Raw genomic sequence first — 269,676 nt, 5'->3', positions numbered from 1 at the left:
AGATTGGAGGTTGAGTCAACTCAATTTATTAGTAGCTGGATTTGCATTATGTTACTAGGCTTTCGATGCTGATTTCTCTTTATGAAAAAATTAGAATGAGAATTTAGTTATTGTGCAAGAAAGTAGCTTCATAAGGCTTTCTATTGAGGTATAGTTTGTAGTGAAAAATCCTAGAAGTATAGGGGTTTGTTAGCTATAAAAAAAACACTTCTTGCAATAAGAAACTAAACCTCTCAAAACAAATTGCTTTGATACCAATTATTATGAACCTTGTTAAGATTCAAATGAAAGAGTCAACAATGGAAACAAGGTTCACTTACCAAAAAAAAACAAGTTATGTTTTCACTTGATTACCCTACTCAACTACAAATTTTTCATAAAATAGAATTCACTACAAAAAATTACACTTCTGCCAACAAAACTTTTCGCTAGTAGAAACTTCTTTCAATAAAAATATCATTGGCAGATTTTGCTAACTCATTTCCGCTAAAAGAGACTTTGGCCAGCAAATTTTAGACTTTGCTGAAACTCCCTTGCATCAGCGATAAAAAAATTCACTAGGTAGGTCGCCTCCTTCCAGTGATTTAGAATTCATTAGGCTATGATTCTTCCAACGATCTCCTTTTTTTGTTGGACAACTCTTTTGCCTATGAACCTCAAATTCGTTAGCATAAATCAAAATTATTTTAATTTATAATATTAAAAAATATTTATTTTGAATTTTTATGTTCCATAAATTTGCTTGTGGAGATTCACTTATGTTAGCAAATTTACAATTTTGTTGCCAGATTATTATCATTAATTTTTTCCCTATCCAACAAATGAATTCATTAACAAATAAGAATAAGTAAATATATAAAAGCCACATATAAAAAAAAATATTTGACAAATTATATAATTTTTTAAATATAACAAAACTAAAAATTATACAAAAAAAAAAAAAAAAAAAAAACTATACACCATCAGTGAGAGGATCTGGGGATGGCTTGCTTTGAGTCTACATCTATTGAAAGAACAATTGCATATGCATCTCTAAGTTCTTCATCTTAAGCTTTTGCTCCTCAACATGGTGATTAAACTTCTTAGCATGACATTTTACATTTCTCAGCTACTCCTGAGTTTGGGACAATGATTCCTTAGTTTCTGGTAACTCCTTTATACATATTGTTGTGTGAGATGAAGATGGTGAGGCATTCCTAGGTAGAGGTGGTTAAGACAAACCCAACCCCTTAACGTGCCTAGATCGAGGTCCACAAACCAGTTACACAATGATAATCTCCTCAACTATCTCACCAACCTCCTATGCCTCTCGTACAAGCCGTTGCATCTCCTCCTATGAAAAAATAACATAAGTTAAAATTTATTTTTTAAAAAAATATTATATTCATAATAAAGTTATACTTATATGTTGTTTTTCAAATCCCTCAGTCCACCCGTAATCGTGACCGATGAGTAATCCAAAATTACTCAATATTAGAGCAATTTGTATCCTACATATTTAGTAGGACACATGCATGTAAGTATATTACATTTAGTAGTACATTTGAAAGAAAATATAATCCAAGTTACATACATACCATCTCTTCCCATATAACCATAAAAGATTTTGACCTAGTAGTATGCCGAACATTTTGTTTCCTATTGTTTCTAACATTTACTAGAGAATGTCTCTGCATATAAAATTTTGACATGAGTTGTTACAATGTAGGACCCACCATGATGCACAAGCTGGTGGGACCTACCATGAGGACATGGGATGCCAAGAAGAGTCCTCATCCAAGCTAGCATGAGTTAAGAAGATACGAAGCACAAAATGAGTTAGAAGACTTGAAGATCAAGTGGGACCCACAAAGATACCATGAGCTAAAATCTTATCAATATGAGCTGGAAGATCACGTGGGACCCACAAGGATAAGGCCACAAGCTCACCTCCTCCCTTATTTTCACGTTATTGAAGAAGAGTTATAGTTCAACTTATATTAGAACTCTATTAGATTGTGTTATCCTTTCAAGATAGACTTATCTTAGAGAGTTAGAGTTGGAATGTAATTAGGAGATTTAAAGGTTAATTGTATAAGGACTCTATCACTTCTTCTAATATAAATAGAGGTGTTATAATTCGGAATTAATCAAGTTCTACAATTTTCTCTTGAGTAAATCTCTCTCTCTTTGATTGGCACACACCGTGTGCCTCTTCTCTTCTTCTCTCTCCCCAAGAGCCTTCTTCCCTTTTTCTCCTTTTTTTTTCCTTTCTCTCTTCCCTTGCTTGGAATATTGGAAAAGGGATCCTAAATTCAACATGAGTAAAATAAAAAATAAAAAATATTTTAAAACACAATCCCTAATAATTTAATCACTTGGAACTTCTCTTCCTCAAACACATTCATTCACAACCACTCCCAGTCCTCAAGGGACACCCATCTAAGGAGTAGACAATGTCGTGGTTTGTCCCCCATAGTCTCTATATCAGACATGCATAGCATTCAGGTGTTATTGAAATGCAACACTCAATATAGCAAACACAACAGCTCATGGTGTCGCATTACTATTCAAGTCAAATTCAAACTTCTCCTATAACACACAATATTATCAAAGTTAACATTGTAAGCTAGAAAAAATATCGAGTAATTTTTAATATTTACCTCAATATAAGGATAAGCACAAGTTATCTAATGTTCAGTGTATGCTTTAAATTTTTCCACCTTCTCCTCCATATAAGCCCCAAGTACATAGCCTACCTAATGAGTGAAAAGTGGACTATGGAGACCCAATATCCTCCGTTGTGAATCTCAAAACTCCACTGAGATCCTCCCATCGAGGTCTCTCATTAGGTCATCAACCCTGGAGCCCTTGCTCACGCCTCACTAGTGAGGATGCAAATGAAGCCGATGTGGATGTATCTATATACACAAAACATAAATTATTGTAGGCTAAATATAATTTAATATAAAATAGGAATATTATTAGTTGATTATAATACCTTGTCTCTAGGAAACGATCATCTCTTCCAAGTAACCCAATATCATGCATCTTATATGGTGGATTTTATGAAACTATCTACTCAAATGATGCATGGTGTGAACCGATGGTAGCCTAGGTGGACGAGGAGGCATTGCGTTTGATGAACTTGCATATGGAATATGTTTATAATATCAATAATGTTATTTCTAAAAATAGAATAATACTAACAATGTTTTCAATTAATAATTTTACAAAAACTAACATTATAGACCAATGAAATAAATATTCGGATTCATTATCGTTTAACAACATTATATATCTTCATTCTTTTCTTCCCCCTCTTTGTCAACCTCTTATTTTTCTTCTCTTGCTTCATTTTGTTATTCATCATACTGATTCCCCACCTCAACTTCGTCTTCTTTGTTTATATCCTCCTCGTTGTCTTCATCTTCAAGTACTAATACATTGATACGATTTGGCGGAACACCTGGTCTTGTCAATGGACCAACGTTATTGTCCACTTGGTCAAAATTGAGATTAATATTTGACAGTTCTTATTGGTAAGCAATTATTTCATCAGGTGTAAATAATTTTTGCTTTAACACATCAAACATAGTTTTCACAACCACATTCTGAACTATGCTTTTACGTCTTCCAAGTAATACACCTGTTCAGTTTGAAATGCTAATGCAAAAGGATCATCATTGCACCGGGACTACTCAATTTGAAACTACCCATTTGTCTTAATACCATGCATACTATGGCTTATATCAAACCACTCGCACTTGAGTTCACAAATAGAATTGTTACCCAAGTATCATAATTCATTTATATCAGTTAAGACCCCATAATAATCAAGGTAATTATCTTCGTAGTACCCCTTTACAACTACATCGCTATTTTGAATCATACGATTTGCCTCAAGTTGTTCGATGTGGATGTGCATGCTATTAATAATACAGGATAAGTAGTTGTTACTTTATATGAGACCCATTCCAAGACAGTAGATGTCACTGTTCATTTCAAGTTAGCTACAAACTACTTGAGTTTTGACCTATAATAAATTAGATGATATTAGAAATATTTGATAAACCCCATGATCTTGAGCTCATATAGTTGATTAACATAACTAACCTTTTGTTTAAACCAAATGGCAAAATCTTCTTCATGTTGTTGGTCCAAGTTAGTTGTACCCTTCGTTTGTAAAACTCTCTATGTTCACTATATAATAAAAATACTTAATAATTAAAATCATGTTTAATGACTAAACCTACAATATGAACTCAAATAGTACTTACAAGATGTATCGTTCAACCTCATCTCAATTATTAAATACAACCCACAATATCTTATCATACAACTTCACATAAAAGATCAATTTTTTTTCCACTTAGTTCATGTGTATGGTTCAATCTTATCGCAATTGTTAAGTACAACCCACAACATCTTGTCATACAACTTTGCATCAAAGTCCAAAAACTGAGAGTTTATCCTTTTGGAAATCGACATCTCCATCAAAATTCTGATCTATCCAGTCAAATTTTATTTCAACACTATCCAAGAATAATGACCAAAATGTCAAAGTTTCGTTCTCAATATAAGCTTCAACAATTGAACCTTCCAAAAGAGCTTTGTTTTGTACATATGTTTCCAATTTACGTAGGAACCTCTCAAATGGGTACACCCACTGACATTGTACCAGATCACATAATAGTGTTTCTTGTGGTAGATGAATTGCCAAATGGACCATTATATAAAAACATGATGGCATAAATATTTTTTCCAACTTACATAAGATCATCACAATGTCTCCTTGTAATTTTTTTAATGCATCAACTCTTTGTTTCTGAACACAACTCCTTTGAAGAATAATTTCACCTCAATAATTGAAGTAATTACAATGTTTGATAGATAACCACAAAACCCCACCAGAAGTAAATGTTGCATAATTATGTGACAATCATGACTCTTTAAGCCTGATACATTTGGGGGATCCACTCTAACACAACATGATATATTCGAAACAACCCCATTTAGAACTTAATGTTATAGATCCATGTAAAAAATTGTCTTTTCTCTTATTGAGAAATTGTGTACGTTGTATTAGGCATATAACCCGAAACATTATCTCTTCTCAAATGCAGTTCCCTTTTAATTTCCCTATCTTCCAAGTCAAGTTTAACATTCACTGAGTTTTTGTTTTATCACTTATGGTCAGAAGAGTGCCCAAAATATTGTCACAAATGCTTTCTTCAATATGCATGATGTCTAAATTATGTCTCAATCTCATCTTCAACCAATAACTCAACTAAAAAAATATACCATTCTTATTCTAATTCAATTCATCGGTAGATCATTTTCTCTTCCTATTTTATTTAGTTTTGCCATAAACTATAGGGGGAGCTCCAATAATTGTCTCTTAATGTCATAAATTATAGGGGGAGCTCCTTAGTACTCCAACTTGAAAGTGATCCTAAGCCAAAAAATCATTTGTGGTCAAAAGAAGTGTTGCATGCATTTTGAACACCTCTCTTCAATGTGCATCAAAAGTCTGCACACCTTCTCACTACAACTCTTTCAACTTGTCTGCCAAAGGGCACAAATAAACAGCAATGTCATTACTAGGAGAATTTGGCCTTGGAATTAGCAAGCCCATCATATAGTAGTGACCTTTCATGCATTTTCATGGGAACAGATTATACGACATCAACGCATGAGTCATATGTTATACGCTGTACTCATATTACCAAATGGATTGAAACCATTACTTGCAAGCCCTAGATGTACATTTGTGACTCTGCAACAAACTATGGGGGCTCTTTGTTAATCACGCCAAAGTTCTGAATTTGTCGGATGTTTGATGTCTCAACATATTTGTTTCATCCAAATGCACCTTAGCATGCCACCTCATGTCCATGGTTATATCATTTATTGTAAAAAAAAATAAATTGTCCCATTGAGTTAGGAAATTTTTTGGGAAAGGTTTTTGATTTTTCACAATGAATTTTCAATTTCACTTCACTGGGAGAAAAGAACTTTCTCCTAGTGGATCTATGAAATTTGCTAGGAGAAGCTTTTCCCGTGAACAGGTAAAAATTCTCAGGAAACTCTATCCCAACGAATTATGTCCATTTGTTGGCGGCATGAAATGTCTTCAAGTGAATTTACAATTTTTTGGGAGAAAATTCTTTAATGAATCGTCAAATTTGTTGGGAGCTTTTAACTTTCTCTCGGCGAATCTGTAAAATTTGCTAGGAGTACCTTTTCCCAAGAACGTTAAAAAATCCTAGGAAACTCTCTTCCAACGAATATTTAGAATTTTTTAGTAAAAGGTGATCTCTATTAGCAAATCTTAAATTTTTCAGGAGAAAGTTGACTTCTCCCAGCGTGTCAATTTCACTGGCAGAAATTTTGTTTGCAGGTTTTTTTGTTGGCATAACCCATTTTTCATGTAATGAGGACCTTCCAACGAATTTTGAAATTTGCTGGGAGAAATTCAATTCTAATTTCTCGATTTTCCAATTTTGTGCTCCTCTACAAGGAAAAGGGAGAAGAAAGAAAAAGAAGAAAGAAGGAGAAAAGGAAAAGAAGAGAGGAAGGACAGAAAGAAAGAGGAAAAAGTGTAGAATTTAGGACTCCATAATGTTCTGGAGCCAAAGAGGGAGAGGAGAAGAAGAAAAGAAGAAGAGAGAAAGGAAAGAGAGTTTAGAGATCTTCCAAGAGAAGGGAGAGGAGAGTTTGGACGAATTTGAGAAGAAAAGAGAGAACTTGATGCTCTTAAGGCTACAACATTACAAGAGAAGAGACATAAATAGACAAGTAATTACATCTTCATGTTATCTTTATGAGAACTCTTCTTATTTACCGATATGCCACCTCTTGGATGTGTGGGTTTTCTTTCTTGGATGTGTGGGCTCGAACCCACCTTCTAACAAAAGGAAAAATGGAGGAGGAAAAAAGGAAAAAAGAAAAATAGGAGGAGAAGAAAAAAAGGGAAGAAAGAAAGAAAAGAGGGGGAAAATAAAAGGAAGGAGGAAAGCAGGAGAATAAAGGGGAAATGGGAGAAAAAAAGATCTCCCAAAATATTTGCCAAATTCTCTAGGAGAAACCTAATTCCAATTTTTTTTTATTTTCCAAATTTGTCCTCCTCCTCTACAAGCAAAAAGGAGAAGAGGGAAAATAAAGAAAGAAATAGAAAATGGAAAAAAAATGAGAAGAATGAAGAAAAAAGGAAGAACTCTCAACAAATTTTCGTAATATGCTCCCTTAGACCTCCCAGCGGATTTCACTAATTTGCTCATAGAGTATTCTAGAATTTAATAGCTTCTTGGCACATTGTAGCTCGATCAGAGAACTTTTATCTTTCCCAACGAATTGTAATATCCATCTAGTGAATTTTCTTGTAGTGATTTTTTTACAGAGATAATTATCTAATGGACGACGAAAATTGGTTTTACACCAGATCGAAATCCATTTGATTCAGTTGAAATGCCAACGGAACTGGTTCTTATTATCTGCTGGCGTCCATTAGATAATTATGTCGTCACCCAGAAGCTTCGTCGTTTGGATTATCATCTTTATGAAGATGACCTCTTTCTGAAATGCACTTTCTCAGAAACTTCACAGAGGAGCACATCATTCACCATTAAAGCCATCTTATCCTGAATGTCCATTCATTCAAGCGAAGCCTTCCTATTGTTTGTTCAGGTTAACGGAGAAGATTGAGAAAAGCCAAAACTTTTATGGGCACTTTATGTCCTTCAAAATGTTAAACGATCAAGTTTTTAAGCAACAGAAACAGATTTCTGAAACATCCAGTAAGGGAAAGAATACTTTATGTTTTCAAACACCTGTTAATTTCCAGATTTCTCCCTGAAACAGAAGATATATATCTAATGCAGCAAGGTAATTAGGTGATGAGATTTTTTAAGTTACAGTCTATAAAAGGGAAGCTGAAGTGGAAGGTGGAGCATTCATCCATTTGAAGACTTGGAAGAAGGTGATCATCGGGAAGACAAAATGGGTGTCGAGGAAATTACAGATATCAGTCCATTGCCTCTCCTCTCCCTCAACCATGTCTCGTTTCTGTGCAGATCGGTGAGCGATTCCGTGAGGTTTTACGTGGATGTTTTAGGTTTTGTTCTCATCAAACGTCCTTCCTCCTTCAAATTCCATGGGGCCTGGTGAGTTCCATTAACCCTCCGCACTTTCTTTCATCTGTGTTAAGAATGGTCGGATTTATGTTTTGATGCCCATATTGTCTTCTGGCAGAAGAAAAGAAGATCATAATCTAAATTAAGCTAGTGGATTTCTCAACCTTACATTAGTAGATTTGATATTTTCTTCTTCGTGTTAAATACACAAATTGATGACTCTTGACTCTGATCATACAGGCTGTTCAATTACGGAGTTGGAATACACCTGCTTGAGCATAATCCACTCGAGGAATTTCCCCAGAAATCTCGACCCATAAATCCCAAAGACAATCACATCTCCTTCCAAGTACGCAACTGGTCATTCAAACAACATGCAGTTCAGTTCAATTTTTTTTTTTTTTTCAGTTCCTTTAACCTGAATGTGATTGACCATTTGCAGTGCTCAGACATGGGTCTGGTAAAGAGAAAGTTGGAAGAGATGGAAATGGAGTACGCGGCAGCCATTGTGGAGGAAGGTGGAATTAAAGTCGATCAGCTATTCTTCCACGATCCAGATGGGTACATGATCGAAATCTGCAACTGCGACAATATCCCCGTTCTGCCTATATCTTCCTGTCCTCTCAAGCGGACGAAAGGATATTCCAAGGGAGTCGGGTGTGGATTCGTGGAGAACTTGATGATGGAGCATCTGAACACCAACATGATGAATTTTTCCTTCTGAGCCGCGGAATGGACTTCAACGAAAAACTCTCTACAGAGCAGTTATGTTTGGTATGAGATTGTCTACAGGAATAACGTCTTGATCCTTCGTGTGCAGAGAGAGTACTCTTGTGGGGAAGAAAAGCTTTTGCAGAGCTTTGCCTTGATTAATGGTTCTTCAGTTTTAACAAGGTTTTCTTTAGATAATTTTCCTCATCCAAACTGAATAAGTCTGGGCTCAAATCATGTTTTATAATTTGTATGTGACAACTATATTATATGAGGTTTGCTTCAACTATGTTAATGTGTTTTTAACTATTTATCGAACAAATTGGCAATCAATCTTATGAGTTTTTGACATTTTTTTTTCGCATCACGATAAAAAAAACACTTTTATTAATGTTAAAATAAATTATTGAAATCCCATGGAATCCAATTAGTAATAACACTTAAACTTCTTTATCCAAATAACTTCCACAGTACTGTTGGTCAGGGTGTGGTAGTAAGACTTGGGGTCTGTTTGGAACTCACAGAAAAGAAAAGAAAAGAAAAAAGGAGAGAAAAAAGGAGGGAAAGTCATTTTCTCCCTTTGTTAACAAATTTTCTCTCACAAAATGATAGAATTTGGGGAGAAAAGAAAAGAAATAGAAACTTGAAAGAAAAAATAATTTGATGGATTTACTTGGTTTGAGAAATTGTCCTACATCCATGGTAGTGTGAAAACCATTAGATAGTTGTAAGACTTTTATATAATAACAATTTATATGCAATTAGATGTTTTACATATTATAACAATGCCCTATATATATGAATGTCATGGGTTCAACCCAGTTTCACCATATAACAACACCAGGTCATGGTTTAGTTCATGACACTCACTAATAGATCTCACCTATTATCTTATATAAAACAAAATAAATTAGATGATTTTATTTACGATTGTATTTTCATTTTTTTGTTTATGACACTATTTCTTGAGTAAGAGTCAATTATTGAATTTATTTTAATAATTTGACTTTTTTCTTTCTAATAACATCTTCTCCCAGGATCCTATGACATCTTACTAGGAACGGGAGACAGGTGTGGTAATTTTATATGATTATTCGTTCAACCGCTCTACCCATTTATTCAAAAAGTACTATAAAATTCTTATCCGTGTAAGGATTTACCCGTTTAACTGTTTTATTGTCTCTTAAATAAAACATATACGGGTAAAGGTTGTTTCACACGTTTGATTACCCGATTACTTGAATAAAGGTAGGCATATATAGTTTTTTTTTTTTTTAGTCCATCCATTATGTAAGTGTAGAAAATGTCACATTTTCTAATAGATGATGACTTAGTTTAATGAAATTTTAGTTAAAGCTATTAAAATTATGTATTTAATCACTTTTTAACATATTTTCTACCACTTTTATTAGTTTATGTTATTGTGTAGTTTTTCTTACAATTTTATCATGCTTTTTAGTTAGTGTTTGTTTAAAATTACGCATTTATTAGTGATTAAACTAAGTAAAATAGCACCCGTAAAATGAACAAGCTCAAAAATACCAAAGCATCATCAAACACTTGAATAAATCCTTTCCGGATTCTTGAATCAAAGTTTTTATTTCTCAAATTGATGTGAAAGTTGGTTAGTGTGGTCAACCAGATCGGATAGAGAAAAAGGGAATTAAAATAAAGAAAACAATGACAACTAAAATTTCAAAGTTGATGCCATGTACTAGTCAATTGCATGATTCATGGCCTAAATAAGCGCAAATGGTAGCAATTATCTTTTCAAACTTCAAGCATTTTGCTTTATTGAGAAGGCGCAACGTGAATATTAAAGATAGGCAGCCAATTCCAACACTCCCCCGCACGTGCGACACCCACAACACGGGGCAACCCCCACAAACTGGGGGACCAAATTCGTCAACATAGATATTGGGGGCAGCGGGATTCGAACACACAATACCATATTGAAACCATTTGCTCTAAAAGATCGACCTTGTAGAGAAGGCGCAACGTGAATATTAAAGATAGGCAGCCAATTCCAACAAGAGCCAGCTCAAAACACACCTTTATATAATAATTCCAAGTTAGAACCTTAAGGCATTGATCAAGTAAATGGGTTTAGTTTTTTTTATAATTTCCTATTGGCATATAAATAGAAGTATATGAATTGCTTAGAAGCATTCCAAATGAGGAGCCCTCGAGTCTTTTGACTTGGTTTTTCTCATCCTTACACTGCACTCAAAACTAAAGATAAATATTTCCATGACTTGGATCCAGCACACAAGGATTTTGGCCACATTTTCTGCATCCCCAGGAGCAGCAGATTATGGGAATTCAAGAGGAAGAGCTCACAAGCTCTTCCCTCCCTTTGCTGTCTCTCAACCATGTCTCCTTCCTGTGCAGATCAGTTCAGGATTCTGTCAAGTTCTACCAAGATGTTCTTGGGTTTTCTCTCATCAAGAGACCATCATCCTTTGATTTTGAAGGAGCTTGGTGAGCTGAAACGTGCTTCAGAACAGAAACTGACGTTTCTGCTATGGTGGGATTTTGCTGATTTTTCTTAAACACTTGCAGGTTGTTCAGCTACGGGATTGGGATTCATTTGTTGGAGAGCAACTCAATGGCTGACTTGCAAGCTAACCCGCGTATGATCAATCCCAAAGACAACCACATCTCCTTCCAAGTGAGACCCATTTTGTTAAAACGCTTCTTTGTTTGAAAGAAGTAGATGAGGAGGAGGGTTTTGTGTTTAAGGCTGGTTAATAGAGAGGTTTTCTTCTCTTTGCAGTGTTCTGATATGGAATTGGTGAAGAGAAAGCTACAAGGGATGGGGCTGGAGTATGTAACAGCAGTAGTGGAGGAGGGAGGGATTCAGGTTGATCAACTTTTCTTCCATGACCCAGATGGCTACATGATCGAGATCTGCAACTGTGACGATTTACCAGTTCTGCCTTTATCAGCTTCCCCTCTCCGACAGACCATCACGAGTAAGTTTTATTTCAAGAACTGATATGAGGATAAATGAAAGTTTCTGAGGTCAAAAGCTGGAATCGGGGATTCGCTGAGAATAGAAGCCAACCCAACCATGGTTATGATCTTCTGCAGAGTTATGTTTGTTAAATAAGCAAACTTCTTCTTTAAGCTTACGTCGGTCTTTACTGAGATATACAGGCAAGAAATTACAGGCATTGGCTGGGAGTAAGGCACATTTCGCAGCAGAAATGGAGGAGCAGATGCTGGAGAAATTGGTCATGGATATCATTGACATCACCTTGTAAAAGAGAGAAAGATGTATATTTTTTTCAGTAGTGGTAATTGTGTAGTTAACATCGAGAACAGTTCTTGTCAGCATTTTATAATTTACAGAATGAGGGGCTGCATGGAGAGAGGTGAAGGACCTTCTCCTTATTTTTTAAAAATAATTAAACCTAATTAATTTAATATTTAAATAGTTTATATATATATTAATAATAAAATAAATAATTAAAATAATTAAAATAATCATAAATTTAGTCCATAACTATTTATAAGTCTAAACTTGTGTTAGTTAAACATTGTGTGTGTGGGAGATTATAGTGAGGGAGGGGAAGGACATGGAAGGTGGGAGGACAATCTTCCCTTCATTTTATTTTTAAAAATATTTTAATGTTATTTAAATTAAAATAATAAAAATTTAAAATTATTAAATTTATTTAATAATTTATTTAAAATTTTATATTATGTAGGTAAATGTTCACAATAATTACAATGCTCGTAGGGCTACATGCTTCAAAAGTAAACAGACATAATAAAACATACACTAGCTGGCATAATTACAATTCTACGCAATATTTGTGGAAGTTCTCCTCATTTACTATCTATGCCACTCTACAAATCAGGTGTCTTTTAATAGTAAAATCCTTTAAATCATTGACTAACTATAGTCAAATAGTTATTATTTTAGATAACATAAATATTTTATAAATTATTAGATTAAGTACCTTTGTAAATATTTCTAATTAATTCTTTAGAAATGTATTTTATTGAATAAAATTAATTAAAATTTATTACATAGTTGTTTACCAATTTAAAATTATGTTAGATAATTATTTAGTCTATAAATATTTTTTATTTAATATCTATAAATATATTTTTATTTAATATGATAAAAAATACTTAAAAAAATATATTTTTTTAAATCATTTACTAACTATAGCCAAAAAATTATTAGTTTAGATAAAATTATTTTTTATAAATTAATTTTATTAAATAAAAGTAATTAAAATTTATTTCATAATTGTTTACCAATTTAGATTTATGTTATTTAATTATTTTATAATTATTTAGTCTATAAATAAATTTTTATTTAATATCTATATATTTGTTATTTAATATTTCAATATATAAAATAATACTTAAAATAATTTTTTGGAATTTTGAATTGGATTTCATAACCTTTTTTTTTTCTGTAAATTCTCAAGGTGCAAACTGCATTCTTCAGGAAAATAGATCACTCGAAAATTTTCCTTTTTAGGGTATATTTAGACCCCGTGGAAAAGAAAAAAATGAGAATTTGATAATTATCTCATTTTCACTAACTATTTTTAGAAATAATAACGATCAAATTTTATTTTATTTTCTTTTCTAGGGTTTCCGAACAAACCCTTAATGTATCTAATAAATATTCAAGAACTAAACATTATTACTTAATAAATGGGTATTATTAGATTATTGGAGATGTCATTATTTATTATATCTTATTGCTTAGTGGCATCACAAATTTAATAAATATAAACATTGTGGAAGCAACCTGGCTTTTTGGCCAAGAGGGACCTGGACCAACCAACCAACCAACCAATGGGACCTACTTAAATTAGTATTTTTTGTCAAAATAAGGTTGTATTTATAAATGCAAAAAAATAAGAGGACCACTTAAAATAAATATAATCGTTTTAAGGACTTTTTATATTAAAAATAATATAAATTATATAATTTCATTTAAAAAATAAAGCAACGTGTCTGTACTCTGCGACGAAGATCTTTGCGATCTGAAAGCCAGACGAAACTGCCTTAACGGGTCTGCCCACCCGCGCAACCTTTCGCTACGCTTGCACGAATAGCAAGGACAGTTGTGCTCTCTCCGTTTTCCCGGAAAACTAAACCGATTAAGGTGAAATTGCGTGTTTAGCTTTCGAATTTGAGCAGGAGAAGTTCTCCGGAGATGAAGACGACGATTCCCTTTATCTGCTTCGTCTTCGCGGTTCATCTGCTCTCGTGGCTCCCTTCCCATGGCTACGTTTTGGAATCTCGGCTGCTTAACATGAACAGCAACACTGCTGCGTACTTAACCCGCGAAGAGCAATGGATTAATCAGACGGTTGATCATTTCTCCCCTACGGTACTCTCACTTTTTCAAACAAGGAACGAAAATCTATGTACTTTAGCAGTAGCTTGTCGTGGTATTTGTACATATCGTCTTTTCTTTTCGGAGAAAATAAAGTTGACCATTTCGATGTTAAATTGTGTGCGTCTTCTTATTTTTTGCTCTGATAGATTCAGAGAAGGAAAAAAAAAAAAATGAAAAACCAAATCAGGGGTTTGCTTCAAGTTACCTTTTTTATGAGAAGAGAACAGGGCTGAAAGAAAGTTGTTAGGTGGAATTTGTAAGGTGTAAACAGTTATTTTCCATATTTCTGATTAGAATTACTTTTGATAAATTCTACTTGTGGCATCAATTGAAATTTCATCCTTTTTTCGTTTTTTAAAATTTTCATTTTTGGGACAACGCTGTTGCCTCAATTTCATTTATTAATGATTTGTACTTCAGTACGTTAGAGTTCAAGATTTTGCACGAGAATGAGAAGCACTTGCAGCGCCTTCCTGCTTTGCCGTGATTGGATACTTCGATGTGTTAGAGAAAGCATCGTCATGGATGGTTAATAATCCAAAAATTTAGCTGAAGTAGTTTCTGATCACTTTGCTTTTGCTAACTAAAGATGTAGGCTGTCAGTATGTAATGACCATAGAAAACATGTGAGGACAGTCATGTAAGGAAATTACTTGCAGCACTTCAAGCACTTAGTTTGGGCCACTTGTGCATATGTTGGATAATGGTAATGGATGACCTTTATGCCTCCTGCTCTCCTCATCCATCCCTTTGATCCGTTACCAATATTTCCCAGTCTTGCTATCTCCTGAGACACATGTATTAGATCACCTATCTCTGTCATGTCTATTATTTAATTCATAGCAACAGCTTAATGCATGCACAATATATATTTTAGTGGATAATTGTTTTTTTCTAATTCTGTACCTGCAAATGATGTCAAAGTTCATCATGTACTTCTGTAGACATGGTGTATTTATTGTTGTAATTGTTTAAAGAAAAATTCAAAGTGGATTGATTCTGTTGTAGTTCACAGTAAATCACTCGAAGGAACCACAGCATCGCTTCGTGTGTGCTCATTTGTACTAGACTGTGATGTTTCATTTCTATATATCTATATCTGATAAACCACTGCTGATGGGACATTTACTTTAATTTGTAGGATCATCGTCAGTTCCAGCAACGATACTTTGAGTTTCTTGATTACTTTCAAGCTCCTGATGGTCCTATCTTTTTGAAAATATGTGGAGAATCTGCATGTAATGGTATCTCTAATGATTATCTCGGTGTAAGTTTTATATTATGATCCAAATTGCATTCAAAAAATAAATAATCATTGTTTTTTATATATTGTTTTTCTTTTTTCTAGTTATACAGTTCATTAAAAATTTCTTTCAAAATTCAATATCTCCTCTAAAAACTTTTCAGATATGTGTCTCCAGTGATCTTCTTTAGAAATATAATGTGCTTCTTCTTTTGACATTAGCCTAATTTTTTCAGCTCATTCAATATTTGGTATTCTGCAAACAGGCATTAGCAAAGAAATTTGGTGCTGCTGTGGTTTCTCTAGAGCACCGCTACTATGGAAAGAGCTCTCCCTTCAAGTCACTGGCAACAGAGAATCTAAGATATCTTTCATCAAAGCAGGCTCTTTTTGATTTGGCTGTTTTTCGTCAGTATTATCAGGTTGACCTACTTGTTGACACACCCATAGTATAATGATTTCTATGGCTGCCTACTTGTTTATTTAGCGCATGAGATTATTACTGTGAGAAATAGTGTTTATTATGACTGTAATAACAATGGCTACACAACTTTACTATTGTCTTTTTTTTTTCTGTATTTTCTTCTGATTCTACATCTTGAGAAATTATTGGCTTCTTTACATCCTGCAGGAATCTTTGAATGCAAAGCTTAAGCGGTCTAATGGTGAACATTCCTGGTTTGTCTTTGGTGTTTCATATTCTGGAGCACTGAGTGCTTGGTTTCGCCTAAAATTTCCTCATTTAACATGTGGAAGCCTTGCGAGTTCTGCAGTAGTACTTGCTGTGTACAACTACACTGATTTTGATAAACAGGTGCTGACAGATATTTAATTAATGCCAAGTATAATTGGTTGGAAATGTTGATTTTTTTGTTTACCTTTATATTCAAACTATTGTTACCTACACTATCATTCATTTATTTTTGTTTCTTTAAGTGCCGAAGTTTATGGTTTACTAATTGTAGATCGGAGAGTCAGCTGGACCTGATTGTAAAGCGGCACTCCAGGAAGTCACTAAACTTGTAGAAAAACAACTTGTTTCAAATCAAGAGGCAGTGAAGGATTTGTTTGGTGCATCCAAGGTATGAAGAGAAGTCTTAAGCTGTGTTATTTTTGCATGAAAACCTTACTTAGTCTACTCTAAAAGGGACATATTCTGGAGATTAATGTGTATGAACTTTGTGCTTGTAGAGGAGAAAAGTAACAATGGTATCATAGTGTTTAAAAAATAGTTACACTTTGCGTTTTCTGTTATAATTTAACAAAATTTCCTGGTAGAATATGCCAGACTGGCAGGCCAAAAGATGTAGTTAATATTTATTCTTTCTTTTGCTCCTTGAAAAGGATAGCATCTTTCATAAATCTGCAGTTTCTCTCAGATGACATGTTTTGGGATTTCTTTTGTTATTGGTTCTGGTATCAAGACCTTTACATCTCTCCTACCTGACTCATGGTGTGGTCAACTCAGATGCTCTGTATCTGCTAGAGGATGCGAGTTTTCTGGTTATCAATTCACATATCATGACTTCTTTTTGTGCTTATACATGGAATTCTAATAAGCATGAGTACAAAAGGCAATACTATATTGATGCTATTTCTAGAGAAGCCTGCTATGCGTGCAAATAAAAGATGTTATTCTGTTATCTATTTCTTTTTCTTTCACTATATGTTGCGAAGTTCTCTTTGTATTTGCAAAATTTTCTGTAGATTCATTCATCATCACTGATATGAAAGCTTTTGGTATTCAAGATTAATTCTAATGTCAAAAGCGAGTATTTCAATGGAGGAATATTCTGAAAGAATCTATTCTGGTTCTGATGAACTTTTTTCTAATCTCGTGAATGACCATGGGACCTTAAACAAAATTGAAGCTTGTTGCTCTTGTCTGCAACATGATTTCTTCCAATTTTATGGCAAATTTATAAATTCATTTTGGACATTTCAAGTTTTTATTTTTCATTTTTGTTTTTTAGGATTGCTTGAATGAAGCTCAAATTTCATCTGTAGAAATCTCTTGCATGATAGAAATGCAAAGAGAAGTGGCACCTCTTAATTTTATTTGTATAACTTGAGGTAGGTGACAACAATAACCATTACAAAGATCTTAAAACATCAAATTTTGAGATAGGAAGGCTTATATACAGGTTATTGTTATCTTCGTTATTTATTCATCATTATTTTCTTTCCTCTTTTCACTTAGTAGTGCTATGTATTCTTTTTATTGCTTCATTGATATTGCCAGGAACACATTATTCCATAGAAAAGAAAGGAAAAGCATATTTTGGCCATTCATGTAACATAAATTCTGCTGTTTGTGTTGGCTTCTATCTGTCTTAACTTTATTTTGTTTTTTATTTTTTAATTTTTTTGGTCATTGCAGCTTAAAAAGGATGCTGATTTTCTGTACTTTCTGGCAGATGCTGCAGTTACAGCAGTAAGTGTAGATGTTACAATCATTTTAAAAAAAAGTGTAGATGTTAAAATGGGAACAGTGAGCTCTCTGTACCTCAGGAAATTAAAAAGGCATAAGTGACAATTGGGTTAAGGCCTCCACAGACAATAACTTATATGTGGTTTAATGTAACCTGTAGCATGGTACATAAGTTTGATACTCATCCACATCTAGGGGTGGCAACAAGATGAAACGAGTCAAGCTCAAGCTCTGTGAAGCTTGGGCTCAGCTCAAGCTGTAACCACTAGGTTTGCGTTTAGTAGGGGTGGCACTAAGTCGAACTGACTCGCTAGCAGCTCGAGCTCAACTCAATTTTGGCTTGGTTCTTATCAAGAGTCTAATTCGATTTGATTTATGCTTGTTATGCAAAATGAGCCGAGCTCGAGTATGATTGAGCTCTGCTTGTAAACTCGCAAGCTGGCTCAATTGATTCCGCCACAAGTTTTAAAATGTCTCCCACTTAACAAAATGAATAGTTTCCTTGCTGAGTTTACAATAAATGTTGATGTATGTCAAATGTCAATAGTCTCCTGGATGTTGTTAGCTCATTTGGGAGAATCTGTTTGCATTTATTGAATCTTTTTGAAATCTAAAGAGTCCTGATATGTTCCATCCCTTTCGCTTTTCTTGCCTCTTCATCTTCTCTCTTTTGTTTTTCTTCATCCCTCCTCTCTTCTTTTGTTTCCTCTTCTTTTCATGTTTTCTTTTCTATACAGAGGGGTTGCTTCCCTCAATTTTTCACCTCCTCAAATACTGGATGAAACCATCGCCTTCGAGGTTGCTAACTATGTTCTTGGTCTCGTTCGCAGTTCCACTGTAAAGAATTTCAAAATTTCTCCTAGTTGAGGATCTCAACTGTGGTGGCTGCAATGAATCCTGAAATCCTGCACTTTGCCTAGGCGACTTGTAAAAAGTAAGAGGAGAGAGAGATGGAGAGAGAATGAGAGAGAATGAGAAAAGGGAGAGAGAAAGGCTCAAGAATGAGCTGCATTGGGGGTTGTGCACGACTCCAACCTATTTAATTAAGTGAACTTGCTGAATTACAAAATTCCCTCACTTAAGTGAAACCCTGATCTCCTTATATCTCCCATTCTATGTCCTATGTACATTAAACTTGGACCATAGATATAATTCAACATAGAGAACAAGATTACATAAGAATATGAATATGAGGATAAGGTGAAATGACCAAATTGCCCCTATACTAGTTTTTCAACACTACTCATAAGAAGAACAAGGAGCTCCAAAGAGTGCTCAACGAAGAAGAGAGGTTGTGTTCGCAGCTGGGGACTTTGGATGCTGAGGCAAAGGTAGGGCTTAGTAGTATCACTTGTAGATTAAGGCCTTGAAATAAAAGCATGACCAAGTGCAAAATCTCTTATAGAAGCTCGATAAATGACAAATCAGTTGAAACTTTGTCAAAAAAACTTATAGAGAAGATATCACTTCAAATTGTTTTAAATTCTTCCATTAATCTCTCTAAATCTTAGCTTAGCTTGTACCACAATGAAAGAATTTAAAGCGGCTATGCTTATTTTTCTTTTTCTTTTTTCTCATATGTATGGACTCTTCTTGTTGAAGCTCTATGCTAATGAAGTCTCTTGAGTGGTGATTACCAAATTGGCCTTTTTTCTCTTTTTCTTTTATTTGAGTTGAGCTCAAGCCGAGTGCAAACCCTAAGAATCTTGTTCTACTTGAGCTTGAGCCCAAGCTCGAGCCTTATGGTTACGATCTAAGCGAAGCCCAAGCTGACCATAGTTTGATCTTGGCTCGGCTTGGCTCGTTCCCACCCTTAGAGCTCAGGCTCAAGCTTGAACTCGAGCCTATATGTGAACTCGAGCTTTGGGTCAAGCAAAATTCATGAGACTCGGGTTTGGCTTAATCAAAACCCTTGAAAGGGTTCGGTTGATACAAAAATACTGGTTTGTTGGGATCCATGGCAGGGGACAAAGATTAACGTGGAGAGAAATGAGAAAGTATAGAGAGTTTTGAATTTGAAAATAGAAAATTCTATGATTGCCTGTGTGGGGTAGAACCACCACCATTAACTAACCCCTCCTCCACTGGAGAAAGAGTCGAGGTTATATTCCCCGGGAAAAAGTATTGTTTGTTCTATCATCAACGTTGTGGGTCAATGGTCTTTGCTGTAGCAACAAGGAAGATGCTAGCCAAAGTAATCACTTCCTACTTATCTCCATTTCAGTATATTGTCACTAATACAAAAGTCTCCTAGTAAAAAGTAAAGAAGAGAGAGAATGATAGCTTAGACTGGGTTTTGCCACTTGCCAGACAATGAAGCTTCTCTAAGCATTGGGAGGGGTGGCAGCTGGTATGGCAGTGCTTCCCCTCTATGGAAAGAATAAACTTAAGAAGAAGAAGATGTAGCGAAAAGAATAGAAGAAGAGAAGAAACAAGACAGATTCTCTTTGGTTCAAACTCAGTGTGAAAATAAAAATAAAAAAAGGCATTCTAGTTGTATTAAATGGAGAGTCAATCCGCCAGAGCATTTATTATGAAGCAGCTCATTTATTCCTCTTGAGAAATGGAACCGAGCTTGAAATGAGTATTTAGGGCAAACAGAGCCAAATTTGAAATGTATTTGGAGCCTTACTTTACATAGCCAGCTTGGTAAGCAAACAAAACCAAATTTGAAATGTATTTGGCACCTTACTTTACAAAGCCGGCTCGCAAGCTTTCAAGCCGAGCTCAACAATATCCGAGTTCGGATTATTCTGCTAATGAGCTTTACTCAAAGTTTGAGCTGGAAAACAAAACCAAGCTGAACTAAGCTGGAACCAAACCGAATCGAGCTGAGCCTGAAATGCTCGTGTGCAGGCTTGGCTCGATGCCACCCTTACCCACAGCATATAGATGATTGAGAAGAGTTAAATTTTTTGCATTACTTGAATACAAAAACTGTTCCAATGTTGATATAAAAAGTATCAATATCTACATGATTTAATAGGTTGACCATTATTTAGTAACATCAGCATTTTTGTGCAGTTTCAATATGGGAATCCAGATACCCTCTGTTCTCCTCTTGTTGCTGCAAAAAAAGAAGGGAAGGATCTGGTGGTAAGTTTTCACTTTGTGCTAAATAGCTTGTTCTTGTTGGTTCTAGTTATAACATTGTCTGGAATTTTTTTTATTTTATTTTTTTGGTCCAACAATATGTGATTGTTTTTATCAGTTACTAACCTTCCCATGTTTTTAGAACCATTTCATTGTTTAACAAATAAAGGTAGAGATGTGCAGAAGTAAAAGCATAAGAGTGACAAAGAGCAAAAAAAATCAGAGAAAGGAAGAAGAGGAGAGCTGTCTAACTAGTCTTTGGATGGCCTGCGGCCTCTTTAAAGAAAAATCCCTTTATCAAAAGTTTCATTACAAAAATGGTCGAGATACCCCTCACAAACAGAAATAAATAAGACTTTAAAAGCAATATATTGTTGAACTTTCTTTTTTGGTTGTTGATTGTACATGGAAATTCCCACCTACCGTAATCCCAACCTTCCCTCCCTCCCTCCCCTTGTGAGACTTAAAACCGAACCCTTGCACTAGAAACCCTTGAATCCCGATCCTCACACTAGAAACCCATGTGACCATGAAGCCAAAAGGTCCAGACAGCAATATGCTTTGATTTTCTAAATAAGAATCTGACTTTGAAAACTGATTTTAAATGGGGAAGATACTAACAACTGATTTCTAACTTCTGTAATCTCAGAAGTGCTAGTTGTATCACAGATTCATTAGCTTGTTTGGGGGTTTCCTTGCAGCATATGGTTGTGGGTGACTCATACCCTTTCAATGAAGTTTGACATTTATGGGGGTTGAGTTTTTTGTAATATTTCTAACATAAGAAGTGCATGGTTACTGCTATAAGCTGAATGACAGTGATCAGTAAGGATATTGTTTGGTCACCATCTTCTATAGTAAGCAGATGGTTTGAAACTTTTGGTCACTGATGTCGTTTCTTATTAATGATCAAATGCCCTTTATGCAGGAGGCGTATGCCAGCTACGTGAAGGATTATTACCTAGACAATTTTGGTGTACAAGTTGAAACTTACGATCAAGCATACTTAAAGAGAACTGCTTTGACTGAAAACAGTGGTAAGTTGTTTCATTGAGTTCAGTTAGCTCAGAACTGATGGGCTGTGAAATATGAGGGATGAAAGGTTCTCACTTCTTAATTGTTTACAATCTATTTCAGCTGATCGATTATGGTGGTACCAAGTTTGTACTGAGGTTGCTTATTTCCAGGTGGCCCCTGCAAATGATAGTGTGCGATCATCAAAGATTGATGCAAGGCATGGATTCTGCTCATTAAATCCATTAGTATGTCTAGACAAGATTATTTTTTCTTTTCTTTAAAAAAACTTAAATACTAAAACTATTTGGGGAATAATGTAACTTTTCATGGCCACGTAAGTCATAATCTAATTGTATCCATTTCTTGGTGTCCTCAGTAAGATAAGTCTGTCTCCTGGAATCAGACCCTTGCATCTGCTAATTTGATTGCATATTTATTATGTGAGGACTGGTTTCTCTAGACAGTGCTTAGTTTGTAGAGAGGCCTTGCTGTTGGGTTGACTTTATGTTTCCAATCTGTGTTGAACGTTCTTTCCTTTCTTAGCTTTGTTTTGGCATGTGCCAACCCTTAGATATATGACTCTGCTGTAATGTTGTCTTTTTTATGGAATCTCTCTCTCACCTTGTTTCAAAGAAAAAAGAAAGAATAGCTATTCAAAAAAAGAAAAAGAAAAAGAATGTGTTTCTGATTATTGCCTGCGTGATTATTCCAGGTTAATATAACTGCTTCTTTTATATTGTGTATAGATATCATTTGGATCTCTGTAAGAATGTCTTTGGAGATGACATCTATCCTGATGTGGATATGACTAACTTATACTATGGAGGAACAAAAATTGCAGGTCTGCACCTTAATTCCATTGAGATTACACTGAAAGGAAACATACAATTTTGTGACCATTCCCTGTTGGATCAACTCTGATTTAATAAATTTTGTGTGATGAATTATGAACAGGTTCCAAAATAATTTTCACAAATGGATCACAAGATCCATGGCGTCATGCATCCAAGCAGACATCATCTCCCGAATGTGAGTTATCACAAAACTTTGAAGAACTTGTTGCAATTTTTGCAATCCCCTTAATCATTCATAATGCTAGTAACAGAAAGATAATTAAAAGATGAACTTAAAAAGATTAGAAATGCATATATCATTCACTTTTTCTGGTTCTCACTGAGACTTTTTTTTTTTCAAAAAACACAATCCAGTGCCATCCTTTATCATTACATGTCACAATTGTGGCCATGGAACGGATCTGAGAGGGTGTCCTCAGGTCCCTCTCAACCCTGAAGGTACATTCTTCATTTCATCTTGTAATCCATTACAATTTAAAGCTGTAAGAAATCAAATAGTAGCATCAATTTATGTATTTGATTGTTGCAGGTGATGCTAGTAAATGTACTTCCCCTGATGCAGTGACCAAGGTGAGGCAACAGATCGTAGACAACATAGACTTATGGCTATCACAATGTAGAGGTATTGGGAGAAGTTCCATCTGACTGCATTATCCTGGATGGATATGTTCTGACTCTTGTTGACCAAACTTCATATTCCATGCTTCTGGACAGATGTACTCTCTCGTTCATGAGAAGCATGGTCCATATTTATATTACCCATCATTCAGAATCTGGATGTGCATGATATAGTGCAAGAGCCAACTAGAAGGAGTATACTTCAAAATGTAATCAGGCTTACAATTTCTCTAGTAGTGCAAGAAAGTGAGTGATAGAGCTTCTGCAACAGTTTCATATTATGATCAATTTATATATTTTACCTTTTATGCATATATATTATGTACTATTAATAAATAACACTATATAAAAATTTAATTTTATGTTCATATTATACTCAACAACAGTTTCATATTATGATCAAATTTAGATTTATATTATGGTCAAAGTTAGTTTTGTATTATGGTAAAAAATTAGTTTCATCTTATGCTCACGTGATCTTCATACTTTGCTTAGATTAAGTTTCTATTGTGTTCATAGTTTGCTTATATTGTGGTTATTGTCAAACCCATGATAGCCACTGTTCGTGGGTTTATTAACACTTCCTTCGGTATTCGAACGTGGAACGTGGTACCTAACTCTGATACTACGTCAAATACCTAGCCAATACTCCCAAAAAGGCCGACTTGTTAGGGAGCGGAAAGCCAAAGTTTAACAATTACGTAATGCTCATATTGTGGTTTTAATAGGCTTATATTTAGGTCTAATTATGTTTATATTATTATTATTCATATCTAGCTAAGCCAAATTTAAGGTTATATCAGTCTTCCCCAATCTCTCCAATTTGGGTCCCTTCCACTCTCCTTTGGTTCTCCACCCTAATCCTCTCCCCATTGGGTCCCCCCCTCCTTCCCCATTAGATCTTCCAGACCCTAATTAAGTTCCCTCTCCCCTTTCCCTTTTGATCCCTATGGGCTTCCCCACCTTACTCCTCTCTTGTTAGGGTTCCCCCTCCCCTTTGTAATAACCTTCCTTATTCCCAATTAAACATGCACAACTTACTTAACTAAACAAACACACATCATACACCATCAAATATATATATAATAATTACATAAATCCTAAACTATTTGTCACATAGATACTATTCCATAACACTTAATAATTATATAAATTTAATACACTTGAATGAATATATTAACATTGTATAAGTGCAACACACTCTCTTTCTTCTCTTCCCTCTCTTCCCTCTGGTTTCTCCGGAACATACTCTCTCACACATTAATAATACACTTAGATATATGTAATATTTATTTATTTTCATCTAATAATTATAATACAATCATACTATAAGTATTATCAATGAAACAATAATAATAAGTGTTTTTATATAATAATATAATAATTATGATGATTATGATAAGATTATAATACTAATAATTATGAAAAGCCATTTCTCGTAACTTATTATTTTATTACATTAATATGATATAAAAATGATAATATGACATAATTATAAATTCAATATTGATCATCTCATTTTATCAAGATTTAATTGTCAAATTATATTATTATGATATTAAAAATTATGCTCTATAATTATGATTGTTTAATTAATTTAACTTAAAATATAATGTTTTAATTAATATACTTTAATTACATTTATAGTTTATAATTATTTATTTTAAATTATTCCCTTAGATCCTCTTTCCTTGTTCTCACGTACAATCCCTCCTCCCCTCAGGAGCCAGCCTTTCTCGATGAACCATGTCTTACTGGAGCATCGAGGTGGGAACGATAGGTGGGGCAATTTTTTGTGTGGAGAGAGGAAAAGAAACGGGGAAGAAAGAAGAGAAAAAAAATAAAAACCCTAAAACTCTAATTTTTTAAAAATATTTCCTTATGGAAAATTATTCCTAATATAGTCGATTTAAATATCTACTTTCTAATTCAATTTATTAATTATTTTTCATATTTTATACTTTTGAAATAAAAAATTAAGAGTAATCAAGAATACATTTTTTATCCTAAAAGCTTTGACAAATACCAGAATTTTCTGTTCAAATAATTTTTTTATTAATCATTTTTGTGACCTATTTGCAATAATAACGCACCATTCTATCCGCTTGTACATCTTCAATTTTGCCCCTGAGCTTGACACGTGTGACATGTGCTAAGCTGGCGGAGCTTTCCACTGGAAAGGATACAGGGGGAAGGGTTTACTTCCGCTTCGCCTTTTCGTAACCCTTCTATCCGTTGGGAAGCCGGGCCGGCACTCTCCGAGCAAAACCACTTTCCAGCTGAATGATAGATACCTAGCTGCGTTCGTTAAACAGGTACTTCTCTCAATCCTGAGTCAAGCATTTATTTTCGTTGCTTGTTTTTGTATGTTACTATTATGGCTTGCCAAAGTATCTGGAGGTAGACTACTTAAAATTAAACAGGTTGAACAAAAATTTTGGAGCTAGGTTTTCTGAAAATGAGCTTGTGTTCGTGTGCGTCAGTATGTGCTCTGCAAGAACTATCTGCTCCTTTAGATAGAGAGCTGGTCGGGAAACTCGTTTTTTGAAATTTAGCTGACTGGGGATGAGTTTTTTTTTTTTTTTTTTGCTTCATTTCCTAGTCGTTCTGCTTCGTAAAAACCCATTCCTTGTACTCCTGCGCGGCATGTGGTCTTGTCAAATGCGTTTGAAGTCATAAAAGTAGTTGCTGATTGCGGACATTTGGCATCTCCCTGCTGCTTATTCTCATTTCTTGTGGCTCTTTTTTAAGTTGAGGAATATAACTATTCTCCGAGCGTTAAAAAAAATTGAACGAGCTTGTGTTAATAAGTCCATCTCATAGCAGGACTTCTCTCGTAGTTGATTGTTGGCCTTTCAGATTTGTTTGTTATGTCCACAGTCTGTGAGAGAAAGTGGTAGGAATGTAGTGCAGGCTCCTTTGACTCTATTTTCTAGGTCATAACTTCTGAGTAAACAACCCAAGAAAATAGATTTGGTGTCTCTAATTTATTATTACGAACAGCTGTTACTTCAGGACTTTGATTTGTTTTGGTCTTGTCTTCTGGGTTCAAGCCAGCAGGCGATCCATGGGGCCTTCTTTGGGCATTTCATCCACCAGTAGAAAATCAACTTTCTTTTCAGTAGTCCAGTTTGTTGGATGTTGCCCTTTACCTTTTTATTTTTTCAATATTTTTTTTAATAAACATATTACTGTCTTTGTCTTAAATACTCTAATTAAGTCACACTTTCCCGTGGTCTTAACTGAAGCAGAAATCTGTGCTTCTTTTGACAGTATTCAGGCTCTTTTTTACTTTCTCATTCAAATAGGTATTTAAGTGTTATTAAGAAGTTACAATGCAATATACAATGCAAAAACTTGTGTTGCGTTTGGTTTCCATCTATTCTTTTTGTAGTATTGTTGGGTTGAGCCCGATTCCATGCCAAAAAGATTAGCCATTTAGGAAGCCTAGTGCTCAACCTTGTAACTCATTCATTTCTCTTAAGATTTCTCAACATGAGACTTTTTCAACCAAGAGAATTTGTTTCTTTTGTTATCTCTTTGTTCTCTTCTTTTTTTCCTTCCATCTCTTCTTCTTCTTCTTTCTCAAGAGGGCAGTGTCCTCACACTGGGTGCCGCTCTTCCCAGTGTGGAGAGGGCACTGTCTATCCCGGTTCTCAGAGTTGCCTAGTTGTCTTACCAGTGGCAAAGCCATTCTAAGCAGGCATTCTCTCTTGTCTCTAGTCATTTTCTCTCATCTTTACTCTTATTGGGAGTCTTTTATGAGTGACAATATATTGAAACAGAGTTAAATGGGAAGCGATGACTTTGGCTCACATCTTCCTTGTTGCTACAGAAATGACCCATTGTCCCACACCAACAAAGACCCAACAATTGTTACTTTTTCTAGGAAAATAAGCTCAACACGTTTTCCCCCCATTAGTGGTGGTGGTTCTACCCCACAATGGCAATCATAGGATCTTCTTTTCTCAATTTCAAAAGTGTCGATTTTTTCATTTCTTTCCCCGCTAATTTCCGTTGCTTGCCATGGACACTAACGGGCCAACTACTGTTGTTGACACCTTTCAGGGTTATGATTAGAGCCTGATCCATTTTGATTGACTCAAGCTCAAGCTAATGTATGGGCTTGAGTTCAAGCTTGATCTTGGGGGGGTTAGTTCTAGCTTGAGCCTGGTGGTTATAGTTCGAGCAGAGCCCAAGCCTACCAGTGCTTGAGCTTGGGTTGGTTCTGCTCGTTGCCACCCCTAAAATAAAAAAATATAGATAGATGAAGCACAAGATCATATATTCATTCATTGCCATTTACCTTTTCTCTTTCAAGTGCTATGTTGCAAAATTTTTGCTATCACTTCTGTTGTCTTGCAACTCTCTCAGATATCGTTACAAGTTCAAGGAAGGTGCTTTTACTGTAGCAATTTGGACCTTATGGGAAGAAAAAGACACCTGTGGGGTAGTTTAGTGGTTGATATGCTATATGCAGTAGTAAGTCCACTGCTTCCCGACATATTTGTAGGGCAATATTAAGGGGCCATTGGAGAGATGACCTGTTTATTTATTTCAAGATGTGCTTTAGTGGCTTTGTGGTTTTCTCTCCAAGACGGTTGGTTGAAACTAAAATTTTATGGCAGTTCAATTCAAGTCAGTCCCTTGCATGGAGTGAGAGGGGGGGCTTCTTTCTTGGTCATTTAGGTATGATTCTTCGAGGATACTTTGTTCCCTTGGGATGTGATTCTACAATGGTGGAATTTTGTGCTCTTCTTCATGTTTTGGGGATATTTCGGCTGCATTTTTCTTCTCCACTTGTTGTTGAGGGTGAATCTAGTTTATTAGTGGGTTTGCCCAAGCAAGAAGGCCATCTTGGCGTTTGTTTTCTCTATTTGTTGAGATTTGTTGCCTATTTTGATGAACTCATGTTGTTCGAAGTGCTAATAGCTAGGAGTGGTGTCTCTTTGACATCTAGGAGTGGGAGGGACATTTCAACTAGATTCAAGCTAATCTTATGTGATTCTTTTTTGTCCTTTAGCTGGTAGATAGTGATAGCCTTTTTTATATTTATTTTTACTTTTGCCATTATTGTTATTTTTTGTACTACCTTCTCTTCTCTTTAATGAAATTGATACCATTTTCTGAAAAAGTGTAACGAACCCCTTTGCTTGTGCCAGATAACAAGTGTATCGATGAGGGAACTTCACCTACAAAGATTCGTACCTGATCCAAAGTCATTTCCCTCCAAAATTGGTCTTCTATTCTCTTGTAAGGGAGGGAAGGTCATTCATGGTCTCTTCCCAAGCTGCAATAGGTTTACATCATGCTTCACTCATGGAGACAACCGGAAAATCCTTGCCATTGTCAACCATATAATCCTTTCCAATTGTTTTTTCTTTTACTTCTCAAGGACAACAATATGATTACTTTATGCATAAGACATGAAACATCATTCTCTAGCGCCTTCAACCTCAGTGGTCTCCCAACGAGGATACGCTTGACCGCAAACATGTATGCCGCCCAACTTGAAATATGCACTCAACAGCCCAATTCGGCTTCCACCATCCATGCCCACATGATAACATCCGGCTTCAAGCCACGCGGTCACATACTCAACCGTTTGATTGACATGTATACAAAATCAAACAAACTTTTGTTTGCTCGTCAATTATTTGACCAAATTCCGAATCCTGATATTGTTGTTCGAACCACCCTAATCACTGCTCATTCCAATGCTGGTGACCTTGGAGTCGCTCGTACAGTTTTTGACACAACACCAATAAATATGAGGGATGTTGTTTCTTATAATGCCATGATATCGGGCTGCGCCCGAAATGCTGATGGTTATTCTGCATTGAGCCTTTTTCTTGACATGAAGAGGATCAGCCTCCGACCTGATGATTTCACATTTACTAGTGTTCTTAGTGGGTTGGCTATGTTGATCAACCATGAAAAGCACTGCCAACAGTTCCATTGTGAAGTTATGAAGTCAGGGGTGGTGTCAGTAGTTTCTGTCTCAAATGCTCTCATTTCTGTCTATATGAAATGTTCATCATGGTCATTTCCAGATCCTGCTCATCAGTTATTTGGTGAAATGCCTGAAAAAGATGAATTAACATGGACAACTGTAATTACTGGCTATGTTAAGCGTGGAGACCTTAATGCAGCCAAAGAACTTTTTGATGGAATGGTGAAGAAAATTGATGTTGCATGGAATGCAATGATTTCTGGTTATGTCCACCACGGTTTTATTTCGGAAGCATTTGAAACTTTCAGAAAGATGTTTTCAGTTGGAATTACACTTGATGAGTTCACCTATACGAGTATTCTTAGTGCATGTGCTAATGCTGGGCTGTTAAAGCATGGAAAACAGGTTCATGCATTCTTATTGCGAACAGATCCTGTTTCTGAGCCAGAATGGTCATTGCCTGTGAAAAATGCTTTGATTACTCTGTATTCAAAGTGTGCAAAACTAGATGCTGCCATGCGAGTTTTTGATGAGATGCCCATGAGAGACCTTGTTTCCTGGAATGCATTCTTATCAGCATACATCTCTGCGGGGCGAATAAATGATGCAAGACAGTTATTCAAAAAGATGACGGAAAGGAATCTCTTGTCATGGACAGTAATGATCTCTGGACTTGCTCAAAATGGATGTGGAGAAGAAGCATTGAAGTTATTGAATCAGATGAATGAGGAGAGTGTGCGCCCATGTGACTATGCCTTTGCTGGTGCATTTACAGCATGTGCTAGTCTTGGAGCACTGGAGAATGGCCGTCAGCTTCATTCCCAGCTTATCCAGTTTGGTTATGAGTCAAGTCTGTCCGCTAGTAATGCTCTTATGACTATGTATGCCAGATGTGGTACTGTGGAGGATGCCCATTGTGTTTTCCTCACAATGCCTACTGTGGACTCTGTCTCTTGGAATGCAATGATTGCAGCTCTTGGTCAACATGGGCATGGTGTACAGGCTTTGGAACTTTTTGAGTTAATGTTGAGTGAGGGTATACTACCTGACAGGATCACATTCCTCACAGTTCTATCGGCATGTAGCCATGCAGGTCTAGTCAGTGAAGGGTGCCGATACTTTGAACTGATGCATAGTATTTATGGTATAGCCCCTGGTGTAGATCATTATGCTCGCCTGATTGATTTATTGGGTCGAGCAGGGAAGATTCTAGAAGCAAAAAATGTGATAGATAAAATGCCTTTTGAGCCAGATCCACCAACTTGGGAGGCACTTCTTGCTGGTTGTCGCATTCATGGGAACATGGAAGTGGGGATATTTGCTGCAGAGAGGCTTTTTGAGCTAACTCCACAGCATGATGGAACATATGTATTGCTATCTAATATGTATGCTGCCGTTGGCCGTTGGAATGATGTTGCAAGGGTTAGACAATTGATGAAAGATCGAGGGGTGAAGAAAGAACCTGGATGTAGCTGGATTGAGGTTGCCAATAAAGTACATGTGTTCTTGGTGGGTGATACCGTGCATCATGAGGTGCAAGAAGTGTACAAGTTTCTTGAGATATTGGGAGTGAAGATGAAGAAGATGGGTTATGTCCCTGATACTAAATATGCGCTGCATGATGTTGAATCTGAACAGAAGGAGTACAATCTATCCACTCATAGTGAGAAGTTAGCTGTAGCTTTTGGGTTGTTGAAGCTCCCCATGGGAGCTGCAATTAGAGTTTTGAAGAATTTGAGGATCTGTGGCGATTGCCACACTGCAATCATGTTCATGTCCAAGGCTGTTGATAGAGAGATTGTTGTACGAGATGGTAAGAGGTTCCACCACTTTAGAGATGGAGAGTGTTCCTGCGGAAACTACTGGTGAAGTTTGCCTAGTTGCATTTTCCAGAAATGTGAATAATGTGATGAGGCAATTCTCTTGGCTGATATATTTATAGTAACCCAATCATAGGACAGGCAGGAAAGGCAATTTTAATCAATTTGTACCAAATATTTATTCTCATCTGCTTGATGGAAGATGCTGTAGCCAGCAGCCATAGCTGGAATCTATTTCAATAGAGAACATGTACCTCATTGCAATAAAAATTTCTGCTAATATGGGTACTATATAGTTAAATAGTAACTTTATGCTTGCTTGAGCAAAAGTGTCAACCGATGTTTTTTCCTTGTACGGTTTCTCCACAACATGATTATTTCAGATAGAGGCACCTGGAGGCACAAATTGGATGTTACGATCCCGGATCTGACACAAGGATTCTTTGGGAGGATCTCGGATCTGCCACGGGTTACGAGTCTTCCATGCATTACCGTATGGATAGTACGGATTGTAGGGAGACATGGAGAACGAAAACGAAAGATCAAGCCAAAGGGAAGCTTGAAAACCCTAGAGCTCATTGAGGAGAACTCTAAGCCTCTTTACGCTAGATTTAGCCTAATTCTTAATACTTCAATCCTTTCCTTTCTCATTACTCATAACCCTTAAATAGGGTTCGCCCTGTTAGGGTTTAAAATAAAATATTACAAAAATACCCTTATAAATAAAATATTCCAAAAATACCTATGTGGGCTAAAACTGAAATAAATAAAGTAAATTAAAGAAAACAACTAAAATAATAATGTTATTGCGTGCATAACATTACACCCCCCTTGGAAGACGAGCTTGTCCCCAAGCTCGGAAGTAGTGTTTGTATGCCGACGTCTCCACCGGTGCCAAAATAGCATCCGCGATAGCTATGACCCCCCCTCTGGACGCCCAAATTAGGCATTTTTATTTATTTTTATTTTTTTTTTATTTTTTATCATTATTATTTTTAAATAGGCTCAGACCGAGTTGGCCTGAGTTAACTCGGTGCAGTCAGCCTGGTCCCGCGCGAGACTCAGCGGACCGCGCCGATTAAATTTTCCTAAGTTAGGAAAATTTAATCAGATCCCTTCTTCCTCCTGCAGCAGATCCCGAACAGGGCGGGAGGCGGTAATTGCGGAAGCGTCGCCGATTGGTCTTCTGCTGGAATGTCGCTTACGGTCTTCTGCGGAAATGTTGCCGACGATCTTCTGCTAGAATGTCGCCGACGGTTCTTTTGTTGGAATGTCGCCGAACAGGGCGGGAGGTGGTAATTGCGGAAGCGTCGCCGATTGGTCGTCTCCTAGAATGTCGCCGATGGGTCTTCTGCTGGAATGTCGTTGACGGTCTTCTGCGGAAATATCGCCGACGATCTTCTGCTGGAATGTCGCTGACGGTTCTTCTGTTTGAATGTCGCCGATGGGTCTTCGACGGAAATATCGCCGACGGAATCTCCTGCTTCTCCGACAGTGAACAGCTGCCCGTTGGGGCTTCGCCGCTGGAAGAGTTGCCGAGACAGAGGGCTCTCGGACGTGTGAATCTCTGTTTGTCAGCCCCCCGGAACAGAGACCCTTGCGGAAATTTTGCCTGCGGCGTCGACGGAGCCTCCTCTTCCTCCGGTGGCCCACAGGAAGACGTCGAGGTGTCCCTGCTGGAGGATTTTCCGTTGCCTGGTTCGAGAGGCGTTCTGGCGCCCCTTTTTCCCGTTGCCTTTTTTCCCCCAATGTGCTTCGCGCCATGCCGGCTGCCAGATCGACGGACCCCGGCGGAAAGGTGTGGCGGTTGGGTGCCCGCAGAACTTTCTCCGACGGTGAACAACACCCCTTAGGGGCTTCTCCGCTGGCCGATTTTATTGCCGTAACCAGTGGAATTCTGGTTTCCCGTGATAAGGGCTTTGGGGTCGCCCCCAAACCTTCCGCAGGTGCTTCGGCCAGTAAAAAGGACGAAAATTTTGATTTTTCCGGCCCTTGGCATGTTGCCTCATCCGAGATAGCTTCTACTACCTCTTGTGCGCCTATGTGGTCAGAGATTTGAGGTTGTGTGACCTGTTTTGCTGCAGCAACGAGTTCCTCGCTTGCATAATGTTCAATGGAAGCATCTAATCGTGCTCGTATTTCTTCCAATTCCTTACCCATAGCAATCCATCTTTCTTGGGATATAGAATAACCCATTGTGTTCCTGCTCTGATACCAGTTGTTACGGTCCCGGATCTGACACAAGGATTCTTTGGGAGGATCTGAGATCTGCCATGGGGTACGGGTCTTCCAGGCATTACTGTAGGGATAGTAGGAAGACATGGGAAAGACGAAGATCAATGGAGGATGAGAGAATACGTGGTTTTTTAGGAAACCCTAACCTCGAGATCAAGAAGGTGATCTCAAGCCTCTTTACGCTAAATTTAACCTAATTCTTAATACTTCAATCCTTCAATCTTTTCTCATTACTCATAACCCTTAAATAGGGTTCGCCCTGTTAGGGTTTAAAATAAAATATTACAAAAATACCCCTAAAAATAAAATATTCCAAAAATACCCCTGTGGGCTAAAACTGAAATAAATAAAGTAAATTAAAGAAAACAACTAAAATAATAATCTTATTGCGTGCATAACATTGGACTGATTTTTTCAAGTGGTTTATTTGCTTGTGAATAACAAATGCCATGAAAGTGCAAGTGAATAGAAAAAAATTATTTTCTTCTGCCTTGTTGCTGAAATGGATTCCAATGGTCATGCCAAGAAAATCATATGAAATGTTAAACATTCTTTTTTTTTAAAAGGATGTGTATATATATAAACAAGAGAATTACAAAAATTACAAAGAAGAGAACATGTCCCTGACAACCATGGATTGTAGGGTGGCTCCGTTTTTAGCAAGTGCATCGGCTGCTGAATGAACAAATTTCAATAATCTCCCAAAAAATGTCCCAATGACGCCACGGGGGAGGGGGTGCACGCTTGCACCAACCAATGACCACCTTTGAATCCCCTTCAATATGGAGAGGGTTGGAACATTTATCTTGAAATACTTGAAGCCCATTTGAGGAGGCCGTGAAGCTCTGCCGAGGTAGAGTTTGAGATACCTAGAGGGCCGGCATATGAATAAAGCTGGTTACCTAGGTGATCCGAGATAACCCCGCCGAATCCTGAGAGTCCAGGGTTACCAAAAGAAGAACTATCAAAGTTCAACTTAAGGTAACCAGGATGAGGAGGGGTCCATTCCTGCATAATCCGGGCATTTGTCTTCAAGTGCAGCCTAGCCAAATTAAACCAATTATCATGGACTGGAGTTCCCACAAATGAGGAGAAAGACTTCTTCGTTAGGAGCCAAGAGGAAACATGCCTAACCACTCGATCCGCCACCCGATCTGCCGATTCAATTTTTCCTTCAAACCTTCTACGATTGTGCTCAATCCATAAACCCCACGGTATAAAGCTAACACAAGCCGATAACATCACCTTGCCGAGACCAGGAATGGACATACCGAGTAGAGATTTACTGAATGACATCAAATCAGCCGCCATACAGAATTGAATCCCCATCCTGCTGAGATGGATGTCCACACCTTCCATGAGAAAATGCATTGAAGTAAAATGTGACTAGTAGACTCAGCTTCAGTATTGCAAAGAGGGCATAAGGGATCTACTGAGGGGTGACCTCTTCTTCTAAGCATGTCAGCCGAGAGAATCTTGCCTAGGCAAGCACTCCACATAAAGAATTTAATCTTAGGAGGAGCACAAAGACGCCAAACAAAGAAGACTGTGTGATTTTGTTGAGAAGTATTCCAACCATTGATGAAACTGAAGGTAGATGATACCGAGAAGATGCCTTTTTTCTCTAGCCACCAAACGAGCTTATCTGCCACCAAAGGGCGATTTTTTATAGTAGATACTGAATCCATCAGTCGACTGGCTTCTAAAGCCTCGGAATCCGAGAGTCATCTTCTAGGATGAAGGTTCATACCACCCTCCTCGAAAGCATCGGCAACTGATATATTCCTATGAGTGGATATGAGAAACAAACTTCTAAAGGCAATCTGTAGCGGCTCCTGCCCCAGCCATAAATCATCCCAAAATTTGAGAGACCTACCGTTTCCAACATAAAATCTGCAGGCATCTGAAAATTTTGGCACAAGAAGGTATAGTGTTCTCCAAATTGGAGATAGACCTCTCCGATTTCCCCCTAAGAAATGTTAACATTCTCTTAAAACAAATCTCAAAGAATCTCTTATGGGGACAATCCAGTAGTAAAGGTTCCAAATAATAAATCAAAGTGGAGGAGGATTATGTGACTGATGAAAGTAATAATAATATAACTGCATTCAAATTTGTACGGTCTGCAAAGGGAGTAACTGTGCAATCCTGTACTGTCATTCTATTTAAGCTCACTCTCTTATGATTATGTAGTTGGAACTGCAGGTAGTAAATTCTGTCAAAGTGTCAAACTGTTTTAGTATGGATGTGAAATGATTTCCATTGTGATGGCAGTGATGATTTCATAGCATCAGAAAAACTTTGAATTTTGAAAATAATTAGTGAATAATGTCTAAACATGGCAATTTTATCAATGAACCAGTATTCTTTATTTATTTTAGTAGAGGAAATTTTGGAGTTACATTTTTACATGCTAGAGGCATGTTGCTCTTCTGCAGTGAAGCTTTTGGGGTGATCTATGTTTTGGGGGATGTGATAATATATAGGTTTTGTTATGCTCTTGATTTCCCCAAATGATTAGCTGAAGTTAAGAAGCCTCTTCTTAAGTAATAAGCATATGATCCTGTGGCTTAGGCCTTTGATTTCTCCAAGGTCTATGTAGGACGATTCTTATCACTTGTGAATTGGTTATTCATCCTTTTGATTAGCATGGTGTTATGAGTCACAACCTGAACAAGTTGATTCACCAAATCGTATAGGCACTTTGGGTCTGTGGGCACAACAGCCCTGACTACCCGAACCGCCTTGGACATAGAGAATTGGGCAGTTTGGGTACAGAATTGGGCAGGTTGTGTTTCCCCAACCTGACTCTCGATTCAACTTGACATCTCATGGAGATTTGAGATAGAAACCCTAGAAATCCAAAGTTTCCTGCCTTCTTCCCACGTGCTCTCTCAGCATCATTTCAGTGCCGGAATCTGACTTCTTTCCAGTGATTTTGCCTCTGATCTGCCAGCAACTTTCTATTCTTCCCAATCCTCTTCCTTCTCCTGTGAGATCTTGGTATTTCTGGCATCATCAGTGCCTGACTGTAATTGCTAGAATGTTCATGTTGTCAGCTGGTCGCCAGCTTACAGATCTGCTAACTACCTCACCAGATCTGATTCCAATCTTCTTCATGTCTTTCTTTCTCAGGTATGAAGCCAGGTTCTGTCAATGGGTTTTATTTTTCCCAAGTCTAAGCTGTGTAATGAGTTTAATATGGTTTGACTTTTGGTTGATATGTTATTTAATGTTTTAATGCTGATTTTGTTTGTAGTTGAGATGTTGATGCTTCGGCACTGACCAGATCATCCAGGTGGAAAGCTTGGGTTTTGGGGGAAACCAGGAGAGCATGTTGGAGCTTAATATTTTATTAATTAACTATTATGGCTAATAGTATTTTAGGATAATTCATACTTTCTATTTTATAATTATTAACAGATTACTGTTATATGTTAATTACTACTAATATTAATTACTGGTTAATAATTTAATCATTACTAAAATGATGCTGATTAATGGATAACAAAATTGAATTGATGGTGAACATAATAAATGAATTAATGAGTAATGGCCATAAAATAAATAACTCATATGTTATTAATTAATGGTTAATGATTAATAAGATTCCTAAAATTATTAAACTATGTAGTGGTTTTTATTCAGTGATAGGATTATAATAATAGTAATGACAGCAATAGTAATAATAACTTACTAATAATGACATTGACACATAAGTTGATGAATATGGTTTTAAAATAAAAAATTATTAATGTAATTAACCAAATTTAATAATAGTAATGAAAATCTTTGAACAGTTTGTTAATCATTCTATGAATAGTAATAATAACTTAGTACCAGTAAGTTAGTGATAAACTAACAATGACATTAAGTACAATATACAGTTAGTGGTAGCAACAATGAGAATGCATGTAATAGATACGTGATAGTTATACTTTTTTCACTTCCCAAACAGGTTTACCAATGTTAGCATATTCTTTCTTTCTTAGCAAACAGTATCTTAAGCCTCCAAAACCACTATAACGATACTTCAAACAGTATCTTAAGCCTCCAAAACCACTATAACCGTAACATATTATTTATATATGATATCGTAGGGCTTTTAGTAAGTCTTTTTTATTATGTTTTCACTTTTTTTTTTTTTTTTGAGCTGAGTCAGCCCATTGAAGAACTACCAGACAGACTCATGGTTGGGCTTCTGAACTTGGGTGAGTCGGTCTGACTTGAATTATCCAAGACCCAAATCAGGTCTTGGTTTGAGTAACACCATGTTGGATAGTACTTGGGATTTTACTGGTTTTTAAGGTTGACTCCTTAGTTGTTAGTTGTTTTGGAATGGAACTAGACCCAAACTTATATGATTGTATGTTTTACCTTGTTTTTTTTTTTTAAAAAAAAATAGTGCTGAGTTATATTGACAGGCTCAAATGAGCAAGATATATGTTTACTTTGTGATATGCACTTTGTATTGATTGAGACTAGTTCCATGAAGTGATCAGCATTCATTTGCATCTGAATTGAAGTGGTTTGTATGGTTTGTGGTATTTTGTTGGAGAGTAAGACTGGAAATTACATTTATGCTCTGTTATAATGTTGGCTAGTTTCTTCTCAAATTACCTGTGTTTTATATCAGTGACAGTTCATTGAGTGTCCACTTTAGTCCACATTTCTATCCTGAAAGATTAGGCTAACATTTTTTCTGTTCTGTTTTTTTGGAACAAATGGATAGATTCTGTGGCAGTTCCCTTTCTATTATCCTTTTTGATGAAGCTAAACCTGCTGCTGTGAGGAGAACTCTTTAGCAACTGTTGAAAATGTCAATGTCTGGAGTACTATGTAACCCTTCTAAACTTCTCTTCCTGCTTGCAAAAAGATCATGTCTATTGCAACCACAAGTTTCAGCTGTTCATTACAATGGGAATTTGAGGGCAAAGATGAAATCTGATTTCGGTATGAACAGGTTGGTTGTTACACGTTAGAATAAAATTATCAATTCTTTTTCATTGTTATACTGTTAACATGTTTTGTAATGATGGGAATGGTCTTGCAACAGAAACTATTGGAGCAGTACTACATGTGGAAATCGGTTCAGGAAAACACACAAAATTCAGAATGCAATTGATGCTTCATTTGGTGATATTTCTGATGATTCAAACGGTGTGTTACTGTTATTTCATTTTAACTTTTTACTCAGTGGTATTACTACCTACAAATATTTGGGAATCATTTAAATACTTGAACAAACAAAATGAAAAGCTGTCATTAAGAATGTCATATGCTTGTCTGAATAGGCACCGCTGTCTTCCCCAGAATTAATGTTCGGGACCCATACAAACGGCTAGGAATCAGCAGGGAAGCCTCTGAAGAAGAAATCCAAGCAGCAAGAAATTTTTTGATAAACAAGTATGCTGGTCATAAACCTAGTGTTGATGCAATCGAGTCAGCACATGACAAGATTATCATGCAGAGTTTCTATGAGAAGAAAAATCCAAGGATCAATATCAAGAAAAAAATTCGCGAAGTGAGCCAATCTCGGATTGTGACAGCTCTCACGAGTCGCTTTGAAGCTCCATCCACTAAATTTATCATCAAGACAAGCATTGCATTTGTGGTGCTTGGAACACTCACTATTCTATTCCCAACTGATGAAGGACCTACACTTCAAGTTGCAATTTCCTTAATTGCCTCAATATATTTCATATACAATAGGCTCAAGAACCGAATTCGAGCTTTCTTATACGGGTATTACACTTTTCCTTTCTGATTGTTTGACATGCATATATACATATCAGTTTGACATTCTGTTAAGCATGGGGGAGTGTCCAGTGGCTACGCAGTAAGTTGATGAAGGAGCATTTCTGTACGGCAATCTAGTAGCAATCTCTTGGATATCAAATTTTTTTGAGGAAAACCTGTTTCCTTCGAAAATTATTCCGCATTATTGCAGTATTCAATATTCCTCCCGTCGAAGAATCGCCAACCATTTTTTCTGTGGAATTGGCCATGATATATCTGATCCATGCATAATATCAGATACAAAATTTTGACTGCTACTTAGTATGGGCAATGGGTCTGAAAAAGTATCTAAAAGGGTGAAATTTAGATATTTGTACCCTATATTACTTTCTGTAGTTTGATACTGCTGTATTTCTTTATGTTTTTGCCTCTCTCTGACTGGTTCCTTTACTGGTTTTCTTCAGGGTTGGGGCTTTCATTTTCTCATGGCTGTTGGGTACCTTCTTGATGGTTTCTGTTATTCCACCTATACTTAAAGGTCCCAGGAGCTTAGAAGTTACAACTTCTTTGATAACTTTCTTACTCTTGTGGGTTTCTTCTACTTATCTTAAGTAGTGACATCAAGTAGAGTAATTTGATTTCCATTTTCGAGTAGTAACAAAGTCAAGCTCGTTGTTAATGTCATTCAGTGTGGGTGTGGATTTCATAGTAATATAGAGCTGCTCAATGTGCTCATCTATTTTTGGTATCTACCTAGACCCTTTTTTTCTCCATTTCTCAAAATTTAGAACTCCAATACAGTTTTTTTTTCTAGCAACAGAACCAGGGAAAAAACAACATAACACCTTCAAGTGTCTTATAAATGGCATGGAAATGTGAAACATGGTGGTACTACCCTTGATAGCAGAGATTGTTTGCTTTCTAGTAGTTGTTGGTATGTTGATTTGAACCTTGTAGTCTTAACCTGAAAAAGAAGAACTCATGCAGCAAATCTTTGAGAAATTGGAAACTCACTGAAGATACCTGTTGGAATTTTGGAATTTTTTTTTACTAATTATTGGTATGCCTCAGTTGCAACCCAAACTAGAGATTGGGTCAATTGGGTTCCAACCATTGAAGTGGTTAACCCAAGCCTGGTGCCAGTTCTATTTTTTTTTTTTGGAAATAATAATAATTAAAATTTTATTTTCTTATCTTTTAGTTTCTTTTCATGGGTTATGGCAATTCTTTCCACCTTTACCACCTCTGTGCAAATCTCAATCCAGCCACCTTCACAATAATAAATCTCAATAAAACTTACAAATCCCATAAATCAAAATCCCAAGAAAATCTCATCCTCAAATTCCACTAAGAATATTCTCACAAAATTAGCCCTTCCCCTCCCAACCCGCTCTTGTCCCCATTACCAGATTCCAAATCGAAGAATCCATTCTCTCCATTTAATGGAAACCACAAGAATATCAAATCACCCCTTATTTTCCCATCACATCCACCCCTGCCGCCGAATCTACGGTTGGAAATCGCTCCTTCCCCTGGCAAGTAAGTTGATTAGTGCCTACGTGGCGGGTTGCGACTTGTTGGAACATCTCAGCCTCAAACGTGACATCTCTTCCCAAACGAGGTGAATTTATAAATGTCGGAGCGAGGCCAGTGAGAGTGGTGCAGTCCAGTCCGAGCTCTGCTAAATTCTGCTCGTTCTCTGGGTGTCTACGCCGCCGCCGCCGCCAAGGTTTTACAGGAAAGAGATGGCAGCCGCTTCGCTCCTCAAGGCGTCCCTGGTTCTTGACAAGTCCGAGTGGGTGAAGGGTCAATCTCTCTGCCTTCCCTCCGCCAAGTCCTTCAGGACGCATGCTGCTCCGGCTGTGGTCTCCGTCCGGGCGTCCTACGCCGACGAACTTGTCAAGACTGCGGTAAGTGAAACGGGAAAGGCTTTTGGGTTCTTGATTTTTTTGTTTTTCTTTTTTCTGAATTGGATGGTGATGTGCTGTTTTGGGTGTTTGGGATGATGGGGTGATAGAAAACAATTGCTTCTCCTGGACGTGGAATTTTGGCCATGGACGAGTCGAACGCGACCTGCGGGAAGAGGTTAGCGTCGATTGGGCTGGAGAACACGGAGGCTAACCGCCAGGCTTACCGGACCCTGTTGGTGTCTGCGCCGGGGCTTGGGAACTACATCTCTGGAGCCATCTTGTTCGAAGAGACTCTCTACCAGTCCACCGTTGATGGGCAGAAGATAGTGGACGTCCTGAAGAGCCAGAACATCGTTCCCGGCATTAAGGTTGACAAGGTAAGGATATAGTTAGAAGCTTTTATCTCTGACGGCGAATTCCCTGTTCAAATTACCGCGCTGTTAACTGTGTTGTATGATATGTTATTGCAGGGTCTTGTGCCTTTGGCTGGCTCCAACGACGAGTCCTGGTGCCAGGGTCTCGACGGGCTTGCATCTCGCTCCGCCGCTTACTACCAGCAGGGTGCCCGTTTCGCCAAATGGTACTCTTTTTCTTCGAGCCTGAACTGATCTGGGTGATCGTCTCCTTCGAGTGCACTGCTTACTGGTTTTCGTTTTGCAGGCGAACCGTCGTGAGCATTCCCAACGGCCCATCAGCTCTTGCAGTGAAGGAAGCCGCCTGGGGACTTGCTCGCTACGCCGCCATCTCACAAGTAAGCAATCATCATATATCGTCTTTGTGATCTCTTTCTTGCACGGAAGGATGAATCGAGGATTGAAGAAACTTTTAAACAAATATTCGTTCTCTAGGACAATGGTCTGGTTCCAATCGTTGAGCCAGAGATCCTGCTGGACGGTGAACATGGCATAGACAGGACCTTCGAGGTTGCTCAGAAGGTGTGGGCCGAGGTTTTCTTCTACCTTGCGGAGAACAACGTCACGTTCGAAGGTATCCTCCTCAAGCCCAGCATGGTCACTCCCGGTGCAGAATGCAAGGAGAGGGCTACACCCGAACAAGTCGCCGACTACACCCTCAAGCTTCTCAAGAGGAGAATCCCCCCTGCCGTTCCCGGAATCATGGTGAGTCCCCTCTCTCAAACAATTAATCATTCATTACCGACAGAACATTTCATCAAACACGAATCTGATCACATTCTGTTGTACAGTTCTTGTCAGGTGGGCAGTCCGAGGTGGAGGCTACACTGAACCTGAACGCCATGAACCAGAGTCCTAACCCATGGCATGTCTCTTTCTCATATGCAAGAGCCCTGCAAAACACCTGCCTGAAGATCTGGGGAGGAAGGCCGGAGAACGTGAAGGCGGCTCAAGAAACTCTGTTGGTGAGAGCTCAGGCCAACTCTCTGGCCCAGCTCGGCAAGTACACTGGCGAGGGAGAGTCGGAGGAGTCCAAAAAAGGGATGTTCGTCAAGGGTTACACTTACTAAGCTCCATGGGATGATGTTATAGAAATTGAACTATCCTCTGTAGAAGAAGCAGAAGTCTTTCAGCGTGTGCTTCTTTCCCGCATAGATAGGCATGATTTTGGTTATTAGTTAGTATTTTAGCCACTTAATAAGATCTTACGTGTTCAGAGGTTCCCACTAATTCAATCACCTTATCACAATTATTAATTGGGTTCAAATTCGTCTGCAATAGTTTGTTAAATTTCATCTCGAATCTATAATTCCAGAAATGCAGATATATGAAGGAGGATATTCATATCCTGAAAATGGATGCAGAAGTGAGGACATTATCTCTTCATCAAGCACTTGCAGACTTGCAGTCTCACATCAAATAAAAGCAAAAGAATGGAATTTCATCAATTTGAGGAAGAATGATACCTGAGAGCCTTTTGAGGAAGAACGGTTTCCCAGATATCTACAGTAAACATGAAAATGACTTAGTTTTAGCAAAAAATGAACTTTTATATGTAAGGACAACTTTAAATGCAGCAAACTTCTTTACCACCCTTATGCAACTGCTTTAACATAAACAGGACTTTGATCCATCACCCACAGACAAATTGTTCACAATCTCTGCAAGGTTAATCTAGATTGTTCACTGCAGTAGTAGCTCCATTATACTAGTGAAAAACTTGATTTTTGCACTACTTAACTGCAAGGTCATGATCATGAGAAAAAATGTTGCAACAGTTCATTTTTGTCATCAGGATTGTTGATAAAAAAAGTTGTATTATTACTTCATGTTGACACACTTACAATGAGACAGAAACAAGAATTTGAATCATTGTGAATGCCAGACAGACATAAACTGCTATGCCACCACAATTTCCTGATCAAGAAGAATTCTGCATAATCAAATTAATGGTAAAAATGAAGTTTGACATTTTGGGGCTTCAAAACAATCACAACAGAATTAATACAGCTTGATCATCAATAAAGGCCATACATGCCCAAAAACTTCACAGATTTAATGACTGCAATCATTGCATCTGGGATCTCAAGCACATTTACTACCCCAAGAATGTGCTTTGTAAGTTCATAAGTTTCTTTGGCAGAAAAATAAAAAAGGGCCGTAGCAGTAAAGAACCAAAGAACCATGAGGCTTCTAAAGTGACCATGAACTTCAGAGCCTACTAAAGTAACATAACAAAGTTGATTTGGCCAAAACTGAGCAGCAATCCTATTTCTGCACCAAAAATTAAGGGCAAAGAGGCTAGTAAACAACTGTAAATACACTTTGGTTCAATTACCTAACAGGAAACATGGAGATAAGACAATACAATTTTGCAGCTATGGCAGTACCTATAGTTAAAAAAGATTATCCTTTTCAAAAAAATGATCACAAAAGATGTTATTAACAAGAGAAAAAAAAGAGAAGATCCACATGACCCACGCCTTCCCAGGACTAACAACGAGATCAAGGATGCAAGCAGACCTCTAAGGTTCCATGGTAAAAATCACCTTGCTGACTTTTTGTGAAGCGCAGTTTCCCATCAACACACTTCTTGCGATAATTATTATCTTGATCAATGGAGAATCACAAACCTTAGAAGTGCAAACAGCTTAGCTGACACATTAGCTAGAGAAGACGGTCCCCTAGCAGCACTTCACTGTTGGATCATTGCTTCCACTTTGATAACTTTTTCTGTTTCCTTGCTAGTCTCTTACTTCCATAGTTTTACTTCGTAGTTTGTCTCTTATTGTAGCTGCACTGCCAGGAACTCTTTCAATGGATTCCTCTTTTCTTGTAGTTATAAAAACAAATAATCACAAAGTGCACCTATGGCAGCTGCCATTTGAAAACAGCAAATGCTTCAAGAATATGATGTGGTGATAGTAATAAACTAAAATAAAATAAATCAACTAACAAAACCTGAGAAGACATAAATCAGTCACTGTATCAGAAGGTTCTGTGTGTCCCAGCATTAGGAAACTTCAGTAATCATAAAACCCTTCCGTAGGACACAGCAGACCATCATATCATAGGTCACTTAGGGTCTTCCTTCAATGGTCCAAAATCTAAATCATCCTTGGCTCTTCCAAGTAGCTTTTCATGGTACTAAAGTTAGTAGTCCAAAATCTAAATCTTTTAAATGTCGATAACAAAGTAGCTTCTCATGCACACCTGGTGGCAGTTTATTTGTGCTACTCAGCAGATTTTGAAAATGCTAATCAAAAGAATTACTTTGCTCTCAAATTAATAAATTTTACGAGCTCACTTTCAAAAATTTGTTCATTAGTCTGCTTAAAACTTGAAATGAAGATTTATGATTAAAGAGTATATTTGATACAAGAAAGCGATCAATCAAAGAGCTGGGACCTGTTGAAGAACAAGCCCCAGCTATCTGAAGGTTTCTGAGAGCATTCCAACAACCTATTCTTTTTTCTGTTACGAAGAAGTTTTAGATGGAAAGTGATATTGTTCTTGTTTTAATTGCTTTAACTGCTTTTGATCTCTTGTCCCCTTTGGGGCCTGTCATGTACATCTCTCTTTCCTTTCTTAATGAATAATTTTTATTTTTTATTTTTTTAAAGAAAAGATGAAAAATGATACATAAGCAGATTCCTCTCTTTTGTTTTTGAAAATCTATATAAGAACATAATCAATCAATGAGGTGGGACATGAAGTGTTTATCTCATGCTGCATTTCACTTCATAAAAGATTAAAATTTAAATACAAGAAAGAACAAAAACCTAATACTTACTATGGAAATTTCCATTGAACAAAGAATTATGAGCTGCTTCCTAGTGTATCCACTATACAAGAACATGAGTTACAATTAAACACTTTTACAGACTTTCACACAACAAAAGAACAATTCCCTATAGTACAGGACCATCAAACACTAGGAACAAATTCAACAACCATCAGCTAAGGATCATTTATGGAGCTCTTAGAATGCAAACTAAAAAACATGCACTTATCTTTCACAGCTTGAACCTCTTTTCCATACTCCTTAAACTTGTACTCTTCCCTTTTGAAGGCAGAGGGAACCTTTCCTTCACTATAGCACCGATTACACAAGCTGAATCGACACCGTGTCTCTTTGAACCGTGACCCAATAATTGGGTAGCGACAAATAGCACAAACATGGTGACCATGACGAGTCCTATCGCCATGTTCAAGCTTCAATAAAGTACCCATAATACCAAATCCCCAGTCAGGATCATCAAAAATTTCAACAAATTCAGGAAATGATACCATAGAAACATCAATCTCTCCATGCACTTCCATCAAGTCACTTACACCATGAGAAGGAATATAAATAGCTCTTAAAAACTTAATATAAGTCATTGCATCACTTTTTCTGATCTGAGCCCCACCTTCATTTCCAGGTCGCCATACAAGGGCATCAAAAATCGTTCTCTTACGCTTCTCTGATGACCCACTGCAAATTGGTGCTAAAATAGCAAAGAACATACCCAAATCAACTCTACCAGAACCAGAGCCGTCCAGTACTGACAATATCTTCTCGTTCATTGCTCTAACAGATCCTTGGAATGTCTCAGGCCTAAGAAAATGAAGAAATTTTCGGAGAATAACCTCCAAAGCAGCCTTCCTAATTGATTTCTCAGGAGCACCGCTGCCCGAATAAGATATGGGAACATCTGTTTCATTCATTTCCTTTTTCAGTGAATCCACATCACAACGGCTCAATCTAGTGACCCTTTGAAAAGCTCTGATTTCAAGTGCATTTGCAAGGTCTTGCCTTACGGTTGTTTTCCTACTGACACGCTTAAACTTTGAAGGCTCTACCAGAACATAAGGTGCCTCCCCATCTCCACTGCCACTTATAAATTTTTTCTTGTTTAGTACTTTCATATGTGCAATCGCGTCATATATTTCAACTCGATTTGTCATCTTAAAGGCCTCTTTAAGTGCCCTTCTTGCTTCCTCTGCCTCACCAGCCCCTAACAGCGAAACAGCCTTGTTCAACTGAGCCCGCCAATTGTTTGGCCAAACTGCAAGTACCCGAGTGTACATTTCTGAAGCTCGTTGATACCTCCCCACATCCATAAAAAGCCCACCAAGATTGTACAGAGCATCAATATGCCCAGGACGAAGATCAATTGCCTTTTGAAACTCCTGAATTGCCCTCTCGTCCTCACCCATGGCATGTAGAGCAGAGCCCAGGTCACAATGCGCATCTGCATAGTCAGATTTCAGGAAAATTGCCTCTTCTAAAGCTTTCACAGCTGCCAGATACTCTCCAACCCCAAAAAGAGCACTACCCAAAAGCTTCAAAGCTCGGTAATGTGTAGGGCAAAGAATTGCAGCTTCTCTATAATGCTCACAGGCACTGAGAACCATACCTTCTCCTTCTAGAGCAATGCCGAGATTGACATGGATTTGAGGCAGGAGGTAAGCCCATTGAGTGCCACCCGCCTCGGCTGCATCCATAGCCAGTAAAAATTCCTCTTTGGCTTCCGAGGACTGACCAAGAGCATAAAGGGTGTTTCCGGTGCGAAAATGCGGTCGCACGTCGGCCGGCTGGAGCTCACAGGCGCGCTTGAAGCTGATTAAGCCGTCTTTAAAAAGGTAGTGCTCGTAGAGCACACGACCTATTGCCATGTGCCCATCGAAGGCCTCTTCCCGCGAGCGAGCACTATCAGCACGACCCCGAAGACCGGCCACCTCCTTTGCAAACTGCGCGTAGTCATTCCCGCTCTCCTCCCAGTAGATCCTTCTGTCGCACTCGGCGGGACCCAGCTCCCTAGACCACCCAGCGGTGTCGGAGAAAGTATCCGAATTGTCCCCTTTAATCTTCCCGTCTTTCATCTGCTTCATCCTCAATCGCTTGATGAGAATCTCCAAATCTTCCACAAGCTTCCACGTATCGTCGAACACGATCCCATGGTTGGGCGAGGCAGCCCAGGCGGCAGTCCCCTCCTTCTTGAGGGGCTCACCGACGGGCGCCCTCTCATCAGCGATGGAAGACGAGGAGGCCTCAGAAGTTAAAAAAACGCCCGAGTCGAGGTCGAGCCCAAGGGCGTCGAAATCCCGGTCGACGTCCCCGGCGCCGTCGTCGTAAGTACGGAGAAGCCCATCGTACGTGAGACCCTTCTCCCCGTCAATGAACTCCCCATAAGTGCGAAAAACCTCGTCGAGAATCGCATTAATCTGCTCATCACTGAACTTCACCCCCGGGTTCACAGCCACGACCAGCGCCGCCATTTCTTGCCGGTTCAGGCCACCATCACGGTTCGAGTCGAATTGCTGGAAAATCTTCTTCACCTTCTCGGTTCGGCCGCCTCTGGTAGCCATGCCTCCGCACTCTCCTCTCGGTCCCTCGTCCCCTCGTCCTCCGCTCAGATCTGAGAAATAGAAAGACTTACTATTCACAGAGAGACAAAAAGAGCTCGACCCTCTTACTCTTTCTAGGATTCGTACCCTTTACCTTCTTTTCCCCGCTTTTCCCTCTGTCGACTGGATTCCCCCCTCTTTTTCTCTGCCACTGTTTAGCTTCGGGAGAAGTAAATAGTACTGAACACAGAGGAATTACGTTGGAAAAGCAGAAGAAGAAGAAGAAGAGGAGGAGAGAAGAGGAGAATTAATGGAGATCGTGATTATGGGCTTATGCTGAAATGGAGCCCACTACGTGAGAGGCTCAACTAACTTTCAGTTGGATCAATAATTAAGTTAAACTAAATATCTAATTAATCACAATATTAATAAAATTGAATTAAATATTTTTATTGAAAAGAGGACGAAAAGGAAAAAGAAGAACATGGGCTGGGCCCGCTTAATTTATTGGCCCGTAACGGATAAAATGGAAACACGTGTAAGCAGCTTGAAGACCACTCAAGCTCCAACATTTGGAAGAATCTTAATGACAAGAAAAATGGTCCCTACTGTACCTGTTGCTTTTATTTTTTTAAAAAAATTTTCAAATAATTTTTTTTTCTACTTTTTTTTGTAATTATTTCGAAGACTTAAAATACCCATTAGAAGAAAATTTAATCAAATTCAGAATTTTTTTTTTTGGAATAAACCTGGACCTAAGGTTTCATAATACCCGAAAAATATCGCCTTTTTTTGGGGTATTTTGAATGTCTAGGGCTTATAACTCGATAGTAAAAATATGAAACTTAGGAATATATTGGGAAAATATCAAAATATACCACCTAGTATATAAATTCATGTTTAGATTATGTAACTTTTTATAGTATATTAATTTATATATATCGTGTATAAATACAATAATCTATAAGAAACTAGGGACATCACCTATCTCCACATTGGTATGATATTGTCCATTTAGGTCTAAACCCTCATGGATTTGCTCTTAGGTTTTACCCCTAAAAGGCATCATACCAATGAAGATATTGTTCACACTTATATATCCAAGATTCTCCCTACTTCTAGCCAATGTGGGACTTTAGCCGTATAACTATTTTGTTGAAAAAATTTTAAAAAAAAAAAATCATACCAATTTTTTTTTTTAAAAAAAAGGTGGTATTAGTTGAAGGCCATAGGCTAAGTGGGTCCTTCAAATTATATGTTTGGTATCATTAAGTCATGTATCAAAAAGGTGATCTCAAAGTAGCTCCAAACCATATGATAGACTTCAACAGCAGCCATCATTGGAGATTGCTTGAAGCTCCAATCTTTGCAACAAGAGAAGTTCGTTTGATTAGGGTGGGTGACTGCTCGGGGAAACAAATGGGTTCATGACTGTGGAAGGGAATCCTACGGTGGAGTGAAATAACAAGTATACAAAGGACCTTCTGGAAGCTTTTGCAACAAGTTGGGTGGCAACCACACGCATCCATTCAATACCCGTGGTTGGTCCACCACAAGCGTGTATAAAGACAATTTTTTTTTTTTGTTAGGTGGAAATTGAAAACAAAATTAAAAAATTTTAAATTAATAAAAAAATTATATACCTAAACAAATATGGTTACTTGTATAATAACTAATAATTAATTAATTAAATATTTCATTAATAAAATAAGATAAATTCATGTTTAGTATAAATTAATTCAATAATTATGAGTTAAAATTAACCGGTGCACTAATTAATTATAAAAAAATAAAATACTTAAAATACTTAAACAAAAATGTATATTTTTATAATATCTAGATACTTAATCAAATTCTTACTTTAATAATATTTTAATTATCATTCTTAAATCACTAATTTAATATAATAATAACAATAACAAAAATAATAAATAAAATAAAATATTATTTTATTAATAACATGGGATAGATTTTAATGTAGTACACATTAATAATATAATTCTAAAAAATAGAATAATTAAACAAAAATACTTGATCAAATGCTTATTTTAATAATATTTTAATTAGATCACTAATTTAATATATTAAAAGTAATAATAAATATATTAAATAAATAAAATATTTTATTAATAACATAATATAGATTTTAATATAGTATAAATTAATAATATAATTACAAAAACAAAAATATTAGTTTAAATTACTATAAAAAATTAAAAAGAAAACAAGAGGCGAGAGAGGGGGACAGAGAGAGTGAGAGGTAACAGAGGGGAAGCAGAGAAGGCGGAGAGAGAATAATCATCATTCACCGTTTCGGTCCGTGACGAAGGATTGTTTTTTTTTTTTTTTTTTTTTTAAATAGTTTGTGGCTAAGAGAGAATGATAGGACAATCGGAAGCACCTAACTGCGAATGATGATGTTTCTGATTGGCAAAACTATCAGATGGGCTGGGATTCAAATCCACAACAGACTCATTTCAATTATAATGCTCAGCAATTTGAACAGAGTTATAATGGAAATTGGATTTTATGATTTTCCAGAAATCAAAGGAGGAGAGAAGCATAAATGAGATCAGTACAGAAAGGGTTTGTCCGAACTGACCTTCGTTGCCGGCAAGGAAACCTAAAAACGTCGTTGCAGAAAGTGAATGTGCAAGGTGAGAAAGATTTTAATAACAGGAAGCTTAAGCAACGAGTCATTCTTCAATGAAAGCTAAACCTGCAAATCAACCCATTTTTTAAAGAAAGAAAAGAGATCAGATTTGTAAGGCGGAGCAAACTCGAAAAATTATCATGGTTCCTTTGAGAGAAAAACGTACGCAACAGAAGCAGAAGGGGATATTGACTCTGTGTGCGGAGTGGGAGCCGCTCCGTCCACTGGATCTGCAATCATATAGTCTTCTTCCTGGCCTAGAAAAGATGTCAAAAACCATCTCTGTGCTTCGCCATCAGTCCTGTGGATATGCAGACCACCAACTGCCATAGTTGATGATACATTGCTTAAGAGTATCGTTAGCAGGAAGAAGAACAGCAGGTGCAGCAGCCGTGGCAGCAGTAGAAGGTCATGTCCGGCCACTCTCTTAATCATATTTGGGTATGCAAACCACTCAACAGTGGGAAGGTGACAGCTGCTTGAACTTGAAACGGTATTCTGCAAATCTGTTTCATGACTTCACCTGCTAGTCAGTTGAATCTCAAAGCAGCAGATACGTGAATCTGTATGTACCTGTGTTAATGGTTTGAAATGCTCATACGAATCAAGATTCCTGCAAAGCCTAAAAGTATTGAGTTAGTCATGATTCTTGCATGTCCATGGATGACTGCACGACTACAACAGATTTCTGATACACAATCAAGGCATGGGAGGTACAGACACTGGTAGTGGCACACAAACACGGAGAATTTGCTAATTCGTTCAGCTAGATTAGTGATTATGAAAGATCAGTTGCATCCATTTGAGAACAGCTCTAGAGAGAGAGAGAGAGCACAAAGAAATAATTACATGAAACAGCAAGCAAGATTATGATAACTCAGTCAGCCAAGGATTCAACAGACAGATATGTCATGCCAGCAATGAGATTTTCGATTTCAGGTGATGCAAAACTTGGTGCCCTTTCAGTAATAACTCTATTCAAATCTATGGCAACTTCATCTTCCTCGAATTGTGTTTCCAGATCCCAAACCCTGAAGATATTTTCTGGTGATTCCAAGTCCTCAATTGACCCAAAACTGATTTCTTCAGCACTTTCAATGTCATCTAAGTCCAGAAATGCAGACATAAGATCGTATTGCATGTCCTCATGAATTTGTGAGAGTTCTAAATCTCCATTAGTTGGAACTTTAGTAGCCTCTGGCTCTCCTTTAATCAGAATTTTATCATCTCTTCTTGCTGAGATGTTCTTGGATTCATCAATTGAAGGGCGAGAAGATGAAGTAATTTCAGGATCAACAATATGGAGCAATGCATCTTTCAGGAGATCCAAACTACTCTCTTGTAATTCAAAATTGCTTATAAAGCACGAATCTACCCAGGCAGCATCTTCAGAAGAGATTAGATCGCTGCTGATATTCGCCATCCCAAAGTCAGGAATGAGAGAAGAAATAAAGTCTTGAGGCTCACTATCTTCCAGTGCTGTTTTTACCTGCATAAATGGATGATGAATAGTTATCACAAACTAAAAAGCCTACAAATCGAAATGCACTTCTGCCTGTTCCTACCTCATAAAATTTTTGTCCATTAATCCTACTTTATATGCTACATACGCTACAGTAGCATTAAAAAGCTCTGAAGGCAAAGATAGAATGTCATTATACTTAATCCTTGCAGAATGTAATAGTTGAATCTCAAGAGAGGAACAAACATAATAATAATAACAACTACTACAAATTATACTAAGAACTTAAAACTATTTTTTGGGTAACAATTGAAACATGTAACGCTTTTTTCCCTTCTTTTAGTAACACCACTTCAATGAAATAAGGTATAAGGACATATTTTCCCTCTCTTCATCTTAATCTAAGCATATAAAACAGCAATCTAAGTACATAAGAAGAAACATAACAAGCCTAGATATGAGAAAGAGCATACGACCCACCCCACACACACACGCACACACACAAATGACCAGAACGCACACCTGGAATTTACTTCTTAACACTCCCATCAAGGTGGAGCATATACATTGAATAACTTCAACTTCCTTCTACCAAGGGTTCCAGTGAAGAAATATCCAAGTAAATCAGCTGATCGAACATAAAGGGTCATTTTCTTCCCACTCATGATAGCATCCCAGATAGAGGCAATCCACTTCAATGGGTTTGCTTCTCTCATGAAACACTGAGTTGCTTGCGATAAAGATAGTTACCTAATTGTTATATCCCATTACCACAGGCTCTACAATAGTAAACTCCAAGTCAATAATGAGACTTGATCCACAGAATAAACCAACAAAAATTTTGTGACTACCCCAACTTCATGTCTTCTTTTCCAAATAGTACATATGTAGTGAACTTGAATTCATTTGTTTAGAATTCTTCTAAAATGTTGCTTTACAGCTCTGAAATAAAATATACAAAGAGGGAAGCAACCCTCAAACTACATTTGGAAAGGAATTTCCAACAATTAAAGAGTGTAGGAGAACTCCTTCCCAAGCCAGCTTATCAGACATAAGTCTTTAATTTCTTCAAATATGTGAATGAATCTCCTTGGGGAGAGGGGAGGTGGGGGTGCTTCATTCAACTAATGATAATGGCAGAATCCCCCTCTACAAGGACTGTGTCTGAGAAATTCAGAAAAAAATAGCTTGATGCCCTGGAGTAATGCTTGTCTTTCAGTTGCCAATTGGACCAGAAAAAGATAATAGTAGAGCTCTCTTGTGATTCTAATAACAAACTCAATGCCAATCAGGCCCAAATTACACATTAGATCACCCCTTGATATTAGCACCCAGATTATCTTTTGGGATAATAAATATTCGCATGATGCTTGCAATAGAAATGTTTGCTCCTGACCTTTCACAAACTTTTTACCATATCTGTTACAGTATCATGAAAACACAAAACAGTACCATAAACGTACAAATACTTTCATAATTTTATTATATCTCGAATTTAATATTCCAATACTCAGAAGTAACTAACCCCACTTCATGCATGTGCATCTATGTGAATTTCCTCCAGCATCCTGCTTTAATAGTCACTAGCTCAATTATTAGCTTTTTTTCTCTAGAAACTACCCTCCCACTTCATCCATGTAATTTTTGGCCTTCACTATTTCTTGTTAATTCATCACTAGACATCTACTGCAATCTTACTGATACATGATACTAGGTCCCCATTGAACATGTTGAGACCATCTTAAATGACTCTTTCTTATTTTTCTTTTCCACTGGTGTTAACTCCAATGTTCACAATTTCAAATTTGTGTTTCATATTTTCCAATGCATGGCTCAGCCTTCTCATTTTCACATCCTCATCTTAGATAGATGTTGTTCCTAACTATGCATTACCATTTCAGCAGTGCAACTATGAAACCTAGTCAATTGCCAAAATAAGCAAAACTAGTAAAAGCAATTTTCCCTGCATGAGCTATATCATTCTAATACAGTAACCTCCTTGTTCTTTTTACTTTATTCCCCTCTCTTGAGTGGAAACAATTTTTAAAACCAGAGAATAACTAGCCACACAATTCACTGGATTGGGGAGAGGGGAGAGAGAGAGAGAGAGAGAGAACTAACAGGGAAGCTCACTATAACAGGGAACTGAAGATTGACCCCTCTTTCACTAATTGAACTGGTACACTAGTAGCAGATCATGGTACATGAGATCAGAGAGAAATAAAGCCTCCAGCCGGATTTTGATTTTTGTGAAAAATATGCCAGTGACAATAAGTAGGGCAAGCATCATTCTTGCACCAAATGATGATAACCTTAGAATCACATTCACCCACATCAAAGCAGATCTAAAAATTCTCAAACCATGAAGCAACCACAGCTCTGAAGAATGAGAACAAGCAATACCAGGAGAACTGGTGTAGGAAACTATGGAAGAGCATTATGTCTGCAGAACTGACCCGTAAAACCTGTGAGCCCAGATTTCTAAAGAACTACTATCAAAATTTAGGTTGATAAGGTGGGGACTGGGACTTGAAGATCTCAAGGGCACAGCCTACAGAGGGGGTGGTGGATCAAGAGGGATGTGACAAAGTCTCCCATTTGTGTTAATAATACAACCGGAATGTTTTAAAGATTGAAACAATAGATGATTTGCAGAACAGACTTCATAATAACTCTCTCCAGCTGAACATTCTGCTCCAGCCACAAACATCAGAATTTCTGCCATGTCTGGTCCCAAGGCTAGAAAGGGGTAGGTAGATGCATTTCTCCACTAGCTCCCCAAAGGTAGCAGGGAAGCAAAGCAGCAGACACAACTTCAAAAGGAAGGTGGACTTAACTTTGATGAGAGAACAAGATTTTTTTTTTTTTTTTTTTTTTTATGAAGATGTAATTTTATTAAAAAAGGAAGAGAAAAAAACAAAACTACAAAAGCGGAGGGCGCAAATCCTTAACAACGAGAGATTGCAGGAAAGCTCCCTCCTTGGCAAGCACATCTGCTGCCGAATTAGCAGATCTCGGAATGTGAGACCAAATACAAGAAAAGGAAGAAACAATATCCAAGATCTCCTGGAATACATCCCAATGCCTCCATGGGGGAGAAGAATTGCGCTGGCACCAACCAATCACCACCTTGGAATCTCCTTCGATGTGAATGGGCCCACTACATTTGTCTTTGAACACCCGCAATCCATTAAGAAGGCCATGTAATTCCGCTGACATTGAGTCGGATATGCCTAAAGGACCAGCATAGGAAAAACATTGATTCCCAGTTGAGTCTGAAATGACACCCCCAAATCCCGCTATCCCGGGATTTCCAAGAAAAGATCCATCAAAGTTTAGTTTTAGGTAGCCAGTTTCCGGAGGGGTCCATTCCTGCATAACTGGGATTTTAGCTCCGATGTGCATCCTCGCCAAATTGCTCCAGTTGTGTCGAATGTCAGTGCCTTTGAAAGAGGAGAAGGGTTTTTTTGTCAATAACCAGGTTGATATCTGCCCTATCATTCTATCAACAATTCTAGCCGCAGATACGCTTTTAGCATCAAACCGCCTTCTATTCCGTTCATTCCAAAGCCCCCAAGGAATGAAGCTAACACAAGCTGAGATAATCAATTTACCGAGGCCAGGAAGGGAATATCCCAAGATCGACTTGCAAAAGCTAATCAGGTCGACAGCAATACAAAATTGAATCTCCAATTTGCTTAAAATAGAGGTCCACACAGTCCATGAGAACTGGCACTGAAGAAGAGTATGACCGGTGGATTCATCTTCATTGTGGCAGAAAGGGCATAGTGGATCTATAGATGGGTGACCTCTTCTTCTGAGCACATTAGCCATGAGAATTTTACTTTGACAAGCGTTCCACATGAAAAATTTTACCTTAGGGGGGGCACATAGATTCCAGACGAAATTGATATCATGCTCCCTTTGCGTCGGATCCCAACCGTTAATGTATCCATATGCTGAAGCAACTGAGAATTTTCCACTTTTGTCAGGCCACCAAATGAGCTTGTCTTCGTTGGAAGGCCAAATTCTGACATGATTCAAAGAATCTAAGAGGCCGTTGGCTTCCATGGCCTCCATGTCAGTTAAACCCCTTCGGGGGTGTAGGTTCACATTCCCTCCCTCAAAAGCATCCACAACTGTAATTTCCTTATGAGTGGAGAGAAGGAAAAGAGTGTTGAAAGAGTTCCGTAAAGGTGCCTGTCCTGTCCACCAGTCATCCCAGAATTTAAGAGATCTTCCATTACCCACAAAAAATCTACAGGCTGATGAGAAGTTTTGAAGAAGCAAAAAAATAGATCTCCATATTGAGGACAGTCCTCTCCGGTTTCCCCCAGCCATTCACCATGGCATATTCCAGCCCAACTTGACGCGAACCATATCCTTCCAAAGATTGGAGGTATTTGTGTTGTATTTCCAAATCCATTTAAGCATTAAGGCTTTGTTCATTTCTTTTGATTTCCGAAGCCCTAGTCCTCCCAATCTTTTAGGTAAGCAGACTTCATTCCATTTGACCAAATGATATTTAAAAGAGTCACTTGATCCTCTCCATAGGAATCTTCTTTTCATTTTATCTATGGCTTTACAAACTGAGGATGGGCAAGGCAGAAAAGATAGTGCATAGTTTGGAATGCCAGCAATACAAGATTTAAGGAGAATTAGTCTGCCTGCCTTACTAAGTAACCGCCCCTTCCAACTGGCTAACCTGGATTCAATCTTTTCAACCACTGGGATCCACAGATTTTGGGAAATACGCCCATGAAACAGAGGAAGACCAAGGTACTTCGCTGGAAGCGTAGCCGTAGAGCATCCAAATAGGTTTGCCATCTCTTCAAGGTCTTCTGGGCTCACATTAAAACCAATGAGAGAGGTCTTCCTCCAATTTACTTTCTGACCTGATGCAATTTCAAAGAGCCCTAATACTGTTTTTATCCTCCTAGCAGTATCCATATCACCGGTGCCAAAAATTATGGTATCATCCGCATATTGCAAAATCGGAATATTGAAGGCCCATTGAGAACTGGTTGGGGAGAGCCATCCAAGGTCAACCGCCGAATAGAACATGGCTGAGAAAAATTCTGCTACTATGTTGAATAAAAGTGGGGATAGAGGGCCACCTTGTCTTATTTCCCTCGTGCCTTTAAAATAACCGCATACCGAACCATTGAGGATCAAGGAGTAGGTTACAGAGCCCACGCAACTTCTTATCCAAAAACGCCATTTTTCTCCAAATCCCATTTTTTCCATTGTTTCATCCAGCAGGGTCCAGTTAACACGGTCAAAAGCTTTTTCGAGATCAATCTTGAGGGCAATTCTCGGCACCTGGTTACGCTTGAAGTGATCCATAAGCTCGTGCGCAGCCATTGCGGAGTCTAAAATTTCTCTGCCCTTGAGGAAAGCGCCCTGCCCTTTGTGGATGACAAGAGGAAGCCAAATCTTCAAACGGTGCGCTAGTAGTCTTGCAATAATTTTGTATGCACTCGAGACCAAACTGATAGGGCGGAAGTCTTCTGGTTTTTCCACAGTTGTTTTCTTTGGGACCAGAGTGATAAAAGATGCACCGATGCTGCGGAATGTTATGCCATTTCTGTAAAAACCTCCTATCATATCATTGATATCTTCCTTAATCTTGGGCCAAAACTTTTTCAAAAAATCTCCATTAAAACCATCAGGACCCGGAGCTCTGTCGCTTTCCATGCCCAAAACTGCCTGCTCAATTTCTTCAGACGAGAAAGGAGATTCAAGAAGTGAGGCGGCAGTTGTGGGGATTCGGGAGAAGTTGATGTGTTGAAACCTCGGCCTGTTAGTACACTCCTCCGAATATAGACCTGTAAAAAACTGAACCAACTCATTAGTAATTGAGGTCCGACACGATGTTACCTCATTGTTGATGCATAATGAGGTAATTCGGTTGGATCTCCTTTTTGCCGAGGCAATTGCATGGAAAAACTTTGTATTTGCATCTCCCTCCTTTAACCATCTAAACCTGGCACGTTGTTTCTACTGGATCCTCTCTTGGTGTAAGATAGTTTTTAGCTTATTGTTTAAAGAGCTTCGGCGAGAGACTTCATCAGGATTTAAGTGTCTTTGTTCCTCCACCAGGTCTAGTGCCTCAATCTGAGAGATAAGAGATCCTTTCTCAACTAACAGGGAAGTGTGTCTACTTTTGGCCCATTCTTTAATTTTCTCTTTTAAGTACCGCAACTTTAGAGGGAACGCCCAATCCCTTCTACCAAGGTTTGGCCCCGCATCCCACCACTCATTGATAAGTTGTTCAAAGTTTTCCTCCATAAGCTAGAAGTTTTCAAAACGGAAAGGCGAGGGTCCCCATTTTTCAAATGTGGTAGTCAGCATAATAGGCCAATGATCAGATCCCACCTTATTGAGGACTCTTCCTGTGACGTTCTCAAACATCTGCATCCAGTCATGACAAGCCAAGAAACGGTCTAGTTTCGATAGAATTGGTCGTTGTTGTCCATTTGACCACGTGTAGTTCTTCCCAGATAGGGAAATCTCATCCAGCCCACACCCCCCAATAAAATCAGAGAAGCCTCGCATAGAGACCGAAATTCGGACTGCCGGAGGCTTTTTTTCTTGACAATACCGGATAGCGTTGAAGTCTCCTGCAAAGATCCACGGGAGATTCCAATTCTGCTTAAGAGTATTAAGTTCCTCCCAAAAAGCGTTCCGATCTCTGTATCTGGTCGGACCATATACTCCTCCCACACACCAAAGTTTCCCGGAGGAGAGATCACGAAATTGAATACCCAGTGAATACTGCCCCTTAATGACATTGATAGAGTCAAAGAAAGTTGAGTCCCATGCTAGAAGAATACCTCCTGAGTGACCAATAGCATCCACAGCTTCCCATTTAATTGAGGGACATGACCAAAGCTCTTTTGCGATGGTATCAGACATTTCTTGGCATTTGGTTTCTTGGAGAATTATTATAGAAGCCTTGAATTGAGCGAGGAAACCTGATATCATGCCACGCTTACGGGCGGCGCCAATACCTCTGACATTCCACGAGAGCAAAATCATTTACTATCTCGGTTTTGTACTCCTGATGTGATTGTCTCCCGGTAACTGACCCTTGTATACAACCCCCAATATGTTAGCCAATCTCATCATATTTTGCCATGTTTCATCGTCATATTTATGACTTTGAACTTGGAGGGCCTTCACCAGACGAGCAGATCTGTCAGTTGGAATGGGAGATGCTTTATCCATGCTCATCTTCTTAGCCAGTCTATTAGATTGCCTCCTTTGTAAGGCAGTTTCCACTTGTCTTCTTCTTCTTCTGTTTTTGGTCAGGATAGGTGGAGAGGGTGGAGCGGAGGGGATTTCTGGAGTTGAGTTGGAAAAGTCCAGATTGGCGGTCTCCATGTGAGTATTCAGAGTTTGGGTAGATTCCATCTGCCTCTCTGTTCTTCTAGATTCAGAATCCATATCAGGCTCATTTCCCGAGAAAGTTTTTTGGCCCTTTGTTTGACTTGAGGAGCTATCTTCAAGACTGATATTAGAGTCCTTCTTCCGGTTTTCTGTAATCCGGGGTTGACTACCCTGCTTGTACCCATCGAATTCAACATTCTGTGTGTTAGGGCCATTGGGATAGTCTTTCTGGGGGCAAGGGTATTTCTGGAAATGGGAATCAGGTGGCCGATTTTTTACGGGTGTGGGGGAGGGTGAGAGATAAGAGGTGGAGAAAAGAGAGAGGATATTCCCGGAATTTCCAGAATTTTCAAAATCAGCCACGCCGGTACGAGAAGAGCAGCCATAATCAGAATACTGTTCAGGAGAATCAGGGTCGGACTTAAGCTCATTCTGCGTACCTTGCGCACTCAGGGGGTGGGTAGGCTAGCTTTCCAAGGCAGAATCTGATTTTCGGAGAGGCTTCCTGATTCATCAACTTTGAATTTGAAGGTGGGTTGTGATTTTTAAAATTTTCAGGATGGAGCTGATCTGAGACCTTACCCCCATTTGTTTTTTCGAAAGTTGGGCCCGAGAGTAGAGTGTTTGGTGCCGCACTTCCCGTCTTCCCAGATAGGGTAGGCAAATTTGAATTAAAGAGCTCTGACACGCCGTTAGTAGTCCTCGGGAGGGCACCCTCCGACACAACGTAAGTGGTTTTCGGCAAAGGGGTTACTGGTTCGTATCCCATCTTCCCAGATGAGGGGGACGGAATTAATTTTGAAAATTTGGACTCATAGTCAGTGGGTCTCGGGATAGGGGAAATCTCGGGATAGCTTTTTGCTGAAATTTTTTTTGAATTTAGACCTGAGTCAGGACTCGGGAGTGGGGATGACTCACCTGAGTGGGAGATATTCGGACTCATGTCTTCGGAGTTGACTCGTTCAGTGCTCTGAGAGGCTGAGTCCGAGGTCGAGCTTCTTCTTCCTCGCGTCCGGCAACGTTTCGGTGGACACAGTATGCAGGGGTCCTCAAAAGATACCTCTATCCACACGAAATTTCCCCCGAAGCAGAGCTTTTGGAAGCATTTCTCGCTCCAGCGTGAGTTTGGATCGACGAATGCCTTTGCAACTTCGAGGTCTGTTCCCTCCATTGTGACGTCCGACCACTTGATGATCTTTCCGAAGGTTACAAAAATCTCGGTGAGAACCTTCATCATCCACAGCTCGATCGGAAGGCCGCGGATCGAGATCCATTGGCCAAGGAGCTTGCATATTGTAGTTTCTGTCCACTGCGAAACACATAGGTCATCCTCTTGGAGCCATTTCCTGTTTTCCAGGATTACTTCCGTCTCCTCCATCGATTGTGGACGAACCAGCCATTTCCGTGGCTCCATCCTCGCGACCATGGGCTGTGTTCGAAAGAAGTCTCCGAACCAAATCTTGAGGTTATCGCAATTCCACTTCTCAGAGTTCGATTCTACGATCAAGCCGGCAATGAGGTTTTTCTTTCCATTTTCGAAGATTTCGGGCAGTAAATCAATGGTAGGAAGTTGCTATGTCGTGCGGGGGAAAGTAGGGGGGGTTGATACGGGGGACGGTGGTTGGGGAGCTTGACGATTCTGAGTGGACTGGGTTAACGGGGGGAAATTTCGAGGATCGTTGATGAGAGGAAGGCTTATTTTCCTCGTCGTCAGCTTGAAAAATGTAGAGTGCTTCTCTCCGATTTCCAGAATTACATCTCGCATCTCCTTTTAGCACTGAATCTGCCCGAACGTCTCCGGTAGGTATACTCGAGCCATTATGGTGAACTCACGTCTTTGTATCACCTTCAGTTCTCGGACGCCATATTTCCTGAAAACGTAGAGGGAGAAAGAGATGTCGCCAATTCTGAGTTCCCGAAGTCTCAGGTCGTGGCCGGCAAGAACATCTTCCAGGCAGCGAGCGAAATCCGAAAGTGCAGCCATGGGGATCGAGATAAAAGAACTCTTCCAGCCGTTTTGTATCGTGATTCTCACCACCTTGTTATTTCGCTGTTGATTTAGAGTCATTGTAATCGCAGAGTCGCCGTATCGCCATGTTTTGTCTCCGGGCTTCCCATTTTCTTTCCTTCTGGTTGTTTTGCCTTTCACTGTGCTCTAGGGTCCTTCCTCCGTTGTCGCATGCGGATTGCCTCCGTCTGGTTGCTGCGTAAACACAGTGTCGGGAGTAAGCATAGCATCTGGCTTGCCGAGATGTAGGGGACGATTTTCCTTCTGCTTCCCATAATCCGATAGGGCCTTCTTCCCGAGTGGCAATGATCCCGCGTTGTGCTCCTTCCGTCGCCGCTCCAGAGGTCGCTCCCGCGTCAGCATCATTTTTCCGACCATGAGAGAGAACAAGATATGAAGCAATAAGTGATCCATTATGCATTGTGAGAGCCACAAAGTTTGCAAAGAGCTTTATCATAGTTCCCCTCAAGTAGGATCGAATCTGAGAATTCTCCTACAAGTTGCAATCAGATTAAAGGGTACTTTGGGGGACCAGATAGCTCCTAACCAAGGGGAGCAAAATAAAGCTCCTTTTTACTTTCCCCCAACCCAGCCACTCGCAAGGCTTTCCACTTAAGAGGCTTAAGCACCAACTTTTGATATAGAAACACACAAGCAGTAGATATGTCTCAAAGACAAGGCAAAACCAAATGCTAACATTTCGGTACACTGGCTTCGGAAACCTTAGAACCAAACGATGGAATTCAACAGATCAATTTTTTTGCTAGGAGTGCAGCAGGTAGAATGGTAGGAAAGGTCTCGGACAGATTTAAATGGTATGGGGAAGCACCAGACTTTTTGCACCATGTATACTGGATGAATGTTGACCACCAAGCCCATTGCAGTGCTGAAGTTTTTCACTGTAAATAGCACATAGGACTTTCTGGTCTGTGATCTAAATAACTATATAGCTTGAGCTTGTAGATACTTGTTGATATAAGAGTTATATTTCACAAAAAGAAGCTTCTCAACTATTGAGGCTAGAGAATCCCTCTCTTTCCTCTTGTATTGATGTTATTCTAAACGCAAAGTTTTCCACAATTTGCTAATAAGAAAAATATTTTAAAAAATAAAGGATCAGATAGCTTACGGGTATCAAATTTCTACAATTTAAACGTAAGAAAATTGAAAATCACTTATTCCAGAAACCATAAGAGGGAATTGAGGGATATCTTATTATTTTCAGAAAGATAAATAACATCACTAGAAAAGGGTTCTAATTGGCAGTGAAAATCCAAGCTCCAAACACTCAAAGAGAAGCAGTTTGTTTTTTGGCCGGCCAAACGTGCAGTAGCTAATCCTCCTAACAAAGTACAAAGATGAGACTGATCTAAACTCATCCATGCACGCAGTAATATGCAGGAATTAAAAACAGCATGAGGACTGAAATTAGTGTGCTTCACAAAATTGATATGAAATTGTATTAACAGAAAGAAAAAAAAAACAAAAGGAAAAGCATTTGCGCAACTACTGGATTTACCAGGCAAAGGGTAAAAAGATCGTCACAGGAAGCACAAAATCCAGCGTCTGACGGAGCTTTAACATAAATAAATATGATATAAACACAGTACCTCCACATTGGAATATGCTTTCAAACCGATCTGCCCCTCCATAGGACAGGGAAGTAAGTTTCAATAGAAGCGATGAAGCGCTGCTAACTTGATCAGTCCACCAAAAGGCGTTTCGTCCCTCTGAACGCGTTCTGATTCTGTTGAAATCTGCATTTAGGGTGGGGAAGAGGGTTTTGTACTTTAGTTAAATAATAAAAAACGGATTTGAAAAAGGAAAAATATTCCTTTGCCAAGGGATCCTGACAAAGTAGATCTCCAACTACAAATTACTTTTTTAACCTAAATTTCTTCAAGAATTGATTCATAGAACTAAGCCAAGTTCGAGCAGCTTGCGAACCGGATCGGTTTGAAGCCACCCCTACCTAGAACTCATCTTCTATATCTCTCGGATATGTGGGTTTTCCTTAGTCTTATGGCTTGAGCCCATCTTCTATCATATTTGGATGTGTGTGTCTTCTTTAGTCTTATAGGTTTGGCCACATTTTCCAACACAATCTTTAGCAAAAAAAAATTAATTTGTCCTAAGCATTAAAAGTTTTGATCCTAATTGTCACACGGTTAGATTTTGGCTAAGTCCGTCTAGCCAAGCGGAATATCTATCCCGTGCGGCCTAGTTCTTCCCAAGAACTAGTCAGCCTCCTTATGCCTCGGATATTCTTCCCAACCTCCCACACTCGATGTTGCCAAACAAAGAGACAATGGAAAGACCAACGAGATGGAAGAGAAAAGTTCAACTCTATTGAAGGCTAAAACTCTCTATACACTTGGAGAGCAATGAATGCAAAGAATGCTCAATAATGCTTTACAATGGGAGAGGTCCCTCCTATTTATAAGCCTCCTCCCTGGCCTTGGAAGGCTCTAGAAACTCGCAAAATCGTGCCAGCTGTCCCTGGCCTTTAGAAATTTCTAGAGAGGCCCAGAAAAGCCGTCAGACCTGGAGATTTCCGCTTATGGCACCTTCTGGCACCTTCTGGCGCCTTCTAGAGTCTTCCGGACTCTTCTGGCGCCAGGCCGCGCGCGCCCCGCCTGCCCCGCCTAGGTCTTGCGCGCGGGCGCCTCGCCTGGGCTCCTGCGAGCGGGCGCCTGGAGTCCTGGGCGCGGGCGCCAGGCGCCATGCCTCTACGCGCGGGCGCCAGGCGCCATGCCACTGCGCGCGGGCGCCAGGCGCCATGCCACTGCGCGCGGGCGCCCCGCCTAGAGTCTTGCGTGCGGGCGCCTCGCCTGGAGTATGTGTGCGCGCGGGCGCCTTGCCTGAAGTCTGGGGCGTGTGTAACCCCGCTTTGCCTGCCTGGCTTGTGTGCGCTGCGCCAAGGCATGGGCTGGGCTTGCCGGCGTTACATCCCAAACTTGGATGGCTGCCATACGTGCTTCCTCTGCCGTATGCGCATTGCCTTTCCTTGTGTTGGAGCAGTGTGGTGGGAATGTGGGTCTGCCGTCTGGACTCGGCTGGTTGCCCCTCGTTTCATACTCCCACCGCCATAATGCAGACGACCTCGTCTGCGTGCCATCACGGTATGCCATCACCGCTGGTTCGAATTGCCATAGCTCCGCTGCCTCATGCCATGTTGCTTCACTTTCTGGAAGGCCCCTCCACTTGACGAGGTACTCGGTCAATCGTGGTTTCCCCCTTTGGCTTAACTGTCGATCGGTTATGATGTAATCTACGTACCGCTCAAAGGTTGTAGTTACATCAATGGGTGGTCGGGGAGGAATAACACGTCCCGGGTCGGCGTCTTTGTTGTAGGGCTTAAGGTTGCTCACATGAAAGACATTGTGTATCCTCAGCTTGGTTGGTAGTTGGACTTGGTACGCCAGCTTCCCAATGCGTTTGGTGATAGGAAAAGGTCCTTCATACCTTTTGATGAGACCCTTGTTCTTAGTGCGTAGAGATCGGAATTCTTCTGTCCGCATCTTGATCAAGACAAGGTCGCCTACCTTGAACTCTACTGCTCGCCTTTTCAAGTCCGCATACTTCTTCATCTTCCGTGCTGCACGGTGAAGAAAGATCCTGGCCATCTCTTGCTTCTCCTTCCAGCATTTGGCAAATTGGTGTGCCGCTGGGCTCTTTCCAGATACGTCTGGAATGATGGTCATTGGCACAGACGGTTGGCGCCCGGTTGCGAGTTCAAATGGACTATGTCCGGTTGACTCGCTTTGCTGCAGATTGTAAGAAAACTGGGCCACATCTAGCAGCTCTGGCCAGTTTTTCTGATTTGCATCAACAAAATGACACAAATATTGCTCCAGCAAAGCATTCACACGCTCAGTCTGTCCGTCGGTCTGAGGGTGGAAGCTAGTAGAAAAATTCAAAGTTGTGCCTAGCAACTTGAATAATTCAATCCAGAATTTACCTGTGAACTGTGGATCTCGGTCACTGATAATCATGGTCGGCACTCCCCAATGCTTGACCACATGGGCCATGAAGGCCCGAGCAGCTTCTTCGGCAGTGCAATTGTTGTTGATTGGAATGAACGTCCCGTACTTGCTGAACCAATCGACCACGACGAGAATCTAGCCTAAGCCATTTCTCTTGCGAAGGCCAGAAATGAAGTCCATGGAGACGGAATCCCATGGTCTTTCGGGTATCGGCAATGGGTCCAGAAGTCCTCCGGGTCTTCTCTGCTCCACCTTGTCTTGTTGGCACACCAAGCAAGTGTGAACGAACTCTTCCACGTCCTGCTCCATGTCTGGCCAGAAGTACTGTCTAGACACCAGTGTTAGGGTTCGTTTCTGACCCAGATGGCCAGCCCAAAGGGTATCGTGGCACTCCCGCAATAGGTCCCTCCGCAGGTTGTCATGCTTTGGAACATATAGTCTGCCTCCTTTGGTTTTGAGTAGGCCATCGTCCAACCAAAACCGCCGAGTTTCGCCAAGTGCTGCTGACTGCACAAGATTGTATGCCTGCTTGTCCGTCCGTAGGCCAGCTCGAATTCGATCAAGGATAGGGATACTTACTTGGCTGATAGTTGCAACACCTTGCAAACAAGAAGTAGTGTTGGAGTCATCACCAAGTATTATGCCTGCCTCCATAGGGGTTGTATGGTCTGCCCTCCGGCTTAAGGCGTCCGCCACCGCGTTCATCTTTCCCGACTTATACAACATCTCGAAATCGAATTCAGCCAAGAAATCTTGCCATCTTGCTTGCTTAGGGGATAGCTTCTTCTGCGTTAGGAAATAGCTTGATGCCACATTGTCTGTTCCCACAACGAACCTTGACCCAAGCAAGTAGTGGCGCCAGGTGCGCAAGCAATGCACCACAGCGGTCATCTCCCTCTCTTGGACTGTGTACCGCTATTCTGTCTCGTTCAGCTTCCGACTCTCGTAGGCAATGGGATGGCCATCTTGCTCCAAGAATCCTCCAATTGTGAAGTAGGATGCGTCCGTATGCACCTCGAATGCTTTGCTGAAATCCGCAAGCTGCAGGACGGGTCCCTCCATCATGGCTTGCTTGAGTGACTCGAAAGCACGTTGGCACTTGTCCGTCCAGTGCCACTTTTGCGCCTTCTTCAGGAGGTCCGTTAAGGGAGCCGCCAAGGCTGAGAACCCCTTTATGAACCTGCGATAGTAGTTAGCCAAACCAAGAAAACTACGAAGTTCTCTTACCTTGGTTGGCTCGGTCCATTCTCGGATGGCTTGCAGCTTGGTCTCGTCCATCCAAATGCGGCCTCCTCCAATCCAATGGCCAAGGAATGATACCTCCTTTAGGCCAAAGGAGCACTTCTCCTTCTTCACGAACAAGGAGTTCTCCCGCAGGACTCGAAACACTTCCTGCAAGTGCTGCAAGTGCTCCTCCATTGTGCGGCTATAGATGACAATGTCATCCAAGTATACCACCACGAACTTGTCCAAGAACGCTTTGAAGACCTCATTCATAAGCGTACAAAATGTGGCTGGTGCGTTAGTTAAACCGAATGGCATCACAAGGAATTCGTATGATCCGTACCTGGTGACACAAGCCGTCTTTGGTTCGTCTCCTTCCGCAATTCTGACTTGATAGTAGCCGCTCCTCAAGTCAAGTTTTGTGAAGACTCGGGCATCTCTGAGCTGGTCGAACAAATCGGCAATCAATGGTATGGGGTACTTGTTCTTGATGGTGATCTTGTTCAAAACTCTGTAGTCGATGCACAGGAGCATAGAACCATCCTTCTTGCACTGGAATAAGACCGGTGCCCCATAAGGAGCCTTGGATGGCTAAATGAACCCCGCTTCAAGCAGCTTGCTTAGTTGCTTCCTCAACTCTTCCAACTCTTTAAGCGCCATGCGGTAAGGAGCTTTTGAGGGCGGTTTCACTCCAGGTTCCAGCTCGATCTTGTGATCTACTCCCCTCCTTGGTGGCAGACAAGGGGGTAGCTCTTTTGGCATGACATCCCTGAACTCGTTCAGGACTCCCGTCATCTCCTTGGGAATCACTTGGGCCACGTCTTCTTTCACCTCACAGAAGGCCGCTAAGTAGGTGGAATAGCCCTGCTTAAGACCCCGCTTAAGCTGGAGGGCACTAATTGATTCAATATTTTTGGTTACATTGGTTTTGAAACCATTGATCATACAAGCCCCTCCCTCATCAGGGATACCTACTACACCTAGTGATGGTAAAATGAAAGCCTTACAAGTTGTGAGGAAGTCCATGCCGAGAATGACCTTGAAGTCATCCATGGGTACGATGGTGAAGTCCAACTTCCCACCCCATTCTCCAACATTGGCAGACACGGCCTTGGCTACCCCCGAGACCTCCCTGGTTGCAGAATTCACGGCTTTCATTCTGCTGCTATCTCTTGTAGCCTTGAGCTTCAGACGCCTCGCTTCCTATTCTGAGACGAAATTGTGAGTAGCCCCTGTGTCTACCATGGCCTTAACTTGGAATCCATTGATGATAACATCCAAGTAGAGAAGATTGCGGTTCGGCCTTGCCTCTTTGACACTCGCTTTTGGCTCCTTCGAACGAACAACATTGAGCAAGGATAGCGCCCCCATCCTCGGTTCCTCTTTTTCGCTCTCGAATTGGGCAGCATTTAACAATTTTTTCTTGGGGCAATCTCTTGCCATGTGCTCCCCTTCGCAAATGAAACATTTAAGAGGGCGTTTGAAGGACTTACCTTTGTCATCCTTCTTCTTGCTGTTGGTGTGGCGTGTGTCACTGGGTTCGGTCCTTTCCCTTTCTTTTTCTGGCTTCTTCTTCTTTTTCTGGCCGTTGTAGCTGTTGTCCTTGCTTGGCTGAGTAGCATTGTCCTGCCACTTTCGCTCGTACTCGGTCAGCTTTTCAGCCGTGGCTATGGCTGCAGCCAAGGACTTTACCTCCCTTCTATGAAGTTCGGTCTCAGCCCAAGGCTTTAGCCCGGCCAAAAAGGAAAAGAGCCTATCCTCGTCGGACATACGAGGAATGCAGAGCATAAGAGAAGTGAAAGCTTGGACGTATTCTCGGATCGTACCTTTTTGTCTGAGGGCACCCAGCTCCTTCCGAGCTTGGTAGTCTACGTCCTCCGGAAAGAAATGGCGTCGGAGTTCTCTCTTGAAGTCCTCCCATGTTTCCACCGGTGCTTCATCTCCTTGCTCGCCCGAAGTCCTTCTCCTCCACCAAAGTATAGCATCTTCCGTAAGGAACATAGATGCAGTGCTGACTTTGGCTTCTTCACTGGTTAACTTTGAAGCATTGAAATATTGTTCTACTTGCCAAAGGAAATTGTCTATTACCTTTGGGTCGCGTTTTCCAGTGAAGGCTTTCGGCTCCGGTATCTTGATCTTTGCACCCCCTTGCGAACCTCCTCCATTTGCAAGGGCTCTTCGCATAGGGTGAGCCTCGCCCGAACTTCTCCCGCAATGGTCTTGACCTCTTCGTCGACCCTCTTGATTTCGGCTCGCATCACGGCCATAGCACTGTGCACGTCGTCATCGTATCCTTGGAACCATTCCGGGACAGGTAACCGTGCATGTGCAATGTCGTTCACGTACTCCTCCAGTCTTGAAAACTGATCCTCCATGCTTGCAAGTCTGGACTCGAAATCGCAAAAACGTACATTGTTTTCAAAGGGTGACTCCATACCTCTAGCTACTACATCGCCACTTGTGGATGCCATGGTTGGAAATGCTACTCTGATACCAGTTGTCACGCGGTTAGATTTTGGCTAAGTTCGTCTAGCCAAGCGGAATATCTACCCCGTGCGGCCTAGTTCTTCCCAAGAACTAGTCAGCCTCCTTGTGCCTCGGATCTTCTTCCCAACCGCCCACACTCGATGTTGCCAAACAAAGAGACAATGGAAAGACTAACGAGATGGAAGAGAAAAGTTCAACTCTATTGAAGGCTAAAACTCTCTATACACTTGGAGAGCAATGAATGCTCAAGAATGTTTTACAATGGTAGAGGACCCTCCTATTTATAAGCCTCCTCCCTGGCCTTGGAAGGCTCTAGAAACTCACAAAATCGTGCCAGCTGTCCCTGGCCTTTAGAAATTTCTAGAGAGGCCCAGAAAACCCGTCAGACCTGGAGATTTCCGCTTCAGGTGCCTTCTGGAGTCTTCCGGACTCTTCTGGCCCCAGGCCGCGCGCGCCCCGCCTGGGTCTTGCGTGCAGGCGCCTCGCCATGCCTCTGCGCGTTGGCGCCAGGCGCTATGCCACTGTGCGCGGGCGCCAAGCGCCATGCCTCTGCGTGCGGGCGCCAGGCACCATGCCACTGTGCGCGGGCGCCAGGCGCCATGCCTCTGTGCGCGGGCGCCCCGCCTGGAGTCTTGCGTGCGGGCGCCCCGCCTGGAGTCTTGCGTGCGGGCGCCCCGCCTGGAGTCTTGCGTGCGGGCGCCCCGCCTGGAGTCTTGCGTGCGGGTGCCTCGCCTGGAGTCTGTGTGCGCGCGGGCGCCTTGCCTGGAGTCTGGGGCGTGTGTAACCCCGCTTTGCCTGCCTGGCTTGCGTGTGACTTGCCCAGCCTTGTGTGCGCTGCGCCAAGGCATGTGCTGGGCTTGCCGGCATTACATCCCAAACTTGGATGGCTGCCATACGCGCTTCCTCTGCCGTATGCGCATTGCCTTTCCTTGTGCTGGAGCAGTGTGGTGGGAATGTGGGTCTGCCGTCTGGACTCGGCTGGTTGCCCCTCGTCTCACTAATGCTAAATTTGGTTTGGCACATTGTCACACAATGAAAATTTCCTAAGGAAAAATTGTCACATTGTCACACAAGGAAAAATTCCATTACGCTATGAGAAGAAAAGGAAGGGGTGACCGCCCCCCCTAATCTCTTTTAGTGTGAGCGGGGAAGGAGCCATGCACTCTCCTCGCTATTGATCGTTGGAAAGGCAAAGGATCCCTCTCCACTAGTACCATAAAATGGGGAGGGGGTGAACTACTCAAAATAAACGAGGGATCACATGCCATTCCCATAGTCATCCCATGTTGAGGGATCTTCAACCTAAAAGGGAGAGGAGGGGGAGGACCCCCCTTCTACTATAAGGCTTTCAAGAACTATACACATAGTAAGGTTGCCCAAGACATTGAAGTTAAAAAAATTAGGGAGGTTTATAGTAGAAATAGATGTTGAATACAACAATGGATTGGACATTATTTGCATCCTATCCCTACCATTAAAGAGCGATGGGACCCACAAAAAAGAGAAAGAGACCTTGAGTCTTCAAATTTGATTCTCCCCCACCACCCATTCAAATGACAAAGAGTGAAAACTCTTTCTAAGGATTTGTTCAACAAAGCATCCAAGCAAAATGTTCAAGACTAAAGGAGAAAATCGCTTTGCCAAGGATCATCCACCCATGCATTCGAACAACTAAGAGAAAGAAAAGGCTCTATGAGAAATCATCAAGCAAGTTGTTGAACCTATCATTCGGAAGACTGGAGAAAAGCAAAGGAGTGTTTGATGAAGACTGTCTAGACGATCCACAAGCATTAAACGGATTCATACAAAAAAAGTTGCAAGTGACGATTTAGAGATTCGACTCATCCACTATAGATCACCAAATTTTGTAATTGACCTACAATTTTGATTAATAGCTCAAAAAAAGAATGTTAAGTTTTTTTCATAATTTTTAGTTTCAATTTGGTTGAGCTTTGATGGAGGACAAAAAGTCATCTTTTGAGAAAAATGATTAGTTCTTTTACAGTTAATCAAATTATACTTAAAGCGATTTCACCCCCCAAATGAATCGCCAAGCTTTGCTACAATAAATCAAAGCATTTTCAAGCTCCACCAAGCCTTCTAAACCTGTAGTGGATTTCAATTTCAAGAGAAAGAGGTCAAATCAAGAAGTGTTGAGAAAGTTGAGTCCATCTTTCTTTTATTTTGAAATTGGGAATTTCTTAGCTGCAATTCATTTTTAAGTACTTTGAGATCATTTTAATTTATGTTCAACTTGTGTTTTGGTTGCGAGTCTTTCAAATTAGACTCCTAAGTTGGGGCATTTCAAAAACTCTTATACTTGATTTTTAAATCTCCTCATGCTATTACTATGAAATTATATTTAAGATTAATTTGAGCTGCTATTGTTACTCTAGAATCACCTACGATTGGGTGTTTTTATTTGTGTATGTATTATTGCAAAATCAAATTAACAAGAAGCATTATTGAGTTGCATCTGTAAAGCAAGTGATCCTTGCATTTGTAAATTCAATCCTTAAGCTTGTGTGAGTTGATTGGAAGTCATAAAATCCCTATATGGGTCTGGGTGTGTGTATCTAGTTGTTAACTATAAGTCTCAAGTGTGGGTTGATGATGTAATTTTAGACCTTAGAGGCCTTTTGTTGTAAATGTTGTCTGGCTGCTAACATAACTCTGAGGTGCAAATGTTACGATATGTTAAAATGTATATTAAATGTAATTTATGTTCATAATTGTTGTATAATTTGGGATATTTATATAGGGTTATTTAATTAGGCTTAATGGGGGGTAGGTATTTTCTTGGGCCCATGGGCCATTTTGTAACAGGAAAACCTAAAGGTTAAATACTTAATGAAAGGGGAAGAATCCCCAATAGAAATATTTTGGATTGATTCTTCGTGTGTTTCGTTTTGCCGTGAAACCAGAGAGCTACGCTCTCTCTTGTGGATGTTTGGACTATTCCGTCAGTCCCTTGATTTTGATTTGTCAGCAAACACCTTGGGAGTAGATTAGTAATTCAAGACAGGATTATGAACTACTATAAAATAGTTATGTAATTATAGTTGCATAATTTGATTGTTTGACAGATACAAACTTTCATGCTATCTTGATAAACCTACTCAGATTCATAGGACCTAATATAAGCATCGTTAGGTTATGGTTGGAAAATGAGATGGTGTAAAATGTCATAAATGAAACTTCAACACGAGAAACATGAAGAGTCTTACAAATAACTTGTATTTCAGGTATGCATGCTAATTATTCTAACTTGAGAATATTTAGATGCATATTTTTCGTTCACGTGCAAGATGGCCAAAGGTTAAAACTTGACCCGAAATCCAAATATCATATTTTCTAGGATATCAAGAGTTAAGGGCTACTAGTTGTCGAACCTAAATTCAAAGAAATTTGAAATTAAATCAACATAGATGTAAGGTTTGATGAAACTTCATTATTAAAAGGTATACAAAGTGAACCCCAAGAAGAAAAGAAGGATAAGACTACTCCCCAAGTGAAATTAGAAAGTGAAAACAAAGAAACAATTAGTATGCAACCAAAAATATAGGAATGGTAGTACTTCTAGAAAGGTGGAGTTCGATGATGAAGATAGGAGAGTTGTTACTAAACTGGATACTGAAATTTCTTCATGTGGAGTTCAAGATGCATAGTTATATGATGATGAGCCCTGTTATATTGCTTAGGGGAAGAAAAAATAAATGTAAGAACACCAAATCTCCTTGGGTTTGAGGATATAATTTATTTTGCTTTGACAGCGGATTTGGGTGATCCAACCACACTGAATGAAGTAATAGAAGTTGAGATAGAAATGAATAGTTGAATGTTATGAGGGAAGAGATGGAATCTCTTCACCGAAATGAAACTCAGGAATTTTTAGATCTTCCCAAAAGAAAAAGGGTTGTTGATTGTAAGTGGTTCCATGGAGAGAAAGTCTTCATTAAGGGGAAAACCAATGAAATACAAGACAATGATGGTGGGACTCACCACTTGATGTGAAAAAGAAAAAGATCAAGAACGAGACCTAGAGTCTCTTAAGTTTTAATGGTTCTCCTCACTCATGGATAAGAGCTCCTCATAGAGCCTTGTCAGGAAGGGTTCTTTTTGGGTGTCGTTGTTTAAGTTTCATTGTAGAGAAGCTGACAATAGAGCAAACCTAGAAATGAGGGTTTGAAGTAGAGAAGTGGAAAAGAGAGAGAGTAGGTAGAGAAAGGAGAGAGATTTTAGGATTTATAGAACTCTTTTTTGTTAGTGTTTGTATTAATTTCTCCAATATAGTAAAAAAAAATTCTGTTCTCCCCACAGTAGTGCGCACTACTCACCGAACCATGTAAATGAGGTGTCTTTGGTGTGATTCTGTTTGTCTTAGTTTACCTATTTCCTTGTCAATTTCTTATATATTGCATTGCAATTATCATAATTATGGTTGTCTAAGATTTGGATGAGTACCACAAAAAATAGAACTTGAGAATCAATTATCCTCTAATAGACAAAAGAAAATTCATGAGGTGTGCTAACTAGTTCATCGTCGGGGTTGAACCAAAGGAGTTGTGAGAAAGATCTAGTTGATAGAGGTGAAAAGGAGTTGTGAGAAAGAAAAAACAACTTCAAGATGGTGAGATTTGAGAAATCGGGAATTAGACCAAAGAGAAGGTTGTTTAGCTATAAGATCTAGGTGAAACTCTGAGAGGTTCTTGTGAGATTCAGCCCTTCCAGAATCAAACATGAAAAAATGACCCTTGGATGCATGAGACATCATACCAACTAGAAAGAGTCGAAGAGTTGTTCCAAGAGGAGAGGTTGTAGGAAATATTTGATGCGGTTTTGAATGCCATTAGTGCTTCCTAGATGATGTTGAAGGAGAGTAAAACCAACGTAGTCAATTGGGTTTTTCTCTCTCTGATCTTTCAGATCAATCTGGGTTTTATAGTAGAGGTTCAAACCTGCTTGACCTGGATTCAATCAAAGAATTGAAATTCCTCAATGTTTTTTACAACTATACCATCATTTGTAGTCTCTATTTACTTTGCCTTGTTACTCTAATCTTGTGCTTCATTTCCTCTGCCTTCTCCCATTCTCATCATTAATTCACAAGGATTTCTCGTAAAAAACTTTGTAGGTGATATGTCATCTACTTTTTCTTCTTTTCAGAATTTTGATTTTGTTTTCTTTATATTTATCTCTTTGGAATCGAGCGTCTTACTCGCTAAACTTTTCTTTAATTTTTTTTTAAGGGGATGGTGTGGAATTGAGCGTCTTATTCACTGACCTTCTTTCATTCGTTCCAATGTTACCTCTCCTAATATACTAAGCACTACTTCCACTCTTTGAGGGGTTAGTACACTTTGAAAGTGAATTAACTAATAAAAGTAAATTATTTTTTTGTGTTAGTGTGCACAATGGAAAATATATTGGAAAGTAATTTTTTTTTGTTAGTGTATAGTGAAAAGTATAGTGGAAAATATATAGGAAATTTATCAATAAAATAATTTAATAATTTAAATTTTATAAGATAGTTTTTATTTAACTTTTCTGTTAATAAGTTAAGATAAATTTCAACTTGTCTAAATTAATAAATAATTAATAAATTAAATTAAGTTTATTTAATTAATTAAACAAATAAAAAATACTTAATAAAATTTAATTTTATAATATCCAAATAATTAATAAAATTATTAATTTTTAATATCTAAATTCTCACTCTTAAAATATTAATTAGATATAATATTAAAAATCATAAATTTAAGTAAATAAAAAAGAGGGTCTTTTATTATACAAAATTACTTTTATAGGTTTAATTTTATAAGATAGTTTTATTTAACTAAAGTGAAATAGATTTTAATTTGTTTAAATTAATAAATAATTAAAAATTAAACTAATATTATTTATTTAATTAAATATATAAAAATGATTAAACAAATCCTTACTTATATAATATCCAAATGTTAATCAAATTGTTACTTTTACAATATCTAAATTCTCACTCTTAAAATAGTCATTAATTATATTATTAAAAATAAGGAATTTATATAAATAAAAAGAGGTATTTTATTATATAAATTTACTTTAATAGATTTAACTTTTATTTTAGATAGTTTTATTTGACTAAAATAAAATAAATTTTGACTTGTTTTAAATTATTAAATAATTTAAAAATAAATTTAATTATTTTAAATTAATAAATAAATTTAAAAATACTTTAACCTGATTTAAATTAATAAATAACATTTTAAATAATTTTAATTATTTAAATAATTAAAAAAATATTTATTTTTATAATATCCAAACACTTAATCAAATTTTTTTCTTTTATAATATCTAAATCCTCACTCTTAAATTAGAAATAAAATATAAATTAAAATCATGAATTTATATAAATAAAAAAGATGGTATTTTATTATATAAAATTACTTTGATAAACTTAATTTTAATAAGATAATTTTATTTAACTATTTTTTAATAAGCTAAGATAAATTTTAACTTGTTAAATTAATAAAAAAATTAAAAAAGTAAATTAATTTTTTTAAATTAAATAAATATATTTAATAAAATACTTAATTTTATAATATCCAAATGCAAGAGTGAGAGGGCAAAATGAGTAAAAACAAACAAGAGAGAGAGAGAGCAAGTAAAAACAAGTGAAAGTGAATTTACTAGCTTAGGAGTGATTTTATTTTCACTCGTTTCTCTTCGTGTAAACTTCTACTCGCCGCTTAATGCAAACTATCAGGTTTTGGCCTTTCTATGTCTTCTTTCCACATTCTCATCCTTTGCCGAGTGATCGAGTGATTATCTTTCTAATAGAGATGACAAACGTAGCTGAAATTTCGAATCAGGTAGTTGGTACCCTTTGCGATTTTATCCATCCAGCACAAGAGATATCTTCTGCAAAATCTCTGCTGCCCATCTCGAGCCCATGCAGCTTCTCATCACTGGAGAGTCTTCAACTTGCACTAGAATCTCTCAAAACAGTCAAGAACAAACAAAAGAATTTGATTCCAGGTAACAAAGGTACTCTTTTTAACATTCTTTATACAGGTGACTGCGAAGAGTATTTGAAGGTCAAAGATAGGAGAAGACCACATGCTCTCTTGCTTTCCGTTAATGAATCCTTCCACTTAAACCAACCAAGACTAACGAACAAAAAGAAAAAAACAGAACTGCTTTAAGCTGATTGAGACTTCGCCTTGGAGATACTACAATTCTGCCAGATTCCTCTGGCTTACTGTCCTTTTGTGTCCTTGCAGCAGTATGCTTTCCCACCCCTGCTGCGGTGGTAGCCTTGGAGCTCTTTTTTTTGAAGGGTTTTATAATTTCACCAACACTAACACCTTATCGCAAGATCTTCCCTTCTTGCCTTCTTCTTCGTCTTGAGTTACAGTTTTATTGATACACTGCTTATTGCAATGTCATGGAGCCTGTTCTTGCTCATTTTTCTGTTGAATACCTTATCTTGTTCACTCGGTTCAAATTTGTCCAGTGAATTAGTAGTGACGGAAGAGTTCTCAAAATGGGTTAAACGGATGAGTTCTTCCACTCACTCAGCATTCAAGAAAGCAGACAATGTGCACAAAGCTTGCTTAAGGATAACAGTGGAGAGAGATCCTCTGGCTGGGGATTTTGTGTCTCTTCAAGAAGCCATTAATTATGTCCCTGAGTTTACCAAATGTAGGGTGGTCATCTCTGTCGGTGCAGGAATTTACTCGTAAGAACCACATTCCTTCCCATCTTTTGGTATAAATATTTCCTGTTCCTTGATCTTACTGCTAAAATGACAGAGAGAAGGTAACTATTCCTTCGTCGAAGCCATTCATTACTCTAGAGGGTGCTGGAGCTGACAAGACCATCATTCAGTGGGCTGATAATGCCAAGCGAGTGGGAAGTAACGGGAACCCACTAAGCACTTACAACACTTCAACTGTGGCCATTGATGCTGACTACTTCATTGCGAAGAAGATTTCCTTCAAGGTATGTAAATGGATCCTATTATGCTTGCTGCAGCCTTGGTATTTCTTTTTACAGACATCCAAGATAGATCTACGGAATTCTTTTTAAAAGCTCATAATCAGGCTTTCTGAGCAGTCAATCTTTGCATTGGAAATGAATGGAACTGGCACTAGAAGTGCATATTTCCTTCTGGGGAGTTTAATGGTGATGGGAAATGAAAATGCAGAATACTGCACCACTACCGCGCACAGGGGAAGAAGGGACGCCAGGAGTCGCTGTAAGGATTTCTGGTGATGCTGCAATGTTCATAAACTGCAAATTTCATGGGGCTCAAGACACACTTTATGACCACAAGGGTAGGCACTACTTCAAAAACTGTTACATAGAGGGCACAGTCGACTTCATCTTTGGGAATGGCCTCTCTATATATGATAATTGTGAAATCCATGCCATTGGCAACAGCGACGGAGCATTTACTGCACAGAGGAGAGACAACATGTTGGATGACACAGGATTCTCCTTCATCCGTTGCAAAGTGACTGGCTCTGGTGCTTCGTACCTTGGGAGGGCTTGGGGTACATTTTCCAGGGTGGTTTTTGCATACACGTTCATGGACAAGATAGTCACACCTAGAGGGTGGGAAAATTGGGGTGACAAAAACAGAGAAATGTAAGTACAAAAGACAGATTCCTTCATTATCATTTGGTATTGTATCCATGATGTGCTTCCTCCCTGTTCTGTGTTCATCAAAGAACTTAAATTTCTGGGTCTGTGCAGGACTGTATTTTATGGACAGTACAGATGCACTGGGCCAGGAGCTGATTTTGCTGGCAGAGTGTCATGGTCAAGAGAGCTAACATCACAAGAGGCCAGACCATTCCTTTCCTTAAATTATATTGATGGTTATGAGTGGCTAGAGTTACAGTAAGTTAATAACCAGCTTCATCTTTCACCAGGCTCAATTAACCTGGCCATTAAGTTACCTCCCAAAATATGGTAGAGCCAATTTTGTGAATCCATGATGCATCTCATTAACTCATATTTATTCAGGATACAAGCTTTTGGGAGAAGTTCTGTACAACAAAACTGATATTTCTTTCATTTTGGTCAATCATTGTGGTTAATTGTCATAACTTGAAGTGCTGATGTTTTTACAGAGGCTAGAACTGAAAAAAATAAGAACAAGACGAATTCCAGGTAGATCAGAGCTTGCTTTATCACAACATCATTATCATTCTGAATGCAAAAACCATCCAGTGGATGGAATATTATCCATTTGACATTACATTATTTTCCTCATTACAGTATCACAATCCAAACTTTCCTATGAACCAAGGGTGCTGTTGTTATGCAACTGCTACACCACTAAAGGTCCACACTCAATTCACAAATCCTCTAATCTCAAAATCATGCCTAAATGTATGGATTAATGAAGGCTATATTACTTCTATGTGCTTTTGTATCGCCTATTCTTATTGTCTATTGGTGATTAATTTATGTACAAGTGCATGCTTTTTCTAGCTTGGGTTAGCAACAAAATAAGCCAGGGCACCCACTAAAGGTGCATTGATGTAAGTCGTGGGCTCCGACTTGCGAAAGTCCACTCGATCGTCCTCATAAACATCATCCTCCCCTGGACCTCCTACTACTGCACCAACTAGAACATTAGGGTTAGGAGCAGTGGAGTTAAAATAGATTGATCCTTCCTTACAAGCAATAAACTGTGGATGGTCAGCTACAGAGGGCAGCGATGAACCCCGGTGGTGGATACGTTGTGGGTATTTGCTTCCGTAACCCACCATATAGGATATTTGGTTTGGGTTATCCCCCAAGATGTAATCAACCTGCAATGTCAAACTAGTTAAAACCCTTTGGTTATCAAAAACAAAACCCGGATTTCCACAAGAAGTCCAGAAATATGCAATTTTGGTCAGTCTATGCATTCCTGGCTTTGGATATCCATCCTTTCTGTTTCCTATAGCTGACTGAAATGCTTTACCTGTCTCTTGGCTTGCTGCCGGAGCATCTCAGGGCCGACCACAACATTCCCACAATTTACAGTCTGGGATGATTTAGCAAGAGCATTGGCATAGGCCAACAGGAGAAAAGCAATGGATGTTACATGCTGCATGTTGCTACCCCCAGGTTTGTATATGAGACCACCAGGGGTGTACTCAATGTGAGAGGATGATGACTCTGGTATTAATGTACACATGAAGCTGTCTGCTGACTGCTTATACGACTGGAGAGAATATAAATTACCTTCAAGGAATTCCTGAGAAACTCAGACGAAACCAGTTTTCTCTATATGAGCATTTTGACTTCAAGCTTACTCTAAAACTTCAGTGAGATGTTGTTTACTTGATGCAAACTGACCTTAGATACCAGAACATTGAGGCCGGCATGCTTATTATCCCACCCAAATTCGTTTATATTGTCTTCTGCACCAAGTGTCTTCCCATTGTCTTGGATATAATTAAGGTATTTGTCATTCTGAGAAGTCCTCCTCAACCATGCAGCTCCCCACAACAGTTCATCCTGCAAGCCGACAGTGGACAGAAGAGTAAGTAACTTTCTTTTGAATTCAAAAAACAAAAGAAGAAAACACCAGTAGAATCATTGCCTGATACCCGTCGAAATCGCAGTAAAATGGGCAAACTCCGGCTTTAACCCCGGGATTGTCACTGTATGCACCTCTGTGGCTATCAGCAAATTCAAACACCTGAATTGCAGTCTCAAACAGTCTTTGTGCATAAGGTGGGTCGCGTGACCGGAACACCATTGAGGATGCTGCAAGCGCTGCCGCAGTCTCTCCGGCGATTTCTGATCCTGGGTTGTTCACATCCACGGTATAAACAGTTCGAGGAGTGTCCATATCCTCCGGTCTCTCCCAGCAATTGTGATCACCAATTGGGTCTCCAACCTGAAAATTAAAATTGCTAATCACAGTTTCATGAAAGATCGTACTGAAACAGTATAAAACAGTAACAGCTTGGAAGACTCTGCTTCACCAACTTGAAAGCGAGACTGATGCATGGCCATACACGTAATTGAAAGTCCAGCCTTTCCCTTGGGGTGGTTGAAGGTAGGAGACAACTCCTACCTAGTTAGGTCCCCCGGGAAATAACACCAGTGGCTCTTGTAAATTACTAGTTAATCTGATTAGGTCGCTCTGCCCTACCTAATTCTTCGAGAGAAACAGTAATTACTCATTACAGTCACATCTACGTGCTCTTATCCACCAGAATACAATTAGCCTTTTTGGATTAGGATATAATAAGGGGAGAACCGTCTGATGGTAAGCCTTAAACAGCTGCAATGGAACTGTCGCAGTGCGTCTAGTTTGGAGATTTGTTCTTGTTTGTCAGATTCCTCTCAGTGGAGCGAACATCAGGCTGAGATAGTGTACGTAAAGTACAAGTGGAGGTACCTGTACGTAGATCCGGCCGGGCTGAGCTACAGTCTTAAGGAGGTAATCGGTGGCCCAGCGAATGGCAGCCATGGCGTCGGAGAGGTGGGCGGGGGGCATGGCGTCGCCGAACTCTATTACACTCCAGGCCAGCATTGTGGTGGTGAAAGCCATGGGGAACCCGAACTTGACGTTATCTCCGGCGTCGTAGTACCCGCCTTCCAAATCCACCCCTGAAACGGACCCGTCAGCCAATGCTGAGTCTCTCCTCCACCTTTGCCGCTGACTCGCCGGAAGCCGGCCGGATCTCTGCCCCTCAAAGAACAGTATGCACTTGGACAGCGCGTCCGCGTAGTCATGGTAACTGGATTCCACTTGCGGCAGCTGCGGAAGCAGCAGCAGCAGCAGAGGAACACGAAACAGGAGTCCACGAAGTGGAACAGTACTGAAAGGGGGCTTGCCCATGGTTAGCGAGATAGCTAACTCTGTACCCAGAGGGAGCGGCAGAGAGAGAGAGAGAGAGAGAGAGAGGGAGGAGTTTGCTGTTTCTTCTGCTGGCGAATGGGGAGTAGTGATTAAGCGGGGGATTTATAAACAACAGAGAGAGGGAAGAAAGAGAAAGATTACAGAGACGTTCACGAGGAACGAAAAGAAAGTAAAGGAAGGTGATTCCAAACTGAAGGTGAGGGAGAGAAACTGTGAAAGAGATAGCCGACATGACAGAGAAATTGTCAGTTTATTCACATGCAGAAGTAGCGAGAGCCCACAAAAACTGGTGGGGCTCGATCCCCCTCTCACCGAACGTCTCAATCTGCGGACGGAGCAAGAGCTCTGTCACAGAAACCACAGTTCTATTATCAATTCACAAACATATTAAAGGAAACCTTCTGGTTGTCTGTTGCGAGGTCTGAATCTCTGAACTGATCAGGAGTTACTGACTCGGGGGATATGCAGTTGGAGAAGATAGAGAGAAGGGACCCAACTTGAAATGGGACAATGAGGAGGTTTCTAAGCCTCCAATTAAGGCTCTCATGTTAAGGTCACCATTAATGGTGTTTTCTTTTCCGAGTTATTTGGTACTCGTGGAGGTGTTTCATGTTGGCTTATTTGTGCTTGTGATTATCGTTGGCCTTTATGGCTTTAGTCAGGGACGATGCTGTGACCATGTGCAGCTCTGACTCACTTCTTCTTCTCCCTTAATTTTCGAGTAATACAAGAGAAATCAGGTTTGTTCATACTATTTCCTTTTCAGAGTAGAAACACGGAATTAAGTCTTGTTCCTGTGCTTTCTTGAGAGTGAAAGAGAAGAAAACAAAAGCAGATAGACATCTCTTTATGCAGCAGATCAAAGAAGACAAAATAGCTTTGAGAAAAACAAAGAAAGCATCTCATTCTGTTCCTCCTGAAATATATAAAGTGAAGTTCTGTTCACTTAACATGAGAACCCTGTGAGAAAACTAAGATAATCATATATTATAGTGTAAGATTTGATTAAAATCTTCACAATCCCCAATGGTAAAAAATTATATGCATAAAATTTACCTCTCGACCTGAAACTAGAGGATTCGATGAGGGGTGTGACAAAAGCAGGTTGAGTGAATCTCACAATTCACAGAAGATTTAAACTGTCGGCACAAGAAGAAGCAGGGAAGGCTTCTCATGCGCTTCTCAAAAACCAAACCCTCTCCTCGTTAATTTTGTCCGACACTTATTTCTCACCTTCCCGCTGGACTGCAACTTCTTACCAGTAACGGGTAACGAACACTGTTTTCCGATGGGCCCCACTTGACCTTTTGATCGGATCAGAATTTATTGCCTGTGGATTTGACGTGATCGCAAAGCTTTTACGCTACTTTAAAAAATAAAAAATAAAAAAGGAAAAAATCAGACTTAAAGAACTGCAACCGCGAGAAGCGATCCCTTCGCCTTTACTAGTTACTAACCTTTCCAGACAGTTGCAACCATCCTAACCGTCGAACATCAGTGGGCCCATCCTGACGTACCTGCCCTCACATCAACGACAGTGTACAGCTCCAAATAGGATCAGAAAGCAGGGAGGGCCCACAGAGCCGTACTGAGGAGGCGGTACACGGTACGCAAGTACCGGGAATTAAGTGGTGCGGCACGGACGGGGGGTGAAGCGGTGAGGGGTGGAACCCAGTGTAGGGTGGTGGGGTCACCTATTCTGCAACCGATGATAATAATTCAGTCCATGGGATGCATGTGATGTGATGGTGCAATTAAAGAGTGAAAAACTTCGTAATTAATAAGTGACTTTACATGTAACAAATTCCATGTGGTTGATGAGTGGTCGGGGGGCTAAGGCAATCAATTGAGTACCTTTTTCCTGATTTATTGGGACAACCGTGTTTTTAACTGCTGATTATGATTTTTTACTGCTTCCATAATTCTTATTGATTAGGTAGGAAACATATCCTACTTGTTAAAACATATACAATTTCTTTAAGAAGAAAAAGGGCATTTGTGCCAAAATAATTACTGCAATTAGAGAAATTACATTACACATTTTTGTGCTTTTCATTCGATTAGATTTACAATTGAAATTTACAGGTCAATGTTATCACATTGTTGAAATAATAATCCAACACACTGTACATATCTAAATTCTTCTGTACATTTATTCAACAATTCCAGTTGCTCCATCAGAACAAAGTAGGCAACAGACCCATTTCTCAAATACTGCTTCTCAGGAGATGGGAGCACCCAGATACCAATACTACACAAAGATACAGGTAAACATCAAGGACAAGATTATATATGTTGTAACTGAAGATAAGCGTCTTTACCTTATGGTGTTAAGTAACTCTATAAAAAACTGAATAATTTTTCTTTTTATTACTGAAGTGAGTGAATTACTGGAGGAATTGAATGTTCAACGCCGACTGCTCTCTGTCACAAAGCAAAAAAAAAAAAAAAACAGTTTACTGGTTTTATGTTTTTCATCACAAACAAGTTATTGGCATTTTCTTTTCACTTCTCAACGTCAAACTTTCATTCTTACTTGTTTGGAAGGTGACCTTCTTTTTTCTACTTATTATATAGAATAATTAACACATGTAACAAAATATAGTAAGCATACGCCCGTGAAACCAGTGCAAAAGCAGAACTTTGTGCAGAACTAAATAGAATGTACCTCAAGGGCTTTTTTTCATGACTGGAAAAGTGTAACAGTAGCTATATAACCGTTCTTCATTACCTGTTAAGATTTCCAAAAATAATACTCTTTAGCAAACCAATTTGATGTACAGGACAAAAATCACATAAATAGACAATAAAACACAGAAGTAAGTTAGAACTAAAACGAACAAAACATATGATCTCTTTCTCACCTCAAAGGCAACATTGTGATACCCATAAACAAACGTTGACCCAAAAGGATTGCTTGTGGATCCATGAGTTTGGATTGCAGCTCGTCCACCATCTCCAAGGATTTCCTAACATTAAGAGGACCATTTATAATTGTTGCAATAGGTTCTTTCTTTTGAATGTTGAAACCCTTTACCCTAGTGACCATTGAGCCAAAGGCCCAAGTCACGTTGCAATAGGTTTTTTTGAAACCACGATTGTTGTAATAAGTTATGAATGAAAATTTGATATAAATCAAAAGGTACGACTGTATTGGGACAAGTAAAGAAGGACCTGATAAATATATGATCTCAAAACTAGGAGCCTGCTAAGACTGACATGGAAACTAGGAGTCTGAAAAGATTGACATGAAACACATTATCATGGGAAAAACAGATGAAGATTTACCTTCACTTGCTCCCACTTTGTGCTTGGAGTAATGCAATGCTTGGGAGCACTTCCTTCCTGACCCAGTACCTCAACTGTAAACAAAAATACAGTCATATGACCAAGCTTTGGTATTTCAAACTCAGAAATTTTAATCCAAGGATAATTCAACAGAAAAATATCCACAGCCTTTTTTAATGGTATACCTTCAGAGGTAAATATCACAAAGTTGCATTTAATGTATGAATTGAAATCTGCATGTCCTGGAAAGTTTGTATGCAAGACAAACTTCTTAATTTTATGAGTCTGCACATCCAATGATAAAATCTTGCATGAGATCCAATTGTCTAGCAGATAAAAGTCCACCCCTAATCCCCAAAAATCAGAAAGAAGAAAAAAAGAAAGAACAGAGAACTGAAAAAGGAAAATAAGATTACCTGGCCATCAAATAAGATGTCTAGACCACGAGTAAGGTAATTGTAAAAATAATCACCACACAGGGTTGTTCTAGGACGAGGATCTGAAGCAGAATGAATCATCATTTGATCCACCTACATAATTAGAATAGAAACTTCGTTGAAGTCACCAGTAACTAAGTAATAATAGGCATATTCCTCAATAGCATAAGACAAAAAAACCCAGATTTTAGGAAGTACAAAGTAAAGAAGGCATCCATCTCATTCTGCTGTATCTATTAAAAACTTTTTTCTCTTTGACAAAGGTATGTAAACACAACTAGAAGACATTTAACAAAGAAAAGCTTTACATTTCCCTGATTTATTTTAGAAAGTTATCTCCAAATAAATAGAAAAATGGATGTCTTTTGCCAGTCAAGGCAGGGAAGCATCAGCAGTTTTTCCTTAAAAATTAAATCAGTTTTCTATCTTATAATTCTAGAGAAGTCCCTCTTGTTTCAAGGGGAAGGATCATCCACATGGGACATCATATGAGGAACCAGTGGTGAACTGTTGAACTCTAAACAGCCACATATGAGCAGAGCCCCATAAAAACCAACCCTGTTATTCCAGATTCTTAACTCTAAATAATAGAACACAATAAAATTCATGTGCAGGTCAAAAATAGAAATGAGGAAGACTTGAAAAAGACGAATCCATCAATAGACTTGGTATGCGACAAGGCTAACAGGATGATGACTTTACAACCATGGACAACAGTAACTTCACAGTTGGACTACCATGATAGAACAAGAAAACGGGCCCTCGAAGGCAAACATGCTACCATCACAATGCTCACACAAATAATTTACAGTGTAACTCTACTGATAAACAGATCCTCAAATATCAGAACTGGCAATCCTAGTTCTAAAAAACTAACATTTGTATGAACGTGCATGCATATTAAAGAGGTGAGCAAGAGAGCATGCAAACTAAAGAGGTAAGGAATTACATATTTAAAAATGAGAAGTACCCAGAGGACAAGAGAAAGAAGGTACCTGCAAGCTCTCTTCTTTCTAAATCGTTCTTTTCAAAATAACCGATAAACAATCTCCAAATAGGATTTAGACTAAAAGATATTTATCAAAAAAATTGCTTATGTAATTAGAAAATGTTCATTCAGCTCTTTCTTTATGTCTCTAAATATTAACCGATTTACAGGTTGAAATCTCATGTTGATGACACATTAGATGCTCACCATTCAAACAAATTGAAACAAAAATGCCAAACATCCCCATTATGACCTTCTTGATAAAGCCCTTGAAATCTGATAATTTACTCTTTATTAGAGTAAGAGGTAATTCAATATGTGCTGACAGGTTGGAATGTTATTGATATTTCATCTCCGTTAGACAACCGTTGTCATGAAGAACCAAATCAATGAATTTCAATTTGTTGAATGGTAAAAAGTTCCACATTGATAAGTATTAACAAATGGTATTAGGCCACAAGGTTGAGTAATAAGCCTCCTAAGTGTCTAGTCATCCTGGGAAGGAACCGGGCTCAATTCAACAATTATATTAGAGCGGGATGTGTGTGTGGGCCAAGCCCAGTTTGTGTGCCATTGAAAATTTTTGTTGTGTGTTTCATAGGTTAGGAGTTTGTTTGTTATGCGATTTGTTGAGAGTTTGTTCGTTATGCGCTTTGTTGAGAGTTTGTTCCACATCTTAGGCCTGTCATAAATAAGTTTAGACGTGAAGAAGAGTGTTGAGTAGGTAAAAGTCCCACATTAATAGTATTTAAAAATGTATTCTGTTATAAGGTTGAGCAATAAATCTCCTAAGTAGCTAGTCATTTTGTGCTAGAATCAGGCTCAATCCAACAAATTTTTTTGGAGAAATACGAAATCAAAAGTAAAATTGTGCTATTATAATATGCCGCTCCAGAAATAAAAAGCACATGTTTTGTCTATTTGAGGCTTATGTAAGTACTATCACAATAAATTAGCATATATTTTGAGCAAAACTGTACAGCAGCAAAGAACTGACCCACTATGACCCTAAGCTAAACCAAAATACCTTGTTGCCAACTTTAGAGAACAAAAAACCAAATAATATATCACCAACTTCAAAGACCAATATGTTTCCTAGTAAGGACATTGAGGGTACATTGCTAACAAAGATCACAACTTATGAAACTGATCAGTCCCTTAAATTACTAAGAAAAATGCGACTCAAAAGGAAATTTTCTTAGGGCCTTCTTCCTTGACTGTATAACTTTCATTAACATTAAGAAAATTAAGTATTTCCCTTCATGGTTGATATTCATATCAAAATCTTTTAAAATTCCTTAAAATCTCTCTAGGTTGACAATATGCCAAGTTTTATGTGTTGACAGACTAACAAGACAAGGATTTTACAAGGTCAATCTCATGGAGATTTGATACAGGGTAATTATGCTGGAAGACAACCTGACCATGCTAAACAAAGATCTTGGTGGATCCACGCACAAACAAGCAAGAATATAAGTTTACCTGCTTTTGGTGGATACCACAAGGACGACCTAACTCTGTCCACACGTCCTGCAACAAAAATATGGTTCTGGCAATGAGGTAAACAAGTAGTAGCAAAGCATAATCAATTACATCATATAAACTTACCAGGAAACCTACTTTGAGCTTGTTAAAATAGAAAAAATTAGTTAATAAAATATATTACTTAGACTACAAAACAAGCACATGACTGGACATGAAAAATATAAAGTAATACAAATGTATCTCACCTGTGGTGATGCACCAAATGGAATATGTTGGCCACCAACAGTAAGGTATAGCTCTCCCCCAAGCTGGATTACATTGAGAAATCAATATAAAAAAATCAAGTTACTGCTTTGTGAGGATGGCATCCATATTCTAAAAGAACGCAGTAAAACGATTTTGGATACTACAAGCATGAACCAAGAATAAAAAAAGCGCAGTTGCAAGGAGTAAGAACAAACCTTAACATGCACTTCTTCCATGTACAAACTACCAACAGGTAGTGGAGGAGCCACAGCCTTACTCATAAGGGAACCAACACCAACTTTAGTGTCTTGGGACCCATCATAAATAGATACCCGGCTGGTCACTGGAGTTGTCCCATCAGGAAACTCTAGGGGCAATTCTGCTGCCACATCAAGAAAACCTCTAGGACTTGAGGACTATTCCAGAGTGATTTTAAACAAGCCTAGAAGAGATAAGTGGGCGTGGGAGGAGAAGATGAGAAAGAACAAGAGAGGTGCATACCTTCTCCATCATGGCAACAGTCCGTGTATTGCGAGGGAATAGGGAAAGCAAATGACAATCCCTAACAAATCACAAAATCAATTCTCTGTAATTCCACCAAAGAGGAAAAAGAATAAACAAGTAACAAAACACTATGTCAACAAAAGAGGTACTATCGACCAACATACCGGGTAGAAAAGAGTGTACACCCCTCTTTCTTTATCATAAATACCAGGGAAAGTGGGTCCAAAAATTTTGTAGACCGCTACAAAGGTAGCAAGGATAGAAGGACCACTGAAAAACAGAAACAATGATAATAAAATAATATAAAAATTCATAAATTCTAAAAAAGGTAACAAATTAAAGATCAGACTGCGGCGCACCCAATCAAAGAAGTTGCATAGCGCATTTGAAGTCGTTTGACATCATAAACTTCTATAAGGCGTAATCTCTGCATGGGAATAAAAAGTCAAGGAAACCCAGAGAATCCAAGATTCTAATAAAACTAAGTTCACTATCAAATCATAATTGAGTAATTGCATCAAAGATCTCTCAAGCTATTTAAAAAAAAAAAAAGATCTCTCAAATAGGACTGGAGATCAACCATACTTGGATTAGAAGAACCACATGTTGCAAAACTTACAGGCATTTTTGACTGCTCTTTTTTTTTTTTAATCACACACTGACACATACTACAGCTCATACCGTCAGTGAGACTTGCACCCAAAATCTCACACTAGAACCCCCATGTGGCCATTGAACCAAAGGCCCAAATCACCTTTTTTTATCTTTTAATCAGCTTATAAATTAATGGATATAGGGTGCCATGATAGTGGTATGTCGCCTTGTTAAATAATAGTATAGGAGTGGCTCAATTATTATATGAAAAAAATAAATGTCTCCCGCACAAGCTTTCTTAGTAATCCATACCAACAAACCAATGCCACAATAGAAGACTCTAAAAATGTAAAATAAATGGTTTGAAGATACAAAGGAGAATGAGACTTATGCATAATGATGGTCCTTTGTTCTGGAACCATAAGCACATACCTGTGACCACGAATCAAAACGAAGATGGAACCCATGATCAGGAAAACTGATCACAACATCCAATTTGAGGGGCTCCTGTAAGAAACCAACCATGACAATAAGTCACTACAGAGGCATTCATGAACCATGAGATTGACTTCATTTACGAGCTCCTAATTTTATGTGCTGGACTCGACCCCAGCCAACCTTGGCTGCACCCAATTTTTTGTTCCTTAAATAAAGTTATTATATATAAAAAATGTCATTTACTTCATTATATTTATGATAATACCATTATGTCTATTTTATCATAAAAAATTAATACAAATAAGAAAGAACGTGAAAAAAAATTCAAATGTGATAAATATAGGATGGGAGAATAAGAAGTAATCAGTTTTTAAGTCATTCAGTTCAAATTTGATGATTAAATTCAAATTGTTTTTATTTTATTTTTCATTCAAAACAAAAAAAATTCAAAATTGGGTGCACCTAACTTAGGACTTAATTCCGTATTCTTTTTTTCATGTATATCATATACATAACTTACTTTGAAGGCCAAAAACGAAGTTCTTCCTTTCTAAGAAAGCATCTGAATGAATGAAACACATAATGAAAGGATCACTAATACAAGTTTCACAACATGGTTAATACAAACCTCATCGTGGTACTTAACATGGACGACATCATATATGTTGGGCTGCTGTTCTATTTGAGCAAATGCTTCGCATATAGGCATACCTGCAAAACAAATCATCCACCAATAAGAATGGTGAAAAGGACGAGAGACCACTTCTTGACAACAGCAAAGAAGATGCTGGAACTTATAAAATTCTTAATTTTAATGGAAGGTTGATTACATGAACACCCAAGTATGTGTAATTATAACAGCCACTGTGGTGACTTGTTCTAAAAGTTTTTGATCTCTGCTACTTATGTGAAACCTAACTTCAGGGATGTTCTTCATGCACAAGAACAGAACCAAATCAAAAGTAATATTTTAGCAAACTTTGATCCTCAAAAATAACCCACTTCAAAAATATCCAAACAAGTCCAGTTACTTTAAAGCAAATTTCCAGCTTCCGTTAAATTTTAATTGAAGGAGAGCAGATGAGATTACAGAAAATAAATATAAACTTCAATTGTCTCAAAAAAGTTATTTTTAAAACCCTCAAGAGTAATAGGTCTTCCACATTCTAAGTTAAATGTGTTATGGTAGAATAAATAAGAAGTACCAGGTCATGGCATGTCACAAGATAAGTTCTTTGCAATGACTTGTCTCTACATCCCTTGGTGATCCACTGATATGGTTACAAATGATGGGATCAGAACAAATAAAAAAGAGGCCGACTTAGACAAGCGAATTAGTTCGTCTTTGACAACTCAAGCTCAGATGTGCCGCAACAAACTAATAGAAGAGAACATCAATTTCTTGAGTGCCTGATCAAGTATGTAGTTAAGTAGACAAAGTTGCAACAGCTCATTAGAGATATCCATGATGCAAGAGAAGCAGATTCATTCAACAGCAGTGGAAAATCAATTATAGAAAGATATAGGAAGAGTCATGAAGGCATCGAATGGTGTTGTAAGTTTCTTTTATTCTTTTTCTTTTTAAAATCAGTTACTTGTTTTAAGAGGGTGATTGAGAACAAAAAGTTTGGCTCACTCAAAATGTTAAACAAGAGCATCACGTTTTAAGAGTTGAGGGTCAGGTTGATTATGGAGTACTAAACTCACATCAGCTTACCGAGAAACAAGTGATTATCTAGGTTTGCAATCCATTTAAGTGGAGAAACTACAAACTAAGATAACAATAACCAGACAATAGATAAAAAAATTGACATTTTTCTCTGCCTTCATGGCTCTACACACCTCTTTTTATAACCATTTCTCCACTTTCTTTTAATGATTCGGCATCTTTATTTTAGGCTAGAAATTTTTAACAAGCCATTGCAATTTTATCTGCCTAATCAGAAACTTGATCAAGTATGCAGGAAATCGACCTTCCCTTCCGTTAGTTTGACATGACCCATCTAAACTAGAGTTTTCCAACATAAACTGATCCAAGTGCGGTGCTTGAGAGTCAGCTGCCCGCTCGTCTGTTCTGATCCTATCATCTATCACGAGGAGGAGATATCATCCGTCAGTTCCAACATAGACATTAACATTGACCGCTAGACCTTGGTAAGAAAACTAAACCATCTAGCACCACGTTAAAGTTACTTTGGTAGAGAATGTTTGCTTCACCTCACAGCCACGAATTATTCCACGCCTAATTCGTACCTAATCGAATTTGACGATACTTGCCCAGCAAAATATCTATCGATCGATAGAATTTGAAGGATCGTTTCCTCCGAAAAATGACCAAAATACATATAAGCGAAACCATGGACTCTCATCATCACCAAATAAATAAAAAGGAAAAAGGAAAACTTCAAGAACATTACACATGAACAGAGCTACCAACCAAGGGTAAAAGGTCCGATTCCCAGCCCAGGACGAAGATCGAGGACGATCGCCCCCATTGCCGTACCTTCGCACCTACGTCGTGATCTCTGCATCGTCTTTGGCTTTATATCCTCCTTCCGTCCGAGTTTTTCGAATTTCGTCTGCACTCCATTTATACAGGAGCTGTAAGACGAACAGATGCAGGTTGCGTGTAGATAACACGGAACTCGGCGACGGAAGCCGAATTGCCGAATGCTGCGGCATCGCGTCAGCGTCACTCGCAGGAGGTGTAACTGCGCAAAACGCGCGGCACGCTCGCTGGACTGAAGAGAGCCGCTTAGACGAGGTGCCCGCCCGCCCTAGGGTTCAAGGCTCATGATCGCACTGCGAACCGGGTCCAGATACTAAACCGAATCAAGAAAAATCATGGTTTTGTAATTAAGAGATGGAGACCATGAGCAAGAGGGTTTCTTGGAAATATTAGAATTCCTCCATTAGATTTGAAATCCCTGATTTCCATTAAAATATAATAAATCAATTTATGCAACAAAATTAGTATATAGAGCTTTGACTTAATAATTGTTGTATAAACATATAAAAAAAAAGTAACCGCCCTAAATAATATAATAAACAAGACTCCGGACTTTTGTCACCCTATCGTTTCTACAACTACATCGTGTAAACCTTTTTTCAGTTATCTCCCCTTATTCTACTTTTGTCGTTCTATCACTCTGTCGTTGTGAATTCCGTTTCAGTCGAGCTAACATAATCATATGTTAATGAATTGTTCTATTGTGAACCTTGAGTTTCATTTTGTTCCCCTTCCTCAACATACACACACATGCATTGTCCGTTTAATTAAATACTTCTTTTCTTTTTAAATCGGCTATGATGTTTGATTTAGCTCGCTTTAAGTCACTTTTAAACAAAATTATCGCATAAAATATATTAGCAATCATAGATCCGAGAGTTGTGTATGCAAAACTTTTGTGATAAACAAATGCTAGTTTTGGCTCCCTTATCCAACTAGGAATTGTTCGATCGACAATATGAGATTTACGTATAATATTTTAAAAAATAATTGTTTGAGCAAATATAAGTTATTGTTACATCATTAAACACTCGTATAGTTTAACAAATTTTGATTTATTAGTTTTTTTATTTCATAAAATGGATATGAGAAAGAAAAAAACACATACACTTAGATGGACCGTCCTTACCCTTAGGGTCAGTTTGGAACCCTATGGAAAAAAGAAAAATAAAAAGAGAGTTTGACCATTATCATTCCTGAGATAGTTAGTAAAAAGAAGAATTTGATCATTATTTCATTTTTACTAACTATTTTTTAGAATAATAATTATCAATTTTTTTCTAGGGTTTCCAAATAGACCCTTAGAGTTTCCGATCACTAAAACTAAGTAAATAAATGAGTTCATAGTTACGATTTAGTCAGACCTTATTTATCTCATTTAATACGAGCGAACATCATAGATTTTGTAATCTAGCTTACAGTAACTCGTGTATGCAATAATAGGAAAAAAATTAAAACAACAACGAAAAAATAGCCGAAATAAATGTTATCTACATCGAGATGTTGGGATCACAATAATAATCATAATAAAACAAAAGACGCGTTAAAAAACCTAAAAATTTGATGACATCCAATTAATGAACGACAAGATCAGTAGGACCATAAACAATATCATCCCGATGTATTCTTAATGGTTGTTTGATAATTTTTTTTTCCATGATGACCATCTCGGATTTAGATTATAAATGGTTGGAAGAAGACCACAAACCCCTCGATCATATGATATTTGGACTTTCGATGATGACAACAAAATAGCAATGATCTTCGGGATGAAGGCAACCTATCAACAACCATGCGGAAGCGTCGTGAACCCTTGAGTTTCATTTTGTCCCCCCTTCCTCAACATACACACATGCATTGTCCATTTAATTAAATACATTATTTCTTTTTAAATCAGCTATGATGTTTGATTTAGCTCGCTTTAAGTCACTTTTTTAAAAAAATTATCGCATAAAATATATTAGCAATCGTAGATCTGAGAGTTGTTTATGCAAAACTTTTGTGATAAACAAATGCTAGTTTTGGCTCCCTTATCCAACTAGTAATTTCACCATTTAGTGATTATAAGCAAGGAAGTTTGTTTGATTGACAAGATGAGATTTACGTATAATATTTTAAAAAATAATTGTTTGGGCAAATATAAGTTATTGTTACATAATTAAACACTCATATAGTTTAATGATTTATTAGTTTTTTTTATTTCATAAAATGGACATGAGAAAGGAAGAAACACATACACTTAGATGAACCATCCTTACCCTTAGGGTTTGTTTGGAACCCCATGAAAAAAAAAAAAAAAAGTTTGACCATTATCATTCCCGAAATAGTTAGTGAAAAGAATAATTTGATCATTATTTCATTTTTACTAACTATTTTTTGGAATAATAATTATCAAATTTTTTTCTAGGGGTTCCAAACAGACCCTTAGAATTTTCGATCACTAAAACTAAGTAAATAAATGAGTTCATAGTTACGATTTAGTCAGACCTTATTTATCTCATTTAATACGAGCGAACATCATAGATTTTGTAATCTAGCTTACAGTAACTCGTGTATGCAATAATAGGAAAAAAATTAAAACAACAACGAAAAAATAGCCAAAATAAATGTTATCTACATCGAGATGTTGGGATCACAATAATAATCATAATAAAACAAAAGACGCGTTAAAAAACCTAAAAATTTGATGACATCCAATTAATGAACGACAAGATCAGTAGGACCATAAACAATATCATCCCGATGTATTCTTAATTAACTTATGATTATCTTACCAATTTAAGTCAACCAACACTTTGAAACTAAAAGAATTTATGACTAGATGATGTTTTTGTAGACAATTACTTTCATTTATCATGAAAGGATATCCAAAAATTCTATTTTTGGTTTTCTGACTCGGACCGGAATTGGTTCGTACACGGGTTCAGGAAAACGTAAAGCCGGAACGTGGCATTTTCGTAAATCTTTGCGTTCGCTGAGGTTTCTCCTTTCGGCCGTTTTCCATGAGATTGCCTCCGTCGCATTTCTGCTAACGAGCGATGGCTCGTGTACGTTTCCGCCTCGCGCGTGGCCTCCCTTCGTGCCATTGTTTGGCTCTTGCGAACGAGCAGTCTGCGATTTCAATAAATCGCCATTTCCCTCTCCCTCGCTCTTTCCTTAATCGCCCATAGAACGAAGCCCACCCATAATTAGGTTTTCCATTAGGGTTTTGAAGTATTTTCTTCTCTGTTTGCCATGGAACAGGAAGAAGAAGACGTTTTTGAGGTTTCCGGTCTTCAGCGGTCTGAGACGCCGGCAGCTGGGGTTATAGTCCAGGAGTCGAGTGGTCTAGAACAGAGGGAAGGTGCAGGTGACGAGATGCAGGATACCCAGCTCGTTGGTTCTTCGACAGGTTCGGATTCTTCTGAGATGGAAGGAAAAGCTTGGCAAAGGGGGAATTTTGAACCTGTCGCCAATTCTATTTCAATAGGTTCCGGTGAGGAAGTTCGTGATACTGACGGTTCGGAGCTTGACGTTGCTGCTCCCTCAGGCAGTTTGCATGTGGAAGGAGCACTGCATGGAATGGCTTATTCGCAATTTGAAAGCGTTTCGGAGCCTGTTAAGTCTTCTTTATATGGAGAAGAAGTAGGGCAAGTCTGTGAATTGGCTGTATCGATGCCAATCAGTGCTCCGACAGTCGGTTCCTCCCTCCGAAGTGGGGAAGTCCACGATATGGAGGATTCGTTATCAATTGGTGCTTCTCATGCCGTGGATTCTTCTTTCGCGGGAGACGAGGTTTCTGTAGCTGCTTCTACGCCTGGTGGGGCAGTGCTTGAAATGAAGGATTTACAAAAGGGTGCTCCGGAGCCCGTTAGTGCTTATACGCCTGGAGGAGCCGGGAAGGAGTTCGAATTGGATGATTTGCGATCTATAAGTGTTCATCCGGCCGACGGTTTCTCTCCCAGAGGAGGGCAATTGCATGAAACGGAGGATTTGCTATCAATCCGTGATTCTCCAGTTGTTGCTTCTTTTCTTGCTGGAGGCGAAGTCCGTGTCGTATCAGATTCACAAGCCATTGGTGCCTCCGAACCGATTGGTTCTGATAGTCATGTAGATGAGCTCGATGCAGTAGAGAAACCGCAATGTGCTGGTTCTTCCCAACTCGTCGATTCTTCAGTGGCTGGAGTTGAAGTTCGTGAAGTGGAGGGGTCTCAAATGCAGGGTTCTCAAATTATTAGCGCTTCTAAGAACGTTGGTTCTCCCTTAGCTGGAGATGAAGCATGCGAAATGGGAATTTCTCCAGATGGGACTTCGGGGTACATTGCTTCTCCCACGGCTGGAACTGAAGTTTGTGAATTTGAGGACTCTCAATTCATCGCTGCCTCTGAGTCTGCTGCTTCTCCTAACGCTGGTCGCGAAGTTCATGTAACGGGGGGTTCAAAGTTCATCGGTGCTTCTCAGCCGATCAGTTCTCCCTTATCTGGAGATGAAGTTCGTGAAGATCGTGAAGATTATGAAGATGCTGTGGAGACCCATGCTTCTTCTATGAATGAAGATAAAGTTGTTGAAGTGGGGGGTTCTCCATCTGTTGGCGTTTCTCAAGCATTTACTTCTCCTAGACGTGATTTTCTCGAAACGGAGGATACAGAACTTGCTGGTTCTGCTCCAGCCTTCTGTTCTCCCGTAGCTGCAGATAAAGGCCATGAAATGGAAGATGCACAGCTTACGGGTCTGCCCCAGTCTGTTTGCTTTCCTCCTTCCGGAAAGGAAATTCATGAAAAGGAGGATTCACGTTTAATTGATGCCCCTCCTTCCACCAGTTCTCCTCCAGATGGAAATGAAATTCATAAAATGGAAGAAGCAGAGTTCTGTATCTCTCCTCCTGCTGCCGGTTCTCCTTTGGCTGTTCTGATGGATGAGAAGGATGCGCAGGAGGAGGCAGAGGATGGGGAAGAAGGCCTTGCCGAGTCAAAAAGAGAGAAACGAAAGCGGGGCCGACCTTCAAGGGTTCAACCGAGGGCCTCAACAAGAAGGAAGGAAGAAGAGGATGTATGCTTTATTTGTTTTGATGGAGGGAACCTCGTTCTCTGTGATCGCAGGTCAGTTTTTATTGTGAATTGCTTCTTGCTTCAAGCTGTATCTACTTTTCGTTTGCTAATGTTTTGGCTGTCATCGGATGGTTAGGGGTTGTCCAAAGGCTTATCACCCTTCATGTGTCAATCGTGATGAGGCATTCTTCCGATCCAAGGGAAAATGGAACTGCGGTATGTTTTGTTATCGTCTTATCTAGCATTTTTCTGCTTCTTGTTCTATGTCTTTAGCTCTGGTGCTGTTTATATTGTTTTTCATTCTTATGTGAATGCTGTAGCTGAGGGAATATGGTTTATGGACAAATTTGATTGGTATTATGGCTCTATTTCCTTTTCATATAGGCTTTAGTTTTGATAGTTGGATGATCTCTGGTTCCTTTAGTTAGTGTTGGTTTCCATTGACCATTACATCACTTTCTGTCTCATTCTCCCTGTTGACTGTTTTGTGACTCTGTAACATCTGGTTCTTAGTACCTATCTTCTCTAACTTCTCGTATGATTGTTATGAGTTTGTTTATCTGTTGTTCGATGGTCTATCTTTTACCATGAAAGGTTGGGAGAACATTATTGAAGCAAGAGAGATAGTTTAGCTGGTTGCTAGTGTCATTTGCTATCATATGAGTGCCAGTGTGCCCATTGTTTCCTGACATCCACATGTTCGTGTGCTCTGAAGTGGCATCACAATTTTAGGTGGTGTTTTAATTGGGTGACACATTCATTATTCTTGAACGAGACCTGCAGACAATGAGAAAAAAAGATGGAAATTAATTTAGGAACTTTAACATGCTTGACATGGCACGATATTTTGTTTGTTTGGGTGCTTATACCTCAAGTAGTGTTTGATTGCTCGAGGATTTCCATATTTGCTTCCAATTTGTAGAGCAGTATATAGGACAATTCGGCTACATCTCATGTTTTGGACAAAATGTAAAGATTGAGCAGGTGGTCTTACCTTGAGACCTTTGAAACCATAATGGTCATTAGTCATTCTATGATTCAAAAAGAAAAGTTGTTCGTACTTTTGCTAGGCCTATCAACATTAGTTTATTATGCATTTGCTTGTAGTTATATTCAAGGACAACCGTCACCAGAATGTAATGCTGTTTGTGTGACTTGAGTGACTGCAGTATATGAAGACATTGTATTAGTTCATGATGCAGGAATCTTAATTTAGTTGTGTGAAGGATTTTCTATTTCTTATTCTATGCTTCACCTAAATTTGTCAAAAAGTAGGAAGAGAAATTCACCCCCATGATATAGTTTTGCACAGAGGCAGGAGAGATCACTCCTGGAGTTTTTGGCATGTATGGAGGCAAGAGAGATCAATCCTGATGTTTTTCACAGGTTGAAAACGGAATGAATCTAGTATTTTTCAGATATCTGACCACACAAAATATCAGGGAGATGCACCAATTTAAGTGACTAATATATTAAAGGGATGGTGGAAATACAGTATTAGGCGTAAGGTGACTCCATTTATCTAGTGGGTTGCCACTTATTAACATAATAAAAATGAGAGGAAAAAATTTCTGATAAAGAAAATAAAGTGAGAGGTATACAAAGCTGGCAGCATGTTATAGCGGCAAGGAGACATGATGAAATGAAAGTTGAATTTTGGTTGAGATTATTACAACTTTTATCCTTCACATAAATTTTTTGGACGTGGGAGCGTAATGAACTGCACCACCCCCCCCCCCCCCCCCACCCCCCGACGACAATGAAAGTGCCAAGTTTCAAAGAGATGCAACTTTCAGTTTAAATTAATTGCCAAGAATTGGGTAAAAATTTTCATTTAACTACTAAACGTGGGTTTGAAGATAAATAAAAATAAATAAATTATATATATATATATATTTATTTGAGAAGGTGAAAGATTTTAAAATACAGTGATTGTGCTCTTGTTACCTTTAGACTCAGATCCTAGGAATTCTCTCTAATGTTTTTTAGTTTTTTTTAATAACTAACTTTGTTAAGGCAACTTTAGCATAGAGTGCTTATCAGACAATAAGCTTGAAATCTGGTTCTGGTTTGGAAATAGTTCATAGGAATGTCTCCTTTTAGAATTCATAGAAGTTTGAAACTTGCATTAGGGAAAAAGCTAACCTTTAATGACCTATCACTCTGTACATTGAAATAAAAAGAGCTATCACTCTTCAAAGTAGGCCTCTTGTACTGTTGTTTATGCGAACGAAAGGTTTCTGTGGAATATTATTGTAGGTTTCTTTGACAAAAGGTCTTGGCAACAAAGTCTTTAAAACGTGTTGTTTGCCTTAGGCTATGTTGATACAGTCGGCCTCCTTGGGGGAGGTAGAACATTGGAACTTCTGGTTGATGCATGTCCAGAAGGTGAAAGATGTGGTTGCTCTGAACTTTATGTTATTCTATAAGTAGAGTGAAGATCATACTCTTTTTTCAGAGTTGAGAGCACCATCCTTTTCACTGCTCTAAATGCTTAATTTTGGGTTACTTGAATTAGTAGATTTCCTGAAGGTTGGGGAATTTCATTTTTAGAAACCATTGTGACGTGACTATTAAATATTCTTTGTACTGGATTATGAAAACTCTGGACTAGAGAGGGTGGTTGAGATTCTTGTACAAAATTTCATGGTTGACTAAGGGGTTTTGTTTGATCCTTATCTAGTCAAGGAGATCAAGCTTAGAAGCTCAGTTACTTCTGGATGGTCTGTTGCATGGATGACATCCTTTACTTTTTTGGTGCTTGCCATGGGTGCTAACAGTGTGTAGCGTTCGTTTTTCTATCCTTTATGTAGGAGTTTTTTTTTATGAGCTTTTGATCACTTAGTGAATGAGCTTCTCTAGTAGCTTGTTTTGTTTTCTTGTTGTTTATGTATTTTGTTTCTTTTATTTGTCTGTTTTTTTCGTAGTCCTAACTTTATATGTGAAAATTGGCTGATTCATGAAATTCTATGTGTTATGTCTGTGATGCTTTTCAGGTTGGCATATATGTAGTAGCTGTGAAAAGGCTGCACACTACATGTGTTATACTTGTACATTTTCATTGTGCAAGGGGTGTATCAAGGAGGCTGGTTTTTTTTGTGTACGAGGAAATAAAGGATTTTGTGAAACTTGTATGAGAACCGTAATGCTGATTGAAAGAAATGAGCAGGAAAATAAGGAGATGGTATGTGATATCAGCTTGCCCTCCTCTGGTTGTATTACTTTTTATGAGGATATTATTTAGGATGTCGTATCATTTCTGTATGCTATATTTTTGGTGATTGAAGCTATTTCTGAAATTCCTTTATATTTCTCCTGGACCATTCTATGGTCTGTGAAGTTTTGGGTTGATTGTAGATCAGAAAGATTGTTGCTTATCTTGTCTAGTTTCAATGTTCGAATTTGCGGTCTATCTAGAGCTTGAGTTTTATTGGTTTATGTGCATGCAGGGTGTTGTTAATTTTGATGACAGAAACAGCTGGGAGTATTTATTCAAGGAATATTGGTTAGATCTGAAAGGAAAACTATCATTGACATTAGAAGAGCTTTCTAGAGCAAAAGCTCCTTTAAAATCATCTGGTGTTTCAGCTCGTAATGATAATTCCTCTGATGAGCTTTATGATGCTAAGAATGACCGTGGTTCCAGCTCTGATAGCGCATCTGGACAAGGTGAGGGCAATAAGACTTCAAAAAAGAAGGCAAAGAAACGGTCTCGGTCGACCCCAGCTGACAAGAGTCTTACTAGTGCACCAAAAGTTGTTGAAGTGGACCAATTTTCTCTCCCTGAGGACAGTCAGTGGGCTTCAAAAGAGCTTTTGGAGTTCGTCTCACACATGAAAAATGGAGATACATCAATCCTGTCTCAGTACGATGTTCAAGCTCTTTTGCTGGAGTACATCAAACAAAACAAACTTCGTGATCCACGTCGGAAAAGTCAAATAATATGTGACTCGAGGCTTATGAATCTCTTTGGGAAAGCTCGTGTTGGACATTTTGAAATGCTGAAACTTCTTGAATCACACTTTCTTATAAAGGAGGTTCCTTCTGAGACAGATGCTGGTCAGGATGGTATCACTGATACTGAGGCTATTGTGATGGAGACTGATGGTACTATTGATGGCACAAGGATGGACAAGAGAAGGAGAAAGGGGAAAAGGGTGGAAGAGAGGATGCCACAAAATAATCTTGATGATTATGCAGCTATTGATGTTCATAATATTAACCTTATTTACTTGAGACGCAATCTGATGGAAGATTTGCTTGAAGATATGGAGACATTCCAAGAGAAGGTTGTTGGTGCTTTTGTGAGAATAAGAATATCTGGCACTGGCCAAAAGCAAGATATGTATAGGCTTGTCCAAGTTGTAGGTAAAAACATGTTATCCCATAAGTGTTTAAGAGTTTCTGCTATTGATGTATTGGGCTGTGTCATATTCATAGAAACTGGGATTTTGCTTTCAGGCATTGGAAAGGCTGCTGAAGCATATAAAACCGGCAAAAGGACCACAGATGTCACCCTTGAGATACTTAATTTGAATAAGACAGAGATAATATCTATTGATACAATTTCGAATCAGGAGTTCTCCGAGGTGATTGAACACCATCGTTTTAACACAATTTTTTTCCTTTTTATAATGTTTGATCTATTACAGTTCCCATGAAAAATGTGTGGCATGTAGGAGATTTTCCTTTAAAAGGTTTTCCTAGTAACTTGAATATATTTCTTATCTCACGTCAGGCTCCAACTTTCACAATATTCTAGAAGAGGTCTAAAGTGGCCTTGAATAACAACAGCTTAGAGTATAGGGGATAGTTACCCTAACAGAAGTTGTGGTTCCATTAACCTGGCAATTGAGAAGGGTAAAATTATTATTTATGTAATAAGCTTCTGATTCTGTATGGATGACGGGTATGCCGTTTAACTGAAACAGAAACAGGAAAAAATCCTTTTCAATATGACCTGTTGATGTATTTTGATTTTCCTACACAACCCCTCATGTGATGAATCCTGAAGGGAGAGGCTTAAGCAGGTGTAAAGGTGTTGTTTTTGTTACCTTTGACATCTCTCTTTCTCTCTCTTCCTCTCTCTTCCTAGGGCTAGCGTAGAAAAGGATCTTGTGTTTCTTCTTCTTCTTCTTCTTTTCCTTCAAAGCCTTGTCCCATTAAGTATGGCTTAGCAACATGTCTTTCTTCTTTTCTGTTCTATTATTTTCTAATTTTTATATTGAAAATTGTGACAAAGTTATTTTTCATGCTTCAACTCACCTGAGACTATCTTCCTCATTTACAGAGGCCTGAGACTGTAGTTAAATGTTAATAGTTGGAATTAATTATGGTTGAAAAATGAGCTGTTATTTGATCAAGAAAGTAAAAACCTAGTCCTCTTGTTGGAAAAATTACAATTTACATCCTGTTCTTATGTAATTTAAAACTGGGAGATCTAATTTGTGAAAAAAAGCTTAATTCTATAAATCTTCACATGTTTGATGATATTACTGCACTTCTAATGGTATTGCCTTTCTTAGTTGTTAGTACTTTCATGTCTCTGTTGTGACTTTTAATTTGGTTTCAGGAAGAGTGTAAGAGGTTACGACAATGCATAAAATGTGGATTTATTAATCGACTTTCTGTGGTAATCTTTGTTCCTCAAACTTATTTTCCTCAGATTTCCTTCTATCTATTTTCTTTACTCCTTACAATTGACTACTTCAATAGGGAGAGGTTCAAGTGAAAGCCAGGGCCCTTCAGACTATTAGAGTAAATGATGTGAGTAACATTCGTGGTCCCTGTTTTTTCAATTGTTTATTTTCAAGGTTTTCATTTTTATTTTTAATTTTAATTTATTTTCATTCTGTTGGTAACAAAACATACACACCTGTGCACATAAGGCACCTCTATCACTGGGTGACTTGAGCCAAGGCTATTTTCAGAAGCATCCATGTGGACATTTGCTTTCCCATTTCTCTATCACTTGGTTCTCCACTTCCCAACCAGTTTATTAACTTCTAAAATACTGGTTTGGAAAATGTTATCCACCATTTCCTGGTTTGGATGTCTTTTCTCTTCCTAGTTTAGTGTAATCTAGTATTTTTCACCAACGTGCCCTCTGTTGTAGCATGGTATGTCTTTAGCTCTGGCTTCTTTCAATAAATTTCCACCATTCACTATTTGTAAGAACAAAAGACTTCCACCATTACCAAAGGAAGGACTAAACAAAAGAATGCATTTCGTATATTATTTCTCCCCTTAATTAAATTCTCACAAAATATTTTTTTAAACCTCGACCATGTAGGACTACTAAGGTTTATTTTCACACATTCTTCTTGAATATCTGTAGTTTTGACTCTAATTCTTGGTTGCAGTGGTTGGAGACGGAGATTCTACGGCTCAGTCATCTTCGTGATCGAGCGAGTGAAAAAGGGCGTAGAAAAGAATATCCTTTGATAAATTTTAGTAGGATTAAGATTTAAAAAACCCTAGGAGCTAATTTTTTTCAAAAAAGAAATAGCTATCTTACTACTAATATTAATGATAAGGAATTGCATAAAGATAGGGTTCTTTTCTGACTTCACTGTCATAGTTGTAATGTCTGTTTTGTAGATACTTCTCACATATGCCTTTGATTCATACTCATGAGTTTTTGAATTTTTTTTCTCTGTGGGAAAAAAACAAAAGATACTTCTGATACATACTGTCTATGCCCAGAAGAGTTATTTGGAATGTGAAAAAATACTGGAAAATAGAACCTTAGTTGTCCTTCACCTTCCTCAACGCTTAGGGAATGTGTAGAAAAGCTTCAAGTCCTGAAGAGCGCTGAGGAGCGAGCTCGTAGACTACAGGAACTTTCTGAAGTACATGCTGATCCAAACATGGATCCAAGCCATGAATCTGATGAAGAAGAGGTAGATGCAGAAGATAAAAGACGTGGTACTTGTGCCTTTCTCATCCTCTGCTCAGATGTCGGTGTTTTTCTGGCAATTTATCATATAATAATGTAACTGTTGCACTTCTTGCAGACAACTTCAGGGCAAGAGATTCTGGATATGGTCGAAAGGGTAAAACTGTGAGTAGTTGGGAACAAAGCAGAAATACAACTATCAAAGGAGCTAGCTGGGATAGGGCAGATCCTTCTGCTTTTGCTGGTGAGGGAATTAAGGAAACCTCTTGGAATGATGGAGCAGTTGGATCCAATGCCAACAATTGGGACACCCCAAAGAAAGATGCTTCAGTCACTGCCCAGCCTGTTGTAAAATCTGCACCTGTACCTTCAAACTCTACAGCAATAGTAACTTCAAACATAAATGAAGCAGAAAAAATGTGGCACTATGAAGATCCATCTCGGAAAATTCAGGGACCCTTCTCAATAACCCAATTGCGCAAGTGGAATACAACTGGATACTTTCCTGCTGACTTGAAAATCTGGAGAACATCTGAGAGTCAAGATGACTCGATATTGTTGACTGATGCACTGGCTGGGAAGTTTCAAAAAGACCTGCCTGAGTGGGAACCGCCGAAGGCTTTTTATAGTGGTACTGCTGTTCCTGATAATACGGATTATAACCAGCAAGGTGGTTGGGCTGGGAATCAGCCATACAGCTTAGCTGCACCTAAGGTGGAAGTGAAGAGTGGATGGGCTGGCAATCCTTCTCAAGGCTGCGACATGTCGAAAGTGCCCTCTAACAATGGTTGGTCGAGCCAGTCTCAAGGCCATACAAATTCCACACCCACATATAGAGGAGGGGAGGATAGGATGGGATTTGATGCAGCTAGATGGAGTTCGGGGCAGAATCATGGAAATTCATGGAATACTGATCAATCAGCTGGGTTTCAATCTAATAATAATTCAGGTCCTTCAGGTCAACCGCAAGCAACGTCCGTCAGAACTGAAGTTTGGAGCCCAAATCAGACTACTCGAAATGAATTTTCGGGTCCGCCAACCCTTACCCCAAGCCTGAGCAGTGGAGGGTGGACGGGAGTTCAAACAACAAACCCAGCATGGGGTACCACAGGCGTCATTGTACCTCTACCCCAACAGGTATCTTCAGCACCTGTTTCTAACAGAATCGGTGGTGGATGGGGCCACCCAGCTCCACTAATGATGCCTGGAGGAGGAAATGAGTCCTTCAATCCTCCTACTCCAACTCCTAAGTCTAGCAGTGGGGATTGGGGTAATTCTCCAAATCCAGGAAGCGGTGGATCTCAGCAACCTCCGGTCATGTTGAAAGAACCTACAAAAGCAATTACTAATTGGGGCCAATGGCCCTTTAATTCAGACGTCTCTGATTCTGCCCAAGTCTCTAATCGTTTAACTCATTCATCTGTTTCTCCAACACATGGTAGGAGCCAGAGTGCTGTTGTTTTTCTTCCCGGCCAACCTATTGATGACTTGGCTGCCAAAGCCCCAGAACAAGTTCCATCTGAGAGAAGTGATGGTCATGCTATTATAGCTTCTGGAAGTGCGATACCCATACCTCAAGTGGTTCACGCTTCAAGTGAGCCTCCAAGTGGGAAGGGTCCAATTCCATTACCAACAGAAGAAACTCTTCAGTTCAGCTCACAAAACCAGGTTACTTTACCAGGTTCTCATGGGAGTCGGTCAGCAACTCATGTAGTGGGACCAACTACAGGACAAAGACTTGAGCAAACTGATTCGAGCCAGCAATCTGCAACTGCTGGATGGGGACTTGGCCAATCACAGAGGCCAGATATGGTTGTCGAATCTGCAGGTACTCATAACTTGACAGGCCCTCCTAATGTAAATGGTGATAAATGGTCAGCATCACCAACTGAGCCAAAAGTGAAGCCCTCAAGATGGGGCCCTGCTTTAAACGATGCTGGAGTCCACAGCCAAAACACTTCCACTGCTAATTGGCAGTCGTCATCTACCAATCCAGCCACCGGGTGGGGCTCCACACCAGAAAATTCTAGCAAGGTTTGGGGTCCACCAGGCCCAGAAGGCAACAATTTAAACCCAGGCTCCGGAGCTCCAACACCAGGAAATGCAAATGCAGGGTGGGGAGTAGCAGCACAAGGAAATGCCAATGGCAGCTGGGGTACGCCAGAGACTCAAAATGTGAACCCAAGCTGGGGAGCTGCTCCACAAGGAAACACAAATACTGCATGGATTCCACCAGCTGGACAAGGAAACCCTACCACTGGCTTGGGAGCTACATCTCAGGGGAATACCAATACAGGCTGGGGTACACCAGGAGGCCCTGGTTCATGGGGTGGTAAATATAATCATAATGGAGAAAGGTTTTCTGGCCATGGGGATCGAGGTTTTCAAGGTGGTAATGATTCAGGGCAGGGTGGTGCGAGGCAACCTTGGAGCAGGCCATCCTTAGGTGGAGGCCGTGGTCCGACTGGACCAACAAATAGAGGGCCGAGAGTGTGCAAGTTCCATGAGAATGGACACTGCAAAAAGGGAGCTGCTTGTGACTATCTCCATACTTGAAAGTAAGTTGGAGGTAAAGTAAGGGAAATAGGGGTTAACAGTTTTTAGATCCTGTACAGGCATTTTTCCAGTGGGATTTTTGGCTTAATAGGGATGCTTAAGCTTTATTTTGATGTAATGTAAAGCTTGTGCCGTTCAGATTATAATGCCCACTCACCACCTTTTCATTCACTAGTGTTCCTTTTCTTCTTCTGGGTTCATATTCCATCCTTCTTTAGCAAGCTTTGATGGTGAGTGTCGACTTACATTCCCTGTACCAGTTGACTTGCTGCGTTCATGTACATTGCCGGTGAAGATGAAGTCTGTGTTCTGCTCTCTTGTTTTGTGGCTATAATGTGTTTTTGTTTATTGAGGTGGATCTTAATGATTTTCAAAAACATGTATCAGGCCTGTTAGTCCGGTCTGACTATAAATTGGATCGGAGGGAAGATTCAAACTGGAGACCAGTTTTCCGAATTATTATTAGATTATATTAAATTTTTTGCATGAAAGTATCATACCTGTTTAACAAAAGATGACGGGAATGTAGAAGAGAAGGATTGATTTGCGATGCCTCAATTGGGAAGCACTCCATTTGAGCTTGAAAGCAAGAACATCGGGTTTTCCGTGAAAAGCAACACCACCAGAACCCAGCTGCAAGTGTATTGAAAAACGGGAGAAGCTGTGCACTCCAGATGTTGGATCGAACTTTCTCCTCTGCTCTTCGGGTTCCAACATAGATGAAGCCGGCCGTTCCCGAGTGCTCGTCGGAGAGGAACAGATTCTTCTAGGATCGTCTTCTTCTGAACTTTGGATTTGGCATTAGGGTTTGCAGTGGAATTGGGATCAATCCTCTGCAAAAGATAATAATCCCCTCCACTTTTTTTTTCCCCTCTATGGACTCCATTAAACTTAAAACTCTTAGTCAACTTGAAGGACAAGATGATCTTCAACCACATAACGCCCTTCAACAATTGAAGTCGTTATTGAAGCGTAGATGAAGCTTCATCTCGATGCAGGGGATGAAAGGGCCCTTCATCTCCACGGTTTAATTTCAATCATGTGGAAGAAGTCCCTTTTTGATCTTCTTCGAATTGAAGGACGACCTCGCTCTCTCTCCTCGCACCCCCCCCATCGCGCGTCGTCTTTTTCTTTTTTCTTCCTCTCTCCCGCACTCCCTTCCCTCTCTCATCTCCCTGCGCCCCCGACATTGATCTCGTCCTTCGTCTCCCTGCGTCCCCGACGTTGATCTCGGCCACCATCTCAGTTCCCTCTCGTCTCCGGCCTCAACTCTCGGTCTTCTCTCGGCCTCGCCCTCTCTGTCGCACCCCCTCTCTAGTCTCCGTGACTCCCTCTCTTCTCTCGGACAAGCTCTCTCTCGCTTCTCTGTCTCTATTCCCTCCCGACCTTCCTTTCTTCTCTGTCTTCTCCCTCTCTTCTCCCTTTCGGCCTCCCACTCCCTTCTCTCTCTGGCTAGTCTCGATTAGGCATCGATTTCACCCTTTGGCTTCGGATTTCCCCCTTCGATTTCACCCTTCGGCTTCACCCTTCGGCTTCGGATTTCCCCAAATTTCAGAAGGTATGCCTAAACCCGAATTTTTTTCATTAAATTAGTATTTTATTTGATTTAAATTTATTTTCAGTGCGTAATTGGGGGTTATTTGTGCATTACTATGGGATTTAGGGTTACGGTTTATAGTCTAAATTAGGGTTTAGGGTTTAGTGCATAATTAGGGTTTAGGGTTAAGGGTATTTTAGGGATTAGGGTTTTTAAGGTTTAGGGGGTTTAGGGTTTTTAAGGTATAAGGTTTTTTAGGTTTAGGGTTTAGTGCGTAATTAGGGTTTATGGTTAAGGGTATTTTAGGGATTAGGGTTTTTAAGGTTTAGGGGGTTTAAGGTTTTTTGGGTTTAGGGTTTGGAATTAGGGTGTAGGGTCTAGGGTTTAGGGATTTTAATGTATTAAGTCCTGGAATTAGTGTTTAGGGTTTAGAGTTTAGTAGGTGATAGGGTTTAAGGTTTGATGGTTTAGTTTTTTTTTTTTATGGTTTGTGTTTCGGGTTTAGGGTTTAGGCTAGGGGTTTATGGTATTTTAGGGATTAGAAATTTTAAGGTTTAGGGGGTTTATGGTTTTTAAGGTTTTGGGGGTTTTGTGTTTTTAAGCTCTAGGGTCTTTTAGGTTTTTGGGGGGGTGGAGGGGGTTTAGGGTTTTGGGCTTTTAAGGTATTAAGTTCTGGAATTAGTGTTTAGGGGTTTTTAGTCCAATTCAAACAAGGTTGAGTCACCTACACGGACATCCATTAGCCAACGAAACCCGACCCCCATCACTGACGAGGTACAGTTCAAAGTGACTGCGAAGTTATATGGGGCTCTACTAGGGGTCTTCGGTGAATTTGGATTTGATGTGTGTGTGTTTTCATTGTTTCGTGCATATGCATTAGTGAAAATAATTTAATTAATTTTGAAATGTGTGAGAATGTTGTTGAGAATTTTTGAAGTGCTATGAAATGTTTTTGCCATGAGGTGAGGAGATTCGGGTATTATACATATCCACCACATGGTATTTTTTTTATGGTTTGTGTTTCGGGTTTACGGTTTAGGCTAAGGGTTTAGGGTATTTTAGGGATTAAGATTTTTAAGGTTTAGGGGGTTTATGGTTTTTAAGATTTTGGGGGTTTTGTGTTTTTAAGCTCTAGGGTTTTTTAGGTTTTGGGGGGGGGGGGGGGGGGGGTTAGGGTTTAGGGTTTAGGGTTTGGGGCTTTTAAGGTATTAAGTTCTGGAATTAGTGTTTAGGGGTTTTTAGTCCAATTCAAACAAGGTTGAGTCACCTGCACAGGCGTCCATTAGCCAACGAAACCCGACCCCCATCACTGACGAGGTACAGTTCATAGTGACTGTGAAGTTATATGGGGCTCTACCATGGGTCTTCAGTGAATTTGGATTTGATGTGTTTGTGTTTTCATTGTTTAGTGCATATGCATTAGTGAAAATAATTTAGTTAATTTTGAAATGTTTGAGAATGTTGTTGAGAATTTTTGAAGTGCTATGAAATGTTTTTGCTATATGGTGAGGAGATTCGGGTATTATACATATCCACCACATGGTATTTTTTTATGGTTTGTGTTTCGGGTTTACGGTTTAGGCTAAGGGTTTAGGGTATTTTAGGGATTACGATTTTTAAGGTTTAGGGGGTTTTGTGTTTTTAAGCTCTAGGGTTTTTTAGGTTTTTTTTTTGTGTGTGTGTGTGTGTGAGGGGGGGGGGGGGGGGGGGGGGGGGGGGGGGGAAGGGGGGGGTTTAGTGTTTAGGGTTTTGGGCTTTTAAGGTATTAAGTTCTGGAATTAATGTTTAGGGGTTTTTAGTCCAATTCAAACAAGGTTGAGTCGCCTACACGGGCGTCCATTAGCCAACGAAACCCGACCCCCATCACTGACGAGGTACAGTTCATAGTGACTGCGAAGTTATATGGGGCTCTACCAGGGGTCTTCGGTGAATTTGGATTTGATGTGTGTGTGTTTTCATTGTTTAGTGCATATGCATTAGTGAAAATAATTTAATTAATTTTGAAATGTGTGAGAATGTTGTTGAGAATTTTTGAAGTGCTATGAAATGTTTTTGCCATGTGGTAAGGAGATTCGGGTATTATACATATCCACCACATGGTATTTTTTTTATGGTTTGTGTTGGTATTTTTTTTTTATGGTTTGTGTTTCCGTGACGAGTAAAGGTTGTCTGATAAAGTTTTTTCCGTGAGAACCGTATCGGATTTAGATTATACATGGCTGCAAGAAGACAACCAAGTGGTCGAACATATGATATTTGGACATTCGATGATGATAGCAAAATGCTCGATCTCTTGGTCGAGCAGGTCAATCTAGGGAACAAGTTGCCTAACGGGGTGTGGAAGCATGAGGTATACATGGACTGTGTAAATAAGTTCAATGAAGACAGTCATGAAAAAAACTGTTGAGCAGGTGAAGAATCGAACAAGAGCATGGAAGAAAACATACCAAACGGTAACGAGCTGTATCAACACTAGTGGGTTTGGTTGTGATGCAACCACACAACGAGTTACTGCATGTAATTCTGTATGGCTTGATTACATAAAGGTCAGTAAATCTGTATGGCTCGACTACATGATGTACTATCAAATATTTTTTATGTTTTTCGCGTTAGTATAACTCTATTCCAAGACGTCTAAATGATGTTTTATTCTTGTAGGAGCATAAATATGCTGAGAAGTACAGACGTGAAGGCTGCCCCCTGTACGACAAATTAGCTGTGGTGGTGGGAAACACAATAGCGGTAGGGTCAGGAGCTGCAACCTTTGTAGATCAGGGCGATGAGGTGATCCGTGAATCGGAACATGTCCCGATGGATGAGCCAGCGGATGTTGATATAGTTAGGGATACTCCATCACCATTATTAAGCATGGATGAGTCTCTAGGTAATTAATCTGAAAGAAGTAAATGGTCATCTTCAAGTCGTCGTAGAAAGATAACCGAAATGCCCGATAACGACACTAGTAGCAGAATTTTTGATGCAATAGATCGAATTGATTAGACATTTCAGAATTTCATGATGAAAGATGATATTGTAAGAGGTTGAGTCAACGCCCTCAGGGAAATCCCGGACTTGCCTACAGAATTGAAGTATCGCGCTCCTTCATGGTTGGATACACCAACTAAGAAGGTCATGTTTATGGAAATGACAGTGGAAGAGTGGGTCGAGTGGCTTAAATTTTGTTTTGAAAACTAATTGTAATGCGTTATAAATACACTATTTTTTTGGAATATTATTATGTAGTAGACATGATATTTGAATTATGACGTTGCAAAACTTATTAGTATGGTTTGTATTTAAATTTGATATGTTGTTGTGTTTATATATTGCATAGATAAATATGGTGTTTTGAGTATGGATGTGGAATGTGATTGAATGTAGGATGTGGATGTGATTGAATGTAGGATGTGAAATGTGGATGAATGTAGGATGTGGAATGCGGATGAATGTAGGATGTGTGAATGTGGATGAATGTAGGATGTGGGAATGAGGATGAATGTAGGGTGTGGGAATGTCGATGAATGTAGGATGTGGGAATGGGGATGAATGTAGGATGTGTGAATGTGGATGAATGTAGGATGTGGGAATGTAGATGAATATGGTTATTTATAGGTGTGATTGCAAATAGGTTATGATTGAAGATTGATGTTTACTTGTGTTTATGAATTTTAGGCGATTGAATTTGTCGATTTCCATGGATACTATGACAGACGATGAAAAGGTTGCAATTATGGTTGCATTCACAACTTTGATGATCGCCATGGAAAGATACTATCTGTACCATTGCAACAGACGTGTACCATGTTCTTGTGGGATGAATGGTCCATTGTATTTGCAAAAGGCACTAGACAAATCTCCAGTTAAATTTCGTAAAGTGTACAGGATGAACCAACTGGTAGTTCACAAATTCGCAGATATACTTTCTAGTAAAACGTTTTTATCAGCCACAAAGACCATCTCAGTTGAAGAACAACTTGCATATTTCCTCCTAACTGTTGGTCAAGGACAAGTGTATAGTGTCACAACAGAGATGTTTGATAGATCAAACTGGACGATAAGTAAGTATTTCAACAAGGTGTTGGATGCAATCCTCAAACTTCACTCTGATTACGTCAAACGGCCTTCGGAACGCACACACTCGAAGATTTTAACAAATTCAATGTTTTATCCCTACTTCAAGGTAACATCACTTCCTATAACCAAATAATTTTACATTAATATACAAAGTTATAAATATTAATTGAAAATGTATAATTAGGATTGTATTGGAGCTATTGATGGAACTCATATCAAAGCCAACATTCCACTTGAAGATCAACCAAGGTTTTGGAATAGAAAAGGTTATCTCTCACAAAATGTGATGGCTGTATGTTCATTTGATATGCAATTCACTTATGTACTTGCTGGATGGGAGGGGTCAGCAGCCGATTCCCGTGTATTGAAGGATGCATTGACTCGTCAAGATAAAATCTTTGTACCTGAAGGTAAGTAATATATTTTTATGCAGTATTTTTTTATCTATTTTATCTTCAATTATTTTATGTGGTACATAATTTTTATTATAGGAAAATATTATCTAGTCGATGCTGGTTATGCAAATCATCCGGGATTTTTGGCTCCATATCGAGGAACCCGATATCATCTGCAAGAATTTGGAGATAATATTCCTAGAAATGAAAAAGAATTATTCAACCGAAGACATTAATCTTTACGGAATATTATTGAGCGAACTTTTGGTGCTTTAAAAGCTCGATTTCAAATATTAAAAGGCACTCTTCCATTTTCTTTTAAGATCCAGGTGAAAATTGTACATGCTTGTTGCATATTAGACAATTATATACGTGCAGAAGATTATGATGATATATTCGAAGATGAAGATGATGATTCGAGTGGCGAGCTCGGTGGAGGAGGTGATGCGGTCCAATTAGGTGCAATGGATGATACAGATAGTGACGATTGCGATGATCTTGAGGATGTGGGTAGCCAAGTAACAAGCATTCGGAGGCAGAGTGCATTAGAATCCACAAGAGCCGCACAATTTCGAGATGCCATATCGACATCCATGTGGAATTCATATGTACAAACTTGTAACTCGTTGATTGTAATATTAAAGGCACGAACTCGTTATTTGAATAATTTTTTTTAGGTTATTTTAAAAGTTGTATATGTATTTATTTATTATTTTATTTTATTTTATTACTATATTAAACTTCATATTTAAGTCTCTAGTAAATAAAATATAATTAAAGTATGCATTTGATTAATATATCATCATTAATTATGTCAAAATATATTATTAATTAATACAATGCAAATCTATCTTATGTTATTAATATAATATTTTTTATTCATTAATCAAAATTTTTTTTATTCACTCTATTGTATTAGTGATTTAATAGTGGTAATTAAAATATTGTTAACTCAAACACTTTGGTTTAATTAGTTCATTTTTATAATTATTAAAATCAATAATTTTAAATTTCTATAAGATGAAGATGAAGATGAAGTTGTCCACACTAACACCCTATTTCAAAGATTTCGAAGATGAAGTTGTCTTGACTAATACCCATTTCGAAGATGAAGATCATGTAGATACATAAGATGAAGATGAAGATGAAGATCAAATTTTCATTTTGTTGACTAACCCCCTAAGTTTCTTCTGCTATGTAACGCTAAGCCTAATAAAGACCTATTAAATGGTAAGTGTTTAAACTCCAAACCATGTAGAATTATTATTAATTTTTAATTACTAAAAAATCACTTCAATATTGAGGTCATTAAAAAATAAATCATTGTCCTCAAGTGGGTTTCATATGCATTATATGACATCTCAAGAAAAAAAATCTTCTTTTTAAGGTTAATTACACATACATGAGTAGGGGTGGCACCAAGACAAACTTGGTTCAATTCAATTTTTACTTAAGCTCAGCTCAAAAAAAGTTCGATTTAGTTCAATTTTTACTTTAACTCTGCTTGAGTTCAAACTTGAAATAAAGCTTGTTAAGTAACATGAAAATTTCCAAGCTCAGCTTGTTAGTTTGTGAGCCGACTAGTTAAAAAAATTTTTTTTATAAAAAAACCCTTTACTCTAATTACTCTTGTCAATTCTTTTTTTAATTGGTTGATAGTTGTTTTAATTTACCTCAAGCCTCAAAGATGATCGATCATTCAACCCTTTTGGGTCCTTCAACATCTAATGTTGTTGTTTGCCAATGGAATAAATACTATTGATGGATGTGTTTGCTATTTCTTTCAGGTCTATTAAACTGGTTATTATACATTAATATGCTCCATTGTAAAGTCTATGAGTCTTGGACTCCTCTGTTCAATGGTACTAAGTTCACCACAATATTGTCTTTATTTTTTTGTAGTTTTAAATGCCCGTTAAAGTTTTAACCCGACTCAAGTTTGAACTCAAATATCGGTTAAAACTTTTGGGCTCAAGTTTGATTCCAATTTTAGGCTCGAGGCTGAGCCCGAGCTTGAGGTCAAAGTATTCAGATAAAACCAAGTTTGAACATATACAGGTTCGAGCTTGGCTTGGCTCGATGCCACCCCTATACATGAGGCACTCCTTTCCCCTGATGACTCTAAAATAGCATAACTCACACTAGAAATCCCCAAAGTGACCATTGCATAAAAAAATCCTATTCACAAAATCCTTAAACATTCTAAACAAATTAAACTTGTCCACATGTCAAATCTGGGAGGCAAAGTAACAATAAGAGATATACAATAGATATCAGATTCAAGGTGCCACTCACGATCTCTTTTGGATACCCACAATGTTACTAAAAAGTCAGAAGCACTCGAAACTGCAAAGACTCTTTTTTCAATAACCTCCATTTACAGTAAGTGGGTTCTTCAATAATTTACACATTCAATGAATTGGATGCACAATACAAACACCATTATAGTGTAATGCACCTTCTGTTACTATTAGGCCATCCCTGTTTGGCCACCTGCCACAAAGGAGCCTGCAGCAATTACATATAAAGAACAATCCTCAATCAATATTTCCAGACTTTGTTTAATACTAGTAGAGATGATTTTAGATCAAAAGTCTATGTTTGTTGGGTACAAACCCCATCTACACCATCCTCTCAGGTTTGATATTATAGAGGATAGTGGTATGTAGCCCCATAATTGCAGGAGCTGTTTCAATGAATATAGGAGAAATGGGCAGGGTTAATGGGGTCAGTTCATGGTTTTCCTTCCTTTTGCCACATAATCTTGGCTTAGTTCAGGTATTTACTCAAAGAAAGAAGCATGCTTTCTTGTCTTTGCATTTTATAATCTCAAATACAATGATCAATCGATTTCATTGTCCGAGTAGGGCCAAAGTCACATTCAAGGGAGTTAGATACCCATAAACCCAAATTGCAAATTTGCAAAGTGATTCCGATTTGACAACATTTGATGCTCCTGAGAATAGACTAGAGAAGGCAATGTAATAATGATCCTTGAGAGGAAAAAAAAGAATGTTAGATAATGGAGATGGACAATGAAAGATCAGCTGACGACCCTTAGCAGTCAGTCTGATGCATTAGAGAGAAGTAAATGGGTAGGTTCAGCTTGGGCTTATCATGTTACACCAATTTCTCTTGTAGAAATGCATGCTTCGTGGTTATAAGTAAAAGGACCATGGTTAAGCTCTTACATCAACCACTAACCTCTAAAATAATCTGAAAATTGTCGTCATTATCATCAAAATCATCATACTTCTATCCTTTTTAAGTGGGTTATCAGTCTGTTCTTTCATTAAATTCTAGATATATCTTCTTCAAATCCATCCATGTGATTTTCGGTTTTTCTCCATACAGCTTGGTTCTTTAACCAAAAATAGTCACATGACAGTAAATCCAGTAAATCATGCTGGTTTCTTCTGTAAGAGTATCAGCCATAGCACGAGTATAATGAAAGATGAGTTGAGGGGTCAGTTTCTTACTCATAGGAGCAGCTAGGAGTGATGGGGAATATCTTCAAACAGTTGATATCCTCAACCAGGGTCGGACAAATGCAGTGAAATCTTTCATCGATGGGACACGGAATGGCTCCACTTGCACCCAGGGATGTACCCAACTCACCCTTCCAGAAAAGCTTCATCTGCTTTGTTGGAGAGAGCAAATTGATCTTCATCTTGCTGAACACCAACAGGTGCTTCTGCTTTGAACTTGGTGGCGATGAAAGTGGGAAGCAAGTTGTCTGCAAATGCGGAGGCAGGATATTGGAATGGAAGCCAATTTTGTTCAATCAATCCAATGTGGTTCTCACCAAACAAATCCCAACCAGATATTCTTCCCCTCAGTTCCATAAAATTTCTTCATATCTCATACCACCTGCGCTGCCACCTAGAATCATTTCGTCAGGACTGATTGAACTCTAAACTCGAAGCTCTAAAGTAAAAAAAAAAAACAATCAAAGGAAAAATTGCAGAGTGAACTCCCCCTGTATTTGGGAGGACAAAGCCTCTCCCTCTCATCATCTGGTAGAGGAGAGGGGAAGAGGGGATGGAGTGGTGAGGCCTTCTTCCCCCCTAGGTGGCAAGCTTTACCATTCTGGCAAGTTAAGGAGAGCACCCACCTCACATTTGTCATTTTGCTGTGAAAATTCAAACTAGACATTAGCTCTAAATTAACAATACTAATTCAAAGAAAAGAAATGATCACCTAACTTTCATTTGATTTGAGTTTATTTTCATTTTTTATTTGATTGAAAATGCAATATCTATCACAAGGTTCATGAACTAGGAACAAATACTATATTAATTCTTATATCGATGTTAGAGTTAGGTTTAAGTCCATAGGATGTGTTTAAGTTCTAGAAAATCTTTTTTCCAACTAATAATCATAAGATATTTTTTCGATACCATAAGAAACCCTTATTAGAAATATCTAAGTAGATATAATTTCATTATCACCTTAAAATCTTGTTTCTTGTAAGTTGATTTCTTGCGGAGAGGTATTTTCTATTGTTTGGTAACAAATAATCATTGAGAAAAAAGAAAATAAGAGAAAGAATCACTCTCTCTTAGTTAATAAACTTTCCCTCACAAAATAATGGAATTTAGGAAAAAATAAAATCAATAGAAACCGAGAGAAAGTTTTAGTCGTCAAAATTTTAAAATATTACTAAGTTTTTTTTTTTTTTTTACATGTATCCAAACAAGAGAAACTACATCTCTTCCGTTTTCTCTTTCATTTTCTATGGGCATCCAAACAAGAAAAAAGAACAATCTTTTCTATGGGCATCCAACTTATTAAAGATTAAGCAATTTTCATGTTAATGGAAATTTTCTTGTTGCTTTTTAGCAATCAACCCAGAAAGAATCAGCAAGATCGTAGGATCCTTCAATTCTGTCTCATGCCTCCACAGACGATAACCATGTCGACGTTGTCAGCGGACCGAGAAGTTTTTCACGTACGAAAGAGCCATCATCTATCGATTTTGAGAACCTACTGACTTCTGATCAGTCCTGGTGCTGCGAGATCAGATCCAGAAGCTGATCCCATGCAACATTAAAGCAGCCGTCTCTGTAGGCGTAGTTCCAAATGGGAGATAGAAAGTCTCGTCTCTCCACCGTAATTTTATATGATTTCATTCATTTGACATCATTCAAAACAGATTTTTGTGTAATCTCAATATTGTTTTAATCGGATGTTCAAAACAGAAATAACAGAAATTTATTTTCTTTACGAAGATTAAATCAGAGTGACAATGGAGGTTTTGTGATATAGCTACGGAAGAAAAAAATCAGCTGAATCTGTTGTGAGTTTTATGGATTCCGAGTAGAAAAGTAGGAGAAAAGTGTGAATCGGTTTGAGGAAAATGAAGTTGGCTGCAATTAATGAGTCCCTTTTGAGCTACGTTCGGGTTTTCATTATGATTTCGACTTGTACCATCCATGTCTCTCCAGTTTCTTCTTCTTTTCCGATATCTTGACCTTTTTCATGGAGACAACCAGAAGCATTATTTATTTTCACCAATTGAACAAAGGCATCTGTGTTGTTTCTTTCCAATCACACATAGTTCACCATTCGATCACGGCAGAACACAATGATCTGAGCCGAATGCGACAAACCACAGAAATTGACCCATGAACAGCACAATTCTAACAAGAAAACATGAGCAGACGCTATCAATGTTTCGAGCCCGAAACGGTCCTGCAAAGATTGGTTCCTTCCCCAAATCTCCGGGACATGAAAAATCCACACGACCCACTACTTCGTCTAGGGCGGCAAAGAGCTTGCACACACCTCTGCCTTTCATGGCTGCCGGAGGAACTCGTCTGACCACGGCCACGCTTCTGAGTAGCCGGCATGTGCTTCCAACCAAAATCCTGGTGAAATATTGTCAATACTTTCGGATGAAAATTGTAGGTAAGCATTTGGTGGGTCGGAATCAAACATTGCGATCGAGAACTGCAGATTTCAACAATTTATTGACATTCAAGGCTTCAACTTTTCACTAAATAAAAATGGCCAGCATTTGATGGCGACTGCAAGCGAGAGGGCTTGAGTGACTGGTTTCGCTTCTTCCCCTTTCTTGTTCTCTCTCGTCCCACCAACTCCTTGCTGTCCGTTACGTTGCCTATGTGCTTGTCGGCAAGGTCGGAACTTCTGTCAATAATGGCCTTGCTTCTTCTGTTCAGACTCAAAGGTTGATCTAAAATGATCTAAAGCTCACGTCACGAAGACGCAACCCTCCTACAGGGACGAACGAGGAGAAAAAGGACAGTTTCCCTCCACATTCAGTCACCCCAGGCCACTTTCAAGATCGAGACTAGGCAGAGGAAGAAGTTTACTTACAGATCTCTTACGTGAAGGCTCCAAGTTTTTAAATTTCGTGATGGGATTTCAGAAGCCTGAAGATAAGTTCTGGTGTGATCAGTCTTTCAATCCTCAAAGAGTTCCCCACGAATGAATGAAATCCTCACCAACCAAATGCAGATTCATTGGTTTTTTATTCAGTGGATGGAGTTTGGTGAAAACAACATTTTCCTGAGAATTAATGCCAAGTCAGGCAGGAGAGTTTACTAGAGAAGCTTCACATTTGGGCTGGAAAAATATTTAAAACTTTGCCAAATTAGAATCTATTTTCTCTTCTATACACTTTGTTATATAAAAATTCAAAGAAAATTGTAAGCAAAAAGTTTGCAAGATTAAGTTTATTTATTTTAAATTTAAAAATAAAATTGCAATCTAGTTGATATGTCAATGGCTTTTAATCTATCTTGTGGTATAAGACTCGATAAACCGACCTATTAGTAGACTAATATAATAACTTGATTCATGTGCGTTACAATTAAAAGATATAATTGGAGAAATCACTATTAGAGTTAACATTACTTTGTCACTCCTATGCTAGGGCATAGCCACATTATAATGAATGAGTTCAAAATTGTGGCCATACTAATCGAACTCAAATTCTAGTTGGAATATCGTCGCTCTCATAGGTTATTAGAATTAAATCATGACAACAATGTAATGAGATTAGAGATTAGAAGGAAATCTTTAACAGGTCACATACTAATAATTTTTTTTTTATATGCATCTCTCAAAGTAAAATTTGAATATATTTTTAATTTGTTAGAAGTATAAGAGATTAGAGATTTTATTTTCCTTGACTTTTAAGACAAAAAAGATTATAGATTAAGACAAAAGTATGTTCACAAGTCAATTAGATATGAACACATGTTTCATATCAAGAGGGTCCCAAAGCTGAATATTGGTAAGCATGATGTTAGAATATAACATCAAGGTGATGCAAATCATCGACTTGAGAATTAATTCATCTCTAGTTATATTATTTCTTTTGGAATTCACAAGTCAATTAGTCATTTAAAAGTTAAATTCTCCATCCTCCCACCAAGAAACAAGATGGGGGATGGGATGCGATAAATGACAATATTAAGCTCATTAAAGTGTAATTATTGTTTGTTATTCACAATTATGTTTCTAATTTTTTTATTTAAAATCAAACAATAATGGTTGTTCTCCATTTTCCTCCTACATTGTTAAATTCACAAAAAATTTAACTTTTGTTAGAAAAAACTTTTCTTACAAAAGTTTTTTTTCCCAGGAGGAAGTTTTGCCCACAAAAACTTTACTTTTAGGGTTTGTTGGCATGTTTCCGACGCTACATCTTCTACTAGTAAAATTACAAGTTCACTGACAAAAATATATAGAAAGATATACGTGTGAGAAAAAGATCGTATTCTTTTAGTTTCACATTTAGTAGGACTTTCTCCAACGGATGATCCTTCTCTTCCTTCTCTGGATGGAGCAGTCACCCTCTTGTTGGGTTGGTTTTGCATGGTGATAGGAAGGCAAAGGCCCCTCCCCCTTGTGCAAAGACAAAAAAAAAAAAAAAAATGAGGGGGCTTTGGCTCTTTTCTTGCATCCAAATCTTAGTGAAGAACCCTTTGCCTCCTTTTTTTTTGTCATTTTAAAATTTTTAAATGTTGAAAACTCTTATGTTTGTTGATGTCATTGTTAGTTCAATGATGTTCAAAATTTGTTGAACCCTAAACCTAATGGCCAAGGTCAAATGTTATGAAGGGATCTAGTAAAATTTTAGTTCACTTGTATTATTGTACTCAAGTTTCAATATTATTTCTTCTAAGAAAACATTACCTATATTTGTAATTTTACAAGTAAAATTAACGATAAAAATAAAATTAATATGAGATAATAATCAAATTTTCTTTTTCACTAACTATTTTTTGGAATAATAATGGTTAATTTTATTTTTATTTTTTTTCGATTGGGTTGGGGTCATTTTGTTGATGAGGTGCCTGATATTTTTTTATCCTCATAAAAATCATTTTTTTAATTCCCAGCTTTAGATACGGAAACGATCATTATGAACTGAGCGACGACGTTTTCATTCTTCCGATTCCTCCGTTGAACTGCAAATTCGAGACAACGATCTCAACCCCAAGGAAAATCGCCCAAACATTGTATAATTAAACGATGAACTGAGCTCTCAATTCCTATATTCGCATTAAATTACCAGTACGGCTGATCCGACTACAGACGACGGACCGATCTGAACGAAAACGAAACAGTTCCCGAACAACCCAGTCGTTTGTTTTAAGATTTGAAGCAAATTTAGGAACCGATTTCGGATAGAAATAACTAAGTTTCTGGGGGAGAAGTCAATCGCAATAACTATACGGAAAATGGCACCGGATTGAAGAAAACCAAACACCACCTAAATCCTTACCCAGAAGTCGTAAACGACAACTGGACGTAGCAGCAACAGCAGCAGCTTTCGTAGTAAGCAATCGTGCTCTTACGAGAACCCTCCGCCCACCAAACGAGCTGTTGAAAGAAGCGGCTGGAGGACAGAAGAAGTGCGGCTACTGAGTGGTGCTTCTTCGCCGTCGAAAACGAGGTGGCTGCTCGCCATTGGAAGGATTGTTGAAGGATTTAGGAAGAAGATCTAATGAAAACCAAAGACCACCTTTTGATACTAAGGAAGCTCAACTAATGGGGAGATAAATCGGAGGGGATGAGTCCCCATCGGCGGGACTCTTTTGTTTCGATCGCAGTTGAGTAAGAAAGGGAAGTTTCAACTCAGGATAATTTTTTTTTTTTTTTTTTGTAATATTTAGGTTTTTTTTATTATTCAAAGTAATTAAAAAATTGAGGTAATTAGAAAGATCAAAAACAATTTTTCTAATTTGGCTAGTCATTTTGGTACGAATCTTAATCCATGTTTAAAATGCTAACATGGTTTATACCACTATAAAATATTTTTTTTGGAAAAATTCTATTTGATTGATTTCCGAGTAATAAAATATTTATTATTATTATTTTTACATTAGATGCAAAAATAAAAATTTACATTAATAAAAAAATTGGAGGTAAGAGGAGAGTGGTTAAGGACTATTTCAATGCTAATTAATTTATTTTTTCTATAATTTCCTATCGGGGTATATTAAACTTATATTTGTAACTACCTTAACATTTTGCTGGGGAAGAAAAATCGAACAAAATATTTTTTTCATATTAAAAAATTAACATAAATGCACCAAAAATGTTGGTAAAATAAAAAATAATTAATAATTTTCCATATAGTTTCTTGTTAGTACGTACGTATAGAATAAAAGGCATTGGAGTGATATTTTCTTCTCTTCTGTATTTGCATGCATGTAGGGACATACGTAAAAAAAAAGTCAAATAAAGTATTTTTATAAATATTTAATTAGACCCATAAATTTATTTTATAAAATAAATTTAGAAATTACAAGGAAGTGAAATCTTAAAAATGAGAGTAGAAATAGTAAAAAATTAAATTAATTTTGTGAAATTACATGTTTAACCTTAATTAGGCTCTGTAAATCCACATGTCATCTTAAAAAAAAAATAGAGTTAAAATTAATAATGATTTTAAAAATATAAAAATAAATAAATAGGGAGATAAATATTAATATTTTTACATGAAAGATTAAACCAATATTATGGAAATTTTACTCTAATTTAATCAGAAAAATGAAAATGATTAAGACTTGATTTATTCCTTGAAAATAAAGTAAAATAGAAATGGTTTTTGAAAATTTTATTCTAAAATATTGCAATATATTTTTGTGTGATAGAGACTTAATTATGATTAATGATCCTTTAAACAAGATCAATTAACTTTTATATCTAATTAAATATAAGATTCTAGATATTCTAGATATTTACAGCTAATCTCCAACAAAGCTGGAGTCTTGTATTTGATCTTTTTACCAAAATCATTGTATAATTAAACCAGAGAGATACTGTGCAGTGTTTTTGGGCCGAGAGAATCCGAATTCAAAGCTTACTGTAAGCGTTCCTTTGTGTCCGCGTCTGAATTGATTTCCTACCTTAGAGTGGCTGATGTAGTGATGATGATAATATTCGGTCACCAGTATAAATCGGCCATGCGCAGAGCATGATCTTCTCAGGGCAGAGAAAAGAGAGTTCTCTGCTTCGTTTAAGTCTAGTTTGCAGGAGAGAGAGATGGGTTCATCGGTGCTCATGGACTCGCTCCTAAAGGAATATTCGTTGCCGCTGCCTATTTCGTATTTCATCATCTTCTTCTTCACGTTCTATTTCCTTTTTGGGTTTCTTCTCCGACAACGGAAGCTTCCGATGCCGCCGGGACCGAGGCAGTTACCCATCATCGGTAACATGCTCTTGATGGATAAGCTGACTCATAGAGGCCTAGCGGAGCTTGGGAAGCAATACGGAGGGTTGGTTCATCTCCGGTTGGGAGTGCTCCACAACGTGGCCGTTACGACGCCGGACATGGCCAGGCAAGTCCTACAGGTCCACGACAATGCTTTCTCGAATCGGCCGGCGACTATTGCTGTTCAGTATCTGACGTACTACCGGGCAGATATGGCGTTCGCCCACTACGGACCCTTCTGGCGCCAGATGCGCAAGCTCTGCGTAATGAAGCTTTTCAGCCGGAAACGTGCCGAGTCGTGGGCCTCCGTTCGGGACGAAGTGGACGCCATGATCTCGGCTGTTAACGATAGCTCCGGCAAGCCGGTTAACGTCGGGGAGTTGGTCTTTGGTTTAACTCGTAATATCACTTACAGGGCAGCCTTCGGGTCGAACTCGCACGAGGGGCAGGACGACTTCGTCACCATCTTGCAAGAATTCTCGAAGCTCATGGGCGCCTTCAATATCGCAGACTTCATCCCGCCGTGGCTGAGATGGATCGACCCGCAGGGGTTCAAGAAGCGGCTCGCCAGGGCTCGTGCCTCTCTCGATCGATTCATCGATAAAATCATCGACGAACACGTGGCCACACGTAAGGAAGGCCGCACTGAAGAAGAAGATTCAGATATGGTGGACGACTTACTAGCTTTCCTGGACGATGGACAGGCCGCCGACGGCTACTCTGACGACCTTCAGGCCTCTCTGAAGCTCACCAGGGATAATATCAAGGCCATGATTATGGTACGTACTATTTTCATATTTTAATTTTTAATGTATTTCTTCTCTTTAATTCAATTATTATCTCGATCGTTTCTGCTTCAAATTAACAGAATGCAGCTAGGACTGAGTGATCGGTATGTGGGTTTTCGACAGGACGTGATGTTCGGGGGAACAGAGACGGTGGCGTCGGCGATCGAATGGGCAATGGCGGAGCTGATGAAGAGCCCGGAGGAACTTGTGAAGGTGCAAGCGGAGCTGGCAGAGGTGGTGGGATTGGAGCGGAGAGTGCACGAGAGCGACCTCGACAAGCTTCCCTACCTGAAATGCACCGTGAAGGAGACCCTCCGCCTCCACCCGCCGATCCCTCTTCTCCTCCACGAAACCGCAGAGGACTCCGAGGTCAACGGCTACTTGGTTCCCGCCGGCTGCCGCGTCTCCATCAACGCGTGGGCCATCGGTCGCGACCCCTCCGCCTGGGACGAGCCCGAGACGTTCAAGCCCTCCCGGTTCGCCAAAGAAGGCGCCGTCGACTTCAAAGGCAAGCACTTCGAGTTCATCCCATTCGGCTCCGGCCGGCGGTCCTGCCCGGGCATGCAGCTTGGCCTCTACGCCATGGAGCTCGCAGTTGCCCACCTCTGCCACTGCTTCAACTGGGACCTACCCGACGGCATGAAGGCCGTCGATCTTGACATGAGCGATGTATTCGGCCTCACAGCGCCGCGGGCCAACAGCCTCATCGCCGTGCCCGCTCCGCGCCTCCACAGTCCGATCTCCTGAATCAGCCGAAGCGTTTCAACAAAGTGGAAAGAAGCCACCCGTCGTGAGTGCGAGCACCAATGATTTGATAAGTGAAAATAATTATTTTTTGAATTTGGTTTTTTAAACGTTGCGTATATATTAAAGATACTGAACATGAATGATAAGAATAAATTCTTTTGGACTTCTAAAGCCCTAATCCAATTGGGGTTGGTGTTGAATCCATGGCTCTTGTTGCAGTCTTTGATTAGGACAGCCAATTTCATTACATGACTTAGGTGTCAAAGCCACACATAAGTGAACATTTGTAACCACTCCAAATGTTGAACTATCTTGAAACATGGATTTAGTATTTGACTAGGTGCTAATCAAAATTTTGTTTTGCTCATTCTAATTGGGTCAGGCTTTCTCAGTTCAAACTAAATTTTTTTACGAGTTATACGATCATTAGTCGATACTGGGTAGTATACCCTCGACATGTCCAGAGTCCTCTACTCTTGTGGTTGTCATGAAAAATGGATGAGGCGAAACAATCCCATGACTTGACTCAATCGAGTTATAGGTCGACTAATGAGCGATGCAAAACCAAGTTTCAATCTTGTTACCATATCATCAATTTAGTAGGGGTTCTATTCAAGAAACATTTAGAAGTGTGGATAGGTAACTTGTACACTTTAAGAATATACATGTTTGTCTGTTTTTTTAGGGTTTTTGAGGTCTTAGAGTTGACCACCCACACCTATTTGAATAGTGTTATCCAAATGACTGTTCTAAACGCTTTCTCTATGTTAAGGCCATGAAAGGCTTAAATATATAATTAGCGTGTGTGATCCACACAAGTGAAAGAGACTAAGATCAATAGAGAGCAAGCAGCCATAAGATTTCCATGAATTCCAATCGCTTATCAAGATTTGCAAAATTGATCTTTTGATTAAGTAAGGTAGAAATGTTTTAACAAATAAGGATGAGGAAGGTGATGATAGAGATAAGGATAAGGATCAAAATACAAGTACTAAATATACTCAAACTCAAACTCTGAACTCGCACGTGCAGGTTTCACACATACGAAAAAAAACCTCTTCTCCCCGTTCAGACGATGCAATTCTATTCGCCCCAACCGCCTTCCATCTCTCTTCACCGAACGATACAATTTCATTTGCCCCAACCATTGTTTTTCTACATCTCTTTATTGGATGATGCAATTTCGTCTGCCACAGTGTCACTGCTCTTCCACCTCTCTTCACCGGACGATACAATTTCGTCTGTCCCATTCGCTACCAGTGTTGCTACTCTTCTACCTCTCTTTACTGGACGATGCAATTTCCTTTGCCCCAGTAGCTACCAGTGTTGTTGCTCTTCCACCTCTCTTCAACAGACAATGCAGTTCCGTCTACCCCAAATCTTCCTCAAGACGATGCAATTCCGTCCACCCCAACCGATGCAATTCAATAAATGATTGTTACTCTTCTGATCGGGTTGGGATTAGTGGAGATATAGAAGTAGAGACCCTCGAATGATGAGAAACTACATTGAAGAGTGTCTTTCATGGTACTCAATCTTGAGTTTGAAGGGATCTCCTTTCCTGAATCAATTATCAAATCTCCATCATTTCATAACTGTGTAAAACAGAAAGAGGAGTATCCATGGTGCTCAACTATTTTTAAAGAAACAGCTTTCCTTAGTGAGTGTCACCCTTGAAAACAATAGTGGAGTTTTTTTATTTCTTCCTTCAAATTCGGAAATCAGTTTTATCTGGTTTGAGGCAGAAGATGGAGCATATGGGAGAGAAGATGGAAAAAAAAAATGGAGAAGACAGTAGAAGGTGGAGAAGTTTTTTCTTGATAAGGGCAACCCTCCTTGAACCGTCCATAACCATTTCTTGATCTACAAGACCCAAAGAGCCAATTTGAAAGGCCATTTTCTCTTCTCTTCATCAAGCACCTGGAGCTACAGGAAACAGGATTCTTATTGGGGAGGACACGGTTTTTCCCATTTCTGAGTGGGAGACTTTGATTGCATTTCATGAATAATTTGATTCCACATCAAAATGGAAAAGCAGAGTTCAAAAAATCGGGAGCCATCATTTTTTATTTTTTGATTCTGGCAAGAATTTTCTTCTTTTTCCAATTCAAATCTCCCAGTCCACATCCATTTTCTGGCAGCCTTCTCTGGTTGGATATACTGAACAGGGATTATTTTTCTGGATTTGATGAGATGGTGTGGATACTCCTCTCCCCAGTTCCTATAATCAAAGAATTTGCCGTGACAAATACTGGAGAAAGTAAAGTTTCTTTTTTTGGGTTCAATCTCTTGAATCGTCTTAACTTCTAAAAATTGCTTCAAACTACTCTATTGTTGAGAACAAAACAAAGATTATCGCAGTTGTTTCTGTCTCCTCCTTTGTTAAAAACAGACAAGGGAAGAGGCCAAACCATGGTTTATTGCACCTAAATTGTTCTTTCTTTCAAAAGTCACTATTATTTTATTTACTAGAGTTTCATTTATGGGATTATATATATAAATTACATAAAACATTATAGAGCTGATCCACAATGAAAAGCCATTTGGTGTGAAACATGCAAAATACTAAGCCTCATGATCAACTATCTCAGTCCTTTGATCAGTGACTATCTTAGTCGTTCGATCATGATCAGATGGCTGAGATAGTTGTTTTGTATGTTTCACACCAAATTGTTTTTCGTATTGGATCAGTTTTGTATATTAGGGCTGATCCAATACGAAAATCCATTAGGTGCAAAACATGAGAAATGCTATTCCATTCGTCTGATCATGATCAATGACTATCTCAGTACAAATTATGACAAATATAAACTGAGTCAAAATTTGAAGAAAAAAATATCTTAAATTATGAAATCCAACTGAGAAGAAGCGGGCAGAAATGTCGATTGGCCTCTCTTGAGTATATGAGACATTGTTTAAAAACTTAAGGAAAAAACTACTACCTACTAAAGTTGAAAGTAAACAAAAAATACAAGCATTGGTTAAAATTCTTGGATTACAGGTTATCTCAACCGTCTAATCAATGACTATCTTAGTCGTTCGATCTGAGATAGCCGTTTCGCACCAAATGATTTTTTGTATTGGATAAACCGTGTACAAACTTATACAGACTTATACACCCCTTCTAAGGTTATATATGGTTGGGATCCAATCACTACAAAGGGACAAAACCCTGTGACTAGATAGTTATAACACAAAATTTCGAGAGAGAAAAATCACATTTCCTATAAGGGGAGGTTAGTCAACATTGAAGTTGAAGTTAGACTTCAAATTCAAGGCAATAATTTGTTCAACTTCAACTCTTCCTTGGGTGTTAGTGTAGACTGAGTTCAAGTGCACTTGAAAGTAAATTCCAATGTTAGTGCCCCAAAATGAAAAATATGATGTAAACAAGAGAATGAGTAACTTTTTATAATATAATTAAATTGAACATATACTTAAACAGATAATTAACCAAGATAAATATGGTTACTACACTAATAAGTAATTTAATGTAGTATTAAAATATATTAATATACTAAATACTATATTAATTAATTAATATAATTGATTATAAAATAATATAATAATTACGTATGACTATAAAATAATATACTAATTAATTATATTAATTAATGAATATAGTTTATTACAAAATAATATACTAATTAATTATATTAATTAATGAATATAATTTATTACAAAATAATATACTAATTAATGAAATACTATATTATACTGATTAATGAAATACTATATTATATTAATTAATGAAATTATTAAAATAACGTTGGTTTAATTTTTCCTAACTTAAGAAATAACAACGTCATCTTCTTCGCTACGCCAATAATGGCAGTGAGACAACGGCGGGCCAACAGGCAACAGTGACGGAGGCGATGCTCCGACGGTACACCATAGGTAACAATATATTGAGAGGGAGGCTGAGAGGCGACATGCAACTGCGATGGAGGCTTGGCGATGGCGGCTCTGCGACAAAGGTCGGGAGGGAGAAAAAAAATTTGGGGGGAAGAATGCCAAGAGGGGGAAGAGACGAAGGGAGAAGAAGCTGAAGGGAGTGCGAAGATAAGAGGAAGCAGAGAGCGGGGGGGAATTCGGGGGAGGAAGGTCAAGAGGGAGAAGAGAGCCAGAGAGAAGAAATTTTTGTCGAGGGACGGAACGACGCGTCCCGAGCGACGCTTTAAGTGGATGATTCACAAAATTGGGCTAAATCACGATTCCACAATTTTAGTTTGAGACAATTACCTGTGTTTTCAAATGAGGCTAACGCTCATTTACCACTAATGGCTTAATCGAATGAACTAGGTAATACGCGTGAATTTCATTATTGACTAACCCCCCAAGTATACAATGAAAATGTTTGAAGGCTTCTTCAACTCGAGCCTAGAACAATAACATTTTTAAATATTTAAAAATATATATATACGTAAAACCCATAAAATTTATGAATAAGGAAGGGGTCACTTTCCTTATTGTCCTGTGATGGTTGTTGACGTGTTCGCCACCTGTCAAACGAAGCTGCTACATGGTTAAACAAATTGCCACATTGGATAACAGATCACACGTTCACACTTTACTTCTTCCGTGCAAGTGCAGATGGCAGAACTCCCGCCTTTTTCAGCTTGCTGCAGCCCGCCACATCAGGTTTTCGCTCCCAAATAACAGCAAAGAAGAGCTCGCTAAATCCTGGATCCTCTGAAGTTTGAAATTGTTGCTCCCGTCATGGAGAAATAAAACTTTCGCTTCTCAAATCCACTTCCCGTCTCCTTCCATCTCCTCTATTTCTCCCAAATCGCTGCAGTCGGAAAGCTGCTCCCTTAAAGCTCGGTATTGAAACACTTTCTCCCATTTAAGAGAAGTACATTCGGATTTCAAGCTCTTACTCCTGTCTCTAAAATGCTTTCTTCCTGCCCAAAACATCGTTTTTCTTCTCTTTCATTTATTTGAGCTGTTCTTGCAGTTTTCAAACATTAAACTGCCTTCTCACTAGTTTGTAAAGATTGTTACTCTATAGTCTGGAATTCACTCTTGCTCCTTTTCCTTCTCTGTATATTTTATTTTTTTATTCTTTGCGCCTGAATAGGTCGGTTTTGGTTGTGGTCCTTTGTTCCTTATCAGCTTATCTGTTTTCCAATCCAATAAAAAGACTAAAAATATAGAATATAATGGAAGGTAACAAATGACACTCCATACTCTCTATACAGGCGGATTATCTTTTATCCGTCATTTTTAAGGAATAGTTTCATTTCGATCATTCTCCTTCATTTCTCGGTAAGCAGACAAATTTTAGAAGAATAAAAATGTCATGAGGAGGATGTTGTATAGAACTTGTAGAAAGAAGTAGATGCATATATAGACATGCTTTCAACTGGATTTCCTGTTCTCGTACTGTTTATAGTTTTAGTTTTCAGACAAGCATTTGGTTTATTATGCTCCATGATTTAGATTGGGGTAAGGCAACTTGTAATTGTGTACACAGCTTTCTCTACTGTTTATTGAGGTCTTTACTTGAACTTGTGTTTCATCTTCCGGAGCTCCGCAGAAGGAGGCCCATTCCTTCTGGCTATATACAGATGCAACATTAGGTGGATTAATTTGATTCTTCTTTTCTTTGAAGTGTCATATGATATTTTAAACTTTACACAGTAAAGCTTGTAGAAGAAAAATTACTGAAAGTTTTCCATTGCAGCAGAAGAACAAGAACTAAATCAGGCATGGTTGGTATCTTAACTTTTGTTAAATTGTTGTGTATAATTCTGTTGGAATTATCTTTATGTACAGGCATATCAAGCTCATCATTTAGCCTTTGACATACCATGATTTCCTGGAATCCGTGAAAGCTTATGCTCTCTATGATACATTAACTTTATACTGGAAGTGACTTTTTTTTTGGGAAAAAGGATGACTTATTAAGGCTTGAAGCCAATGAAACTACAAAGGTAAAAGGGGGAGCCTCCTTACAACTAGAGATTGAAGGTTAATCCCTATACAATTAGCTGATCTTAGATCATGATTCCAACTCTATACAACATCAAAAGCAAGGTCAAGAATCTCAAGAAAATCGGCCAATGATACCACAGAGGATCCAATTCCTTTTCTACACCAACCGATCACACTTTAGACTTTAGAGTCACCCTTGATGCATCAGGAGTCACCAATGGAAGAGATGAAAATTCTGATGCCATGAAGCAAGGGTTGAATCTAATTAGAAGAATCAGAGATGCCAAGGATCCCTGCAAAAGACACAATAGCAGTCCCATCATACAACTGAAAACCCTCCGAATAATGGTGGGCTCGGGGTCCCAGATTACCCATAAAAGTTTTATTTACTGAAGCCCGGTTTGTCCATCTGATTGCTTCTTTGTGCTTGAAAACAGAGGGAGACGGCACAAGCCTCCAGTAACTCCTACTTATACCACCATTAAGGTCATGGCATCCCTTGAGAGTGCGGAAACATATGATAACTTGGCACAAATTTTCTTAATAATTCTGTCCTATCCACTTATCTTACAGTTAAAATGCTTTTGATTCCTTTCTAGCCATAATCTCCAGAGAATTTAGGCAAGACAAGCACAAAGTGAAATTTTGCTGATCTTAGGAAAGGGTATGACAGTCCATTGCTTCATAAGATCTTGAAAAGAGCGAAGAGGGCAGACACTTATCACAAACCTATTAAGAAAGTGACATGACACCTTCCAAGAGAAAGGACAAATGAGCAATAAGTGGACCATTGTCTCCTCAATGACCTCACAAAATTTATGGGGATTGCTTTCTACCACATACCTTGCTTCCTCAGATTATTGAATGTAAGGAATTTTCTGTGAAGTTCCCTCTAAATGAAAGCAATTAATTTTAGGGTGAATTGATATAGACCAGGCAAGAGAAGCATCATGGGCTGGAAAGGGAATTGAGATCCTTTATTTCAGCATAACAAGTGGCCACGGTCTCCCACTAGAAGAATTGACCCAGATGAGCTTATAACTTGATACTTGGTGAATATAAGGATTTTCAAGGGATGACATAAGGAAGATGAGTTCCAGTGATTCAGCATCATTATCTTCTCAAATGATGATTTCAGCCAGGATTTCCTGCACTTGGAAGTCATGAGGAACAAGCATGCAAGGCTTAGCTGCTATGTAATGGATCAGCAAGTAAGACTCCATCACAGGACCTGAACCAGTCAACTAGTCCTGTCAAAACCTGACTCTAGCCATTTCCAAGTTTCCAACATAAAATTGGAGGCTCTCCTGAGATTTAGGGAGTAAACTGGCAATGGCTATTAAAAAAAAACAAGAAAAAAAGAAAAGAAAAGGGCAATGGCTCTACAAAGGAGAGAAACACATTGTGTCATACATCCAGAGCCCACCAGCTAACTCTGAGCAACAACTCTCCTAAATCCAATGTTTACAAATACTGAATCGCCAAAAACGTTGATAAGAAGAGCATAATTCACGTCCCTCACACTTCTTTCTTCATGTCCTGCCAACCTGCACCCCCTCCCAAAGCTTTCTTCAGCTTGCAAACCTCATCCGGCTTGACTTCGTGGAATCCATCTATTGGCAAAGAAACTGACACATGGACAAACTCATTCTATTAGCAATGCTCATAGTGCAAGGGAGAAAGGAGAATAAGAGTGGAGGCCAGCAACAGAAGAATTTAGGAGGGTGACTCTTCCTGCCTTAGGTAGGAGTGTCTTCTGTTCCAAGAAGAAAAATAATTCTCAAGCTTTTCAAGGATGGGAGCTCAAGAGTTTTTGCCAAGGTGACCACTGACCAGAGAAGAGAAGAAGCCAAGATAGGTGGAAGGGAGGGATGAAGAAGTGCAGCCAAGGGAAGTGGGCAAGAATTCAACGATAGAGAGTTCTAGGTTTGTTAGAATCATGTAAGGGTATTTTGGTCATTTCTCTAATCTGAGATACACCTCATGAAATAGCAGTAGGCTAGGTGTCATGTTACAAGTATCAGTTTGATAAAATTCTTAGTATTCAGTAAGTTATGGGAGTTTGAGCTATGAGGGGCATTTTTATTACTTTGGTAATCTTTTATTTAAGAGGTATTTAATAGAAAAGGGGCTCAATTTTTGCCCTGGCTGAGTGCTGCCTCACACACTTCCTTCTCCTTCTCTCTCTATTTTCTCTCTTTCTCCCTAAAGCTCACATTTTTACAAGGTTCATTAAGAAGTGGCTCTTGCCAGTCTTCAAATGATTCATTCACTATAGACATTAATAAGATGGTTAAGTGTCATATTGGATGATTTGGTGGTGAGCCAATTGTGTAACGATGGGTGGCTAAGAGTCTTTTGTGTTGTAGAAGTGATACATACTTGTGGGAAGAGTTAGAAGTGACATATAATGAAATATGTGTAGAGATATATTTCCTATTGTTTGTATTCGTTTCCTCGTTATGTATAAATATGTCGGTGATATTTGTCATGCACTTACCTCCCTAAATTTTCAGTAAAGAAAATATCATATCTCAAATAAATGTATGTTAAAGTGATCAAGAGAGAATGTATCTAGAAACATTTGCCTTGCATTGAAGGCTTTATGGTGTCTATTCATGCAGTCGTCTCAAAGATTAAATCCACCAAAAGAAAACTTGATGGGCAAATGAACGTGCTCAAGAGTGATACTCCATATGATGTTTTACATCTATATGGGATAACAATCCACTGTTATCCATAGTCTGATACATGATTTGCATATGTCAAACATGTAACACCCTTAGCCCCTGCTACTGGTTTGGCGATGGCAAATTGATGCAAATAGAGAGCACGGCTCCCAGGCGGAAACTACTCCTTAAATCGTGGGAGATGGGGATTTATGCAGTTGCTAGAATCTTTATCGTTGATAAGTTGATTAATTCTTTCTTAACTTATTTCCCGTAAGACTCGGTTGCTATATTGGCAATCCCTTCCTAGTTTATTTCCTGATTTATAGCACATGTAATCCTTTAAATATGGCAAAGATAGAAAAGAAAGGCAGTTGCCGATTTTTCAGAAAAAAAAGGTTATTGAATCTGAGAATGAAGAGATTTCAAGAATGCCACGAAACGAAATCTTTCATGCTAGTTGCTTTTAAACCATCTAAACTTTTCTGTGCAGTCTACTTCTATTGCCCGCTCTCTCTCTCACACACACTGTCTGTTTTAATTATGTTTCATTTATATCTGCACAGAACAAGTAGCACTTGGTGATAGAATTGCTTGAATTTTCTCTTTAAAAAATGGATGCGGCAGAAGGGGATGAGGATGAGTATATGTTCTCCAGAAACTACTTTCTAGCCAAGGAACTGGGTGCTTCTGGAAAGAAATCGAGCACGAAATTGTCTGATATTGATCTTGTGGATGAACAGGTAGGTAATGAACTAACTACTCCTGTAAAAGAGAATATGTAACTGACTCTGCAGAATTATTTATTATTATTTTTTTATTTTGTGTGTGTTTGTGGGCTCTTTGCTGATGCATGATGAGCTGCACAACTCCAATGTTTATACTGGTTCTTGTTTACTCTTCAAGTCAAGTGAACTTTTTCCAAGGGTTTTTGGGAGTCAAAATAGTCCGGTTACATTGTAGATTCAACATTTGCCAGATTTTGTCGAGTTATTTTGTTGTTCAGACTTTCCAGATTGTGCCTTTTAGCATAGCAATCCAAGATTCTCCTCTTGTTCAGAGTCTTAGTTTGATTTTAGCTTGTAATTAATCATATCCAAACTTCTCTGGGTCATGTGTTAGTTATCCTTATTCCAGGTTTCCTTATCAATTTTTCAGGGGCAACACACCTTGAAAAAATAGGTTCTTCAAACTCTACTGTGTTGAGGATATATGTCTGGTTCTATTGTCACTGGAACTATGATCACTTGATAGGCGACATGTAAAACTCTATTGCTATAAAGACCATGTACTTCAGCAAAATGAGTACATTTAGCTCTATGGCAGTAGGAGCTTTTGTGCTTGACATACAATTGGTATCTCAAAGTTTATTGTATGGGCACTTGTGCACTACTTAGCTAGTTCCCATATTAAGTTGGCTTCATGTATGTGTGCTCTTAAAGGTCATGAGTATTTTTTGAACTATGTTAAGAATGTCAATCATGTTTTCCCCTGCTGTGGAAACTATCTTGATCAGCTTCCTTGTGAATGATTTTAATGCAGGATTTTGTTTTAGTCTCATTTGGGAAAATTTTAATCTACATTTTGTTGAGGTGTACAGTCTTTTGTGGCAGGAATTGAGAGCTGCTGTGTCTGAAATTGTTGTTAAACATGAGAAAGAGATTTCGTCATTGATGAACAGCTACAAAGAGCAATATTCTAAATGGCTTTTTGAGCTAAGGTCTGTTTTCTCCTTCCTTGAGGTTTATGGGTGAATTAATCTGCTGATTGTGAGCAAATAGTTCATGTGTATCTTTCAATGTGTTCTGTATTTTCAATCAAGTTATTTTGTTCTTCCAATAAAGTTATCTCAAAGGGTTATGGTCACACCAAGTAACTTCTTCAATTTTAGCTTTCAGATTTTTTTTGTTAGTGAAGAAGTGTAAAATATTAAGAAGGGAGAGAGAAATTGAGAGAGAAGAAGGGAGAATGAAGAGACTTCTGAAATCAGTCTCCTTGCACGACCTCCCCATCTTTTATTAAATGAAATTGATTCAAATTACACAAATACCCCAACTCACTTAAATACACTAAATCCCTTATATCTCGTAATATACATGTTCAAACTATATGAAGAAGAATCTAGAGGTACATCTAAACATGATGTATGAGTAATGCAAACTCTAGCTACTACATCATATGTAAACTGATGACTATACCCTTCACCATTGTTAATACTTATTGTTTTGGTACATTAAAAAAAAGAGATGTACACATTCAAAAACAATTTAGGGATTCAGGTTGTGTCAGATGAATCAACTACATGTGAAATGACCTTTTCAGTTTGCTAGACATGTATAGCACTTGAGAACAAAAGTGAGAAACAATGCTCTATTGTTCTAATAACTAAATTATGTAGAAATAGCTCAAAGCCCCATTATTCCAGCATATATGATGCATGATGATGAGTTTGAGGTTAACCTGAAATGTCTACTCAAAGTTAGGAGGCCTTTTCCTAACAACCACAAATTTTTCCTTTGCTACGGGCTTGTTCCAACTAACACTCCCTTCCCATCTGGGCCTAAAGAAAGGACAAACCCGAGACATGGAAATGGACTAGGCTGAACAAAACAAACTCTTTGCTTTGATACCAGGTTAAAGTTGGCTCTATATTCTATACAAAAACTACTTGCGAATGTTAGAAGACCTTTTTCCAACTAATGATCACAAGAATTTTTCCTAATCCTAACCTAGGAGATTATTCTGACTAACAAATGTGACCAATATGGATAATGTTCATCATATGAGATAAAATGCCTCTAACATGTATCACAACCATGGTGTTTCGATCCACCTAGTTGACCTTCAACTTGGCTAGGTGTACTTGGATTCAGGAGAGTTGCCTTGGGCTGGGAGGTCGAACTCACACATTCTTTTCTTGGTGAGTCCCCCTACTCGCACCAAATCCAGCTAATGCACTCGTGAGTCCTGACTTGACTCAAGCAACCTGACCTGGGTTTTCTAGTGCCCAAGTTCCGGAAGAAACACTAAAATCGCAATAGGCTAATAAAACCTTTTGGCTAGTGATCACATAGCTCCTTTGTGGCTCTCTTGTGCTGGTAAGCTAATGTTTCACTTTGTCTTCTAGACACTTTACAACTTTGGCTCCATTAGTTATTGGCAGAAGCATTTTGACATGGAACACCTATGCAGGTCTTCATAGAGTATCTAAGAAAGAAAGAGTCTTGAGTTCACAGTTGAACATTGAAAATACATGTATAAGAGCTTTTTGGTCATTTCCTATTTGTGTACATGTCCCTCTAGGAGTTGCAGTAAGTAAGTCAATAGGATAGGAGTCTATGTTTCAAGTTTCAAGTAATTTTGATAAGTATTTAGGGAGTTATTGGGTTTTATGAAGGGTATTATTGTAATCTAATCTCAATTTTCACTTAATGACTAGTTAAAAGAAGAGGGCTCGAGTTTCAGCCTAACATGTGCCTATTCAACACACACTTTTCTTCTCCCTCTAACTTTGAAAATCTTATTCTTTAAATGTGACATATCTAAGTTGATACATAAAACATTCGAGTCAAAGGATCTAGTCTTGGATGCAAATGTTCAACTTGATTGGCCCCTAAGGATCTATTTGGAGCATGCAAAATGATCCTCGGAACCTGACTTCCTAAGCTGGGAAAAAGCCTGCTCTCGGCTTGCCTAGATTACATTCCTTGGAACCTTTGGAAGGAGAGAAACAACCGTAGATTTAATTGTAAATTTGGGACTCTAGACGACGTCTCTAGCACCATCATTGGTCAAGTCGCTCCTTGGCTCCACATTCGAAAGGAATTTGCAAGTTTAAAAGACTGTCCTCTCCCCTTCAATTGGAAAGCAATAGCGCTCATGTCAGCATCCCCTTGCTGCCCATCACTGTTGCTTGGAAGTTGCCTATCCTGGGCATCTCAGGCTTAATTATGCTGGAAGCACCAGAGGCAACCCGGGCATTGCTGCTTTCGAGGGAGTCTTTAGGGATGCTGATGGCACTACCCTTATTATTTACTTAGGCCCTTTGGGTATTGCTGACATCATGTTGGCTGAATTATTTGCTCTCTTCCAAGGACTTATCATTTTTCGGGACCATCTCAGCATTCCCCTTGATGTGGAAGGTGACTCCAACTGATACTCCTCTCTTGTTAACCCCCCTTGGCATCACTGGGCAGTCTTTCATGAAATTACCATGATTGCTTCTTCCTTTCATTGTAGCAAATTCTTTTGCCGACTCCTTTGCCAAGCAAGGGGCCTCCCTCCAATCGATTGTTGTAAAGGGAGTGAGTCCTTAGCTTGTCCTTATAATTCTGTTTGGTTTTTAATAAATCTACATTTCAATTATAAAAAAAAAAAGGGAACATTCTAGTCAGCTGAAAAACATTCATTTCATCAGGAAAAATGCGGTCTAGGTGCTATCATGCATTTTTTTTTCATTCACATATGTTTGTACTTTATACTTTTATATGGCCTGTTGTGAAAGTTAGCACTGTCTTGTTGTAGGTGTGGCTTTGGACTTCTAATGTATGGCTTTGGATCTAAAAAGCTCTTACTTGAAGATTTTGCTTCAACTGCATTGACAGAGTACGGTGTTGTTGTTATCAACGGTTACCTTCAGTCAGTTAATATAAATCATGTACGTGTCCTATGCCGTTGTCTTGTATGCACCAGTAACCAGAAATCCAATTTTCTTGGGATTTTTTCACTTGAGTTAGAGCTGATATGTACAAAATTATCATATATAACACACATAAGAGTTTGACTTTAAAGCATAAAAGTGCATGTAAAATGAGGCTTAAAGACAGAGAGCAAGTGAGAGCGCTTCTGATGCTTGCTCTCATGCATATGTTTCTATTTGCTGCTTGATCACACTGATGCAAGTTTTTTTTTTTTTTTTTAAATTTATTTTTAGTGGAATTGATACTGCGATGCTCAAATATAACTTAGTCCAATATTCTTTAATCTTCCTTGTCAAATTTTTGACCATTGAGTTTCTTTTCTTATCTATTCAAAGCCATAGATCAGCTGAGTTTTCGTATTCTACTATGCTGGCAGCACCATTTATGAGTCTATGTTGATAGTTGTGATACATATGAATTTGTGTTGAGACTAGTGGATCAAATTCAGAGTTAATGGATGTCGTAAGATAGGTCTCTTTGGTCTTTCTCTGGAACCTAAAAAATATAAGATCACTACTTGGCAGCCATTGTTGAATTATGTGAAGTGGGTATTTTGGTAAATTTACAATTTTCAGATTGCTCCTCTAGAGTAGTCATAAACACAGATGTTTATAGGAGCTTCATGTTCCAATTTTCGTTAAATTCTAAGTGTATATAGGAAGATATTAGGGTCTTAGTGTAGAGGGGCATTTCTGTAATTTTACTTTATGCTCACTTCTCAGCTCTCTTTTCTTTTCTATCTTCTATCTTCTTTCTTCTCTCTCTCTCTCTCTCTCCTCCATAATTAACATGGTAATAAAGCTTTAAGATTCGATTGTTGAGGGTTTCACAAAAAATATTCTCCTCTTTGAGTCTATGATCTCTCCAAGAAAGGGGTTCTTCCAATTTTCTGCTGATTTGAAGAACCCTTGGAGCAACTTCCTCGATATGTTGCTCGAGGGAGACTGAGAAAGTAAGACTTAACGAGACTATTTATAGCCTTAAACAAAGCCCTAGAGCATGGTTTAATAAGTTTAGTAAGGTGGTTATATCCTTGGGATTTCATGGAAGTTGTTGTTACCACTCGTTAATTTTTTTAGGAGAAATTCTGGAATTGTGATATTAATTGTGTATGTAGACAACATTGTGTTGTCAGGAAGTGATGCTAAGGGTATTGAAAGGACATCTGGCCAAGCTTTTTCAAACTAAAGATTTGGGATCCCTTAAGTACTTTCTAGAAATTGAGGCAACAAGAAGTAAAGTAGACATAATTTTAACTCAACAAAAATATGTAATTGATACGTTGCACGAGTATGGATTGTTCAGAGCAAAAGCTTTGGAGATGCCTATGGAAGTGAACCACAATATACATGATGATAGCATAACCGAGCTCAAGGACAAGACCATGTATAAGAGGCTAGTCAGCAAACTCATTTATACTACAGTTACATGGCCAGATATATAATTTGTTTAGTATTCTTAGTCAGTTTATGGAGCACCCGAAGGAAATTCATAGAGGCTTTTGAAGTATTTAGCACTGGGAAAAAAATTACTATATGAACCATGTGAATTTGTATAGTATGGAAATAAAGAGAAGAGAAGGAAGAAGGGAGGAAAGGGGGAGAAGAGGGCTGCATAGAAAGCAACAATTTTTAGGGATCAATTCGATCCCTAATCTCTTTCTTATATCATTAAGTGAAAAATACAATCAAAAGGACAGAATTGCTCCTAGTACATGCATCAATTGTATACAGCTATAATAAAGCCAAAAGGAAAATAGAAAACATTATAAGATTGATGCATTACTACCATTTGATCTTCCTAGCTAATAGAAATCATGAATATACACGTGTAATGATGAAAATACTTCTGATTCCATATTTTCTTACTCTGCCCTTGAATCTGGAGTGTAAATATCAAACAGTTCAAGAGGTTTAGTAAAGATGTCGTTGAGTTGTTCAGAAGATTTCACATATGGTGTAACAACCTTTCCTTGCATTTCAACCTCTTTGATAAACTGACAATTTACTTGAGTAAAGTGGACACAAATTCTTAGAACCCTAGTGATAGGGTAAAGTTTTGAAGGAGGGGCAATATGGGCGAACGTACAAGAGGGTTGAACGATCGAGAAGGGAGGGCACATCTAGTAGCTGTGGGAAGCAAACACAAATCTCTAGGAAGAAGCCAAAGGCTTCTTCCTAGAGATTTATATTTTTAATTTGCATATGAATTTTAAAACCCCTAATGGAAACCTCTAGAACGCAGTTCAGAGTTCGGTTTTGGTATCGATACCAACTATGTAAATACAATAGAAAACCCAAACCAACCGGTGACCCGTCTATCTCTTCAGACGATAACTCAGAGGCAAAGGTAGAGGCAGAAGCGGTCATCCACCATACACCAAAAATCCAATGAGCCTCTTGAATGCCAATTGCATGAGCAACATAGTGCCATACACATGATAGGCTCTGAATAGAGCCTGATTGAGTCTAAGCTACCTGACTTAGTCGATCCTTGCTGCCTCAAGGCGAGACAGGAATGTTCGTCGCCCCTGAGTGAAAACAGAGATGATACAACAATCACTCCACAACCTCCCCTCCACAAAAAAACTAAAGTTCGACCAATCAGAAACATCAGAGGGTACCATTTAGGTACACACATGGCTAGAGGATGTCAAACGAACTAGTGAAAGCATCAAAACTACCTGACAAAAGAAAAATGAAAAAGTCAATAAAGAAAGCTCCCAAGGAAATAGATCCTACGAACGAGAAGGGTAAATAAGTTAAAAAAAGGATATTGAGCATTTAAGGACATTTAAGAAAAAGTTAGATCTATTCCTAGGAGATTGATGAATTTGACGCCTCCTTAAAAATGCCCAAAGTAGACGTTGAAGCATGCCAGAAGAGACTCAGAAAGCTGCATGACAACACTAGAGCCAGTGAACAATGAACATTATGTTCAAGAATGTTTGAGGTTTGGATCTACACAGCAAAAGAGCAATAATCAGGGAGATGTTAAAAAAAAACACAGTAGTAATGCCCTTCCTTCAAGAAACAAAATTAGCTGAATTAACCACGCGGCATGCCAGAGATATCTTATACACAAGGAGGCCAAAATGGATAGAAGCCAAAGTTGAGTGCTTGGTAGGGGGAATGGCAATTTTCTGAGATCAACGACAATTGGAAATGATCAACTCAGAGGTGGGACACCATATAATTGCAATCTACTTCAAATCAATCAAAGATGGGGCTGATTGGGCAATAGTATCAATCAACGAACCAAACTACAACTCTCAGCAACAGGAACTGTGGGGAGAGCTTGTAGCTATTTTGAACTTATGGTCCCTGCCATGGGTGATCAAAGGTGATTTCAATGTATTCAGATTTGGTTTTGAGAAGAAGGGAGGCAGAAACAGACATCAATGTGGCATTTCTCAGATTTTATCTTAGATCATGCCTTAATTGAACCCTCTTTATCAGGGTCCCCTGGTCTAATAGTAGATCCTCCCCAGTAATGGCTATGCTAGACAGATTCCTGGTAAACCAGCACTTGTATGACCTATATGGAAATTCAGACAGCCCCCATGGCTTACCCACTTTTTGAAGCTCCATCATTCAGAAATTTTGGGGAAAAGTAATCCATTTTGGTGTGCCCCTAGACCACAGGTAACGGTAGAATGGAAGCCCCCGCCATCTTCTTGGTCTAAATTAAACTTTGATGGATCCTCAAAAGGAAATCTGGGGCCTGCAGAAGTGTGAGGAGTTTTTAGAACCAGCCAACGGCAGGTTTTGTTGGCCTTCTCAGGTCCAGCCGGTTGCTGTTCATCTAATGAAGTACAGTCCCTAGCTCTTTTGGAAGGCGTCAAGCTTTTTAAGCAACACTGCTGTGGCCCTTTAATCCTAGAGGGTGACTCTGCACTAGTCATTGGTTGGGTAGAAAAAAGAATCTGGCTCCGTGGGCTATTAAGAAGATCTTTGATGAGATCTCAAATTTATCTGCTGAATGGCAACATTTCCTGGAGCAAAATTCCTAAATCTGCCAACTCAAATTGCAGACAAGCTTGCCAAATCTGGAGTCAGCAAAGCTTCCCTTTGTTCCGGGACCTCCTTTGACCTTTAGAGGTGGCTATATTGTGCTTGTATCCTATGTCGTACCCTATGTTGTGTGCTTTCTAGCTCTCATTATTAAAACTTTACACCATTTTAAAAATAAGGGGCAATCTACCTTGATATACTTGATCCTCTCATGGGAGATTGAATTGCTAGCTATAAAAATTGTTGTTTGATTGTCACACTTCATAATAGTAGGCTCTGTAATGTGAAATCATAACTCAACAAAAACTGATTTCATCCGCATGAGTTCACTTGTGTTTGAGGCATCACACTATATTGTACCTTGGCTTTGGATCTGACCACTACATTCTGTTTCTTACTCTTCCAATTATCCCCAACAAAGCAATAAACCTATCATAGACCTCTTAGATATCTTGGATCCTACATAATCAACACTCAAGTATCCCAACACTTTCTATGGGGAGTGTGTAATAAACCCTTTCCAGGAGCTCTTTTCAAATATTTCAAAATTCTATGAGCATCCTCTAAGTGTATTTCGCGTGGATTCTCCATGCATTGGCTAACTACTCCCATTGCAAACTGTATGTTTGGCCTTGTAATAGTGGCGTAAAATCAACTTACCCACTAGGATAGTAGTGCTTAGGTGTTATGGGAGCTTTATGTTCCAATTTTCATTTAATTCCGAAGTAAATATAAGGACATATAGGGGTTTTAGTATAGAGGGGCATTGCTATATTTTTAATTTTTTTTCACTTAAGTGAGTACTAATAGAGAGAGGTCGACTATCAGGCCTCATTTTGAAGTGCATGGATACTCACATCTCTCAGTTTTCTTTTCTTTTCTGTCTTCTTTCATTTCTCTTTGTACATAATCTCTCAATTTAACACCCATTATGACTCTTTTCCTTTTTTTACTGTTGTCCTTTCCTTTGGGCTTAGCCTTGGCCTTTTTGTATCATCTCATGTACCTCTGCCTTTTTGAGATTTTGGACACCTTCTGTCAACTTTAGAAAATTGCTAAACTCACTTGAGCACAATGGTGTCAACCTAGCATGCAGTAATGGTGAACTCACAGGTGCATGATCGTTGAACCAAATTCATGGAGTGGCCAGGGCAGATGATAGAAGCTGACTTTTGATATCATCATCAACCTTGTTCCCACTACGTCCAAAACTATGTTGGTGTCAACTAGATTAGTCCTTCCTCTGTTATCTCATTTGCTAACTCCATTGCTAGGTCAGCCATATTCGAATCTCTCTTCATTATTTCTGTTCATTCCAATTTTGAGATTTTCATTTCTTGAGTCTTCTATAAACCAACAGAAACCTTCCTGCGAGTGCACTCTCTGAATATTTACAACATGCCAAAAATTATTCTTTTTTCCTGCTCTTGTGGTGCTAATAGTAAGTGTTTTTTAATGTTTTAATTTTCTAATTTACTCTTTCCTTATTCTGGTACATATAAATCTCTGCATTCTTTATCTTCCATCCTCATCTTTGGTAAATGCTGCTTTTCTACTAATGTTGTGCTCCAAATAGCATGCTGGTCTATCTACTATTTTTTGTAGAATTTTGCCTTTTAAGTCCATTAACGTGGACCTAACATACTATTCCATGGCAGTAAGCTGAAGGCGAATTACCTTAGGATTTAACATACTGGAAACTCACATAATTCAAATGGAAATATTTTCAGTTTCCTGGACGTGATAAAGTGTTCTACTTGCAGGCTGTAATTGCCATGGCAGAACTTCTAATGGAACAACAAAAAACTAAACAACGTACTCCCACCAAAATGAAGAAGCCTTTTGCTTCACAATCTAAGGAAGATCTTCTAGCCTTCTTGAATGGGTCTCATTCAAAAAATGGTGATTCTTTCATCTGCATTGTCATCCACAATATCGATGGGCCAGGGTTGCGTGATAGTGAATCTCAACTATATCTGGCTCAGATAGCAAGTTGTTCCTGTGTTCGGTTGGTAGCCTCTGTTGACCATGTCAATGCACCTCTCTGTAAGTATTTAATGTTTTTGTTTTCATTTCTCATTCTAGTTGTCTGTAGATGGGTTTCACGTGTGTACTTACCATACTTATGATGCAAATTATCAAAACTTAAGTAATCAGTGTTCCTATAAGTTTATACAAACATAATACTAATAAAATACTTTGATAATTTCGAATTTGTACTATATTTTATCTTCTGATAATATTGCACCAATGAACCTCGGCAGGACTATTCATAACTTTGCTCATTCAGTAAATTGTAGTCATGCTTGTCAACCTTCTTCCAAATCATACCATCCTCTTGATGTATTCTCTTGCTTTGTTTTTTAATAAAATTACCACCGTTTCAAAAAATTTACTTTTGACTGAAAATCTTTTTATGCTATTCAACTTTTCTATGGTTCCATATTTGTCTTATGTAGTATGGGACAAGAAGAAGGTCCATACACAGTTCAACTGGTGCTGGTATCATGTGCCCACCTTTGCACCTTATAAAGTGGAAGGCCTCTTCTTTCCATTAATCCTTGCCCACGGCGGTAGCAGCCAGAGTGCAAAAACAGCGTCTATTGTTCTCCAAAGCTTAACTCCAAATGCTCAAAGTGTTTTCAAGGTCCTTGCGGAATATCAACTTGCACATCCTGATGAAGAAGGTAAGAGTTAAAACCATCTTGGCTTCTACATTTATTTTATGACTGATCTAAAGCAAAGTTTTTTTTTTTTTTGTCTCAGGATTGCCGATCAATAAACTATACTCAATATGTCGAGAACGTTTTTTGGTCAGTAGCCAGGTGACACTTAATTCCCATTTGACGGAGTTTAAAGATCATGAAATGGTTAAGACTCGACGAAATGAGGATGGACAGGAGTGCCTCTATATTCCTTTTGCATCTGATGGGCTTGAAAAGGTATTAGAGGAGATTAACTGAACTGTGATTTTCGAATTTTGCACCTCATTTGAACTCTGCAAGATGGAGTGCTACACTAAGTGGATGGATTCTTTTAAATACTCTAAAATCAGGTCCCATTTTATTAAACCCATCAAACTAACAAAGACAAAATAAACAAATGAAACATGGGGGTTTGAACCGTCTCTGTTACATCAAATGGCAGCACCTTGAGAACGTAGGATCAACCCAAAGATACAATTTCTTTAGCAAAGCTTGTAAAAATAAACCGATTTGAGGGAAGTGAAAATGTAAGAAGCTTCCCTGGCCTTGCCCATAATTCATTGCTGTCACATTATTATACAGTAACGATATTTCACTTTTTAGCTACTTGGGTGGACGACGATATGGGTATAGCATGTCATCCACATAGTCTTTGACATGGTTGCCTACTCGCTGTACATTCCTTGCAACACCCCATGCAATAAGAGTAGCATTTCGCTTATACCTGGAAGTTTTAAACCTTCAATAACTCTCACCTTCTGGATGGACGAAGATAAAATATCAAGTGCAACGAAGAACCAAAATTTGCAGCCTTACCTGGTCAGGAATTCCTCTCCCATTGGATGAGACTTTGGTTTGGAGAAAGCATGGCCATCTGCAAAACAACCAACTAGGTGAGCCAAACAGATCGACAATGTCCTTATCTGAAAGAATATGCTCTAGAACACAGATAATATATGAAATTTATACTTGTTCGGTTATTCTGACATGTTCTCCCATTCATTCGCTATACTTTTTCAACACGAATTCAAAAAAAAAAATTACCAAATACAAAAAATGATGGTTCAAAATATCTATACTAAAACAAACAAATCGACATAATTAAAAGGCTCCATCTAACAAAATTTGAAAGGATTCTTTAAGTCTGAGATTACCTTCTCTATTGTTAGCATGAGTATGAACAGCATCAGCACTTGAGACTCTTCTATCTATCAAAACCTGTGACAACCAAATATTACATAAGATTGCAACTTGTTAAAAGTCAGGGGTATTTTAAACATTACACAATTGAATAGTTTAAATATAGAAAATTAGAAGTTGTCCAGAAATTACTGTGTTTAGAAGGGACACAGTTGTAATTTTCCTTTCATCCTTTGCTCCATTGTATGCTACTGTATGAATTCACTTGTGAGGGGTATTTTGATCCTTTTGTAAACCCATTTAAGTGAGATTAATAAAAGGAGTTAGGGTTCAACTTTTGACACCTAACCAGGCTGCCGCAGTCACAGCTTTTCTCTCTTCTATCTTTTATTTCTTCTTTTCTCTTTAATTTTCCAACTTTTCATGGTTCCAGAGCATTTTGATCCATAGAGAAATTTTAAGCGTCCAATTCTCCCTTCCCGAAATCTTGGACCTCCTTCTGGCTGGTATTTTTCAATTTTTTTGCCAAGAGATTTAAAGGTTAGTAATTTATCTTCTTTCTAAGCCTTAACCTAAAGCAGTTAATAAGTGTATTTGTGACTAAGTGTTAGAAGACTGGTCTATAATACCTATAATTGTGTCACCCTTTCTAGTGAACAGGTGCATGCGCAGGCTGCTCTAGGTACATGTATGCTGCTGTTTTTTGGTGAAATAATTGGTGACTGTTGAGAACTGCTGAGTACTTAAAGTGAGTTTTCTATAAATTCCTAGTAGTGTTTTCTGCACTGTGGGGCCCCAAGAAAAGTCTGTGTATTCTATCTGTGTCTGGTAGGAGCCAATAATTAAAGGGTGATTGTGTAATTATTTGCTAGAATTATTACTGGTATATTTCCTGTATTTTTGGGTGTAATAATAGCTGATATAGGAGAGGTAATTACCCCCATTAAGAGATTGAAATCTACAACGAAAAAAAATTGTATTCAGATCACATCCGTCAAGTTGAATGGATCCAACTACATGAATAGGTTTCAAACTGTTAAAAAGTTCTTAATTGCAAAGAGAAAGGTGAACTATATTCATGAGAATTCCCCTGATCCTATGACAGAGTATTAGGAAGCCAGAGACCATCAAAATTCAGAGTTGGATGTTGAACTGTATGCAGCCTCATGTAAGTGATCAGGTGATGAGTCGTAATATAGCTAATATATGGAAGACTCTTGAATCCAACTTTGCTCAGGAAAGTAAAGTGTCACGTTTTCTGAATTATATGTGATGCTTTTTACTACGAGTAGGGCTGAAAAAACAGTCATAGAGTATATGCATGGAGTAGGGCAGGAAACTGCAATGTTTCATCCTTTCACTACAAATCCTATAAAATTGAGAGACAATAAACAACGGATTCAGGTTGCTCAATTCCTGGATGGTTTGGGGCCTTAAATATGATGCATTGAGACACATAGATGTATGTTGGGATAAATTTGGTAAACCACTACGGGCCAACTTTAGTGTATCTAAAAATATGGGTGTGGTTGGAAGTGAATAAGGTTAACTAGCAAATCTCAAGATGAAACTCAAAGGTTGATTCAACTCTTGGAGCAACTTAACACTACGACTACTTCTACCCCTGCTGTAACTAGTACAATCCTCCTTGGCCAATGCCACTTTAGTGTACATCTGCACTTCACGTGTCATTTGACTCTCCATGGCTTATTGATTTTAGGGCGTCAGTCCACATGTCAAGTATGTACTCCATAGTTTCTTATTTGTCTTTTTCATCTTCTTCTAAGTCCATTAAGTTGGCAAATGGATCCTCTTCGTCTATCAGAAGTGAAGGTGTAGTCCACCCTACATCTCAACTTCCTATCTTCTTTTTTATGTCTCAATGTTTCTAGTTAATTTGTTATCGGTGAGTCAACTTACCAACTTTCTCAAACTGTTTTGGTACATTTTTTCCTGTTGTGTTTTAGGATTTCCAGACGGGGAGGATGACTGGTTCTGGGCATGAGAACGAGGGCCTTTACTACTTAGATACTGCTCCACACAGTTCATTAACTGCTCTAAAGGTTGCTATTGTAACTCCCTTCTTGTGGCACTTACTGTTGAAGCTCTTTCAGTTTTTTCCTTGCCTTTAAATTTATCTTTTGAGTGTAGGTCACATCAATTTGGAAAGCACCATAGAAGTTCATTTCCCTTGGGCACAAGTTAGAGTCAAAGTGCATAGAAGTTAGTTCATTTTGGTGTCTTGGGTCCGTGTTAGACTTCCAATTTGTTTGGTTTCCAATATTATTCAACTTATATAGAGCATTATAGTCAAGTAACTTGGGTATACCTCCTTTCGAAGAAGTCCGGAGTATTTGATGTATTTGTCAAATTTTTCGATAAAATAAGAAATCAATTTGGTACTTTTATTCATATTTTCTGTTCAGATAATAGTATTGAGTTCATGAACCATGAGTTTTCATAAATTTGAGTTATACATGGAATTATTCATCAATCTTTGTGTGTTTATGCCCCTCAACAAGATGGGGTTGCAGAACATAAAAATAAACATCTTCTAGAAGTAGCACATACTCTTTTGTTCCAAATGAATGCTCTAAGTCATGTGAGGAGATGTTGTTCTCAAGTCTTGCTACATGATTACTAAAATGCCTTCTTTGATTTTGAGGGGAGTACTTAAACCTGAGAGCACGTTATTTGAAGTTACATCTCATGTGTTTGGTTCACTGTGCTTTGTTCACTCAGTCAGTCTACGTAAAGATAAGTTATCTCCCCAAGCAAAAACATGTTGATGACAGATCAAATTGATACTATCTACTGCATAAAACAGAAATTAGGAAAGAGTGAGAAAGATATAACCTCAACGCCTACACAGAAGGGTAGTTCTGTTTTTGTTGTTTGCTGCTCTGTTGGATTCCCATTGTTTTCAAGGAATACTGAATAACCAACACACACATACTTAAAATCGGACAAGTTACGCCCTTCTTTAGAAGCCTCCATCTCAGATTCTCCCACTAGGTTAGGTCCAGGTACTGTTCATATAGCACAAACGAAAAATACTACTTCATGAGGTTACTGTATCGGATTCACAATGACTTAGGGCAGAAAAGAAAAAGATGATCAGAACTATTCCATATACCCAAAAATGGAGTCATTAGTAGCTAAATATGCACAATCAGCTAGAATTAGATTAGTGAAGAACAGAAAATATCAAACTTCATGTTCACTCCATCTCTAGTTCTATTAGGGTCTTGGTCCTGATCACAAAGTTAAAAGAATAAAGAAAGAGTAAAGGAACAAAGTGGCTGTAAAGAATTCACAATTTACTCATTGCACAAAAGGCTGAGCAGACAAAAGTTCAATAGGACCTGAAATCTGATACCCCCCCCCCCCCCCCCCCCCCCCTCCCCCCTCCACCCCAAAAAAAAAAAAAAAAAAAAGCTGAAACCAGCAACAAGTAGAACATAATACAAAGAAATTTCAACATTCTGTGCCACTAAGTATAACATATATGAACAACTTTTTTTTATTTTTGAATGAGCAAATTTCATTAAAGGAAAAGCAAAAAATATATCCAGCAAGTCACAGAAGCCCCTAAAATTACACCCTGACCAGGGGAAGCAAAGCACTAAGGGGAAATTATAACTTTTGTTGCAAGTAACCTATTCTAGCATGACCTTAAACCGATCAATTGAGAGATGAGAGATCAAGTCTAAAATTTCTGAGAATTCCTAGTTAGATCTCCAACTATATTGGCAGGCCACATTTGGCCTAGAAATCACTGTTTGAGAGTCACCTTCCACAATCACCGGAAGGGAGAAAAGACTGCTGTAAATCTTGAGCCCGTTGAGAAGGCTGTTAACTTCCGCCACGTTAGAATTCAAAATGATATAAGAGCAACATTTTGTTATAAAAAGCACAAAAAAGAACATAACTTTCTAGCATATTTTGGGACATGGACTTCTTTAAGTAGGACCGCAACCCAGTTTCCATCTTTTCTTCTTCGTTTTTGGCTAAATAGTTACATTTGAAATCATACCGTAAACTGTTCGCATCTATTTTAAAAAATTTAGGCATACATATTAGGTAAAAATATAAAAAAAAAAATCATCTGCTTCTAATCTAAAAAAGATATTCTCTCAGTTTGTAAGCACTTAAAATTACAGAAATTGTTCTGCTTCAGAGGTAGCTAGAAAAATATTCTCTCCCTTTTTTCAAAAATAACTATCTCAGTTTTATGCTCTTGCTATTACAGAAAATATAATAGTTATAAGCAAAATCTACACAGCAAAGATAATTTTATGATGCTACTATCACAGAAAATATAAAGATTAATGCAAATACTATACAAAAAGAAAATTTCAATTTCCTATTAACCTACCAAATTTTATAAATAGATGAAAAGGAAAGGAGGTTTACAAGCTGTAGTTAGAATAAAGACAAACTTCACCACACTTATCCAAGACAAAAGAATCAAACAACTTACTCTTCTCATGAATTCTTCAAGAAGAGATCCTACGTAACACATTTAGAAATGCATGCACAGGCAATTTAAGTCATGTGGAAATGAATTGGCTATATTTCTAAATCTCTCATGTACACAATGATCGTATTGTTAAATACACAGCACCACACTGGGTAATACACACACTAAGAAGAAAATAATCTACCGGTCACGTAAAATGGATTTTAAAACCGACTAATTAGAAGTTTGTCATTTGGTTAAAAAGAAAATTAAAAGAAAATAAAGAAACAAAGGATGTCGTAGAATCTAAGAGATTCAGGACATTGTCTTAACCAGTAGAGCCAACAAGTGATAGCTCCAAATGACCATCTGAAGCCACAGCAGCCATACTGCTGATCTATTTTCTGCTACACCAACACATGTAGACTGCAAAACGAACAGGTACAGGTAACTAATCACCACAACCATAAGGTTGCAAAGGATGGTGCATTGATTCCCCACAAATTCATTCCTTTGCAATCACTTTCTGTACAGAAGAAGGTTCTTAACCCCTCCAAAATTGTTCAGTCCAGACTCTTTTAACACCTTTAGTCTAGACCTTTCCACGAGACGATTATCCCATATGTCAGATCACACATTTCATTTCTTCAATTCACTCTCTTTGTACACCCTTCAACCAAGCAACTGTCCACAACCTGACCTGAAGTTGATTAGCAAGAGGCAAAGATAACTTACGTCTAAGCACTTTTTCCCTCTTTGCCTCATATAAAAACAATATGCTCTCACTATTCAACTGATATATCAAATTGAACTTTGCTTCCCTTATTCTCTTCCAAATAGCAACTCTATGTACATTAATTTCATTTATGACACCAAAATAATGGGTACATATCATCTTCCTAATAAAAATTAGAAACAAATACCGATGACATAAAGTTACGTTTTATGCACAAAACAATGGTTCTATAGCCAATAACCTTTTCCTAAACAGTGAATCGGTAATAGTTTGCGCTTTCTGTATAGCAATCCCTTTTTTGTTGATGTTCAAAACAAAACAAAAAAGCAGAAAATTGATCAAGAACAGCTTACAAAAGTCGCACTATAGATAAAGCTAACCATCAGAAAAGCCCACACAAATGCCAACCTAATTCAACGAAAAGGGTAAACTGTGAGAAGGGAAAACCTGTATTGAGGGTTCGGGGGACGCCGACACAACGGGGGTTCCGGCCATCGGATCTTAAAATAGAGGAGTAATAGAGGCAACCTTTGCAGGATTTAGCCTTCGGCGGTTCGAATTCTGCTGTTGCGCGTTCGCCTATATCTTCTTCTTTTTCCATAGCTTCTCTCGGAGACTCGCTCTCTCGCGATCTTGTATGGTATTTTATTTGTACGCCTCGGGGAGTTTCGGAGGGGAAATCGACGCCGCTAAGATGCTCTTGATCGGGAACAGAAGAGATTCACGGTTCACCGTTGGCCCCCGGGCAGCAAGGGAGCTCTATCGGGAATTTTGTTTTTATGCCCACAGCCAGAGGCCAAATCGTCGTGGGCTTATTATTGCTGTATATCCTTTAGAGTCGATAAATTGAAATTTGGTGAGGGGGCAGGGCCCGCAGTGAGTCGAGCCGAACCAGAACCGCCCTATATTTGAGTCAAGCTTGACTTAAATATTTGAAACTTGAACTCGAGCCGAACCCGAACCTACCTATATTCGAGCCAAGTTTGACTTAAATATTTCAAACTTGAGCTCGAGCTGAGCCTAGGCTCAAACCTAATAATTTTAACCGAGTTCGAGCCGAGCTCGAGCTTCAACATTCATTTAAAATTTTTCAAAAAATACATGCCACGAGTTCGTGCTTCAACAAATATTTAAAACTTTTCAAAAAATATATGTCAAATAAATTGTATAAAAATTATGCATAAATTTTACATAAAATAAGGAATGACCTCTACTTAAAATTGGGCATAAGGGTGGCATCGAATTCAGCTGAGTCTGAACCTTGTTCAAGCTGAGTTTGATTTAAATATTTCAAACTCGAGCTCAAGCCGACCCTAGCCTTGAGCCTAAAATTGTAATTGAACTCGAGCCTAATAATTTTAACAGAGTTCGAGCTCGAGCTCTGGCTGAGTTTGAGCTTAACCTACATTTAATACTCTATATAAAATATATGTCAAATAAATTATATATAAAAGTATGTATACATTTAAAAAAATAATGATATGGGAGGTTCAGGATTGAATTTCAATAATGGATTAGAACGCACCAATATTAATCTTTTTTACTCCAAATGTTGTTTAGCTTATTTTGTAATTTTTGAATCTGACCATAAATTTGTTATGGCCTCCTTAGTGCCCCAGGCTGAAAATTTATATTCTAAGAAAAACTATAAATATTTTTCCTATGATACATATTTCCAAAAAACCTTTAAATAAAATCCTATTACTATTAGTGACTTATTAGAAAATTACAAAAAATATTTTAAAATTTTCTTAGGAAAATTAAATGGACCTCTTATTGCCTCTTATAGGGAAATAAATAAAAATTAATAATTAATCTAATATATTACTATACTTATCGATAAATTTTTAATCAAATAAAATGTCAAACATAAAATTTCTATGAAAATTGCTTCATGCTAAAAAATATTACAACATCAACTGTTAAATACTTATTAAAAAAATTTCTATGTGGTTTTTTAGCCCATCTTGGCAGGAAAATCTTACTTAGAAAATTATGTGATTTTTAATAAGAATTTTCAATTAGAAAAATGTTTACAAAAAGCATGAGACACTGAAATGTATTTTCAATTTCTTTAAGAGCCATGAGGAAGGAGAATTTAAGAAAATTTTATTTTTTTCACTTTATGATCTCACACATGCGAAATCAGAGGGAGAGGAGGGGGGGAGCCGAGTTCGAGCAACTCGCGAACCGGCTCGATTTGAAGCCACCCCTAGATTATAGTAACTTAATAGTCTAGATATGTAATTATCTTCATGCTCTTGAAATAAGTTATTAAAATGAAATATGGCTATCTGTTTAAGAGTTTATGTTGTATGCCCATAATATTGTATATTTTTTGTGTTTTGCCCATAATATTGGATATTTTGATACTCTAAATATTGCTTACCGTTGTTGGTGTTATAGTTTATAATTGTTACAAATGAATTTTGGTTGCATATCCTTTAAACTTTCCATTACATTGTCTTTATAGATCACTTTGAAAGACACCAACAAATGTTGCCCCTATCTTTATGATGGACTAAATATCTCATTATAATCGAAACCATATTGTTGATTATATTCCTTTGCCACTAAAACGGTCCATAAAATTTATACATCCATTTAAATTTTATATACATGACAACGTTCATATAAAAATTCCTTAATTTTGTTAATTTTTTCATATAACTTAAATGGATCATGTTTGTGTAAAGAAATAGTTATATTGAAAAACCTAGTTTAAATAAAGTAGTAGACACCCTAATACGATACAAATTCGACATGGAATCATTGTTGGGGGGATTGAATATACCGGAATCTTAATGTAACCCATTGAAAATTTATCCCAAAAAACCATTAAAAGGATTAAATCCAATTGATTCTAGGGTTAGGGGAAAGGGGTCCCCTCTCTACGATTTCTACCTCAATCTCTTCATTCTTTGTCTTCAATCAATTTTTTTAACCATGGATTATAGAGGAACAATCTCTTCGTTCTTCGTCTTCTCGGCGAGGAACAAATCACAGAGGCGAATAAAGCCGTTACGGAAGAGAAGGAAGCTCATCTGCCCCTCTCTCTCCTTTCTCTCTCTCGGCTAGAGGTACTTGTCAGCAGGAAATCGTTTTGGCTTTAGACGGGTTCAACTAGCAAGAAGCTGTTCTGGGTAGGCGCATCCCGCGGGTCGATCAGGCCACCCCTTATTTTTTTTGTGAATTATTGCCATTTTTTGTAGTTTTAATGATGCTTTTAGAGTTCGATTTCTATCTTTTTAGTGGCTTAATAAACTTTTTATAATCTATTGAAATGACCATTTGCAATGGATCTCAACTGTATCAAAATCCATTTCTGGCTGGATCCATTTGTGAAAGAGTAGAGTGAGTGAAAAACATATCTAATTTTGAACCACTGATAAAAAAAAAAAGAGGGACTTGAACCTTCACGATTTCACATTCTGTTTCTCCTCTTCGAAGAAAGATTTTGTCCTTTGGATGGTAAAAATCAAGAGTGCTCTTGATATGACGATGAACACCATAGGGTAAATGGTGTATGCCTTCGAATCTTTTAAAGAGGAGAAACATAAGAAAATATTTTAATAATCAAGAGTAGCCTTAAGGATGACTTACAACTCCTTTTTCAAATTGTTTCCACCATGCATTGTATCTCTACCATTGCAGCTACTGCGGCTAAGAACTTTGGTGAAGCTTGGAGTCCCGACTTTCCATTGCTGAAGGAAATCAATCAAGCAGACCATCCATGTGAATAGAAAAGTCTTGCTCCAATGGACTAGAAGACTGGTTTAAAGCTTACCAGTTACTTGATCTTTCATCTTTTTCTGTTATCTAAGTCTTGCTCCAATTACTTTTTTAAAGTCTTGTTGGACATAATGCTACCAATTACATGATTTTTTATGTTTTTTTCATCATGGTATTTCAATATTTTTAACTACATTAAGTAACTAGTAGTGGAAGAATATTTTTTTATCTGACAATAATAATTTTTTTTTTTTGTCATAGATGGAGATTTTGTTCATGTGGGGACTTAGTATATTATTTTCTAGCATGAAGAGAAAGAGTTATAATTTATAAATTTATAATGAAATTATAGTTTTTATTTGGGTGATTGTAAATCGATATTGATATTTTATTTAATTTTTTTGTGTTTGATTCTTGTATAGAGTTTATCTCATAATATTATGCAGTGTTTATGGAGTACATAGACAATTTTATGCAGGTATTATGTATATAGGACATGCCCAATTTTATGTAAAATGTATAAATAATTTTATATACAATTTATTTGACATTTATTTTTTGAAAAAATTTAAATGTATGTTGAAGATCGAACTCGGATTTAGCTCGACTCAAACTCGGTTAAAATTATTGGGCTTGGGTTGAGCTTGTGTTAGAAATATTTAAATCAAACTCGGCTCAAACATAGGCAGGTTCGGGCTCAGCTCGGCTCGATACTACCCTTAGTTGGTGGGATTGAACATACCAGAATCTTAATGTAACCCATTGAAAATTTATCCAAAAAAAAACCATTAAAAGGAGGTCCAACTCAAATCCAACTGATTCTAGGGTTAAGGGAAAGGAGGTCCCCTCTCTATTCTTAGGTAAAACCAGAGAAAATAATTTTTCAGGGACTAGGAGCCTAATGGCGGGCAAGGCTGAAGCTTGCCTCCTCAAACAGCACTGTCCTAGCTTGAGAATTAAGCTAGCTTTGGCATCTCGATTGCTCCAGACGTTTGAGCTGTAGTCCACAACTCCTCTCAGAAACAATGGCGGATGCAGTAGATCACAAGGCTACTTTAGTCACCCGGATGGGTGGTTGGTCCCTCCTCTAAGGAGAGTGAATTCAGGTAGAGACTGCAGTCTATTTTAGAGGAAGGCAACGGACACCAACGTGATGGGGACAAAGTGCTGCCCAAGGTAACTCATTAGATTATTACTTGCTGATTCCACTCCACCTCTCTCCAGCAACTTCCTCCATCTTTCTGTTAATTTAAATAGGCTTGTGAACGGAGAACTTGGCGCAGTACTTGTGAGGCGGTGAGCTAACAGCCATGGACGACGTTTTCTTGTTTCTTCTCATTGCATGCTTGATCTGGCGACAAGGAGCTGGTACTTCCAGATCCAGCAGCCTTAGTGAAATTCTTCAGATTGCACAACCGAGCAATGCGAGCACTCAGTTGGAAGAACGATCAAGGAGTACGTTGATGCCTCCTGGATATGAGGTACAGAGTCTTTTAGGAGTGGAGCATTTTGTCGATGACAAGAAGAATAGAAGCAATGCTGGTGGTGGTGAAGGAGGTGGGACAGGTGGTAGTGGAGGTGGCGGCGGTAAAGGAGGGGGAGGAGGTGGTGGTGGTGGTGGCGGTAAAGGAGGGGGAGGAGGTGGTGGTGGTGGCGGTAGAGGGGGAGGAGGTGGTGGTGGTGGTGGCGGTAAAGGAGGGGGAGGTGGTGGTGGCGGCGGTAAAGGGGGAGGAGGTGGAGGAGGAGGAGGGGGTGGAGGAGGCGGTCAAGGAGGAGGAGGAGGTGGTAGAGGTGGCAAAGGTGGAGGAGGTGGCAAAGGAGGAGGAGGCGGCGGTGGTGGAAGGGGTGCTTCTAATAGTAAAGGGCATGATGCACCATATAGAAAAGGTGGCAAACATCATAGAGGTGGGAATGGAGGAGGCAATGGGGGTGGAGAAGGTGGTGGGAGGTCAAGTGGAGGAGGTGGAGGAGGAGGGGGTGGGGGTGGTGGCGGCAGTGGAGGAGGTGGTGGTGGAGGAAGTGGAGGAGGATATGGATGGGGTTGGGGCGGCGGTGGTGGTGGTGGTGGAGGAGGTGATTATGATAGTGGAGGAGGGGGTGGAGGTGGCTATGGAGGTGGTGGAGGAGGGGATTATGCTAGTGGAGGAGGGGGTGGAGGTGGCTATGGAGGTGGAAGTGGGGGTTGGCCACACCATCCTTGAGAAAGACAGTGGTCTACGCCATCGTCCTCAGTCCCATGCAGTGGCCAGCCTCTAACTCTAGTACTGGTTTTGTGTTCCAATAATGTTCACTCATCTAAATAATTGGTGTGTCCTCAATTTCAAATTATCGAGTCCATGAAATTTACCATGTATTTCTCCTTGTTATATGCAAAAAAAAATCATTTTTAAGTAAGGGTATAAATTCTGAGTACATAGAATAAGTTACTTCATATATTTATCCAGTAAATGGAGCAAGGGAGAGAAGGAAGCCCTCAGTGGAGGCTCCCCAATGATTTCCCTCACTGGAAGCTCCCCAGATTCCGAATAAAATAGAGAAATAAGAGATTCAGCTGCAATCCTCTGCCCGATGCAGTAAATCGCAAGCCTGCCTCTGGCATGGAATCAGGCCTGCAGTTACGGTGGTCCCTTAAAATAAAAGAAGAGGAAGGAGAAGACAGTTATACCAGACCGTAGAGTACCTGCAACGCCGCATGTCGGTGAGCGTGGCCCACCTCTGGTCGGCGGTCGACATGTTCGCCGGCATGGGCTGAAGACGCTGTGGGGACAAATTAAGTGTAAGAGAAGGCAACTCCGCTGATGCAACCGGCTCTCTCCTTACAGATTCATATAGAGCTAGACGTACAGAAATCAGGCGAGCTTGTGTTGCGAAGTTCTCCTCCCTGCTGGGCATCATCAGAAGGGGACGGTTCCGCAAGCTCCATGATCTCTCTTTGCAAGCTTGAAGATGAAGCCGGGAGCTCAGAGCGCCGCACCAATGATGAACGAAGTGATCACTGAGGAAACGCTGGCGGAGAAAATCTGCCGCCCTCGATCACTTCCATCAGCTTACAGAACTGATGCTTCCCTGCAAATCTTTTTTTTCTGAGAGACTAAAACGAACCACATTTCTTCCGGAGGTTTTATCTCTCCCCGTGCAAATCACGTCACTAATCTTTTTAATTATCTCCAACTGCAATCACTTGACTCGCTCCAGTCGAGAGTACTCGTAACAGGGAAGTATTCAATCTTTACCCATCAAGTCATCACCCTCCAACGACTTGATCGATTCTTTCGTTTATAAAATTATAGATAAACAAGATTTGGTCTCTTTAATGGCTTTACCCGCCACCTTCCCCATTGTTGTCCGATTCATGAGGTAAAAGAGAAGGAAGGGAGTAGCGATGGCGAAGGCGACGGTTCAGAAACGCCTACGGTCTCATGACGTGATAAGCCGTTGACGTAGTCCTGCCCTATTCTTATTTGTTTTCAGTGATTTGACCTCGTCCACGTGGAGGGCGCAATCGTCAATTGACACGAGGCGGCGGGAGGATCCCGTTCAACATCTGGTCAACTGTCATCCTCCTCGCCGTAATTGACCGGTCTCGATGGATGTAAGATCCGAGTGGGTCCACCTCGTCCATCAGGATCGTGCACCGAGCGTTTAGATTTAATCATGCCTATTAATTAGACTTAGATTTAGTGATTCAACGGTTTAGGTCGGATTTAGTTGGCGACGGGGGCCCACCGCCGGCGCAAAAATCCATTACAAAAGAAAGCATTCTCGTTTGTCTAACACGCGCAAAGCATGACAGTCACGTGAGAGTTTCGTCCGGGACGCACGGATGTCAGGTCAAGCACGAAGAAAAGAGCGGTTTCTCCGCGGTGGGCACTAATGAGTGGAAAAGGCGGAAAAGGCGTTTCCATCTTTTTCTCCTCTGGGAAATAAAAGCAGTCAGAAATAAATAAATAAAATAAATAAATAATAGAAATGGAGAGGAAGCGTGTATATATATTAGATTATAAACCCTAAAACATAAAATAAAAATAATTAAGAAAAATAAAAATAAGAGGAAATAGAAAAATATTTCTCTGGTCTCTATCCCTCTCAATTCCTAGCTAAATCCGTTACACAGTAACCAACCAAATGTACACGCGGACCGAACCGCTTCGGTTTCTGCTCTTCCCTGCTGCTGCCGCTGTGCTACTTTTTCTCTCTAATCTACTTTTCCTCTTTTCCTAAAGCTTCAAAAGGTCTGAACCGGAAACGAACCCGGTTCTCTCACATGGCGAGCTCCTTCTTGCGTCGCATCTCCAGGACTTTGCGGTGGCTGTTGGAGTGAACCTCGCTCAAGAAGGTGGGGCTGCCAGCGGGGCGGTATTCCGGCACGAGCCGACCGGATTTGTACCGGACGCCGCAGGCGTTGCAAAGGGTTTTGGATCCGAGGGGACCGGTTCGCCACTGCGGTGTCTTCTGGACCAGGCAATGGCTGCACCGGCGAGGGGCGGTCTGGCTCTGGCCAATGCCGGTCTCTTTTCCCTTGTTTGGTTTCTTGGAATCCGGTCTCTTGGAAAGATCATGGGGCTGCTCCAGGATAAGACAATTCGATGACTGCGACGTCGAGGAGGTGGAGGAGGTCGACGAGGCGGAGAACACGGTCGTGGTGTCGGTTCTGATCGTGAAGGTGAACGGCAGGATACGTGGGTAGGGACGGGGGCGTTTACTCCGGGCCCTGGCTGGGATTTGGGTCTCCAGAGCGAAGCCTCTGGGACGTTTCTGGGTTTCGCTGTGGCAGTCTGCATCTGGTTTTTGGGTGCTGGGTTGTGGAGGGAGAGAGTGGCTCGACGAGGGGAACTCCGAGAAGGAGTCGTCGACAAAGTGGGATAACCATTCGAGGTGCGCGACATCGTCCGTCTGTGAAATAATCGTAAAAATTCTTCATTAAAGGTGATGAATAGGCCGAAGAACAGCAGATTGTTTACAATAAAAATAACGAAAAAGATTCAAATACAAAGAGCTGAAACCGTTAATGACGGAAAAACAGTCGAAAACGAGAAGAATCAATTTGCCTTAAAAAGAAAAATAATAAATGAGCAAATTCCTGCCAGAACCAGAAACGAAAATGGTTTTCAAATGAACAAACACGGAGTTGGAGGAAGAAAAAAAAAAGTTTCTTCTCCATGACATATCGAACCAGAAATGAACTCTTCAAATTTAGAGAAGGAAATTAAAGCTTTAGCTGCAAAATGAATGTTTTTTAGAAAACTTCATAATTAAAGGAAGAAAAGAATTCTGCTAACAGTTTCGTTCTGGATAGGAAAAAAAAATGAAAAGAAGATGCTCAACATAAAAATTTCATACCGGAACACCAAGTTCGCTGCCGAGGATGTTCACAAACTCCTGCTGAACCGAAACCGTGGAGCAAGAATCAGCCTTTTCGCCGGCTGATTCCAAATGAGTTTCTCCCAAAGAAGAAACACCCGCAAAACTCCCCTTCTCTTCTTCTTCCTCTTCCTCCTCTTCGTTAGAGAAGTCCAGAAGGTCCTCCACAACAAAATCCTCCCCCACACCATTCCCCACCCAAACCTCCTCTGTAAACGCCTGCTGAGACGACAACCCCGCCACCATCTCGTTCCAGAAACTCGTCTTCAGCGCAGCAGATTCCACGCACTCCATTTCCGTTTCTCTCTGCACTCCAAAACGATTCCAGACAATGAGAAAAAAAGGGCTAAATTCCCCCCACCCAAAAAAAATAAGAAAAAGCGAAACGAAAACGAGTTATTTTCAGTTTTGCTTTAATTCAACAGCCCGGCTTCCCAGTCTGTTAATTTTCAGTGGTTGTGGTTTTATTACCTGAGAAGGACGAAGAAGAAGGGAGGTTGCAGAGGGCTGGAAATGGAAGCCAATCGGGAGCGTTCGGTAAAGCATTGAATGATGGCAGCACAAAGAAAGGCAAAACAATGTTCTCTCTCTCTCTCTCTACTCCTCACCCTTATTTGATTGATTATCAATTTGCCGAGTCGGAGTCCACGAGATTTTGAATCCCGTCCGATCCGAAACGGAACGTCTTCCCTTTCCGTTTTCCTTTTTTACCTTTTCTTTTCTTTTGTATTTACTAATTTCTTTTTTTACCTTTACACAACTTTTGACTGATTATTACGGTTATACCGACCCCACTCTCCCTTTCTCCGTGATTTACTCCGGTTTACCTCTGCGCCATCTCTGGCTCTTTTCGACTTTTCGTCCCTCTTTTTGCGAAGCTTCGGGGTGGGGCCCACCTTAGAATTTGTTAAACAGTGGGGCCCACAAAAAGTTGGGTGAGATTAATCATTAAGAATTTTCTGAAAATAGCGAAATTACGGGAACACCCTCAGGAGATTGAAAAAGCGGGAGCCGGCTTTTGTCGGGAATCGGCAGGAAACGATCACGTCCACGGAATCTGAATTCCCGGGTCGATACTCCAAGATATTATTAGACATTCGTTTCGCGCTTTTTTCCTCTTTGAAAATTCAAAATATTTTCATAAAAATTAAAAATAAAATCGATTCCTGCATTGACCAGGAAATTGACTCACAAGTCACGAGTCACGAGTCACGGTCCGGTCCGACAGCTGGCCCGTTATTTTCCACGTCAAAAGTTCCAAGCCGGCTGGGTGATCCGACGACCGGGATCTACGAGACTCGCTTTTGTCGTTGTTTCGTTTCGGGGTGGAAACCGGGAAAGGTCAAATCGGAGGTGGCGTTAGGTGGAAGCCGGCGTGAAGCAGGCCGCATTTGAATTGAAAAAGACTTGGCGCTTACCCGGACTGTGCTGGCCGCTGGGTTCATTAATTTCTAGTGACGTTGATGTCCGTCGACTCGCCCGGTTCAACTTTATTGAACCGGGTCACCATTAATTTCGAGTTAGTGAATCTAAAGGTTATGGGAAGTTAACATGCAGCCGGTATGATGGGGCAAGGTGGGTGGATTAGTGTCACAAGGAACATCTTTTGTTATGGAAATTATTGTATCCCACACGTCTAAGGCTTTCGTTTTTTAAGTGGGAACGCCATGAAAAGATTAGGGAGAATGGAGATTCCTTTGTAGGATTTAGGCCCTTTTGGGAGGAGCATTGTGGAACATTTTCCTGTTGAATTGGTGTTTAAATATGTTCTTTTTGTGCATCAGTTTGCTCTCGTTTATCATCATGACTACTATTAGAAAATATATCCAAGGGTATTTTGGTTATTTTACCACTTCGGTGGTTATTTTTTTTTTTTTTTTTTATATAATCTTGCTCTGATGTTAAATTTTCATGTACATGGGATTTGTAGTTAGGGAGATATAAGGAAATTAAGGTTTATTAAATGTATAAGGATATTTTTGTAATTTGTAACTCAAAACAGCACAGTTTTTGCGCTTCATAAATTTATTCTTCTCCTTTTTCCTTTTTTTCTCTCAATTTTCTCCTGTTCCTTAACCCAAATCTGGATTTTTTTCATGCTCCTATAATAAAAACTCTGGGGGATAAAAACTCAACTATGTCACTTGTGATGAGATTTCCAAATTGAGCTTCATAGCCTTCGATTTACCCACACATTTGTTCTTTTTGTGCATTGATTTGCTCTCGTTTATCATCTGTCTATGGCCTTCAATTTAATGACTACTATTAGCAAATACATCCAGGGGTATTTTGGTTATTTCTCCATTTCGATTGTTAATTTTTTTTAATATAATCTTGCTCTGATGTTAATTTTTCATGTACATGGGATTTGTAGTTAGGGAGATATAAGAAAATTAAGGTTTATTAAATGTATAAGGATATTTTTGTAATTTGTAACTCAAAATGCCTATTTAAAAAGTCTAGGAATTGTACACAGTTCCCAACAAAGTCTTTGTAGGCTTCATAAATTTATTCTTATCCTTTCTCCTATTTTTCTTTCAATTTTCTCCTGTTCCTTAACCCAAATCTGGATTTTTTACATACTCCTATAAGAAAAACTCTTGGGGGGATAAAAACTCAACTATGTAACTTGTGATGAGATTTCTAAATTGAGCTTCATAGCCTTCGATTTACCCACACGTCTAAGGTTAAATATGTTCTTTTCCTGCATCGATTTGCTCTCGTTTGTCATTTGTCTTTGGCCTTCAATTTAATTACTACTATTAGAAAATATATCCAAGGGTATTTTAGTTATTTTACCACTTTAGTAGTTACGTTTCTATACGTAATCTTGATCTGCATGTTAAACTTTCATGTACATAAAATGTGTAATTACGGAGATATAAGGAGATTAAGGTTTATTAAGTGTATAGGGATATTTTTGTAATTTGTAACTCAAAATACTTATTTAAGAAGTCTAGGAATTCATGCACAATTTATTTTAGGCTCTTTAGAAATTTCTTCTTCTCCTTTCTCCTTTTTCTCTTAATTTTCTCCTATTGCTTCGCCCAAATCTGGATTTTTACGTACTCCTATAATAAAAATTATGGGGGATAAAAACTCATATGTCTTTTCTGATAAGATTTCCAAATTCAGCTTCATAGTCTTTGATTTACCATTTTGCACTATTAAAGAATAATCCCACATAAATAAGTAGAAAGATGTTGACTTTATTAGTTGGTAAAGAGAATTCGTAAGTCGGTTAGTTATTTTCGGATTGGCCTTTGGACCTAACCTCACATGGTACTGTTGTAGGCGGTAGCTTTTCGCACATAACAAATCGGTCTTTTGGGTATATTGGTTAGCCACTGTCAATCAATCTTCAGGTACGAGAGCAGGTATTCATTGATATGTAGGCCTATACCCAAATTAAATTATCCACATTGACCCCAGCTTGTGAAAAACAGAAATGGAGAAAGTTATTTGACCTTTTAAAGTTTGAAGAGATGAATTCCTCTCCTTTCTGTGACAAATACCCCTCCAGTGGGAGGAAACTTTTTCCATCCCACCATCTTTGAAGCTTTCAGATTCCGGCCAAATTCCTGAATCAGACAACCAGTAAACTATAATCTAAGCAGCACATCTAGAGCTTGAATTACTAACTCCACAAACAAAAGAACAAATTTACCAGTTTCCATGATTCCAATAATGGAGCCGCAGCCTGCCTGGCTTTCTGAAAGAATTCCAGTTTAAGAAAATCCCAACTTCTTGTAGTGTGCAAACTAAGAAAATCCCACACCAGGTAAATCAGATGCCCAATGTATAGGGTTTGAGTTAAGACAGCAGCAAACCCAGAAAATCCATGTCTGTAGTGGTAAAGAGTGGCCGAACGCAGCAGCTTCTTTGCTATATTAGTCACAGGAGAATTACCATTACAAAATCAAAATTTTCAGTTCCAATGTAAAAAAGGAGAGACCTTCTCAGACCAGTAGAAAAAATTTCACGGTGAGAATCCTCTGCAACTATCTGTTCAACCTACAATCTCTGAAACAGAAAATTAAGAAGAAACTTGCAGAGACTGAAGAAGATAGAATGAACGAAAACAAGTGCAAGAAGCAGAGAAAAAACACGGAACATCTTCGAGCACTGTAAAGGAGGAAAGAAGATGAACAACAAAAGAGCAGGAAGCTACATTTTACCTACAAAATGTTGACGGAAAGTACAGGGATCACCATTGTTGGGTTTGGTGGAGCAAACGACGTGGGTGGCGTTCCATTGGCATAGAGAAGGAAAAAGAGCCACACGTGGGTTAATGGCAGGAAAATTGCCTCGGAACGAACTACAGACCAAAGCCATGAATGTTGATAATTTTGATATTGACTCAGTAGCTCATTAACTGCGTCGATTCGTGATACGAGTGAGTCGACTCGTAACTCTAACGAGTTGACTTGTGACTCATGCAAGCAAACTCGCCCTACTGAGTCAAGATAGGGGAATGGAATCATATCTTCTATTTTGGGTTACCCCCAATGCTGCTCCAACTCCAGCCTTAAACTCAGATCACCCTGAAAAAGAAGAGTAAAAGCCAATTCCAAGGTGATCTATTTTCCTAAGAATGTACTTTTTGTGTTAGTATCTGTAATAGAAAGTGCAGTGGAAAATACTTTTTTGTATTAATGTGTTAATGAATTTATTAATGAAATGTTTTGAACCAAGATATATTATACCTTTTTAACTTAATAAAAATAAAAAATTTAAACTAAGGTTTTATATTTAATTAAATATATAAAATAAAATTTTATTATAAAAGTACCAAAATATACCTATAATCAAATGTTTACTTTTATAATATTTAAATTCACTCTCTTAAGTTATTAATTAAATATAATATTAGAAATCATGAAATCATATAAACACAAATATAAATCATACTCTAATTTACCAAAATACCCTTTCTAAAAATATGCCTAAGTTGAAATCCTAATTTTATTATTCACTTTCGTGGTTGGAACTAATTCTATCTCATCCGAGTATTTTGTCTTCAACACTCGAGTGGCATCTAATGTGTCCTCTTGTCCATTGCTTACAGTTTTGTCATCTTTCTCAGCAAAAGGCTAGCTCGAGCCAACCAAAATCAATTCATCTAGTTTGTTCTCAACAAATTCTTCCTTGAAAGATTTTAAGGCAACAAAAAGATACCAAATCTTGTTTGTACCTTAAATAATTTATCGTTCACAACATGCTATTTTACAATCTCACGATCAGAACAATGCTTCAAACCGTATTGATGCATGCTGATTTATACACTTACATGGTTGTCAAGAGAGAGATTCTACTTGAACATAGGACTAAAACAACAATACTTTTTTTGTTCATTTGTGAATGGTAAACTCCAATACTTGAAGATCCAATATGTTTCTTTTTTCTCAAACAATCAAGTTAAATAAAAATGTTAAAGACATGTAGTACACAAAATGTCAAATATATTGATCTTGAATCATCACTGAAAGTATGTTTATTCTAATTTGTTCTAGATGGCAAAAATCAACTTTTCAATTGCATCAATCCCAAAAATAAATTAATACACAAGTTTTAAAAGATTTATCTTACCCTTAAGAAAATAAGGGAAACAAGTTCAAAACTACAAGACCCGAATTGCTATTGTGCCATAATGCTTGATTCAGTTAGCTAAAATGGAATAGTGCAAAACCAGAAAATTTATTATCTACGATAAGAACTTCTTCAAGGCCTTATCTTCTGAGCTTTAAAAGAAAGAATAAAGGTTCTTTTAGGCAAGGGAGAGAGAGATAGAGAGAGACAAGGCAAATAGGGAGAGAATAGGAGAGAGAAGGACGAGCTCTAGGAGAGGGAGAGGGGAGCTAGGCAAGAGAGACTTGGAAATAGGCTTGATTGATTTTTCCTTTAACTTAAACCCTTATTTATATTTTTTTCATAACATATTTAGGGAAACTCCTCAATCAATTAGGCTCCCTAATTACATCAATCAAGGAAATATTAAAAAAATCAAAGAAAAGAATCTAGGAAACTTCTAAACCAATTACAATCTTTATCTCTAAATATTCTTTTACTTGAAGAGGTCTATATGGAGCAACTACTAGACCATGTTGCTCAAAGAGAGGAGAGTAAGGTTTTTAGATTCAAAAAATTATTTACAGTCTCAAAGAAAGCCCAAGACTAGTTTGAGAAATTGAGTAAGGTGGTTATGCAATTGGGTGTTTGTATGCAGACAACTGCTATTATTACTTGGTTAGTGTTAAGTGGATGACATTATTTTGCTTGATAGTGATGCGCAAGGTATAGTCAAGGTGAAATATTATTTAGAAATGTATTTTCAAACAAAAGATTTGGGATTGGATACACTTTCTTGGTATTGAAGTGGTTTGGAATAAGATTGGGATATTGAAGTCATAGAGAAAGTATGTCACTGATCTTTTGCGGGATACTGGTTTGTTGGGAATGAAATCTATAGAAACCCTAATGGATAATGGTATTGACTGTCTAGATAGTCCATTATTGCAAGATAAAGCTCAGTATCCTAAGTTAGTAGGTAAGTAGTTAGATGCCAATGTGATTAGGCCTAATATATCCTTTGTAGTTAGTGTGGTAAGCCAATTTTTGGAGTCTCCTAGAGTTGTTCAACTTGATGTTGTTTATAGAACATTGTGATATTTGAGACAATCGCTAAGAAATGGGTTATTGTTTAAGCCACATGGTAATCTTGAGTCTAAGTTTTTCTTGTGTTAATTATGTCAATTCTAAAGTAGACAAATGATATATTAGTGGTTTTTATAGTTTTGTTAGAATAAATTTTAGTAACATGAAAGAGCAAAATGTAGACTGTGGTTGGTCGATCTAGTGTCAAAATAGAACATAAACCGATGGCTCATACAAATTGTGAGCTTATGCGGGTAAGTTCTTTACTTGAAGAATTTAGTTTTCCTACATCAGTGCCAATGCAAATGGGTTGTGACAATCAAGCCGCAAACTTTATTAATCACTGTTTATCAATGTCTTCTAGTTCTACTTCTACAACAATTGTCACTTGAATAAATTTCTTCAATGTTTTCAGTTATCCCCTTTCTTTTCCACCTTAAAGTGGAGTGAATTTTTGTGTGGGAAAGCTTCTTATTTTTTTTTTTTCCAAATTGCTCTAGTTTTTTTTTTAATAATTTTCTATACTATTTAATCAATTTTATTGATCATTTGAGTGAGTCAAAGGTGATTTTACAATAGGAATGCTACTAACCACAAGAACAGGACTATGTTATTGTATTATAAAACATTACAAAGCATCATTTGGGAACAATTGCACAATTTATATATTTTTATTTTCTTTTTCTATATAAATGTTAATGGATAATTGAGAAATCTATTTTTATGAGATGCATACCATGAATCTTGCGTAATTGTGAGTCCTCAATCAGAAAGAATACATGCTATATTATTTTTCTTCTAGATGATTTTAGTTATATTGTATGCTTTTTGTCATTGTATTAATGTGATATTTGTATTTATGCAATAACCAAAATAATCAATACAATTACAACTTTTATGAGATAGTGCTTGCATACTACCAAACAATTCTCATTTATGAGATAGTCTTTCCTATTCCCATTAGAATTAAGTTATCAAACATTGGAAGTGTCTTCTTTTTTTTTTTATTGTGAAATGCTCTTTTTTTTTTAATCTGGCAAAACCAAGAGACAAATGGAGGGAAAAGTAGAGTCCTTTCACCAGAGTCAGCTTTAGGAAGTTCTGAAGTCCATTCAGAAAGGATTAAAAGATTTGTCCCCACAATCTATGGGGGCTCTTGATTTAATCAATGGGAAAAAAGACCCAATGTGCATACTTTCTTCAAAGAAAATATACAAACACTTTGTATAAACAGAAGCAATATCGTCAACCACATAGTAAACATGAAAACTGGTCCAGAAACTGGCATTTCATTGCACAATCTCACCTCTGCTAATATGTCTGTACCAACCTCATAGTACATCTCACATACATATTAAATACTCCAGCAAAAAGTATTTAGAAGACGTCCGCCATCTTGCTTGCAAGAACCCGATCACGTCTTTCGATGAATCCAAAGGGGAACCAACCAGCCTTACCTTTGCATTCGCCTTCTGCCCAGCCATTGTTGGATACCTAGTGTAAAAAAATGAAATGGTGATATAACAATACCTATGATAGTTTGCCTAGTTGATGAACCGCAAGCAACAGATTAGGTTTCAGTACCAATCGCCAAATAATTCCAACATAAAAAATGCAACAAGTACAACGACAGGTTCAAGTCCAAATACTCTTCAGATATGATAGATAACAATCCAAGAGCACAAAAGAGGAGAGGGATAAGACAGATGAATCCAGACTGTTAGCATGGTAAAAGACTTTGTTTACAACATGAGACCCATTAAAAAAAAAAAACTCTCACGTAAAACTCAACTACTGAGCTCTCAAAAGCCATATTTCCAGATGCAACCTCATAACTAAAATATTGTGATGACAAATATAATCTCTCTGTCAGTATATCCTAACATAAGAAGTTAAAATCATGTAAATTTGTTTCAGTAACCTAATTACTTGAAAAAGTTTTCATGGAAGCGCCCACCAAAAAGATACAGGAGAGAAGAGGATGGGAGGTGAACATGCCTCTAGCTGTTCTTCTCTAGAGCAGGCCAACAGGGGTTACATATATAAAGGGGACTGGACAGGCTAGACTGAAAGAGAGGGCCCACAGTCCCCATCTCCCTGAAGAAGGGAGGATGGGCGCCCATCTTCTTCAAGGAATAATTAAACAAAACACATTTATACCCCTCATTTACTAGTCTTTGTTTAAGAGTTTTGAGAGTCATAGTTAGCAATAACCCCTGTTGAAGAAGCAGATATAGAAGAGTTTTATACGACTCTTGGATTACAACTAATGTAACTCAGATTACAACCAATCAATGAATTTATTTTTTCTCATAAAATTTCAACATAGTATGAAAACAGGTCATCTAGATCTTTGGGTTGGCGATTAACTCACAAAGAATATGGGTTATTCTGTTCTCATATTGTGTAGTTACTTTTTTTTGTTCTTTTTTCTTAATTTTTTGTGAGTTAATTTTGAATAAAATTTGTTTTTCCTCATTGGCCCTTGTCATTCAATCTCAATTTTTTCCTCTTCTGTCAATTCAAAATTTATCCATGTATCAATCCTTCCCGATTTCTTTATCCATTTCCTCCTGAACTTTCTTTAAAACATGGTGGTTGTTCATCAACAAGAAAAGTGCCCACTTTTTTCCCTGGAGAGTCACCTCTACTAGTACTCTTCCACCCACACCAAGATAATAGAGTCTTAACTCTTTGATGTTGTTCTTCATAGAAGCAACATAACCACCTATATCCAGCCATTCCAGTGAAGGGACAACATCGGAGATCATCTCAGGCCTCAAGAAGCAGAGAACAAGATGAAGCCAATGAAGACAGAAGTTTATGTTCAAAAGCCAATAAAACCTATTCAAGCTTCCTAGACTTGACAAATTGAACAATGAACTGATTGTTGCAAAACATGGGGCAGTTGTTTAGAGTCTCCACCACATCCTCGATTCCTTCCACCTCTATTGAATGAATCCTCTATAGTACATCGGAGCCATTTCAAGCATTGATCAACCAAAGCAATAGAGGTCATTCATAGGAATCGGGCGTCTACATGCAAAGGCGCCATTACCTGATTCATCAGCTCTATTATACGAAACATGGCGGATCAAATCAGGGAGATTTGGGGTCGTCGAAGAATATCCCACCAGAAGATAGAGTTTCCAAAATTCCCTCTACTTGACGACATGAAACACTCCTAATTCTAGTTCAAATCCGAATCCTAATGCATCAAGGAATTGTTAGTTCTCTTTGTTCTTGTGTGCAATGTCTTCGGGGTGTACTACTTGCACATACCGGTTTTTGATAAAAATCAACCATTTTGCAAATATTTAAGAAGGCAAATAGAGACCCATGTCATCCTTGCCCTCTTCTTTGATTTTGTATGTTGAACGAGAAGAAGTTCCTCTTTTGAAGTAGAAGACACAAGGGAGTCTAGTCTTTGACTATTGATAGGTTTAATTTTTCAGTCAAATTCCAAGATCAAATTGTTGGCTTCACTAGTAGTTGTTTTTAGTGATCAATCTCCTGGTTTTATTAGGAGATTTTATTATGGTCAAATCCCTCTCTTTGATAATTACTTCTTGCTCCCATCCTTGTTGTCAAACTAGTCAATTTCTCTCTTGAGTAATGAATCATGTTTTTCCAAGTGTCGGTAGTGAAACCTCTTGTATTTCTTCAATTTACAACTTTTTTATCACCCTACAACAAAAAATTCCACAAGTTGTAGTAAAAAATTTTATGTGACCAAATAATCCAAGTAAGGAGAAGATTCGAAGATGAAAATTTTGCATTTTTGAAGAATTTTTTAGCCCAAAGTGTTGAAGAAGAAGACCCAGAATTTTTTCTTTGCAAGCTAAAGTTGGCAAAATCCAACTTGAGGAGGTGTTGAAGAAACAGATGTGGAAGAATCTTATATGACTCTCACAGAAAGAAGTCTCATAGTAAAAGAATTAATGTGGCAAAATCCTACAAGAGTCTCACAGGAAGAATTCTCATATAAGAGGTCTTTTAGTGTTACAAGTTCCCCGTAATAGTTGTTTACTTTGTTTTTTACTAGGAGTTATATTCTAGGTGTAATTGAGACATGGCTAGTTCAATTTTACTTTAATTATGTGTTATCTTTATAATAAACAGAGAACCAAAGTTACAACCAACTAATGAATTCATTTTCTCCCCTAAAATTTCAACAACCCAAAGTAATGTTTCCTTTTGATGTACTACAACAAAGATGCAGAGAGCAGATAAAGCACTCAAAGTTCAATATAAGAGGATAGTGCAAATCAAATACTATAGAAAATATGTCATCCAATACCTTTCGTACTACAACATAGTCACCAACTGATAAATTCAGCTCCACACCTGACTCAGCTTGGTATGAATGCAAGACCTGAACCATAAAAATAAAATAAAAAATCACATAATAAAATATAATGAATTCACAAAATACTATGATAATAATGTGAGAGGAGTTAAGAAAATCTAATACCTCTCCTAAGAAGTAGCCCATAGCATCGGTTGAACCATCATAAGTGGGAGAAGCAAACACACCATTAGCTTCCTCATACGATGGAGGAGGTGGAACAGATTTCTCTACAACTGGATTAGGAGGAGCTTCAATCCGCTGTCGCTCTGACATCATCTATCAAACAAAAATAAAATAAAAAAATAAATGAAAGGAAAATATAAAGAAGTATATCGAAAGTGTAGTCTATAAGTACCAACCTCGCCTTCAAGCTGATCAAGGATCTGTAGGACCCTCTGGTGATATGCACGTTCCGACTCAACCTTCAACACAGAGTACAAAAGGCATTTTTACGTTTCTCAATATTGTCACCGAGACATCACAGGAAAAGGGGAAAAGGAATAAAAACTATTTAAATGAGTTATCATCAATGGGAGATGCACATCCACACCTACCATGGAAATAAGTCTCTGGAGAGTTAAACGCTGCTGTTGAGCTTCCACTGCTGCCATGGCTGCAGCAGCTTCCTTGCCCAACATGGCCACGTTTGACTTCAACTCTTGCAGCTTTGTGTCTGCAGATTCCAGCTTGGCAGAGTTTTCAGGATTGCCTGGGGCTTCCCTTGCTTTAATTTGACGTTTGGAGACTTCAATAGCCTGATCCAAGTTATAAATGTAAAATTTAATTTCAGGTAAATAATAAGTGGCATGTTAAAGATAATTGGCTGATGATTAACCCACAGCACTGTTTATATTTATCCTCTCAGAAAAAATAATACAAAATTTCTATACATTATTTGGGGCCACACAATCGCAGTCATGCATCCTCTTATAAAATATGAAAGAAATTTTGAACAGAATGAAGGTCACCAAGGCAAGATGCATGGCATATGGACATGCAACTAGCAGAAAAACTCCAATTTGAGTGCTAAACTACCTGAGCTTCAGCTTCTTGACGCATTCTATCATAGCGTTGAGCAAGATGCCGAGCATCTTCAAGTGGTGCTCCCATCACCATTGCTCTTAATGGTTCTGCAACCTGCAAACAAGAACAACTTTTGAACACTTGAAAATTAAATACAATGAAAAAATTCTTTCAATTGCTTGAGGGTTAAACATCTGAGTCTAATACTTCCTTAATTACCTCAAAAAAAGAATAGAGATAATATATTAGAAGGGTTACTTGCCTTTTCAGAGGAATGACACTATAACAGAGGCTAAAGTATTGCCTTTTTAGAACTTTTCTAGTCTGAAAAGATCTTGAGAGGAGCAGAAATAGGTAGCCCATGTTCAAAGGTAATGGTGAGACCAAAACCCAAAAATTTGTCGGTTGACCCCCTCAGTAGCAAGGGGGGGCACCTTATGCATTGCAATCAACAAGCCACAGCATCGATCATTAGGTAGTGTAATAATAGTGCATCAAGTAGTCTTCAGTTCTTTACTAGATTTTGAACCCCTAGATATCAGCACCTTGCCACCAGGAATTAAACCTTTCAACCTTTTGTTTAGATTTTTATAAATAATGTCATGCATATGAAAACTCTTACAGTGACAACAGTATTTCACATAATATTGCGATCTGTACATAAAACACAAATTATGATGCACTTTTCTCCTCTAGATCCCCAAGTACAGTATGAGATAAAACAGAGAAAAGAAATCACAAACCATGAAAGAGAAGAACAGGAAACAAACCTGTGTCCCGAGGGCTTTCAGCAGATTCCCACGTTCTTTTTCCATTAGAGCACGGGCATGCCCATAGCTCAATGCAGCCTTAGATAATGTATTGCCACTGGTGCAAGTATTTTCAGCACCATATTTACGACTGTCCTCAGATAATTTTGTACCTGCATATTACGATCTTATTGTACATAGTGTAACCAGAAGAAAAAAAACACAAAAAGATAATCTGAAAATCAATCAGAAGACTCAGCCCACCAATTTCCACTTGCTTGGAGCCAGTTACAATAAAGCCTTCCACACCACGAACTATATCTCTTTGAAAATGCTGAAAAAGCAAAGAAATATGGGAATAAAGTAATATTTAGAAAAGGCATAGTATAATATAAAAGAGGCATATGAACTCAAGTCTATGCAAGTCAGATGCACCCATGACTTAACTTAGCCATTAGACTTTGATCTACTGGCCTTAAATTTCGTCTCTTCCCACTTTATCATTTTTTTTCATTTCACGTGTTTTCATGTTTACTTTTATTTTTTAACGATAAAATAAAAATAGTAGCACTTTTCCCATTGAATAAAATAAATGACAATCTTCACTATTAAATAGTGAAAGAGATTTGAGCAACCTTTCTTGACTGGACTTGAGAGAGAGAGACAAAAGAGAGAAGGAGAGAGAAAGTGCACAAACCTTGCCGGCACGAGTGGATATGTACAGCTTCTCAAGTTTTTGGTGCTGTTGTAGATCGGCTTCATCAGCAACTACGTTATCAGAGCCTCCATACCCAAATTGCTTGAAAACAGCCTGAAGTTGATGTAGACAATGAGAGATTATCAACATTATGATGAGACATTATCGATAATAAAAAACTGACAGTTAAACATCCTGATATACCACAAGCAGAACTTCACCACATAGAGGATATGGGTGGCCAACTGATTGGATTAAGAAGAGAATTCTATCTTTACAAGTGTTACATCATATTAAAACACACACACAGATACAACCAATAAGCTAGTTCAACTAAAAGATGCATTTAGTTTATTCAACATATTTTATCACATGAAAAGTATGCAAATACTACCACTACATTGAAACCTTTACAACAAGAGAAAATTAAGCAAATCAACCATCGATAACATAGATCCATAAAGTGAAAGCTAGAGTTGCATCCCTTGAGGAACAAGAAGTCTTCTTCCCTCTTCGGTCTTGTGACCTTGTTAGAACTTAGGCAAGACAAGCTACCGACCAAATTTCTAATTTCATGGTTTGTTTATAGACAGGATAGAGATGAGAATGACGCTCCATACCAATCATGAGACCCACTTCACCACTACAGTCTGTTAAAGGAAAAAATAGCTCACTAAAGCACTGATAACAGTAGCAGAAAGAGATGAATCACCAAGAAGGCACCATCCAACTAGAAACTAGATCAAGGCCCAAGAAGACAACGATGAGTGACAGGCGCCCCATAATCGCAGGTGGAAGATCCTGGTTTACTGGCAATAGGAAACACCGCCTCACTCATTCCGAGGAATAGTTACATAGACCCACTCAGCTTTATCAATCGAAAAAGAGCAAATTTCTCCTGATCTCGTACCAAAGTTTTGTCCCATACAACAAAACCCGTAAATTTAAGGAGCAAAGAAAGTGAAATTAAAAATTCTTATCTTGACGTCAAAACACAAAGTATAATTGAACATTCACATGTTGAAGTTCCATTTTATCAGCGGTCAATACACAATTTTACCCTAAAAAGCTGACCCAAACATGAAAACCCGAGGCATATATCACATATTATTCAACGTAGGTGCAATAAACTTTTCATAAGAACCAAATGCACCCATTTCCCCAATCATGAGAAGCCATTGGAAGATTCAGCTGAGTGGCAAAAAATCGAAAAATCGAAGAAATCAAACTCACACCCTCTCAGGTATTTCATGATTCATCGTCGAGAAATGACACCTCAGAAACAAAAAAAAACAAAAAAAGGAAGAGAAAATATGCGAATCCGTAAAATTAGAAGAAAAAAGAAAAAAGCGAGATCGAATCTAAGGAGAATATCTACCTGTTGCTGCTTAGCGACCTGTTCTCTTAATTTCGTGGCCTGCTTCCGAATGGCATCCATTCACCGAACAACGCGTACGTCAGCAGCTCCGCAGTTACCTTCGGCCAGAGATTCTTCAGAAAGCCGAGAGATCTACTGGTAGCAGGAGACAACAGAGTTCCAAGTACGAGTCGAATACATTCAAAAAAATTCGCCTGCCACCGAACGGAAAATTTCCAGGTGTCTTTTCTTTTTCTATTCATTTTTTAAAGCTGATGATTTCTTTTGTGTACCGCTGCTCCTACATTAATCTCAATTCTCAACCGTTCGCTACTGGCATCGTTCCGATAATCTTGATAATTATTGAAATATAATCTTTTAATTAAAAATGTTTCATAATATAAAGTTATAAACAATAGTATAAAATGATTTATAATAAAAAATAATTCCAAAGCTTGTTGTTAATCATAGGACAAAGAGTTCAAAGGGATAAATAAATATGGCCTAGGGGAAAATTGTAGAAAAAATACCATTTTTTTAATATTAAAATTTTCGTCTTAATTCTTCTTGATTCTTCTTACCTTTAACAAATGTTAAAATGATAGAAAAATGAGTTTCTTATTGTTACGACACCGAAACAATAGGAAAAATAAATCAAGAATCACTAAAGTTGTTCTTGATCGCTTACTTCTTTATTTTAATTTTAGTTTTTTTATTTTAAAATATATAAAATTTTAATTTATTTATAGTGTAAATAAAATACCATAAATAGTGGTACAAACGCAAGAAAATTGGTCGACGAGATTTTTTTTCAATGAGAAATTAGTCAAAAGAAAAATAATCTGGAATGTAATGCTTCAATTGACTCGTCTTCTATTTGTGGAAAAGTAGCAAAGAAGTTTGTCGGGCAATAAAAATAATTAATTTGATAATTAAGATATTGATATATTGGTTATGGTCCAAATAAAACGAGTGAATGAAAACGTTGACATTTTTTTAAAAAAAAGTGATATAATTAAAATATTGATATATAATAGTGATTGAAAAAACGGCTTCTAGACTAAAAAATCTTGAGTTTACTAGATTTTTAAACAAGATCGAATGTTCGAACACATCCTCTTAACAAAAGCCTTTCTACACCACATGCATGTTCAAATAGTTGAGTCTGATATTCTTATTGTATCAACCTAATTAAAGACCATATATGTTACATATGTAAAGCAATTTCATTGCATTGTAAATCCAATCAATTAGTTTTTTTGAACCGATAGGAAGCTAAAAATCCCTTTATAAGTCTAACTTAATGTGCCTAATGGATGTTCGTAAGCCCCAAGTCTAAGCAATAATTGTAATTTAGACTTCTGAGGTCCTTTGCTACAAATGTTCTTTGATCGATTTTAGTGAATTCGACTTTGAGGTATAAATACCTTGGGAGTAGACCTAACAACCTAATTTTAAGTCGAGAACTATTATAAATCCTTGAGTATTTGTGGTTTACTTGAGTTTGATTTAAATGTTTGCATTCTTTATGTGCTAAGTTAATTTGTGTGTTTAAATAAAAATTAGCCATTAAATTTCATAAATTTACCCCCCCTCTCTCTTTAGGTTTATCCTTGTAGGATCCAACATTTTATCGGCGTTGCTAACTACTGTGACAATATCTCGTCCCCGACAAATATTTTTAGTGTCATGGGCAAATAACAACAGCTTATATAATACCATAATGCTTTTAAAACTATATTATATTAAATACAAAATTTGTAGCATAAAACCATATAATATGCTATATAAATATAAATTATGTACAATATTATTTTTTATGTATTTTTTAAATATATATTTTTATATTATTATATTATGTTATATATGTTATAGATACTTATATTCATGGTAACATATTATTCATTGAATATAGCCTAATATGATCTTTCAGTCATATCTCTAGAGCTCTATCATCTCGTTCATGTCCTTCTCTTCTTCTTTCATCTTCTCAATTATTTTTGTCCTTCTTCCCATTCGTCTCGACAAGGTCTGTCTCTTCTTCTTTCCCCTCTTCTATTCTTTTCACCCGTATTTCTTACCTCTTCCTGTTCATCTCTTCTTTCTCTGTAACCCTGAAGATTCTTCCCTATAAAACTCGATGCCTACAATTTTCTCAAGCATCTCTTCTTCAATTGAACCCAACTCAATGATATAGCCAATCCAATAGAAATTTCTTCTTCAATCTTCTCCAACTTCAAAAAAACCTTTAAAGAGTTTTCAGGGTTGCTGTCCCAATTTTTTCAACCACCTTGTCTCTAAATCTCAGAGCAAAACTCTTGCCAGAAATGTTAAAAGAAGACGACTTTGGGATATTACAGGGACTAGTAGGCATTTATTTGAAACCAAACAATATTTTGATGAAGAGGGTATCCAAAATGCAATTTTCTGTTCGTTTTGCATCTTGTCAGTTTATATTTTATACTGGTGTTGGTTGCTGCTGCAAAGTCTTCAACACAAGGAGGGTGATAAACAATTGTTTCAATCAATTCTGAAACAATTCTTGTTGATCCTGCAAGTATTTATTCCAACATTGAGGATGATGCAGCCGTAATCTTCTCTTTCAGGAAACAAAAACTATGTATTGTGGGATCTATCAATCAATTCATAGACCATAACCAATTATTCAAAACCAACATGTAAAGATTCACCAAGAAGACTAATCCACTCAGACATATTTAAGATAATGCAGCTGAAAGAATTCCTCAAAGTTTAAACAGGATCATGATGATCACAGAAAACATGAAATAAGGACAACAGTGGGTATTATTGTGGCTTAATTTGATAGATCAGCTTTCTGTCAACTTCCAGGAAACCATAGGAGCGGATAAGTAACAACTGTTTCTGAGCGTTTTGGAGGTTTCCAATCCAATAATTGGAAAAAGACGTGCAATTGTCCACATGAATAGAAAGTGATTGAAGGGGGGTTGGCTCTTCGGCAGCTCGAAAGGGTGCACGGTTGGGTGGCTATAAACGGAGGACGCGGAGACCGGAACGCCGGAAAAGGCCAGCGGAAGCAGAAAAGGCCGGCGGAAGCAGAAAAGGAGCGAGCAATTACCATGTTGATCTCAAGATTCAAAGTATGCGTCTACGTAATGCGGATCACCTTCGAATTGCTGTTCGCCATTCTGGAAGCAGCCCAAGAGATCGCAATACGAAGGCCGAGGCTTCTCTATCCTGCCCCTTTTCTTGGGTTCCTCCCCTAGTTTTGTAATACTCTGTATCGTTCCCTTATTAGAGGAATTTCATCGAACAGATGTAAGCCTGCTCTGCTGTGCGGACTGTCGATTACGGATTGCGCGATTTTCTAAAAAGATTAGTTGAGGAGCTTGTTATAGGAGACGAATTTAAAGATGGAGTGGAATTGATTGCTGCCGCATAAAAGGCCACGGCAGGGTGTGTGATGTATAAAGAAATAGAGATAAAGGTTTTGTGCATAACAGAGAACAGGAATGCATTGAATGAAATATTTTGTACAGAAACCAGAACAGAAATATGCAGTGATTGGGAGAAGTAGGAGAAAAAAACAGAATAAAATGGTTCAATAAAAGGGGAAGGAAAGAGGATATAACCTGTTACAGTAAGAGGAATGATTAGTTGCTACAGCTCATGCCAAATGGGAGTGGGAATTATGGTTTTAAATATATTATTTATAAAATAAAATTACTATAATTTATAGGCTTGGGCCCACTTCTAGATGTTTTGTCATTAGATGTTCAGTATAGGGAATAATGGCCAGCACATCCCCCTGTAAAAGTAGATTAATTGGGTGCATTGACTTAGTGGACACATCCCTTGGGAATAAGGAGATGTATCTCTCCTAAGGAGATGTATCTCTCCTAAGGAGATGTATCTTTATGAATAGTTATTAATGTCACACCTTTTGGAAATCTATAAATTCTTCAATGGTCTTACAAGTGAGGCTAAGACTATCTACACACCCAATCTGACTGAACGGGAGCAAGCTTATCATTTGTAAATGAATTATCAAAGGTTATCTTGTACACTTCAAGTTCTACTTATATTCTTCAAGATGAAAAGTAAACTCTCTTTATTTTTCTTATTTCAATTCTATGATATATGTATGACTCTCATGATAAAAAAAATTATGGAGGATTTAATATCTATTACTATTATATTTATTTTATTATTATTATACGTCAAGTCTAACATATACAAGTGAATAATGCTTCTGCTGGTATTATAGAGATAGATTCTAATTTTCTATATTTTTTCATATTTTTTTGGATTTTTTGGCTATTTATTTATAGATGGAAATAAGTGTAGTTTAAGCTTATGGTGTTCTGGCGCTGCAGGCGGGCCTGCCAATGCTCGGGCTGCTGTTTGGGCATGCCTGTTAACAAGAGGGCTTGTGCAGTCCGGGTCTGTAATGACCCAAGACCATGAACCAAATTGGGTTTTGCTAATATAATGAACCAGAATGTGTTTTAAGAGTTGTTTTGACCCAGAATTTTATTTTTAATAGAATTTCCATGTTATTTGGAATTTATTTGGCTATTTGAGATTCAAAACTATAGGTATGAAGATTTATATATTGATATTTTGTAAATAGTTCATCTCTAATTGGTTTAGTTGTTGGATAATTATTTCTTTGCTATAATTTTTTGAAGTATTTATAATTTGTCTTATTGTATGCCTTGTTATATATTTATGTATTTTATGTGAAAATTAATTTAATTATATAATTTGCAAAATCCCCAAAGGGTAATGCGAGTTGTATAATTAGATTAGTATATTATAAATTAATTCATACCCAAAGGGCAAGTATGAATTAATTTATTTGTTTGTTTGTTTATTATGTGTGGAATGATTTGCCTAGTAACTCTCATGAATCCCCAAAGGGTAAGTGGGAGTACTAGATAACTGAGATGATTGTATAATTATGTATGTTATCCCAAATATTGAAATATTTTTTGGATGACAGGAAAATCCAGTAGTGAACATAATTTTGCTAAGTCCCTAAAGAAAATGTAATTGATGGGACTAATTATGTGAATTGGTCACAACAGGTTGACTTAATGCTACGAGCCTATAGGTTTGATAATAATATCAAAGTGGATACTCCTTCTCACATGCCTTCCTGAATAAACTATCCCGATAATCTGAAACAGTATAAGAAGGACCTTAGAAAATTCAAGGAATGGGATAATGCTAATGAAATTTCTAGGTTACATATTCTTGGGCCTCTAAGTGAGACTCTCTTAATGACTTATTTTCATGTCCCCACTACAAAAGAGATTCTCGACCATATTGAGGCTAAATATGGTAAAAAGTCATCTACTCACATCAATAATTTATGGTAAAAGTTTACTCGTGCCAAATGCGCAAAAAATGCTGATGTGAGAAAACATGTAAATGAGATGTTTACCATGGCAGATGAGTTACAATATCATAGTAGACCAATGGATGAAGAAACTAAACTGGTCACCATTATCAACTATTTACCCAAATCTCTCAAATGTATTCAAGATTTTTATTATTTGTCCAAGACAAAGTGGACTATATTTGATTTGGTTAATATGATTGACCACCAGTCTGATAGACTCAATCCAAGTATTGAGTTAGATAAACCTTCACTTAGCGCTAACGTAGTTTTGAAGCTGAAGAAGAAGAATTTTAAGAAGAAGGGAAAAAACTTTCGATTTCAAAACTTCAAGGACAAAAAGGTCAATCAACAAAGGGTTGAAGTACATGCAAATCAACATGTTTGCTTATTCTATAATAAGTCAGGACATATAAAGAAGTATCGTAGGGCTTTGAAAACCATGCAAGAATGGCAATAGGAGAACACTAGTAAGTCCTTATCTCTTGAAACTTGTACTGTTTATATCAAGCCTTTTAGTTGGTGGGCTGATTCTAGTGCAACTATTCATGTATCGAATGAGCTGCAGGGCTTCAAGGAACTAAGAAAGATTGAGGACAGAACAAACTTTATTTACATGGGAAATGATGAAAAAGCCATTGTGGAAGGCGTAGGAACTTACCAACTAAAACTTGTTGATAACAAGTTTTTTATTTAGAAGATTATCTTTATGCTCCTTCTATGAGAAGAAGTCTATTATCTGTATCTTGACTTGAAAAACTTGGATTTACATTTTACTTTGGAAGTGGAAAGTTTCTTATGTTACAAGATGATAAAGTTATTTTGAGAGGTTTTCGAAATTCTGATCTATATCAATTGCAACTTAGTAGAAATATGGTGTTCAATATTTCTATTTCTTCGGATATTTAAGAAAATGAATTGTATTTGTGGGATTTAAGACTAGGACATATATACATGGATAGAATTATAAGACTTGTGACACAAGGATTATTGAAAAATCTTTCACATAATGATTTTCCTATTTGAGAGTGTTGTATATCTGGGAAAATGACAAAGATACCATTTCCATCCAAAGGCTCAAGAAGTTCTCATGTTTGGACATTATTCATTCTGATATATGTGGACCTATGAATGCGAATACTCGTAATGGTCATTCGTATTTTATCAATTTATAGATGATTGCTCAAGATATGGAAGAGTATATTTACTGCATAGAAAAAATGAGGTTTTAGATTATTTCAAAACCTTTAAATTGGAGGTAGAAAATGTCACAGGAAGGAAGATTAAAACATTGCACACCGACAGAGGTGGAGAGTATTGTTCGAAGTTATTCTCTGAATTTTGCAAGTCAAACGGGATTATCCATATGTTTAGCAAGCCTTATACACCTGAACAAAATGGTACTGCTGAAAGGAGACATCAAACCTTACTAGAGATGGTAAGATTTATGATGACACTTGCAAATTTGTCAATATCCTTTTGGGGTGAAGCACTAGTGACAACTACCTATATCTCAAATAGAGTGCCTTCAAAGTCAGTTGAGAAAACACCTTATGAGGTATGGTCAGGCAAAACTCCTAGTCTTAACCATTTTAAAGTATGAGGATGTGTTGCTCATGTTTTAAAACTTGATCCTAAGGACAAATTGAAGGCTAAGACTTGAAGATGTTTATTCGTTGGGTACTCTGAACATTCGAAAGGATATAGGTTATATGATCCCAAAGAGAATGTGATTATTGAAAGTAGACATGTAAAATTCATTGAGGATAGATTTAATTGTAATGAAGATGTAGGTACGAAGTCTCACTTAGAAGAACATGTTGAAATGTCTTCTTCTGAATCTCCTTCTAATATAGAGAATTTCACCCAAACGGATATTCAAAGAGGAACTAGAGAAAGAAAACCTAGTAAACTCCTCTCATCTTCAGATTTTTATACCTATGTTGGAGAAACTTATGAAAGAACAAGGTTGAATGAAGCCGTTACTAATCCTGACACTTACGAGCAAACACTTCTTGATGTAGATTCCAACAAGTGGAAGTCAGCAATGGAAGAAGAGATGGACTCTATGTATAAAAATGAAGTTTGGCAACTTGTTGATCCTCCTACATCGGTTAAGCCCATTAAGTGCAAGTGGAGTTTTACAGGAAGAAAAATGTTGAAGGTAAAGTTGAAAGATTCAAAACTCGTCTTGTTGCCAACGGTTTTACTCAACAATATGGGATTTCTCTCCGGTTGCACGAATACCATCTATTCGAGCTCTCTGGCATTGGTTGCATATTATGAGTATGAGTTGTTCCAAATGGATGTTAAAACCTCTTTTCTAAATGGAAATTTGGATGAGTAGATTTATATGGAACAACCACGTGGATTTGTTAGACCTGGGACTGAAGCAAAGGTATGTAAGTTGGACAAGTCTATTTACGGTTTAAAACAAGCCTTAAGATTATGGAATATCAAGTTCAATGAAGCAATTACAGTATATGGTTTTACTCAGAATTCAGAAGATCACTGTGTTTATATCAAAATAGCGGGAGATCACATTGTTTTTCTTACTTTATACGTAGATGATATTTTATTTGCCGGGAATGATAGTCAGTTACTCCAAGGTATAAATGCATGGTTGTTTCAGACATTTGATATGAAAGTGTTAAACACCTAGCCAATACTACCCAAAAGACCAGTCTGTTAGGAGTGAAAAGTATATGTACTTAACCCTAGGACTATAACAATATACCCACCCTTACGAGTCAACGACCATGGCGACCGAAATTAACACTCACAACTATCAGGATGACCACGACGGTTGGGATTAACACACATAGCCGCCGGCTAGGATTAACACACACAGATGCCCTGCACGGGATTCGAACTCGAAACGTTGCGCCTACTCTGATACCAAATGTTAAACACCTAGCCAATACTACCCAAAAGATCGACCTGTTAGGAGCAGAAAACATAGGTACTTAACCCCAGAACCATAACAAAAAGACCTTGGTGAAGCTTCTTATATTCTTGGCATTAAAATTCTATGGGATAGAGCCTTGCGAAAATTGAGTTCGTCTCAAGAGAAGTATATCGACACTCTTCTGGATCGGTTTCACATGTCCAACTGTATACAAGGTAAAATACCTTATGATAGCACTAAAAAGATGAGTTAGGTGGATAGTCCTTCTCGCCTCAAAGATAAGTTGGACGAATCTAAGTATCTATATATTTTTGCTGTGGGGAGTTTTATGTATGCTCTTATATGTACAAGAACTGATCTTGCTTATGCTGTTGGGGTTCTTAGCCGGTTTCACTCATTGGGAAGGGGTTAAATGGGTAATGCGCTATCTAAAATGAACAAAGTCATATGCTTTGACTTATCAAGCGGACAAGTTGGAATTGATTGGTTATTCCAACTCAGATTATCAAGGATGTATTGATAACCGCAAGTTTACTTCTGGTTTTATCTTTATGTTTGGCGGAGGTACCATTTCTTGGAAAAGCAAGAAGCAAAACTGTGTCGTGCAATCAACCATTGAGGCATAATATGTGGCTATGAACTTAGTTACAAGGGAGGTTGTCTATCTTCGCAAATTCTTGCGAAGTCTTCTAGTGGTAGACTGTGTGGAGCGACCTATTCCTCTCTTTTGTGATAACGCATCTGCTATTGCTATCACGAAATATCCAAAGTATCACTCCAAGGCTAAACATATTGAAGGGAAATAACACTAGATACGAGACATATTGAGGAAGGAGAAAGTTGTTATTTATAAGATATCTTCTCCGGACAACTTAGTTGATCCACTAACCAAGTGTCTTCCCGTGACCAGTTTCACTTTCCATGTGGGAAACATGGGTTTGATTTGATTATAATTGATGAGACCAAGTGGGAGAATATTATTTTGTATGCATTGTGGTCTCAATGATTTGTTATACTATGTCATGACTTTGTAATTTATATTCCATGGAATGACCCTTTCAAAAGAATGATTTTGAAAGAATGCATATGCTTTTGTGTGATAATATGAGTACTCAGTGTATGACTTGAGATTCAGCTTCCCTATTAGGTATGCACTTGTATGTGTATACGTGAGGGTCTCAATAGGGAATGACGTTTGAGTCTCTAAATTGTCCAAGCCAATTGGACTGCATAGGCACAGTTTCCTTTATGGCTAATATTCATGCTGGTATAGAGCTTTACCCTGAGTTCCTCAGGTACTGAGTATGCTATGGACAGTGAGATGCTTTGATGTCCAGCTTTTATATTAGGTATATACTTGTATGTATATACGGAAGAGTCTCAATAGGAAGGTAGGGTTGGATGTCTAAATTATTGAGGCCTATGGTACTAATTAGGCATAGTTACCTTAGTGGCTAATATTCGAACTGGTACAGAGCTTTACCCTGAGTTCAGGTCTGAGTATGCCATGAATGGAGACCGCTGAACTGGCCAATTTGACAAGTATGGATTTGGTTTATTCCCTAGCCTTGGATATCTAAGATATATATTGTGTAGACCCGGGTTAACTACACATGTATATTAAAGTGTTTAAGGTAATGCCTATGGTCATGGTATGGTTTTATGTGTCAAGATTGATTTTTCATATTTTTTTGAAAATTGGAATTTGAGACCAAGTGGGAGTTTGTTGGAATTATGGTTTCAAATATATTATTTATGAAATAAAATTACCATGATTTATAGGCGTGAGGCCCACTTCTAGATGCTTTGTCATTGGATGTTCAATATAAGGAATAATGATCAACACATCCCCCTGTAGAGGTAGATAAATTAGGTGCATTGACTTAGTGGACACATCCCTTGGGAATAAGGAGATGTATTTCTCTTGAGGGGATATATCTCTCCTTAGAGGATGTATCTCTCCTAAGGGGATGTATCCTTATGAATAGTCATTAGTGCTATAAATTCCTCCATGGTCTTACAAGTGAGGTTAATGTTATTTTCACACCCAGTTTGGCTGAACGAGAGCAAACTTATCACTTGTAAATGAATTATCAAAGATTATCTTGTACACTTCAAGTTCTATTTATATTCTTCAAGATGAAAAATATGCTCTATATATTCTTCTTATTTCAATTCTATGATATATGTATGACTCTCATAATAAAAAGAATTATGGAGAATTTAATATCTATTTCTATTATATTTATTTTATTATTATTAGACATCAAATCTAACATATATCAGTTCTAAAAGTTCAATCGAGTGTTTCTCAAAAGGAAGAAAAAATTGGTATGATCTCTCCTACCATTTTCTTAAGCGTGGAGGGAGGATTATTCCAACGGTATCCCGTTACAACCTATAATTCCATTTTCTCATTTTGAGAAAAGTCAATATGACAAGTGGCGCCTCTGCGAATGAGTCGCCCCTTCGCTTCTAAACCCCACGTGTTAGACGCCGAATCTTTTGGACTTTTACAATCTTAAATTAAAAGCTTCTATGCCCTTCTCCCCTAAATCACCACTCACGCTATTCCAATGATCTCATCCATCCATCTAAAGGCTTGATTTGGCTCTTTTGCAGCTTAGCATCCGTCCGATCAAAGTAACTTCGGGATATTACAGATGATTGAGGGCATCGTCGGTAGTAAGAAACACATAAAACTTTTTCTTTGCTTTCTGTTTTCCTTTCCTTCCGGAAAGATCTCTCTCGTCTTCTTTGTTTTTTTTAGCGGCTTGTTCGCTGCTTCTGCTCGGAAACGTAGGACATTTTCCAATTCTTTCTGTCTGAGAGTTATATCCTCCAATTCATTTCCATTCCATTCCTGCTGTTAGGTAGGAAGAGTGTGAGTTCTGCGATCCATATCTACAACTTTATCGGTAAAGATATTACGAGTACTGAATCATTGCTGTTCGTTATTTTTCCACATATATATATTTCTTAATTTTTTTAATGTTTCTGATTTGATCATTCTTCAGAAGTTTATTCTTCTGACAGTGGTGTGTTTCTTATGTGTGCAGATTCTCGAGTGACCGATGGTTTTCTTTCGAGGTGTTACTGCGCTTTCGAGGCTCCGATCTCGTCTTGTACGTAATTTGATTAGCTTTATGTTAAATAAAATTTGTGTTGATGTACATACGCGTTTCATTTGGTTACTTAATTTTTTTTCGTATTGCTGTTTCTCTATGTTACTACAGGTGCAGCAGCCGTGCTTGAACGGCTCTGTTCGATGGCTACAGATTCAAAGTGGTTCTGAGATTGTAAGATTTCGCCGTCGCATTTTGTACTGTATCTTCGTTGAGCTAAACTTAATGGATCGTCAGTGAAATGAACTATTGACGCACAACCTGCTGGTGCTAGCTCAAGTCAGCTCTTTGGGTTCACTGCATGTTTCAAGTCTGTTTAACTTATAGAATTATATAAATAATTTTATATTTCTACTGAGACAAACAGTGAGACATTCTCTCCCCAACTTGGAAACAGAATATCATTGTCTGTTGAATTAATTTATTTGTGGAATTGTAAAAATAATATCTTCTTAGTGAGGAGATGTTTTGGATTCTATTATTCTTTTTATATACGTCTAGGATCCTATTTTTGAAGTTGGCCATTCTATTTTTTTGATGTCACCTCCTTATTTGAATAGATAAATCTTGCTTGCAACTTATTATTCATTACTACATTGTTTTATTAGTTCCACTGTTGATTGTCTTTTAACCTTAAACGCATTGCACATATTAATGAGTTTTGCTTTTTACGTTTTTAACCACCTGATTTATTCATATTGGTTGTTTAGGATCTTCATGCACAGTTGAAGGAGATGATTCCAGAACAGCAGGTTTGTCAGTCATTATCTCTCATGGCAGTTCTTGCTTTGAGCAGTTTTAATTCCTTATATATCATAAAAGTCCTGGGAGTGCAAGTTTTTATATACTATAATTTGATGTTACATACTCGATTTTTATGCAGACTTCTTTGAAGAGTTATCTGTTTGTTTACTGGCTTTGGGGTTTCTGTCTATCTCATACTTGTAGTTTAATTTGGCTTCAAGTGAATAAATAGACAAATGATTCTGTAGGCGGTTCACTTTCAGTATGCGAAGGTTTTTTTTTTTTAAAGTTAATTTTTCATTGTATTTTTTTTGTCCTGGACTCTTTTCACAAAACTGCAACTTTTCAATTCCTTGTTGTGGATTGATTTTTGGTCTTTGTTTGGGAATATGATAGTGCATTTTGGCTTTACTGTGTAAACTATAGGACTTCCAGCAACGTTTCCATTATTTAGTTTTTGAGATTTTCCAAATAAACTTCACATCAATAGAGACAGACAGAAGATTGATGGCTCCTTTGCATATATCTGGTTCAGGTAGGACATATATTATGAAGAGCTTAATGATTTTTATGTTTTATGTTACAGGAACGTTTGAAGAAACTAAAAACAGAACATGGGAAAACCCAGCTTGGGAACATTACTGTTGATATGGTATAGTAATTGAATATTTATTGTCTTATTGTAATTAATTTTTCTCTTTTTTTTGGAAATTTTTTTTGCTACTTTTACCTCAATTTCCCCCTTTTGTTAAGTCAGAACTAAACCCTGTGAGATCAGGAAGTATAAAACGATTTTTTTTTATTGACTTGTGGCTTGTTGATTTTGGAAGGTTCTTGGTGGAATGAGAGGAATGACTGGGTTGCTGTGGGAAACCTCATTACTTGATCCTGAAGAAGTAGCTTATCTTTTGATTTTTTAATTTTTTTAAAATTTCTTGCTTTTTGTGTCTCTTTCGCTTCTTCTTCTTCTTTTCTCCATAACCTTAGTTTTCTGTCAGGGAATTCGTTTTAGGGGTCTCTCCATTCCAGAGTGCCAGAAAGTACTACCTGCTGCTGTTAGTGGAGGAGAACCGTTGCCTGAGGGCCTTCTTTGGCTTCTTCTGACTGGGAAGGTAATTAGTGTGCATGCGTTTTTTATCCGATTACTGTCAGCACTCTCAGACTTTTATTTTTTTTGAATGTTGATTACACTACTCCCCAGGCATCCTTTAAATAAAAGGATGTATTCCCCTGTGAAACTTGAACCTCACAAAATGACCATTGTGCTAAAGGCTCAAACAAAGCTCTCGAACTTTTTGAAATACTCTGATTTTGCTTATCTACTTTATTGTTGGAATTTTTTTCTCGTATGTCTTTGGAACACTTCAAGTTTTTTCAAATTTAAGGGTTTACCCAAGTCTTATCCAGGCTGGACAAAATCCTACTTCAGGCTGAGAGCTCTGGATTTCACACAGTTTGGATATGGATTGCTTCAGGCTCTTCATTAAGTATTATTGAATTTCGTATTGTTAAAAATAAAAGAAAGGAGAATTTCAAGGAAAGAAAGGCCATCTACCAAATAGTAGAAAAAGGAAATACAATGATATTAATGCATGGCACTATACTGGGACTATGGGTGCTACAAACCGATCAACAAGCATTCTGCTATTGTTGTTTAATGGATTTGAGTAGACTGTGACAAAGTACCCTACTTGGTATGGTTAATTTATTTTGCACAGCAAGAAAAAGATTTTTTCATTAACAAAAAAAGCACAAGTAGAGGATCCCTGCATTAATGATTAAACATAGAAGAGAAATGAGAAGTAAACCAACTATATTCTATTGACATGTAATCTGAGGACATCATAAAATGCTTGCTAAACAGAAATGAGGTGAATAAAATGATTTTTGGTAATGTTAATGATGGATTTATATTTAAGAGATTGGAGAGGAATTACAAAAGGAGGGAGGCAAGAGGGGATGGAGGAGTCCAAGCCTCTGACTCAAACTTGTTTGACAAAGGCCTCTGAAAAGAGAATGTCTCTTAGCCGTGAACAAGCTAATTAGAGTCTCTTGGAACATTTATTGAGGAAACTACTAAAGAGTGAATAGAGCTTCACTTCGACTCACAAAAAAGTGACTAGAGCTTCACTTTCTCCAAAGATTTATGGACATCCAAAATTTATGGAGTCCTTGACATGGAGGTGACATGGGAACACTGAACAGGGATCCAACAAAGCTAAAACTTCCCAGTTGGTTGGAGCAGAATACCAAATGGGAGCAGGGGAGAATCAAAATTCTTGAGTAAAAATTTTGGAAAGCTCCTGCAAAACCTATTTTGCATCCAAAATGTATCATGGAGTTGACCTCATGAACCATGAAGAAGAGGCAAACAAAGATAAGGTTTCAGCATGGATTGGAACAGAATACCAAACAGGTTATGAGGAAAATTGCATTACTTCCGAGATACTGTTTTGAAATTCTTCTGCTAACCCTACTTGGGAGCTTGAGGAGAGGGAGGCTCTTGTGAAATATGATTTTTCTAAATATGGCCTTGGGATACCAGAAAGAGAAACTAGTTTTTTTTTTATTTTTTATAATTAATCTGCTTTACATTATCTGTGAACAACAATACTGAGAAAGAGAGACTGTGGATGTTTGTCTGCCTGATTCCTGAAAGATGACATTGCTGCAGCATCTATTCATTTCTGCTGATGTAGAAATGGATCTTGTGAAGGCTGTATTGTTTTTTTAAGGCTCAGATACGGATATGGTGCGTTATGGAAGCTTTGGACAGGAATTTACTTAGAGTAAGGATGGAACTGGCTAGAAATATTGGAAGTATCACACTTTGGAAACTGGCGAAATGGGTTAAAATTTGGTAGAAGTACGATGTCTTCTTAAAGTCTATTTTCATGTCTTCTAAAAAAATTGCAAGAGAGGGAGAATGGATAATCATCATTGTTAACTAATTTAAAAATAGAAGGATGATCTGGTTATTTTCTGAAAGGTGTGCTCTCATAGGTTCTTTCACCTAAGCCTTGGATACAAAAATTTGCTTTATCCATTCCTCTTATGTCTTGCACTACAGGCACTTAAAATAAACTTCTTGTTTTACATTCACTTTCCCTGATTTGATTAAGAGAAAGTTCTCTGTCCTGATTGTTTATATTTTCCAAGAACAACTGAACTAAACCAAACTGTGCTGGAACTACATAGTTAATTATGTCACTGGACTTATGTAGTTGTCTATGCCAAACACGGCATACTCAAGAAGTTGCTTTTTATTGCAAAAATACTGGTATAAGTTTTTAGTTAGACTTCTATTATTAAATCATAGTAGGGATATTCTCTTTTTACTAAATTTGCTTTCTCCATGCCTTCTTTTGATTTTTTTTGTTTTACGATATGTAAGTAAACAGTAATTTTTTGGAAAGGTGTTAGTAGTTAAATACCTGGACCCACTTCAACATCATATCAAATGGAAAGTATTTTCCATTTGTTTTTTGCATGAGATGCCTATTTGCACTAAGGAACTTCAACTGTGTCTTAGGTACCAAGCAAAGAGCAAGTCAATGCATTATCCAAGGAGTTGCAAAGCCGTGCAAGAATTCCAGGTTTGCTCAGAACCTTACTGTGTATGCTTCTGTTCGTGTGTTATCTACTAAGTTTGGAGAATGAATTATATGACTTATAACTCATTTATTTATCTATGGAAACTAATGTTATAAATATATGATGACATTAGTCATGCAAGAAATACAGATTTGCTAGATCTTACTTTATATATTCACTTGGCATATTATCTATTAAGTTTGGATAATTAATAATTATCTCTAATGGCTAACATTATAAATTTATAATGACATTAGTTGTGCAAGAAATCTTACTTAATATCTTCAGTTGGTATATTATCTATTAAGTTTTGCAGAACGAATAAATTGAATTAGTAATTCATTTATTTACCTCAAGCAACTACTGTATTACATTTATATTGGCTTTCTATGGCAAGCTAAGAATGATACTTTGATGCTTTTCCAATGTTCAGACCCCTCGGCCTCTCCTCCCTTCCCTTCCCCTATCTCTCCCCTCTCCTCTCCCCTCTCCCTTCTCGCCTCTCCCTTCTTCCCTCTCCCCCCTCCTTCCCCCTCCCCCTCCCCTCCTTCATCCCTTCTCCCCTCTTGCCTCTTCCTTCTCCCCTCTCCCTCTCCTCCCCTAACCATAGATTTGTTATGTTTGTTCTGTAATATCATGAGACTTGTATAGTAATTCTTGACTGTATCTATGCCCTTTATAATAAAAACATACTTCTTCAAGTAGTTCCTGTGTTTGACATGTCTAAGTAGAAAGTAGAAACTGGGACTTATTTATTATCTAAATGGGATGAATTGCAGATCACGTATATAAAGCGATTGATGCTCTTCCAACCACTGCACATCCTATGACACAATTTACCACTGGTGTTATGGCACTTCAGGTTGAGTAATTTGACTCATTGATTTTTCTTGTCAACTTTCTTTAATTTGTTAGTCTGAGTTATCCCTATTTATTTGGACCATTTATGGATAAGGCCATGTCATCTAATTGCATTTGAAGGCTTGTCTCTGGACTGCTTTCGCTATTGCATCAACTATTTGAAGAAAAGAGGAGGGGTTATCTAGTTATCCAGTCATTACTAATGTGGATCAGAAAATTAGTAGATGTAGCGTAGCTGGTTAAGCCATTTTACTAAGACAGAGATGTAGAACTAGCTGGTCAAGCCTTGTTTCTGTGTGTAACCTCAAGAAATAATGAAACCGAAAAGGATGGGACATAAACACTGAACTAGGAAATGAATTCAACTAATTCCTTAATATCACTGGATGATAGGTTCAACTAGCTTTGCAAAAGAGGAAATTATCATAAGGTGGGATCTTCATTCATTTTAAGTTAACTTGCAGATGATTTATGGAAAAAAAATCTATTTCACTAACTTGTTGTAATTTGAGTACAATGAGCCTCTATGTATAATAGAGGAAACAAGTACAATCAGATCACAAATAAACTACCTTTGTCCCAAGTTACACCCAAAGTCAAACACTAAAAGATAAGTCCTAGAACAATTGAACAACTGAACATAACTAAAACACCTTTAACTGAGACTCTTTTGTGAGACCTCCTTCCATGAGACTCGTCTTAGACTCCACCATATTAATTCCACTCTGTGAGACTTCTTGTCATGAAAGTCATGTAAGACTCTTCCATACCTGCTCTTCAATAATTTCATATTAGACTTATACCAAGAAAAGGCTTTTAACTATATAACTAATAACTTTAAGGCTAATAATGTTGTTATAAACTAAAATTTGCTCAGCCTAGCAACTTTTTACTTTAGAAGAAACTTAAAATGAAGAATGACAAAAATTGAGACTAAAATTTGTACACATGGATTATGGGCATATGTGATAGCATCAATACCTGTGCCTAGAGGATAATTTGTCACTTTTTGTCATGTATTTTGATCAAACTCCTGTAGGTAATAGAATGGTTAAATCTTGGATCCTTTGGTATTACATCTTATGCTCCTTTAAGAGCTAATTTAAACTTTCTACTAGAAGTTTGACATCAAAAAGGACTGATTGGTGTGAATTACTTTTCTGTTATGTCAATAGTTATAAAAAAAATAGTTATTAGTTGTGTTCAGATAAAAGTATAAGTGGGTGTCTAGGAGCTGGACTTATTCACCCGTTTCTAAGATCACAGAAGAAGAACAACTTTTGATGGGAAAGCTTTCTCAGTAGGTGGGGCAGTTGAACATGCTCTCTTCTTGCTCTTCTTAGTAAAAAATCTCTGGAGTGTGGTCCTTGCATTGTTGTAATCCCATTACAGTGGCCTCCTTGGATGCTTGGATGAATTTTGTTCTCTTAACAGTCAGTTCCAGAGTCTAATTGGCTTATGCTTTGATGGTTTCTAAACAGAAAACCCATAGGGATGGTGGTGTTATTCAAGATAATAATGCGAGATTTTGGTATTCTGTGCTTCACAGTCTTGCAACTCAGCTGAAGTGGAGATCCTTTCCCTCATTCATGGCCACATATTTTCTTGGGACAAATTCTTTAAACCTTCGATTCATGAAGATGACTGTTTATTATCAGCTAATTTTCTGCCGATCCAATGAGTCACAGGTCGGATGGGTTGGTTAGACTTTCCCCTTCTGTTCTTGGTGAGTCACCATTCGCCCTGAGTTCCGATCTGATTCAGGTTTACAGGTTCCTGAGTTTGAGTTGGAACACCATGGTTTTTTGGACTGAAGAAGCGCTTCCCCTTTGTCACTTTTGTGATGAAATTCTTGATCCTTTCAAGTCTTTGACTATCACTTGGACCCACATACTCTGGAGCATCGATTTTTTACTAAAAATGGAGTTCTTTCCAGCATCTTGCTGAGTCTTTTATTGTTTTGTTGAATCCTTATTTCCTTTAGATTGTTTTGTTGAATCCTTCTTTCCTTTAGATTGTTGCATCCTTCTTTCCTTTAAATTTTTTGTAACCCTTGTGGTATTCTCTTTCTCTGAATAAAATTTTATTTTCTCACAATTTTCTGAAAAAGTGTGGTCAGCTTTAACTAAATCTAACATTTAGCCGAGGATTGTTAGCAAAGAAAACTTAAATGTGGGTCAACTTTATGTATATCTTTGTTTAATCCTGTTAGTTCAACTTATTAAAACAGTTTGTCCTGATCTGGTCACAATATTGTTTTTGACATCTGTGTGGGGGTTGAAGTATTTTATTTGACTGAAGAGAACTTCTAGTATGAATTGTTTCAGTAGGTCTGAATGTTGACCTGGCTTGAACATTTGATGTGTTACAAATAGATCCCACATTATTAAGAGAAAAAAAATTTGTTGTCAAATTAATTTGCAGGGATAAAACCTAACATATGGAGCTATTTTAATACGATTATAGGTCAGTCCAACCTAGCTTTTTTTTTTTTTTTATGACAATGAGAAAAAGGATCTCGTTAAGAGAGCTCTTGAGGGAGAAAATCTTACAAGCATGTAGTAAATACAATAAGAAACAAAAACAATAAAACAACATGCCTATAATACGAAACAAGGCAAGGTCAGAGGGGAAGCGTGGTTCCTAGAATGAGGTGCTGCAGGAAAACCTCTCTTCCCTAGCCAAGTGTCAGCAATGTTGTTGGCACTTTTAAGGATGTGCTGCCAAGATGTATCCATGCTCCTGCATAAATCCTAAATTTCATCCAGATAGATTAAAAAGCAACCAGGGCACATTTCTTCCCACTGGCCCAGCTAATGACAACTGCGAAATCTCCTTCAACTGCTAAGCGAGCTGGGAATCTTCCCACAGATAGTTGAATGCCAAACCTGGATCATTTAACCTGAACAAATTGGAAACTGGATTTTAGTGAATAAACTAGAAAGGAAAAACTGGGTGAGGAATGCTTCTTGTAGTGCTTTGATGAGGTTGAAGACATCTTTAGATCCTTAACCAGCCTGTATCTACTCGTGAATAACCAATAATTTAGCTGATTCCTTGGTCAGAACTTGAGCTTAACATTTTGCTGTGCAAATACTTAATAAAATTATAGAAACTAAAGAACTTAGTCTGTAATATCAACTGGTCTATAAAAGGATTTGCTTGTTTTAATTTTCCACACATGCCATCTTTAAGCGTGAGATCTCTTGATCATTTCAGACATTTCTTGTTCTTTATTTGTTTGTTATCTTTTCCCATCTCAGGTTCATAGTGAATTTCAAAAGGCCTACGACAAGGGCATCCACAAATCCAAGTAGCCTTACCACTTTTCTTCTTTCAAGTACTTCTCACTTCTAATGTATTTGTATTGTTACATGGTTGTTACTTCTTTTCAGGTACTGGGAGCCCACTTACGAGGATTCCCTCAATTTGATTGCTCAAGTCCCTGCAGTTGCTGCTTATGTTTATCGAAGGTGAGCATGTATGCTCTGTATTTGTTGTTATTCTTTTTAATTGCTTACTTCACTTGTCTGCTTTCATATGGAGTTCTGAGCGTATACCATATCTACCATCTTTATGGCATTATAAACATGTCTTTGCATCAGCTTGAAAACAAAAAAAATATCTATTCATGTTAAACTTGTGTCACTAAATTAGCAACATTGTCTACTTCGCTTACTTGAGATGATATGCACTCAAGTTTATAAGTGTTTTTGTTGCTTTGGTTTTGAAGGATATATAAGGATGGGAAAATTATCCCCGCTGATGACTCTCTGGATTACGGTGCAAATTTCTCTCACATGCTTGGATTTGATAATCGCAAAATGCAAGAACTGATGAGGCTGTATGTCACCATTCACAGGTGAGTTTTGTAGACAGTTCCCTAGCTTGACAGACCTTGTATTTATTTCCAGTGTAAACTTCTTCCATCATCAGTTTCCTCTTTCCAGTGATTTTATTTCAAATTTAATGCTAACCATCTGACTGATAATGTTCTAGTGATCATGAAGGTGGAAATGTCAGTGCTCACACTGCTCATCTGGTGAGTCATGGATGGTGGATTTTTTTTTTTCTCTTATTAACATTATGTTGCCTGACAAAATAGTTTGAAGTTAATAAGCATGCTATGTTTGTGCCTCATTTATTTGATGTTCACATTTCTTGCTCATTTAACTGAATTTGTTTCTGATATCCTCAGGTTGCAAGTGCTCTTTCGGATCCTTATCTATCATTTGCAGCTGCTCTAAATGGATTGGCTGGTCCACTCCATGGCTTGGCTAATCAGGTACAGAGATCTCGTTTCGGTGCATTCCTCATTATTCTATTTCTTTGAGAGGTGCATGTGACAATTCAGCAGTTTTAGTATTTTTGTTATTTTAGTTTCTCTTCTATTTTGTTATGGATGTTATGTACATAACAATCTGGGGCAGACTTAATGCTATTATATTATCATCTTATCTCATGTGCTGCACTCCTGACTTCAAATTATATCTTTCTGCAGGAAGTGTTGCTATGGATCAAATCTGTTGTGGAAGAATGTGGAGAAAATATGACAACTGAGCAGCTGAAGGAATATGTGTGGAAGACATTAAATAGTGGCAAGGTGGGGAACTTAGTGATCTATCTTAGAATCTAACGCCTTATATGTTTTTAAAATAGCTAGTTGTGTTCATATACTTGTTCAAGATACTGAATTGGAACTGATAAATACTTTGTGGGTGAGGGATCTTTGTGGCTATGTTTTTTTTATTGCCAATAATGGGATGTTAAATGATCTTCTCCACATTGTGAAAATTTTCTTCCTTTGAAAGGTTTAGTGAACATGAATTTTTAGATGATTAGTTTTTTCAGTTAGGTTTTCTTGAACCCATCAAAATGGGGTTTTTCCTGTCAACTAATTATCTTGTGTCAAGTTATGTTTCTTATATTTAATTCCATGTTTTGTGAAGGAGATTTTACTGTTGAAGCTAGTATGTATTGAGTAAGGCTTGCTGGACTCTTATGAGATGCTTCTTCTGTTGCTACATCTAGCTGCTGCAAAGAGAGTATTGCAGTAGTAGAAGTTGCCTTAGTTTTTTTGGGGGTCAAAATACATTTGTCGGCCTTAAACAGTTTGTTCTTGATTCATATGATGGTGCTTTTGCACAAGTTTAATTTGCTGCAATGCTCATTTTGTTCCTTTCATCATTTAAATCTATAGACATGCTTTGCAGGTTGTACCTGGTTTTGGGCATGGGGTTCTGCGTAAAACGGATCCCAGATACACGTGCCAGAGAGAATTTGCATTGAAGCATTTACCCGATGATCCATTGTTCCAGCTGGTTCACTCCTATACTCGCTAGTTTTAGTTCTTGAAGTGTGGTTCTCCAATTTGTGTGTTTTACTCTTGTTAGTGTTTACGTTAATATTTTTGTGCAGGTTTCAAAGCTTTATGAAGTTGTTCCTCCTATCCTCACTGAGTTGGGAAAGGTAAATAAATCAGACTTTTCGCCCTTTCTTTCAGCCAGGTCATGGTTTGTTTGGGTTGTCTTGTGTCTCTTGGTTTACATGAACCTGGTGTGTTTGCTTAGAAGGAAAATTTTGTTTTGTTTGAATGGACTTATTAAATTTAAGATGGATATTCAGGTTAAGAACCCTTGGCCCAATGTTGATGCTCACAGTGGGGTATTGCTTAATCATTTTGGATTGACCGAAGCCAGGTAACTTAATGTTGTATACGACTAGCCACCTTGTTTATATCAGAAACGTGTGATTCTGCAAAGAAAAAAAAGTAGAAACCTGAAAAAAGCATGCCTTGATCACTATACTGTTGGCTTCTATTCTTTTATTGATGCTCAAGTATTGAGAAACTTTATGTTGGGCAGATATTTTACTGTCCTTTTTGGAGTTTCAAGAAGTATAGGAGTATGCTCCCAGGTACAATCTCGATTGCTGCTAGTTATTGTTTGATAAGAAAGGCATTGTTTTTTGTTCATCGTCTCTAAATCCACATATTGAATGCAGCTGATATGGGACCGTGCTCTGGGCTTGCCGCTTGAAAGGCCAAAGAGTGTGACAATGGAGTGGCTGGAGAACTATTGCAAAAAGGCAGCCTGACCTATTATTAAAACGCAAGGCGAGATGGAAATTCGTTGTTCTGAGCAATAACAGGAAGAGTTTCAGTAGGATGAGTTTACCTGCGAGATCAACTTTTACTTGTAATAATCATTCATAAATTTGCTTATGGTAGTATCACAGAGCCTTCTGAGTTTGCTGATCTTTGGACGGCTTCAGCCTAGAATCAGGTCGAACAAAATTTTCTTGTCAGTATAATGGGTTATTATTTCTGAATACAAGTATTAGCGCTCAAGATTGAAGTGTCATCAACTTCAGAGGAGACTAGTTGATACTTGATAGTAGCGGGAAACTTTTCTCATGGTAGTGAGCCGGCTTCTTCGTAAAGCCATATTGAAACTGAAATATAGTTCTCTAAGTTTCTCAAGAGAAGTCCGGAAAATTCTCCTCTGAATGAAATAGAATTTTCTACGGATTTGGTATTTTGAGCAAAATATGTTGGCATCCTTCCTCGTTTCGAGAACAAACCTAGCGGTGCAATAAGAGTTCTCTCTTCCATCGATTTTGGTGATGAAAATCGAAGAATCATAATTTTGATATCATGAAATTAATATACTCTAAAACTTTCTTGTATTTAATACCATGTATAGATAGATTTAGTGGCATTCCTTGGGTAAATAGATATTATTCTAAATTTATTATTTTAAAAGGGCTCATTTCAAATATAACCCTAAAATATGATATAATTACTTGCCCCAACTTTTAAATTTAAGGAGAAAATATTTAAAAACTATAAACTTTTATTATTGAATTTTATTTTCATAAAATTCCCTGTTAAGCAATTTGAGTCGACTCAATTTACCGAATAACTCTATTTTTAAGCAATTAAAGCAGGAGGGAATTAAGTTAAGGTGCTGCTACCCTGCAACTCCAGTTTCTTCCGGTAGAGAGAAGAACTGCAGAGACGATTATTACGATCCACAGCCGCGGGAATGTCCTCGACCAGAAGCCCTTCTTCCTCCCTCTTCTCAAGTCTGAATCCAATGAAAGATCTCTTAAAATCGAACTCGATCTCCCGTTTCAACCAGGAAAACCATAATATACCAGGCCCCCAAAGCCTTACTTTAATGCTACGTACTGTTCTGGAAAAATATTGCTCGACAGGCGGAGGCTCGCGCTTCTTACCCGGAAAGAAGGAGAAGATCAGAAAAGATCACGGAAACAGGATTGGATCCTTTTCAACAGAAAATAGTAATCTGTTCAACTGTCTCAGTTTTTTTTTTTTTTTTTTCTGTCTGTTCATCTTTCGGTTTTTTTAAGCTGGTTTTCTCTTTGGAAAAGAAATGAGGAGAATTTTGTCATCTCAAGCATTCAATGCAGCCGCCATTCGTAGAAACTTGGTCGTCCATTGCATTTAATACCAATGCAATGTAATCATGAGATTTCTCTCTCTGATCTTTCGTCTTGTTTCTTCTTTCCTTTCTCCTCAGATCCACCTCTGCTCCAGGCGTATATACGTACCCCGGCTGAAGCAGGAACTACTGAAGTTCTTGTCCGTTTTTTGGTTCTCAGAAGCAACGAAGCAGAAGACTGTTCTCGGTTTCATGGCTGTCCTAAACCCTCAGGCGCTGGAATTCTATCCTTGTGCCGGTGCTATGCTAACCTTACCCTTTCCACTGCCGGATTGTTTCTATCCCACGCCACCTCCATCTCTTCTTCCCATGAATGCTTTGCTTCCTGACCCTTATGGTTTCTGTTGTATCGGATCGCCTTGTATATTTCTTGCACCTCTTTCTGTCTATAACAGCACTCTACATGTCTACTTGGATTTGCCGTTTATGGAAGTGCCTGTCAAAACAGATTTTCGTTATGTGGCTTTTCCATATCGCCTCGAAGCAGAAGACAAGCTAGCGGATGAACAAGGTCCGAGATCAGAAGCGAAGACCAGGACTCTCCGTCGTCGGAGAGGAAGGGACGAGTTGCCGCAAAGCGATGCATGCTGTGAGAAGATGATATGGGTGGCGAAGGGACTCGGTGAAGGGCCTGCTGCGAAGGAATGGAAATCGCTGCCAGAGTCGGTGCAGCTGAGTGGAGAAAGCACAACGCTCATGATAAGAAACATACCCAACAAATTTACGTAAGTAGTTCTTTATGAATTCTCAATTTCCCCTTATTTCTAATCTGACATTCGTTGTATCAGTAGGAAGATGTTACTGGATTTTCTGGACAGCCATTGCCGAGAACAGAACAGTAGTGGCAACATTGACGACGAGACCTCGGCCTATGATTTCGTATATCTACCGATAGATTTTGGGTGGGTTTTCATGAACAATATCGAACTCCAGTTCATCGTTTATCTATCTCTTCTGTTGTAGAAGACAGTGAAACTGCTGAGCTATGTTTGTTTTGCAGGTCTGGGTGCAATCTCGGGTACGCTTTTGTAAACTTCACCTACAGGAGTGCCACAGTCAGACTGCAGAGGGTTCTTCACAAAAAAAAGTGGGATATTTTGGGTTCAAAGAAAATTTGCGAGATAAACCTTGCAAAGATTCAGGTGATGATTTACCATTCACAAACTCTTATTATTTCTGAAAGAAAAATTTGCTGAATTATTTTGAACCAGGGAGTAGAAGCACTCCAGAGGCATTTCGAGAAGTCCATCTTTGCCTGCGATTCTGACGAGTATCTCCCTGTTCGTTTTAATCCATATCGAGACGGTATTTCCCCCTTCAAATTTCGCGCGATCGGGAGTTGGATGCCTCGTGTTCCACTACTGGCTGACTGACTCACCGGAGAAAGATGGCTTCCTGTTTCAGTCTTCCGTGTTCATAGGTCTGTACAGTTTATAGAGGAGTCCTTTAGAATCTTGTTGTGGTTTTTCTTTTCCTGGGCTGTTGCTCTTACTGTTGGTGTTGTGCTGTTTTTCAGTTTCTTTGATGAGTCTGTATAACGTGTATCGTCGTCCTGTTACTGCTCAGATGTCATCTGAGACCTTCTGAGATTATCTTTCTTCATGGCTTTCTAGGCATGGAACAGTAGAATGGAATTACTGGATGTCGATATGTTGGAGGTGATGTTTTCAATATTTTATCTGCGACCGACTTCTCGTGAAGGGAAGGGGTGGAAGTCGGGGGAAATCGTACCTCTCAGCTCTGTCTGCCTATTTGTGGTAGATCTTCTGTACGTGTACGTACAGAGAAGACGGCGGACAGCACCCGTCCGAGCAGGGTGGGTCGATATCTTTGTAAAAAAATTGGGTATACCCAAAATCCCGTCTTTCGCGGGTGATTTTAGGCTGTTGTTGGTGTACTTTTCCTGCAAGAGCCTGTTGGGTTGAAGAACTTCGTTTTGGCCTCCGGTGTCGGAGGAAAGGTCGACTACCTTTGGTTTTTTTTAGTACGAGAAAGGAAAATTTCTTTACCGGGTTCGAAACTGATGAATTAAACCTTCGATGGCAGAAATACTACTTGTCGGCCATCTGGGTATTTCGATCTGAGCTACTTGCATCAATCGAAGCACATTGTTTCCAATCAGAGAATAATCCTGATGCAGTTTTCATTACTGGTAATGGCTTTAAACATGAATTTTTAAAAACATGAAATTTATTATACAATATTAAAGGGAAGTTAAATTATACCTTCTTTTATACGTTTTAGATTTTTTTTCTTCCGATCTCTGAACAATCTTGGGTTGAGTGACGAGATAAGGGACTGAAAATACTACTTGAAGCCAATTTCTTATCAAGTTTGTTCATGGTTTCGTGTTACTAGGAAGTTGCAACTAAGTTGAGACCACGATTATGAGAAAAGTGTTTATTTTTAACATTAATATAATATTTAATTTTACTAATTTGAGGTAAAATTTAGATTATGTTGAGCATTTCTCTTAACTAAATGTCATCTTATACATTAATTTTTTCCTTTTTTCGTATTTCTATCATGGTAGGATTACCTAATTTAATCTTATAAGAATGAGAGAAAAATGAAAAATAGAAAAAGATATTAGATATTAATTAAACATGAGGGAAGAAACGAAATGACAAGTTAAGAAGAGTGAAGCTTAATTTTGGACTTATAAGTTCAAAAGGTTGGTTGGTCATGAACAATATTTTGTAATAATTATAGAATTTTATTTTAATTTTTTAAAAAATACTTCGTTTTGATAATATTGATCGATCAATCCAAATGGGATTGATTATATTTTGATTTTTAAACCGATTATATGTTCTAACAAAAGTATTTCAAATCTTGAGTTTCAAATTCATTGTAGGAGTGAACCATCTTTCTTAAGGAGGGGGGGGGGGGTCAGTCAACTTGAAGGACAAGATGATCTTCAACCACATAACGCCCTTCTCCACTTGAAGTCGTTAGTGGAGTGCAGTTGAAGCTTCATCTCGATGCAGGGGATGAAGGGGCCCTTCATCTCCACGGTTTAATTTCAATCATGTGGAAGAAGGCCCTTTTTGATCTTCTTCGAATTGAAGGACGGGCGACGCCCTCGGCCTCGCTCTCTCTCCTCGCATCCCCCCCCCCCCCCCCCCCCCCCATCGCGCGTCGTCTTTTTCTTTTTTCTTCCTCTCTCCCGCACTCCCATCCCTCTCTCGTCTCCCTGCGCCCCCGACATTGTTCTCGTCCTTCGTCTCCCTGCGTCCCCGACGTTGATCTTGGTCACTATCTCAGTTCCCTCTCGTCTCCGGCTTCAACTCTCGGTCTTCTCTCGGCCTCGTCCTCTCTGTCGCACCCCCTCTCTCGTCTCCGTGACTCCCTCTCTTCTCTCGGACAAGCTCTCTCTCGCTTCTGTCTCTCTATTCCCTCCCGACCTCCCTTTCTTCTCTGTCTTCTCCCTTTCGGCCTCCCACTCCCTTATCTCTCTGGCTAGTCTCGATTAGGTATCGATTTCACCCTTTGGCTTCGGATTTCCCCCTTCGATTTCACCCTTCGGCTTCGGATTTCCCCCTTCGATTTCACCCTTCGGCTTCACCCTTCAGCTTCGGATTTCCCCTTCGATTTCACCCTTCGGCTTCGGATTTCCCCAAATTTCAGAAGGTATGCCTAAACCCGAATTTTTTTTTCATTAAATTAGTGTTTTATTTGATTTAAATTTATTTTCAATGCGTAATTGGGGGTTATTTGTGCATTATTTTGGGATTTAGGGTTACGATTTATAGTCTAAATTAGGGTTTAGGGTTTAGAGCGTAATTAGGGTTTATGGTTAAGGGTATTTTAGGGATTAGGGTTTTTAAGGTTTAGGGGGTTTAGGGTTTTTAAGCTATAAGGTTTTTTGGGTTTAGGGTTTGGAATTAGGGTGTAGGGTTTAGGGCTTTTAATGTATTAAGTCCTGGAATTAGTGTTTAGGGTTTAGAGTTTAGTAGGTGATAGGGTTTAGGGTTTGATGGTTTAGTTTTTTTTTTTATGGTTTGTGTTTCGGGTAGGGTTTAGGCTAGGGGTTTATGGTATTTTAGGGATTAGAATTTTTAAGGTTTAGGGGGGTTTATGGTTTTTAAGGTTTTGGGGGTTTTGTGTTTTTAAGCTCTAGGGTTTTTTTTTTTTTAGGGGGGGGGGGGGGGGGGGGGGTTTGGGGTTTAGGGTTTTGGGCTTTTAAGGTATTAAGTTCTGGAATTAGTGTTTAGGGGTTTTTAGTCCAATTCAAACAAGGTTGAGTCGCCTACACGGGCGTCCATTATCCAACAAAACCTGACCCCCATCACTGACAAGGTACAGTTCAAAGTTACTGCGAAGTTATATGGGGCTCTACCAGGGATCTTCGGTGAATTTGGATTTGATGTGTGTGTGTTTTCATTGTTTAGTGCATATGCATTAGTGAAGATAATTTAATTAATTTTGAAATGTGTGAGAATGTTGTTGAGAATTTTTGAAGTGCTATAAAATGTTTTTGCCATGTGGTGAGGAGATTCGGGTATTATACATATCCACCACATGGTATTTTTTTTATGGTTTGTGTTTCGGGTTTATGGTTTAGGCTAAGGGTTTAGGGTATTTTAGGGATTAAGATTTTTAAGGTTTAGGGGGTTTATGGTTTTTAAGATTTTGGGGGTTTTGTGTTTTTAAGCTCTAGGGTTTTTTAGGTTTTGGGGGGGGGGGGGGGGGGGGGGGGGGGGGTTAGGGTTTTGGACTTTTAAGGTATTAAGTTCTGGAATTAGTGTTTAGGGGTTTTTAGTCCAATTCAAACAAGGTTGAGTTGCCTACACGGGCGTCCATTAGCCAACGAAACCCGACCCCCATCTCTGACGAGGTACAGTTCATAGTGACTGCGAAGTTATATGGGGCTCTACCAGGGGTCTTCGGTGAATTTGGATTTGATGTGTGTGTGTTTTCATTGTTTAGTACATATGCATTAGTGAAAATAATTTAATTAATTTTGAAATGTGTGAGAATGTTGTTGAGAATTTTTGAAGTGCTATGAAATATTTTTGCCATGTGGTGAGGAGATTCGGGTATTATACATATCCACCACATGATATTTTTTTTATGGTTTGTGTTTCCATGACGAGTAAAGGTTGTCTGATAAAGTTTTTTTCGTGAGGACCGTATCGGATTTAGATTATACATGGCTGCAAGAAGACAACCAAGTGGTCGAACATATGATATTTGGACATTTGATGATGATAGCAAAATGCTCGATCTCTTGGTCGAGCAGGTCAATCTAGAGAACAAGTTGCCTAACGGGGTGTGGAAGCATGAGGTATACATGGACTGTGTAAATAAGTTCAATGAAGACACAGTCATGAAAAAAACTGTTGAGCACCTGAAGAATCGAATAAGAGCATGGAAGAAAACATACCAAACGGTAACGAGCCGTATCAACACTAGTGGGTTTGGTTGGGATGCAACCACACAACGAGTTACTGCATGTAATTCTGTATGGCTTGATTACATAAAGGTCAGTAAATCTGTATGGGTCGACTATATGATGTACTATAAAATATTTTTTATGTTTTTCACGTTAGTATAACTCTATTCCAAGACGTCTAAATGATGTTTTATTCTTGTAGGAGCATAAAGATGCTGAGAAGTACAGACGTGAAGGCTGCCCCCTGTACGACAAATTAGCTGTGGTGGTGGGAAACACAATAGCGGTAGGGTCAGGAGCTGCAACCTTTGTAGATCAGGGCGATGAGGTGATCCGTGAATCGGAACATGTCCCGATGGATGAGCCAGCGGATGTTGATATAGTTAGGGATACTCCATCACCATTATTAAGCATTGATGAGTCTCTAGGTAATCAATCTGAAAGAAGTAAACGGTCATCTTCAAGTCGTCGTAGAAAGAGAACCGAAATGCCCGATAACGGCACTAGTAGCAGAATTTTTGATGCAATAGATCGAATTGCTCAGACATTTCAGAATTTCATGATGAAAGACGATATTGTAAGAGGTTGCGTCAACGCCCTCAGGGAAATCCTGGACTTGCCTACAGAATTGAAGTATCGCGCTCCTTCATGGTTGGATACACCAACTAAGAAGGTCATGTTTATGGAAATGACAGTGGAAGAGCGGGTCGAGTGGCTTAAATTTTGTTTTGAAAACTAATTGTAATGCGTTATAAATACACTATATTTTTGGAATATTATTATGTAGTAGACATGATATTTGAATTATGACGTTGCAAAACTTATTAGTATGGTTTGTATTTAAATTTGATATGTTGTTGTGTTTATATATTGCATAGATAAATATGGTGTTTTGAGTATGGATGTGGAATGTGATTGAATGTAAGATGTGGATGTGATTGAATGTAGGATGTGGATGTGATTGAATGTAGGATGTGGGATGTGGATGAATGTAGGATGTGAGAATGTCGATGAATGTAGGATGTGATTGAATGTAGGATGTGGGAATGGGGATGAATGTAGGATGTGGGATGTGGATGAATGTAGGATGTGGGATGTGGATGAATATAGGATGTGGGAATGTCAATGAATGTAGGATGTGGGAATGGGGATGAATGTAGGATGTGATTGAATGTAGGATGTGGGAATGTGGATGAATATGGTTGTTTATAGGTGTGATTGCAAATAGGTTATGATTGAAGATTGATGTTTCCATGGATACTATGATAGACGATGAAAAGGTTGCAATTATGGTTGCATTCACAACTTTGATGATCGCCATGGAAAGATACTATATGTACCATTGCAACAGACGTGTACCACGTTCTTGTGGGATGAATGGTCCATTGTATTTGTAAAAGGCACTAGACAAATCTCCAGTTAAATTTCGTAAAGTGTACAGGATGAACCAACTGGTATTTCACAAATTCGCAGATATACTTTCTAGTAAAGGGTTTTTATCAGCCACAAAGACCATCTCAGTTGAAGAACAACTTGCATATTTCCTCCTAACTATTGGTCAAGGACAAGTGTATAGTGTCACAGCAGAGATGTTTGATAGATCAAACTGGACGATAAGTAAGTATTTCAACAAGGTGTTGGATGCAATCCTCAAACTTCACTTTGATTATGTCAAACGGCCTTCGGAACGCACACACTCGAAGATTTTAACAAATTCAATGTTTTATCCCTACTTCAAGGTAACATCACTTCCTATAACTAAATAATTTTCCATTAATATACAAAGTTAGTAAATATTAATTGAAAATGTATAATTAGGATTGTATTGGAGCTATTGATGGAACTCATATTAAAGCCAACATTCCACTTGAAGATCAACCAAGGTTTTGGAATAGAAAAGGTTATCTCTCACAAAATGTGATGGCTGCATGTTCATTTGATATGCAATTCACTTATGTACTTGCTGGATGGGAGGGGTCAGCAGCCGATTCCCGTGTATTGAAGGATGCATTGACTCGTCAAGATAAAATCTTTGTACCTGAAGGTAAGTAATATATTTTTATGCAGTACTTTTTTATCTATTTTATCTTCAATTATTTTATGTGGTATATAATTTTTATTATAGGAAAATATTATCTAGTCGATGCTGGTTATGCAAATCTTCCGGGATTTTTGGCTCCATATCGAGGAACCCGATATCATCCGCAAGAATTTGGAGATAATATTCCTAGAAATGAAAAAAAATTATTCAACCGAAGACATTCATCTTTACGAAATATTATTGAGCGAACTTTTGGTGCATTAAAAGCTCGATTTCAAATATTAAAAGGCACTCCTCCATTTTCTTTTAAGATCCAGGTGAAAATTGTACATGCTTGTTGCATATTGCACAATTATATACGTGCAGAAGATTATGATGATATATTTGAAGATGAAGATGATGATTCGGGTGGCGAGCTTGGTGGAGGAGGTGATGCGGTCCAATTAGGTGCAATGGATGATACAGACAGTGACGATTGCGATGATCTTGAGGATGTGGGTAGCCAAGTAACATGCATTCGGAGGCAGAGTGCATTAGAATCCACAAGAGCCGCACAATTTCGAGATGCCATATCGACATCCATGTGGAACGATAAATGATGGTTTACTCTTATTATTTTGAACATGCGTAATTTATATATACTAAACTTGTAACTCGTTGATTGTAATATTAAAGGCACGAACTCGTTATTTGAATAATTTTTTTAGGTTATTTTAAAAGTTGTATATGTATTTATTTATTATTTTATTTTATTTTATTACTATATTAAACTTCATATTTAAGTCTCTGGTAAATAAAATATAATTAAAGTATGCATTTGATTAATATATCATCATTAATTATGTCAAAATATATTATTAATTAATACAATACAAATCTATCTTATGTTATTAATATAATATTTTTTATTCATTAATCAGAATTTTTTTTATTCACTCTATTGTATTAGTGATTTAATAGTGGTAATTAAAATATTGTTAACTCAGACACTTTGTTTAATTAGTTCATTTTTATAATTATTAAAATCAATAATTTTAAATTTCTATAAGATGAAGATGAAGATGAAGTTGTCTTGACTAACACCCTATTTCAAAGATTTCGAAGATGAAGTTGTCTTGATTAACACCCATTTCGAAGATGAAGATCATGTAGATACATAAGATGAAGATGAAGATGAAGATGAAGATGAAGATGAAGATGAAGATCAAATTTTCATTTTGTTGACTAACCCCCCCTAAGGTAAGCTGGATAGAACAAGTAATTTGATATTCTTGACTGGTTTTAACTTTCATTCATACTTAAGACTCAAGAAGCCTTATAATAAAAATCTCTTTCTAATTTCCTAGCAAGTTTTTTTAAGTCTCAACTTCAATTCCTCCATGTAAGTTTGTGACAAATGGGGTAAATAAAGTGATCTTCATAAAGACAACAAAATGGTGTAATTATGTAAGATAATGTATGTCTATTTATGTCTTTTATTTTTTGTAACCCTAAGGGCATTGTAGTCATTGTAAACCTCTTCCCACAATTATAAATAAGATCCTCATGGCATGGGGTAGAGCATCAAACCTCTCCTCTTCACATAATTCGTCCCTAGCCTATTCTCTATTTTGCCAAGAATTCTCTCCCTATTTCTCTGTCGACCATCCCTCTCTTCTCCCTTTTCTTTTCTTCTTCTTCCTCCTCTCTTTCTTCACCACCTTGATTGAGGTCTTCTACCATGAAATCCTAAATTCCACGCCTATCATTATTTTAATCAAGCTTTGGGTAGGCAAGACCTTCCATAAACTCGATCATTTGAAAAAGCTATTAAATGTTGTTAAAAGTTGAAGTTGAGGTGCTAAAATCCAAGCACTGAGTCTAGAATTTCAAGTTTAGTTATCTACTAAAAATTCCGTTTGTTGCTTAGTCTAACTACCTAGTTTGCTTTTGAAAAATCGCTTTGTGGATTTAGGTTAGAATGTCTAGTTTGCTACGGTAAAAATCCCAAGTGTGGGTCTAGGTTAAAGAACCTACTGTGCTATAACTTATGTATGGTTACTTTATAAATTGGCTATTTATGGTCAAATTGACTAGTATAAGTCTTTATATGGGCAACATTATGTAAGGTTGTGAACCACTATAAATATTGGTGTGTTTTTTGTGAACCATTAAGCTTGCAAAAGTCTAAGTAAGCAAGTAAAGTGAATTGCCCCGATTTTCACCATTATCGACCTAAATGAAATTTTGAATACCAAGCTCTAGGACATATTATTAATATGGCACCCAACTCAATCAAATCAACTGGGAGAAGAAGAGGGACTTTGGAGCTAGGGAACCCTACAAAGAAAATTTTGGCAAAAGGAAGCTATATAATAAGAAAACCTGTCTTACAATGGCATAGGGTAATAATTTGTTAAGAAATATCACTTCCAAAAACACAGTCCTATTAAATGTCTTTCATAAGAAATATCATAGAGGGCTTATCCAATATGAAAATATATTTGATGCGAAATATGCAAAACACTATCTTTGCCATCCGATCATGTTCAATGACTATCAGAGATCTATCAGCGGCTATCGTAATCGTCCGTTCAACAACTATCGCAATTGTCTGATCTTGATTGGGATGACTGAGATAGTTGTTTCGCATGTTTCACATAAAATAGTTTCTCATATTGGATCAGCGGTGATTATCATATTATCCATAATCTATATTGCCCCTTATTGGTTCTGGATCCGAATATTCGAATAAAAGTCGGATGATCGGATAGGTTTCGGAACCAGACAGGCATCCGAACTCCGACAACAGAGACGATGACGACAAGACGAGCCAGACTCCTGGAAAGACTCCGACAAGGGTCGCCTTCTGCCCGAGCAGTCGGAACGCTTCTTTTTAAGGCAAAACGCAGCCCACGTAACCAACGATCGCGCGCGGCATGACTCCCGCACGCCAACGACTCTCTTCTCCCTTTCTGAAATCGCTTTGAAGAAGTTCTATCGGAAGAGCATTTGCCGCCGAGTCGCGGCCCAAAAAAAAAATGGACATCAAATTGCTTTCTGCACCTCCCTACCTCCGCAATTCTGCTACCAAAAGCCCTAACGCGCGTTTCTTCCTCTCACCTAAATATCCTCTTCGGTCTTCCTTGTGTTTTCCTTCTGCTTATCGTGTCGTCTCTGGGCGAACTGATTCGAGGCTTTGTTTTAGAAGGGCTTGCATTCCCCCCTTACAGGAAAGTACCACCCCCTTACAGGAAAGTACCATCGAAAGCTCCGACTTCGGTCTTGTGGGTTCCGACGTTGGCGATGGTGTAATCGGATTTGATGTTGTCTCTGTGGTGCCTTCCTTTGATCTGGGCGGTGAAGAAATATTGAACACGGATGGGGAGAGCATTTGGAAGCAGGTGAAGGAGATTGTGAGGTTTGCTGGCCCTGCAACGGGGCTCTGGATATGCGGGCCCTTGATGAGTCTCATTGATACTGCGGTTATTGGTCAGGGAAGTTCCGTGGAGCTTGCTTCTTTAGGTGAATTGGATTTTTTTATTGTTGTTTTTAGTTTGTTTGAAGTTGTCCAGGCCTATGTTTTCTTATTTCCTATTGCTTATATTGGGTTTTTGCATTACATGTGATCGTGATTTTGCTTGAACAGGCCCAGCTACAGTTGTTTGCGACAACCTGAGTTACATCTTTATGTTTCTCTCTATTGCTACGTCCAACATGGTCGCCACGGCCATCGCAAAAAAGGTCAATTTTCCTAAATACTATTTGTTATTCACATTTGTTTGTGCACCTTAATGACTTTCCTAGACAAGTTTTTATTGGGAATAACATTTGGTAAGTATACATTTGTTGTATGTCGACAATGTTCTTTGATACAGGATAAAGGAGAAGCACAACGTCAGATTTCTATGTTGCTGTTTGTAGCATTAGCTAGTGGAATCGCAATGTTTCTCTTGACAAAGTTCATGGGGATACAGATTTTAACCGGTAATAATCGATCTAATTTGTAATTATGCTATTTGTAATTAAAATTCATGCTATCATGTGACAAATGGACTTGCGGAGGGTAATATGAAAGTAGAGATGCCACTTTAATGCTTCAGGCTAGCTCAGTGGATGTGAGAAGCGTCAGAATGACTGCTATAATCCAGTGTATGATGAAATATTGTTCTCCTTTAGCCTCCACCCCAACGTTGCCCCTGTACAGAGTGAAGTTAAATGACGTTTTGAAGAAATTCTGGTGTCCATATTTTCAGGACTTTTCATTTTATCAATTTACTTTACAAGTTGGTCTTGCTTTGGTTTAGGGCCTATAGACGGGAATACATACGAGATGCTCTACATCTTGAACTTTTGAAGCTTTGTTCTCTTGTAGACATTTGATTTCATACTTCCCTTGTGTACATTGGTGATGAAAGTATATTATATTTTATCAGCTTTTTCTGGGCCAAAGAATTTGGACATGATAGCTGCTGCAAATACATATGTTCAGGTATTTTTATTCCTTAAGAGTATAATTGCTTAATTAGATGGTCGTTGCATGACACAGGTAATTTTTATCTTCTGTTCCCCATAAAATCATTACATAGTTGGAAAGTAGATAGAATATAACACATTTGTGCTACTTATGCTGCAAGCTTCATCTAGATTAATACACATCTTGACATTTTCATCGAGTGTTCCACTTCCCCTGAAATGGATGAATACTTGTGCCATGCTAGTGCCCCTGGCATGAAATTTGTATCCTAGGAAAAGTTTTAAATGTTTCCCTGATTATAGGTTTCTAAAAAATATTTAAGTTGAAATCTTATCAGCACCCTACTAGAAAATTGCCTAGAAGTTTTATCAAGTTGTTCCTCGTAGTTAGTTGCTTAATTTCTATGCGAATTATAGAAAAATCTTATTGGTCTATCTGTCAAAATGAAGAGGCGTTGATGGTCCCTGCAAACCAATTTCTAGTTGGAAATAATTGTCCAGCTTTTTGGAAAATGTACTCACAGGCCTATAATGTTATTGGAAAAGTGACTAAGTTAAAACCCTTTGATATTCATTTTTTCTTCTCGTGCTCTTCTTGTGGTGTATGGGGGACTAATGTTGTTCTACATGGTTTTCAAAAACAAAAACAAAAAAAATGTTATTCTGAGGTTAGATTTGTGAGGATTATTGAATTGAGATGTTGATTCTGGTGGCGTAGCAATGCACTGTTGGGTCCATCAATTTTGAAGTATGCTGATCATATATCATAGGTCTTCATCCTCCAACTCACGATACATTTTGTTTGATAATGTTTGTACATTCATCCATGCATGTTGGTGAGAAGCCTAGTTTACAATCCCTCAAATGGGTTGTTTTTTTTAACATTTCAGGAGCGTTTTACATTCAACCCTGTGCCATTTCATCTATCTTTCTGCTTCTAAAAAGCATGGTTTTTGTTTCCAGAGTCACTCCTTTCTTGCCATGAATGTAACGTAAGATGCTTTTTTCATTTCAACAGATTCGTGGATTAGCATGGCCTGCAATTCTTGTTGGAATGGTCGCTCAAAGTGCAAGGTCTCAATATTTGACATTTCATTCCCTGAGTATTTCCTGTACAGTTTTTTAATTCTGTGATTTATCTTTCTTTTCTGTAGAATATTGTTCTGTGGTGACTGAAAGAATAGAAAATTCAGAAACCTTACAACCATTGACATAAAAGTTCTACCATGTGCTAACTAAATATAACAAATAGTTTTTCTGCCCACTATTTCCTCTTTCTGAGGATCTTTGTGGTCAATGCAAACGATGTCTGTTGTTTATTCTGGTAGCTGCTTCATGGATGATATTACTGAAATGCAGGAAATTTCTGGCTATCTGGGTCCAAAATGAATTTTTCTAGCATGCCATTTTCAACAACTGCAATCATATAGATAGTAAAGAGGTTCTATCATTATCATCAATGTTTCTCTTCTTTTTCAGTTTAGGAATGAAAGATTCATGGGGACCGTTGAAGGCCTTGGCTGTTGCAAGTGCCATAAATGGTGTTGGTGATATCTTGTTGTGTAGTTTTATGGGCTACGGTATTGCGGGGGCTGCATGGGCAACGATGGTGTCACAGGTGTGGTAACTAATAACTTAAGAAATGCTTATTTGATGCTGCACATGTCTTCTAAAAGGGGAAAACTGCGTGTATTAGTTGAGTGTGCTCCTCGCCTAATGTTAAAGTTGGGGCCATTCCTAGAACTGGAGTTAGGAAGCCTTGTGCCAACTGATTAACATATGATTTTTCAAGCATAAGTTAATATAGTCTCCCAAACACATCTCTCACTCTCAAATGACTAACCTTAGACATGGAGCACGTGTATAATTATAGACTGGTGAACCTTTTTATCTATCAACACTCTCCCTTATATCTAGGCTTTATCCAACAACCTGGTGGAAGACATGGAGGATGTATTCTTAGGGGCCATAGGGAACAACACAAGACGCCAGACATAAAACAACGACAGGCTTGTGTTGGCTATATTACCATTTTAAAGTTGAGCCTGTTCATCCAAAATGACTAGCCAAAGTTAAAAGGCCTTTTTCTTTTAAAAGAAAAAAGTTAAAATGGCCCCTTTCCACCTAATAAGCAAAAGATCTTTTTATGCCCAAAGTTATGCGAGACTATTCTTCCACACCCAATAACTCTCACTTCTAATCAACTAACCTGAGATGTTGAGCATATGTGCCATTATAGACTGGTGAATTTTTGTACCCATCAACACAGTATGAACCTTCCATGTTTGTTAGTATATTGACTTGGTGTGTCTCTCAGGTTGTAGCTGCTTTTATGATGATTGGGAATCTAAACCAGACTGGATATAATGCCTTTGCATTAGGTGTTCCATCTTCAAATGAGCTGTTGCAAATATTTGAGATTGCTGCTCCAGTATTTCTCACAATGATCTCTAAGGTTTTATTTTGCACATCTAGTTATCCTATTTCATATTACATGGTAACTTGATTATCTTTGCATTACAAGCACTCTGAGAAATTTGACATGCAGGTAGCCTTCTATTCTCTGCTTATATATTTTGCTACATCTATGGGCACTGTGACTGTAGCAGCTCATCAGGTTGGTATTATTCATTTTGCATTTGATTATGCGCCATTTTTAGTTTTATTGTTTTTCTTGTCGTAGTTTTAGAGACAAGTTTACTCCATCATTACTTTAATTTATTTTAATTTTACTTTTACTAACTGGATTTTTTGTATAAAATGAAGGTTATGATCGGGGTGTACTGTATGTGTACCGTGTGGGGAGAACCCCTCTCTCAAACTGCTCAGTCATTTATGCCGGAATTGATTTATGGAATTAATCGAAATTTAGATAAGGTTTGTAACTCTTGCAGTGAAACCATGAAAATAAAGGCTTATCCGTTCACCAGGTATCTCTTCCTGGAATGCCAACAAGGCCAATTATAGCTGCTACTTTGGTTTACTCTCACCCAAACCTAATTTACCCAATCCAAGCGCTTAGAAAACTTTGTTATGCATGTCTATACAGTAGATTACAAATATTAGTAGCATATGTATACGTAAGTGTCCTTTTTCTCAAAAAAAAAAAAAAAAAAACTTTGTTATGTGTGTATATACAGTAGATTACAAATATTAGTAACTTAGTGTATATGTAAGCGTCCTTTTTTTAAAAAAAAGTATATATGTATACATTCAGAATGTCTATCTTCTTCCATGTTTGCTTACCTTTGGCTTCATGCAATGACCCTGTTTCTAGGAACTTGGTTGGATCGATGTCACCCAATATAGTTGGTGCAGTGCAATAATGTTTTTGAAAATGTCAATTAGCTTCTATTGAACTATTAATGCAAAGCTTAGAATACGATATAAAGTACAACATAGGATACAATCTAGACTAGATCTAACTAGAGGGTTAGAGAAAGTCCAAAGCAAAGGGGAGCTTTAGATATACCAGCTTTAGCAAGGAGATCAGCAGCTGAGTTGGCTGATCTAGGTACTTTGCCCAGCCAATAACCATGGCTGAATCACCTTCTACTATTAACTGCCCTTCAAAGTTCTGTTTGAATAGTTTAATTCTAGCCAAAAGAGCTTCTTTTGATTTGGCTCATTTGAACCACAATGCCCAGCTGGACTGGAGAAGGCAAGAAGTACCTGTCCAGCACTATTACGAAAAACCCCACCAATACCTGCTGGTCCTGGTTTGCCCAAAGAGGAGCCTTCAAAGTTGAGCTTGAGCATACTAACGGTGGGGGGTTGCCATTCAATTACAACAGGGGCTTGTGGGCTTTGAAGTGATGGAAGTAGAATGAATTGAGAATTTTAGGTTTAGCTTGAAGACTAAACTATTCTAATGATATTTTTAACATTTGGTCAGGCTCTGCTTGGTCAAATAACGTTTAATCCTTTCCTAAAGTCAATGAGATGAAAGTTGCTGACTCAGGCAAAGAGTTTCTAACTTTCTGTTGTTCTGGAATTGTTTTAAGTAATTGTTTTTCTTTGATTAAGTTTACACCTAATGGATGTATCCATCTCAACCAGGCTCGGATGCTATTGAAGTCACTTGTCATAATTGGCGCTTTAAGTGGATTGATGTTGGGTACTATTGGCAATACAGTTCCTTGGCTTTGCCCCTTTCTCTTTACATCTGATCAAGGGGTTGTTAGAGAGGTAAAGTATTATTTCAGGCATTTTTCTTTCCTAAGATAGTTGGTTTGGTGCATTCTGGTTTAATGACCAGTGGTATGGGAATGCGGTTAACCACATTGCATGATCTAGATGTGGTGAAGTGACATGATTGGCAAAGACTGTTTCTTATAACATGATGGAGAGTACCGAACTCCACTAGTGTGTACAGCCTATAAGGAAGCTTGCCAGTAAAGGGTACGGGTTTACTGATATTAATCACAAAACCCAGCCATTGTGATTGTGATCCCTTGTGCGAATATTTCACTAAGGACTCGAATGATTCTGGATTACACCTAATATAAAGAAAAAAACAACTGTTCTATTACTAGATAAAAAAACTGCTGATAGTGTCTACAACAACACGGCCAAAATTATTCCACATATCTTGATGTATAAAAAACTTGTATTCTTGCAGATGCATAGTGTGTTAATACCATATTTTGTGGCCTTGGTGGTGACACCTTCAACACACAGCCTTGAAGGAACTCTAATGGTAAGTTCTCAGATTATAGTGGTACCTTAAGATACTATCCTGGAATACTTTTGTTTATGTATGGGCTAGTATGTTGATGAATACACTTATTTATCAGATTTTTTAATTATTGTGTCATTGTGTACATGTTGTTGCTGTTGTCTTGGATAACAAAAGCGATTCTTTTGACTTGTAGCAATGACAAAGAGTCCTGGTTCAGGATCACATCAGTGTACTAGAATATATTTTCACAAACGGAAGACAGGTTATTCTCACGTACTACTTTTTGATGTTACGCAGGCAGGTAGGGATCTCAGGTTTCTAAGTTTATCCATGACTGGATGCTTCCTTGTCGGCGGTCTTTTTCTCATGGTAAGAAAGGGGGCAAATCTAGATCTTCCATGATACATGAGAGTTGCATATAATTTCGTTAGAATTATTTTTAACCGTTTTTGTGGATGATTTGTGATTTATTCTACATTTAATGATAAACTGCTAACAATCATCATATATGAGTTTTTACTTTTTTTTCCTATCTTTGTGGTAACATTTCCTTACAATCACATCCCCAGCTTTAACAACACATTACAGGGTAGTTACCTTCCGGGCATGAAACAAAATTTTAATTTTGAATTCTGGCCATCCATTTTCAGTGAGATTGATTATTTTCATAATGACTGGATACCCTGTTCTATTTCAGGCTCTGAGCAAGATAGGGGGTTTGCCAGGTTGCTGGTGGGCTCTCGCAGGATTCCAGTGGGTAATATACATGTCTTCTTTGCTCAATGATGTTATAATCTATGAAGAGCAGTTTCAAAACCCTTTTACTTGGCAATTTATTTTCAAGAATCTCGTATTAGACTTGTAAACTTCTTATAATTGTAAGATGTGGTAAACATTGTTCATCATCACCTGACTGATTGAAGCTTGAGCTGACTTTATTCACAGGCACGATTCACCCTTGCCTTACAGCGGCTAATCTCATCTCAGGGCATGCTATACTCAGAAGAATTCAACAGCCATGTTTATAGCAAGTTAAAAGCTTCGTAAGCCGTTTGTAACCTGGTCATGAAATGACTGCAGTGCCTGGCTTCCCTTGTTTTGCTGCCATTTCACATTTCACTGGAAATTCATACCGCAAGGCCATTCTGAATTGTATATATAGCAACCCATTATGTTGTATATTAACATTTGTTTTAATTCAATGGATTTATTTTCAAAATCTTGTGCTTGTTACTAGTTCCTGAGAGAAAAAAAAAATTATTTTGTGAGACTAAAGGAGTTGTGTCATAGTCCAGCCTCACTGAGGACAAAAGCTCTTCTTTTGGCACTAGTCGATGCTCACCAACACGGTTCCATGGCACCTGGAAGACCTCAACTATCTCAAGCCAAGTGACATTGACAAAATGTCTTGGAGAAGACGATCAACGCCAGTATCAAGATCCACCAAATTGATGATGAGAAAACAAATTTGGTAACACTCAACAATAAGCACAACGAAGCCAACATATAGACCAATTACAAATAAATTCTTCAACAAAGGCCGAGCAATCAATCTCTTCTCTTTCTCTCTCTCCCTACTGTGCTTTGAGCACAGACCATGTTGGTATCTAGTACAGCACTGGAGTGTCTTAGTTGAGACTCAAACAACTGGAAATGATTTCTGTGAGACAGAACTGTTGAGTGAGACCCGGCTGCTGCCACGGTGACCGCGAAGAGATGATCTAGCTCCTTGTACCTTCTGTCAATATGAGAGGAAGAGTAAATAAGACTAATGTTTCAATATGTATGATGCAAATTAAACCAAACAGGGGAAGGAGAAACAGGTATTAACAGGTTATCCAAGTAAACACTTTTGCTCGTTTTAGTGGAAGTGGACTTCCATATGTAATGCCTATACTTACCGATTCGGGGGGCTTGAATGGAATTCTTTTTCTTACTCTCTGGACCTGCTGTTTCTTTTTCTCAGCTTCTTGCATCTTGGTAACACTTGGTCTGTAAAGTATGACAGAACGGCCTATCTGGCCAACAGCAACTGATCCAGTTGCTTCTTCTAGTTGCCTTACAACATCAGGCAGCTCTCCCGGACAACTGTTGTGAACTTTAAGCTGATAGCATTACACAAGAGGAAATGAGCAACCTACCGATGTTTTTCTGTTGTGTACATCAGAGAAAGTAATGACATTCAATCCAGTACTGCCTTTACCAAGGAAATCGATCATTCATGTGTGAACAGCAAAAATGTTAATTTACTTCTGTTAGTATTATTGGTAAACATCCCTAACTTTAGTAGTTCCTGAACCAAAGACCCTGCTTATGAAGTTGCAACAGGTATGATTTTTGCACATAAAAATCATTCTTCAAGAGCTACCTGAGAAAGAGAAAATGACCCAGAAAGTATGGATTGTTTCTTGGTCAAAATGATGAATATCCATAGACTCCAGTTAAGTCGAGAACTAAATTAATAAACATTTACTATATTCACACCCATCTTGACCCAGCTAAAACAAGTGGAATAGTTGAACTTCATTCTATTCTCTGTATTTTTATCATCCCTTCTCTTAAAAACACCAGAAATTTAGAGGGAGAACCAACTTGAGCTAATATTGAACCTAAATATTCTGCTCTTCATGGTTCTGCTTCTGTTTTTCTTAATTCACAATATGAATAGAGACACAAGGCACAGAATGTTGTCCTTTATAGCATAAATGGCTTTGTGCAAGTTGGCTTTATCAGCCGAAGGTCAATACGCTTTCTCTCTTCAACATTTTATCAAACACAAATGAGGGCATCATGCATCAAGTACAACTAAAATATGTCTTCCACTACAAAAGGGACTTCAACGATTCCAAGTAGCGTCGGGAAGTTACCGAATATAGTTCCCACAAGTTTTTTATGTCATTGTAATTGCTTATGGCCAGCTTAAGAATAGAAAAATCAAGACACAAATTCAAATTCGGATCAGTTTAGTTACCTTTAACAGCTCGTTCGCTTCGAGAGTCTCCACGAAGGAAGCCGCGAGGGATGGAGTGACGCCTGACTTACCTACCTGCTGGGATTTAAGCTTCTTGCCGAGGCTGTGGGCGTAGGAAGCCAGATCCTTCTTCTCCTTGACAGTAAGAATCGGAGGTTTAGTTGAGGAAAACGTCAGGAGGGGGTTATTCTTTTCGACCTCAACAACTGAATTCACTAGTTCTTCTTCTGGTTGTTCAGTCGTGGAAGAGAAGACGGAGGGACTGAGATCAGAAGACGTGGAAACGCAAAAGCGAAGCCGAGGGAAGAGATTTCTGGGTCGAGATTGAATAGGGCAAGCAAAAGTTTGAGGAGGGGTGGAGGAGTGTCGGACGAGGAAATGGAGCAGAGGTCTCGCCGCAGCCAACGCCATGGGTGCGTGAAGCTGTCCGTAGAATCAGTAGCTACCAGTTTACATGCGAAATTTGGTACTTTGTAGTTTAATTATAAATTACTTTAAAGGGAACGAGTGGGCGTTTGGTCTAGTGGTATGATTCTCGCTTCGGGTGCGAGAGGTCGCGAGTTCGATTCTCGCAACGCCCCATTTTCTATTTTGCTGTGATTACACCAGAAATTTGAATGGTTGAGGTGGACAACCTCTTTGATCGTCTCACTAGCCTCTTACCGAAATACTATAAGATCCATGAACCACGGACGGAAACTGAAAATGACAGAAACCAACGATCACAATCTCTGCCTTCGTTCTTCTATTCGTTGATCGCTTATCGCACAGAACGATTACAATCTCTGCCCAAAACCATGTCTGATCAAAAACCGGAAAAGAATGGAGCAGAAATCAGGATCGAATTGAGAATTCTTTCATCAGAGATCATCGTCATGGCGACAAATTGACTCTCAGAATTGATTTCAAATTGGAGATTTCAAAATGCTGATGGAATACAGGGTAAACCTACTAATGTAGTTTTTGTAACAACTGAAATTTGTTGTTTTTTGTTGTACATCTTGGTCTTTGTAAGTATCTCATAAAATTTTCTGTTCTGAACCCTTCAGAGCCAGTAAGGCAGCTCCATATGCTGCTTCAGTCTGAACTGCTCTCCTCACAGGAAGCCCAAGCACCCTCTCCCGGATCTTTATCCATTGCACATTTCTTGCTCCACCTCCGGCAGTAAACACTTCTTGCACTTGGGTGGCACCAAGCTCCTTCAACAACGAATATGCCTTTGCCTAAACAAGGTAAATATATATAATGAGATCATGCAGATAGGTGGAGATGGGATACTTATAATTAAATGGAACGCAAAATCTACCTCAATTCGAGCAATTGACTCCAAAATTCCATGCAAGTACTCGACATCGCTGTCTGGGCGGGGTTGCAGCCTATGGAAAAGAAGAAACTCGGTTACAGTTTGGAAATTATAGGAAGGTGCTTTCAGAATATGTTAGTGTTGTGAAACTTTAACAAATGCAAAAGGCATCTTAAAGAGGTTTTGTTCCCTGGGATTGGTTACACAGACTGGACTCCCATCTGACTTGAAGCAAAGACCTCAAATTAAGAGAACTGAGATGTTGCAGTCGAGCCAAATATTCAATCGACAAGCAAACTCAGATTTTGCAAAGAACAATATTTCAGCATCCAGAATAATATTGCTGTGAATAAAAATGACATCAACAGAAGATATACGACATCAAGAGCATCCAGTTCCTTCCACTACAGGATAATATAAGTTCACAGATGCAGTACCTGGGTTCCATTTTTGGGTCTGCAAGAGGAAATCTTTCACCAACAGATGGAAGAGGATAATAATCGAGAGGAGAAGGTTCTGAGGGGTTAATTTGTTCACTCAAGTGCTCTAATTGCTCATCAGTGAAATTTTGTTTAAGAACAGTTCCTCCAATATTTGAAGCACCGCCAACGAGCCACATATCATCAAGACGATGACTATATACCCCGAACCGCGCATCCTCGACCCGATTAGTGCTTAGAAGTTTAACAGCAAGAGTTGAGCCCAAAGATGTTACCTAGGGATGATTCACAATGATTGAGACTTAATTGATTGGTCTGCTTAACTTCTTTAAGTTATAGAGACTCCAGAGAGAAGCATTCTGAAGAAACCTCACTGCTTTTCCTGGTTGTGTGGCTCTCGCCGCTAAAAATGCAGCTATGCTATCTGTAGTTCCAGTGCAGACAACACAATCCTTTTGGAATCCTGCAAGATATTTGAAATTTAAAAGTATTCAGCAACCAAAAATCCAGTCTGAATAAATGAGACGGTTCTTAGTCTCGTGATATGAAAGGAATCATTTTTTTTAGTTGCGCTGCAGTTCTTTAGCTTATTATTAAAAAGAGGTTATATAATGTTCCAAGTGCCACTTGACTGTACAAAGACAGTGGTTTGCTAGTGTAACATAAGCAAAGAAAATTTTGTCACTATCTTCAATGATGTTAACAGCTCCTATCTGTTTATATGTCAATATGAAGGACAGTACTCATCTTTCTAGAGACAATGATATTACAGGTAATCCTTCAAAATGTTGTTATGACTTCCAATTGAGTACATGAATACTTTCAAATATAGAAAAATCACAAAATAAACCAGATTACTACTAAGAATACTTCAGAAAAAAAAAACATAAAAAATAAACTGGAGTACTACTAAAGTATTTCAGAATCATTTTTCAACAATATAAGAATGATAGACCAGCTGCTTGAACTTAACTAATGCAAAGAGGTGACCCCCAACAACAGATCAGAACTTAGTAAATGAACTTGGCAATCATTGGTCAGCTTCAAGGTGGAAAGTGCATACCAAACTGTACTCTGATATCCTCTTTAATGTATCCAATAGCAGCTCCTGGTGCTTTAACAGATGGTAGAAGTTCTGAATATGGTTGATAAAGCAACCAAGATGGATATGAGTCCATCGCAGGGTCATAACCGACCTTCAATAGAGTAAATAGAAGTATAAGTATTTCTTCTGATATGAAGTATTAAAAAACCTGAAATTTGTGTTATTTACAGAACATTTGTCACTGCCCACCTACTTTGTTAATGAAAGAAACATCTGACCTCTGAAACACATTGATTACACATGAAATGATTGAAGCCCCATACTTGAAACACCCAATCAAAGAAGCATTTGTAGCATATATGAAAGTTACATAATTCCCTACCAAATAAATAGTGTTAAAGTCTGGTTGATTCCACCGAAATTGACTAACCAAAGTTAGGGACCTCTTCCCAACTCAAAAGTATAGGATTTTATTAACCTAAACCAATATGGCGTTACTTTCCCTTTACATAATGACTCTCATACCAGACAACTAGCCTGAGATGTGAACATGTAAAACTATAGATTGGAGGACATTTCACCCACTGACAAATGGAACCAAGCTCCTACAGAAATAAAGATGCTTTAGAGAAGAGCAAGACCACAATATATCAAAGAAATTGGATGCTACCTTCAAAGCATTGTTGTAGTCAGATACTCCAAGCTTTCCATGAAGAAGCCAAAGTAACCAGTCAGCTTGGTGAAGCAACATTGCCGAATCTCTATCAAAATCATGAGAATTCCACCATGATACAAGCTTGCACAGAGTAGATGAACCAGAGCAAACTGTATGATTTTCTGGAGCAATGGACTGGACTTCTTCTAAGGCCTCCGGACAACTTTCGTTGTACAGATAAGGTCGGCATAAGGGCTCTCCAGTTTTGCTGCAAATATAAATTTCAATAACCATTTCAGAGAAAAGGGAATTCATATAGGGCTCATGCCAGGCAAGTTCACTCAAAGACCCACCACATATCAGTAACATGCTTTGTGATTCAGACTGTTAATTTAGTGTGTGCTTCCTTTGTAGATATCGCAAGATCAAAACATATCATAAGTCCATTCTACTGATTGAGTAATGTGAATCAAGATAGTTTGGTGGATTGATGTGATTTTGTGCAAGATAGTTTGCAAAACACCAAATGATTTTGTAAGAAACATGCATTGAGAATCAATGCCACGTGTAATAAGTCGGCAAACCACAGCCTGATGCTCAGCATAGAACAAAGGGTATTTGTAGTCATAACCACGAACATGCAGAGGATCTAAACCAGTAATGTACCTGTTGACAAATAGGGTTGTTGCTGAAGTTCCATCAATTGATATTGAAGCAATAAGTGGATAGAGACTGGTTGGAATATCTTTAAGCAGCAAGAAAAGTGTTTTTCTCCAGGAGCTTGTCCAATCCATTTCGTTAGTCACCTGTCTAGCATTCAAATACATAGTTATAAGAACATATCCAGAAAGGTAAAGCCGACTGGTATTATCGGTTCAGATTAAACCATCAAATTGTTGCAGAAACCTGTCCTGACAATGGTAGGCTACTGGTATTGTACATATACTAAAAAATTGAATCGATTGAAGAAGCTACTATATAGACTAAAAAAATTCAATTGGGTGAAGAAGCTACAATTTCATTTAGAAATGAAAGAGTGCTTGAAGCTTGAAACGGTCATCTTACAGTAGGTTGTGGGTATTCTTTTTTGCCTTCGGCATGAAGTGTTCCTTTCTTGTCAATAACAGCATACCGAGCTCCAGATGTACCAAAGTCCATCCCAAGATAAAGTTTGCGGCCAACTTCAGGATCTTCATCACCTTTGGCCGTCATTTTAGCCGCAGAACTAACAAACCCGTTTTTTCGAAATAGATATTTTGGTAATGGGCATCCTGCATTGTTCACAAAAACCATCTTCAATAAGAAGAACATTAACCAGCTCCCTAGTACAAATTTCACTGTTTCAGGAAGCACAGGGAGAAATCTGGTTCTGTCTGCTATATCCAAAGATTTTCAAGATTGCCATGAAACGATACAGAGAATAGACAAGTGAGAACATAATAATGAAGTTACCGTAATTGAAAGTCGACAGCGAGGAGAAAAGCAAGTTTGAAGCGGGTGATTGCAGCAAGGACAACATCTCTTCCCACGGCAAGTCGGCAACGGATTTTCAAGCCAAATTATACGAAAAAAATCTGACCGATCATCGTTAAATCTGCATCAAAGAAACAACAGTTACCAGAAGAAGAGGTAACGGGGCGAAAAGATAAGGAGACGCTTCTCACTATTTTTGTCCGCGGCTTTATTGATAATCTTTTCCAATAACAAGTTCTCATCAGTTATTTAAAAACGTTCGATTCATGTATTTTTATTGCAAAATTATAAATAGTTTCTGGTTTCCTCAATATTTTAAAATTTGTCCTCAAATATTTCGTGTTCATCAATTTTTTTTTATGTTTTTTGTTTTGTTTATTTTTTTTACCATTTTCATTTTCTACTTTGTAATTAATAGTTTTGTACAAAGTTTTAAATGTAGGTTGGAGTTCGAATTTGGCTCAAACTCGAGCTTAAACTCGGTTAAAATTATTAGTCTAAACTCGAGCTTAAACTCGGTTAAAATTATTAGTCTCGAGTTTGATTACAATTTTAGGCTCAAACTCATTTCCGTCTTCAACTTCATACTTAGCCTGGCTGGCCACCCAGAATCTAAGATCATAGCCATCTCTTACATTTGGTTCTGACATGGCTGTGTTTGTGCTGAAATATGGGCTTCTGGAAGCAACTCTCACTTTGAGCTTATCATGGTGGATACTCGTTTTTACATTCTTTCGAGTCCTTCCTGCAAGGAGAGTTGTCAGGATTTTCTACCAAGACTTTCATAGGGTTGTGGTCGTGATTCCACTATCGAGTAAAGACTCACAGTTGTGTTAGGAATTAGTCGTTCTAATTCCAAACTAACAAAAGCAATAATAATAATCGTAGAAGAAAGAAAAAACAAACACGAAGAAAGACAACAAGATTTATACAAGTTCGCCTTAATGTGAGACTATGTCTTATCTTCTGCTGTTGTAGTAATCCTCTATAAAAATGAGATAGTTTATAAGAGAAATCGCACATACTTACAAATATTTTTCTCTAACCTCTCTTGGGCGGCAACTCAAAATTCTCCTTGACAATGATAAAACCTTAAACCCTAAAACCCTAATAACGGTGTCCCCAAATATAAAGAAAAAATTAGGGCAACCGTAATACAATAGTAAAATTCCTAAAATACCCTTAATTAAACAATAATCAATATATCATAGACATTCGGCCCCTCTTCCAACCCCCATGGTGACCTACCACGAAGGTTGATCCACAACTCAACGTAAGGGGCCCAATTGTTCATGTTCTGTGTTTTATATTTCGTAATGATCTCTCTTTACTACATTCAGAAATGACCTTAATTTAAATGCAGCATTTGGATGCCTACATGATTGGAACACCATTCAACATAGCGTGCATTTCTACTGGTTTTCACGTATTTCTTCTTGATTCTTCTTGTTGCAGTATGAATTACTGGAACTGGGATTTGCAGTTCATGTTGAGTATGAGTACAGTAGCCAGGTATTCCATTTCTAGCAACAATTATCAGCTTAATCTTCAGTGCAGCTGTTCTGATCTTCTGACGCCCTCTAAGCCGGGCTTTCTCCAGTGATACAGAGGTCATCAAGACAGTCTCCAGCCTGACGCCATTGCTGGCGGTCTCCATCTTTCTGAATGGAATTCAGCCCGTTCTTTCAGGTGAGATGCTCCAGAATTATTGGAATGACCCTCCTGGGTTTCAAGACGAGTCTCGGAGCTGCTGTGGAGCAATCACTCTCTTTCTTTCTCTCTCTCGCTCGAGCAAACAGTATATCAAACACTGATAGTTCTTTATTTGAGTTTTTATCTATATATGATTCCTGTCGTTGTGTTTCATCTGCCACTTCGGTGATCAAATCCTTCTGTTTTGGCAGGTTGAAAGAGCAATTTAAATTGTTCGTAACTCAAAACTAAGTACTGTTCTAGTGGTTGATAAAGGACTGCTAAATGCCTTTTGGATATCCCGCACTAGCACTGGTGGGTGAAGATGTGAATCGGGGGTGAGGAAGGAGGAGGGGGTGGGTGAGAGGATGGTGTGTCGGCTGTGAGGACGGAGGAGGGGTGGGTGAGAGGATGGTGGGTCACCACATCGCCATGTCAAACATGTGTACAACATGTCATCACGACACATCATCAACACACAACGTCATCGCTTCCACATCAACATACTTTTTTTCTCCAGATTTAAGTTTTTTTTTTTTAATTTTAAAATATTTTAAAAACATTAATTTCTGGTTTTAAAAATCTTATATATTTCATTACCTTTTATTTAATATAACAAAATTTTTATTTATTAATTATTTTAAAATATTGTTCTAATGTAACTAATACCTTATATTATCGATTTAAGATATTATTTAATTTACTTAAATATTTTGTAAACAAATAATTTAGTTTTTAAAAATCTTATTTGTTGGTACATATTTATTACCTTATTTTTTATAATAATGAAATATTAAATTTGTATATTAATTAATTAAAAATTTTGATTATATATTTTATTATTATAAATAGAAGGTAATAAAATGTGTACCAACAAAAAAAGTTCCGTCCACTCATGTAGGCGGTAGCTTTCCATACCTAATAAACCGGTTTTTAAGCGTTTGACATGGTATCAGCGCTGGACACGCCACGTCCCGTTCAAATACCGTGGGGTATTTTTTATATTAAATTGAATAATATCAGCTAAAATTGCCCATAGAACGTATATAGTGAGGCAACAAAATTTAGCCTATTGCAGAGGAAATTTGTTTTCATTGTCATTATCATCTCAACTCGGTGGCCAACCACCAGGTGGAGCGGAAGCTTGCATTGACCATCTACACGAAGAACAGTTACGTAAATTTTTCCTAAGGCTCTTCGTCAATTATTCTAGGGTTGATGGCACGTGGTTGGGTTGGTAGGTTTGTGGGGAAGATTGCCACAAGCTTCCGTCTTCATCTCTAATCGGTCGATGCTTTAATTTCCCAGCATTAATGGTGAAGCTCATTTCCACTTTCTGTAACTCATTTTCCCCTTCCTCACCCAACGTTTTGTTGAGAAAAGGCAATTCAAAGTAGAAAATGTGGAAATTAATCTCACTGCTGTTAGATGGGTAGCTCCCGCATGCTCCTCTCCCCTCCGGGCAGTACTTCTCTGTGCCGGCTATATATAGGATCGCACCAGCACCTTCTGCTACATCACCTGAACTTCATTTAATCGCCGGAGCTTAAGGTAGAAGACGATAATGGCCGCAAAGTTAGCAGCAGCTCCGAGAGTGGAGACACTGAGCGGACTTGACCAACTCCCTGTGGAGTACGTGCGGGCGGAGGAGGAACTCGTTAGCATGGGGGACGTCTTCCAGGAGGAGAAGAAGTGCGAGGAAGGGTCCCAGATCCCCATAGTGGATCTCAAGGACCTGTTTTCCGACGAGCCTGAGCTCCGGAGGAAGGCCCAGGAGGAGACGAAGACGGCAGCTATGGAGTGGGGAGTGATGCATATCGTCAATCACGGGATTCCCGTCGAGCTCATGGACAGGCTGAGGGCCGCCGGGAGGGCCTTCTTCGAGCTGCCGGTCGAGAAAAAGGAGCTTTACGCCAACGATCCGGAGTCCGAAAAGCTAGACGGGTATGGCAGCAAGCTTGCGAATAACGCCAGCGGACGGCTCGAGTGGGAGGATTACTTCTTCCATTCCGTCTTCCCGGAGGAGAAGCTGGATTTGTCCATGTGGCCCAAGGAACCTAGCGATTACATGTAAGTATATGTACAGTGAACTCCATGAATATGCAGCAGAGATTTAACACTATTCCTTCCACTTCCAGTAGTGTTAACTTTTCATTTGTACTCGTGGACAGTGAAGTGACGACGGAGTTCACGCGGCAGCTGCGGGGAGTGGTGACCCTGGTTCTGAGTGCGCTCTCGTTAGGCCTCGGCCTGGAAGAGGGGAGGTTGGAAGAGGAGGTCGGCGGCATGGCAGACCTGAACCTCCAGATGAAGATCAACTACTATCCAAAATGCCCGGAGCCGGAGAAAGCCCTGGGAGTGGAAGCCCACACGGACGTCTCCGCCCTCACTTTCCTCCTCCACAACATGGTTCCCGGCCTACAACTCCTACACGAAGACAAGTGGCTGACGGCCAAGTGCGTGCCGGACTCCATGTTCGTGCACATAGGAGACACGCTGGAGATACTGAGCAACGGCAAGTACAAGAGCGTGGTTCACAGAGGTCTGGTTAACAAGGAGAAGGTAAGGATCTCCTGGGCTGTATTCTGCGAACCCCCAAAGGAGAAGATCGTGCTCAAGCCTCTGCCGGAGCTGGTAACGGATGCCGAACCGGCGAGATTCCGTCCCCGGACTTTCGTCGAGCACATCCGTCACAAGCTCTTTAAGAAGACCCAAGAGGAGTTTCTTGGTGAATGAGTCGCGTTAGTCTCCATTTTCCCCAACGAGTACTTTACTATTTTATATGTATCCTGTTATCTGTCTGTGATATCTCATTGCGGAAGCCATTAATAAATCTGTCCTTTGAAGAATTATAGATCTAATATGAAAAATCATTTGGTGTGAATCTGTTATTTCAGCTTTTCGTATTGGATCAGCCATCTCAGTTGTGATCGGATGGCTCAAATAACAGTTTCACACGTTTCGCACCAAATAGTTTTTCGTATTGGATCAGCCTTCTTGGTTGTACATATCTAATTATACTTCGTATTATAAAATGTACCTATTTGAGAGGCCGATACATCTTAATAACCCGTCCATGTAAAACCCGACTTAAACCCAACCCGCCTCTATCCCATCCTTGTAAACCCAACCTGTTTCAACCCCATTTTTTATTTTTGTCCCAGATGATCAATCAGATTTTATAGAACTAGTTTTTCAAATGCTTGGGATGATCAATTATACAATAGTGTATGATCGATCATGCCTTATAAACTTATTTGTCAATATATTCGATGATCGATCATTCTAGACTAGATGATTGATCATGCTTTATAGGCTTTGGATATTGCATTCAAGATGGCCGATCAAACCCATGTAGTTTGATCAATCATGCTTTATGCCAGAGTATAAATTTGAGTTTTGAGCATGAGAAAAATAAGGTTAAGGAATTTTGCAAATTTAAATCGATTTTATGCCTTAATTAAATATCGTTTTTTCTTAAAAAAAAATTATATGCCCTAAAACTTCAATACTCTTGTATACCTTAAAATTAAAGTTTTGTGATTGTTCTCGAACATAACTAGAGTTTTCGAGATATTTCTAAAAGACGTTAACTCTAATTTTCAAAATTTTAACCTTTACTCGTAGGTTCTTCTTCAATATGAATTGACACGTTATACAGCTTGATGTCTTGAATTGAATTCGTCAATTCTTTTATATAGACATTGATTTTGTGTCTCTTGAAGAAAATACGTTTAGCACAATATGGATTAAGTTTTTTTATAATCAAAATTTAGATGAGGGTTAACAAAAAGTCGGTGGAATTTTGTTAGACCAAGTAATTGTCGATTGAGGTAAGGATGTTAAACTCTCGACGAAAATTTCCACATCAACTACATAGTTTTGATAACATGGGTGCTTAATCAATTTTGTTTAGTAGTTTGGTTTATGTATCAGAAAAAACATAATGAATCTAATTCTAGGAACCCTAAGTTGTGAGGATGGTGGGAATTGCTTGAACTCTTCAAGGCAGCCTGTCAAAAATGGTGAAGGCACATGGTGGTGTGGCCTCCCACACCCAACTACTCCCACCCACCTTAATACAAAAAATGTAATATTCTCCATTAAATTCTCCCCCATGATACCCACTTCCAATATGTGTTCCCCTCCCTCCCCTTCCAAATATTCTCTTTTAAAAAGGGAAGCTCATTGTGGTCCTTAAAGCTTCAAAACCTTGCCCTTCAGGTAGCTTGCATTAAAGAACTAGTAAATCCATGAATCCCTACAAGACACAGTTCATGGAGAATAATTTCCTTACATCAAGATCACCAAGGCATCTAGAGATGACTCCTTGGCCTTCCCATGTTTCCCACTTGTCTCCAACAAACAATTTTTTAACTTCTCATGGTATGTGTGTGTGTCTGTATGTTTTCTAATCGATTTGTATAATTGAGGTTTTAAGGTGAATGAGATGGTATGAGTCTCAAGAGAGAATAAAATAGTGAAACGTTTTCCACTTAGGGGGGATCGAGATCGAACAGACAGGCTTAGTAGACTTAGTATTTAACACATTGACATTAAGTATTTAACTGTTCTCTGCCTCCCCTCATAGCATTAACTATTCCACAAGGGGTCATCCCAACATGGTCTATAAGCTTTTACATGGTGGCTCATAAGACTACTACTAACCCTTGACTAGTCATTCTTGTGTCTTCGAGGGGTTCAAGATCATGTTTCTCCTTGTTCCCTTCAAATATTTTTTGATCTTGAGATGTTGATCAATGGGTGCCACATTTTATCTTTCACTTGAGACATTCAAAAATAAAATGTTTCAAATGGTTAATTTATCCGATTTCGGAAAACCCGATACTAGATATATTACATCAATGTTTAAATATACATGTATCGATTGATATATATCGTATTTTGTACGTATTAATACGATTCACATCTTAAAAAAAAAAAAAAAAAAAAAAAAAACTGATTCCAACAGTAGAATCAAATAATGTGGGTTTACTACTAGATCTTGGAGATGATTTCAGAGGGTTTTAATATTGAATTCGTACCTTATGGATTAGACATGTTATTAAATAAATTGAAAAGGGGTAGAAGATGCCATGAATCTGAACTGGAGTCCAATGCAAAAGGGAGATAACCCAGCAGAGCCTTTAAATAAACAAATATAAATCAGGATCATTAAGCGACATAATTCTGAAAAGTGGGGTTTCTCTTTGACTGGGAAAACTGGATGCCCTTTAAGTTGGGACAAAACCAGAGGGCCCTTAGAGCAAGCAATTTGCAAGGAAACTTTATCAGAGAATTGATCCAATACGAAAAATCATTTGGTACTTGTCCGCTCATTATCAACTGTCGGTCGGACGGCAGAGATAACAATGGAACAAGCAATAAGAGCAAATGGATTTAACAAGGTAAAGTGCACTTCCCCTTGATCCTATGTTCAAATTTGGAAGTTCTTGAGAAACATACTCGTTGGCTTCTAATCTCCTCAACCAGAACAGATATTTCAAGAAAAGGATATTCAGTCGAGGCAAAGCATGGGTCCATTCCATCCTGGGCGCACTACTTTCTCTTAGGCATTTCGTCGAACATCATACATGCGGTGAACTGTCCCACTGCCATGACAAGGATGAAGCAACGGCCATCTGTCTGCCAATAACTCGACAAAACAAAAGAAAAGAAACAAAAAAACACAATAAAAAACCTCCAGAACATTCATTTTCAATCGTTTTTTCGTAAACCCAGAAGCCATTTCTCTCTCTTGCAGTCTGCTTCCTCTAAACGCCATTCCTCTTTTCCTGCAAAAGATGCTCCGACCATTAAATTCCCAAAAGAAGACACCCCACCCCATGCCGCAATTTGCAGAAAGGGATAGACCCAGTTCATGTTGGTAGTCACTTTACACGACGCTCATCGCTCTGCAGCTCCTCTTCTCCAGCTCTCTTTACTTAGCCTGATGGTAGTGCCTTGACTGTCTTTTATTGTGATGGGTTGATAATTAAACCACTCCTACCTAAAAGCCATAAACTGTACGAAGACAAAATTTAAAGCAGATTTCTGGAGAAAACTGGAATTAATGAAGTCGTGAAGGTGAGCAGTTAGTATTGAGAGTCATTTCGATCCATATTCTCGGAAATGGAACGAGCAAAACTTCTGGTGTGTTGTTGTTGATTATGAAAAGAATAAAAGACACAGAAAATGGGCTGTCTGATCTAACTGCAAGTGTGTTTGACGATCCCAACAGCAGAAGTAAAAAATCTGAAACTTTGAAATTTTTGTTTCTTTGAGATGCGATAAATTTGGAGTCTGTTAAAAGGTCAGATTTGGCTGTTCTCCTTAAATAATTTAAGGCTGTAATTTGACCTGAATGGATGGAGATTGACTACAAATTTAATTTGTTCAAGATTTTTTTTTTTTTTTTTTTGACCCATTACTTATCTTGTGATATCAAAGGAAAGTTTAGCTTAAACATTACAACTGAAGGAATAAATTCCCGAAAGAGTTTTGTGAAAAAACTGGATTCTGGGTTTTTCTGTTTCTGTTTATTACTGTGAATTACGCAGCAGTAAGTTCATGCTCATGGAGCAATCCCCTGAACGAGAAACCAGAACACACTGTAGAAAGCGTGGTGACCATTGTGAGTATTGACGACGAACTCGGAAGTCGAGATCTTAAAATCCCCACCTCCCATGGCTACATACTCCTGAATTCGTATTTTATTCTCTCCCGTCATTTTTTTAATTGATGATCTGTACATCTGCATCTCCGTCTCGCCTTCTTCCTTAAATTCTCAGTTCCTCTCACCTTTTCCTCTCTCCCCTCCTCGTCGTCTTCCCCGGCCGACGGCTTCGGAAGATGAAGATCCAGTGCGACGTCTGCGGTAAGCAGGAAGCGTCTCTGTTCTGCGTTGCCGACGAGGCAGCTCTTTGTGACGCCTGCGACCTCCGTGTTCACCGAGCTAATAAACTCGCCGGAAAGCACCGGCGGTTTTCTCTCCTTCAGCCGTCTTCCTGCAAGGAAGCCCCCCGCTGTGATGTCTGCCAGGTGAGCGACCGAACTGATCGTGTTTTGAAAATAAAAAATGGTGACCCAGTTTCTGGATTCGATTATTTTGCTTGATAAACTGTTCATTTGGGAGAGAGGAATGGAAATTTTCAGGAAAGACGAGCTTTTCTGTTCTGTCAAGAAGACCGGGCGATTCTCTGCAGGGACTGTGATGTTCCCATTCACACGGCGAACGAGCACACCAGGAAGCATAACAGGTTTCTTCTTACTGGCGTGAAGCTTGCCCTTTCTTGCAGTACCTCGCCGGATGAAGCTTCTCCGGCGGCGGTGATCATCAAAGAGAAGAAACTGAGCGCGACGGTGGGTATCGAAGCCGCCGCCGCCGTCGAGACCGTCGTCTCCGGTGATGGCAAAAGTCTGGAAGGCTGCACCAGCAGCATCTCCGAGTACCTGATCGAGACCTTGCCCGGGTGGCACGTAGAGGATTTTCTCTCCTCTTCCCCGACGGACGGTTTGTGTAAGGTCGTAGTGGTGTTCTTTTGTCCTTTGACAGTATAATATCAGTCCTCTCTGACCTTTTTTCTCAGAAAGAGAATTAGAAATTTATATCTGATTGTTGTAATTATGTACAGACTAACGATGATTTGCTTCCGTTTCTGGAGGTGGTTTGCGAATCAGAGACTGCTCTCGTCTCCGGCAACGTCCCCTTTGGCGTCCCGCAAGTGCCCCAATTCTGCCCATACTCCGCTGTCGACTCCGGGTTTCTCTTCAGAGATAGTACCAAGCAAGTTAACAACCCCAAGAACAGTCGCCGCTGGTCTGAAGATTTTCTCGCCGTCCCTCAAATCAGTCCCCCGTCCAAGAGACACCGTCCTCTTTTCCGGTGAAAATCCCCCGGGACAGAAGCCTCCGTTTTGCTTCCGTTTTTTTTTTAATTTATGTTCATATTAGCTTTCAATCAGCAATGGTTTCCTTTTTGCTCCCCCTCCGAGAACGAAGACGACGATGAAAATTAAACAAAAAAAATAAAAAAAAACACGAAAAACGAAAAATTCACACGGATCAGTTTCCTTTCGTGATTACTCACCCCGTGCGTCATTAATCGCATCGTTTTCCGAGTGTCGTGTTTTCTACTTTTTGGTCTCTGAGCGTGATTTGCTGCAACAGTTCCATGGCGTGGTGACCATAAGGGTAATCTCTCCCACCAAAAACATGGTGGCGCGGTGCTGCTGCATGTCTAGTCTGCATGAGCTTCACCCGCTCTCTCTCTTCCCGCCGCTCTCACGGTGAACTGTCACTCTGTCAGACGTCTTTTACGATAGGTAGTGAAATTAAAGAATAGCGTCCGGTGTCAACTTCCACGAAGCTAAAATCATTCGCCTGGAGAAATCGTAAATCGCATCGATTTGTATTGAATTTCTGAACGTTTTCTGTCGATCACGAGCGCAGAAGATGGATCTGGTCTGGAATTCACGAATCCCGGAGTGTCGGAATGCGGTTCTGCTTGCATTTGTTCTGTCCTCGTAATGTATTTCTGCAAACCCGCCCGCACTGTAAAACCGGAATGTCAAATCAAAAAAATTCAGTTGATTAAATTTTTTTATTTGAAAAAATAAAAATAAGAAAATGAGTTTTTTTACCACTGTAAGAGGATTTTTATTATTATTATTATTATTTATAAGAATAATTTATTCTTAATATAAATATAAACATCATAACTAATTTTATCTGTTATTTCCCATTAGTAATATGAATATAAGAAAATCGATCAAATGAATTTTTTTAATAATAAAATTTTCTAATGAGAAAATTAATCAAAGGAAAAATAATTTTTTTAATAAAAATATAAAAATATTACATCTCAAAGAGGAATACAACCCAACTCTGATACCATGTCAAACGCCTAATCAATACAACCAAAAAAACCAATTTATTAGTTGCAAAAAGTACAACAATTATTTAAAGACCAACGGTGGATGGAACCACCGTCCTGAACCACTGCCAACTCTGACAATATAATCGGTTTTACTATGTAAGGTGTGTTTAAACATTTGTACCATTGTTGGCGATGAAAATTTTTCCTCTTGATTCCTCTTACCTTTTAAAAAATGTTAAAAATAATAGGAAATCGATTTTTCTATTGCTCTAATAATAAACAATAAGAAAAATAAACCAAAATGGTTATTGATGGCTTACTTCTTACTTTTAACCTTATTTTTTATTATTTATTAAAAAATAATTTATTTCTATTATAAATACAAATACCATAATTAATTTGTCTATTTTTTCCTAGCACAAATGAGAGAAAATAGGTTGCAGGGATTTTCTTCCAACAGGAATATTTTAATAAAAAATAATTAAAAAATAAAAATAAAAATTTCTCATTGCCGAATTAGGACAAAATAGCTGTCAGTGGGCTGGACCAAATGGATTTAAATTCGAGCCCAATTGTAGAAGAGCTCTACGCAATTTCTCAGGGCGCTGAGCTTTAGGGCACCCACACTCAGGCTTTTCTTCCTTCCCAATCTCATTCGCTCACACCCACGCGGTCACTGTCACTCTCTTTCCCTCTCTTCATCCTTCCAATGTCTGTGTTACTCGCGCCTCTCCAATCATCTTAAAGATCTGTAAGTCGAGTGCTCCGATCTGATTCATTTTTCTTTTTCTCTTACTAGTCTCGCTCCAGATTTTTCTTATTTGTTGTTGCTTTCCTTTTGCAGGTTTCGGATTCGTAATGGCGTTCAAGCGCGGTTCGTCTGGAAATTTCCAGAGAAGTAGAGGGAGCGGATGTCGGATCCCGGTTACCGTTCTGCTCTTCGTCGCTGTTCTAGCACCGCTTTCTTTTTTTGTTGCGCGTGGAGTTCGCCCCAACGGTGAGTTCGTTTTCACATCACTTCAATTTTCCGTTCCTTTCTCGATTTAGGCGGTTGCCGCAATGTGTCTTGTTATTGTTTTTTTTTTGTCTGCCTCTTTAACTTTGTGGAGTGGTATACTTTGACTGATTATATATTAAATTGCTGATTTACGAGTGAGTTCCGCTTGAAATCTTTGAAGTAACTAGTTTGAAGGAATTGAGATAGCTGCTTGCGAACTTCGTTGCAGTGTTTTATTTATTTCCATTTAGTTTCTTTTTTGGATGTAATGGAACTTCTTTAATTTGTCGATTGAACCAACTATAAATTGACGTAGGTCGGGGAAATTCTGCTGCATAAAGTTGCTCTGCAGTGTCACTGATATCTAGGTTATGGTGGTGTTCTCCATTTTATAGAGTCCATTTTATAGAGTGATGCCTACCTGTCGAGGGCACCCGAAGTGATTGACTGAACCCACGGATGGATGAGTTTTTTTTTTTTTTTTTTTCCAGAAGATTACCAAATGTTGGATACTACTGACTGCTTTACATTTCAGTAAGATGTTTATGCAAAATTTGCTCTTTCTTTTCACATTTGACTATAATTATCTTCTCTATCTAGAAGCCTTGTGCAGAGAAGGTAACCAAGGAAGAAATAGAGTAGAAGCATACCATGTAACCAAAAATGTACTTTATTTCCAAAGAATGATAAAGACGTCTTACAGGATTTCTCCAAACTCTAACCCTGCTCCTAGAATAACTTAGGTAACGAGTTATACTTGGTTGGGCTGGCGGACAACAAAATACTTGGGCTGCCTAAGGACTTATAGACCTTCCCCCCTCTCTCTGATCAAGTCAGAATGGGGGGTGTCTAGTGTGAGTTATTGGGTTCATCTCACTAAGTCTTACCAGAGGTATTGAGTGTATCATGCATGTGTAGTCAACATTCAAAAAGAAAAAGAAGTAATATCAAATTATATGTCTTGACAGAAGGATGCATTAGTGACTAGAGAGCATGTGAAAACGGACACTATGTTCCATGATGCTAATAATATGCTGTTGCAAACTTCTAGGCTTTTCTTATGCTTTTGTTGGAATGATCTCATGAAATATGATAAATAATTATTTCTGCAGAGCAACCACATGCCCAAATCGACTCAACTAGACAGGTACATAGTCTGTTTGACATTATTCTGAAGAACGTGATATTGTCTACATGTTATTATGAATCTTTAACCTTAGTCTAGTGGTTACAGACTTTAGACTGGAGAGAGCGGCTTGCTACGCAGCATCTGAAGTCTCTTTTCTCTAAAGAGGTAAATAAGGTGTTCATGTGTTACTTATTGTTGTCTGATCATGGTTCATAATTCATTTGTTCAATTTTTGTTTCCCTAGTTAGTGTGGAAGCTGTGAAAGGTTTCTGCCTGCCGATAGTGATTCTATTTATTTGCAGGTTCTTGACATCATTATGGCCAACACTGCAAATTCAGGACCTTGGAGTCTTGATTTTATTAGAAAAAATTCTCTGTCTTCGTCATGGAAAATTGATGGCTTGGATGATCAGTCATCAAGCAATACCACATTATTACTGGTAACTATGTTTTAGTTTTATGATTTTATGTAAATCTATTGGCAGTTTACTGCTAACAGTTACTTTGTATACTCGCTTATGGTGTTCAAGCCTAAACAAGATCTTCCAGGGATAGATCAAGGTACTTTGCCAGTTGAGTCGAAAGATATCACCGCAGGTGTGCTTAAAGCTTGAAAATGGATATAATCAACCTGCTGTCATTTATTTCGGTTTCATTCTGTTGAGCACTTTGGATAATTATCCTTTTGTCTTTTTCTGCAATGCAGCTGATCATTCGCAATTTATTGATTCACCAGAAAAATTAGCCCGAAGGGTACTATTCTCTTCCTGTACCTGCTTGGGCTGGATACTAGATTAATTATGTTTGAGTCTTTGCTCTTTTTGAGTCTGGATGAACATTCAATAGATGTCATAGGATAGGTAACGAATGAGATTGTCAATTTCTACCTGGTGTTTTAATAGAATAGTTTTCTTGTTTGAGTTTCTTCTGATTCTTTTTTTCCAGAATTGAAAAAACAATTGAATGCTGGAATTATTAATATCATAATTGTTCTTTTTTTATTGCAATTATTTTTAATTATTTTTAAAAAAATTATTGTTGGATATCTGTTAGTGTTATTTGAGTTTTATTTATAAATTACATCCAGAAAGGCTGCATGTGGTGTTTTTTTTCTGATGACTTCATGCAACAATTGACGAGAATATATCTTGGATTTTTATTATAATATTCTGGGAGAATGTGGATTGGGCCATCGGCTGAATGGCACATAGGGGTGTTTCTAGTTTGAGGTGGGTTGAAGTCCCATTGGGGGTATTGGTTTATTTTGTCTTGTTATCAACATTCAAATAATAAAACAATGTGAAATTATTTTTAATTTAATTTTTATGTTTGAGTATCCATTTGTATCTTAAATATCATAGAGGAACATTTCAAGAAAGATAATTAAAAAGATTCTAGTTTGTCTTACTAGCTTGATTATCTCTTTTTAGTTATCATTTGAGTATCCATTTGCCGAGATCTTAAATCTCATAGAGAAGAACATTTCAAGAATGATAGTTTAAAAAGATTTCCAGTTTGTCTTACTAGTTTGATTATCTCTTTTTAGTTATCATTTGTTCATTTATCTCTTGTAGCAACTGAGAGAGAAAAGACGTGGGAAGAGGGCTGCTGAGTTGATTCAGCTGGAGGATGAAGGTATAATTAAACATGAAAATGCAGCCATTGAACGCTCAAAAGCAGTTGATTCTGCCGTTCTCGGTAAATATAACATTTGGAGGCGAGAAAGTGAGAATGAGAATACAGATTCCACTGTTCGTCTTATGCGGGATCAAATGATCATGGCTAGAGTTTACTCGAGCATTGCTAAGACAAAAAACAAGGTTGATCTTTACCAACAATTACTTGCACGGCTCAAGGAAAGCCAGCGTGTGCTTGGGGAAGCTACTTCTGATACTGATCTACCACGCAGGTGAGAGTGAGTCTGTTTCTTTTGTCTTTTGTTTATTTAGAAATTTTGTATTTAATAATTTTCCATTGTGGCTTGGTAACATTCATTTAGTGCCCCTGATAAACTCAAAGCTATGGGGCAAGTTCTGTCGAAGGCAAGAGAAGAATTGTATGATTGCAAGTTGGTGACTAGGAAGTTGAGAGCCATGCTTCTATCAGCTGATGAGCAGGTGAGAAGCTTGAAAAAGCAGAGCACAGTTCTTAGCCAGCTGGCTGCCAAGACCATACCAAGTAGCATCCATTGTTTATCTATGCGCTTGACAATAAGCTACTATCTTCTTCCTCCTATGCAAAGGAAGTTCCCAAGGAGTGAGAATTTGGAAAATCCAAATCTTTACCACTATGCTCTCTTCTCTGACAATGTTCTTGCTGCATCAGTTGTTGTCAATTCAACAATCATGAATGCTAAGGTGAAGTAAAAATGCTCTCTCTCTCTCTCTCTCTCTCGACATACATGCCCATTTTTAAGCAAGTATTCTGACCACCACAGTCCCATGTAAGCAAGTGGTCTGACCACCACAGTCCCATGTGTAAGCAAGTGGTCTGACCACCACAGTGCCATGTGTAAGCAAATGGTCTGACCACCACAGTGCCATGTGTAAGCAAGTGGTCTGACCACCACAGTGCCATGTGTAAGCAAGTAATCTGACCTCTACATGAGAGGTAATGCCATTGGAAATTGCAAGTATGCTGATTCAGATGATCTTTAGTCTTCTATGAATTTGGTGTTTCCTCCAAGGACCTGAGTCATGATTTTGCTAATATTAGGCTTCTTGACTCAGGTATGACCCCTCATGGGTTGGTCTGAAGTTCATGTAACACTTTAGGAGCCATCAATGGGGACTGTTTTGTGAACTTGTACTGCCTGTATGATCTCGTATGTTATCGATGGTTCTTGTTAACATCTTTATGTTCATATTTCAGGAGCCCCAGAAACATGTCTTTCATCTGGTGACAGACAAACTCAACTTTGGAGCAATGAACATGTGGTTTTTGTTGAACCCACCTGGAAAAGCCACCATCCATGTTGAAAATGTGGATGAATTTAAATGGCTAAACTCATCTTACAGTCCAGTCCTTCGACAGCTTGAAAGTATTGACATGAAAAAATACTACTATGGAGCAGATCAATCTGCAACTCATTCAGCTGGTTCTTCCAATCTTAAGTATCGGAATCCCAAGTATCTATCAATGCTTAACCATCTTAGGTTTTATCTTCCAGAGGTTTATCCCAAGTTAGATAAGATCCTGTTTCTAGATGATGATATTGTGGTTCAGAAGGACCTGACCCCTTTGTGGGCTGTTGATCTTCATGGAAAAGTGAACGGTGCTGTGGAAACCTGCGGACAGAGCTTCCACCGTTTTGACAAGTATCTTAATTTCTCCAACCCTCACATTTCCAGGAACTTTGATCCAAATGCATGTGGGTGGGCCTATGGAATGAATGTATTTGATTTCATAGAGTGGAAGAAGAAGAATATAACAGGAATCTATCACAAATGGCAGGACATGGTGAGTACGCTTTTCTCTTCTTTTCCTTTTCCTTTTCCTTCCAGATGATTCGTCCCTGCTAGGACAATATATTAGGCTATGGTCCAACATTTGTGAGGTTATAGGGATTGCAAATTGAACCACGTGACCCCTTTGAAGTAGGCACCCTTTGTAGAAGCCTTTGCCCGTCTTATTTCTTCTCTTCTTGAAATTTTGATTTTGATCACTGATGCGCTTCATATTGTGTGAACTGTTTGCATCAGAATAAAGATCGGGTACTATGGAAACTGGGGACACTTCCGCCTGGACTTATCACATTCTACGGGTTGACACAAGCATTGGACAAATCATGGCACGTCTTAGGATTAGGCTACAACCCAAGCATTGACAAGTCTGAAATAGAAAGTGCAGCAGTCATCCACTATAATGGGAACATGAAACCATGGTTGGAGCTAGCTATGACCAAGTACAGGCCTCACTGGACCAAGTATATCAAATATGATCATCCTTATCTGAAGGACTGCAACTTGAGTGAGTAAGAGAAATATGGTTTGAGACCTGTTTGAAGTGATATTCGGTGCCATCTTGCCGTCTATTAGAGCTACGATGGTTTGATTAAAATCCCATCGTGATTTCCCTCTTTACTCTGTCTTTAGATTTTTTTTTAGTTCCCAATTTTCTTCTGTCAAAATGTTAAATCATTTTGATATTCGTTTCTTTGTTGAGAGCAGTTGAATGTGCTGTCATAGCCCTTTGTGAGGGATCCAGCGTTTAGAATCAAATCTTTGTGCATATACAGATGTAAGAAGGAACTCAACCTCCAGCACTTATATTTGCCGGAGATATTTCTCTTCTGTTTTGTTTTCCTTTTTTCTTTTCCTCGTCTTTGGAAATCAAATTCTAGTGACAGACTGACAGTGAAGATCATTAAATTCTTAAAGATGTACAATCTGATTAATGGTGATTGATTGGAAGGGGTTTCAAGGTTTGTATCTCCGTCTGGATTTTTTGGTTCTTAGCTTGCCTGAATTAACGAGGAAGCAAAATGAAGATCAAAGGAATTAATTACCAAAATCCAAGTTGCTCCATGATATAAAAGGAAAATTGTGACCGAACAGAAACTTGGAGGATCTGGTTGCAAGTACCTAAGTTATTCTTTCAATTACTCAATATATTTATTTCTTTATCCCTGTTTTCTAGAATATTTAATGGGTGGCCCTTCGTCCATTTATTTATTCGATTATTCTCGAGCGAGTAAATAGATAAATATGCGACTAAACTAAATGTAACAAATATTATTGTATTTAAAGTTTGTAACCATCTGGGCGTTTGGTCTAGTGGTATGATTCTCGCTTTGGGTGCGAGAGGTCGCGAGTTCGATTCTCGCAACGCCCCATTTTAGCTAAAGTTTAATTTTTTATTTTAAATGATAATGACGCTTCGATGTAGTCCAGCCTCTGATTTCGGCTTTCTAATTTTATTGAATGATGAAAGCCTACACCAGACCGATTGATTAGATTACAAGATAAGATTCCTTTAAACTACCCTCTCTGCAACAAAAACTGTTAGTTCAACAATGTAATATTCATTAGATAATCGACTACTTGATGTCCAGCAGGACCACCACCTTGATTCTGCTCGATGGAAACGATGAACAGAGCTGACAACGGGGAGTGAAGTTGATGAATGGCTGCAGTGATGGTCCATCACTCCCGGGCTCAGTGCAATCTGTTCATTCATTTCAGTAAAGTATGGGCAAAGAAGAGAGGAAATGATGATAGCAGCTTGGGTAACGAGCCAAAAGAGATAAAAGCAGGAGATTCAAAGCAATGGACAGAAGATTTCATGGAGTTGATGGATGAGTTTTTCAGCAGAGATTTCTTTTTCTTAACTTAGCTTCCACCTTTATATACGAAAAATGTTTAATCCAATGAACCTTCCATTTAGCTACTAAACGATTATCTGAATTCAATTTTCAATTGAGCTGAAGGTAATCTCACCCAGAAAAAAAAAACAGGTTCACCGAGCTAGGAGAAAGCTGGACTCTGTCATCCCTTCCAACGCCGACATCCCACTGTCCCATACTTCACCTCGAACATCGTCCTATTAAACTAAGAATTAGTAATCTTCTATGGAAAACCAGGCGCAGCACCTCACAGTTTCTCATATTTAATACAGGAGGTCAAGGTAACGGTACCAGACAATGAAGAGGATCTCACTCAGTGCTCATGGGAGGAGATGAAGATGGTAAAAACACTCCCTCTTCCTCTGGAAATCTGTTATTGAGCTGCTTCAGCTCAGTAAAAAACAAACAATTTATCACCTGGAACCGAATGTTTCATCATCGACGGCAAAGACATCAATGGAGGAGATTCAGAATGAAGGGACCACCCTGATCTCTTCTTCAAGCGACCATGTGCAGGCTGTCAGCAATCCGCTCCTCTCTTTACTGCTTACTGCATCTTTTATTAGTTTAAGATTTCCTTATCTGACTGGAGTCCGTAAGAGTGACGAACCGACGATTCAAAAAACACCGAAAAGAACTAGTACAAATCGTGGATTTCCGTACACCCCTACGGTCTCATCTGCAGCTCAGAGCAACACCAGTAAAAAGAGACAGAAAGAGATGGTTTTTCCAACGAAATTACAGTGAGAAAGGAGGGGATTTGAGATTCAGTAAATACATTATACATGAATTACTGTAATGGGATTACAGGGCTGAAATTCCTACAGGTAGAGGAAGACTTCTGCCGTCCTCCTTGACAGAAGAACAACTCTTCAGGGCAACGCAGCAGACAATTGTCCACCAAGCTCACTGTCGCGCTTCCCGATTTCATCCCCATCAAGGGGCTCGGAATTGGCCCGAAGAGGTAGTTTCCAGAGAGGAGCAGCCTCACAAATGGAGACGTTCCTGGGCCTGGAAGAACCGTCTTCAGCGCGTACTGGGAAGGGATCATACCCGTGAACTGATTGTTCTCCAGCGACAAAGCTGAAAGACTCGGCATTATCGCCACGAACGCCGGTAGCAGCCCTTGAAGCTTGTTGTAACTGATATCCACCGCTATCAGTTGGCTCTTCAAGCCGTAGCTCCCTGGAGTTTCCAGGGAGGTGAAGCTGTTGTAAGACAAAGTCAGTTGCTCCAAAGAGGGGTGTTCGAAGAGGAATGGGGCAACGGCGCCGGAGAGCTTGTTGTGGCTGAGATCCACCACTTGCAGAAAGGTTAGACTCCGTAAATTCGAGGGAATGTCGGCTTCAAACGAGTTGTTTCGCATGGAGAGCTCGACCAGGGAAGGAGGTAGACTCGCCGGAAGTGCACCGGAGAGCAAATTATTGCTGGCGTCCAAGAACAAGAGGTTCTGGAGAGAACCCAGATCAGGAAAGTCGCCGTAGAGCTCGTTCCCTTGCAATTCGAGCCTCTTTAAGCTCTGAAGGCGACCCAGGTCCGCCGGGATTTCGCCTTGAAGTAAATTGTTGTCCAAGTAAAGCTCTTCAAGGGCAGGGAGAGCGGCAATGGAAGAGGGGATTTCACCAGAGAAGAAGTTATTGGAAAGGGTGAGTCTTCGGAGGCGAGTGAGGTTTCTGATGCTGCTAGGAACGGCGCCGGCGAGACGATTATCTGTGACGTCCAAGGCCTCGAGATAAGGAAGAGGGAAGAGGGAGAGGGAGCCGGCGTAGCCAGCACGGTCGAGGCTGATCTCAGTGACCCTGCTGTAACCGTCGACCGTGACATCACAGCGGAAGCCGCAGGTGAAATGATCGGAGAAACTAGCGTCGCAGGGATCGTAAGAGAAGTCCCAGGAACTCAAGCAGGAGCCCGGGGTTACAGAACTCGACTCGAAACCTCGCTTCAGCTCCTTCAAAGCCTCAATGTCACCCGAGTACGTGCTTCCAGAAACGACTTCCAGCAATTGGAAAACAGCTACCAGGACGATCAAGAACATCTTTCGAGAGCAAAAACCCATTTACCCTTATCTGTTCTCCTTCCCTCCCGGACCTCAGCACTCACTGACGAAAGGGAAAAAGAACACTGAAAGCCCTCTCCTTCTCTCTCTCCTGAGCCCCAGCAGCTGCAAAGACAAGTATCGGTAAAAAGACACACTCTGAAACTGCCACAATTATGAGCTTATCGTCTAGTATTTTGGTCGATTCTCTGGATTGAGATACAGTAGAAAAATACACTGACAAAAAGGGTAGTAGTAAATCAGCAGAGTGGTCAGAGAGAGAAGACCGCCACCAGGACTAGAACTTCTCTCTCAATCTGGGCCTCAAGCTCTGAGGTCTCCAGCAGATTTTTTGAAACTTTTTCGCAGGCAGTTGTCAGAACTCCCAACGCTGGTATGGCTTTTAGCAGAGAGAGGAGGGAAAATTTAAAGAAGATGTACCCGAATGGATGCCCTGAAGAATACAATACCATGCTTTTGTGGCAGTGTGCTGTCATCCATGTCCGAGCTTGCTTAAACTAAAATGGTAGTTGGCTGATGCTCATCTCAATCAGTGAAAGAGTTTGGTGGGTCGGGAATCGGGATCTCCCCTTGGCCCCTGCCTGGACAGAAGTGCCGGAACAAGTGAACCAGGAATTGCAAGGTTTAATACGAGTTAGGTGGAGATGGGTATCACGGGGGACGTCATTCTTGTGAGAACGATGAGAAATTGTGGAGGAGTTGAAAATTGAAATCCTGAGGGTCCCGGTGGCTGACACTGTGTTACCAATTACCAATCAGAATATGAAGATCAAATATTCGATGAAAAAGATCATTAAAATGCAGCCAATAAATCTAATAAATAAAGTATTTCTAAATAAGATTTCATAATGGATAATCATGATCATGCAATTATTTTAACTTAATAAAATATAATTTAAACATATTAAATATAATTTATGAGATATTACTAGGAATAAGATTATTCTATCTAATATATCAACCCCACTTAGGGTTTGTTTGGAACCCTACAAAAGAAAAAAAATGAAATATAATTTCTCTGTTAGTTATAATATTTTCCATCGTAAAATGATGAAATTTCAAGAGAAAAAAAATAGAAAAAGGTAGAGAATTCATCGAGCTTCATACTTTTGAAGATAATATCCATTATTTTTTATTTTTTTATCATTTTTTTATGAAGATATATTTCTATTAACAAGAGAAAATTACAGAAGGGGATAGAACAAATCCCTTACAACAAGAGATTACAAGGAAACTCCCTCCTTAGCAAACACATCTGTTGCCAAATTTACAGATCTCAGAATGTAAGACCAAATACATGAAAAAGATAATACAATATCTAAAATCTCTTGCAATATATCTCAATGCCTCTATGGAGGAATGGTATTGCACTGGCACCAACTAATCACAACTTTGGAAAAATTATTTTTTTTATAGGCACTCTCGTTAGCTTGTTGGATCAACAATTTGTGAGCAATTGTTAAAAGATATACCTTCCGATTTTATAACGTGTGAAATAAATAACTGAACCCTATTTAAGATGTTTATATAAGGTCTTTTTCAAACCCTATAAAAAATTTAAAAAAATAAAAATAAGAATTTAACTATTATTATTCCCAAAAATAGTTAGTGAAACAAAAAAAAATTGATCATTATATCATTTTTATTAACTATTTTTAAAAATAATAATAATCAAATTCTTATTTTCTTTTGTAATTAATTTTTGACACAACTCTAAATAAGTTTTCTGCCTCTCTTTAAATATTTTTGTTCCCTTTGTCATTTTATCTCTAACAAATTCATTTATCACATCTTCTTAACGCCCAAACAAAATCAAACTGATTTTCTAAGAAATGATTCACCTACCCTTTTCAGGGTACAATTCATGAACTGAAGATGATTGATTAACCTGTTTATTTATCCAAGCAGAAAAAAAAGAAACAAATCTGGGATACTGATTTCTTATAAAATAGGCTGCAAGCAATTCAAACTTTCAAAGCTCTCAATATCGATTTACACTGGAAAAGGAAATTATAACAGATACATTCTCTAACCATGTACATTTAAATGAGGCATTTAACTTGCAATTTTCACGTCTCAAATTTGTTTTCTACATTTTCTTTTTCTTCACCTTCCTTTCTTCAATTTTTACAGGGCATACAACATACTGGGGTAACCTTTCTTTAAAAGAAAACTAGATACAAGGCAATAAATGAAAGAATTGCACAAATATCATCAAATTACATGAAAAATGGGGAGCAGCAGAATAGATATCACTCCCTGAAAAGCAAATCAGGCACAGATATATCAGAGACTAAACCCACTGCAATTTTATCAAGACAAGCTGAAAAGGTATAGAGCATCATAATCACTTACCAGTATCATTTCTACATGACTAAGAAGTGAAAGTAATGATCCTATCTTCAATCTTCTGTCGGCAAAGAGGGCATTCTGAGCAGGCAAGTGAACAAGGTTTACACACTGCAAGAAAAATAATCAAGACAACACACCATCAGTGTCTATTAGCAAAAGAGGGCATCCAAGAGGTCTGAAGATAATTGATAATCTATATCACTCACGGCAGAAATGACGGCAAGGTATTAGAACTACAGCAGCTGGAGCCTCAAAACAAACTTTACAGACATGAGAATTTGCATCTCCATTTCCCAGTGATTCTAGCTTTTTCTCCTTCATTTCTTGCACCCGTGCCTGGATAAATAGAGGCTAAGTGAAATGAAAAGGCATCTAACTCTGTGTCAAATAGATCCAAGCAAATAATATTACAGTTTATAACACTCGCACTAACCATGATGATTGTTATAGATTATAAGTTTTCTTGTTTTTCATTGTAAGAGATTCTCCAGCCAACAACTAATTAATAATACTAGAGCAGAACATCAGCTGCTATGTGAATTAAAGATCAGATCAAAATCACCTTCAAACGAACAAAAAGAGGTTCTAGCCCTGTGCTTTGATTCAGTTCGTCATGTGTAGCTCTTTCTGACTCGTCTGAAAGTTGTCTCTCTTTGACTGAAGTATCTTTATCCTCCACATTACTTAGCTTTGGATCACTCACAAGATCTACAGCATAGCTTGCCTTGTCTTGGGCATTTGATGGAGTGACAGCAGCCCTGTCACCCTTCTTCAATTTGGCAACCAGAACCCACATACTTGCCAAATCATTTTCCAATGCCGCTTCTCTTATTTTGGCCTCTTCAACATTTCTTCTGTATTCCTCTTCAGCAAGCTCTTTTTCAGCCAAAGCAGCCTCAAGAACAGCTTCTCTTTGCTTTCTGGCCTGCAGTTCCATCCTAAGATCATCTGGATCAAGATTCCAGTACTCACCACCATCATAGACTGACGCAGGGCCATCATTGCCCCTGCTAGTAAGCCGACCTTTTCTCCCATTTTTAAACCCATCGTTCTTGCTTTCAGAATATTTGCGCAACCCACCATTCCCAGCTTGTGGATGAATGCCTCTTGAGTACGCCACTTCTTGAACAGCCAAAAGTTCTTTTGCTTGTCTTTCATTTTGTAGTGAGAGCTTGGTGACTTCGCCAGCAAGATTTTTTAACTCAACAGCAGCAGCAGAAGCTAATTCTTTTGCATAAGAGGCTTCTTCAGCCAATTTTTGGTTTTGGGCTCGTAGCCCACTATTTTCTTCCTTAAGATGAACATGCTCTAGTTTTAGCTTCTCATTCACAACCTCCTGCATCAAAGCCAATAAAATCACAAAATGCAATCTTCAGTTGCATGATCTAAAACACCAGATCATAATCGATATTGCCAAAGAAAACAAGTCAAGACTTAACTAAATTTACATCTACACCAGGCACATCATTCCTCACTAACATGGACAAATAAAAATAAAGTCACGATAAAAATCACAGAAAAACAAGGTCTAACACTCTAAAGAACTAGCTCAATCTATTGATAATTCCAACCTGTCAATGCAGTTAAGACGGTCTTTCGGCAATTTCTGCATAAGACAAACTAATGAAAAGAGTTTACAGCAGAAACCAATCACGATAATGGAATTCGGAATAAACCTTCATCCACGTGGCAGCAGATGGAAGTTCATACAAATCAGCAGCAAAACAGAACATACAACTTGTCATGAATCATGATGCCAGTTCAGTGAACATGTCTAAAGCAGTTTACAAAAGCCAAATATCCTTTTTTTATTAAACATAGAAGCTAACTTTTATATGCTGAGATTGCATGTATAACAAGAGGAAACATTCCTACTACAGAAGGGATACAGTAGAACATGTTGATTACCTGAGACTGTATCTTCCGTTTCAACTCATCTTTGTATTCGTCTGAAACAGACTGCTCAGAAGAGAATGTTGACTTATCCCCTATAACAGCAGCCATTTGCTGCTGGAGAAGGAGGACCTTTTCTTCTAGCTCATTGTTCTCTGCACACTGAAAAAAAGAAAACACAATATTCAGACAAGTGGCGTCACTGGCAGATTTTCCTTGATATTATGGATATTGTTTCCACTATTTTTTGTACTTGGTCTCATGTTCTTAGGTCGGCCAATCCGGCTGCAGATTTGCGTGCTAAATTGGGTCCCTCCCTTCAATCTCTTGTTGTAAAGAGAAGTCTCCCTCGATGTATTCTCTTACTTTGCTTTGAAATAAAATCATCACCGTTTCAACAAAAAAAGGATATCTTCCATGCAAAATTGAGTAACGCCAACAAATACGCAGTTTAACTCATAAGATCTTAAATCAAATAATTCAGCAAATCCAAGCTCGTTGAGACACACAGATTACAGAAAACAAGTTTAACCTTATTTTGAAGCTGCTCTTGAAGGACACGGTTGTCAGCTGTCTTTATCTGTCCATTCATTAGCAGGCCAAATATTAGACCTTCACATGCTTAAGAAATCATCACAAAAATTAGACCTCCACTGGCTCAAGAAACCATCACAAAAAACTAGAATCAACAGCATACCTCCAGTTCAAAGTTTTTCTCATTGCACTGTGTCATTAATCTCATGACTGTCTGTTTTGAAGATAAAAAACAAGTTAATTTCCAAATGGGAGAATGATGAAAGCATGTATCAAGTTCCAGTTGTTTCTAGAAAAAGGGTTAATCGAGGAAGGAAAGAGAAAAAGAAAAGACAGCTACCTGCTGCATATCAACTAATGATGCATTGGACATTGATGCCTCCCCCGTCTCCATAATCCTTTGCTCTAAAGCCCTCATTTGCCTACGTTTCTCTTGGATTTCTGATTCCAATTTCTGGATCTGTATTGAAGAATTCCAGGCCACAGACAATCAATTGAGTAAACAATAGAAGCCTCCAGATGCAGTAAAAGTTAAAAAGATGAAGACCTTACTTGGGTCCGTGAGCCCTCTGGGTCATTTACAGACTGCTCCAGTAAGCGTTTCAACGAACTGGTGCTGAATGCAATCTCACCTGCAAGCATCTTGACCTGTTCAACTAGTAGATCCATCTGGTCTGACATTGTTATACCACCCTGTCTTAGACAAAAAAAGAGTAAGAGGTCCACATCCCAGGTACTTAATGTCCTAAAAGCAGCAGCAACAGCAGCAAAGAGCGAAAGAGAGGGAGAGAGGAGAGAGAAAGAGAAAGAGAAAGAGAAAAAGAAAGGCTTTAAAGATAGAATAGAGAAAATAAGACAGGCAGATGCAGCCACTTCAGCAATTGAGCTACCCATTCAGATCTTTCTTCTAACCCTCTAAAAAAGTAAATAAAAAGAAAATTACCGTTTTGTGTTAGAGAAAATACTGAGAAACATAAAGGAAAAGCCTTGAAAACTGACAGGTGATTTTTTCTTGTAAAGCTTATTTCTTTTCTCGTTACAACTCTTAACACATTCAATTTTTGCAGTTATTCTGCTCATTCTGATCATTTTCATTGGACATGATCCAACCATAATGGTGCATGACCAGTTATAAGGGATAGTGAAGTTCCCAGACCATAAATATAGAATTCAGCCAGGAGTTACTTTCACAACACTCGAACAAGAAAAGAAAATCTAGAATTTCAAAATTGTAAACCAAATAGAAGTTAACTGAACCATACCACTGACATCCTAGCTGAACCAGTAGTCCCACTGATAAGTTCACCAGCTTGAGTTGAATCAGTCAAAGAACTACTGTCTTCACTCATCCTGCTTGAGGATCTTTGATGTTTAATATCATAACCTAGATTTGATGAACCCGGCAATATAGAAGATTGTGAGTCCTTGTTCTCGCCTTCTAGGAGCAATGGGGAACCCTCCCTTAACTGGTCCAGTTTCTAAATGAAAAAGATGATATCTTAGTTAGACAACTAAAAAAAGAAAGCATTACCATTTGAATTTTAAACAAAGAAATCCCAGGTAATGATAATAAACTTCACAGATAAACCCTAAAATGAGTACCAGAAGTTAGAAGGCTTATACCCAACTAATAAGCAAAGGAGCATTTCAAGACTAACCCAGTGTAGGACTCTCCAACACACAACAACTCTCACTCTTAGACAACTAGCCTAAGACGTGAAACATGTGTACCACTACAGACTGGTTGACTCTTTTTCTCCACCTACCTGAACTAAATGAGCAAAGCACCAAACAATAAGTCAAGGCTTTATATGATAGATAGTGTGGGATGTCAACCAAAACGGTTTAACTGCTCCAGTACTAAAATGTTGCTGCCTTGAATATTAAATGTTGATGAAAATGTGTGAAGTCACATATCCACATAACAAAAACTTTATCTTACTTTTCAGAAAACGAAAACTTACTTCATCTTCTCCAAGGGAATATCGGCGATGATGCCCAGGTACATCACCTAAAACTCCTGGAATGGAGTTCTTGGTAGAAACAAGTATAAGCTTGGTTAATTTTTGAATTCTACTCATCAGGGCTGCTTTTGCTTCCTCCTCCTCTTCTAACCTTGACCGCATCTTCACTTGACCTTCCTCCAACTGTAAGATGAGGAACATTATATTTCTAGTTCAGACAATCCGAACCCCACACAAGCAGTCTGAATGAACATGTAAAAAAAGAATATGAATATATAAATGAAACAACCTTTTGCTTCAAGCAAAGGATCTCTTCATGATTAACACCAGCAACCATACCCTTCTTCAACTGCTCAAGCTCCAGCTTCAGGCTGGATATTTCACTCTGATATTTCTTAATCAATGACTTCTCATCAATAATCTAAAACAAAAAAGACGATTTTTCAGTATAGAATCACACAATTTTAATCGTTACCAGTACATTAATTTTTTTCTCACAATGAGAAAAAGGAATTTATTGAGAAACCCCCAGGGGAGAGAAGTACAAGCTGTGAGTACAATTATATGCTACAATAGAACAAAGCAAAACAAGAAAGAAATAAAAGATGTGTCCATTAAAAAATCTTATCACACCTATCATATCAACATTTTTACCTAATTATATCATTTAAAACAGAAACATAAAATACCTTATTTCGAGAGGCATAAATCTCAACCCGCTTTGCCCTGCTTGCAAACTTTAATGTATTGTGTGTTTCTTCCATGCTACTCGAGGCTGGAGTAACAGTGCAAATAAGCTGCACATAATCCATTAGCTACATTACTGCATGGTGGATCTCTTAAGAACTCTCATTAAACAGCAAAACTATTATAAACCACTATTGCTAAACATGTACCACTCATTCAAAAAAAAAAAAACATGTACCACTTCAAACTTACAGAAACATGACCATGGCCACTCAAAGATGACTGGAGAAGTCGAGTTAGCTTCGAATCACGATATGGAACATGAGATGCCTTGCCCTCACTGAGTTTTCCAATTACCTGCACTTGTCAAAGACGAGGAAGTTAGCTCGTTGAAAAAGATAAATGCTACGGTAAAAAGAAGAAGAATCAATCAAGTAATAATTGCACAAGACCTAAAAGGCAGAGGCAGCTATTCTGAAAGAATCAAATGAAATATATGACTTGGAAAATCACAATCTTGAAAAGATACTGACTAATCCCACACATTCAAAAAGTCTAATCTCCCCAGCTGAAGATTGACTATAAGTATAAAGGTTCACTACCGTTCCAAGAGTTAATAAGCTCTTGTTTATATAAGCCCCTTCTTTTCTCCTCAGTCCAGTTGTTTCGGTTTTTGAGCTTTCAGATCCAGCAAGATCGATCAAATTCTACAATAAACAACAGTGACTAAGAATCAGGAGTCCAGAAATGACAGAGTACAAATGGCAAAAGTAGAATAAATGACTGTCAGCATACAAGTTGGGAGAATATCACTCCATCATATTCGTCACCATGTGCACTGCTTTCGATCATCTGTCAGAATTTCAAAAAATGAGAACATGAAATAATGCAGAAAAAAAAATCAAAAGAAAACCAAGAAAGTGAGACAACACAAACTGTTCAGAAAATATGAAGATCAACAGAAATAGAACATAACACCAAGACAATCTAGAAGTTACTAGATAGCCGCCAATAAGAACAAGTTCAACCAGTAACAACTTTCAATATAACACTAATATAGTAACATCACCAAAAGAACAAATGTAACTTGTTGAGTTGGAAAAAGTTTCACATTGAGAAGTGTTAAGAAAATGATTTAATTATAAAGTTGAGAAATAGACCGCCTAAGTAGCTAATCATTTTGTGATGGAACCAGGCTCAACCAACCATAACACGCAGCATAGTTTCCCATGAAATTATGTGATCAAGAAGTTAATAGCTTTTACTACTTAAGAAGGTTTCCTGTTTTGAAAGAGTTTTAACTCATAAACCTACTCGCAAGTTGCAAAGTCTGGCCTACATTTAGTTTCTATGACATCTTCATCATCCATGCAACCATTATTTAAAGAGGCATTACTTGCAACAAAGTAAATTAATTCCAAATGTAACTCTGAAAAGAATGCAACATTAATATTTATTTCTGCTATTCCAAATGGTGTTAAACAAACTTTAACTTCAAGTCATCCACATGGCATACACCACCTCATCAACAAGTCTCTTATGCCACCTCATCATCAAGGCTTCCTGGTGGCAGCAACAAGAAGTTTCCTAATGTTCTCCAGGTTACCTGATGTTAGATTGTCAAACATAGAGAAATTCTCCTATTTTCTCTATTTTTTTCTTGCAACAATCTAGCAATCGCAATGTTAGAGAAATTTGGTCTATTTAAACCTCTGTATGCCTTGTTACACAAGCAATGAAATCATCCATATTTCAGAAATCAAATTCTCTTCATCATCAAATACATTACATCTTTCTCATTGTCCTTAATAAAAAGGGTTTGGTTGCATTAAAACTAATAACAGCTCAAAACAGTCAAAGTTGTCACTAGACATGTAAGAAACTAGTAATGAGCTCACCGCTAATGTAAAATATATATATATGTGTTGAAATTTAGGATTCCGTGATATATAATCACGGTAGAAGAGAATTAAGGGGTGAAAAGAATAAGAGTTGTGGAAAGAAATTTTATTGGAGGAGAAGAGAAAGAGTGACGAATTTGGAGAAAAGAGAAGAAAGAAGAGGGTAATGGACTTTTTTCCAAACCTTCTCTCTTAAACTCTATTTATAACTGATAAAAGTACATTATTATAATTATGTCCTTCACCCAAGTAAGAGTGAAGAGACAAAAAACATAAACTAATTACATCAATGACACCCTAATTACATCATATCTTCCAACACACCGCCTCAAGCTGGGAGGTTATGGCAGTGATCCCAATTTGAAACAAATAACATAGACATAGTAAAAAAAACCACCATTACGGTGTCCCAAGGATAAGTATGACACCAGGCATAAGACTCTCAAAGGGTAGAAATAGGTAATAAAACATAAGTCGAAACCAACCTTAAATGGTTTCGAACAAATATGATAATAAACACTAAAACGGGTAATACTTGTCATTCACAAGACTAAAAAACCCAAGAGTACCAAAAAAAGGTCTCAATGGACTTAAAAACACCCATATATAAAAAAAAACAACGATAGCAATGCACCAAAAAGGGTTGGCCAAAGGGGATAAACGAGAGTCAAATAAAGGATAGTAGGAGAAAGGTTGTCAAATAATAACATGGTAATGGGGAATCAATAGGAAGATAAGATGAAGAAGAAGAACCCATCATGTGTTTTATTTTTTTAAGTAATTCAAATTCCTCATCATATGAACTAATGCTAACAACAGTCAACAAATAATGAACCCAAGGCAAGTAACTAAGGAGTTCTTCTTCAATAATAATGTTTCAATCAAAGAGACACAATGGCAGTTATTGTAATGAGCCAATGCTCATATAACACATACCAAATATGTTGTTATATAGCAGCGAATAATCTAAAAATAGTAGAAGTCCTTAAGCGTAATAAGGACACATGAGATAATCTGCAGCAAATCCATCTTTTTGTTTCTTTTTCTTCTTCCTCTTCTTTTTTTCATCTTAGATCTTTCCCCGCGCTAATACCATATTGAACTTAGGATTTCATGTATACTCACAGTAGAAGAGGATTAAGAGGTGGAAAGAAGAAGAAAAGTTGTGGAGAGAAGTCTTCTTGGAGGAGAAGAAGAAAAGATGAGGAATATTAGGGTAATGGATTTTTTTTCCAAACCCTCCCCCTTAAACTCTATTTATAAATTATAAAGTACAATATTACAATTATGCATTTCACCCTAGTAAGAGTGAAGAGACAAGAAACATAAACTAATTACATCAATGACATGCTAATTACATCATATCTTCTAACAATATGAAATGAAGTAGAAAGAATTAAACAAAAGAAGCCAAGTACTCCAAGAGAACTAATGTACTGATTCTGTAGACACCAAACAACCAAGCAGCTCTGGCTGATAACTTCAAATCTTTGAAATGAATTTAAAAGGAACAAAAACGAACTAACAACAATTAAAGATGAATAGCATAAGCATAAAAAATTAGAGACTGCAAGCAAAATAATAGGACCATTGAAAACTTAACACAAGCAGCATTATTAAAATATACAGGAACTGTGATTATTTTAAAAGTTCAATGTTATTTCTCTTCAATCACATACCAAAGTAAATATGGTGTGACTTCGGCTACTCAGCAAGTTAAAATTATTTGAACCAACATGACGATGCTCTGCACAATCAAACAAGTTTAAGCATAATTTGAAACCATAACCAGCTAAGAAATGCAAACAGGGCATTTGAGTGGTAAAAAAAGTACAAAAAGCATGGTAAAAGAGAGAAAAGAGGATCACAAACTCAAAATGCAGACAGTAATTTAAATAATCTTAAATAGTAAGAGGAAATATATTATAGGGGGTTCAAATTGAGTATTTCCCCCCTTTAAGAATTTTAGCACCCAGGTGTTCCTTTTTTATCTCTGTAATAGGCAATAAAAATTCAAGAAAACACGTAAAAATAATCAATATTTAAAGATGCAGAAGATTGAAAGACAGAATAGCATCAATTGTGATACAGCAGCCTGTCTATCTTTTCTGAAGTCATAAAAATACCTTCAATTAAAAGCTTATTAGCCACAGTTTAAGTTAAGTGAAAAACTACCCTTACTCAAAGTGAGATATCTGAACTTGAAATAGAATTACAATGATGCCCTTTGTCTCATAACTCTTGACAGCCAACATGTTTCTGGTATACCTGACCAGGAAAATATGCTAAAAAAGAATATGCATAGGACAACCTCAACAACTAACTCACATTTTAAAAAAGAAAAAAAAAAAAAGCATGTCGTAGAACCAATATGAACAACCGCTTCCTGTTCAAAACACCCATAACTCATTTAAACTTTTTTCCATATGCCTCTCACATCTGCAATGCAGTACCATATTAAGTCACCAGTGACCAAATTATGGTTATCTCCATGCCAATTTTAATCATATACTCGACGTGCACTCCCCAAGAAGTAACAATGGTTACTGGTCCTATTAGCCAGCCACCAAAAAGACTATGAGAATAGTAAGTATCATAATGGATTCTTATAGGCTCATATATACACAAGTAACTAAAGTTATCAGGGCAATATTTAGGATCCAATTTTTTCCATGCTGGTCCCAGAAACAACTGAATGATGCTGCTAATAAGATTTCTTTTAGTAAATGCTTACAGTTTGACCTGTCAAAGAACTCTGTGACAAGCAACAAGAATGAGAATCTACCTTCTCCCGCGGCAATAAAAGATAGAGCATGCCCAGGTGATAAAACAACTTCTTCCTTTATGCCTTCAACATAGGTGCCCTGTAAAGGACATAATGGTTTTCTCTAAAATCGCACTCAAGCTGAGATAAGCATATAAACAAAAAATGGTACAAAACGACATTTTACAATATCTATAAAAGGCATGTATGAATGCAGAATGATTTTCAATAAAGAAGGCTAAATTTTCATGTGCAGTCAAACAAGCCAGCAGTGATTGTAATTGCAAATGCTGTATAAGATATAAAACAACATTGAGAGGCCAATAGAAATACTATGCAAGCAACCTACATAAGATATACCGAGTGTAAAAGTAAGACAAAAGCTAAAGTTGAGCAGATAGTATTTATCTCTTTACAGTTGTAAGTGATGGCCCCAACTTACATGTGCATCTTCTCTAACACGTAAATTTTGCCCTGTTGGATCAAGCAAATCATTTATCACCTGCAAGTGGTTTAGAGAATTCAAATACTAATATACTTTGCAACTAAAAGTAAAAAAATCAAAATTAATGTTAAAATATAGTAAACCATTAATCAACTGGCAAAAGTAAATAGATAGGAAGATCAAATTTTACTTAACAACAGCCCAAACAAAAAAGGAAAATAAAAAAGTAAAAACCTTAAAGGCACAAGTTCCACTGCATGGAAAATACTGACCTCATTATAGATTTCGAGATATGAAACACGAAGCAGAAACTCGCTCCCTGGAGTCTGCGGATAAAACCAAAAAACTGTCATAATATTTCTTCAAAAAGAAAAAACACTCATATAGACAAAACAATATTAGCATGAGTTGGGAATGCAGGAACCTTGTCACATGTGATAATAGAGAACCAAAACCTGTAAAATTGTAAATAATAACAAAGAGATGCAGGAACTAAAAAGGTGCAGATGCACTTACATCTTGGATTATACTGAAGACATCCTTGATAGCTAAAGGTATGATACCAGGAGAGTTTTGATCACCCTAAAAAAATTACCAATCAAAGAAAGAAAGAAAAAAAGAAAAAGGACATGAATATAATGCAAGCTTTAACAGCGGAAGTACAAGTTCAAGAGGTAGAAGTCCAAATCGTTTGCATGTGGAACACAATCTTCAGAAAAACAACAACTATAACGGAAGCTTTGCAAATGAGAGCTACCAACAGGCCCAAGACAGAAGATTAAACAAAAACATATGATCCCGATTCAAACTGATTGAGACATTTTGTAGTCTCTGCTCTCAATCATCCATGAATTAGCATTCAGGGCATTTCACCTGGGTCATAGAAATTTCCGACTAATGAGGCCAGAGCTGTCATCTTGTTTCCTGTTTCATTTTCAGATTTTTTGTATGTGTATCTTCTGTTACCCTCCCTCCTGTGCTACCATAAGAAAGAAAAAAATGCTGCACCCTTCTTTTCCACATTTAGTGAAATCTTTAAAAAAAAAAACAGTTTAAGAATCACTTGGGTCCTGGTCACATTTATGGTGTATGGACAAGCATTTACATTCCATAGCAATTGGTGACATTGTGTGCGTGACACTACATTTCATGCTGAAAAGTAAGACAGAAATCCAACAAGGAAGTATCGAAAAAGATGGAAAAACTTGATGATGATGGTAAAGAAGAACATACTATTCTAAATGCAGTCAGTTTGGGAATAAAAAGATGAAGGGACATGAGCATATGAAAGCTCTGCCGAGTAGAGGAATACAGATGAGACTAAAAAATAAAGGACAAGCTCCCACCCCCTCTTTGGAAGGAAAAGATAAAATATGTTTTTAGCATTTATAAACACGTTTAACACTAGGACACTTATGGGCCTTGCCTATGTCAAAAAACGTCCAAGCAGACATCAACAAAAAAAATCTAGAATGAAATATAAACACATAATAATGTGTCTATATTTACTAATTAAATGATACATTTTTTACACTTGATTCCCACAAAACGTTTTGCACCTTTCACGAGTATTGTCAATAAATATTAAAATGCAGTAAAATTCCTATACTATTCAATCATATCTATGTCAATTCAGTGTGAAAGGAAGTAGACAAAATAATAAAGATTTGTTTGGTTTACTTCGTGCGTTGGTAATAACCATTCTACTTACATGCATCGTATGTGTCTTCCCACTACTGGTAACCCCATATGCAAAAACTGTACCTGCAGTTTAGCATGTTGTAAGAAAACTTTTCAACCAATGCAGGTCCTTTATTGATATGAAGGAATTTGCCTAAAATAAGTTGCAATTCAAAGAAACACAATAACTTTAATACTCAATTGTGCCATAAAGTTGAAATATAAGTATGTTCAGCAGTAAATACCACCGGTAGTAACCTAGAAGGAGGAAGAGAATTATCTTATTCTGCATCTTTAGTTGTATCTCCAGTTTCATTTTTATGTAACTTGGATATGTATTATGGAAGATATAAAGACTTAAGTTGTTTTTTTAAGTGTAGAGGGGTATATCTGTAGTATTGTTCAAGCTCACTTAATAAAGAGGCTGGGGTCAAGCACAACCCTCAAGGAAACTGATTTCACATCTCTTTCTCTCTCTATCTCTCAATTTTGTGAAGTTGTGGAGCCTAATTAACGTTTTACGCCCCCGTCAAGTCCACGATATATTGACTGTTGTTTCATTAAGGGTAGTTTGGGGATTTCACTCTTGTATTGTGGTTGTCCTAGTTTTCCCCCTATATTTGAGGGCGCTGCTATTAGGGATTATGATTCATCATCAAGAAGGATTATCAGTTGCGGCTGAGAGAGATTAAATAAGCAATTTCTCTTGTAAACTATTTCATCTTCATAGTAAATTACTGCAGCAACGGAAGACAAGACATAATCTCACCTTGAGGTGAACCTATATAAATCTTGTGTCTTTCTTCGTGTTTGCCTTTTTTCTTCTTCCGCGATTATTATTATTACTCTCGTTAGTTTTGAATTAGAGCGTCTAATTCCTAACCAATTCTTCTTTTCTCTCTTTCTCTCTTTCTCTCTTCTCACTTTCTATTTTCTCAGTTTCTTTCTTCCTCTTTCTAAGTTTACAATTTTTACATGGTATCAAAACAATTCATAGAGTTGGTAAGTTAACTAACAAACAACAGATTCATAGGAAACTTAGGAACAAATAAAACTGACTGTGGAGACATAAAAGGAGATGGAACCAATGTACCTATTCCTTAAATTAGGCTAGCGGAACTCCAACTCCCATGATGGCCTACCTTAAATCCGTCAAAGGTAGTACAGCCTCTCGTCCCTTAGATCAACGTTGCAAACTCCTTCCTCTCAAGTGAAGTACGAACAATGAAAAGGTAGAAAAACAATGAAATGGGGAGAGAAAGTAACCTTGTATTAATGCTAGAAAGATTACAAGGAGTGGCCGTCCAAGGTGGAAGGCCAGCACTCTACAAAAACTCTCCCTCATGTCTATGCTTTACAAGCTATCCAAGATATGGTGAATGAATACAAGGAATACAAGGGTCGTCAACCATGGTATTTATAGGCTTCGACCCCTCCTTCTCTCATGCTTCCGTCCAATGAGAGCGAAGATCCTCCCTTATCAAATCTCCTTGATTTGATCCTTCTCTCATGCTTCCGTCCAATGAGAGCGAAGATCCTCCCTGATTTGATCCTTCTCTCATGCTTCCGTCCAATGAGAGCAAAGATCCTTCCTTATCAAATCTGCCTCTTCGACTCAGTTCCGTTTTTGGGCCTTTATACACTTGGCCGCCAACTCAGCCCTTAGGCCATGCCATAAAAGAGTCCTAGTGCCTTAGGGGTCGGATCTGAGTGACCCACGACGGGTCCCACTCGAAAAGGGTAAGTTCCCAGATTTTGCCACGAAACCATAATCATAGTTCTTCATAACTCAGACAGCTGCACCGCTGCCTGGACAAGTGTGTGCGCACGTGTGCTGCTTCCGCACCACACTCGCATCTTACCTTTGGCAACCCCTTGTGTGTTCCATCCGCCCGCTGCTTGTGCACGCGCGTGCACGCTGCCTCTATGCCGCGCGCGCATTTCTCCCTCGGCAACCTCAAACGCAGATGTGCCTTCTGCCTGGGTCGTGCGTGCATCTGATGCGAATATGGTTTCTGTTTTGGCCGGCTGCTTGTGTCATTGCGCACCTTGGTGCTTGGCCGTCCGTCTAGCCAACTCATGTGCGTCTTCTTCCTCTGCAGCTGAGGTCGGGTTGGCCATATGCGTGCACCCCTCTGGGTCGTGCCATTGCACTTGGCCTTGGCTGTTGTTGTGCACTGGACTTGCACAGTCTTTGGCCTTGGTGTCTGGCCACACCATGGCTTCATCCTCCGTCTCACCCAGCCTCTTTATTAAGTGGGCTTGAACAATATTAGAAATTTACCCCTTTATACTTTAAAAACAACTTAACTCCTTATATCTCCCATTATACACATCCAAACTACATAAAAAAACAGAGATACAACTAAAGATGAAGAATAAGATAATATACAATGTAAAAATCACAGCAAATGTAAAAAGACCAAAATACCCTTCTTCTACTCATTTCTTAACACCACCATGTTAGGGACTCTGTTTTCAAGAAAAGGCTTTGAAACATAGTTTACATCCTACCAACAATCCCACCAGACAATGCACAGCCTAGAATTAAGTTATTACTCCCCTAGACCTTTGCTTGTAATCAAGACTAGATACATTTTGCTTCTTACTAGTTGTAAAACCTTATGAGTACTATGACTAATCCATCTACAGTTCTTCAGATTCCTTATCTTCCCCAGTGCAGTCCACATTGATGGTCCTCGGTTCAGACATTTTATTTTTGCAAGAACAAATTGTAATTGTAACATTAAGTAACACAATAACAGGAGTGGATAATACTAACTGAATAGACATACCATTGACACCTTCCATTGCCGCTTTTACAACAGGTCGAGCAGCAACATCGTAAACAGCCTTTGATGCAGTGGATGGCCCAAACACTCGATCTACATCAAGAAGGTTAATGAGTTACTGTCATCATATGCTGAATAATTTTTGCTTTGAAAAATACAATTTCTAACTTCTCATACAAATAAAGACCAAGTCCAACTGATTACATGTCTGGTTAAGGTCTGACCAACTTCAACAAAATGGGTTGTGCCACACAGATGAAAAGAGCTAACAGTTGATGAAAACTGTATAAGTGATACAAAATCCATTCACATATAGTTACAAAAACATAAAAAGTCCATTGAGAAAACATGTCCTTCAATCTGAATTCTTCACCTCTGTTGGAGTATTTTAGTGGTTCTTAGGGAATACTTATTTCTGTTACCCAAAAACCCTCCAAATCATTACCCCTAGGTTTAAGAAATGTTTTGAACTAGATAGTTTGATTGTAATTCATTAATGTCATCAAGAAGATTTGGGACATTTATAGCCATGAGTGGGCCATCTTACAAGTCAAGTGCATGGCCATATTCACACCTCACCACCTGCCTAGCTAAGTTATAACAATAACGCAGGAAAAAACTGTGAAGGATCTATCTGAGTTTCTCGCTGAAAAGGGCCACACCTCCTTCCTTCAATGAGCTTCTGACTGTTTTGGGTCTCAAGAACCAGATTATTTTTTACAACCAGAGCAGATCTCAATACAGCAAATTACTTGTGTTGGGAGGGCTACAATGAGGAATTAGAGAGGTATATATCCTGCAACACTCCATGCATCAAACGAACAGTCTAATGCAAAGAGAGTATTTGCTCAGAAAACATAAAAAGTGAACATTTTATGTAATACAGACCCGGATAGACCATTCAAATGCTCAGAGATGATAAAGCTTTCTGATTGGCGATTGACCAACCATAGAGCTGAAACAAGAGAGTACCCCCATTCACAATAAAGAAAAGGAGTGTATAACTCGAATTTGAAATATTGGCAAAGCAAGCTGCTGTTAAAGAGATGCTGGCAATCTAGTAATAAAGATGGTCTCAGTAAGGCACTAAAATTAAAAATTACAGCTTGCAAGAATGTCAAATCGAATTCCTAGGCAATCTCCTGAGCTAATTTCCTCGTTTGGGACAAAAATAGAGGGGAATACCAAATGCATATGCAGTAGCAGGATTATACTCGCAGCGGACCACTTTATCACCATCCGGATACCAGGTAATCTCATCTCCCCGCTGAAATTCCCGCTCACTGAGCCCACCGTTGCAGAAACAATCACCCATTAGATCAACAAACTCCGTTAGAAAATTCAAAAGCCTAGAAGTGCAAATAACGAGTCCGGCATTCCGATCCATCCTACTGAAATGGCAGCAGATCCGCCAAAGTGAAATCAGATCTAGCCACATACCTCATTGGCCGAAATCGTATCGTGACGGAGATGCTATCCCCGGCCCTGGAACCCTCCACGGGCTCCAACACCAGCGGCTCCGCAAAACCGACTGGAGCTCGAGGCGCCTTTCCGTACGAACCAATGTCATTCCGGCCGCGACTAGGCGTGATAGATCTCGGAACGAACCCATTGCCAGAGGAATAGAACTGAGAAGAAGCGGAAGAAGAGCTTGACCGCGGAATGAGTTTCCCGTTCATCGAGGAAGATGAAGTAGAGGAGTAGGAGCTCGACGGCTTCCTATAACCAAACGGCGAGCTGCTTCTTCCTCTAGAAGAAGACGCCATTGATGGCCCGATGATCGATCGACTTGGATTGGTCTCCAATCGATTAGTCTTAGCTTGGGAGTAAAAGAAAAGAGAGGAGGAATGAGTCAGCTGTCACATGGAGAAAAAGGTACCATTTTTTTCTTTCTTCTTTTTTTTCCAATCTTGTTATTTTAAACTGGTCTGCGTTTGGCGCTAAAAAGGATTAGTTAGAGGAAGACAAGAGCAGGGCCGCCATTTCTAGAGAGAGAAGAGAGAGTCTTCCTTTTTCCATGGAAGGAGGGAGGCAAACGCCCTCTTTTCTCGTCATTAGAGAGAGAGAATGGCAGCGGTAGCTCGTGGCAAATACAGAGGAAGAAGAAATTTTAATGCAGCGGCCTCGGTGAAGCGGTGGATGGTAAAATGATAAATATGACTCCGTTCCCGACAACACCACAATAAATACTAAATGTTCAGATAACCGTGACACTCCTTCTTGTGAGAAGCTTACAAGACACTCGATCTGATGGAGCATCTCTGTGATTTAAAACAGAAGGCGTCTGAGAGGCTTCTGACAGTAAAGGGATTGTACAGGAATTACAAAGAGGACTAGATGCTCTCGGCGGGTGAGATGAGGTGGCGGCGACGGCTGACGTGGTTAGATTTGCTTCAAGTTTAAACTTCCCCGCGCTCCCAAGCCAAAACTAGAAATCTAAAAAATTAATCGGATCCCCTCGAGTTAAAAAAATTAGAAAAAGAACCCAAACGATGGGAAAAGGTGAAGAAAATATCTCGCGTGCTACATACCTTACCGGGCCCCACACTTTTGGCACTGTGTCCTTGGAAGTAGATACTCCGTAGGGGGGGTCCCTTGCGTTCGCTTTACACCTAGGACAGCCTGTGCGGCTGAGCCCTAGCCGCTGAATCCTGACAGTGACGAGCATAGTTACTGCGTTTTCTAGGGTTGCAGTCCCTTGTCCCTTCGTTTTAGGACGCGAACGGCACACGTCTTCGTCTTTCCTGTTAATAATTCTGAGCCCATATTTGAGGGGGCTTCGCTTGTTCTTGTTTCAGATAAGAAATTTAGAAAAATCTCCGGTGATGATCTCAGGCACATAAAAAAATTTCCGCACCTGAGTAGTTGCACAGAAGCTTTCAAATTTAAGGTAGACTGGACACAGCACAGTTCTGTGGAAATTTAATCGAACAGTTTACTGCATGTGGCCGGCGGCGAGGAAGAAAACCGGGGATGCCTTGGCAATCATCAGGAAGAAAACCAGGGATGCCTGGCAATCACCAGAAAGAAAATGCAAACGGCGATACTTTCATTAAGGGTGATGTGTATAAGAAATAATAAATTTTTACACGAGAAAAACAATTACAACATGGGAGTAACTGAAAAGATGATGCTAATACAAGGGTTAAGGGACCCCCTCCCCTTTTGCCATCACAAGAACTCAGGGCAGGGAGGACATGGTACAACAACAATAATTAAGGCAGCGTGAACTCCAGTACCTCCTCCAACCGAACACCAGAAGACAACCATTACTCCAAGACAAACAAGCAAAAGTGAAGCTCAAGATGTGGAACAATTGTTCAGAAGCATATCATTCAATTTCAAGACATCAGTGTTCTTTTCTGAACAGTACCAGACTTAAGGATATCGAGAAGAAGCAAGAATGGCTACAACAGGAACAAAATGAGATAGCTTCCCTGCAACCTGTTTGTACAGCTGCTTTACAGTATCACTTCATTCCGACTGACAGCACCAAGAGTGAACAAACTTTACAGCCAGAAAGTCCCATGAATGGAAAACTTCAACAACTAATACATATGAATCCTGCCATAAAACAGCAAAAGCAGAAAACCAATATCAATAAACAGATTCTCATGTTCATGGCATAATGTTCACTGCTCACCATACACTTGTTAAAGTCACATTCACAATCTTACCTTTGTCTTGCTTCAAATCCTCTCATGAATACACGAGAACAGCCATTGAAGGTCGAGGTCAAAGAAGAAGAAAGGAAGAATTATTGCAATCTCTGGTATTAAGTTACACATTAAATTGATGACCAGAATGAAATGTGGGCAAAAGGCAGGAGGTTTAATGTAGTCTATAATGGCTGCCAGAAATTAAGAATTAACAGGAAAAAGATGTTCAAATTTTATTACCAACACTTCTTTAAGCTCCACTCCATTGCTTTTAAGCAGAAATTTTGCTCGGCCATAATCCAATTAAACAGCACCATCTTCATCTCTATTCCCCTGCAGCTGCCACTGTAGCAGAGCTCTGTAAAGACCTAACTAGAAATATTCCCACCCACTCACACACAATGGCAAACAGACAACTGAAAAGGGGAAGCAGAAAAGAACAGGACACAGAATAAAGCAAAGAAAAGGCACCAGAGAAATTAGATTCTAATTGATCAACAACACAAAATCCTCTCCACAAGAAATGGCACAGGCAGATTATATTGAAATTCCCTTTTGTTTTGCTCTTTCTGCAACATTTATCTCGTCTCATATTTCTAGTATAAAAATCTTCCCAGAATAGTTAGTATTGTTATTCAGAGAGGATGACAAGTACTTCTTCTACTCGGTAATAACTCCAGTACAAAAATTATTTTTCTGATCCATGTCCACTACGGAGAAAAAAAAAAAAAAAAAAAAACTCTTTCTGAACGGTGTCGAAGGCTTTTTGTCAACAGAAAGATCAAATCTAGTAAAATAACTTCCTGCTATTGGAAGATCAAATATACTCCCAACCAAAATCGTTTTTGTTTCGGAAGCACAATCAAAGGAAGAATCTACGCATCTGCATGCAGGCAAAGATCGGATTTGTTCTTCAGGATAACACCATCTGTCCCGGCGACAATTAAGGTGGAGGTCATGTCAAGAAACATCCCGTGCTCAACCACTCCAACGATACGTTTAACAGCATCACTTGCCGAGTTCAGGTCATCGATTCCATTCTCAAAATACAAATTGACGATGTAGTTCAAATTATCCGTCAAAAAGGGCTTGCCGTCGCTGCAAGTACGCAACTGCGCCACACATCCAGAAGATTTGAACAAAAATTGAAGCTTCTTCAGGGTCACATTCCAACCGAAAGGCACAACTTCAACGGGTATGGCATGACCACCTTCCCCCAACTTCTTCACGAGTTTCGATTTATCAACAATCACAATAAACCTCCCGCACCGAGATTCAACCATCTTTTCACGATAAAGAGATCCCCCGCGGCCTTTTATGAGGTTAAAGCAAGGATCGACCTCATCCGCGCCGTCAATCGCGATATCAACAGTTGGGTGGGTGACGAGATCGGAGAGAGGAAGACCCAAGGACAGCGCCTGCTCTTCCGTTTTCTTGGACGTCGGGATACCAACAACATTCTGAAGCTTACCTAGACGCAACAACTCCGCGATACGAGCGACGGCATGACACGCCGTCGACCCCGTCCCCAACCCGACCACCATGCCGGATTCAACAAAATCCACCGCTTTATACGCCGCGATACGCTTCAAATCCTCCTGTGTGAGAACAGGCCGCGGAACCGAAGATGACGTAGCAAGCACAGCTTTCTCCATACCGGGCTTCTCCGAATACAGGGACGCCTTGTCTGAAAAGATGAACTGAGTGCACGGAATCGCCATCACACCCCGCTTTTGAGATCGTCGCAAAGGGAAACTTTCTGAGAGGAAATTAAAGACAAAAAATCCCACTACGCACGACCCAAAAGCAAAAAACCTGGCTTTTATCAACGCGAAAGGAACTCAACAAAGACACGGCGGCGAGTCCATGAGAGACCAAAAGAAAAGCAGGCAATTTTGACCGCTGGAGGAGGAAAGAGAGAGGAATCGGGGAAGAAAAAGAGCGGTCGAGCAAGGGCTTTTGTATCCTTTTCTCCGGAAGAAAAAGGTTTCAGAGAATCTGGACAGAGATTTGGATACGGGCCTCCGCCATGGCTCGTCGAGACTCGAAGCCTGGTTAAGGCGTCCATAATTTCCTGCTCTCGTCTCTGTCCGCATAACCCGCATGTTTTAATTAAGCGTCTTTCTATCCAACCAATAAGATTACAGGGTTTAATTAGGAGTCAGAAAGGAAAGACGATGAGACGAAAATACCCCTTTATTTGCTGACAATGACAGCTGCGGTGGGATTTGCCGGATTGCGATGGCCGATATCTAGCAAGATATCAACGGATGTAAAGCCCCGAACGAAATTATGAAACGTGTCAGTGGGTTACTTTCTCTTTTTCTAATTAGTGGGGTTTTAGGGTGGTTTTTTTAATATTTTTACATAGTTTTTTTAACACTTTTGGATTTCTAAATTTTTTAAAAAAATAAAAATTTGTAAGACTTGAGAATACCCTTTTCCATCACCTTTTTAAATAACTTTAAATCCTAAACCCTAAAATCGTAATACTATATAATAAATAAATAATTATCATACAAAAAATATGTTAATGGATCACATAGAATATAGGAATTTGTATATAAATTTTAAAAAAATCTTTTTAACCATGATAAACTTGAGCTAACTTGTTTTCTTATGATCAGTTTGTTATGGTCCTGGGTTAAGTACTTGGATTTTCACTACCTATCAGGCCGGATTTTTTGGTAGTATTGGTTAGGTGCCTAACATTTGGTATCAGAGTTGGTTGTCACGGGGGCTAAGCCCACTGCATACTTATTGGGCACGTGATCCATTTGAGGATACATAGAAGAAGTTCTTGCCCAAGCCCTCTATGGATGGCTCAACCCATGTTTTAGAATGAGGGATCTCTAAAAGCTCTCTAAAAGGTTCCGCACATACTCCAAGTTGGGTCTGGTATATGTACTTGGGCACACACCCTAATATTGTGTATAAGAGTCTAAAAAGGTTCATAGTTATATGGTAGTAGAATAGTCTAGAAGGATCCAAACCATTGGATCAATGACAAGTGTATATAATCTAGAATATTCATTGATCCCCCCTCAAAACTATAATAGGGTAGAGTCTCCCATTTGTAAACAACTCATTGGAGTACAATACAATCTATCTTGAGCAAGTCCCTTAAGTTCTCTCATCGTTTTTATAGGTGAGTGAGTGTATGTAAGAAAGAGTGAGAGTTAGGTTGCCTTGTGTATTTTCAAAAAGGAGTTCGCACACAAGTGCCGCACGGGTTAAGCAAAGGAATAGCGACCCCATGACAGTTAGTATCAGAGCTTCGGTTCAAAAGGGGGAATTGCTGAGGATTGTTGTTGCATCATGGTTAGTGATTCGCAAGTGACCAACGTGCCGGTGGAGGGCCAGTCTTCAAAGTCGAAGAGATATAGGTCAAGGGACTGAGGTCGGGAATCGGCTTTGGATGCTCGTATCTCTATATAGGAGACTCGGTTCAGTAAGTTCAAACAAACTCTCTCTGAGTGTTTGAACAAGTCGAATGCTTTTGTAGATGCCTTGCATATTTTTGAAGCCGACATGTGAAGTGCGGTAGGGGTTTTTCAAACCTTGGGTGAAAAGACAACAAAGAAGGTCGAAAACATGTCAAAAAAGTTCGAGACTATGGAAGGTGATATGACTAGCCTCCGTGAGGAAGTAGCTGAGTTTTAAGATGTTAAGATTCAGTTGGCCTTGTTGGATAAGGCAGTAGCCACTGGGGGAGGTCTTGGACCGAGGGAGTTCGCTCCAAAGGTCAAAGTCCCATAACCTAAAAGCTACAATGGGAAACAAGATGCCAAGGACTTAGAGAATTTTTGTTGGCAAATGGAGCAATACTTTAAAGCTGCCAGATTTTGGAGGAAGCCATAAAGGTGGATACAACCACTATGTATTGCACCGACAATGCAATGTTATGGTGGAGACGGAGATACAGTGATGTGACTGAAGGTCGCTGCACTATAGCAATGTGGGAAGATTTTAGGAAGGAGATCAAGTCTCAATTCTTCCAAGAGAACGTGGAGTACTTGGCTCGGAATAATCTAAAGCGGCTGAAACATACAGGGTCCATTCGAGAGTATGTCAACCATTTCACAACCTTCTGCTGAATATATCTGACTTAGCTGAGAAAGATAAGTTCTTCTTCTTCATGGATGGATTGCAACGTTGGGCGGAGCAAGAGTTGTAAAGGCGTGGAGTTCAAGACCTAGCCACTGCACTCTCAAAGGCGAAGAAGTTGGTCGAATTCACAAAGAAGGTCGAGGGCTCAAACAAAGACAAAAAGGGCAAGCCTAACCAAGGAAAAGGCGAAGGAGACAAGATGAAGTACCAGAAGAAAGAAGGTTAGAAAACCACTTATGATCAAAAGGGCAAAGGTAAGTTCGTCCCTCGTCGCTTGGGTTGTTTCATTTGTGACGGTGACCATAGAGCTTTTTACTGCCCAAAGAAGAAAGTTTCCAATGCCTTGTTGGTAAACAAGGAAGGCCATGAGGAGGAGAGTGAAAATGAGGAGGAGCCTAAGATGGAGGCACTTAGATTCCTCAATGCCATGAAGGGGCAGGCTCATGTGGCAAAGCTTGATGCCCATTTAGTCAAGGAACTCATGTACGTAGATGTGTATTTAAATGGAAAAAGCACACATGTTATGATTGATATGGGAGCCACTCACAATTTTATGTCAAGAGAAGAGGCCAAAAGGCTGGATCTCAAATTGGAGAAGGATGTGAGTAGGACGAAGGCGGTCAACTTTGAGACTAAGCCGGTGATTGGAGTTACAAAGGGCCGCCTTGAAGATAGGAGAATGGCAAGACACATTTAACTTGACAACAGCGCCTATGGATGACTTCAAGGTCATTATCGAAATGGAGTTCCTTAGCTCGGCCAAGGCCATTTCTAGCTTGGGTGTGTTGAGCTTTCTGGATGAGAAGGCATCTTGTATGGTCCCGGTGCTGAAGGATAGCAAGAAGTTAGGCAAGATGTTGTCGGCTATGCAGCTGGTAAGAGCCTCAAGAAGGGTGAGGTAACCTACTTGGCCATCTTGTCAGAAGCGAAATACGGGATGCCCATGTCTCGGGAAGTTGATAAGGCCCTTAGTAAATTTAAGAACGTCATGTCGCCAGATCTGACCAAGAGACTACCACCATGGAGAGAGGTCGATCACCAAATTGAGTTGGAGCCCGGTTCAAAACCCCCGACGTTAGCCCCATATCGGATGTCGCTACCTGAGCTGGAGGAACTAAGGAGGCAACTACAAGAATTGCTGGATGCTAGCTTTATACGACCGTCGAAAGACCCTTATGGAGCCTCAGTATTGTTTCAAAAGAAGCATGACAAGAGCCTTACGATGTGCATCAACTACCGAGCACTCAACAAGGTAACCATCAAGAACAAATATCTGATTTCGCTCATAGCAGATTTGTTCAATAGGCTGGCTGAGACACGATACTTTAGCAAACTTAATCTACGATCAGGGTATTATCAAGTGCGGATTGTTGAAAGAGATTAGCCGAAGACTATTTGTGTCACAAAGTATGGAGCTTACGAGTTTCTAGTCAGGCCCTTCGGCTTGACGAATGCCCCAGCTACGTTTTGCAATTTGATGAACAAAATCTTTCATCCATACTTGGATCGATTCGTGGTGGTCTACTTGGATGATATTGTGGTCTACAACCAAACATTAAAAGAACACCTAGACCACTTACGAATTGTTTTCCAAGTCCTACGAGAAAACTCTCTCTATGTGAAGAGAGAGAAGTGTTATTTTGCCTTGAAGGAAGTCTCATTCCTTGAGCATTGGATTGGAGATGGGCGGATCTGGATGGACAAGGCCAAGGTCCATGCTATAGCAAAGTGGGAGGCACCCACGAAGGTGACAAAGTTGCAGAGCTTCTTGGGCCTTGTCAACTACTACCGGAGGTTCATTGATGGATACTCGCAGCGTGCTGCTCCACTCACAATTTT

The 269,676-nt window shown here is 38.3% G+C and overlaps 29 protein-coding genes, 1 long non-coding RNA gene and 2 other non-coding genes across 43 annotated transcripts; 19 read left to right on the top strand and 13 right to left on the bottom strand.

Moving 5' to 3' along the window:
• The first annotated feature begins 7,950 nt into the window (after positions 1-7,950).
• Positions 7,951-9,129, top strand: LOC137939188 (glyoxylase I 4-like). Its single transcript, XM_068784403.1, has 3 exons — positions 7,951-8,144; positions 8,355-8,463; positions 8,557-9,129. Exons 1-3 carry the CDS (start codon positions 7,981-7,983, stop codon positions 8,836-8,838), a joined length of 555 nt encoding a protein of 184 aa, XP_068640504.1. The 5' UTR covers positions 7,951-7,980; the 3' UTR covers positions 8,839-9,129.
• Positions 9,130-11,139: 2,010 nt separating this feature from the next.
• LOC137939434 (glyoxylase I 4-like) lies at positions 11,140-12,091 on the top strand. Its single transcript, XM_068784702.1, has 4 exons — positions 11,140-11,306; positions 11,388-11,496; positions 11,602-11,800; positions 11,985-12,091. Exons 1-4 carry the CDS (start codon positions 11,140-11,142, stop codon positions 12,089-12,091), a joined length of 582 nt encoding a protein of 193 aa, XP_068640803.1.
• A 1,757-nt stretch (positions 12,092-13,848) lies between these two features.
• Positions 13,849-23,767, top strand: LOC137938725 (probable serine protease EDA2). Of its 2 annotated transcripts, XM_068783743.1 has the most exons (14): positions 13,849-14,190; positions 15,341-15,466; positions 15,709-15,864; positions 16,074-16,256; positions 16,408-16,524; positions 17,823-17,876; positions 20,898-20,969; positions 21,895-22,003; positions 22,104-22,200; positions 22,730-22,824; positions 22,938-23,012; positions 23,192-23,275; positions 23,367-23,459; positions 23,552-23,767. In XM_068783743.1, the coding sequence occupies exons 1-14, from the start codon at positions 14,014-14,016 to the stop codon at positions 23,569-23,571; spliced, it is 1,458 nt and encodes a 485-aa protein (XP_068639844.1). In that variant the 5' UTR covers positions 13,849-14,013; the 3' UTR covers positions 23,572-23,767. The 2 variants fall into 2 exon arrangements, with proteins under 2 accessions (XP_068639844.1, XP_068639843.1); XM_068783742.1 differs by having other exon boundaries at positions 13,850-14,190; positions 23,367-23,767.
• A 1,912-nt stretch (positions 23,768-25,679) lies between these two features.
• LOC137939226 (protein CHAPERONE-LIKE PROTEIN OF POR1, chloroplastic-like) lies at positions 25,680-39,954 on the top strand. Its single transcript, XM_068784454.1, has 5 exons — positions 25,680-25,770; positions 38,196-38,426; positions 38,520-38,623; positions 38,758-39,208; positions 39,667-39,954. The coding sequence occupies exons 2-5, from the start codon at positions 38,281-38,283 to the stop codon at positions 39,815-39,817; spliced, it is 852 nt and encodes a 283-aa protein (XP_068640555.1). The 5' UTR covers positions 25,680-25,770; positions 38,196-38,280; the 3' UTR covers positions 39,818-39,954.
• Positions 25,681-31,498, top strand: LOC137939225 (pentatricopeptide repeat-containing protein At1g25360). The gene is made up of 2 exons (XM_068784453.1): positions 25,681-25,770; positions 28,618-31,498. The coding sequence occupies exon 2, from the start codon at positions 28,764-28,766 to the stop codon at positions 31,275-31,277; it is 2,514 nt and encodes an 837-aa protein (XP_068640554.1). The 5' UTR covers positions 25,681-25,770; positions 28,618-28,763; the 3' UTR covers positions 31,278-31,498.
• Positions 39,955-40,854: 900 nt separating the features above from the next.
• LOC137938735 (fructose-bisphosphate aldolase 1, chloroplastic-like) lies at positions 40,855-42,755 on the top strand. Its single transcript, XM_068783758.1, has 6 exons — positions 40,855-41,112; positions 41,220-41,489; positions 41,583-41,692; positions 41,773-41,863; positions 41,961-42,230; positions 42,317-42,755. The coding sequence occupies exons 1-6, from the start codon at positions 40,948-40,950 to the stop codon at positions 42,593-42,595; spliced, it is 1,185 nt and encodes a 394-aa protein (XP_068639859.1). The 5' UTR covers positions 40,855-40,947; the 3' UTR covers positions 42,596-42,755.
• A 2,497-nt stretch (positions 42,756-45,252) lies between these two features.
• On the bottom strand, positions 45,253-48,139 carry LOC137939269 (uncharacterized TPR repeat-containing protein At1g05150-like). 2 transcript variants are annotated; one of them, XM_068784503.1, is made up of 2 exons: positions 48,006-48,139; positions 45,253-47,929 (listed from the first exon to the last, which is right to left on the bottom strand). In XM_068784503.1, exon 2 carries the CDS (start codon positions 47,877-47,879, stop codon positions 45,486-45,488), a length of 2,394 nt encoding a protein of 797 aa, XP_068640604.1. In that variant the 5' UTR covers positions 47,880-47,929; positions 48,006-48,139; the 3' UTR covers positions 45,253-45,485. The 2 variants fall into 2 exon arrangements, with proteins under 2 accessions (XP_068640604.1, XP_068640603.1); XM_068784502.1 differs by having other exon boundaries at positions 48,013-48,139.
• A 1,955-nt stretch (positions 48,140-50,094) lies between these two features.
• LOC137939268 (uncharacterized) lies at positions 50,095-63,109 on the bottom strand. Of its 3 annotated transcripts, none has more exons than XR_011109934.1 (3): positions 62,984-63,109; positions 50,678-52,000; positions 50,095-50,577 (listed from the first exon to the last, which is right to left on the bottom strand). XR_011109934.1 is itself a non-coding variant. In XM_068784501.1 (2 exons), the coding sequence occupies exons 1-2, from the start codon at positions 63,023-63,025 to the stop codon at positions 51,389-51,391; spliced, it is 654 nt and encodes a 217-aa protein (XP_068640602.1). In that variant the 5' UTR covers positions 63,026-63,109; the 3' UTR covers positions 50,631-51,388. The 3 variants fall into 3 exon arrangements, 1 of the variants encoding a protein (XP_068640602.1); XR_011109935.1 differs by lacking the exon at positions 62,984-63,109 and adding an exon at positions 52,496-52,963; XM_068784501.1 differs by lacking the exon at positions 50,095-50,577 and having other exon boundaries at positions 50,631-52,000.
• A 13,303-nt stretch (positions 63,110-76,412) lies between these two features.
• LOC137938623 (probable pectinesterase 53) lies at positions 76,413-78,261 on the top strand. The gene is made up of 4 exons (XM_068783591.1): positions 76,413-76,790; positions 76,864-77,053; positions 77,259-77,701; positions 77,810-78,261. Exons 1-4 carry the CDS (start codon positions 76,492-76,494, stop codon positions 77,958-77,960), a joined length of 1,083 nt encoding a protein of 360 aa, XP_068639692.1. The 5' UTR covers positions 76,413-76,491; the 3' UTR covers positions 77,961-78,261.
• Positions 78,233-81,157, bottom strand: LOC137938622 (endoglucanase 23-like). Its single transcript, XM_068783590.1, has 5 exons — positions 80,463-81,157; positions 79,656-79,955; positions 79,409-79,570; positions 79,032-79,307; positions 78,233-78,876 (listed from the first exon to the last, which is right to left on the bottom strand). Exons 1-5 carry the CDS (start codon positions 80,904-80,906, stop codon positions 78,550-78,552), a joined length of 1,509 nt encoding a protein of 502 aa, XP_068639691.1. The 5' UTR covers positions 80,907-81,157; the 3' UTR covers positions 78,233-78,549.
• A 1,778-nt stretch (positions 81,158-82,935) lies between these two features.
• LOC137938925 (PHAF1 protein At3g51130-like) lies at positions 82,936-91,539 on the bottom strand. 3 transcript variants are annotated; one of them, XR_011109913.1, is made up of 16 exons: positions 91,345-91,539; positions 89,536-89,618; positions 88,902-88,976; positions 88,235-88,302; positions 88,040-88,145; positions 87,873-87,933; positions 87,587-87,753; positions 87,371-87,433; positions 87,123-87,170; positions 84,632-84,745; positions 84,401-84,500; positions 84,216-84,289; positions 83,792-83,896; positions 83,596-83,658; positions 83,249-83,351; positions 82,936-83,178 (listed from the first exon to the last, which is right to left on the bottom strand). XR_011109913.1 is itself a non-coding variant. In XM_068784040.1 (15 exons), exons 1-14 carry the CDS (start codon positions 91,436-91,438, stop codon positions 83,611-83,613), a joined length of 1,206 nt encoding a protein of 401 aa, XP_068640141.1. In that variant the 5' UTR covers positions 91,439-91,539; the 3' UTR covers positions 82,936-83,178; positions 83,596-83,610. The 3 variants fall into 3 exon arrangements, 2 of the variants coding, with proteins under 2 accessions (XP_068640141.1, XP_068640142.1); XM_068784040.1 differs by lacking the exon at positions 83,249-83,351; XM_068784041.1 differs by lacking the exon at positions 83,249-83,351 and having other exon boundaries at positions 87,587-87,750.
• A 2,954-nt stretch (positions 91,540-94,493) lies between these two features.
• On the top strand, positions 94,494-106,068 carry LOC137938174 (zinc finger CCCH domain-containing protein 19-like). 2 transcript variants are annotated; one of them, XM_068783160.1, is made up of 11 exons: positions 94,494-96,494; positions 96,580-96,659; positions 99,440-99,627; positions 99,893-100,811; positions 100,905-101,032; positions 102,016-102,075; positions 102,159-102,209; positions 102,806-102,876; positions 103,216-103,370; positions 103,460-104,478; positions 104,784-104,923. In XM_068783160.1, exons 1-11 carry the CDS (start codon positions 94,651-94,653, stop codon positions 104,823-104,825), a joined length of 4,557 nt encoding a protein of 1,518 aa, XP_068639261.1. In that variant the 5' UTR covers positions 94,494-94,650; the 3' UTR covers positions 104,826-104,923. The 2 variants fall into 2 exon arrangements, with proteins under 2 accessions (XP_068639261.1, XP_068639260.1); XM_068783159.1 differs by having other exon boundaries at positions 103,460-106,068.
• A 7,848-nt stretch (positions 106,069-113,916) lies between these two features.
• Positions 113,917-115,963, bottom strand: LOC137939556 (uncharacterized). The gene is made up of 2 exons (XR_011109962.1): positions 115,383-115,963; positions 113,917-114,411 (listed from the first exon to the last, which is right to left on the bottom strand). It is a non-coding gene; the product is annotated as an uncharacterized lncRNA (long non-coding RNA).
• A 6,392-nt stretch (positions 115,964-122,355) lies between these two features.
• LOC137938913 (cytochrome P450 84A1-like) lies at positions 122,356-124,294 on the top strand. Its single transcript, XM_068784022.1, has 2 exons — positions 122,356-123,375; positions 123,508-124,294. The coding sequence occupies exons 1-2, from the start codon at positions 122,428-122,430 to the stop codon at positions 124,129-124,131; spliced, it is 1,572 nt and encodes a 523-aa protein (XP_068640123.1). The 5' UTR covers positions 122,356-122,427; the 3' UTR covers positions 124,132-124,294.
• Positions 124,295-128,774: 4,480 nt separating this feature from the next.
• On the top strand, positions 128,775-144,507 carry LOC137939050 (origin of replication complex subunit 2). 2 transcript variants are annotated; one of them, XM_068784220.1, is made up of 7 exons: positions 128,775-128,955; positions 133,304-133,480; positions 134,351-134,457; positions 137,262-137,394; positions 143,214-143,496; positions 143,910-144,137; positions 144,217-144,507. In XM_068784220.1, the coding sequence occupies exons 2-7, from the start codon at positions 133,352-133,354 to the stop codon at positions 144,411-144,413; spliced, it is 1,077 nt and encodes a 358-aa protein (XP_068640321.1). In that variant the 5' UTR covers positions 128,775-128,955; positions 133,304-133,351; the 3' UTR covers positions 144,414-144,507. The 2 variants fall into 2 exon arrangements, with proteins under 2 accessions (XP_068640321.1, XP_068640322.1); XM_068784221.1 differs by lacking the exon at positions 128,775-128,955 and having other exon boundaries at positions 133,434-133,484; positions 144,217-144,505.
• LOC137939051 (uncharacterized) lies at positions 144,500-151,268 on the bottom strand. Its single transcript, XM_068784222.1, has 5 exons — positions 150,941-151,268; positions 148,152-148,324; positions 145,310-145,373; positions 144,972-145,029; positions 144,500-144,879 (listed from the first exon to the last, which is right to left on the bottom strand). Exons 1-5 carry the CDS (start codon positions 151,092-151,094, stop codon positions 144,759-144,761), a joined length of 570 nt encoding a protein of 189 aa, XP_068640323.1. The 5' UTR covers positions 151,095-151,268; the 3' UTR covers positions 144,500-144,758.
• A 4,267-nt stretch (positions 151,269-155,535) lies between these two features.
• Positions 155,536-156,426, top strand: LOC137939433 (uncharacterized). The gene has a single exon (XM_068784701.1). The coding sequence runs from the start codon at positions 155,536-155,538 to the stop codon at positions 156,424-156,426; it is 891 nt and encodes a 296-aa protein (XP_068640802.1).
• A 1,769-nt stretch (positions 156,427-158,195) lies between these two features.
• Positions 158,196-160,150, bottom strand: LOC137939191 (GATA transcription factor 4-like). The gene is made up of 3 exons (XM_068784408.1): positions 160,058-160,150; positions 159,566-159,892; positions 158,196-159,118 (listed from the first exon to the last, which is right to left on the bottom strand). Exons 1-3 carry the CDS (start codon positions 160,130-160,132, stop codon positions 158,486-158,488), a joined length of 1,035 nt encoding a protein of 344 aa, XP_068640509.1. The 5' UTR covers positions 160,133-160,150; the 3' UTR covers positions 158,196-158,485.
• Positions 160,151-167,372: 7,222 nt separating this feature from the next.
• LOC137938696 (SH3 domain-containing protein 2-like) lies at positions 167,373-174,632 on the bottom strand. Its single transcript, XM_068783698.1, has 10 exons — positions 174,439-174,632; positions 173,061-173,174; positions 172,628-172,697; positions 172,385-172,536; positions 171,627-171,728; positions 171,146-171,346; positions 170,951-171,013; positions 170,715-170,867; positions 170,541-170,615; positions 167,373-167,734 (listed from the first exon to the last, which is right to left on the bottom strand). The coding sequence occupies exons 1-10, from the start codon at positions 174,496-174,498 to the stop codon at positions 167,618-167,620; spliced, it is 1,107 nt and encodes a 368-aa protein (XP_068639799.1). The 5' UTR covers positions 174,499-174,632; the 3' UTR covers positions 167,373-167,617.
• A 10,822-nt stretch (positions 174,633-185,454) lies between these two features.
• LOC137938785 (citrate synthase, mitochondrial-like) lies at positions 185,455-197,381 on the top strand. Of its 2 annotated transcripts, none has more exons than XM_068783821.1 (20): positions 185,455-185,581; positions 185,768-185,833; positions 185,945-186,007; positions 186,544-186,585; positions 187,164-187,229; positions 187,408-187,473; positions 187,576-187,689; positions 190,110-190,173; positions 190,951-191,033; positions 194,296-194,345; positions 194,428-194,505; positions 194,766-194,894; positions 195,032-195,074; positions 195,231-195,317; positions 195,534-195,635; positions 196,246-196,353; positions 196,451-196,501; positions 196,658-196,731; positions 196,897-196,948; positions 197,036-197,381. In XM_068783821.1, the coding sequence occupies exons 2-20, from the start codon at positions 185,783-185,785 to the stop codon at positions 197,126-197,128; spliced, it is 1,416 nt and encodes a 471-aa protein (XP_068639922.1). In that variant the 5' UTR covers positions 185,455-185,581; positions 185,768-185,782; the 3' UTR covers positions 197,129-197,381. The 2 variants fall into 2 exon arrangements, with proteins under 2 accessions (XP_068639922.1, XP_068639921.1); XM_068783820.1 differs by having other exon boundaries at positions 185,455-185,626.
• A 1,309-nt stretch (positions 197,382-198,690) lies between these two features.
• LOC137939431 (protein MEI2-like 6) lies at positions 198,691-200,085 on the top strand. The gene is made up of 5 exons (XM_068784699.1): positions 198,691-199,223; positions 199,290-199,400; positions 199,499-199,640; positions 199,710-199,803; positions 200,015-200,085. The coding sequence occupies exons 1-5, from the start codon at positions 198,691-198,693 to the stop codon at positions 200,083-200,085; spliced, it is 951 nt and encodes a 316-aa protein (XP_068640800.1).
• Positions 200,086-208,860: 8,775 nt separating this feature from the next.
• LOC137938787 (protein DETOXIFICATION 46, chloroplastic) lies at positions 208,861-216,336 on the top strand. Its single transcript, XM_068783825.1, has 14 exons — positions 208,861-209,441; positions 209,566-209,660; positions 209,795-209,903; positions 210,353-210,408; positions 211,411-211,466; positions 211,872-212,010; positions 212,710-212,847; positions 212,941-213,009; positions 213,159-213,269; positions 214,452-214,580; positions 215,014-215,091; positions 215,371-215,442; positions 215,771-215,830; positions 216,019-216,336. The coding sequence occupies exons 1-14, from the start codon at positions 208,958-208,960 to the stop codon at positions 216,118-216,120; spliced, it is 1,698 nt and encodes a 565-aa protein (XP_068639926.1). The 5' UTR covers positions 208,861-208,957; the 3' UTR covers positions 216,121-216,336.
• A 19-nt stretch (positions 216,337-216,355) lies between these two features.
• On the bottom strand, positions 216,356-218,455 carry LOC137939430 (uncharacterized). Its single transcript, XM_068784698.1, has 3 exons — positions 218,045-218,455; positions 216,975-217,178; positions 216,356-216,811 (listed from the first exon to the last, which is right to left on the bottom strand). Exons 1-3 carry the CDS (start codon positions 218,453-218,455, stop codon positions 216,713-216,715), a joined length of 714 nt encoding a protein of 237 aa, XP_068640799.1. The 3' UTR covers positions 216,356-216,712.
• Positions 218,456-218,553: 98 nt separating this feature from the next.
• Positions 218,554-218,625, top strand: TRNAP-CGG (transfer RNA proline (anticodon CGG)). The gene has a single exon. It is a non-coding gene; the product is annotated as a tRNA-Pro (tRNA).
• Positions 218,626-218,949: 324 nt separating this feature from the next.
• LOC137939070 (D-ribulose kinase) lies at positions 218,950-223,105 on the bottom strand. Of its 2 annotated transcripts, XM_068784246.1 has the most exons (9): positions 222,940-223,105; positions 222,553-222,758; positions 222,154-222,293; positions 221,503-221,755; positions 220,851-220,983; positions 220,162-220,250; positions 219,785-220,062; positions 219,351-219,420; positions 218,950-219,267 (listed from the first exon to the last, which is right to left on the bottom strand). In XM_068784246.1, the coding sequence occupies exons 1-9, from the start codon at positions 223,004-223,006 to the stop codon at positions 219,064-219,066; spliced, it is 1,440 nt and encodes a 479-aa protein (XP_068640347.1). In that variant the 5' UTR covers positions 223,007-223,105; the 3' UTR covers positions 218,950-219,063. The 2 variants fall into 2 exon arrangements, with proteins under 2 accessions (XP_068640347.1, XP_068640348.1); XM_068784247.1 differs by lacking the exon at positions 222,940-223,105 and having other exon boundaries at positions 222,154-222,297; positions 222,553-222,590.
• A 2,921-nt stretch (positions 223,106-226,026) lies between these two features.
• Positions 226,027-227,798, top strand: LOC137939315 (leucoanthocyanidin dioxygenase-like). Its single transcript, XM_068784597.1, has 2 exons — positions 226,027-226,722; positions 226,824-227,798. The coding sequence occupies exons 1-2, from the start codon at positions 226,217-226,219 to the stop codon at positions 227,386-227,388; spliced, it is 1,071 nt and encodes a 356-aa protein (XP_068640698.1). The 5' UTR covers positions 226,027-226,216; the 3' UTR covers positions 227,389-227,798.
• Positions 227,799-231,257: 3,459 nt separating this feature from the next.
• On the top strand, positions 231,258-232,637 carry LOC137938135 (B-box zinc finger protein 21-like). Of its 2 annotated transcripts, none has more exons than XM_068783125.1 (3): positions 231,258-231,693; positions 231,808-232,176; positions 232,317-232,637. In XM_068783125.1, exons 1-3 carry the CDS (start codon positions 231,505-231,507, stop codon positions 232,539-232,541), a joined length of 783 nt encoding a protein of 260 aa, XP_068639226.1. In that variant the 5' UTR covers positions 231,258-231,504; the 3' UTR covers positions 232,542-232,637. The 2 variants fall into 2 exon arrangements, with proteins under 2 accessions (XP_068639226.1, XP_068639225.1); XM_068783124.1 differs by having other exon boundaries at positions 232,287-232,637.
• Positions 232,638-234,146: 1,509 nt separating this feature from the next.
• LOC137938134 (polygalacturonate 4-alpha-galacturonosyltransferase-like) lies at positions 234,147-240,088 on the top strand. Its single transcript, XM_068783123.1, has 11 exons — positions 234,147-234,281; positions 234,375-234,527; positions 235,640-235,674; positions 235,762-235,821; positions 235,959-236,096; positions 236,187-236,253; positions 236,363-236,409; positions 237,231-237,565; positions 237,656-238,013; positions 238,528-239,115; positions 239,358-240,088. The coding sequence occupies exons 2-11, from the start codon at positions 234,389-234,391 to the stop codon at positions 239,631-239,633; spliced, it is 2,043 nt and encodes a 680-aa protein (XP_068639224.1). The 5' UTR covers positions 234,147-234,281; positions 234,375-234,388; the 3' UTR covers positions 239,634-240,088.
• A 329-nt stretch (positions 240,089-240,417) lies between these two features.
• TRNAP-UGG (transfer RNA proline (anticodon UGG)) lies at positions 240,418-240,489 on the top strand. The gene has a single exon. It is a non-coding gene; the product is annotated as a tRNA-Pro (tRNA).
• Positions 240,490-241,602: 1,113 nt separating this feature from the next.
• LOC137938944 (receptor-like protein 12) lies at positions 241,603-243,432 on the bottom strand. The gene has a single exon (XM_068784068.1). It carries the CDS (start codon positions 243,054-243,056, stop codon positions 241,791-241,793), a length of 1,266 nt encoding a protein of 421 aa, XP_068640169.1. The 5' UTR covers positions 243,057-243,432; the 3' UTR covers positions 241,603-241,790.
• A 1,671-nt stretch (positions 243,433-245,103) lies between these two features.
• Positions 245,104-262,369, bottom strand: LOC137938607 (kinesin-like protein KIN-7D, mitochondrial). Its single transcript, XM_068783566.1, has 25 exons — positions 261,509-262,369; positions 261,254-261,351; positions 260,072-260,161; positions 257,308-257,360; positions 256,113-256,178; positions 255,869-255,922; positions 255,594-255,653; positions 255,173-255,251; positions 254,067-254,134; positions 251,282-251,338; positions 251,089-251,193; positions 250,739-250,843; positions 250,489-250,596; positions 250,089-250,220; positions 249,800-249,982; positions 249,098-249,313; positions 248,388-248,528; positions 248,176-248,295; positions 247,999-248,049; positions 247,834-247,881; positions 247,317-247,463; positions 245,971-246,744; positions 245,615-245,744; positions 245,412-245,516; positions 245,104-245,315 (listed from the first exon to the last, which is right to left on the bottom strand). The coding sequence occupies exons 1-24, from the start codon at positions 261,832-261,834 to the stop codon at positions 245,431-245,433; spliced, it is 3,297 nt and encodes a 1,098-aa protein (XP_068639667.1). The 5' UTR covers positions 261,835-262,369; the 3' UTR covers positions 245,104-245,315; positions 245,412-245,430.
• A 1,968-nt stretch (positions 262,370-264,337) lies between these two features.
• On the bottom strand, positions 264,338-265,782 carry LOC137938741 (probable ribose-5-phosphate isomerase 2). Its single transcript, XM_068783764.1, has one exon. It carries the CDS (start codon positions 265,446-265,448, stop codon positions 264,603-264,605), a length of 846 nt encoding a protein of 281 aa, XP_068639865.1. The 5' UTR covers positions 265,449-265,782; the 3' UTR covers positions 264,338-264,602.
• Positions 265,783-269,676: the final 3,894 nt, after the last annotated feature.

The sequence above is a fragment of the Aristolochia californica genome, unplaced genomic scaffold, assembly GCF_029961685.1.
Source record: "Aristolochia californica isolate CCGP_79_NKW_82.1479 unplaced genomic scaffold, dmAriCali1.0.hap1 SCAF_8, whole genome shotgun sequence".
Classification (NCBI taxonomy): Eukaryota; Viridiplantae; Streptophyta; class Magnoliopsida; order Piperales; family Aristolochiaceae; genus Aristolochia; species Aristolochia californica.
Note: the sequence above shows the minus strand (reverse complement) of the source record. Positions and strands in the feature narration are given on the sequence as shown.

Bases quoted from the DNA above. Each gene is read 5' to 3' on its own strand.
- LOC137938735 (XM_068783758.1), top strand. From the start codon at position 40,948: ATGGCAGCCGCTTCGCTCCTCAAGGCGTCCCTGGTTCTTGACAAGTCC. The intron at 41,864-41,960 runs GTAAGCAATCAT...TTCGTTCTCTAG, and splicing joins GCTACGCCGCCATCTCACAA to GACAATGGTCTGGTTCCAAT. The intron at 42,231-42,316 runs GTGAGTCCCCTC...TCTGTTGTACAG, and splicing joins CTGCCGTTCCCGGAATCATG to TTCTTGTCAGGTGGGCAGTC.
- LOC137938134 (XM_068783123.1), top strand. From the start codon at position 234,389: ATGGCGTTCAAGCGCGGTTCGTCTGGAAATTTCCAGAGAAGTAGAGGG. The intron at 235,675-235,761 runs GTACATAGTCTG...TAGTGGTTACAG, and splicing joins AAATCGACTCAACTAGACAG to ACTTTAGACTGGAGAGAGCG. The intron at 236,254-236,362 runs GTGTGCTTAAAG...TCTGCAATGCAG, and splicing joins GTCGAAAGATATCACCGCAG to CTGATCATTCGCAATTTATT.
- LOC137939430 (XM_068784698.1), bottom strand. From the start codon at position 218,455: ATGGCGTTGGCTGCGGCGAGACCTCTGCTCCATTTCCTCGTCCGACAC. The intron at 217,179-218,044 runs GTAACTAAACTG...TAATGCTATCAG, and splicing joins AAGCGAACGAGCTGTTAAAG to CTTAAAGTTCACAACAGTTG. The intron at 216,812-216,974 runs GTAAGTATAGGC...TCATATTGACAG, and splicing joins CATTCAAGCCCCCCGAATCG to AAGGTACAAGGAGCTAGATC.
- LOC137939434 (XM_068784702.1), top strand. From the start codon at position 11,140: ATGGGAATTCAAGAGGAAGAGCTCACAAGCTCTTCCCTCCCTTTGCTG. The intron at 11,307-11,387 runs GTGAGCTGAAAC...AAACACTTGCAG, and splicing joins TTTGATTTTGAAGGAGCTTG to GTTGTTCAGCTACGGGATTG. The intron at 11,497-11,601 runs GTGAGACCCATT...TTCTCTTTGCAG, and splicing joins ACAACCACATCTCCTTCCAA to TGTTCTGATATGGAATTGGT.
- LOC137938913 (XM_068784022.1), top strand. From the start codon at position 122,428: ATGGGTTCATCGGTGCTCATGGACTCGCTCCTAAAGGAATATTCGTTG. The intron at 123,376-123,507 runs GTACGTACTATT...GGTTTTCGACAG, and splicing joins ATATCAAGGCCATGATTATG to GACGTGATGTTCGGGGGAAC.
- LOC137939188 (XM_068784403.1), top strand. From the start codon at position 7,981: ATGGGTGTCGAGGAAATTACAGATATCAGTCCATTGCCTCTCCTCTCC. The intron at 8,145-8,354 runs GTGAGTTCCATT...CTGATCATACAG, and splicing joins TTCAAATTCCATGGGGCCTG to GCTGTTCAATTACGGAGTTG. The intron at 8,464-8,556 runs GTACGCAACTGG...GACCATTTGCAG, and splicing joins ACAATCACATCTCCTTCCAA to TGCTCAGACATGGGTCTGGT.
- LOC137938725 (XM_068783742.1), top strand. From the start codon at position 14,014: ATGAAGACGACGATTCCCTTTATCTGCTTCGTCTTCGCGGTTCATCTG. The intron at 15,865-16,073 runs GTTGACCTACTT...TACATCCTGCAG, and splicing joins TTTTTCGTCAGTATTATCAG to GAATCTTTGAATGCAAAGCT. The intron at 22,004-22,103 runs GTAAGTTGTTTC...AATCTATTTCAG, and splicing joins TGCTTTGACTGAAAACAGTG to CTGATCGATTATGGTGGTAC.
- LOC137939191 (XM_068784408.1), bottom strand. From the start codon at position 160,132: ATGCTTTACCGAACGCTCCCGATTGGCTTCCATTTCCAGCCCTCTGCA. The intron at 159,893-160,057 runs GTAATAAAACCA...TTTGGAGTGCAG, and splicing joins TTCTTCTTCGTCCTTCTCAG to AGAGAAACGGAAATGGAGTG. The intron at 159,119-159,565 runs GTATGAAATTTT...ATTATTTCACAG, and splicing joins GCAGCGAACTTGGTGTTCCG to ACGGACGATGTCGCGCACCT.
- LOC137939431 (XM_068784699.1), top strand. From the start codon at position 198,691: ATGGCTGTCCTAAACCCTCAGGCGCTGGAATTCTATCCTTGTGCCGGT. The intron at 199,224-199,289 runs GTAAGTAGTTCT...TTGTATCAGTAG, and splicing joins AACATACCCAACAAATTTAC to GAAGATGTTACTGGATTTTC. The intron at 199,641-199,709 runs GTGATGATTTAC...ATTTTGAACCAG, and splicing joins TAAACCTTGCAAAGATTCAG to GGAGTAGAAGCACTCCAGAG.
- LOC137938944 (XM_068784068.1), bottom strand. From the start codon at position 243,056: ATGGGTTTTTGCTCTCGAAAGATGTTCTTGATCGTCCTGGTAGCTGTT.
- LOC137938135 (XM_068783124.1), top strand. From the start codon at position 231,505: ATGAAGATCCAGTGCGACGTCTGCGGTAAGCAGGAAGCGTCTCTGTTC. The intron at 231,694-231,807 runs GTGAGCGACCGA...GGAAATTTTCAG, and splicing joins CCCGCTGTGATGTCTGCCAG to GAAAGACGAGCTTTTCTGTT. The intron at 232,177-232,286 runs GTCGTAGTGGTG...AATTATGTACAG, and splicing joins CGACGGACGGTTTGTGTAAG to ACTAACGATGATTTGCTTCC.
- LOC137939315 (XM_068784597.1), top strand. From the start codon at position 226,217: ATGGCCGCAAAGTTAGCAGCAGCTCCGAGAGTGGAGACACTGAGCGGA. The intron at 226,723-226,823 runs GTAAGTATATGT...ACTCGTGGACAG, and splicing joins AAGGAACCTAGCGATTACAT to TGAAGTGACGACGGAGTTCA.
- LOC137939050 (XM_068784220.1), top strand. From the start codon at position 133,352: ATGGATGCGGCAGAAGGGGATGAGGATGAGTATATGTTCTCCAGAAAC. The intron at 133,481-134,350 runs GTAGGTAATGAA...CTTTTGTGGCAG, and splicing joins TTGATCTTGTGGATGAACAG to GAATTGAGAGCTGCTGTGTC. The intron at 137,395-143,213 runs GTACGTGTCCTA...TTCTACTTGCAG, and splicing joins AGTCAGTTAATATAAATCAT to GCTGTAATTGCCATGGCAGA.
- LOC137938622 (XM_068783590.1), bottom strand. From the start codon at position 80,906: ATGGGCAAGCCCCCTTTCAGTACTGTTCCACTTCGTGGACTCCTGTTT. The intron at 79,571-79,655 runs GCAATGATTCTA...GTCGGCTTGCAG, and splicing joins GCGATTTCGACGGGTATCAG to GATGAACTGTTGTGGGGAGC. The intron at 79,308-79,408 runs GTCAGTTTGCAT...TGAGTTTCTCAG, and splicing joins TCAATGTTCTGGTATCTAAG to GAATTCCTTGAAGGTAATTT.
- LOC137938623 (XM_068783591.1), top strand. From the start codon at position 76,492: ATGTCATGGAGCCTGTTCTTGCTCATTTTTCTGTTGAATACCTTATCT. The intron at 76,791-76,863 runs GTAAGAACCACA...CTAAAATGACAG, and splicing joins GTCGGTGCAGGAATTTACTC to AGAGAAGGTAACTATTCCTT. The intron at 77,054-77,258 runs GTATGTAAATGG...ATGAAAATGCAG, and splicing joins CGAAGAAGATTTCCTTCAAG to AATACTGCACCACTACCGCG.
- LOC137938741 (XM_068783764.1), bottom strand. From the start codon at position 265,448: ATGGCGATTCCGTGCACTCAGTTCATCTTTTCAGACAAGGCGTCCCTG.
- LOC137939070 (XM_068784246.1), bottom strand. From the start codon at position 223,006: ATGTTGTCCTTGCTGCAATCACCCGCTTCAAACTTGCTTTTCTCCTCG. The intron at 220,063-220,161 runs GTGAGGTTTCTT...AATCATCCCTAG, and splicing joins CCACACAACCAGGAAAAGCA to GTAACATCTTTGGGCTCAAC. The intron at 219,268-219,350 runs GTAGATTTTGCG...TACCTTGTTTAG, and splicing joins AGTCAATTGCTCGAATTGAG to GCAAAGGCATATTCGTTGTT.
- LOC137938174 (XM_068783159.1), top strand. From the start codon at position 94,651: ATGGAACAGGAAGAAGAAGACGTTTTTGAGGTTTCCGGTCTTCAGCGG. The intron at 100,812-100,904 runs GTAAAAACATGT...TTTTGCTTTCAG, and splicing joins TAGGCTTGTCCAAGTTGTAG to GCATTGGAAAGGCTGCTGAA. The intron at 102,210-102,805 runs GTGAGTAACATT...TCTTGGTTGCAG, and splicing joins AGACTATTAGAGTAAATGAT to TGGTTGGAGACGGAGATTCT.
- LOC137938787 (XM_068783825.1), top strand. From the start codon at position 208,958: ATGGACATCAAATTGCTTTCTGCACCTCCCTACCTCCGCAATTCTGCT. The intron at 209,661-209,794 runs GTCAATTTTCCT...TCTTTGATACAG, and splicing joins CCACGGCCATCGCAAAAAAG to GATAAAGGAGAAGCACAACG. The intron at 215,831-216,018 runs GTAATATACATG...CTTTATTCACAG, and splicing joins CTCTCGCAGGATTCCAGTGG to GCACGATTCACCCTTGCCTT.
- LOC137938696 (XM_068783698.1), bottom strand. From the start codon at position 174,498: ATGGATGCCATTCGGAAGCAGGCCACGAAATTAAGAGAACAGGTCGCT. The intron at 173,175-174,438 runs GTAGATATTCTC...CATCAACTTCAG, and splicing joins AGGTCGCTAAGCAGCAACAG to GCTGTTTTCAAGCAATTTGG. The intron at 167,735-170,540 runs GTATTGGATGAC...TTTTTACACTAG, and splicing joins ACTATGTTGTAGTACGAAAG to GTATCCAACAATGGCTGGGC.
- LOC137939269 (XM_068784503.1), bottom strand. From the start codon at position 47,879: ATGGCTACCAGAGGCGGCCGAACCGAGAAGGTGAAGAAGATTTTCCAG.
- LOC137938925 (XM_068784040.1), bottom strand. From the start codon at position 91,438: ATGCAGAGATCACGACGTAGGTGCGAAGGTACGGCAATGGGGGCGATC. The intron at 84,746-87,122 runs GTAAACTTATAT...CTAATTATGTAG, and splicing joins GTGGTATCCACCAAAAGCAG to GTGGATCAAATGATGATTCA. The intron at 84,501-84,631 runs GTAATCTTATTT...TTGGATGTGCAG, and splicing joins ACATCTTATTTGATGGCCAG to ACTCATAAAATTAAGAAGTT.
- LOC137939433 (XM_068784701.1), top strand. From the start codon at position 155,536: ATGGACGACGTTTTCTTGTTTCTTCTCATTGCATGCTTGATCTGGCGA.
- LOC137938607 (XM_068783566.1), bottom strand. From the start codon at position 261,834: ATGGCGTCTTCTTCTAGAGGAAGAAGCAGCTCGCCGTTTGGTTATAGG. The intron at 246,745-247,316 runs GTAATCAACATG...GCTTTGATGCAG, and splicing joins AACGGAAGATACAGTCTCAG to GAGGTTGTGAATGAGAAGCT. The intron at 245,517-245,614 runs GTGAGTGATATA...TTTTTCTTGCAG, and splicing joins ACCTTGCCGTCATTTCTGCC to TGTGTAAACCTTGTTCACTT.
- LOC137939268 (XM_068784501.1), bottom strand. From the start codon at position 63,025: ATGGAGGGGCAGATCGGTTTGAAAGCATATTCCAATGTGGAG. The intron at 52,001-62,983 runs GTACTGTGTTTA...CCATTTATGCAG, and splicing joins AAGCATATTCCAATGTGGAG to GTAAAAACAGCACTGGAAGA.
- LOC137939225 (XM_068784453.1), top strand. From the start codon at position 28,764: ATGCTTCACTCATGGAGACAACCGGAAAATCCTTGCCATTGTCAACCA.
- LOC137939051 (XM_068784222.1), bottom strand. From the start codon at position 151,094: ATGGAAAAAGAAGAAGATATAGGCGAACGCGCAACAGCAGAATTCGAA. The intron at 145,374-148,151 runs GTTATATCTTTC...TGGTTGTCACAG, and splicing joins CCTTCTGTGTAGGCGTTGAG to GTTTTGATAGATAGAAGAGT. The intron at 144,880-144,971 runs GTAAGGCTGCAA...TAAAACTTCCAG, and splicing joins GGAGAGGAATTCCTGACCAG to GTATAAGCGAAATGCTACTC.
- LOC137938785 (XM_068783821.1), top strand. From the start codon at position 185,783: ATGGTTTTCTTTCGAGGTGTTACTGCGCTTTCGAGGCTCCGATCTCGT. The intron at 187,230-187,407 runs GTATAGTAATTG...TGATTTTGGAAG, and splicing joins GGAACATTACTGTTGATATG to GTTCTTGGTGGAATGAGAGG. The intron at 194,506-194,765 runs GTGAGCATGTAT...TTGGTTTTGAAG, and splicing joins GCTGCTTATGTTTATCGAAG to GATATATAAGGATGGGAAAA.
- LOC137939226 (XM_068784454.1), top strand. From the start codon at position 38,281: ATGTCAATGTCTGGAGTACTATGTAACCCTTCTAAACTTCTCTTCCTG. The intron at 38,624-38,757 runs GTGTGTTACTGT...TTGTCTGAATAG, and splicing joins TATTTCTGATGATTCAAACG to GCACCGCTGTCTTCCCCAGA. The intron at 39,209-39,666 runs GTATTACACTTT...GGTTTTCTTCAG, and splicing joins ATTCGAGCTTTCTTATACGG to GGTTGGGGCTTTCATTTTCT.